Source organism: Triturus cristatus, chromosome 3_1, assembly GCF_964204655.1.
Source record: "Triturus cristatus chromosome 3_1, aTriCri1.1, whole genome shotgun sequence".
Taxonomy (NCBI): Eukaryota; Metazoa; Chordata; class Amphibia; order Caudata; family Salamandridae; genus Triturus; species Triturus cristatus.
This window is the reverse complement of record NC_140583.1, coordinates 221,922,285-222,210,642: the sequence shown is the minus strand read 5'-3', so window position 1 is coordinate 222,210,642 and position 288,358 is coordinate 221,922,285. Positions and strand designations below refer to the sequence as shown.

The following is a 288,358-nucleotide window of genomic DNA, read 5'->3' as shown; positions in this document are numbered from 1 at the left end:
TAGTTACCATAACCGTCTAAGATTATAAGGTACTTTAAGAGTATATGGTAGGCTATATCATAGAACAGCTATAAGGACATGGTTCCGAAAGCTGCAGACAGGCTCAGCTCATGCTAGAGCACCATCTCACATGTTACCAAGCACTCTGCCTCCAGGATTGTCAAGGCCTGCCATAGGAGTGACTGATAGGTACACATGTGTCTATATGTAAGTTAGGTATAGGAATACTACACCTAAACAAGGGGTGATTACACGACCTTGCCCCAGCTGAGTGATCAGCCAGTTGTGTCAAAATGGAAGGCCAGGCCAGGGGTGGCACAATACATGCTGCAGCCCCTGGTAGGCCTAGGGTACACCTATGCCCTGGGTACCTAGGGTACACTGTACAGGGGCCAATAAGGTGATCCTATCCAAATGGGTTATGCACCTAAAGCACATAGTATTAATTTAGAGAGAGAACAGCAGGGCTGTGGGTCTGGTTAGCAGGCCCACAGCCACATCTAAGTCGTAAACCAGTAAAGCAAAAGCAAAAAGTGGGGGTGAACATAGAAAGCAGACCCTACTCTCCTACACACACCAGTCGATAGATCAGGGTTGAATACATGGTTCTTTCGCTCACCATGCCTCCCCAGTTTAGACCCAGCCAAATGCAAATCAGTCTTGACCCTGTGCCTCATGGGAACAGTCCAGACTGAACTGCCAAGCCAGGTCCTGCCTGGACCAAAAACAAGCATCTTGGGACCAGTTTCAGGGCATCACCCCTCATCAGCCAGGCTAGCTTGAATCCAGTGACACAGTGAGCCCTGGACCCACGCCTGGGCATACCTGACGCACTCATGGCGAGAAAGCAAAAGACACACAGATGATGGACAGAATGCATAGCAAATCAAACACTCACCCCCAGTCAATAGATTTGGGTTAAATCAATTGGTCTTTTGTTCACCATGCCACACCAGTTTGGGCCCAGCCATAAACAAATCAGTCTTGACCCTGTGCCTCATGGGAACAGTCCAGACCGAACTGCCAAGCCAGGTCCTCCCTGGACCGGAAACAAGAATCCTGGGACTAGTTTCGGGACATCACCCCTCATCAGCCAGGCTAGCTTGAATCCAGTGACACAGTGAGCCTGAGACCCACGTCTGGGCAAACCCAGCCTATCTTTTTCTGATCTACAATAATAGGTCATTTGCATAGAGAAGACATGCAACATGTTTGCCATCAATTTTGGGACTGATACCCTTAACCCCTTCCCCCCCAGAAATTGATGGCAAGTCAGCTATAAATAAGGAGAAGAGTAGGGTAGGCAGGACACACCCCTGTCTTAATCCATTTTCAATTAATATTTTCTGTGTCAGGGTTCCTTAGGGGGCCATAATAACTTGTACCCAGTTATAGCTATGTAGCTCCTGGATTATAGCGAGGAGATCCTTTGGGATGCCCTTCCTCGTCAGTGTCTTCCATAAACTTTTTCGGTCCACCAGATCAAAGGCTGCCTGAAAGTCGATGAAGCAGCAGTACAATCCGTCCCTCATCGAAACTGACTTCCGCGTGATGGACCAGAAAGAGAAGCAATGATCAATGGTAAAGTGCCCTTCCTTAAACTCCCCCCCCCCCCCCCCCCTCCCCGCTATGGGTGCAAAATGTGATTTACTTCTGCCCATTCTTTTAGCCTTCCCAATACATTTTTTGAAAAAAAAAAATTCTTACATCCAACAAGTTTATTACTCTATAAGTCTTAGGGGCTTTTATATCTCCTCATTTGTGGATGGGTCTGATAATCGCCCTTCTCCAGCTTTCTGGTATCTGTCCTATGCCGAGTATATCCGTAAACATTTGGGAAAAGAATTCCGCCCACCAATCTGACCGGGTCTTTATAATTACAGATGGGAGATTATCCAGTCCCGCTGCACAATATTTTGTTAGCGTATCGTTTTTTTCAAAATTTAGTAGAAGTTGTTCCCTCATTGTCTCTGATATATATTAATTATAATTAGATTTTGCTGCAAATGTTGCAGCCAGACGTCCCCAGGTTTCACGTCCGCATGACATGGCAGTTTTCCACCTCGTTGTCTCAGAGCTTGTACTCACCTCTAGCTGAGCTGCTTTCTATTTTAATGACTGAGGCTTCAGCAGTCCACTTACAAAGCGGTTAGGCTCCCTGCAAGCAGCAGTCAAGTCCTCACATACAGTCTAGGAACCTGCAACTGCGCCTCTGTGTCTCACTCATCATAATGCTAATTCTGGGAAAAGTAATCACAGGTCCGATCCCAAGCAGGTACTAGCAATCGCACATAAAGTTAGCTCTGGCAGTTAAATAAACTGAAGCTAGACGAGAGCACCCATGCCCCGCCCACCTCTTGGCCCTGCTTCCACTAGACCCTTAAAATATGTGCCTGTGACACACAAATGCACACCCTTTTAAATTCTTTTGACACTTTAAATATTCAAACAACTGTGCATTCCTCCTTTACCTACTTTCCTATAGAATGCTGATTACAAATGCCACCAGTCTATGTGCTCTGCAGAGAGGCCAAGGATTGAATGAGTATGTTCTGAGCACCTTATGATCCATCGGAAGCCACAGTGAGAAACTCACTGTACTTTCAGCCAGTGTTTGGCCAACACATCAAGCCCAAAATATCGTAAGGACAAAATAGCATGTTGAGAATATCGCGGACAAGAATATTGTGAAGGTAAGTTTCTATGGGTATGCAAACTTTTACTATACTTAGCTCCACATATATATATACAGTGACAATATATATCTTCAAGGTACATAGATGCGGAGTTAAGAATAGTAAATCCATACTTACCTATTTGCCCTTACCGTCTCGATATTTTTGTCCTTCATATGTTTGCCATGATGCTTTGTCCACATGATATTTTTGTCCTTGAAATTCTGTCTGCGATCCCTCTAAGCCTCAACTTCAGATCTCTTGATTGTGCCCCTTCAGGAACACACAGCCACAAACTAAATCCATCCCGGCTCCTGGAGGCGAATCAATTATTTGTATGCACTATACAAGAGCAATTATTAGATGGAAAACAAATCATCTGGAAAAAGCTAAAGATCTTAGGAAATTTAAGATGAAGTAAATCATTTGAAATGATGCTCTTAGGCAACCCCTCTGTCAAGAATTCCTGTCATACAAGGGAAACACGCCCTTATGTAAACAGGAGAGCTGTTACATAACTCAAGGAAAACACGCCCTTATGTAAACAGGAGAGCTGTTACATAACTCAAGGGAAACACGCCCTTATGTAAACAGGAGAGCTGTTACATAACTCAAGGGAAACACGCCCTTATGTAAACAGGAGAGCTGTTACATAACTCAAGGAAACACGCCCTTATGTAAACAGGAGAGCTGTTACATAACTCAAGGAAAACACGCCCTATAAAGGGAGGAACCGGGAGGTACAACGCTGTCGGATATTGTGTTCACACCGACGTACCTGCTTCGTGAAGAGCAGTGTTCCGGAGTGGTGCTCCAGTAAGGCAAGAACGGAGGTAGGTCGAGTCGTTACTCCCTGGGCCGTGTCTTGCCCCATCGTCACCTGTGAAGGACCCGGAAGCTCTACCGGTCAACCATTGAGCTTCGCTTTTTGACTCGGCTGAGTCCAAGCGCAGTGGCGCTTTTGCTGGTTGGAGTCGTAACTCCCAGCCCGACCAGAGACACAGGGACTGCCAGCTGTAACGCACACCAGGAGGTGTTTGCCGCGTTACAGACTCGGAAGTCCACAGGATCGATCGAGCGGCTGCTCTCGGTTCAGTCTTCTTGCTTGTGATTGGGGTATCGGTGACGCATCACCAGGAGGTGACTCCGCGTCCCGGTGCAGTCTGAGGAAGAGGTTGAGCGGCTGCTCCCTTCAGGTAGAGACCCCGGCTGGGTGTTTCCCTGACTCCTCGATTCTCCCCAACACTCTTCGTGCCCCTCACAGCCTACCGATTGGCATTGTCGGCCATTTCATTTCTGCCCTCTGTTGGCATACGCCGGGACCGGCGTATATGCAGAGGACGGTTAGGACCATCCGTGCTGTGGGCTGGTAACGTACTTAGCCTGGAGGATTCCAGTGACTATAACTTGTTTATTCTTTGTATTATATTTGCCTTCATTAAAACAACTAACCCTTCACTAGTGGTTGCGTCCTCATTGTCGTGTCTGTTAAACGATCCTGAGACGTTCAGGGCGTTACAAAATATCCGACCTTAATAACACTAACTGTCTCCCGGTCGATAACAGACATGGCAACACTTGATGATGTGCTGGCTGCTTTAGCGGCCATGCAAGTTGAAGTGGCTGCCTCTAGGCAAGAAACAGCCGATGTAAAAGCCAGACTGGATGCTATCCAATTGGACCCACTCACGCCCAGCACCTCCCTCACGAATCAGACCCCTGCGGTAGTAGTGGAAATGCCGGTAGCCATCCCCTTGGCGACACCAGAGAGGTACAGTGGGGATCCTAACACAGTGCAGGTATTCCTCACACAAGTGGCGCTACATTTATCGTGCAAACCAAAGGCGTTCCCCACGAGTCAGGCTCGTGTGGCTTTCCTTATATCCTATTTGGCTGGAAACGCGGCACAATGGGCCGTACCTCTGGTGAGCAGGGACGACCCCCTCTTATGTGATTGGGGTGCTTTTCGCGAGGAATTCCTGAAGGTATTCGACAGAAGGGCTGACTCGTACACGGCGGACCGTGAAATGCTTGAGTTGAGACAGGGATCCAACGACCTGGTGCAGTATCTCAATGCGTTCCGAAGGCTGGTTGCGGAAACCAAGTGGCCTGTTGCTAAACAGACGGCGCTCTTCCATCAAGGGCTGTGCGATGAGCTCAAGGACGCCGTGGCTCATATTGACCCTCAACCCAAGACATGTGAGGGCCTTATCAACCTGGTATTACGGCTGGAACATAGGCTAAGTGAAAGAAAGGGGGATCATGGGAGAAAAGGAAAATCCCTTCCATCCTTTGTGACGGTGGGAAGTCCTGAAACTTCCACCGCATCCAAGGGAGAACCCATGGACATCGGCGCAATAAGAGCGAGCCTCACAGCCACGGAGAAAGAGTCACGCCGTAAACAAGGATTGTGCCTATATTGTGGCAAAAAAGGCCACTACGTACGTGAATGCCCTGCCAAACCGAAGACGTCACGTTATCGGGCCAACCGGTCGGTAACAGCCGTGGTGGACATACCGGCGGAAAACTAGAGGACTCCAAGACCAGAGAAGGGGCATCTCGGAGTCACTCATCCATCCCTTCACTTTCCAACTCGGTCACTAAGGGACAACGACACCTGTTTATCACGGTGCACGTGGGAGTGCATGACCAGTGGATACCCGTTGTGGCCATGGTGGATTCAGGGGCCACTGGCATGTTTATGGACCACAACGAGGCATGCAGGCTAGGGCTAGTGCTTCTTCCCAAAGCTGTACCCGAAGACGTCTATGCTGTAGACGGAAGGCGATTGGTGACGGGGCCCATCGGGCAGCACACGGGGGTCCTTCCGATGAGATATGGGTGGAACCATTTGGAACAAATCGATTTTAACATCATCCGAGCGCCCCAATATGGCGTCATATTGGGATTGCCGTGGCTACAGAAACACAACCCCTTTGTGGATTGGCCAACACATCGCATCGAAATGACGTCACCGTATTGCATCCTGCATTGTGGAATAAGAACGGAATCCCTTGACGCAGATGAGAGCGGGAGTCAGACGGTGGCTACAGCGGCAGAAAAAGATGTGGCTCTCCCCCAGGCTTATCACAGTTTTGAGGATGTATTTGATGAGGTGAAGGCGGAAGTGCTACCACCACATAGACAGTTTGACTGCCAGATCGACCTGGTGCCAGGGGCCAGCGTTCCCAGCGGCAGGCTGTATGCCCTGACGGAGCCTGAAAACGTGCATCTCCGGGGGTACCTGGATAAACTCCTCAAGCTAGGATTCATCCGCCCGTCCAAGTCTCCGGCCGCCTCGCCACTCTTCTTCATCCCGAAGGCTAATGGGGAGCTGAGAGCCTGTGTGGACTTTAGGGCATTGAATGCGATAACCATAAAAAATCGGTACCCCTTGCCTCTCATCAGTGTACTTCTGGAACAGGTCAAGAAAGCTCGTATCTACACCAAGTTGGATTTGAAAGGGGCATACCATCTGGTGCGCATGAGGGACGGAGACGAGTGGAAGACCGCCTTTAAGACCAGGTTCGGCCTTTTTGAGTACCTCATCATGCCGTTCGGTCTGTGCAACGCCCCGGCAGCCTTTCAGTACTTTTTGAATGAGGTATTCAGAGAGGAGTTGGATATCTACGTGGTCGTATATATCGACGACATCCTCATCTATTCGTCCAGTGTGGAGGAGCACGTACACCACGTCAAAGCTGTGCTCCAAAAGCTGAGAGAAAACATGCTGTTTTGTAAACTCAGCAAGTGTGACTTCCACGTCACATCCGTGGAATTCCTCGGAGTGATGCTGAGTCCAGAGGGACAGGAGATGGCAGAACGAAAGATCAAGGCGGTGAAAGAATGGCCGGTGCCCCAAAGCGTGAAGGACGTCCAAAGTTTCATTGGCTTCGCCAACTTTTACAGGCGGTTCATAGATGGATTTTCAGGAGTGGTGGCCCCAATCACACAGCTACTGAGGAAGTCCAAGGAGTTTGTCTGGTCCCCTGAAGCGAACAAAGCCTTTGAGGCCCTGAAAAGCGCCTTTGGTAAGGCGCCGGTGTTGGCTCACCCCGATCCGGATCTCCCCTACGTGGTGGAAGCGGACGCGTCGGATGTGGCGCTGGGGGCTATCTTGTCCCAACGCAACCACGACACAGGGGTGCTTCATCCCGTTGCGTACATGTCCCGCAAACTCAACGACGCCGAACGCAACTACCATATTGCGGAGAAGGAGCTTCTCGCAATCAAGGACGCCTTCACCGAATGGAGGCATTGGTTGATGGGGGCAAGACATGTGGTATCGGTGTACACGGACCATCGGAACCTACAGTTCATGACGGCCACTAGACACCTTTCTCCCAGGCAGCTGCGGTGGATGATCTTCTTTGCGGGGTTCAACTTCCGCATCACATATCGGCCGGGGACGGAAAACCGAAAGGCGGACGCCCTGTCCCGTCAATCTGCAGTTAAGGAACCATTGCCTGCGACCGAGCGTTCCATCATTTCCCCGAGGATGGTATTGGGGGTTATCCAACCGGATACTTTCCTGAGGGGAATAAAGAGAGGGATCAGGTCATTCGCATGGCGGAGGTGGCTCCTCAGTCACAGAGAATGGCAGCTGAAGGACGGGATACCCCTGAAGGGCAGGTGCCTATTGATACCCACGCCTAGGCTAAGGAAACAAGCATTCATCTGGTGCCATGACTCTCCATGCGCAGGTCATTTGGGCTTTGAAAAAACGGTGGCTAGCATGGGACGGCATTTCTGGTGGCCAACCATGAGAGTGGATGTCAGGAGGTGGGGACAGGAGTGTCCTACGTGTGCTACCATGAAGGCCGACCATGGCCGAACCCAAGGGCTCTTACATCCACTTCCAACCCCGGATAGACCATGGGATAGCATATCACTGGACTTCGTGGTGGGCCTACCGGTAGACCAGGGGATGACGGCAATACTGGTGGTGGTGGATTACTTGACAAAAATGGGGCACTTCATCCCCTGCAAGAGAGTCCCTACGGCCGGGGAATTGGCGTCACTACTCCTAAAGAATGTGGTACGACTGCATGGATTACCTGGGGTGATCGTGTCGGACTGGGGGTCGCAGTTTACTGCGCAATTCTGGAAGACTTGGTGCACTGCGCTGCATGTTAAGACCGCCCTGTCCACCAGCTACCACCCTCAAACGGACGGCCAAACCGAGCGCCTGAACCAAACGCTCAAACAGTATCTGCGATGTTTTGTGGACCAGGGCAGGGAAGAATGGGTCGACTTGCTATGGGTTGCAGAGATAGCCTATAACAACGCCACTCACAGCTCCACACAGTCATCTCCGTTCTATAGCAACTATGGCCAACATCCCAGGTTCTTGCCATTTCTACATCCGTTCAGAGAGGACAGGATTCCCGCCACAGCGGACAGGGTGGCACACATAAAAGACACATTGATGCGCTCAAGGGCTGTCCTAATAGAGGCCAAGAGAAGATACAAGGCTGCGGCAGATAGGAAGAGAAGGCCCGGGCCACTGTACCGCACTGGAGACTACGTCTGGATATCCACAAGAAACATGAGGTTTCGAAAGAACAGTGTGTTCCATCCCAAGTACATGGGCCCCTATCGAATTACCAAGTGTATGGGTCCCGTGAACGTGAAGGTGTGCTTGCCCCAGTCATTGCGGATACACCCTGTCTTTCATGTATCATTGCTCAAACCAGCACCCTCCAAGCCGTCTGGGACACCTCGGCCGGTATGCGTGGAGTCGGAGGTGGAGTATGAAGTGTCGGGCATACGGGCGTCCAAATGGCGCAGGGGGAAGCTGTGGTACCTGGTTGCGTGGAAAGGCTATGGCCCGGAGGAGCATTCATGGGAACCGGCTGAAGGGGTTCATGCTCCGCGCTTGGTCTCCTTGTTCCATCGGCGTTTTCCTGCCAGCGCTGGACCCGTGGGGAGCCGCTGAGAGGGAGGATGTACTGTCAAGAATTCCTGTCATACAAGGGAAACACGCCCTTATGTAAACAGGAGAGCTGTTACATAACTCAAGGAAAACACGCCCTTATGTAAACAGGAGAGCTGTTACATAACTCAAGGGAAACACGCCCTTATGTAAACAGGAGAGCTGTTACATAACTCAAGGGAAACACGCCCTTATGTAAACAGGAGAGCTGTTACATAACTCAAGGAAACACGCCCTTATGTAAACAGGAGAGCTGTTACATAACTCAAGGAAAACACGCCCTATAAAGGGAGGAACCGGGAGGTACAACGCTGTCGGATATTGTGTTCACACCGACGTACCTGCTTCGTGAAGAGCAGTGTTCCGGAGTGGTGCTCCAGTAAGGCAAGAACGGAGGTAGGTCGAGTCGTTACTCCCTGGGCCGTGTCTTGCCCCATCGTCACCTGTGAAGGACCCGGAAGCTCTACCGGTCAACCATTGAGCTTCGCTTTTTGACTCGGCTGAGTCCAAGCGCAGTGGCGCTTTTGCTGGTTGGAGTCGTAACTCCCAGCCCGACCAGAGACACAGGGACTGCCAGCTGTAACGCACACCAGGAGGTGTTTGCCGCGTTACAGACTCGGAAGTCCACAGGAACGATCGAGCGGCTGCTCTCGGTTCAGTCTTCTTGCTTGTGATTGGGGTATCGGTGACGCATCACCAGGAGGTGACTCCGCGTCCCGGTGCAGTCTGAGGAAGAGGTTGAGCGGCTGCTCCCTTCAGGTAGAGACCCCGGCTGGGTGTTTCCCTGACTCCTCGATTCTCCCCAACACTCTTCGTGCCCCTCACAGCCTACCGATTGGCATTGTCGGCCATTTCATTTCTGCCCTCTGTTGGCATACGCCGGGACCGGCGTATATGCAGAGGACGGTTAGGACCATCCGTGCTGTGGGCTGGTAACGTACTTAGCCTGGAGGATTCCAGTGACTATAACTTGTTTATTCTTTGTATTATATTTGCCTTCATTAAAACAACTAACCCTTCACTAGTGGTTGCGTCCTCATTGTCGTGTCTGTTAAACGATCCTGAGACGTTCAGGGCGTTACACCCTCCACGCTCCCCATCAACCCATCATGGCCAGCCTCTCTTGGTCCTGCCCCCATCCCTAAGGATACAATCAAGAGCCTGGGCATCTGGCTGGACAAGTCCCTCAATTTCAACCACCAAGCAGCTAAACTGTCAGCCACCTGGTTTGGCCTACTCAGGCTCCTGCGGAAGATTCTTCCCTTATTGCTGCCCCAAGCACGACAGATTATGGTTCAGGGTCTCATTCTGTCTCGGCTAGATTTTGGGAACTCTCTCTATCTAGGGGCCCCTCAAACCACCCTGCGCGAGCTTCAGATCTTACAAAACTGCGCCGCCCGAACTTTGCTTCTAATACCCCGTAGACTCTCTGCCAAGCCCGGCCTAAGGAACCTCCACTGGCTCCCGGTCAGGGAAAGGATCGAATTTAAGGCCCTATGCATCGCTCATCGAGCCTTCTGGAAAACCGGGGCTGTCATCAACTACCCACTGATCACCCCCTACAATCCCACCAGAGAGCTTAGATCAGCCTCCTCCTTCCTTGCCACGGTACCCAGGATTAAGAGGACCAGGTGTGGAGGCCTGTCCTTCTCTTATAACGCGGCCATACTATGGAACTCCCTTCCCCTTCCCTCTGAGCCCAACCTTTTGCGGTTCCGTAAGCAACTAAAAACCCTGCTTTTTAATAGATCTGAATAAACCCCTAACTCCACTACCTATATGCTTGGTCCGTAGCGCTAGGACGCCTCAGGGTAGCTATCGCGCTCAATAAATGGTCTTTTCATTTCATTTTAAATGCAAATGGATTGAATCACTGGAAAGGATTACCTCCTTCAAGGTTTTCACACTAATATTCATGTAATCAATTGATGTTTTCATCCGTAAAGTTGAGGGCATCAACATTGGGACTGATAAGGACACATTTCGAAGACAATTTTCAGTTACTGGGGTGGTGAACACTGACAGGACTATAGCCATTTAAAACCCTGCCCCTGCTACCCACTTGTTCACATAGGTGGCCACGCTGGCTAGCCAACGTTCACACTCACTAGATCTGCACTATTTTCAGATCAAGCCACTAGACAGCACTTGCGCTGTCCGCTTGCAAAAAACACGTTGTAGGCTTACCAAGAACCATTCCTTACTGTCACTCTCATTTGCCTGCTTCTTATACAAGTGCTTAGCCTTCTCCATCTTGTGGCTGTCCCTCCCTAGGCACATTTCCAATTTACTTGTGTCCTTCCACTGCTCGAGTTTTGGGAACAATTTTTTTCTTTTGTTTTCAGTACTCCATGAGAGTGCTTGTGTTTTCAAGCTGTTTCCCTAGTGTGCTTTTCTTCCTATCTCCGTGCTCCATGTTGCTCTCTACCATCTGTGCACATCTCCCCCACACCACTGTGAAGTGCTCATCCTCCTGTATTTTTCCCTCATGTTACTTTCTCACCAGTGTGCTTCTCACTCCAGCTCCACAATCCTCTCTCGCACATTTGCTTTCCCCTCCATACACCACATTGTTCTCTCTCACCTGTTTGCTTTTCTCCATTCCTGGCAACAAGATTGTGCCATTCCGTTGAAAATAAGGGGGGTTCCAAAGCCCACACTGGGGGTCTTGACCCAACAGAGCATCAAGGAGCAGCTCCTTCTAGGAGCACAAGTCCTCACCCATCAATCGTGGCATGCTTCATCGTCACATTGTGCTTATCGTTGGGCTGGCGCTCCAATATCCACTAAGGCTCACGTGGTGTACTTTTCTAGAAAGCTTTTTGGTTTCATCTTTTGGTCAAGAATATATGGCTAATAATCCCTTCAAAGAATGATTCGAGAAGAGTTATAGGAGCTATGTAGACTTGTATAAAAAAAAAGGGAATTTGCCAACAACTGAGCTGCAGACTATAATATTTTTTCATTGGGTATAGACCATACAGTAATTCCTACTATAAAATATATTGGAAAAAAATGGGTATGAAGGAAACTCATATATTACTGAAATGTGTACAAGATACTGAGTTTAGGATTGGTGGTTATTTGTACAACTCTGAATTTGGGGTTACCCATACAATCATGTGATTCAGAGGGGCATTTTGCAAAATGTCTTTTTTTCTTGCACACTGACTTTACATTTGGAAGCACAAAATGTAGAGAAATTAAATTGGTAGTATAAATAAAAAGTTCTACTGTTCTGTGTTCCCAAATGTCTCTCAATAAAAACAGCACTACATTTGTGTGGCTGGGCTTAGTGGTCGATACAAAATATACATCAAAACGCATTCTGAAGACATTGCATATCGCCCAGCAAAATCAAATTTGTTTTTAGGTCGAGCTAGACAGCGCAGCTGTCTCTTCGAGACCTGCTGTAATCAGTATGTGTGCATCAAGTCCATCCCCTTTCTTGACACTGCTTTTCATTTGTCTATGTCAGTGTCCTTCGAAAATTCTCACTTGCTAGTGGTCAGTCCTGTCTCTTTGTCCCCCCTTTCTCTCTTCTGTTCCTCCCACAGACTAGGGATTTAGTACTGTCTCATTCCGCCATGGCTCTTTATCTGTTCTCTGGGGGACTCTTTTTTCTAGGTTGTCTGCTGTGTTACTGTTTGCCTGTGTTCAGCTTCGGTGCCCTAGCTTTTTATATTTAAATGTAGCACTCCCCTCTCCCACCTTCTCTTAATTCCACTGTTTTGTTAGTTCTGCCTCCCACACTATCCCTCCACTCTCATGCTTGTATTTATTTTGTCTTTTTGTACTTTTCGATATGTGGCATCAGAGACGTTTTTCTGATAGGAAATTTGTTTTTCTGTTTTTTTTTCAGGGGAATTGGCTTGTTGAAGTCTTGTTTGTAGAAGGCAGGCAGCATTGCAGCCCCTCCCACTCCTCCTTGCTAGTGCAGGCAATGGAAAAGAGGCACACAGAAATGAAGCTAATTGTTCACGATCACAGGCTGCGGTCAAAAGGGTGAAGTCATCATTATAATCCAGAATTTCTCATCCGGGGGCTGACAACAACGCCCACAAGTGAAACATGCATCAAATTGAAAGCCATGCTTCTTCAAGACTTAAGGAAAGAGTGCGTGTCCACGTATTTCCGCTACAGGGATGGATTATGCCAATTATTGTTAAAGAGCGCTGTGTGCAGATCACTGACCCCCCAAGTACTTGGACACGCTTGCACATCTTGTCATTGTCTGCCACCTCTTCGGATTCTTCTGATTGTCTTGGCTTGTTAAGAAGTTAGATTTCAGAGGCTGCTTCTCTCTCATACCGCACCACACAGCATCAATGCAGCACATGATCTTTCAATAAACCAGCACCGTTTCACCAGCTGACATATTGCCACAGCTTTTCCCTCCGGTTTGTGTTCCACGCTACAAAGACACATTAATGATCACCCTCTAAGAGAAGCAGTGCTCTCGCAACAAAAATAACTATGCCGCCGGCTTTGCTAAGGGTGCCTGTGGCTCCCCACTCTACCCGTACATCATAGGATGGGGTGGGATCTGTAAGCATCACAGACCCCACCACACCCTATGAAGAGTGGCGAAAGGGTGGGATTCCCTTAACTCCCTTAACTCCCAACCTCCAAAAGCCTTACCGGGCCCCGTCACCCCTCGTTACTGGGCTGCTGAAACAATAAGTAGGCAGGCGGCAGTGGTGAAATGTTGCTTCCTCAGAGACAGAGCTATACCTGGGGGCTGGTGACAAAATGTGTTTACCTTTAGAATCCGCTGTTGTGGAATCCTTGGCAATTATTCATTACTAGCCGAAAGGGTGGAGGATGCACTTCACATCAATGCTGGTTCACACATTGTCTGAGTTGTTTTAGGGCGAGGGAGCTCGCAAGTGTTCGAGTGCCAGTGGCTGCAATCTCACCTTTCATGTTTGAATTAGATGTCAGTTTTGTCTGCTAGTCACCCTTGATTCGGCTAGGATGCCAGAGGGGTGTTGGGAGGGTTGCTTCTTTTCACACATTTTAAGGTATTTGTAGAGGAGAGCAACATTTCACACGTGTTTTTAGGCGCAGGCTCAACGTTGTGTGAGTCTAGGCAAATCATTTAATCTCCTCGTGCCTAAAAAACACTAAAAGGAATGTGTCCTTGTGTAATGTAACTGGTGCTCATTCATATAAAGCGCTCCAATACCTTCGAGGCGAGTTCGCGCTATATAAAACTAAAGAAAAACAAGCATTGGCATAGCCAATAGGTCTCGCCTTTGGGACCTTATAAGTGTTTAGTTATCCAGCACAATATCCTTGGTGCAACAACATCAACTGTTGCATGAATAAACACTTATAAGGTCCCAAAAGCGAGACCTATTAGCTATGCCAATGCTTGTTATAATATATTTGCAGGCTTCTGCAGGAACCTATACAGATTTGCAGGTGATGGAACAAGAAGGATGGGAGGAATAAAATGATGGTGATTCATTCACCTGGACATACTTGACAGGCTACATTGCAAATAGAGTACCCGGTTGGGACCGCTAGAGCAAGGTCTATTACTGAGGAGCTCTTAAACAGGTCTCTGTGAGGAAGAAAATACAAGGAATTATTTTCATATAGTCAGAAATATGCAGGTGATATTCAGGAAGGGACCTGGAATTAATGGGGGAAACATTTGAGACAGGCAGAAGAGGGTTGTCTGGAGGTTAACTTGCTAAAACTGGATAAGGACATGACCTATTGATCTAGATGGACTGAAACAGTTGGGGCACGGGGACATACCTGACGTTTGGTGTCTCCTGTCAGTGAGAGTCAGTCATTGAGAGTGAGTGAGAGAGAGTGGGAGAGTCAGTCAGTCAGTGAGAGAGAGTGAGTCTGTCAGTGAGAGTCTGTCAGTGAGAGTGAGTGAGTCAGTCAGTCAGTGAGAGAGAGTGGGGGAGTCAGTCAGTCAGTGATAGAGAGTGGAAGAGTCAGTCAGTCAGTGAGAGAGAGTGTCATTGAGAGTGAGAGTCTGTCAGTGAGAGTCTGTCAGTGAGAGTGAGTCAGTGAGAGTGAGTCAGTGAGAGTGAGTACGTGAGAGTGAGTCAGTCAGTGAGAGAGAGTGGGAGAGTCAGTCAGTGAAAGTCTGTCAGTGAGAGTGAGTCAGTGAGAGTTAGTCAGTGAGAGTGTCAGTGAGAGAATGTCAGTGAGAGTCAGTCAGTGAGAGAGTGAGAGAGTCTGTCAGTGAGAGTCTGTCAGTGAGAGTGAGTCAGTGAAGTGAGTGAGAGAGAGAGTCTGTCAGTGAGAGTCTGTCAGTGAGACTCTGTTAGTGAGAGTGAGTGAGTGAGTCAATCAATCAGTGAGAGTGAGTCAGTGAGAGTGAGTGGGAGAGTCAGTCAGTGAGAGAGTGAGAGAGTCTGTCAGTGAGAGTCTGTCAGTGAGAGAGAGTTAGTGAGAGAGTGAGTCTGTCAGTGAGAGTGTCAGTGAGAGTGAGTGAGTCAGTCAGTCAGTGAGAGAGAGTGGGAGAGTCAGTCAGTGAGAGTGAGTGAGTCAGTTAGTGAGAGAGAGTGGGAGAGTCAGTCAGTCAAGTGAGAGAGAGTGAGTCTGTCAGTGAGAGTCTGTCAGTGAGAGTCTGTCAGTGAGAGTCTGTCAGTGAGAGTGAGTGAGTCAGTCAGTGAGATAGAGTGGGAGAGTCAGTCAGTGAGAGTGGTAAATATACACCCCATATTGATATAATTAATTATATAAAATAAAAATACTGCATAATGTATCCAAATGATAGGAGAAGTTAAGTTGTCCAGTAAGCGGTGGGTGCAGCTCTGCTGCTATTTGTAAAATAGACCATTGTATTCCCATATTGATGTGTCGGCTCGTTGTAGGAGTGTATGTTGTCTTCGTTCTAGTACCACAAGTGTGTGTGTTAGCACGTCTTTGTAGGGCTGAGAGAGTTCGGTGGAGCTGTGCTAATTTGTAAAACTGGCGATGCATCTCGTGCGATTGATAAATAGTCAGCGGCAATCATGGGAGGGGCAGAGGTCATAGAGCAAAGGTCGCTGAGTGAAAACGTGACGACGGACTATATCGGCGGCGCTATAAATAAACATAGCTGAACTCTCCTGGCCTCGTTTTGCCGAGTCGCGCTCGTTACTGGGTGCGTTGTTTATAAATAGCTCGTTACACGTCACCAGGGGAGTCCCAGCCGTAGCGACTCCTAACCAAGGCCAGGGAGTGTAGTGACGTTTGTGCGTCAGAAGTGCCAGGCTTCTGATAGGAGCAAAGGCCTCCGACACGTTACTCCGTTACATTACTCAGTTACTGGTAAAAGCCCGATCTCATGGAAACATTTCACTGGTGTGCCCGGGAGCGTTGTAGGACACGGAATACCCCTGACCGTGCCAGAGCCACGAGGCCTGATGCAGAAACATGCTTATTTGGTTAGGATTTAAACCCAGAATTGCATAAGAAAAGTTAAAGAAAAACATTAATGCAACATCGCTAAGCCAAACACTCTCCTTAAACCAAGCATTGGTTGCACTGCCGCGAAAGTGAAAGTGATCTCATCCTTAATGAGGAAGAGAGGGGGGGCGGGTTTTGTGTGTAGAGTTAATGAGCCATGACGAGCAGATGACGCTGCGCGCGTGCATGTGCGCATAACCGCAAGCTTGAGGCCAGCAAAAGCGTGTGGTAGCACTTTGAAAACCCCACTTACTAAATGTCTCGCAGGGCAGCGCATACGCTGGCTCAGGCGAGACCTAAAAACAGTAAATAGCTGCTTGTCTTTTACTGGTCAGTAGGTGTTTGCCGTATTGGGGCATTTTAATCTCCCAAACACACAAAGGGATGCACGGGGTTGGGGTGAATCAGGATAACTGATGCGAGCTCCAATCCAGGTGCTACAAAAGGCCAAAGCCTACATGATGGGTCTATCGCCTTTTTTTTGTCACCTTTCAAGTGTACTTGTCCCATAGCATGCATATTTCATCAATCAATATAGCAAGAAGATGTTTGTTTTACCAACCAGCTACAGTGTAGAGGCAACTGTGTGTGTGCAGGTAAGATAATTAAAAACCTTACTTGTCACAATGCACTATTTGCAGACTACAGTAACATGTTGAACATATTTAATGCAGTAAGATATGAGGCATTTTTCCTGTGATTAAATATTACCAGCCCATATTCACAATTGCTTCATAAACCTTCTAGCTTTTTCACTAAATTCTTTATAAAAATTTGATATAATTCTCCATTGTCCGCTCTTTTTTTTCAAAATGTTCTCGTGGGAGAACTCCTTGCACTCTCCTTATGTCAGTCGGACAAGCACGCTGTAAAACTCAGCCATACTTTGTACGCCCCACCTCTTTAAAACGCACCACCCACTACTGGGTGAGCACAGTGTGCACTTTTTAATACCACAGTAAATGGAAGTTTTACTTTGTTTATACATTCGGCATGTGCTTTTTTTACTTATAGAATCAGTGCAAGTTTGAGTTGAAATAATTAAAACCCTTAGGTGAATCATGTACCCAGGAAACAGAGAATTCTAAATGAGAATCAACACCCCACACTGCTCACAGTGAACAATTTGAAATGTGAACATATATATATGTAGCTTTTCCACACTAGTGCAGGGACACTGAGACCACGATTACATATATTGCATTTGTGGTGCTATTCACTAGTGCCAAGTGCCCTTATTTGTACAAAGGATAGTTGGTGCAGAAGTCATTTTTGCACCAGTCAGTCGGTGCAAAGACATTTGCAAAATTACACTGACCCCTGGAAAATGTCCTGGCACCATTGAAAAATCACTTGGCACTCTACTAGATACATCTTTTTTTTTTTTTTACAGCTGCAACTACAGGGCAATTTGTTTTGGCATATTGCCCCTGTTTGTGTAACAGGAAATGGAGCAAATAGATTACCTCCGCACATGTTACCAAATATTTTTTACTGCGGAGCGAACAAATTGAACAAACTAAACTTGCTCTTTTTGTTTCTGTTTACCTCATAAGGAACTGACTACATTTTCTTCAGTGCGGGTACTAGAACGTCAAATTATGTAAAGTCGCCAATATTGCACCCGTGTGCCAAAATATGTATAGATATGGAAATCAATATTACAGCTCGTCTAGCCGTGGCCCCCCCCCCTCTCTTCTCTACTCCCTTTTCTTTCCTTTTCCTCTTCCTTTGCCTGTCCCTTTCTCTTCTACCATTGGACGCCCAGGTTAGGCTCATGGTACCCGTAAAGGTGCATTACCCACATCCTATATATGCACATGTAAATTTGGACACCCTTGCTTAACCGAATATATGCTTTCTGAACACCTTGTGAAAATTAATAAAGTATTTTGAAAAACAAAAAAACAAATGCAACTAAATCTGTAGTAATGTCAGTTTGTTCCAGTCCTTATTAAACAATCAACACCCATTGTAGCAAATCAGTTTAATTCCTCATTTTCACAAGTTATGCATGGATTAGAATTTGCTGTTGCTAAAACGATATTACACACATTGGTTGTTTTATAATACAAAGGATTTTGCATTCCTTGTACAAAACGCCCTTCACTAATTTCTTTATAATCTGTGACTTGTGACGCACTCAGTCACCCATTATAAAGGTAATACGTCAGAAGTGAACTGTAATAGGTTATTACAATAGAGTTCTGCCATCACAATGTCAGAGCCAGTAGCGGAGGTGAAAGGTATGTCAGATACGGAGCAGCAGTCCACTACTGGCTGAATGGGAGGGACTTGAATTGGAATCTTTAGTTGTTCCACACAAACTGTAGAAAGTGTCTGTGAGGTTGATGAATAATGCCATCTTTCAGATCAATTTTTGACACCCAATCTCCAGTCTGTAAGGATTTCCTCAAAGAATGCGCCCTCCATTTTGAAACGCTTGTATAGTCAAAATCATTCAATAGTTTTGCATTTATTATCAGACGATAACATTCACCCTCATTCCGAACCAAAAAGAGGTTGCTGTAAAAATTCTATAACACTGGATACCATTGGCTGGGGAAGCCTTAGCTGAAAAGGGTTGGAATGAAACTCTAGTTTGTTCCATTGTATTGTGTGCAAAATCCATTGGTATGATGTAAGTAGCCTCCTGCCACCTAACCGTTTAGATGAAGAAAGGTTTAAATTTATCCGTGTGTCAGAATCATCGGGATTGCCCTCTCCCATGTTAAAACTTGACTCAAAGCGGACTTGTTTGTAGAAAGAATGGTGTGCATCCCACTCTGTCGCTGACATTATCTGAAAGCCCACCTCTAAATAAAGGCAAACTGTCAGTTGCACGTCTGGAATGTTTTTCTGTCAACAAGACACTTTTGTCCATGGCATGATACTTTCAGACTGAGTGTCTGTTTTCCAACCATCTGCGTCGGTTGTTTTTTTTTAAGTTTGCATCTAAGCGTGTTCCATTTATGCAGTGCAACAGGCATTTTTTTACATGAAGAATAAGATAACAGTATACCCTGTTGAGGTTTGACATGATCGTTAGTTAGTTTCTATAAGGGATATTGCGGACTGATACATTTCTCCCTGTATGATTATTGTCCAAAGTTTTCAACCGTTTGAAACTAGATCTTTTTTTTTTAAAACCCTAAGACACAGTTCTGGAGCTTAGCTCTTACCTATTTGTTTTTTGCATTTTCCAAAAGGCAAAATTATCCACACAGTTCCACACCAAACAATTTAACTCCATACATTTCCAATCCACACCACATAGTTAGACAGACACCAAACCCCATAATTCAACTCAACAACACAATTACAGAACACACCACATACATCCAGATCACACCTGAGAATTCCACATCATGCCACAAAATTCAACTGCACGCCACGTAATTAAAGTCCACTTCATACAACTCCACATAATTACACTCTGTAACACACAATACTTCCCCATATAATCCCAGTACACTCAATACCACATAATTACTATCCACAAGATTCCACTGCACACCATGCCACATCATTACTATCCACAAATCCACACCACAGAATTCCACAACTACTACATAAATCCAATCCACACCACGAAATTCCACATCATGCCACAAAATTTAACAGCACACCAAATAATTAAGCTCCAATACCTACCACTCCACAACACAAAATACCATTCCATATAATTGCACTCCATAACACAGAATCCCACTCCACATAATCACAGTACACTCAATGCCACATAATTACTATACACATAATTCCACTGCACACCTTGGCACATAATTCCACCACACAAATCCACATCACGCCACACTATCCCACAACTAACAATTGTAATCCAACCCACATAATTCCACTACACACCATATACATACGCTCATGACACATGAGTAAAATACATTATTATTTATAACGCCAATACCTCTAACTCAAGAAAATGCTAGACCAATTTGCATTGCAAATGCTTGTTCACAATGTGGGTGGCTGTGCAGTTTGGTCTTAGATCAGCGGCCACCCAGGGAAACTTATCAAACTGAAACATTCCTGAAAACTAGACGCCCTCTGGAACCTAGGGTAATGTGACTCGTGTGGAACCCACAATGTTTTGGGTTTTTTACCACAAATTTAGCTAAAAGCCTCCATTTTCCTCACATTTCTGTGAGAGAAAGTTCTAAAACCTGCAGAGATCCACAACATTTTACCACCCAGGAATTCCAAACTTCTCCCCATAAAAATAGTACAACAGTTGTGTGGCCTGGCCTAGTGCCTGTGACACAAAACTCCCGAAGTATGACACAGATATATAAAAATATCAGAGACAAAAATAATCCGGGTTGGTGATGTGGGTAAATTGGAATTTTAGACCCTTGTCACACAGGGAAACCTATCAAAACTCAAACATTTCTGAAAACTAGATACCCCAGGGAGTCCACGATGGTGTGACTTGCGAGCATCTCACAATCAGAAGGCCTTGCGCAACATAAACTTTAGTTAAAACACACATTTTCCACACAGTTCCATGAAAGAAAGTTCTGGAAAATGTGGGTGTGAGAAGGTGGCCTGATATATGCTGTCCACTAGTTCTAGTGGGCACCTTGTATCAGTCCAAACAACCCCTTATGGTGATAGGTTAAAGAAAACCTTTATTGAAAGCTATCCTAGTGGTAGCTATGGAGAGCAGCCTTCAGGCTAAGTCTTGAAGGAATGTAAAGCAGCTTGTTTTACCAGTCTATAATCTCTTGAATGATCAAATGAAAAGACAACCACACCAGGTATATATTCAAAATATATGTATTTAAGGTAAAACACACCCCTCTAGTCTCTTTATGAGACTGGAGTTCGAAGTACTTAGTTTACAAGTGAGCAAGCATCAGTAATAGCACAAATACACGTTTTGGCCCTAGGGGCGTACCAAACCATATACCAAAAAAGTGGTATAAGAAACACGACTGGAATAGACACTAGGCCTATAGCCTGTAGAATCGCTGGGACCCCAAGGAACCACCCAAGGTAGTGACACAGGGGACCCACGGGGACTGTATGCAGTGTGTAAACACAAACGCGGGATTCAGTTATCTTCTATGGGCAATGTAGCAGTTGGAAATTTAAAGATTATGGACACTTCTAATCGAGTCTGGACCAAACCCTTTTGGACTTAAGAAGTTCTAGGGCTAGCACCCACGTGAGCACCGGAGTACTCGAGTTACCTCACCCAGGGAAGCCGAGTGCATAGGTGTCTTTTGGTGTCGGGTCGCGTCGTCGATTTCAATGGAAGCCTGCAAAGAACTGCTGCTGCCGTGAAGAGGAGAAGTGTCCGAAGAGATCCAAGCCTGGATCTAGGATGTAAGGAACCTGAAAGCAGAGGGGACAAAGTCTGGGTCACTTGCCAGTGACCGAGGGCAGGCTGGACCAATGCCCACAGATGTTGGGTGCTTCAGGTGAGTTGATGGGTGTCTTGACTCTTCAGCCACGAGGTCCAGGAGGTGTCGACGAAGTCCACGAGCCGGATTTGAGCTGTCCCACAAAGTTTGTTGAGTGCTGCGGTTTCGGTGACCAGGATGGATCCAACAAGCCTTGGCAACAGCAAGTCACTGGAATTTAGAGAAAGGACTGCGGTGCAGACCAGCAAGGTCTGAGAGACTCACCCAGCAAGGGTAAGTCAGGGCACGTCTGGAGCAACCAGGAAAGCCCAAGCAGAAAAGGAGTTGCCTTCGTGGGGACCTGCTAGCCAACGGGCTAGTGATCGCGAAGGAGCCTCGAACGGTCGCACTTGAAGCTGGCCCACGGGTCACTCGTGGAGTGGAGGCCGGCAATCTTTGGTGCAGGAGGTGCTCAAGGCTGGGGCTACTCGGAGCCCAAAGCACAACTTCGAGGAAGCCCTTGAAGATGCTGTTGCTGTAAAAGATCACAGTGTCAAGGGGTCACGGTTCCACATCACCCACAATAGCCACGGGCCTCAGCTTTGCTGTGGACTCAGGGTAGCATCAGGGAAGTATAAGGTACTCCAGAATCCAATTAGATATGTACCTAATGTACATGGAAACCATTTTAGAGAGGAAGCAGCTAGGCTGTGGTCCTGATTAGCAGGGCCACAGCCAGACTAAGGTCGAAAAACAGTGAAACACCAGCAAAAAGTGGGGGTACCCATGTGAAGCAGATCCTACTCTCCTACAGTGGGTATCCACAAAATTCCTACCACCCAGTGTTCCCACGTCTCTCAATAGAAACAGTAGCACACTTGTGTGGTTGGGCCTTGCACCTGTGACAACAAGCATCCCAAAAGAAGACATGGGCACATCTCATTTCACTAATTGAAACCAACCCTTTTTTTGCGATGTGTGTAGCAACAGAATTTGAGCCCTGTCATGGCTACCAACCAGAGAAACCTACTAAACCCAGGCATTTCTGAAAACTAGACACTCCGGTAAGTCTAGTGTGGTGTGACTGGCATTGATCTTACATCATTTTTTACACAAAATCCCTTGCAAACCTCAAACTTCATCTAAAAACATGCATTTTCCTTACATTTCTGTAAGATAAAGTTTTGAAATCTATGGGGATCTACAAAGTTCCTATTTCCCAGTGTTTCCACAGTCATCATGATAGAAACAGTACCCAAAATGTGGAGTTGGACCTGGGCCTGCAACATATAAGGCACCACAACGCAACGTGGACAGATCAAAAATGTCTTCTCACAGCCGTCTATTTTTTGCAGTGTGTGTAGCTAATGATTTTTTCCCTGGGCTCAGCTGCCACCAAGCAAACCCTAGCAACCCCACACATTTCTGAAAACTAGATGCCCAATGTAGGAAAGTACCTCTTTTGGACGTGGTTAGCCTCCACTTTTTGCCTGCAGAATTATGTAATTTCACCTGGAAGAGCACAGGGTCCCTGCCAACCAGAGCTCCTTTCCTAAACAGTACCTTTTGTTGCCCAATTGGCCCCAGTTCAGTACCCCTTGTAAGTCCCTAGTAAATTCTACCCCTGTTACCTAGGACATTGGCACTGTAGAGGGGTCCCAAGGGTAGCTGCACACATTTTGCGAACCTAGGGTCCCCTCACCAAGGCCATGCGTGCTGCCATTGCAGACTGCGTGCCTTGGTGAAGATTAAAACGAAGTGTTGACATGGCACACTTCCCTGTGTGCCATGCCCACAAGCAGGGCATGGCATATACGAAAGACACCCCTCCAGCAGGCACTAGTCCTAAGGCAGGGAGTACTGTATCTCCTGTGAGGACATATCTGCATGAGCATTTATTCCCCTGCAATATCCATATCAATTCATGGATATTGTAAGTGAACAGGGAAGCCATAGAGAGTACATGGGCTGGACACTAGTCATTACAAGTTTTCCTGCTCCATGATGGCTTCACTGTATTATAGAATGTTTGCTACCAAACATCTCGTCCTAATAAACCTGCACTGATTCCAGTGTCAGATTTTTTAATAATTGTAGACAGAGGACCATTTAGAAGGGTCCCCTGAAACCTACCAATTTCTAGTGTGACCTTACTGGTCTCCACCAGCCTGCCGCTACTAGACATGTTTCTAAACCCATAGGGGAAAAGCCTTTGCTCTCAGGGACCAGAAACAATGCCAGTCCTGGGCAGAGGTGCTTCACACCTCCTGTAGTCAGGAACAGCTTTCCAAGGCGGGAAGTTTCAAAGGCAATGCCACCTTTGAACTCCGACCCACACCTCTCCTGCTAGCAGCAGATGGCAAACCCATGTCATGACCCCACTTTCATTGAGAAGACAGGCGAAACAATTTGTAAAATGAGGAGGAGGGTCCCCAGTCAACCTGCACCACCCCTAAGGTGGGGCAGGTGAGGTGGACCCTTCAGCTCACTTTCCACCATCTTGAAGATGGGACAAATAACCTATCAGGGTCAGGGTCACACCCACCCACTACATTGGGTGAGCATTTAGAGTGTGTAGTCACCCAAAAGGTAGGTAGCACAGTGGCTACTACCTGACACTCTCTTTAATGTCCCTAAATGTAGTTTTTAGGTGGCAAAGCAAAACCAAAGGGGATGATGGACAGAGTGTTGAACATTGCAAGTACTCACACCCAGTCAACTGATCTGGGTTTAATCCATCATCATTCTTTAGCTCACTCCGCCACCCCAGTTCACACATGGCCACATGCAAATCAGTCTGACCCTGTGCCTCATGAGAACAGTCCAGCCCGAACTGCCAAGCCATGTCTTCCCTGGACCGGAAACAAACATCCTGGGACTGGTTTCTGGCTAATCAGCCGTCATCAGCCGTCATCAGCCAGGCTAGCTTGAATCCAGTGGCAGAGTGAGCAATGGGACCCACGTCTGGGCATACCCTGCCAACTTTGGGCGAACAAAGCAAAGCCAAAGGGAATGATGGACGGAGTGTTGAACATTGCAAGCACTCACCCCCAGTTAACTGATCTGGGTTTAATCCATCATCATTCTTTGGCTCACTCCACCACCCCAGTTCAGACATGGCCATGTTTGGCATGAAGTCAAAGGGAATGTATAGTGCAATGGGCGTCCACCCCTGTGTGCATTCGCATCTCACAGGCTTCTCTTGCAGACGTTAACAAATGTGCATTCCAGTCGCCTGCCTCTGGTCATGGAATACAATTAGGTGCAAAATACTATTGGTAGTGCTTATGGGCTGAGCGCAGATTGTGTGTGCTTAGATATTGCACCTTTTAGCTCTTAGGTGAATGAAAGTGCCCAGTACAGATGAATTCCAAAATTCAAAGGTGCCCCAAATACAGTTTACACATTGTTGCCCGTTTTATGCAGCTATCTGTGTAAAGCGAGTTGAATGTGTGTAGCGGACACAAGTGTTATTTGCGCCGGGTGTTCTTTCACTGCATAAGTTACACCAATATCACAGTGAGCCGGCATGTCTCACAGCACCCGCTGTTCATCTTCTGCTGACTCCTTCTGTGTGGATGGGAGTTGCGCACACATCTTGTCTCACAGCACCCGCTGCTCATCTTCTGCTGCCTCCTTCTGTGTGGATGGGAGTTGTGCACACATCTTGTCTCGCAGCACCCGCTGTTCATCTTCTGCTGCCTCCCTCTGTGTGGATGGGAGTTGTGCACACATCTTGTCTCGCAGCATCCACTGCTCATCTTCTGCTGCCTCCCTCTGTGTGGATGGGAGTTGTGCACACATCTTGTCTCGCAGCACCCGCTGTTCATCTTCTGCTGCCTCCCTCTGTGTGGATGGGAGTTGTGCACACATCTTGTCTCGCAGCACCCGCTGCTCATCTTCTGCTGCCTCCTTCTGTGTGGATGGGAGTTGTGCACACATCTTGTCTCGCAGCACCCGCGGTTCATCTTCTGCTGCCTCCCTCTGTGTGGATGGGAGTTGTGCACACATCTTGTCTCACAGCACCCGCTGTTCATCTTCTGCTGCCTCCCTCTGTGTGGATGGGAGTTGTGCACACATCTTGTCTCGCAGCACCCGCTGTTCATCTTCTGCTGCCTCCCTCTGTGTGGATGGGAGTTGCGCACACATCTTGTCTCGCAGCACCCGCTGTTAATCTTCTGCTGCCTCCCTCTGTGTGCATGGGAGCTGCGCACACATCTTGTCTCGCAGCACCCGCTGCTCATCTTCTGCTGCCTCCCTCTGTGTGGATGGGAGTTGCGGACACATCTTGTCTCGCAGCACCCGCTGCTCATCTTCTGCTGCCTCCCTCTGTGTGGATGGGAGCTGCGCACACATCTTGTCTCGCAGCACCCGCTGCTCATCTTCTGCTGCCTCCCTCTGTGTGGATGGGAGTTGCTGTAGGAAGGTGGAATCTGACTATATGGTTGCCCCCACTTTTTTTCCTGGTGTTTGAATGGTTTTTGACTAGTCTGGCTGGGATCCTGCTATCCAAGACCCCAGCCTATCTGCTTACTCCCTTAAATGATTGGTGTGCATATTAGATGCACTAGTGATTGGATACTGTGGTATCTTATCAGCCCCTAGTATATGGTACCTTACGTACCTAGGGCATTGGTACTTCACAGGCCTACCAGGGGCTGCAGCATGTATTATGCCACCCCTGGGAAGCACTCACAAACCTGCTACTGCAGCCTGTGTGAGGTAGTGTTAGCACTCCTCACTGAGGGATAGGTTTCTATATCTCACCATACACACACATATAAACCTATCAGTCACCCCTATGGTAGGCCCTATCAATCCCAAGGGCAGGGTGCTTGGTTTACTATGTGAGGGGGTGCTCCTGCCTGAGCAGGGCCCCTCTGCAGCTGGCAGAGTCTATTCTCTGCTGCTGTTTGTGGATGCGGTTAAACCATATACTCCTAAGTGCATTATAACCTCGCGGTAAATGCTAACTTTGGAATGATTGCATCAAAACATGTCGTGTTTGGTGTCAAACAACTTGGAATCCTACACCCACACCAGTAACTGGTGTGGGAGTAGGATCCCACCCTTCTAGAGGGGACGACATGTACACCCTGTACTACACGGTAGAAATCATCTAGAGCCCTGGCATCACAAAATGGATGCCACCAGCACAGACACCGGGCTGCCCTCCTGCTGCTGACCGAAACTCGCAGTGGAGGGAGCTCAACAAAGGGTTTCCTGTTACAGGGAGGTGTCACCATCTCCCAGACAGGATTTAGTGTATTGGAGCTGGGTGGGTGCACTCTTAGAGTGTTTTGCAGTCCTGCACTGGGGGAGCAGTAGGCTCCTCTGTGCATATGCCAGCTCAGACCGGTTCAGGGGCTGCCTGCCCCTGTCCTGGCGCGAAACTGGACAAAGGGAAGTGGGTGTAACCACCCACTAACCTGGCCCTCCTAGAGGAGTGGCCATAGAGCTAGTCCCTCCCATCTTATCAGTATAAGATACCACACATTGCCAATGCAATTTAGATTACACCTGGACGACGCTCAACGAAGAAGAATCCTGGCCCTTCAACTTTCTACTATCTTTAGAAGACCGAAGGATCTCCCTTGGAGTCAAGGAGTGACTCCCCTGCTTGGCAGGCACCTAAAGGACTGAACAACGGTTGCAAACTTTACCGCTCCCGCCGGAGCTCGAAGTCCCTGCGTCCCCTGAAGCTGATTTCCTGACCTCTCGTCGGCCATTTTGAGTCCCCAGTGGAGCTGTGGCATCTGGATCCCACGAATGACGAGGTACAACCATACCAGGGAACCGTGCACTAATTTCGAGTGCAAGCCCTGAACGACGAACTACAAACTTGTGCTTTGGACCACTTAATGTCCAAGTCCCTAGCAGGTCTGGAACCCAAGATCAGCGGCCTTCCTCGTCCCGAGTGACCGGGGGCTGCTCCTGAAGTTTCCCTGCAAAGGCATCTTCGCGGTTGCTTGCCCGTTGGCTAGTAGCCCTCCCAAAGACTTTCTGAACTGCTCCAAGGGTTCGCCTGGTTGCTCTGGGCTTGCCCTCACTTACCCTCGCTGGGTAAGTCCATCAGACCTTGCTGGTCTGAACCATTCAAGATCTTCATTCTACACGAGACTTGCAGTTGCAAGGTTTATTGGCTCCGATCCGAGTGCCGACACCGCCATCAGCTGCAGACGTCGTGGGACCCTTCAAATCCAGCTGCTGGTCTTCCTCGATCTCTCCTGGACCACGTGGGCAAAGATACAAACCACCATCAGCGACGTGAAGAGACTCGACAGTTGTGGTCAGCTATCCTGAAGGCCACCAGTCACTGGCAAGTGACTCTGAACTCTGTCCCCTCAATTTCTAGGTCGCCTGCAACTCCAATCCATCGTTGGATTTCCACGGACACTTCACCCGACGACACAAGCAGCAAGACTTCACCGATTCCCATTGAAAGCAGCATCGCGACCCGACACCAAAGGACACCTCTGCACCCGGCTTCCCTGGGTGAGGTAACTCTGGCATTATGGTGCCCAAGTGCGCATTGGCTATCGAAGTACTTACCCTGTAAGTTGTTTGCTTGTTGTCCATTCCGAAGTGCCCTAGAACTGTAAAATACAAACCGCAACATTTGCCATTGAAATGCATTGAAACCCACGTGCGTATTTAGACACTGCACGCGTCTCCTGTGGGCTGATTACTTACCTGTAAACACTGCAGCAGTGAAGCCCCAGCGATTCCCAAGGCCCTAGGCCTCTTACTTTTGCAAGTCGAGTTTGTTATACCACTATTTTAGTATATGGTCTGGTACGCCCCTAGGGCTACAGCCATATTTGTGCTTAATTTATTGAGAACTGTTGATCTTATTAATGTTTACCTGGCTCTAATCTCATAAAGAGATTAGTAGAGTATATTTAGAAATAAATACATATATATTTGATATATATACCTGTGTGGTGTCTTTTCATTTGGTAATTCAAGAGATTATAAGGTAAAACAAGCTGCTTTACATTCCTCAGAGACTTAGCCTGAAGGCTGCTCTCCACAGCTACCACTAGGATAGCTTTCTTTAAAAGGTTGTCTTTAAACCTATCTACCAAGAGTCGAATTGGACTGGTGCAAGGTGGCCACTATAACTAGTGACCAGCATATGCCAGGCCAACTTCTCACATTGGTGGGCAGCGTGTGGGATTCCAGCTTGCCATTGTTTTACCAGAAAATCTCTATTTGAATTACTAACTGAAAACCACTTAAGGTACTCAAGGTACATATAAAGTCAAGCTAGTATCAATAAGTTCTACTGAACTTAGAGCTGTTTGTGAAGGGACAAGCACACCCTTGCTACAGCTCAAGCTAGGTTTAGTAGGCCACAACTAGTGTAGGTAGTACAACACTGCACAACACTAGTATGCCTCACCAGGATGGAGCCAGTGGGTCCATCCCATCTCAGTACAAAGATATAGCCTACACTGAGCTGAAGGCCTTATGCTTTGCAAGAAATCTGAGGGTGGGCAGGAGTCCCTCATCACAACACCTGATAGATCTGCTAGTAGCAGATGACCTGAGACAAGCTCTAGGAGCTACTTGGTCTGCATCAGGGGGTGGGTCACACATAGTCTCTGGGTCTGATGATGACAATCAAGATGACCTGGACTCTGTGGGTGAAGGGCCAGACCCAGAAGGGTCTGAAGAGAATAGAGGAAATCTCCCTAAGAGAGCTGACAGAGTGGGAGACAGGCCTAGGTCCCTCTCAAGGGACTCTGACAGATCATACCACTCTGGAAGAGAATCTATTCCACAGTGGAACTCCAACTTTCCCAGGGAGACCTCCTCTGAAAGAAGGTTCAAGATGCTCCAGTATGAGGAAGCTAGGCTTGCCCTCAGAACCAAGCAATTGGCCTTAGATAGGGAAGCCTTCGAGCTCCAAAGAGCTTCAAAGAAGGAGGGGTTAGATGCCCCTGGTGGCAGCAACAGTGTCCCTAGAGGCAGAGATTACATGCCAGATCATAGGAACCTGTCCAAGGTTGTTCCTCCCTACCAGAGTGGGGATGATATCCACAAATGGATAACTGCTATGGAGAGGGCCTGTAAAGTTCAACAGGTCCCCCAGAAACAGTGGGCAGCAATCTTGTGGCTCTCCTTTTCAGATAAAGGTAGAGACAAGCTCCTCACTGTTAGAGAAGAGGATGCTAATGATTATGAATCCCTGAAGAGTGCATTAATAGATGGGTTTGGCTTAACCACTGAACAGTACAGGTTCAAGTTCAGAGACACCCAGAAAGCACAGACTCAGGATTGGGTGGACTTTGTAGATTGTGCTACCAAGGCTCTGGAGGGTTGGATAGTTGGCAGTAGAGTCACTGACTTTTAGGGATTGTATAATTTGATTATGAGAGAGCAGATCCTTAATAATTGTCAAAACCAACTCTTACACCAGTACCTGGTGGACTCTGATCTGACCTCTCCCCAAGAATTGGGAAAGAAGGCAGACAAATGGGTCAGAACCAGGGTTAGGCCCAAGAACCAAGGTGGTGACCAGAAGAAATATTCCACTAAGCCCAAAGAGAAAGGTGGGGATGATAAAACAGAAAAATCCTCTGAAGGGCCCCAAAAACCCAGTTCTGGGGGTGGGTCCCAAAATCCTTCCTCTTCCAATAAGAAACCATATTGCCATGTGTGTAAGCAACCTGGACACTGGAAAACTGACTCCAGCTGTCCAAAGAATGGCAATAAAGAAAATGTTCCTCCCTCTGCAGCTCCAACACCTCCTGTTACTACCAGTAGTAATCCCCCAGGTGGTGGGAGAGCATCCAAAAAATAGTTGGGCTTTCTTGGGGAACTCAGGTGGACTCTGGCCTAACCAGGTCCCCTACACAAGCAGCTCTAGTCTGTGATGGTGGCATGGGGTTTGCCAACTTTACCATGAGTCCCAATATCTTGGGCAGGTACAGGCAAGAGCCCATGATCAATGGTCAGAAGGCTGTGGCCTACAGGGACACAGGGGCTAGTGTCACCATGGTGACAAGGAGACTAGTGCCCCTAGAACAGCTTTTACCTGAGTTTAGCTACCAGGTGACCAATATTGATGGAGTTAGGACAGACCATCCCATGGCAGTAGTAAATCTCAGCTGAGGAGGGGTCACTGGCCCCAAGAGAGTGGCAGTGTCCCCAACCTTGCCTGTAGATTGTTTACTGGGGAATGATCTAGAGATCTCAGCCTGGGCTGAGGTAGACCACAATGCCCATCTAAGAATGTTAGGCATCCCTGAGAGAGTGGATGAGACCCTGAGGGCCTCACCTCCACCCCAGGAGAAAGTAAGGGGAGTGAAGCCTGAAAGTATGGATCACTCCACACAAACAGAGAGCATAGGGGGTGAGGAACAGTCCTCCCCCCACCTGACTAAAGGTAAGGGTCAGATTTCTAAGGGAACTGCCCCTGCCCCTTGTGAAGTAACTGCCCCAGAAGTGGTCAGGCCTGTCTTGGCCACAACTCTGATGGCAGGAGATCCTTCCCAGGTGGCACCCAGTCTGGAGCAGGTATCCTGCGCCTCTCTACCCTGCCTCAGTCAGCCCAGGGCTGCAGAGGTCAGGGAGGTCTGTGGACCCCTAGTGGGCCCCTGCCCAGAGGAACCCCCTCATCAGCAGATTAGGGACACCCAGCAGAGTAGTTCTAGCCAGGTGCAAATTCCTCTACAAACTGAGGGATCCCCCTTACCCCTAGGTACAGGTACCCCCCAGATGGACTTTGTTGGGCACAGGGAAACCTGGGGCATAGTTGCCCCAAACATTCCAATGCCCTCCACTATTCCAACCAGAGGGACCCAACCCCCAGCTGTAGGCAGCCAGAGGTTGACCCTTAGGGCCAGATATGACACAGTCATGGACAGAAAGGCTTCCATGGTGACCAGTGTGCTGAGGAAGTTGAGACCACCCCAAATAGAGCCTCACTTCCAGACTCAGACACCCCACCAGCCTACTTCTGTACCAGAAAACAATACAGGTATTTTCCCTAGACTTTGGAGAAACTCCAAAACCCCTTGGGGTAGGATTTCCCAAGTGGACCATGAGACAGGGAGCAACCATGCTAGTGCTGGTTCTTCCTTATATGGCCACTCAGGAAATAAAGGCTTAACTGGGCAAGGTTAGCCTTATCTCCTTTCGTTTGGGGGGGGGGGGTTATGTAGAAAGGTGGAATCTGACTATATGGTTGCCCCCACTTTTTTTCCTGGTGTTTGAATGGTTTTTGACTAGTCTGGCTGGGATCTTGCTATCCAGGACCCCAGCCTATCTGCTTACTCCCTTAAATGATTGGTGTGCATATTAGATGCACTAGTGATTGGATACTGTGGTACCTTATCAGCCCCTAGTATATGGTACCTTAGGTACCTAGGGCATTGGTACTTCACAGGCCTACCAGCGGCTGCAGCATGTATTATGCCACCCCTGGGAAGCACTCACAAACTGACACCACAGGCCTGCTACTGCAGCCTGTGTGAGGTAGTGTTAGCACTCCTCACTGAGGGATAGGTTCCTATATCTCACCATACACACACATATAAACCTATCAGTCACCCCTATGGTAGGCTCTATCAATCCCAAGGGCAGGGTGCTTGGTTTACTATGTGAGGGGGTGCTCCTGCCTGAGCAGGGCCCCTCTGCAGCTGGCAGAGTCTATTCTCTGCTGCTGTTTGTGGATGCGGTTAAACCATATACTCTTAAGTGCATTATAACCTCGCGGTAAATGCTAACTTTGGAATGACTGCATCAAAACATGTCGTGTTTGGTGTCAAACAACTTGGAATCCTACACCCACACCAGTAACTGGTGTGGGAGTAGGATCCCACCCTTCTAGAGGGGACGACATGTACACCCTATACTACACGGTAGAAATCATCTAGAGCCCTGGCATCACAAAATGGATGCCACCAGCACAGACACCGGGCTGCCCTCCTGCTGCTGACCGAAACTCGCAGTGGAGGGAGCTCAACAAAGGGTTTCCTGTCACAGGGAGGTGTCACCACCTCTCAGACAGGATTTAGTGTATTGGAGCTGGGTGGGTGCTCTCTTAGAGTGCTTTGAAGTCCTGCACTGGGGGAGCAGTAGGCTCCTCTGTGCATATGCCAGCTCAAACCGGTTCAGGGGCTGCCTGCCCCTGTCCTGGCGCGAAACTGGACAAAGGGAAGTGGGTGTAACCACCCACTACCCTGGCCCTCCTTGAGGAGTGGCCATAGAGCTAGTCCCTCCCATCTTATCAGTATAAGATACCACACATTGCCAATGCAATTTAGATTACACCTGGACGACGCTCAACGAAGAAGAATCCTGGCCCTTCAACTTTCTACTATCTTTAGAAGACCGAAGGATCTCCCTTGGAGTCAAGGAGTGACTCCCCTGCTTGGCAGGCACCTAAAGGACTGAACAACGGTTGCAAACTTTACCGCTCCCGCCGGAGCCCGAAGTCCCTGCGTCCCCTGAAGCTGATTTCCTGACCTCTCGTCGGCCATTTTGAGTCCCCAGCGGAGCTGTGGCATCTGGACCCCACGAGTGACGAGGTACAGCCATACCAGGGAACCGTGCACTAATTTCGAGTGCAAGCCTTGAACGACAAACTACAAACTTGTGCTTTGGACCACTTAATGTCCAAGTCCTAGCAGGTCTAGAACCCAAGATCAGCGGCCTACCTTGTCCCGAGTGACCGTGGGCTGCTCCTGAAGTTTCCCTGCAAAGGCGTCTTTGCGGTTGCTTGCCCGTTGGCTAGTAGCCCTCCCGAAGACTTTCTGAACTGCTTCAAGGATTCGCCTGGTTGCTCTGGGCCTGCCCTCAGTTACCCTTGCTGGGTAAGTCCATCAGACCTTGCTGGTCTGAACCATTCAAGATCTTCATTCTACACGAGACTTGCAGTTGCCAAGGTTTGTTGGCTCGGATCCGAGTGCCGACACCGCCATCAGCTGCAGACGTTGTGGGACCCTCTAAATCCAGCTGCTGGTCTTCCTCGATCTCTCCTGGACCACGTGAGCGAAGAGACAAACCACCATCAGTGACGTGAAGAGACTCGACAGTTGTGGTCAGCTATCCTGAAGGCCACCGGTCACTGGCAAGTGACTCTGAACTCTGTCCCCTCAATTTCTAGGTCGCCTGCAACTCCAATCCATCATTGGATTTCCACGGACACTTCACCCGACGACACAAGCAGCAAGACTTCACCGATTCCCATTGAAAGCAGCATCGCGACCCGACACCAAAGGACACCTCTGCACCCGGCTTCCCTGGGTGAGGTAACTCTGGCATTACGGTGCCCAAGTGCGCATTGGCTATCGAAGTACTTACCCTGTAAGTTGTTTGCTTGTTGTCCATTCCGAAGTGCACTAGAACTGTAAAATACAAACCGCGACATTTGCCATTGAAACGCATGGAAACCCGCGTGCGTGTTTAGACACTGCACGCGTCTCCTGTGGGCTGATTACTTACCTGTAAACACTGCAGCAGTGAAGCCCCAGTGATTCCCAAGGCCCTAGGCCTCTTACTTTTGCAAGTCGAGTTTGTTATACCACTATTTTAGTATATGGTCTGGTACGCCCCTAGGGCTACAGCCATATTTGTGCTTAATTTATTGAGAACTGTTGATCTTATTAATGTTTACCTGGCTCTAATCTCATAAAGAGATTAGTAGAGTATATTTAGAAATAAATACATATATATTTGATATATATACCTGTGTGGTGTCTTTTCATTTGGTAATTCAAGAGTTTATAAGGTAAAACAAGCTGCTTTACATTCCTCAGAGACTTAGCCTGAAGGCTGCTCTCCACAGCTACCACTAGGATAGCTTTCTTTAAAAGGTTGTCTTTAAACCTATCTACCAAGAGTCGAATTGGAGTAGTGAAAGGTGACCACTATAACTAGTGACCAGCATATGCCAGGCCAACTTCTCACAGTTGCGCACACATCTTGTCTCGCAGCACCCGCTGCTCATCTTCTGCTGCCTCCCTCTGTGTGGATGGGAGTTGTGCACACATCTTGTCTCGCAGCACCCGCTGCTCATCTTCTGCTGCCTCCCTCTGTGTGGATGGGAGTTGTGCACACATCTTGTCTCGCAGCACCCGCTGTTCATCTTCTGCTGCCTCCCTCTGTGTGGATGGGAGTTGTGCACACATCTTGTCTCGCAGCAACCGCTGTTCATCTTCTGCTGCCTCCCTCTGTGTGGATGGGAGTTGTGCACACATCTTGTCTCGCAGCACCCGCTGCTCATCTTCTGCTGCCTCCTTCTGTGTGGATGGGAGTTGTGCACACATCTTGTCTCGCAGCAACCGCTGTTCATCTTCTGCTGCCTCCCTCTGTGTGGATGGGAGTTGTGCACACATCTTGTCTCGCAGCACCCGCTGCTCATCTTCTGCTGCCTCCCTCTGTGTGGATGGGAGTTGCGCACACATCTTGTTTCACAGCACCCGCTGCTCATCTTATTTATTTATTTATTTAGTGTTTTCTATAGCGCGAACATGACCCTGCGTAGGGTATCAGAGCGCTTTACAGAAGCATTTCAGCTAAACAAAACCTTATACGTTACAAGTCATTAGATATTTACCAAGATTAGAACAAAAAATTAGTCTTCAAGGATAATATATACACAAATATACGTCAACAGTTGAATTACCATGAGGAGTTTAAAGCAATAGGCTACATTTTGAACATATATACAAGCCCATATAAGGTTAGTGAGCGGCTAGTTCTGCTGCCTCCTTCTGTGTGGATGGGAGTTGCGCACACATCTTGTCTCGCAGCACCCGCTGTTCATCTTCTGCTGCCTCCTTCTGTGTGGATGGGAGTTGTGCACACATCTTGTCTCGCAGCACCCGCCGCTCATCTTCTGCTGCCTCCCTCTGTGTGGATGGGAGTTGTGCACACATCTTGTCTCGCAGCACCCGCTGTTCATCTTCTGCTGCCTCCCTCTGTGTGGATGGGAGTTGTGCACACATCTTGTCTCGCAGCACCTGCTGTTCATCTTCTGCTGCCTCCTTCTGTGTGGATGGGAGTTGCGCACACATCTTGTCTCGCAGCACCTGCTGTTCATCTTCTGCTGCCTCCCTCTGTGTGGATGGGAGTTGCGCACACATCTTGTCTCGCAGCACCCGCTGTTCATCTTCTGCTGCCTCCCTCTGTGTGGATGGGAGTTGTGCACACATCTTGTCTCGCAGCACCTGCTGTTCATCTTCTGCTGCCTCCCTCTGTGTGGATGGGAGTTGCGCACACATCTTGTCTCGCAGCACCCGCTGTTCATCTTCTGCTGCCTCCCTCTGTGTGGATGGGAGTTGTGCACACATCTTGTCTCGCAGCACCCGCTGTTCATCTTCTGCTGCCTCCCTCTGTGTGGATGGGAGTTGTGCACACATCTTGTCTCGCAGCACCCGCTGTTCATCTTCTGCTGCCTCCTTCTGTGTGGATGGGAGTTGCGCACACATCTTGTCCCGCAGCACCTGCTGTTCATCTTCTGCTGCCTCCCTCTGTGTGGATGGGAGTTGCGCACACATCTTGTCTCGCAGCACCCGCTGTTCATCTTCTGCTGCCTCCTTCTGCGTGGATGGGAGTTGCGCACACATCTTGTCTCGCAGCACCCGCTGTTCATCTTCTGCTGCCTCCTTCTGTGTGGATGGGAGTTGCGCACACATCTTGTCTCGCAGCACCCGCTGTTCATCTTCTGCTGCCTCCTTCTGTGTGGATGGGAGTTGTGCACACATCTTGTCTCGCAGCACCCGCCGCTCATCTTCTGCTGCCTCCCTCTGTGTGGATGGGAGTTGTGCACACATCTTGTCTCGCAGCACCCGCTGTTCATCTTCTGCTGCCTCCTTCTGTGTGGATGGGAGTTGCGCAAACATCTTGTCTCGCAGCACCCGCTGTTCATCTTCTGCTGCCTCCCTCTGTGTGGATGGGAGTTGTGCACACATCTTGTCTCGCAGCACCCGCTGTTCATCTTCTGCTGCCTCCTTCTGTGTGGATGGGAGTTGTGCACACATCTTGTCTCGCAGCACCCGCTGTTCATCTTCTGCTGCCTCCTTCTGTGTGGATGGGAGTTGCGCACACATCTTGTCTCGCAGCACCCGCCGCTCATCTTCTGCTGCCTCCCTCTGTGTGGATGGGAGTTGGGCACATATCTTTACAAATGCTTTCCAGATATCTTCATACGCCTTCATCTGGCTCAAAATAAATATACCTAGTTTAGGCATGACGAATGTGTATTACTCATCACGCTAGTGATGTCATCATGCCTTGTTGTCACAGCCCTGGGCAATCACTGAATAATTGTGCCGTGCTCTCTAACCTGTTCGTCACCAGGCCTGCTTAAGGCAGCACGTCTGATCCTCCCATTGCAGCAGAGAGGCTGGCTCCTTGTTGAACTGAGCAAGGTAGGCTGTGAAAGCAGGGCGCAGGACATATTTTGAATGCTTCCGTCTTGTCCATATAAGCAGTGGTCATGAAAATGGTACAATTGAGTGGTGCCATTAATATAGGTTGGCGGACAACTGGAAGAAATGGCGGCAGCATTTTATGAAAAATTTGGAGCCCCAGGACCTAATCTATTACAAATTAAGCACTGAAAACAGAGAGAGATAGAGAAAGAGAAACCAATAGAGGGAGATAGAAAAGAAGAGGAATCAGTTGCATCTGACCCTGGAAGAGAACAATATAGCTTATGACAGATAATGTGGAGGAGTGGCCCGGCGCCCAGTTCCTCTATCCGCAGTGATACGCAGGGAGTTATTAATCTATCCTGGACAAACCTAAAGCCTACCCTCCAAAAGGGATGCTAGCTGAATATTTCATTGATCATTATAGGTAATTGACTGAGGGTTTGACTTTGGATGTTCCATGAACCATATATAAAGAGTAGTGGTGAGATGTGGTGTAGAAAATTCACAGAGGCCACTGATGTTATTCTGATCCCATTACTCAGCCATCACACACAGCCTAAATGGATTGACAATCTGATTGGCATATGTTTCGCAAGAATTATTCAGATCAGGTTTAACTGACGACTGCATTGAAGTCAATGAAGAGTTCAACTAGGGGCAATAAAGCTAACACATTTGAATGATTTATATAACTACAGTGGAAAATATCACGAGTATTCGTTTTGCAGAATTATATCCACGGTTGACAGTAAACTCACTGACCCCAGAGAACTTGCTGAAGCAGCTGTACTCTTGGCCAGAACTAGGAATTCCAGAAAAATTAGATGAAGCCTCAAGAAGAGTGGGTCAGGAACCCATCAATCGACCCAGGAGGAAAGAGAGAAGTAACAAATATAACACAAAATGGGTTTTCAAAAGAGTCTCACAATTTGATTAAGGGAGGAGGAGCCAAGAATGCCTTCAGGAGTATAAGAGGTTGTTCCTTGTGAGGGAAGTAAATCTCCTAATCCTCTAGGCCTTCAGGGCTCAGCTGAGACAAATATAGCCAAAAACAAACACAAAAAGGAGAAGGGTGAACTATTCCAAGTAGCTCCTCTCTGGCAGACACTTCTGGTTAACACTGAGTGTGGGATTCAGGGCCGGCTTTAGCACTGGTGGCGTCCAGTGCGACAATGTTTTTTGGCGCCTCCCCCAGTGACCACCTCCACCAGGGATTCTCTCCCCACCACCCTTTAACAGTCTCCATAACCACTCTCTCTCAGATGCATTTAATAATTTTATAGCGTCACTCATAAAAGTGAAGGGTGTCAAAGCACTTTACATAACACACACATTAGACAGAGACTATCAATCATAGGTGTGTAAATCAGTGTATATGAAATGTTACATAAGACAGAGGACAACAAGGGGTGGAGTCACATATTATCCACACAGATAGGCAGTATAGTTGAAGAGTACTTGGTCTGGAGAAGCATAAATTCTGAATTAAAAATGTAACACAATGGATTGGGGCTCTCTTTAATAACAAGAACTGATTTGTACCCAAATGAATCCTTTTTGCAACATTAGAATTATGAAAGTCTGAGGAAAAAATCTGATAGAGCGCCATGTTGTTCTAAAATTGTAGAGGTGCATCATAATCACAACTAATCCGCACCCATATATTTAGTAGGAAATTATTAACGTGTGGTTTAGAAATGTAGTACTAAAGGTAGCATATAATAGTGCAAATAGTGACGTAATCATGTTAATTATGCAGATCAATGTAGTGTTTAATCGAAAATGTATTTTAGATGATGCATAATGAATTAGTTCACATATAATGTGATGTCTTAGGTTTAAACGTGCACCTATTAAAAGTCTGCACGTATAGTTTCGCTTATTCATGTACGCAAAATAATGAAATCAATGCTTCAATGAGATGCTAGAATTGTGTGTGTTTGAATTGTGTAAAGGCCTGATTGCATATAAGTTTCAGAGGAAGGCCTATTCGTTCTTATGTTAGCTGAATATTGTAGGCCGAAAATTGTTTCCCTCGGAAAGGCTCTGGATTTTGAGAAAGTCAGCAGATCTTAGAGAGTGGAAAGTTTCTCGTTCCCATGTTTCTGTTGCAGGTGCAAGGACACCTAGCTCATTAGGAAGACTAACCCTTTGTTTTAGGAGTTAGGACGGTAGGAGAAGCAACTATGGGAGTACACTGGAATGCAGATATGATACTTTCAGCGGAGAAGGTGCCTGGGACCCAAGGTCAATCTAACCGTCTTTGGATGAAGTACGAGTTTTGGTGGAAAAATACAGAAGGAAGACCTGGCCAAAGAGGTGTGAAGAGGGCGTATTCTACTATTTTGTGATTTTGAATTAGGGACAGTGCCCCGAGGGTTGAGCAGTTGAGGATTAGATGGGAAGCTAGAAGCAGCATCTTAGAACGAGCTCTGTAGCTTTGGCTACTGATTGAGCAAAGTGAGTGCACTTCTAAGGAAGACTTCACTATTGACACCTTTTTACTCTTTTGCCTTGGGAAAAATGCTAAGTAGGGATGTCACCTTAGAGATAGTGTAGGGATAGACTAATTTGTTTTTTCTTTTCAGGTTAATGACTTTTAACATAGAGATTGGAGCAGTTATTGGTTGCCTAATGCTTCTGTAGCTAACTATTCTTCTTATTCTGAGTCGGATGAGACTCCTGCGTAGGATATTCTTTGTATTAGTGCCCATTTATTTCCTTAACCTCGTGATGAGGTGCTTGTATGTGCAATTATTTTTGGCTTTGTAATAAACCCTACATTTTGGAATTCAGAGTTAGTGATTTTTGAAGTATAAATTTTAGTCATTATATTGAGAATTTTGATGTTCTTCCCTTCACATTATTTAGCAGATAAAAAGGTCCAGTCGGCCTGAGGATTCTTAGAGATGGTAAGATATGGTAAGATAAGAATCCAGTTTTATCAGTTGGTAGCAGAGTGGGAAGATTATCTCTGATAGTAAGGGGAGATCTAGATCAAGATATGAGATTACTGAGTCCCATAGAGTTCGTGCGATGGTGATCCATTGAATTGTAAGCGGAGGACGACGGCGGTTGATGGAAACCGACGGAGAGTAGCGGTGCGGCGGAAGTAGCAGTTCGTGGTAGCGTGAGTATGAACAGGATGATGTTTGTTAGATTGCGGTGTTGATTTGAGTGTGTGATGTCTTGCGGAGTTGGAATGAGAGTCGTGTGATTGAGGATTGGACCATGAGCGCGCGCGGGCCAAGAGATTTGATTTTGATATCCCGGGATAAGAGATTGTGGTGTAGAAGACACCCAGAGTTGAGATTGTTGACCAGAGATTGTGGGAGTCATGAGACGTCATTGACAATCCACGGATGATAGGGAGCGTATGTGTGAGTGCGTGAGTACGCGGGTCGTAGGTTGCTGTATGTGGAGCATAGAGAGTTTGAATCCTATTGATTGATTTAGAGGTGATTGTCCGGTCGTTTCACGGGCAGACAGTTGCCAGATTTTAGGTCAACAGTTTCGAGAGACTGTCCGGTCGTTTGGTGGACAGACAGTCAGAGAAGTGATTGTCCGGTTGTTTCGTGGGCAGATAATTGCTTCTGAGTATGAATGGGATGCGTGAAAGGGTGAGAAGCGAATTGCAAAGGAGGGGAACTGCTGCAAGCAGAGGAAGAGTGATGTCAGACGCTGCCGTGCTGTGATAGGTCGGTTGGTGTGAGTCGCGCTGGTATTGGTGGATTGACATCAGGAAGTAAACGAAAATATTGTGTGCGAACGAAAAATCAGTTCATCATGAAATGTTTTAAAGTTTTACGAGAACTCTGTAGAGGAGACAGACATGTGGTTACTCGGGGAGGAGAAGAAGCCCCTCCCGAGGATACTCCAGCACATTACATGGCTAAGAATGTGGGGTCGCGTACCATAATTTGGCTTGAAAATTGGCATAAAATGACTCAAGGAGAGGGAGAATTGATTTTCCCACGATATGGTACTTTCAGGTTAGACGTGTTGTACCAGTTGAAATCTGTGATGTCTTCTTTGCGACCTCTGCCTAGACCGACACAATTTGAGGCGCTACACACATGGATTAGAGCAGCGTATGATAGGAAAAGGGAAAGAACTCAGGAAAGGGTGTAGAAGTCGATCAGGGCATTCCAAGATGCGAGATGGGATGCATTGGAGAAAAGGTGTAGAGTGGAAACGATTGAGGGGGATAGATTATATCCGCTAATAGAAAAGACAGGAAGTACGCAGGTGAAGAGCGTAGAGGAGGATGACAGTGATACGGATGACAGCTTGGTAGAGAGATTGTTGTCAGAAAGACCACCTCCATTTAATCCAGATTCTTATGAATGAAAGTCGACGCCAGTAGAAGGGATTGGTGGACCACAGACACAGTCGAATGAGAGAGTAGTAGGGAAAATCTTGACAGGAACAGAGGACATGAAGGTCCAGTCTCCAGTAGGTACAGAAGCAGCTGGAATTTGTGAGGTTACCAGATGCTCTAACAGCACCGGTTACCATTGGACCCATAGTATTGGTATATGACCCAGAACAAGAGAAAAATGGCAGTCTAGCACAGTCAACTGCAGGAGAGAGAATCACTATTGAAGGGAATGGCACAGTGAGGGAAAGAGCACAGGCTCAGAGACCTATTGAATGGAGTACGCCATTGCCAGCCACTGCAGATTCCTCTAGGGGACAGGTGGATGTGAGACCGGTGAGACCAAAGTCTTTGGCCGAGTCGAGATCAGATCTGAGAATGTGGGTACCACCTGCGAGGGATCAGAATGGTAGGATGACAGGGAATAGTGAGCAAGATGAGTCAGGAACCAGACCAGTTTCTGGAAACATGGCAGAAGAGAGTAGGTCTTGAGATCAGAGCTGCGAATATGATGAACGGAATGGCGCAGTTTGTCGAGAAATGTTGTGAGGTGCCATTAGGGCAAGGATGTTGGATGTAGTGAGGTTGAAAGCAGAGGTAGATGAAAGAGGTAGCTGCTTCTCGTAGCAAAGGATGTGAATCGCAAAGCAAGGACTGCGCATGAGAAACTGATAGACTTGGCAAAGAAGTATGAGGTGGATTTGTCTAAATGAAGGCGTTGCAGGGAAGCCACAGGTTGCAGTATAGTGATCAAGAACTGGAAGAAAAGAGGGTCATAGGATTGAGGACACACATCAGAGATTTGACTGTAGGGATGCGTGCATGGATCATGCTTGACAAATGGGAGGAATAGTGGTCTAAGAAGAAGAGCTCCAAAAAGACTGTAGGAGGGACACTGCCTCTGGGTGGAGGGATGTTAGGGGTAGAGAATTACCCATTGCGAGAAGTACAAAATGGAGGATATGTGCATGTGCCTTGGAGTAGGGGAGATTTGGCTGCATTTACAAACAATTTTCCTCGGCTGAGATAAAAGCCTGTAGAATGGTACAAGCAGGTTGACCGCTTTGTTAAAATCTCGAAAGTGTTGTGTATTGATTTGAACACATTGTTTGATATTGTAGTACCAGGTGATTTATGGGCAGCTTGCAGAGTTGCTGTTGAATGGCCAACTTCTGAGCCAGAAAGGGATTCGTCATGAATAATCCGTCACCTATAGTTATGAAAAAGTTCGAACAAGTGATTACATGGTTGAAATTGATGGTCTCACCTCAAGATATTGATTGGATCAAGATAGACCGAACTGTTCAGGAATCAAAAGAGGCAGTGCATGAGTATTACAAGCGTCTTTTGCAAGCCTTCAAACAGTACAGTGGGTTAGACACCTTAGACACCAAGGATATGGGACAGTTCGTTTCAAAGTTTGTTTTGGGATTGAAGCCAGAGGTTAGACTCATGATACAGCAACGTCTGATTTGCTGGCAGAACAAGCCGGTAGATGAAATTTTGCTGTATGCAAGGTATTGTAGTGACGAAGTAGACTCGAAGCACCGGTAGTTGAAGGACAAACTGATGCTAGTCCAGATGCAAAAGGCTCAGGTCCAACCTATTGGAGGGACGTTGGGAAGAAGACAGGGACATAATCAAGGGAATCAGAATGTGCAAGGGCAGGGAAAAGGAAAACCTGTAGACCCTAAGACGGGAATGATTGTGGCGACATTGAAGAAGACCACTGCGTGTCATCTTTGTCACCAGATCGGACATTGGAAACGCGAGTGTCCCTTGAACCTGGCAAACCAGGTGCAGCAGGAGGTAGAGACAGCTCAGGTAACTCTATCTGAAGTGGTCAATACAGTGACAAGGCCAAGATCGATGAAAGGGGGGGCGTTCAGTCCGCAGGTACAAGTTCCCCAGCCACCGAGTGTCCCACAGGAAACTCGGACCTACCAGCAGATGCCTCTTTTTGAAGGGTATGATGAGTACAGCCCAGACCGATTGGCATGACGGTGCATGAGGGGGGAGGAGGACTGCACACTTGGAGCAGTCCTGGAGGTAGACCAGAGGGGACCGTTTGTGGAAGCAAATGTTGACGGTCACCCTACCACCTTTTTGGTTGAGACTGGTGCTACTCGATCTACTGTAAGATCAGCAGTAGTTCCTAACCTACCCCTCTCGGGACAATCGATCCTATTTGTTGGAGTAGCGAACAAGAAAATGACTAACCCCTTGACAGAATCAGTTCCTGTGAAAATAGGAACTTTCCGAGACCGACATCAGTTTGTGGTGTGCGATTCTTAATTTTCAGAGGGGACAGCGTAGGTACGAGGGCGCGGATCGGCACCTTGACTGATTACTTAACACAGCACCAGGAGGAAATTGGGTACATTATCTTTTACCCCTATTCGAAACTACACCTCACGCCACAGGATAAGTGTGGCATGGAATTATCACCACACTACATACTTAAATTCAGTCACTTTACTCAGCCGTGAACAAGTCGCGTGTACAAAAATACTGAGGCGACGAAACACGTGTTGGCTTTGGTTTTGGCTTGGAATGATCACACTCATTAAACAACTTGGATGTGAAGGAAGAAGAAATTGATTACCTGACTTGATGTGCTTTCTTGTATATGTGTAAAACAGCAGAAATGCAAATGTTATGAAATTACGTGTGCTGGGGAAATGTATAGGGTGTGCGATTCGAGTCCAGTTTGTCTGTTAGGAAGAGATCTATTGTGCAAGTTAAATTGTACCATCTATTGCACACCAAAGGGGGTAGAAGTACAGACGAAAGACGACGATGCCACCTTTAAGGTTGGCAATCAGCACTTGTGTATAGAAATGTACCCAGCGTTGACAGTGAAAGAGCTTCCACTCGATCTGAGAGATTCTGTGTCACATGACGTGTGGGACTTTACCGGAGAAGAGATTGGGATGATCAAAGGGGTAGAACCAGTGAAGATTCAGGTTAAGCAGAATGTAGAATTCCCTAGAACGCCTCAGTACAATTTGTCACCCGAGACTATTGCAGGGATCAAACCTGTAATTGAGTCTATGATCAAGCAGGGGATTCTGAAATAGATAATGGGTAGCCCATGTAATTCACCTATTATGGGACTACAGAAACCGAGCGGGAAATTCAGGATCGTGCAAGACCTGCGAAAGGTCAACACAATAGTTGTTCCATGTTGTCCAGTGGTACCGAATCCATCAGTAATACTGTTTCAGATCCCATGTGAAGCCAAGTGGTTTACAGTGATTGACTTATGCCAAGCATTCTTCTCGATACCACTTCATGAGGAAAGCCAATTTATTTTTGCTTTCTGGCTGGAAAATCGTGTGTTAACGTGGTGCCGCATCCCTCAAGGATATACAGAGAGTCCATCGATCTTTAATCAGATCTTGAAAAAAAATCTTGAGAGTCTCGTGTTGCCGCAGAACTCAGTTCTCGTGCAATATATAGACAACCTGCTCATTGCCTCAGAAACGGAAGATGCTTGCAGGATTGCTACTATAGCCCCACTAAATCATTTGGCAGACAATGGACACAAGGAGTCTCCGAACAAGTTGCAGTACTGTCTGAGTGGAGTACAGTGCTTAGGTCACAGAATTGAGAACTGCAACAGGAAGGTGTCACCAGACCGAATTGAGGCAATTATGAATATGGTCGTGTCTATCACTCCGCGGGAGGTCAGAATGTTCTTGAGGATGGTTGGCTACTGTCATCAATGGATTCCCAACTTCTCGTTTGAGTGTAAGCCCTTACAGAGGCTGATGCACAAGGATGTGAGTAATCCGCTGCCATGGGACAACGACTGTTTGATGTCGTTCCTGAGGCTGAAGGAGGCCATGTGTTGTGCCCCGGCTTTGGGAATGCCTGATTTCCACAAGGCTTTCTTGATGTTTTGTTGTGAGAGAGAAGGTTGCGCATTGTCAGTCTTGACTCAGAGTCATGGAGGTGTCCGCAGACCAGTTGCCTATTCCTCAGCTACTTTAGATCCAGTAGCATCTGCGTTGCCCGGATGTCTCAAATCCGTTGCCGCAACATGTGTCAGTATTGAAAGATGTGAGAGCATTGTGATGGGGCATCCCTTAACTGTGTAAATACCACATTCTGTTGAATTGTTAATGACAAGGACCAAGACACAGCACCTAACGAAAAACAGATTAACACGCTACGACCAAGTTATACTTGCTGCAGAGAATGTGACTCTGAAAAGGTGTTCTGTCTTGAATCCTGCTACATTGATGACTGTGCCGAATTCGGATGATGACGATTGTGAGGACCATGATTGTCTCAATGTGACTGAACTATGCACCAAGCCAAGGCCGGACATTGTCGATGAACCACCTCCTGACCCTGATGAAATTTTCTTCATAGATGGTTCATGTCTAAGAGATGTCGTACTTTAAAATTTGGGACCGCAATGGGTCTCAAAAATTGGAGTACTTCAGAGACAATGTTGGTCAATTGAGAGCAGCATTTGCTGTATGTACAATCACAGGAGTCATTGAAGCTGCTTGTCTAGAAGGAGTACACTCCACACAGGTAGCCTTGACTCTTGCCTGTTTGGCCGCTGAGCAAATCCGAATCACGATCTACACTGACAGCCAGTATGGGTTCGGTGGGGTTCATGACTTCGGACAGTTATGGTCACAGAGGGGATTCATGACATCATCTGGTTCACCCATTAGGAATGGGGAGTATTTGAGACAGCTGTTAGATGCATTACAATGTCCCAAGGAAATTGCTGTTGTCAAGTGTGCGGCTCATTGGAAGGGAACTGATTTTGTCTCTTTGGGCAATAATTATGCTGATGAAGTTGCCCGTTTCTGTCCAGGGCAAGGATGTATATTTACTGGAAATTACACAGGAGAGAGCCTAGAAAGAACCGAGCTCAGCATGATGTTAGCCATGGCAGACACTTGGGAGGAACTAAAACGCCTGCAGGATGAGGTTACTGAACAGGAGCGTGATGGATGGATCAGATCAGGATGTGAGAAAGGAGATGTTGATGTTTGGGTTTCAAGTGATGGTCGAGCAGTGTTACCAGAAAATTTGTTGAGCCCAATGGCAAGACTGATACATGGTGCAGTACATCTTGGAAGAGATGCAATGGTGCAAGTGTTTAGACAGACATGGTACAACCCGAAATTTCGTGCGGTTGCTGAAGCAGTGTGTCAGAGGTGTGTTACTTGTCAACAGATGAATGCTGGAAAGAAGACTGTGGTTACTTTGAGTTACATTGGGAGGTCGGGAGGACCTTTCAATAAGATGCAGTTGCCTAAGTGTAATGGGTTGAGGTATATTCTGGTGGTGGTGTGTGTTTTTTCACGATGGGTGGAGGCTTACCCAACACGTAGGTGTGGCACTCTCACTGTAGCTAAGCTGTTATTGAGGGAGCTTATCCCGAGGTTCGGTTTTCTGACCTCTTTGGAATCAGATAGGGGGACACACTTCCACAATGAAATCACAAAGCTGCTTTGTGCCGCATTGAATGTGGACCAGAGTTTACATTGCAGCTATCGACCAGAGGCTTCTGGGATTGTGGAACAGGTTAATGGGACTTTGAAATCCCGGATGGCAAAAGTGTGCACATCGACGTTGCTGAAGTGGCCTGATGCATTGGCCCTTGTGCTCATGAGTATCCGCAGTGTTGCAGACAGGAGAACTGGGTGTTGTCCCCGCATGAGATACTGATGGGGAGGGCGATGCGATTACCAGCAGTACCCGCTACAGCTTTAATTAACATCACTGATGACTTAATTCTCAATTACTGCAAGGGACTAGCTGATGTGGTCCGTTCTGTGTCTCAGCAGGTGCAAGCAGCAACTGTTATGTTATGTTATGTTAATAGTATTTATAACGCGCACAGCTGCCCCAGCTAAGGGGCGTCCTGGCGCGTGACAAGATATAACACAACAGATACTAACACAAAAAACCGAGACAGAGGGAGCAAATAAAACAAAAAAGTTTTTAATGATTTCCGAAACAACAGAAGATCATCGATTGCGCGGAGCTCAAACGGAAGCGAGTTCCAAAGCGCTGCAGCTTTTATCCGGAAAGAGCGCCCACCAACTCGGCAAAGCTTGAACCTCGGGACTACTGCAAGCGCTTGACCCGAAGATCTTAACGAGCGGGTCGGTACATAACCGGACAAGAGATTCAAAAGGATCTGGGGGGCAGATCCTTTCAAAATTTTAAAAGCCAGACATAAAACTTTAAAATGAATTCTCGACTTAATCGGCAGCCAATGTAATGCTCGAAGAGTGCTTGAAGCCGAGCATGACCTAGGTAAGCCGACAATGGCTCTAGCAGCGGCATTTTGAACGCGTTGAAGGCGAACAATTTCTGCCTGATTACCCCCTATCAGAAGCGAACTGGCATAGTCCAGGCGAGATAAAACTGTTGCCTGGACCACCATCTGCCTGGTAGGGGGGTCAAAAAACTTAAGGACAGGCCTTAAGCCCCGAAGGACTCCAAAACAGCATGCTGCGGTTTTCTTGGTGTGCCCCACAAAGCTGAGAGTAGAGTCCAACCACACTCCCAGATTTCTCAACTCCATAACCGGAGTTGGAGCCACACCAAGTTCCGGCGGCCACCATCTGTCCCCCCAGAGATCCCTTCCAGACGATCATAACCTCGGTCTTCTTAGCGTTAAGCTGGAGGCAGTTGGCAGTCATCCAGCTAGCCACCTCCCTCAGCCCGTTCTGGAACTTGGGGGTGTCCACATCGGCATCTCCACTGATAGTAACCGCCAGCTGAGTGTCGTCAGCATATGAGACCATATACATGCCCCATTGTTTGACTACATCAGCCAGCGGTCTCACGTAAAGATTAAATAAGGTGGGACTCAGTGAGGATCCCTGCGGCACCCCCAGGTCCAGAGGATGGAATTTGGACTGATAAGGAGGTGTAGCAACGCAAAAAGACCGATCGTCGAGAAAGGAACGGAACCACTGTAGGGCCGACCCCATAACGCCAATCTCCTCCAAGCGGTGCAGAAGGATACGGTGCGAGACCGTATCAAAGGCGGCGCTCAGATCTAACAACACTAGCGCCGCCGTCTGTCCCTGATCCAGCACCGAACGCAGATGTTCAACCATGGCGAGAAGGGCAGTCTCCGTGCTGTGCCCAGCCCGGAACCCATTCTGGGTGTCATCCAGAATGTTAGCTCGGGTGAGATGGTCGGTGAGAGCCTGATTAACATGAGCTTCCATCAGCTTGGCCGGCCAAGGGAGCAAAGAGATGGGCCGGTAGTTTTCCGGTCTCAAATCGTCCAAGCTTGGCTTCTTCAGAATAGGAGAAACCACTGCACGCTTCCATTTGATTGGGACCGTGCCCGTAGCCAGCGAGATGTTAATCAAGGAACAAACTGTAGGATGTCCTACAAAAGACTGGTTCCTAAACAGAGCAGGACAGACCGGATCCAAAGGTGAGCCAGATTTGACCTTCTGAGCCAGTATGTCAAAAGCCTCAGGTAGAAGCTGCGGAAGAGAATCCAGCATGGGAAAGGCAGGGACAACCACCAAAGCCTTCTGGGAGGGTCCCATACCAGGAAAAGCACGATAGATGCCCTGCACTTTCTCCAAAAAGAAAGATGCTAAGCCTTCACAGTGCGAGGTAGAGGCCATAACTGGAGAGGTAGTGCGCTTAGACAGCAGATCCTTGAGAGCTTTGAAAATAGTTTTAGATGGATTTGGGCTGCTACGGAATTCCAGAGAGTAGAACGTCGCACGAGCTCTACATATGGCACGGTGATAGATCTTAATTGAGGCCAGATACAACGCTTTCTTAGCCGTGTCATAAGATCTCCGCCATTCTCTCTCGGCACGCCTGCAGTTCCCTTTCAGTGCACGTAGTGCGCTGTCATACCAGGGGTTAGACTTTCTGGGACTAATTTTACTAGTCAGAATGGGAATCAAGGAGTCAAGCGCCCTGGTAATCCAATTACAGAACTGGTCATAGCCCAATTCAACATCATCCGAATGTTCAAGCGGATCAGTAGTCAGAGCAAGATGAAAATCCTCTAACCTAAGTTTACTCCAGTGTCTTCTAGGGATTAATCGGGCTGAGGGAATTGGAATAATTCCAGGTGACAGAACCCGAATATCCACTAGAAAATGGTCCGTCCATCCAAGGGGTGAAACGGAAAGAATTGAGGCTTCCGTTAAATTTGTAAAAAAAGGGTCCAATATATGCCCTCCTATATGGGTGGGTTGAGAGACTTTTTGGAACAACTGAAGGGCCTCAAGATCCGCAAGAAAGTTACATACAGCCGGGGCACTCTGATTATCAAAATGGAGATTCAAATCTCCCAATATAGAAAAGTTGGCACAACCAATTGCCAGAGTGCTGACAGCGTCAGGGAAAGCCTCTCTAAACGCAACGTCATTGCCTGGGGGGCGATAGACCACTATCCCCGAGATCGAATACTGGGGGCTAATCCCGATCTTAAAAGAGGCACTCTCACACCCAGCAATATGTAAAGCATTCCAAATGCAGGAGAAATTGGATTTCACCGCAAGTGCGATACCCCCCCTTCTAGTAGGGCGATTAAGGGTGAAAATGGAATATTCCGGAGGAAAGGCAAGATTAATAATAGCTGCATCATCCTCCTGCAGCCAAGTTTCAGTGATGGCGAGAATATCCGGGTTTCATCATGCATAAGGTCAAGGATATCTTGATGGTGTAATACCAATGACCTAACATTCAGGCTAAATATCCGCAGGGCGTTCGTCGAACTCGGAGAAGTAACAGCAGCAGGCTTCTGGCGGATAGGAGCGGGAGGGGCCAAAGCCCAACTTTTACAAGCGCAGCAATAAGGGCCACTTAAAGGGTGGATATTAACCTGATTACATTTAGTGGTGGTCAATCCAATGGACCGTAACGTCTCATTAGAATACGTAATCATCTTTCCACCCTAGCTAAAAATACAGGCACACCCACCTGCAATGTCCCGCACGTCCCTAGCGCGGACGGGCGCAGACGGGCAGGACTCAGGCACGACTCCAGCTAAGCGACGGCGTCCCACTGCGCGGTACCGCTGCGCGGGAGGAAGCGGCTTTAAGTAGGTGTCCCGCGAGGCTAACCGAGCGCAGTAGCGCTCAAAATGGCGCCCGCCAGAAAATACACTGCCCAAACAAAATGGCGTCCACCCCGGGGTATCCCCGTGACCCGAACCCACCAAAACGGCGGTGATATAAACAATTTTACGTGCAGTAAGAGGGGGGAAAGTTACCAGCCTGATCCCAGCCTAAACACAGTTAAAATCAGGGGAAATTAATGAAACAGCAAATCAAATACAAAACAGGAGTAGTTAAAAAATTCAGTCGCTAGCAGCAGCGCGAGCGTAGTTCAGCTGTGAAGAATGCCTTGTCAGGCATCCCGCGAAGAGAAATCCGCCTTAAGTAGGCGTCCCGCGAGGCTAACCGAGCGCAGTAGCGCTCCAAATGGCGCCCGCCAGAAAATACACTGCCCAAACCAAAATGGCGTCCACCCCGGGGTATCCCCGTGACCCGGACCCACCAAAACGGCGGTGATATAAACAATTTTACGTGCGGTAAGAGGGGGGGAAAGTTACCAGCCTGATCCCAGCCTAAACACAGTTAAAATCAGGGGAAATGAATGAAACAGCAAATCAAATACAAAACAGGAGTAGTTAAAAAATGCAGTCGCTAGCAGCAGCGCGAGCGTAGTTCAGCTGTGAAGAATACCTTGTTCCAGCCTCGAGTGACCTATGCCACTACCTGTGTCCCGGGGACTGGGTGCTTGTTCGTAAGCACATGAGGAAGAGTTGCCTGGATGTTCGGTGGCGAGGCCCGTACCAGGTAATACTGGTAACGAACACAGCAGTGAAGTGCGGAGGATTGCCAAATTGGGTGCATGCCTCCCATACCCGAAGAGTTAAAGCATCCTTGGAAGAAACAGCCCCTCTCGTGAATGCAAATCTAGCTGATGTGGCAAGGCCACATGAGAGGGCAAGTCAAGCTGTAAGGGTCGCTGACGCAGCTGGTTGTGCACGGGAACAAGCTGACGGGGGTTGCAACAATCAGAACCCCGATTTTGACTCAGAAGAAGTAGGTGTTGCTGTGGGTGGAGTAGAGTCAAATTCCACAGAAGGAGGAAGTGGTGCACAGGGTATTCAAGGAGATGGTAGAAGTACGACCAGAGCAGAAGAAGTTTGACCCGCAAGACAGAGGTGATTGAATCTGCGGTTGGCACCTGAAAGAGACCTTGCTCCAGAGTCTGAGACGTCAGATTCGGAAACAAGTGACGGAGAACAGGCTCAAGGAGGTCTGAAAAGGTCGACGAGAACAAGAGTGCTGTGTCAGAGGTACGCCACCCCGGAGTGGACGTACGTTGTGACTGATGCTAGGAGTGGTGAGCTCAGGGAGACTGAGGTCCGTGACTGTGGTCAGCAAGATTCCTAACGTGAAAATCGATGTTGGTTTGTTGGTTTCAGGACTTGAAATCGAAGGAGTGCTGACTCTAACGGTTCCGAATCCCCCACTTCTGAGTAGAGTTCGCCATCTGATATTGCACAGGTTAACCTTTCCGACGTTTGGTTTTGAGCCGCCGACTCATGAAACAATAATTCTTCGTCTTGAACTTTTACAGCATGTTTTAGAGATTCTTGGAGATGATCTTATTTTGGACTGAGAGTGAACTTTGTTGTAAATAAGAGTCTACAAGAAGATAACCTAGGCCCGAGTGGAAGAAGAATACATTTAGGGACTTTCCACAGAGACAATGAAAGAGAGCTAGGGAAGTCTTTTTGTGGACTGTGTAAATAAGGAACTGAAATTGCAAAGGGGATTTCCAGCTTTTCGGAGTGTTGTTCGAACTGGTTAGCAAGCGACGTGTGGAAGAGAAAAGAGACTCTTAAGTGTTTGCTGCTGAAACCAAGAACTTTTTGAGAACTTTTCTGAAATCATGGAGGCTGGAGATACACCCCGTACATCCAAATTAGTAGTAGGTACATTTGTAGGTGGAGTGATAGTTTCCATAATCATAGTAGTTGTGGTTTCGTATATAGTCCCACATGAGCAGGCAGTGTAGGTGCAAGAGACCCCTACACCCACCACTCCTAGCCAAAAGGAGGTCACAATAGGAGCTGAAAGAGCTATACTAATCGAAGAGAGTCATAGATTTCACATATATTTGTCTAGAGGTGATTTTAAGCATAATGAGTACGCCAGGCTGCTATATGAATATGTGGATGCGATGGATGCGAAAGATTGCTATGTGTGTATGCAGTTACCTGCTTCAGTGGATGAGGATGGATGCGAAAGATTGCTATGTGTGTATGCAGTTACCTGCTTCAGTGGATGAGGGTATTAGGTATAACCACCTTCCACTGACGTACGGGATTTCATGTAGTTTGTTGCTCAGTATATTTTATGAAAGAGGTCAATTTGAGTATTTCTTTTCCAATTACAATGCAGTGCTTCCTGAGGTTCCAGCTTACAAGCATTTGAATAAGTACGATTGTTATAAACAAGAAGATAGGCTTAGGAAGTATTTCATACCGTCTTTGGAACTAGATACAGCATATGCCCATAGACACAATCTAACATGCTCATTATTAGATGTAGAGAAAAAGTTTGTGGATCAGGTAGAAGATAGATATAGAAAGCTAACACAGACACGAGATACAGGAGACAGTCCAGTATTGACCCGAAGAAGAAAGGTCTCACAGAGCAAAGGGGAGTTATGGTCCTATAGCATTGGACAAGGTGCAGAAAGGAATATTGTGTGTGAGATGGTATCAGACCTATCATGAGAAGGTCCCAGTGGGACAAAGTACGTGTGATCACATTTTCACTATGGAAGATTCTGCTAAGAACTTTCTGCAACGTTCTGTACAAGTGTTACCAACTGTCTATTATGTGTGTGGAAAGAATGCTTATGTTAGGCTGCCTGCGAATTTGTATGGTACGTGTCATTTGGGGGTTATTTTTCCAAAGATTTACCATGCAGAGGATTTGGAGCTTTTAGAGACTGGACAGCATTTGAGGGTGAAAAGAGCTGTGAGTGCAGGAGCAGTGATTGGAGATGTGTTTGGAGCGATAATACCAAGTTTGGGAGTGATTTTGAACGATGAGAAGATCAGAAGATTGGCGACTGTGGTTGATGAGTTGTCGATGAATACAGAAAAGTTGCTGTTACTTGTGGATGGAGAGATGTTGTCGATAAGGACAATGGTTTTGCAGAACCGCCTTGCTTTAGATGTTTTATTGGCAAAAGAGGGTGGGGTCTGTAAATTATTGAAAGTTCAAGAGTGCTGTACTTATATACCAGACAATAGCAAAGATCTGGAGAAATATATAAGTAACATCACTACAATCCATCAGGAGATAGAGAATTTGACTGAAGAGCGAGTTTAGGAAAAGGTTGGAAAAGTATTCAGTCAGGTAGGAAGTTGGTTTGCAAATTTGGGGAGAGGTCTCCGTGGCTATGTGTTGAGACCTCTCATCATCATTGTGGTTTGTGTGGTTTGTTTGTGGGGATTTGTCAGAGCCTATAAGTGGTATAAAGGAAACAGGGTCGAGAGAGCTCTTAGGGAGAATGAGATGAGAATGGCCAGACTGCAGGACAGTCAATATCAGAACCTCAAGAATATGGAGAGACTCCAACGGGGGAGGATGGCAACAAGTTCTGTTTAGGTCGGTTCTTTCTCCTAGGAAGTTGTGTAAAGGTGTGATGACACTAGTCATCAAAGGGGGAACTGATAAAGCGCGTAGTACAAAAGGTAGCATATAATAGTGGAAATAGAAACGTAATCACTTTAATTATGCAGATCAATGTAGTGTTTAATCGAAAATGTATTTTAGATGATGCATAATGAATTAGTTCACATATAATGTGATGTCCTAGGTTGAAACGTGTACCATATTAATAGTTTTGCTTATTCATGCATGCAAAATAATTAAATCAATGTTTCAATGAGATGCTAGAATTGTGTGTGTTTGAATTGTGTAAAGGCCTGATCGCATATACCTTTTAGAGGAAGGCCTATTCGTTCTTATGTTAGCTGAATATTGTAGGTCGAAAATTGTTTCCCTTGGAAAGGCTCTGGGTTTTGAGAAAGTCAGCAGATCTTAGACAGTGGAAAGCTTCTCGTTCCCATGTTTCTGTTGCAGGTGCAAGGACACCTAGCTCGTTAGGAAGACTAACCCTTTGTTTTATGAGTTAGGACGGTAGGAGAAGCTACTATGGGAGTACACTGGAATGCAGATATGATACTTTCAGTGGAGAAGGTGCCTGGGACCCAAGGTCATTCTAACCGTCTTTGGATGAAGAACGAGTTTCGGTGGAAAAATACAGAAGGAAGACCTGGCCGAAGAGGTGTGATGAGGGCGTGTTCTACAATTTTGTGATTTTGAATTAGGGACAGTGCCCCGAGGGTTGAGCAGTTGAGGATTAGATGGGAAGCTAGAAGCAGCATCTTAGAACGAGCTCTGTAGCTTTGGCTACTGATTGAGCAAAGTGAGTGCACTTCTAAGAAAGTCTCACTATTGACAACTTTTTACTCTCTTGCCTGGGGAAAAATGCTTAGTAGGGATGTCATCTTAGAGATAGTGTAGGGATAGACTAATTGCTTTTTCTTTTTAGGTTAATGACTTTTCACATAGAGATTGGAGCAGTTATTTGGTTGCCTAATGCTTCTGTAGCTAACTATTCTTCTTATTCTGAGTCGGATGAGACTCCTGCATAGGATATTCTTTGTATTAGTGCCCATTTATTTCCTTAACCTCGTGATGAGGTGTTTGTATGTGCAATTATTTTTGGCTTTGTAATAGACCCTAAATTTTGTTATTTGGAGTTAGTGATTTTTGAAGTATAAATTTGAGTCATTGGCTATATTGTTTACCTGTTTTGTTTCTTAACCCTGATCCTTCTGACGCTGACAGCGCCGGGACACCTCTTTGCTGAGGCAGCTGTGCGCTATAAAAACTCAGATAACATAACATAACATATTGAGAATTTTGATGTTCTTCCCTTCAGACTATTTAGCAGATAAAAAGGTCCAGTCGGCCTGAGTATTCCTAGAGATGGTAAGATATGTGAAGATAAGAATCCAGTTTTATCAAATCCAAACGCTCTAATCTATACTTTGAAGTCTGCACGCAGTTCTTTGACAGGTAATAGCTCACTCTAAACTGCAACTAACAAAAGGAAGTCGCTGACAAAAGCAGTAACCAGCTGACCTGTTTACATTACATTCACTTTGTGATCTGCATGGTACATGTTCTCTGCAGCAGGCATATTAACCCTCTGCTCTACCTTAACATGAATCAAAGCCTCCAGGAGTCAAAACTTCTACTAGACAAAACTCAGATCTTGCCTGGAAGAACATTAATCACTGGAGTTTTCTTGACATGTTAATTGTTGCCTGAAAATTGCTGGAGGCCAGGAACGGGGCAGCAGGTGCTTTTAAGGACAATATAAACTAGCAAACAGGCGCCCCCATGCAAAGTCAGAACCCGGTGTGCTGACACCGGCCGCACCGCACTAGAGCCAGCCCTGGTGGGATCTGACATAGAGAAATAGAGGAGAGCTCCAGAATGCCTCTATCAACAGGGTCCTTGTGACAGCTTTGGGATATACTGCAGAGTAGGACAGACCATAGAAGAATAAAATCTGGATTATAGAGAACTCTACATACATGGAAAGACCTGCAGAATCATTATTGTGCACTATCAGGTGTCTATCTCTTCATGATCCTGAGCAATCTGCAGAGCCGTGATTGGTCAATCCCTGATTGAGAGGTTGGCAAAACTGCATTGCGAATGGGCAGTACCCCTAGCTGGCCCTTCTGATTTATTAGAATGAGGTCTAAGCATTGTGGAGCTCACAGATGAGATGTCTGGTGACTTTAACGAGTAATTTCATTGCTATCCCCAAATGAACATTTAAGACATAGGCAATATTTCCTTGTCTATTATTTTGTTCCATGTCCAACAATCTCCCTTATTTCTTTTTTGAACGCCATTTTTGCTATAGCTTTCATACCTTGATCTTAGTGCTACCCTTTTTTAAAAACTATTTTACTTAGTAAAAATGTATCTTTTAGCTTTCATTTGGTTGACCCTTGAAGTTCTCTATTTCCCAACTTTAATTGCTGCTTGATTGTGCTTTTATACATAATTCTTCACACATTTGTCTAGGATGTGCTATGCCACTCAGGGCTAGCAGTAGCGTCGTGAGACTATGTGCGCTAGGACCCTTGTGGTTCTGGGCGGACTCAACAAGGAATTACGTAACTTGCAGGGAAGAGTTAAGGTGTGGTCATTAGCAGTTATGACATAATGAGAAGGCAGTGTGTAATTGTGTGGTGAAGAATAAAGACGTACAGTCCAGAGCTCCGTGTGTGGCGTATTCCTTTACATGCTCCTGGGGCTGGTGAGGATGTTACAACTGGCAAGAGGATGGGATCAGTGCCCCAAAGAAACAAACACGCTTGCCCTGAGAGTTTGCAACACTACAGCAAAGTGTTGTGTGTACCACATGCACACCAGTTAGTGAGAAGCAGTTCAACTTTGGCGTGTGTGGAGTCGAAACCCAGCTTCTGCCCATTTATGGCCCTGGACGAAGCCAAAGGCCCTGCAGAGGAGGGCATTCGAAAAGCCCACCAGAAAACACTTGGAAAGGCTAAAATAAGAGATATTGCGCTACATCATAATACAGAGATATCATCAATACAAAGCGAAACGCTAAAGGCAGCCACAACCAGGTACGACGCTAAAGGCAGTGATAAACAGGTATAAAATTGCAAATGTACTTACCAGCAAGAGCGCGAAAGTGTCACAGGACTTCGAATCAGGTGTGACGACTAGGCCCAGTTGAGCCGCTGATGCATGTACGTCCGCAAGTGGCATCCAGTGCACCGACAGGGCATTTACTGAAATAATTTTTAGTGGCTGCAGAAAGGAGGGTGAAGAATCGTGCAGCTCCATTTCTGAAACCACCGACGCCATTCAACACTGCGAAGAAGCAGAATAATGACTCCAGATGGACTGTATGGATCGAAACGTTCGATGATTTCATAGACATCCTGGAAGAAGCAGATGATGAGAAAATAATTAAGTACCAAAAGAACCTTGCCAGTGACGGAGTGAAAGAAGTGATAAAGAAAATATCTCAAGCTGATGCAGTATCTTACCGTCAAATCAAGGAAGAGTTAGAAGCCAAGTTCAATCAGATGCCAAATGTCGACTATGAAACAATGCAAGTTTAGTGAATTTAATGATAAAGAAACCATACGTTTCTGAGTCATCGATGGCTGCATGTCAGACTTTTTCAGAAGAAGCATGTTGAGAGAGACGGTCAGCTTAGTGAAAGTACTAATGGCTGCAAGAGTTTAGAAAAGAACAGCTCAATAAGCCACTGATATGGAAGCTGAAATAGCATATAACGAATCAGTGTTGGTCATGAAAGCCAGCACAAGTACAGGGTAGATGCGTGCAGGTCAATGCCTCCAAAGAAGAAAAAGTTTTGTTTCCGATGCAGTTTGTCATTTCCCCATGAAGACAAATGTCCTGCCATAGGAGGAATGTGCAAAGGTTGTTGCAAAGAAAACCACTTCATAATGGTTTGCAAAGCAAAAGAGAAACGAACTATGTCACAGCGAGAAGAGAAAATCAACAGCAGATGGTTCCAGAAGCATTTTTTCCACTTCCACAAGCCCAAAAAGCAACACCAGTTGCGACAAGTATAAACCAAAGTTGATCGTCGTCAAGTTCATCCTACAAAGGCTTCTCAAAGTCATTATCAAGCGCCAATGAAGAAGATAGATGTGCAATGATTGCATCGAACAAGGAACGACAGGCACATGTAGGTTTGGCTGCTTGCAAAGAAGAACGAAAGACAACGGTGAACCACCACACGAAACCACAGAATTAAGTTAGACATTGCCCCAAGATTACCATTACGGTCAACAATTGCCCCATAACTTTTATCATAGACAGTGGTGCGTCGATTAACATCATGCCAGTCGAAAGTTGAACAGTCCGAACCCATCAAACATGAATGCATACATGTGGGCTGTGTCTAAACTGGTGCAGAGTCAAGAATGATTTATAGCAACAACGAGACACAAAACAGTATCAGTGCAAGCGCCACTTCACGTTCTTCAAGGAGCCTCGTCCAATACATGCCCACTCAGTTTTGCTAGTGCTGCTGACAGTGGGACTGATATCTCTCAATTACAACCTCCACACTCAATCCGAAGTTCTGAGTCAGTTTCTGTAGTTATTTCGTGGCCCAAGCAGGCTCAAGACAATGAAAGTGCAACTTCACATCAATGAGTACGTCCGCCCTGTTGCCCAGCGGCACCTCAGAGTCGCTTTCCACTTGCAAGAAGCTGTTGAGAAAGAACTAAAAACGCAGTTGAAGCACGCTACTCCTTCACTTCATTTGTATTTGCATTTAAATAAAAAGTCTGCGTATGTTCGCTGGAGATCTATCTTAAATTACATTTTAAACCTGTCCGTCTTCAAATATCTACTCAAACGTGTAATAGAATGGGTTACGCAGTGTGATTTTTTTCTACTAACCATGTAACTTTGTTCTGTGATTTTGTTCTGTTTTAGTTTCTGTTTTTTTCTACCCACTGAGCCCAAGCTGTCTGGTTCATTTCCAACTTGCCAGCGGTGCTCTTTCATTCGTAGATTGTGTCTGTTTGTGGAATCCTCAAACTCAGATCCATATTTTTACATCTTCGGCTATTTGTAAATGTGTTTGCGACATTATAACATTAATAACAAACCTGATTGTCTGTGGCAGAAAGCACTTCAAGCTGTGATGTCAATATTACTAGCTTTCTTCGGCCAATGTAAGGGAACGGCTGCACTGAGCGCTTTATCAAACTTCTTAATTTGTGTTACATTTCTTATCGTCAGCTCTGTTCACAAAGCAATAGCAGATGAACCAACCCTGAAAGATTTATCAGATTGGCAAAACATTTGCTAGTTAAGATGTGTTTTAATCAAACAGTGTCCTCTTGTGGCCAGTTGGGATTACTGCCAGATTTGGCAGGAACAGTTTTATTGTTAAAACTGAAAAACTGCACTATTGTAGCATTTTGAATTGTAGCATTTGTGTAGCGCTTATTATCCCTATATGGGGGTGCTCAAGATCTTACCTGCTCTTACAGCAAGCTACTCAGTGTAAGGTGTGTGGTTAGGAGGGTGCAGCTTTTTATTGTAAGTCTAATTGGAAACGTTCTTTCATGACATGGGTTATGAACCACCGAGGTGCAGTTATCTTTTTATAGGGAGCAGTGCATGGCGGTGTGACGGTAGGCGAGAGCTAGATGTGGAAATTAATATTCGGATAAAGACTTAGGGGCAGATTTATGAGGCCCGTTGCGCCATCGGAACGTCACTTTTTGTGACGTTCCGTGGCGCAGAAGCCTGCGTGATATTTATCAGGCAGCACTGTGCCACTTTTTGTGGCTTAATGCTGCCTCATAAATATCAGTCCCTTTAACGCAGTGTTCTGCGTTAAAGGGGCGTGAAATGGGTGTTGCTGGGGCGTTCCCATCAACATCCATGGCCTTTTGACACTGCCCCAGATTTACGAGAAATCGTAAATCTGAGGCAGCGCCAAAAGCTTACGCCTCCCCAGGGGAGGCGTAAGGGAGGCGCAACGGGGAGAAATATCTTTATTTCTCCTCGTTTTTCCTTTTTCTATGTGTGCTGCATTCTGCAGCACCCATACAAAGAGGAAAAACCTCTTGTGATTATTTTTGTACAGAAAGGTTTCCCTTCCTGTACAAAAATATTCATCTCCGCAACGCAGGCACCCTTGCACCATGGTGCAGAGGTGCCTGCGTTGGCGCAGGCAGCCCATTGTGCGCCAGCGCAGGGGAAAAGGACAGGAATGCGCCGCATTTTATAGATACGGCGCATCCCTGCCCTTTTTCTTTTGCAGTAGGGAAGCGCACCAGGAAGGCCTGCTGCGCTTCCCTACGGCAAAACCTCATGAATCTGCCCCTTAGAGTGTGCCCGTACACCAATCAGAGAAGGCCCATTAATCCATATGCAACATGCACCAGGGAGATCTATTGAATGGGGTGAAGAATACCAAACGAGAAAGAATGCCCAGATTCCACCTACTCCTTCTAGCAGAGCTTAATTTATAAAATAATAAATGCCAGGGCCCAGGACCCTAGCCAGCAGGCCTCTGTAGTTTGAACCACCCAGTGCCCGTCATTGCTGTCAATGACGGTACCAAACCAACTCTTTCATTTCAAGTGCGTCAGTTCAGATTATTTGAGGTCCCCAAAACTAAAGGAATGGCTGGGGAGTTAGGTATTAGTAATTTTTAATGTATATTGTATTAATAAACAAGCGTTGTTCTGCTCATCTGTAAATTAGATGAGCAGGAACATTATGTAGCAGACTGTCATAGGTGTGGTGTTGACAATTAAGTGCCAGTGCCAAGCACCGGAAACCAATTAAGTCCGGGTGCCGAGCACCTGAAACCACGGGCTCAAATTAAGCACTGTCTTCTCTGCCATAGTAAGCCAAAAGTTTCAGCAGGGGTTTCCACCCCAAACCACTCTCAGGCTGCTGACGAGCACCAGTCGAGTGAGCCATATTAGTGTTGTGGTTCAGACCCCCGCCAGACTGGCACCCTGCATATGCGAGGGTGAGGCAATTAAACACTTGGAAGGTTGGTGCCCTGATAGCACAATAGCACTGTCTTCCATTCTCCACGCAAACCTAATCTTGGATCCCAGAGACCCTTGCTCTTTCTAATTTACATAAGAGGGCATCCTCCTGATCTCCTAGCATTTCCTCCCAGAAAACTTTAATTTTCAGTGTTAATAGTGAATGACATTTCAGTGTAAATAGAGACAATGTGATGAAAGACTTCCATTATTTTGATAGCAGCATGGTGCAAAATTAGTAATTTTTAATGTGTTCGATGTTCGCCAAGCTCTCCTCTGACCTGTAAGCCATATGAAAAACACGGTTTTAAATATGTCTCAACAAGTTAACTTTCCATCCAAGAACTTCTATCTGGTCTTCTCCCACTTTGCCCTGCCCCTGCTACTCACCCCCACTAACTCTGCTCTCCCAGAGGCCTTTATGTACAAATGGGTAATCCCTGATTAGCATATTTAACTTGCCTCTAAATCCCTAGCTGTGTGTACCCAGGACCTGTAAGTTAAAATTTACTATCGGACAACAGCACCTATTGTGCCACCACTTAAGTGACAAAGTAAAAGCAGGTCTTTAGGCCTGCCCCTGAAGCCTGAGTGTGCAGATTTAAAACTGCAAAGTCGACCTGGCAAAATAAACCTTTTTAATATTGGTAAGTCACCCCTAAGACAGTCCCTACATGCCTAAATGGCAGGGTGCATGGTATTTCAAAAGTAGGACTTGGATTCTTAGTTTCACATGTACCAGAAGTGAAAAATCTCCAACGTCATTTTTCACTGTAGCAAGGCTGGCTCTCCCATAGAAAAGCACTGGGTTACATTACAAAACCTTATGAATCATTACTTCAGTTTGGGAATAGCTAGAACCGTTACTCAAGGACTCAAATTATTTGAATTAGAAATCCAATCTAATTGTCAAGTTGGATTTTAAATTAATATTTTGAAAATGCCGCTTTAGAAAGTTGGCATTTTTCTGCTAAAGCCTCTTGTAAGCTTTTCAGAGTTAATCCCCAACTGTCACCTGGCAGCCTGCTACGAAAGGAAACAAAAAGGTCTTGGCTGGGAGAAAGAGTGATCTCCTCTTGACAGAATGGCCCGAGGTATGTACCCACAATTATACAAGCTTCAAAGAGGCATCTGCGGTCACAGTCAGATGTAACGCACACCTAGGCCTGCCCCTGCCATTGCTCCAGTAGCCAGAGTGGCATCAATCCCAGTGGGGGGAAAACTTGTTCCAGAACTGGTTTGCTGAGAGGGGGGCCTCATTTCCTCAGACTCACCTCAGGGGTCTTCCAGATCTTTGACCAGGGGAAGAAAGATTCTGCCATATTGGATTTTGGCAGAGTAGGGCACTGTGGGGTTATTTAAGGACAAACCCCCAGAAAGGGATGTCAAAGTGGGTAGAGTTGCCCCTGGGAAGCTTTCCCCCAACGGTCAGGGAGTTTCCCTCACTCCTCTTTAGGAACATGGGGTTCTAACAGATTTGGTGTCCCTGTAGCTTAACAGGAGACTTGCTAACTAGCCAACAGGAGGCTAACCCTTGGAGTCCACTCTTTTATTCTGGGTGTGAGCGGGGGCAGATGCAGCCCTTCAGGTTTCTCTCCACAGGTTACAGTAGGTGCAGTCCTCTTTCTGAAGTCTAAGAGTTCAGCAGGTGCAGTCCTTCTTTTTTCTTCCTCAGGTCCAGCAGTGTTCTAAAGAAGGTATCCAGGGATGGCCCGTCTATAAATGATACTAGTTAGTGAGTGGGGGAATCTTCCTGTCCAGTAGGGAAAAAGTTCCCTGGGGCAATCATACCACCTTTGACATCACTTCCTTGGGGTTTGGCCTTCAACAATCCCACATAGCCCTGCTCTCCCAAAATCCAGCATGGCAGAATCTTTCTTCCCCTGGTCAGAGCTCTCGCACGAGCTGCAAGAACCCCATTTTCCTAAAGAGCCCAGCTGACCAGTTCCAACTGGAACTTCCATGGACCCAATGCTTAATTTGTGCCGGTGCTTGCCGGTGCATACCACCGGCACTTAATTATCAGGGCCGGGTCTACACGCATTTAGTGCACGTCAGTAATTGATTTATAATTAGTGATACAGAGTGTGTTCTGTGCTGCTGCCTCTACCGTTAGTGCTGATGTCAGTGCTGTGTTACTAGTTCAGAGGTACTGGTTGTGTGTTGACTGGTGATGTTGAAGAACTTGTTTCACTTTGTGACTCCGATTCTGTATTCACGATGTTCAAGTTCTTCTCAATCAGGCACTGGCGGGCCAGCGGCCGCGGATCAGTGTTGGCGGCCCAGTGAGCGGTACACTGAGTTGGGCAGGGCTTTGCCTGGTCTTCTGCGGGGGGTTGGGGCTGGCGCGCATATTTTTTCAGATTGCATTGCAATGTGAATGTGCGCGCATTCGCTGCTTTTTGCCACGCCCCCCCAGCATACCCACACGGCCGCACCTCACTGATGCCGAGTATCGTGGTTCAACGGCCGCCGCCGCCGTTTAAAGTAGCACGACCTGAGCGAAGTTGGCCGTGTTGAGGTGGACTCGGTGGAGTAGACTGGTCTGGACAGTACCTAGAGTTAAGCACCAGGTGAGGCAGGGCCTGGTAGGCCTTATCATTGATTCATGAGTTAAATAAATAAAGCTGCAACAGCCTAAGCAGCACCAGGTGAGGCAGGGCCTGGCAGTTAATGTCATGAAGCTGCGCAGGCCGCGGCAGCCTAATAGTGACAGAGTCCCGAGTGGAGTGAGTTATGTTGAGCACAACCACGGCCGACCTCGACAGCCATTGGAAAACTATAAAAGTGCAGCCAAAAAATGCCAGAACACGGGTCAGCCTTAATCACTTTCACTAAGTTCTTCAGTTCTGGTCATGACTAAATCAATAATGCTGTGCAAACAAGCGCGCCACACACACACACAAATTCTGAGGGTTTTATGCATTCATTTGAAACGGAGGGATTGCGGAGTGTACTGGCACCCGTGTGTAGTGCTAGTGTGTTGGTGGGGACACCATTAGTGTGTTCACTGGTTAATGGAGGCAGACGTGCATTTCCTGCTGTGTGCTGTAAGGATGCCACTGTGAGGGTGTTTGTGAAAGGGGTATGCCCAACAGGGGGTTGCCTTGCATGGACCATATCATCTTGCCATTCAATGCAGAGCGGGATGCAGAAGGGGTCTTTGTGTTTTTCTTTAAATTGCCTTGTCTACAGTGCAAACATTAACTCTGAAAATCTGAGTTAATGTGTAAACTGTAGACAGCACAGTGGTGCAACAAAAACAGGCAATTACTGCTCTATGTTAAGCTGTGCATTCGGAAGCAAATTCACTTACTAAGCGACTGGCAATTTTGGGAAAAATAAAGTCACAGACCCCATCTGTGCATGGCCTACGCGCTGAACAGCATCTTGATATGTCGTTTGCTCAGGAGTGCAGAGGTGTCCAAAGTGTACACAGCTGTGTGGACTACTAGTATGTGCAGAGCTGTTCAACTGTTAGTATGTGCACAAGTGTGCACTAGCAAATGAAGTATGGAGCTGTGCTCTGCCATGCGTGCACGAGGTACAGGCAGGCAGATTTGTTCTGTGGCGGGTGTGTCCTGAGATGAAACTAAAAGGTGTGTGGAGATGTGTGCGCGGCAAGCAGCGTGCATAGATTTTTTCACATTGCAATGCGCGTGCATTTGCTGCTTTCAGTGCTTTGCCAATTGCCACACCCCAGCATACCCGCGCACTGCCAGGCTCAGGCTCACCAACACTACCGTCCGACTGTCCGAGTCATCGTGGGTTGGAAGTGGGTAGAGCCAATGGAGGATGTGGGTGCAGACAGGAAAGTGAGTGGTGGCCTCCTATGAAAACATTTGAGCACCAGCACTTCTTTTTTTACAAAGTAAGCACTGCATGGACCCTGCTGGTGGCTTCACTTGGAGTGAGTCTCAACCCATAGTGGTCTCCCTAATGTCCTGGAGCTCTTGGATAAGATTCAGAGTGTGTTCCTCCTGCCTACAATTTGGACATAGAAACCTTTTCAATGATTTTTGACAAAAGAACCAAAGGCAACCACTGGACTGTCGCATAGCCGCAAGCTCAGACGCCGACTGCTGATCAGATTCAACTTGCTGGCTTGTCTCCTTGAAAAGAATCTGACTTCCAGAAATATTTCTAAGTCTGAATGTAGAAGATTTCACCGGGACCAATGTTGAGAAGTACCCTCCGGCAACGACTCCAATCTGGGGCTGATCTTCACACTTTGTCTACTCTGAGTTTTTCCGCTGTTAACTTTGAGTGTCTCAAACTTCCTACCACTGCTGAGGCATTTTCTCCAAGAAAAAAGAAAGATAAACTTTCTACTGGACTAAACCTGATTCCTGTATTCGACCCGCACTCTATCGCTGTTGGCCTTAACATTTGGCTTTGGCCCAATCTAGTGTGACCAGATACCCATGGTTGGTGCTTTTCACTTTTTGTACTAAAAGTCTCTTAAAGTTTGAAAAATCATATCTCCAGTTCCCTACATCAGATTTGTGTTGTTTTGGTGTCTACTTGCAGATTAAAATTATTACAAACTGGAGAGGGAGTTTTGTTGTGTTGTAATTTCTATTTATTAACTGTTTTCATTCAGATAAATGATTAACTCTCCTGAGTTAAGTCTGTCGGCTCTGTTCTACAGCTAACAAAGGTTGAGCCCAGGTTTAAATTATTGAGACCTAACTGGACCTAGTAAGAAAAAGTGTCATTATTACTTATAGAGGACTAGCTTCCACTTAAACTGATAATACACTTTCTCATAGTGTGCATTTGTTCTCACATAACAAAATGTGCCTAAACATTTTGTCAGGTAAACTTTGAGGCAACCTGTATTTCCCATCTCTTATGCCACTGCGCATACTGATTGCCAATTCTCTGCCTTTTTAGCTCCATCTTTTCCTATTTGCATTCTGATGTCACTGCAGGAGCAAATGGACCGCAACCTGGCAAAATACAGCCAACAATACATCTTCCCCCCTAAACATAGCAAAATATAACATAATACAACATGAGCAAATATTAAAAGAACTATTGAGGGTTGGTGGGATTGAGAGGGAAAGCAAAAAGGTGAGGGTACATGGGACTAAAGGGGAATCAATATCATATAATAATATTTACAATAAAGAAGGAAAGGGAAAAAATGTAATCAGTAAAAACACCAGTGACACATAACCAACAAATGATGGAGAAATCAAACATTGCAGAGATCAAAACATATAATAGATAGACGGTGTAAAACTAATCTGTTGCATAATCCCTGAACCGTACTGGATGTCTCCGGGTCCTCACACTTCTCCTGAAACCTCCCACTTCACCACAAAACATTTATGGAACCCCCTCCGTGAAGAAGACTTCTCCCTCATCTAGCTAACCATGATATGCTCCAGACATCTCCACCCTCCAAAACTACAACATTTTTCTTTACCTCTTAAATCTTTTTGGGTTCTGTAAACTTAGACTCCCCTTTGGGGCTCCACATGGGCTTTTTATCACAGACCACATTACCAACGTTCCATTCTGTCTGGCGCAGATAATGTTTGATATCAAAACATTTTTTGTATTTGTCTTGATTGGCTATCACCTTGTCTCGACTAAGTATTCCCTTTGTCAGACACCACACACCTTCCACCCTACCTTGAACTTAACCATAACAGGGTCTCTTTAGATCTTGTCAACCTTCCTTGCAGTGCTCGGACAGGAGACATTCCAGTCACACTATTTGGTGCATTCATACGAGCCCATAACCCTGAACAACCTTGAGAGGTAACTTGTTAACGTAAGCAGTTTACACACTAATCCATTTTCACAAGTTGGCTTATCTTCTCAACAAAACCATTCGCCTGAGGAGCATAAAGAGCATTGCAGAAGTGATAAATAGACAACCCATTAATAAAATATCTCATCTCTTGTGAGGTAAATTGAACTCTATTGTCTGTGACTATAGTCTTAGGTATCCCTTCACATGGAAAAACATCCTTAATAAACTCCACAACACTTTTGGTGGTAATCGAGTGCACACAGCTAGCTGTGACCCACTTAGAGGTGTAGTCCATTTGAACAATGACAAATCTCTCATTAGGCGGCAGCAAATCAAAGGGTCCCACCAGATCCAACCCTAATTTTCACCAAGGCTCAGTAGAGTTCTCAACTCTTCTACAGGCAAACATTTGTACAAGAGGCCTATGAGCACTCCTCACAACAGAAGGCAAACCACACAGGTAATATTTGAAATGGTTCATTGCCCTAGCACAGGCCAGTGCCCCCTGTTCTAACACTGACGAGCACTCCTCAGCACCCTTAAGAGAACGTGAGGCGAATGCTACCACTCTCTCTTTGCCATCAACTACTTGGAAAATAATAGCTCCAAGTCCCTTCATGCTAGTGTGAGTAGTGCGCAAAGTTTTCTGTCTTACATCAAAATGGCCCATGCTTCAAATCTCATTCTTTACTACCTTGAAAGCTTCTTCACACTCCAGAGACCATTCAAAGTTGGCACCCTTCTTCAATAGCAACCTCAGGGGCTGTATACCACACTAGCAAAATGAGGGATAAACTTTGAGTAATACTCTGAAAGATCAAGGGACTACCTCACCAGTTCTTTATGATCGAGTGTAGGTACAAATGTGATGCATTGTGCCAGTTCCAAACTTCAGTCTGTTACCATCCTCTAAGATGGTGTGGCCCAAAAGGGAAACTATGCCCACCATAAATCTGCATGTTTACCTCTTTAAAGAGAGGCCGCTGTCCCTTTACCTTGTGAGAACTTCCCTTAAAACAGCATCATGTTTATCATTGTCTTCGCCATAAACTAATATGTTATCTTGGAAAAATTACACTGATCTGACAAACATAAGTACCTCCTGCATCACCCTTAGGAAACACACAGAGAAGCCAAACCAAAAGGCATTCTGATAAACCTGAATGTACCCAAAGGCGTGAGAAAGGATATAAGTGGTCTAGAATCCACATGGATCAAAACCTGATCATAAACTGCAGAGAGGTTGAAAACGCTACATACTTTAGCTCCTCACCTTCACTGAGGTTTGTTAGAGGTTGACGATCAACCCATATACATTGGTTGTGTCCTCTCAAGTCCACACACATCCAAATCTTTGAAACATTATCCCTGGGGGCAAGGACTAGGGGGGCCAACCGTTCTGAGGTTTCTATTTCCTCAATTACTCCCAAATGTAATAACCAGTCCAACTCTTCCTGTAATGGCTTCAACATAAGGTGTGGTACTTTCCTGACCTTATGTACTACTGCCTTGACATTAGATTTCAAGATGATTATGTTTTAAATTTTTCAACATGCTGAGTTTGTCATCAAAAACTTCTGGAAACTCACTTGCAATGTCATCACTAATATGTGATACTAACAAAACTTGGGGGCATATCAACAACAACCGGCGATAATTATTGCAAAGCGCACTTAGCGCTAGGATAATTATCGCCGGCTAGCGTGGATTTTTATCACTGAGATAGCGTGCTATTAGCAACGCTTATCTCAATAGCGATAAAAATCCTCACGCTAACTGGCTAACATGAGATTATCGCTGGAAACCCAGCGATAATCTCACGTTAGCTTGTTGATAGGGACTCACAAATTTAGCCATGATCTCCTCCTTCCATAGGATATCATGGCTAAGTCAGTCCTGAAGCAGGTGTTAGGAAAGTAGCGATAACAGGTGTTATCGCTACTTTTCCTGACGCTATGCTTCATAGCGTGGGGCTTGATGATAGGAGAAATGTCGCTTAGCGACATTTCTCCTATTATGTCAGGTCAGGAACTCCCACTTTACATCTCATTGGCGATGCAAAGCTGGGCGTTAGGAATCCCCATGCTAAAGCAAGGTTTCACGCGTTAGCGTGAACTTGCTAATATAGCGATAAAATTATCGCCGCTTTTCGGCCGAAAACGGCCGCTAAAGCGGTGATAATTTTTTATCGCCTCGTTGTAAATATGCCCCTTGGTCAGGTGAATTCGGGTTCAAGAAATTCCGAAATCTTTCTGATGCCGCCAACCTAGAAGATTATCCCAGCATTTATCTACATACACTTTCCCTACTCTTTCATGACCCTTGAATATTATTGTCATGACAGAGTAGGCAAACAAATCCATTTTTTGTCCCCCATATCCTAAAGGGTTAATATCTGGTGGCAACAATTTCATGTTATCCATGCCAAAGATTTTCTCTTAGTTCTTATCCCCAGTTACCGTGAATGAAGATCCTGAATCAGCAAGGGATGGAAGAATTTTCCAACAATGGTTACAGTGTCCGATAAAGTCGGGTTCCTTGCCATTAACTTTTCCTGAAACCTCGGATTATTGGTACAGCACACCAACTTATCTCTTATCAGGGACTCAGTTAGATCAGCAAATTCACATGTTTGTGCAAGGGTCATACAAGACGTAACATAGTTCCCCATTCTCTCATCTTTAGCTTGGGTTCCCATAAAGAATTTGTGTCTCTCATTAACAACATTCATTTGGGCTCCAAAATGTTTTTCAAGCATGATCACCCACATCTCATAAATGCCTCTTGGTGCTCCCTCCGCATTACCAATCGTTATTAGGTCAAGACTATCATAGGGGCATATCAACAACAACTGGTGATAATTTTCGCTGAGCGCACTTAGCGCTCGGATAATTATCGCCGGCTAGCGCCGATTTTTATCGCTGAGATAGCGTGCTATTAGCAACACTTATCTCATCAGCGATAAAAATCCTAGCGCTAACTGTCTAACGTGAGATTATCGCTGGAAACCCAGCGATAATCTCACGTTAGCTAGTTGATAGGGACTCACAAACTTAGCCATGATATCCACCTTCCATAGGATATCATGGCTAAGTCAGTCCTGAAGCAGGTGTTAGGAAAGTAGCGATAACAGGTGTTATCGCTACTTTTCCTGACGCTATGCTTCATAGCGTGGGGCTTGATGATAGGAGAAATGTCGCTTAGCGACATTTCTCCTATCATGTCAGGTCAGGAACGCCCACTTTGCATCTCATTAGAGATGCAAAGCTGGGCGTTAGGAATCCCCACGCTAAAGCAAGGTTTCACGTGTTAGCGTGACCTTGCTAATATAGCGATAAAATTATCGCTGCTTTTCGGCCGATAATTTTTTATCGCCTGCTTGTTGATATGCTCCATACATTTTTCTCCCTTTGATGCCCAAATTGTGAAGAAGAATACCCTGCTTCCTAGGAAAATGTATCCCCTCCAATGGCAACTAAATATGAGTCAAACAGATGTATCCATTTTTTCCATGGTAATATAGGTTCCACTCACTCAGATAGAAATTGGGAAGGATGCTCAGGCTAAGGGGTGAATGGTGTGACATACTGATGACACTGCAAGATTAAAGGGACAGCAAACTGACAAGATACAGGCCACAACACATTTCTTTTCAGGCTACCAAACAATGTCAATCTCTTCCTCATTGCATACTCCTTGCCCCTTTAATGTATGTGGCCTTGTTCTGCTCCACTACATTGTGTTGAAGAACATCATTATAGTGTGGGTGGGCAGAAGAGATGATGGATGGAGGAGAGATTGCAGCATGACAGGCTATGAGCTACAAAATGGGGGCTGATTGCCACACTCAAGCAGTTGAGTAGATACACAATGGTGGGTTGTTTGCTTTGTGTGAGGGACAGATGAGTTGCAAAGTAGGGATTTAAAGCAGTGTGTGAGAGGTGGATAGGCAAGAATACATTCACACCACCTACTGCCATTGCCTCACATGTGTCCAAGATTTCCCTGTGGGGGGAAACAATGGAGTGATTCAGAGTATTGTTCTCTATAAATTTCAGAGTAGAGTGAGGGTGAAAATAGTGTTCAGACGGAGTAAGGGAACATTTAGGAATGACAAAATGAACAATGCAGAGAAGAGTGTATGTAAGGTATGTGATAGAGAAATGGGTGGGCTCACACACTAAGTTGACATCATGTGAGATTAAAGATGAAGAACAAACAGAGTCAGGGAAGTGACAAAATAGAAATTAAGAGTGATATCAGACAGGTAACAGGACATTGAGAAGGAGGTTTGGAAAATCATTAAGGTGTGGTTATAAGGAAAACAGAATTTGTAATAACTAAGGAGAGAAGGACAGGATATGACAAGAACCTGCTCACTGAGTTTGAGGCTGAACTGAAAGATACTAACCGAAAACATTCAAGAAGACAGGTGAGATGCCCTTTTTAAGTACATATCATTGTGGACTGTAAGTTGCTCTTGTGAGCAGCAAATTTATGGTAATACGTTTTTTAATTAGTCAATTGTCAGAGAATTGTGTGCTCTTAGCGTGGTGTACATTAGCGTGAGCCTCGATTGCTTCATTTATTATGATGCTATGCTGCCAACTAGTGGGAAAATTCATTGGTGTTAGATCTGTCAGCCTTTGGGTGGTCTTCTCCCAACCATTTTGTATTCACCCCTCCTATTTTTGCTGGATTTGTTTTTGTTGGCCTTAGGAATGTGTACTTTACCACTACTAACCAGTGCTAAAATGCAGGTGCTCCCTCCGTAAAACATGGTAAAATTAGCTTACACCGATTGGCATATTTAATTTACTTACAGTCCCTAGCTAGGTGTTATACCATATACCCAGGGCCTGTAAATTAAATGCTACCAGTGGGCCTGCAGCACTTACTGTGCCATCCGCTTAAGTAGCCTTGCATTCTCTGCTTGGAACCAATACAGTGTGACGCAGCTTCAGTGCAATCCCCCATGGCAGCCCACACACCCCATACATAGGAAACAACGCATCATGATGCATACTTGATGCGGACCTCACATCCCTCCTTGTGATCGCTGCTGCACAGTGCAACGCTCATCATCCAGGACTTAAGGCACATTTCTCAGAGGGCCTAACTTGGTTCTCGTAGCTGGCCTGAGCTCCATCATTGTTGACCTGAATTTGTGAGTTTGTGGTGGTCTGGCGTGACCAGATAACTGCAGTTGACACTTTTAATCACTATTTTTACCTAAGCCTTTAAAATTGCATAGCTTTGGTTCTACTATTTGTTCTAAATTGGTGTGGGATTTTTTTGTGTTGTGTTTTCCCTTTATCGCTATTTGTGTGCTGCATAGATAATTTATAGATTGCATCTGAGTTAAGTCTGACTGCCATTGTGCCACGCAACCAGAGGGTTAGCACAGGTTCATTTAGTGACTTTAGTGGTTCACCTTGACAGAGATTGTGGCTGTTACTTGAGCAGAGTTACAGCCCCCTCAACCAACAACCCATTTTCTTACAGGTGGTTTTTAGGTCCAACTGAAAATTCAGCATTTTTACCCTGGGGCTTTCTATAGCCAGTAGTCAGCTGAAACCAATAACCTGACACTCTACCTATATTCAACACACTTACCACACCTTCCTCTGAGACATTAATATGCCCCATGCCTAAATAACTAAAACCATGAAGGAAGCTGTTATAGCATGTGGCAGCGCCAGGTGGCTCTCCATCAAGACCTGCTCACACGATTGGGTTCCCGCCTCTGTGCGAGTTGAGTATTCTGACTGTGAGCTTCGAGTTTCTGCTGTTGGTTCACTTCGGCAGAGACTAAGCAGAATTTATTCAGAACGGCTGCTCTTGAATGTTCACCCTGAGGTTGCAATTATTAAGTAAAGTACTTTCCTGAAACTTACTGTATTCATGGTGATCATTACTTGACAAATTTGGCATTGAGAATGGGATACAAACCCACTCCTGGAGATCGTTACGGAGGGACCACTCTCTCTGTGGTTTCAGTTATTAAATAAAGTACTTCCTGAAAGTTACCTGCATTTGTAGAGATCCTTACTTGCCAGAAGCCGTTGACTCCCGATTCCACACCCTAGATGTAAAACACCACAACACCAACCCAACTCACTCTAAATGGTAGACAATGGCCCTCATCCGCTCTTCATCTCCCAACATCTACTGCCAGTCCTCCATCCTTCTGGACAGGACAGATCATCTTGCCATCCCCTTGACCATGACACATACAGCAACCCCCTGTGAAGGGTACCAGAAAAAGAGAAACCCCTGATCCTTCGAGGACATCTATCTAGAGGCAACCTACTCAGACACTTCCAATTCTCAACAGATGTCAACACCCTTCTCAACATCTAAAACACCATTCTGAAGAATCATGTAGAACGCTACAGCCCTCTGAAAATTCATGCCTCCAAGCTTAAGTTGTCATCACCCTGGTACACCCAAGAACTTGTAAAAAATAAAATCAAGCCATACGAGGACAGGAAAAGCAATGGAGAAGATCAAAATGTCAGGTGGACCTTACCCTTCTGAAAGCACTATGCGCCCGAAGTCATTCCATCATCACTTCACCCACCTACAAAACTACCATCAACAGGACAATCAAGCAAGTCCCAGCCCTCTTTAATGCCTTAAGTGTTACAACCCCATACCAGAACCCACTCTCCCAACATCAGCCGATAGACACAATGCTATCACCCATTTTTTTATGGAGCTAAACAAAATAAGATATAACATCACCAATTCATCTTCAGGATCAACACCATCACCTATACCCAGATGTCACACCACTAACGGGTCCTCCTTCAAGGCTATCTTCCAAAGAGACCTCTCCAACATTCTGAACTCTGTCAAAGCTACCTCTTACAAAGATGATGTTCTCCCCACCTCCATTATTACGCCTCTGCATGGCGATGCCTTTGCACCCCTTCCCCACATTGTCAATTCCTCACTAACCCAGAGCACCTACCTAAACATCCTCTATACCACATAGACCTCCATTGCTGAGAAAGCTCATACTAGATTCAGCCGACCATGCCAATTTTTGTCCTATAGCCCACCACCCATTTCTTGGAACAATCATTGAGAAGGCAGTTGCCACCTGGCTACAGGAGCACATCTACACGAAAAATCTATTTCAAGACTATTGATCATGGTTCATACCTTATTGAAGTATTGAAACAGCCACATTCCAGATAGTAGGTAATATCCTCCTCCTAAAATCAACCCTTGCCTCATGGTCCTGCTAGACCTCTCTGCTGCTTTTGACTTCGTCGACCACCCAGCATTGATCCACGCTTCGAAAACTCATATGGGCTTCACTGGCACAATCTTACAATTGTTCACATCCCACTTCACCAACCAAAAGCAACTTGTTCAGATAAGAAATAACATACCTCAGACTCTCCCAGTCACCTGGGGCGTCTCCCAGATCTCCTCTTATGCCCCATCATTTTCAACCTTTATAATGGAACCTCGGGGAGGTGTCTTTGCAGGCAGCAACGCTAAGATCCACCAGTATGCTGATGATACTCAGCTTTTCAAAAATGTCTTCAAGCAACAACATACAGTGGCTCAAACACTGATATGAACACATCCAAACCGACGCATCTCCCCTTAAATAATAAGGTACCATTGATTCACAGGCCCCGCCTGGAATCTGATCATTTTTTTTTTCTCTTCACCGGTCCTGACGAAGCGCATTGGATCCCTTATGGACCATTATAGAGCGCGAAACATGTTGACCCCATCAAAAATTCTTCACACTAGTACACATATCCTGTGAGCAGCAGTTAGTCAGACATCTGCCCTCTATATTCTTTTCCACAGAGGAACTCCAGGATCCTTATTATATTTTAACTTACAGATTGGACCCGTGAATTAAAACCTCGGTTCTGGGTTCCATTCAGTAATTTTAACGCACTCACTTAGTTTCAAAGCCCACATACATCCATGCACAACTGCGGCGACTCCTTTCAAAAAGACCTCTGCTAAAGAGCCCTCTAGCGGGGCCCGTGAGGGACTGCAGCACCACCCCCACGAGGAGCATCGCCCTATGATGAAGCATGACACCTGCAAGGGTGTGTGAGGGCATCATAGACAAATGGAGCAATTCCCTTACCACTCACACTAACTTATTTTATGTGTGAGCCACTTTTACCTACCTGGTTTTGTTTTTCCATTTTAGGAACAGTTACCCCCTTTAGTTTAATACTGATCTCTTAGGAGCCTGGGTACTGGACCTCCTACTTCTAACTACGCTCCCGGTCCCCAATCCTTCCTGTGTGCCCATATTTATAAAGGCCTTGCGCCACCGGAGCGTCACTTTTGTTGACACGGCAGTGGTGTTGTGCCCTGCTCCATATTTAACAAGGCGGCACTTAGCCACTTTGCCTGGCATAACGCCGCCTGGTAAATATGGTCCTCCTCGATGCAGTTTTCTGTGGCAAAGGGGCGTGCAATGGATGTTGTTGTGTGCTTTCCCACACAACACTCCGGGCTTTTTGACACTTCTCCAGAAGGATCTGTAAATCTGAGTCACTGCCAAAAACGTACACCTCCCCAGGGGAGGCATAAGACTGACGCAACAAGGAGAAATTCTTTTACTTTCCTCATTTTTTGCTCTTTCTATGTGTGTTGCAGAATGCAGCACACATAGAAGGAGCAAAACACCATTGATGATTGTTTTTGTGCAAGACTGACGCAACAAGGAGAAATTCTTTTACTTTCCTCATTTTTTGCTCTTTCTATGTGTGTTGCAGAATGCAGCACACATAGAAGGAGCAAAACACCATTGATGATTGTTTTTGTGCAGGAAGGTGTCCCTTCCTGTACAACAACGATCATCTCTGCAACGCAGGTGATGGAGCGGGTAGTACAAAATTTTGTATACCTCCCCCATTTCTGAATGTTCATACTAATTAGAATAATCTATTAATTGTAATAATAGTAATGTGTTTTGAGTGGTACCTAACCAACCTTACTAATGTATGAATTACACGTGGGATTTGCATTTTGCATGGCTAAAATAATTTGTAAACTAATATACGAACGCATACTAATACTAGAAAAATAGAATATTGCATGATATATGTTGCTTTTGTGACGTAATTGTAAGTTGCACCAGATGACATCATTGGGTAAATATAAACGCTTTAAATGTCACTATTATGCTAGATAATTACACACACATAGGGGAATTAGTGAGGGTTAAACATTTTATTAGTTATTTCCATGTTTTAATTACTTTTTGTGTTTGTTTCACTTAAGTTGACCGATTGGGCCTATGACAAAATGACCGACCAACGTACACGACGAGACAGCTACCATTCCACGAGGTTTCAGACCAAGGGCGCATGTCACAGGCTCCTGAACAAGTGGCCTCAAGATGACCTACACAGCCTGTACCCGAACAAGGTCACGACTGGACTTTTGTCAAGAGCTTTAACAATGGACAACTTTTGACAACCGGATGGATCATGTCTGACGGAGTGACATCATAGACTTTGGGAGACCGAAACGGATGATCTTAACCAACCAATCAGAAGTGCCCAAAACTGACTTTCGTTACATTTTGTTATTACTTTTATTATAAAAAAAACTGTAGAATAGTGAGTTGCGGCGGACCTTTTCCTTTTTCCTGACATTATGCTGACGGAGAGGACGGTGACACTGCAGGACAGCTGTTTCCCTGAATCTTTGACAGACTAAATTGCTGCCCATTTTTCTGATGAACTGAGGACTCTCAACCTGATGGGCATTGATTGATGTGTACACGCTTATAGTCCAGACCCAATCTTTGGGACTGTAGCGTGCTGTATGACGACTTGATTGATTTAGAGGACGACTAATAGCCAGATTAGGTAAATATGGTGTTCTGTGGTTTGATTAATGTTTTATTAAAATTTGCATTAATTAGATAACAATATTATTGATTAACAAGCAAATGTGTTGGGTTATTTATTAAGAAGGAATAGATTAAGATTTGAATATAAATGAAAGAGGATTAAAATCACTTTTCCAAATCAACTAATTTGATCCATCTGCTAAGTGGAAGGAATATCTCGAGGTTCAGGATTAAGATGTGTTGGATTAAGGATATTTAGTGTATGTTTATGTAAATAAAATTCCTTTAGGTTATAAGATATTCTTTTCACTTCAGCGTTTGGAACACTTATCCCTCCCGTGAGAGCAGACCAATGTAGTGTGAGTATTGGTGTTATGGGCCCCACCAATGAATGTACTGAGTGAAATGTTAGTGTGATATTTGGTCTGTGACGAAGAGAGGATTTGAAATTCCACGCTGCAGCAGTTTTCTGGTAGCAGAGTTATGTTTTTTATTGTTTTGGTTTGGTGATTATTGCCTGTAAATAGCTTATTGATTATCGGAAAGTATCGGTTTATGTATTAACACTCTATGTTGAGTCTCGTTGAGTTCTATGTTGTTGGCACAGCTTCTGGGATGTAGGAAGTCGGAAGTTTGCAACAGTTCCGTAGTAGAGCAGAGGTAAGCGCTGCTCTCGGGAAAGACGGAATTGTTGTTGCCCTGTAGGCACACAGGGGAAACGTGTAACGATTGAAGTTGCACGACGCATTATCTGGGTTCGATTCGGTGACATCATCGTGTGTTGCCATTAGAAATATCTCCTGTATGAAAGAAGTGTATGGTAGCGAAGGTCACTTGTGATATTTTGGTCTTAGGTACCAGGAGTCCAGAAGGTACTCTGATAACGCTTATCACTGGAAAGGTAATAGATGTTCCCTGAGCTTGCTAGAAGGATAAAGTAGAGGGAAGTGCTACTTTGTTAACGAATGTCATAATTCTGTAGTAGGACAGACTGCTCGCTGTTCTTAGGAAAGTCAGAATTCTGTTTGTATGTACTACATTTTCCGAGTGAAAGTGTGTGAATGAAAAGGCATTCGGGTTAATTGTGAAACTCTGGTTTTATTTCTCAGGAGCATTGGGTCTCCAACTAGGGTGCCGATTCCGATCCGTTAAAAATATTCCCTGTACGAATCGTATTAGGATTTTTTTACGTACGAATCGTACAAGTCCTGTACAAACTGACAAGTACGATTCGTATGTTAAAAAATCCATACGAATCGCATTGGGAAAATTCCCCGACACGTCCTCGGGTCGGAAAAAGTGTCCGACACGTCCCCGGACATTTTTACGTACGAATCGGGAAAATGAAGTCCGAGCGCGCAAGTACGATCCGTCCCGTCCGTCCGAATGCACAACCGTATGGAAAAAACACCGTATGGAGCGAACTCCCATAGCAACCATGGAGACGTCCAAACATGTGCCCGCATACGCACTGATCACCCCCCCAGCCCACCCCCCCAAGTACGCGCCGTACCCCCGGTCCCCCCATGTACATGCCGTACCCCCACCCCACCCCTGTATGTACGGAGCGTACCCCCACCCCTTAGGTATGGAGCGTACCCCCACCCTCCCCGTATGTACGGAGCGTACCCCCACCCCCGTATGTATGGTGCGTACCCCTCGTATGTACGGTGCGTACCCCCAGCGCATAGCGCTGGGGGTACGCACCGTACATACGGGGGGTGGGGGTACGCACCGTACATACGAGGGGTATGCACCGTACATACGGGGGGTGGGGGTATGCTCCGTACATACGAGGGGTACGCACCGTACATACGGGGGTGGGGGTACGCTCCGTACCTACGGGGTAGGGTGGGGGTACGCACCGTACATACGGGGGTGGGGGTACGGCACGGACATGGGGGGGTGTTGGGGTATGGCACAGACATGGGGGGCTGGGGGTACGGTGCGGACGTGTAGGGATGGGGGTACGGTGCGTACCGGGCCCCCTTTTCGCCGTGCATCGTGGCGTACTTAGCTTTTCCGGCACTTTTTGGGTCCCGTAAAAATATTGCCGTGCGAAGTGCTGTGGGTACGAATCGTACTTGCTGGTCCGTAAAACGCTGCCTGACTCCGTGCAAATGTCGCGTACGCGGTGTCCCGGATCGGAATTGCGGGTATATTTTAGCCATTCGGTGTTTTTTACGATTCGTACGGAAATGGTGTTTCCGTACGAATCGTACTTGCATGTTTGTAAGGTATTTTTCCCGGGTACGAGTCGGACGGAGAAAACGTTCCGTCCGACGATTCGTACCGGGTTTTTCCAGGATCGGAATCAGCCCCATAGTGTCTTAATTCTGGAGAAACAGTTAGCTAATGCTTGTTAGAAGGGTAAGGTAGAGGGATGTTCTACTTTATCAACGGAAGTAACGATTCCGTAGTAGGGCAGAGGTAAGCGCTGCTCTCGGTAAAGACGGAATTCTTGTGAAAAAGGTCTTTTGCTATTCTTTGATTTGCGAAGCAGACAATGGTGGTGTCTTCATGTTGTTACTAACAGATTTGTAGATTCAAAAAACGTTAAAAACTTACCGAGAGAATTTTTGTAAAGGAGGGGTCAACAGAAGCAGGAGCTGCGGCAGCGGCTGCTGACGTCAGAAAGACCGCACTGGGATTGGCCAATCAGTTAGAAACGTAGACGCTCCTGATTGGTACGTTAGTATACGCCGTGCTAGGAGTGGAGAATTGCAAAGGTGACGTAGATGCTCCGGATTGGTGCGTTAGTGTGAGTCGCGCTAGGATAGGTCAGAATAATGGTACAGTTGTAAAGAGAGACTAGTGATATACGGAAGACAGAAAAGATGTCTTACGATCCACCAGAAAAGGAGAAAAAGTCTTGGTTTGGGAAAATTAAGAAGTGGTTCAAAAAGGACAACCCAATTGTGACTAGGGAAGGACAATTACTTCCTCCACCGAAAACCCCTGCATCCTTTATGGTTGCGAAATACGGATATCATACTTATATTTGGTTAGACAATTGGGTAAAATTCCACAGGGGTATACAGAAAGCCCCTCAATATTTAATCAGCTATTGAAGAAGTCTCTGGAAAGTCTAGAAATGGCCGAAAATTCAGTGTTAGTTCAATATATCGACGACCTTCTTGTGGCGTTGAAAACCCGTGAAGCTTGTGAGATAGACACAATAGCATTGCTGAATCATCTGGCAGATGGAGTACTTAAAGTGTCACCATCAAAATTACAATTTTGCAAGAAAGAAGTACAATATTTAGGCACAACATCGAAAAGGGACTGAGAAAGATAACAATAGACAGAATCAGGATCATAAAAGGAATGAGAGCACCCATGACCCAAAGAGAGGTGAGAATGTTTCTTGGAATGGTTGGATACTGTCATCAATGGATCAGCAATTTTTCGTTGATTGCAAAACCTTTGGTACGACTGACAAGAAGTGATGTGAGAGATCCCATTGATTTGAACAAAGAAGTATTGGCAGCTTTTAAACGATTGAGAGATGGGTTGTGTGAAGCACCTGCATTAGGTATGCCTGATTATGAGAAAGAGTTTGAGTTGTACTGCAGTGAGAGGAATGGATGTGCACTCTCTGTTCTAATACAGAAGCATGGAAAACTGAGGAGACCAATTGCATATTTCTCATCAATGCTGGACCCAGTAGCAGTAGCCCTACCCGGGTGTTTGAAAGCAGTGGCTGCTACCTGCCGGAGTTTGGAACAGAGTGAAGGAATTGTAATGGGATATCCTGTGAAAGTGTTTGTACCTCATGATGTGGCAATTCTTTTGACAAGGAGTCGCTCTCAGTATATGACACAAAGTCGGCTGACTAAGTATGAGAAAGTTATATTAGGTGCAACGAATGTAAGTCTTGTGAGATGTTTGAATGTGAATCCTTCAACATTGTTGCCTGATGCTGAGAATGTAGAAGTTAGAGATGAAGCAGATCGCGACTGTCTGGACGTACTCGATTTCTGTACAAAACCACGACCTGACATAAAAGATGAACCTTTATCAGAAAGTGATTTCGTCATGTTTGTGGATGGGTCTTGTTTGAGAACAGATGATGGAGTGTTGAGTGCAGCATATGCGATATGCACAGTTGCTTCAGTAATGGAAGCGTCCTACTTGAAAGGAGTAAAATCGGCCCAAGTAGCTGAACTTGTTGCTTTGACTAGAGCATGCAAGATTGGGAAAAGTGTAAGAGTGACTGTGATAACTGACAGCCAGTATGGCTTCGGAGTCGTACATGACTTCGGTCAAATATGGCTGCAGAGAGGGTTTTTGACATCAAGCGGACCTCCCATTAAGAATGCTGAAGTGGTTGGAAAATTGCTTGAGGCGATACAGCTGCCTAGGCAATTGGCTGTTGTGAAGTGTGCTGCCCACAGTCAAAGTGGTGATTACATCGCTACTGGCAATAAATATGCCAATGACATGGCTCAATACTGTGCACGTAATCAGAATTCCATTAACAGGGCCAAGGAGAAAGAGGTGATTTCTTGTTCTTTGATGTTTACTAACATTGTGGGTACCTGTGAAGAAGTGAGACAATTACAGGAAGAAGCAGGAGATGAGGAAATGAAGCAGTGGGTAAAAGCAGGATGTGCACCAAGAGAGAAGGATCATGTGTGGGTCTATCAGGATGGAAGACCAGTTATGCCTGATAGCATGATGTCTGCCATGGCACGGATGTATCATGGTCAGGGACACATAGGAAGAGATGCTATGATCAGGTCATTTAAGCAGACCTGGTACAATGCAAAATTCAGACTTGTAGCAGAAAGTCTTTGTCAGAGATGCCTAATATGTCAGCAATACAATCCTGGAAGAAAGACAGTAGTGAGCCTAGGAACAATAGGTCGAGAAGGAGGGCCTTTTACTAGAATGCAAGTGGATTTCATTGAGATGCCTCCCTGTAACAGGTTGAGGTATGTTCTAGTTATGGTCTGTCTGTTTTCTAGATGGGTAGAAGCATTCCCAACAAGAAGAAATGATGGAATGACTGTGGCAAAATTACTTTTGAGGGAATTTATCCCTAGATTTGGATTCCCAGTAACAATTGAATCAGACCGAGGAGGACATTTCCATAATGAGATCATAAAATTGATTTGTGAAACATTGAATGTACAGCAAAAACTACATTGTGCCTATCGCCCAGAGGCTTCTGGTGTGGAGGAACAGATGAATGGTACTATCAAAAACAGAATAGGGAAAAAGTGTTTAGCCACTGGTATGAAATGGCCTGATTTCTTGCCTCTGGTACTCATGACTATTAGATCAATTCCAGACAGAACCACAGGATTGAGCCCCCATGAAATCATCATGGGTAGAGCGATGTGGCATCTGTTCATACCAGTCAACAAGCTGTTGCCTATAACTGATGACATGGTGTTGGATTACTGTAAAAGCCTGGCTGACGCAGTTCATTCTGTGTTTCATCAGGTTGGAGCTGATGTCACCACCCTTGAAAAGAAGCAAGCCCATGATCTGAGCCCAGGAGACTGGGTGAGAATAAAAGTACACAGAAGAAGAAACTGTTTGGTTCCAAGGTGGGGAAACCACGAAAAGTCATCTTGACCACAACAACAGCTGTGAAGTGTGCTGGATTTAAAAACTGGATTCATGCAAGTCATACATTGAGAATTTCAAATCACAATCCATCAAAGACGCACCCGCACCAACCACACCAACGGAAGTGCGCAGTTTCCTAGGTATGGCAACATACTGTGGGAGATTCATCCCAGGACTAGCCACGCGAGCGGAACCCCTACGAGCCCTCACAAGATCGGATGCAAAGTGGAAATGGGGACAGAAAGAGGAAGAAGCGTTCCAAGGCATGAAGGATGCCCTTATAGGGGAAGACACGCTTGCATACTTTGACCCAACGAAACGAACGGAAGTACTCGTGGATGCCAGCCCCGTGGGACTCGGCGCCGTGCTGGCACAGGAACATGAACCGGGTCGATGGGCAGCATTTCCGTTCACCAGCAAGTCCCTCACACCTACTGAGACCAGGTACGCCCAAATCGAATGAGAAGCGTTGGCCATCAAATGGGCCTGCAACCACTTCCACCTGTACCTAAAAGGACAACCGTTCACGATGGTCACAGACCACCAACCACTCGTGCCACTCTTCAAAGGGACGGCGGCTCACCCACCGACGCGCATTGACAGATGGGCAGTTCAGCTGCAACCTTATGAAATGGAGGTAGTGTACCGGCCAGGGGCCAAGAACCCTGCAGACGTTCTGTCCTGACACCCGGTCCCGGCCGCAACACAAGAGACACGGAAGATGTCGAACATTATGTGCACTTAGCATCCACAGCGGCCTGTCCACTGAACATGACCCGGGAGGACATCAAAGAGGCGGCTATCACAGACGCAGTATACAACAAAACATTGAAAGCAGTACAGGAAGGGTCATGGACAAACTATCTGCGGCAAGCCAACTCCTGGAGCCCAGAAGAGCGAGAGCACACAGCGAAAATGTGGCAAATCCGGAACGAGCTCAGCGCCACAAGCGACGGGATCCTGCTCCGAGGACCCAGAATGGTGATACCACGGGCTTTGAGACACAAGGCGACACAACTGGCCCACGGAGGGCATCAAGGAATCACAAAATGAAGGCTAGAATGAGAGAGAAAGTCTGGTTCCCGGAGCTGGAGAGTATGGTGGAAGAATATGTCCGGCGATGCCCGCTGTGCCAATTGACCAGCAGCCTGGAAAGACCTGCGCCGGTGATCACTGAGGACGCTTGCACCGTCCCGTGGTCATGAGTAAGCATAGACTTTGGGAGTTTCCCCGGAGGGAAACACACGCTGGTGCTTGTGGATGCGTTCTCAAAGTATCCTATAGTAGAGATGGTGGCGTCCACGGCATTCGCCCAAATAGAACCCATCCTAGAGAAAGTATTTGCCATGTTCGGATTCCCACATGAAATCCGCAGCGACAACAGACCACCCTTCCAGGGAGCCGAGTTTGCCACGTTTCTAAGACAGAGAGGAATACATCACAGGCGGCCACAAGCCAACGGTGATGTGGAACGCTTCATGCGCACGCTAAACAAGGTGTTTCGCATCGTGGGTGTGGAGCAAGCAGACCCGGAAAAACGACTCCACTAATTCTTGCGGGAATACCGAAGCTCACCACACTGCACCACCCAGAGAAGCCCGTGGGCACTGATGCTTCATGGCCCACGGAGAGATCTACTCCCTACCTGCCCAGGGTGGTCGCCACCCCCATTGGAGGCCGAGGACGTGCAAGCCAGGAGGACCCGCCGAAACCAACGAGCAAGCCTCCATCGCCAGGCCACGCAGAGGACACTCCGCACAGGGGCCACCGTCCTCTTAAAAGACCGCCGCCCCGAAGGGACATTTAAAACGAACTATGAACCAGGGCCCTGGACAGTCACCGCGAATCATGGGACCATGATAACCGCACAAAAGGAAGGAGAGGAGGTGTCCCGAAATATGTCCTGGTTCAAAGAAGTACCCCCAAGGCACCCCGAGAGACTCACGGAGGGGCCAACAGAGAGCGCACCTACACATGCACCAGAGACCACAGAGACTATCACTGTACCCGCGTCCAGCTCCGCTCCAGAGGGCAGACTCCCTACCAGTCCGCGACTGCGAGGCTCTCCACAAAGGTATAGCCTGAGGCCCAATCCTCGCCCCAGCCAGCGGTTGAAGTACTTTGCCTGCTGACAACATCCAGAGGCTGCGGACGGAGTGCACGCAAGTACCACCACCTCTGTGGTTTGAACTGTCTGAACTAGTTGAGTTGTGTTTTGTTTGTTTCATTGACCGATTTGGATAGGGATGTAGCATCTCACGGTGTAGTTGTTCACAGACCGCTCCACCTCATCCGCAGGCCAGGCATGGCCTGCGGGGCATTAATAAAAGGGGCCGCCCGCTCGAGGGCGCGGTCTCCAACCCGAGCACTGGCGTGGGCTGAGTCTATAAGCCGGCTCCGGACTGCGCGACCCGTGTCCTGCTCCCAAGGCCCGAGTTTGGGCCTCGTTACAGCTACCACAGATGAAAGGGAATTAGCAATACACAAAACACTGTGCATTTACATTTCCTGGATAGAGATCGGTTTTTAATGCCCAGGCAAACTGTTAAAGAAAGCGTGATGTTCTTAGCGCTTATGATTTCCAAGAGAGACGAGTGCGAGAAGGCAGAAACATAAACGGTAAAAACTACCATTTATGTTTCTGCCTTCTCGCGTTGCGAGAAAGCGGCAGTGCCTCTGTGCCTGGTTGGGGGTGGGTCCTGCTCGAGGGCAGGGGGAGTGGCTTGCCCACTGTTGTGGGTACTGACTGTTTGGTCGGCCCTGAGCCGACCAAACAGTCAGTACCCACAACAGTGGGTAAGCCGCTCCCCCCTGTCCTCGAGCAGGAGCGCCCACTCTCCCTTTTTAGGCCTCGCATAGGCAGCGCATGCGCTGCCTCTACGAGGCATGAAGTAATCACTATGTTAGTTGAAACTCCGCCCATTGCTGTGTCATATCTCGCCGCTTGCTATTGGTTAACTTTTGGATCTTTTTTGTTAGCGGGCTTAGTATCGGCTCTTGAGCTGATACGTAACTTCTGTTAGTACCGGAAGCAGCACTGCCTAACTACAGTCTTCTTACGCTTACACAGCGTAATTGTTATTTTTAAAATAGTGCGCATACTTATTTGCATACAATAATGAGCACTGCGCGCGCTGTTAATCATACATATTCAAGCTAATCCTGCTTGTTTCATTAAGCAACCGCTTCGGGGGCTCATGCGTCTGCATGGCATAAAGCCGATAAATATGCACTTTTTTATCAGCTCCTGTTGTGTTCTACTGGTTCTTCTAAATGCGAGTATGATACTGTTGTACCTCAAGTGCACCATGCATGGGTGCTGGCAACGCTCAACAGAGCCATTCAGTGCCTTGCACGAAAGTGATGTTCTAGTTTCTCCGTTCCTCTCTATTGTTTCTTTCCTTGCGCTCTCCAGCTGCTAGCTAAACCAATCGCAATCCACCAAAAGCTAAGCTCCTGGTCCAATCACATAAGCGCTTGTAATAGACCCGAACAGCGCTGAGAGTAGAGGCAAGAAGACAAAGTAACAATATCTCAACTGGTATCACCCTAAAGGACAATTAGACATGTATGTGTAACATATTACGTGAAAAGAAAAAGAAAAAAAGAAAAAGGGAGACTCTGGAATGATTTTGAAATGTGCACATGGCATCATATAATTGTGAACGAAAATTCAAAATTAGAAAGATACAATTGTAGCAGCACTGTAAGCAAATAAATGCGTAAACTACCCGAATTGGACTTGGTGCTCGAAATGTGTACGTGACACAAAGTTGGCGACGAAAGTGACAATTGTGAAGTCAGCGAAAACGGCGCATGGTGCAGATGTGAATAATTATATACAGTAAAAATTGAGGCTCTACGCAATGATTTACAATGTTGGATATGAATGATAGAGAGCAATTTCAGTAGAGCCTCAGAAGGAAGTGCGCCATCATTTGCGCTGAGGGGTCGTCGACGTTTCGATCCTATTAATCAGGATCATCTTCAGGACCGGGTTATGAGTAATTGCGGTGCTGGAAGGGCACAAATCCGCAAGGGCGTGTGATCAGTAGAGGCTTCAACGGTCTCCAAAGGTATCCATAGATCCTGGTTGCGAAAACCTTCTGGTCAAGAGTGAAAACATATGCCGTGTAAAAGAGGACATCGGCGGGGTAAATGAATATGGCTCCTCGGTGTGTCGTGTGATGGGCACTATGGCAGGGAGACCTTATGTGGTGGACTCAATCCAGCGGTGGGGCAGTCAGTCACGGACTCACCACGAGAGTAGAGGCAAGGCGCATGCACGACGTCCAGTGGGTATGTACCGTTTATGTGACGCAGGTGTTGTCGCTAGGTTGTTTCCTGTGTTGGGAACTAACTATCACCGTCATGCTGCAGACCCTCCCTGCGCCAGGCTACTTGGACCAAGCTGCGCAGATCCCCGGAATATCTGTACCACAATGTCGGGACAATCCATCAAGGATCTCATCACAGCTGCCTCCATGCTCTTACCCCCTTATTGACCTTTCCTCTGTTGCCCCCGTAGCAGCCTTTCCTCTGTTGCCCTCATACCTGCCTCTCCTTTGTTTCCCAATGTCTCCCTTCTGTCGTGCTCCCATATCTGCTTCTCTATTGATATGCCACCATACCTTGCTTTTGTTTCCCTCCTCTGCTCTCTCTCGTTATTTGCGTCCCTCTGGTGCTCCGATATCTGCTTCTCTTCAGCTCCATATTTGCGTCATCCTAGATACACCGGCTTACTTCTGCACTGTCGCCCCTGCCTCAGCCCTCTACTCTTGGTGCCTACCCTTCTCACTACCTATGGTGCATACGTGCCCTGAAGTGTATTATCCTGGGGAACTGACCTTTCTGAAACCTTTTTAAACATCCATATCCCTCTTTCATTGTATAGAGGTATGTAATTGGCATTGGTGTTCTGCAATGTATGTCAGTAGCAATAAACTTCCAGTGCTGTTGGTTTTCTGTGATTCAGGACAATATTCTGGGGTGTCCATCGCAGACTGCATCTAATTAGGTTTCCAGATGTGTTTATATGGTTGGCTGAGGGGCAGAGTTGATATACTGCACTATTTCAATAGCACCTCTAATTTAGTTCTTACATTACATATTCTAAAAAATATAAGTTTGTATTTTTTAACCTTGTAGACTGGACGTTATGCAGAGATCCATCCATATTCTAATGGCTGTTTACTTCTCCTAGTTCGCTTATGAAGCGGTCCCCTGATCAGTGGTTCAGGTAGACCTATTGAATAAGCGCAAAACATTGCCATTTGCAATGCCAGTAGCTCCAACTCTAACAAATGCGAGACCTATTGCATTTACAATGCTTCTTCTCTATGCAGAGGAAATGCCCTGGCTGGGGCGCTCTCCCGCTGCGCCTACCAGGATTATGATTGGCTTGCGTTGCATAGGGGAAGGAAACTGCCTACTGGCACCTTCCTGCAGCAGGAACTCATGAACCCACCAGTATAGCGGGACAGGCCTGCTTGGAGCGGAGGCGGTGCGGTACCCCGGCACTCAGGTACGTTTTATTTTAATTGTTTTATTCTCCCCCCGTGACCCCCCACTCTCCCTAATTGTTTTATCCCCCCGTGACCCCCTTCCCTCACCCTCCCTCGAGCATGCTGGCTGCCGCTGCAACCTATGTAATTGGGGTTGGCTACTGTAGTCCGAATCGAGTCATAGTTCTGAATAGATTGCCTGGCTGCTTGAACCAAACCCTCCTGTTATTATCAGCACGACGCCAAAACTTCTGAATATGTCTGCCCTGTCCTCCTTCCCAGAGCAGGGTTACACAGACTACGCACTGTGATATTCTTCCCAGAACAAGCTGCAGATTTGTGTTTGACATTCCCATATTTCTACCTTCCCTCGTGACAGCGCTTTTGATGGCGGTTTCTGTACACTTTTGACAACGCGCTTTGCCAGAAGGCAGCAAATATTACTGTCGATCCAGTTTGTAGCAGAAGCTTTTTTTGTTTGTGTAGTGGAAGTAATGCATTCCTTTTTAATCCGTGAGAACAGAGAATCATTTTGAAGAATTCTGCCACGTTCTATTATTATCCATATTAACTTTTTACACAGTTGATGCCCCCTGCAAGTTTGGAGCCAGAGTGTAAAGTGTTTGTGGATACACGTGCATAAAAGAATGTTTTAAACGTGCTTTACCAATCCATATGTAAAATGGATAGAAGACCCGGCAGTGATTTAATAAAAAATCATAAATATGCTTCCTGCAGGCCTGCATTTGTGTCTGCTATTTATTGTTCCTGCCCTGCTCTGACTCATGCAGCGCTTCAGCCTGAGGCCGTCATAGTCAGACAGCAGCAGCCAGAAGAAGACTGGTGTGACGCAGCAAGTTTACTACCTACATCGGACTCTGTGAAAAGGACTGGGCGGGAAACAATGGGGCATATTATCAAGCCAGGCGATAAAATTATCGCCGCTTTAGCGGCAGAAAACTGCCGCTAAAACGGCGATAATGGGCTTGATAATATGCTCTATGGAATTCCAATTGAAGCCGATGTTAGATATCCTTCACATCTAACATGGGCTTCAATTGGAATAGAGAATATTATCAAGCCCATTATCGCCGTTTTAGCGGCAGTTTTCTGCCGCTAAAGCAGCGATAATTTTATCGCCTGTCTTGATAATATGCCCCAATGTTCTGAATTTTAATCGAGAATAAGCGGCAGAGCATTGGTCCATACAGTGGAAATCTGATGCGATTATATCGCGTGGGTGAGGGTCGATGCACCAGCAATCGGTTGACCAGATGAGTGATGCCAAAAAAGACCATTCTCATGACCGAGTAATCAAATTTGCACTTGGATGTTTAACAGTGGAATTATGTGTTAGTGTTTTAAAGTAGAGTCACCGGAGTGCTTGTAGTATTTATTTAAACAATCGAGCTTCCCTGATTATTAAGTATTTTTCTTGTTACTCTGTGTGTGTGTGTATGTATGTGTTTTTTGCAGGATTTTATATAGTGCGAACTCTTGGAGCGCTTTACACAAGCACATTGCCTGCACAAACTCCAGTTACATTACACAGGTCGGATGATGCTGCTGTTTTTATGTGTTTTTCTTCCTGGTGTGAAGATTTTGGCTTCCCCAAATTGCCATTTACATGATGATGACGTGCTACCTGGCCTGCTGGGAAGGGGCGGGGGGCAGTGACAAATGGCTTATGTTGGACGCGAAATGGCTTGCATTTTCAGGTCTCGGCTAGCGAAGGCTGCGCTTGCGCAGTCTCGCTCGCGAGATTTAATGACTTTCAGAAGTGGGGCTTGAACCGCCCCTCTTCTTCCCTCTTCTCCATTGGCTGGCCTCTTAAATGCTGGTCAGCCATTGGAGAAGAGCTTTGTTTCTCCAAACAAGCCTCGTCTTTTTCGGATTCGGGGGCGTGTTTTTTTCGCTTCTTCCTCGTTTCGTACTCCCTGCCCCTTTTACACATGGTGGGCGTGTTTTTTTTTTTTTTACATTGGAAGGTTCGGCCATTTTATGCGCGGTCTTTACGGAGCGGGACGTGGGGTCGCCTCTTCCTTGCTGCTCGGCGTTTCCTGGATCGGCGTTTTAAGTACGGCGTTTCCTGGCTCGACGTTTCAAGGCCCCTTACAGGTAAAAGCACTCACTGATTTCTGAATAGTGAGTAAAAGCGTTAAGGTAACAATGTTGTTCCTGCTTGCATTTCACATGGTTCACGGGCGGCAGAGAAGTAACAGGACTCTGTCTTTTCCTTCTTAGAGAAGAAAAATACAGTGTCCGCTTCTGCTCTGCCGCTTCAGCTGCCCCCCCCCACTCTTTCCCCTCCTCCTCCTCACTCCTCAAGCTCGGCGTTTCCTGGCGTTCGAGGACGGGCGGCAGAGAAGTAACAGGACTCTGTCTTTTCCTTCTTGCCAAGAGAAGTAAAATACAGTGTCCACTTCTGCTCTGCCGCTTCAGCTGCACCCCCCTCTTTCATTCCTTCCTCTCTTTCTGTCTAGCAGTTCTTCTCTTACTGAAAACCGTGACTTCAAGACGAGTTTCTCGCTCTCTTTCCTCTACTTTCTTTTATTTGCTCCCCTGTGAAATCCTAAAAGACGAGCGCTTTGCAGTTTCAGCATTTTATTTACCTGTTGAATCAGAGTGCTTCGGCGGACCCTTTCAACGCATCGCACATGGGTGCCTGTGCTGGAGCAGGATTTTCTGATGAAAATCTATTGGGTTTTTAAGCTCTGGTTTGTCTATTTGTCATAATTAAAACAACTAATTATTAAATTATTAATTATTTGTTTTGTGTATATGTTTAAACTTACCAACGTACTAATGAGAAGAAAACCGACACGAGGGAATGCTTTCGTATTGCTATTTAATAAATGTGCATGTTTTATTAAATAAACGTTGCTGAGTGCTGTTTATTTTAAAGCACGAAATGCTTTTTGAATTAATGCTTTTCTGTGTTGCAAAAGCTAGATAATTACATACACATAAGGGTATTAGTGGGGTTAACACTGTTTAATCATTATGCTGTGGTAACGTTGTTTTTGTCTCTTTTAATTAAGATGGTCCATTTTGGCCTAACAAAAAATGTCCGCCGTTTGCAGCCTGGCCTCGAGTGAAAGATTTGTGATGAGAGGGCCTTGCTGAATATGGTTGAATCATCTGACCACAGTCTTCGCTTGGTTAAAACTTTCCGTGAGGACAGTAGCAGTGCTGGGCAAGTCTCCAAGAACCAAGAAATGTTTGAGTAACCTTGGAGGACAAAGGAGCCATAAAGAATGAACTGAATGGACTCTGAAGTCATCGTGTTAGCACTGAGGAAATGTGGATGTTGAAGGATACAATTTTTTAGTTCCTGTTCTGTCTTTTTATTTTTGTGATTTTTTCCTGAGCGGAGATTTTCCAAATGTAGCGATGCTACATCCTTTCCTGCTCGCTCTGCTCAGCGGTTCGGCGGACGTGTAGAACATTTAATGTTTCTTTAATATTGTAAGTTTCATTATAAATATTGTTAGCCTAGAGAGGGTGGGAGGCCACTTTGCCATTTCTTCCCAAACCTGCGTTGGTGAGGATCGATGCTGTGAGGACGGTGACTCGGGAGACTTCTACTGAGAGACTTGTCCTGATGACCCATTCTGACATTTAGCTAGAATAGGTAATTATGAGAAAATGGTTTATTCTGATTAATTTCTTTTGACTAATTTTAGATAAAGAATCATAAGTTTAAATACGGTGTTGGTGATTATTTCTTGTCAATTATTGAGTACTCTATTTGATTATTGATGTATAGATTGTTTAGATTATGACAATTACAATAACTAGGTCTTATCGACCTCAGTGTAGATGTGGGGTGTTTAGGAGTTTTCTTTCCACAGGTTCAGTGCTGGTGGAGTATTTGAGTGTATGTTAGTGAAATGGGCCCTAGTGTATGGTGAGTGTATGTGCGTGTAACTGTGAAACTACTCTATCCGTGGAAGTAGGGAGATTTTGTACACCCCAATCTGCATCAAGTTCCTGGTAGCAGAGTGAGGATGGTTATTGATGATTGTCTTGATCTGATTAGATTGCTTGTACATTAGCTTATTGATTATTGATTATTGATTGATGTTGGTATATGTACTAATACTATATGTTGGAGTCGTCATGTTGAGTTATATGTAGGGCTTCTGGAACTTGGGAGCTAGTAGCAGTTCCGTAGTAGGGCAGAGGGAAGTATATGCTGCTCTCGGGAAAGACGGGATTGTTGGTCCTGTATGTATGCAGGAAAAGAAAACGTGTGACAATTGAAGTTGCGCGTCACATTGTCTGGATTCGGAATCAGTGACATTGTCGTATGTTACTATTAGAGATATTTCTGGTATATAAGGAGTGCGTATGGTAGTGAAGGTTATCTGTGAAACTCTGGTTTTAAGTCCCAGGGATCCGTAAGGTTCGCCGTTAAAGCTTATCGCGGGAGAAGTAATAGGTATTCTCTGAGCTTGTTTGAGAAACTGGGTAGAGGTAAGCTGCTTGGTTAATGTGTGTTATAATTCTGTAGTAGAGCAGATTGTTCGCTGTTCTCGGGAAAAGCAGGATTCTGTGTGTATGTACTATATATTTCTTGTATGAATGTGCGTGAATGCTCATATATTTAGTTGATTGTAAGACTCTTTGGACAAGTCCTAGAGGAAACAATTAATGAATGTATGTTAGAAGGGCAGAGTAGAGGGATGTGCTACTGTGTCAACGGGATTCTTGTGAAATAGATTTTCTTTACTATTCTGTGGTTAGCGAAGCAGACAATAGAGATGTTTATATGTTGTAACTAATAGATTTTGTAGAAATTTGACACGGAGTCTACTGAGAAATTTTGTAAAGGAGGGGTAGACGAGTGACAAGAGACAGGAGACAGAAGCGACTGCAGCGACTGCTGACGTCAAACAGACCGCGCTCTGATTGGATATTAGATCAGAATAGTGCTCGCGCTGAGATTGGTGCGTTGGTGTGAGTCGCGCAAGGATTGGTAGAGCTATTCTAGTGACGTAAACGTTCCAGGATTGGTGCGTTAGTGTGAGTCGCGCTGTTATTGGTTGAAAAAAATCATATTGTGCAGTTGTATTACGGAAGGGATTAGAAAGTTTTGGTAAGCGTTAAAATGTATTACCAAGAAGAGAAAAAGAAAAAATCTTTGTTCAGAAAGATTAAAAATTGGTTCGACAAGGATAAAGATGTTAAAACGAGAGAGGGTGAATTGTTACCTCCATCGAAAACGCCTGCATCCTTCATGGCTGCGAGATATGGGTATCATACCTGTATATGGTTGGAAAATTGGGTTAGGTATACCAAGGAAGATGGAGTTTTAGCATTTCCAGAACATGGTTCATTTAATCTGGCCGTGTTGAAAAATTTACGGGAAAAGATGTTATGTCTTGACCCAAGACAAAGGCCGACACAGTTCGAGGCTTTAGTGGAATGGGAAGAGGAAGTGCATGAGCGAGAGAAACAGAGGTCTGGAGGCAACTATAGGTATATGTTCGGGAGGAGACATGGTCGTGAAACTCATCATGATCGAATGACGAGATGGCGAGATGCTAGTATGTCAGAGGGATTATATCCTATGAGAACAGTTGAAGAAGGAACAGAAAGGGTTCCTGAGGCAGAAGTGAGAAGATATGGAGTTAATGAATATGAGGATGAGGTTTTGAATGACATGATTTACAAAAGACCACCTCCATATAGACCGGAACCAGAAGAGAGTACACCAGTTGTTTCTCCGATAAGAGATACAGTGCGTATCATTGAGACAGAAAATGTGACACCTGAGTTAAGAAGTGGTAATCCTTTCAGGGAAAGAGAGAATAGAAGCAGTGGCGAAAATACGGGAGAATTAGCCAGAACTACATCAGAGTTGACTGAAAAGATCAAAGAACTGACAAAGAATCTAGACGCTGTTACGGTACCCGTAACCATAGGTCCGGTTATGCCTGTTTTTGATAAGCAGAGGACGGGTGAGAATGGTTTGGTGATTCCATATGTTGGGAATAGATTGACAAGTTTGGCTGGTCCTTCAGGGGATTCAGGAAAAAGGGCAGGAAAATTCAGACATGACACATGTAGTGAAGGATTAGAGGTACAGTCTAATTCAGGACTGGATGCTGGTGAAGCTAGTTGTTCAGGGATGCCAATTTTAGAACCGCAGAAGAAAGTGGTTCCAGTGAGAAAATCTACTGAAATAACAGCTGAAGATTTGAATGAATGGATGAAAGTTCTTCAAAAGAGGGATAAAGATTCACAAGCAATTGATGTTGCTAGGTTACGTGTAGAATTAGAAGAGCTTGTTGCAGGGACAGTTCCAACAGAAATTCTAAAAAATCATCATGATGGTGAATTATTGTTTATGTGTAAAAATATCACCTGGAGAGCGAGAAATACACATGACAGATTAAAAGCAATAGCAAATGACTATGGAGTTGACATTGATAAAGTGAAAGTTTTGCAGAAGTCTTACAGGATGGATTTCACAGATAAAGATATTGAAAATTTGAATGGTACTGGTAGAACAGGACAGATTAAAGAGATGATCGCTTTATTGCGAAAATGGGGTGATGTTGAGAAGTGGAAGGATAGGTGGTACAAAAAGAGAGAAGAATCAGGGGATAGGACTTATTCAGCATTTCCTGTGAGAGAAAAGGAGAAACCAGTGGATACTTATCCTATGAGAGAAATACCTGGAGGAGGATATGTACATGTTCCATGGACCAGACAGGATATTTTATCATTTACGAATGATTTTCCTCGATTGAGAGAAAAGCCCGTCGAGTGGTATAGGCAGGTAGAAAGGTTTGTGAAATTGTCAAAAGTGCTGTGGATTGACCTGAATAGTCTGTTTGATATAATTGTTCCAGCAGACTTGTGGGCTGAGTGTAAAATAGTTGTGAGTTGGCCTACTGAGGAATATCCAAGAAATCAGAGAACAGGAGCACCAGATCCAGAAGTAATGAGAAAATATGAGCAGGTGATCGTATACCTGAAAAATAAAGTACCTCCAAAAGAGACAGACTGGGTTAAAATAGATCGAACACATCAGGAAGTAAAAGAATCAGTTCATGCTTTTTACGAGAGGCTGATACTGGCGTTTAAACAATTCAGTGGAGATGAACACCTGGGTGACAAGGATTTGAGTCATTTTGTATACAGATTTGTATATGGCCTGAGACCTGAGATTAGTGAAAGAATTCGTGAGCATACTGTGGATTGGCAGAGTAAGAAAATAGATGAGATTCTGAGACATGCAAAATACTTCAGTGATGAGATTGAAGCAAAACAGAGAAAGCTGAAAGAGAAAGCAATGTGGGCACAAGTGAAAGTTGCAGAAAGACAGGAAGCACAGTTGGTGGAACAGGCGAATAATGCAGGAAATAATGCAGGGAATAGACCTAGGTATGCGGGGAAAGGAAAGGGGAATCTTGAAGAAGCTAAAAAAAAGTTCCCATGTCACAACTGTGGCCAACTGGGACATTGGAGATCTGAGTGTACCAATCCACCATTAGTGAATAATGAGGGAAAATCCTTAAATCAACAGGTGCAGAACGAGGGGAATAATCAACAGCAGCAACAACAGAAAGTTGTGAGACAGCAGAGTCAAGAGCCAAAACCGCCCTTGCCGCAGAATAGAGGATCACAAAAGTATAATCCGGATTCGGGATTCTACAATGATGAGCAGGTAAACAAACCAAGGCGTTCTAACCAGGTACAACAGTACTTGTTAAAGAATGAAGGGAGTGAGTCTGAGGGTGATTATTGACGGTGCCGAAGAGAGGAGGAAGAGTGCATACTTGGTGCAACTCTAGAAATAGACCAGGCAGGACCATTTGTGGATGGAAAAATAAATGAAGAAGGTGTTACTTTTTTAGTAGACACAGGTGCGACAAGATCAACTGTCAGGTCAACAGATATTAGAAATCTTCCTCTCTCGGATGAAGCAATCCAAGTAGTTGGTGTAGCCAATACACAAATCAGGACACGTCTTACTGAACCAGTAAGAGTACAAATAGGGAAATTTTCAGACATGCACAGATTTATCGTCTGTGACACAAGTCCGGTGAACCTGTTAGGTAGGGATCTACTTTGTAAAATGAATTGTACAATTTTTTGTACACTGGATGGAATAGCTTTTGAAACACCAGATGAGGATGTTTTGTACCGAATGACTCTAGAAAATAGAGAGAGTGAGTTAATTGGTGCATATGCTGTGTTTGATCCAGAGGATTTGCCTCAAGAACTGAGAGACACAGTGAAAAGGACAGTTTGGGATTTTACTGGAGAGGATGTGGGATTGATGAATAATGTAGATCCTGTGAAAATTTCAGTGAAAGAGGGAATTACTTATCCTAACATTCCTCAGTACAAAATGACACCAGAAATAATTGAGGGAATAACTCCTATAATTGAGAAAATGATTCAGCAGGGAGTTCTGAGAGAACTACTGAGTAGTCCGTGTAATTCACCGATAATGGGGCTAAAGAAGCCTAATGGGAAGTTCAGGATTGTACAGGATTTGAGAAAAGTTAATCAAATTGTGGTGGCATGTTGTCCTATTGTGCCAAATCCATCAGTGATTTTGTATCAGATTCCACATGACGCTGAGTGGTATACAGTGATTGATTTGTGTCATGCTTTCTTTTCAATTCCATTGCATCATGATAGCCAGCCGATTTTTGCATTTATTTTTGGCCAGCGTATTTTAGCATGGTGTCGTATCCCACAGGGGTATACAGAGAGTCCTTCAATATTCAATCAGTTATTGAAAAAGTCATTGGAGAGTTTGATCATGCCTGAAAACTCAGTACTAGTGCAGTATATTGATGACCTACTTGTGGCATCAAAGACACGTGAAGCTTGTGAAGTAGATACTATAGCTTTACTGAATCATCTGGCCGATGGAGGGTTAAAAGTATCTCCAGCCAAATTGCAATTCTGCAAGAAAGAGGTGCATTATCTTGGACACAATATTGAGAAAGGTCTGAGAAAAGTGACTGATGACAGGATCAAAATTATCAGGGAAATGAAGGCCCCAAAGACCCAGAGGGAAGTGAGAATGTTCCTGGGAATGGTGGGTTATTGTCGTCAGTGGATAATTAATTTTTCGCTGATAGCAAAGCCACTGATTAAGCTGACAAAAAGTGAGATGACAGACCCATTGGAACTAGATGGAGAACAAATGGCAGCATTTGAAGAGTTAAAAAGCAGAATGTGTGAAGCCCCTGCTTTGGGTATGCCTGACTATGAAAAGGAGTTTGAATTGTACTGCAGTGAGAGAAATGGATGTGCACTTTCAGTGTTAATTCAGAAGCATGGATTACTGAGAAGGCCTATTGCGTATTTCTCATCGACACTTGACCCTGTAGCTGTGGGTTTACCAGGTTGTCTGAAATCTGTGGCTGCAACATGCAGAAGCCTAGAACAGAGTGAGGGAATCATAATGGGATATCCTGTAAGGGTATTCGTACCTCATAATGTGGCAATTCTTTTGACAAGAAGCAGAACTCAGTACATGTCACATAGTCGGTTGACTAAATATGAGAAAGTCATTCTGGGAGCATCAAATGTGACACTTGAGAGATGTGTGAATGTGAATCCAGCGACATTGTTGCCGGATATTGAAAATGTGGGTGTGAAAACAGAAGATGATCACAATTGTTTGGATGTGCTTGATTACTGTACAAAACCGAGACCAGACATAAGGGATCTTCCCTTGCATGAGAGTGATCATGTGTTGTTTGTGGATGGATCATGCCTGAGGAATGATGAGGGTGTGCTATGTGCAGCATATGCAGTGTGTAAGGTTTCAGAAGTAATGGAAGCATCATCATTGAAAGGAGTGAAATCTGCGCAAGTTGCTGAATTAGTGGCATTGACAAAAGCTTGTGAAATTGGGAAAGATTTGAGAACGACTGTGATGACTGATAGTCAGTATGGATTTGGAGTTGTGCATGACTTTGGCCAACTTTGGCTACAAAGAGGTTTCTTGAAGTCGAGTGGGACTCCAATAAAGAATGCTGAAGTGATTGGGAAATTACTTGAGGCGATACAGCTGCCTAAAGAATTAGCAGTTGTAAAATGTGCTGCTCATGGACAAGGAGATGATTTTGTGACAGTGGGCAACCGTTATGCAAATGACATTGCTCAATATTGCGCCAAGAATAACCAGTCCATTAATCGGGAACGAGAAGGTGAAATGTCTTTTTGTTCTGTGATGTTTACTAATGTCTTAGAGACGTGGGATGAAGTGAAACAGTTGCAGGATGAGGCAGAGGAGGAAGAAAAGAAAGATTGGATTAAGGCAGGTTGTGCCCCAAGAGAGATAGACCATGTTTGGGTCTATAGAGATGGCAGACCAGTAATGCCGAACTCCATGCTGTCAGCAATGGCAAGGATGTATCATGGCCAGGGACATTTGGGAAGGGATTCGATGATTAGGTCTTTTAAGCAAACCTGGTACAATGCAAAGTTCAGGACAATTGCGGAAAGTATCTGTCAAAGATGTTTGATTTGCCAGCAATTTAACACTGGGAAAAAGACAGTGGTGAGTCTGGGAACAATAGGCAGAGAAGGAGGTCCTTTTACAAGAATGCAGATTGATTTCATTGAAATGCCCCAAGTGAACAGACTGAGGTATGTACTAGTGGTAGTCTGTTTGTTTTCAAGATGGGTTGAGGCCTATCCGACTAGGAGAAATGATGGAGTAACAGTGGCAAAGTTACTGTTAAGAGAGTTGATTCCTAGGTACGGATTTCCGGTAACGATTGAGTCTGATAGAGGTGGACACTTCTATAATGAACTCATGAGTTTGATTTGTGAAGCATTAAGCATACAGCAGAAGCTACATTGTGCATACAGACCAGAGGCTTCTGGTGTTGTTGAGCAGATAAATGGCACAATCAAGAACAGGATTGGTAAGATGTGTTTAGCCACTGGTATGAAATGGCCGGATGTCTTGCCTCTAGTGCTAATGACTATTAGGTCTACTCCAGATAGAACTACTGGTTTAAGTCCGCATGAAATCATAATGGGACGTGCAATGCGACATGCAAATGTACCTGTCAATAAGTTGATGACAATAACTGATGAAATGATTTTGGATTACTGTAAAGGCCTGGCTGACGCAGTTCATTCTGTGTTTCACCAGATTGGAGAAGAAGCTACTACACTTGAGAAGAAGCAAGCTCATGATCTGAGTCCAGGAGACTGGGTGAGGATTAAAGTTCACAGAAGAAGAAATTGCTTGGTTCCAAGGTGGGGAAGACCAAGACAAGTCATTCTAACTACGACGACTGCAGTGAAGTGTGCTGGTGTGAAAAACTGGGTGCATGCGAGTCATACTCTGAGAGTTCCAAACCCAAAGGATGGGACTGGTAGAGAGTATTTTGAAGAGTCAGATTCCAGTGATGATGAAGACCCAGAACCAGTGAGAGAAAAATCAAAGTTCAGGAAAAGAAGCAGAAAAGGCTTCAAGAGAACCATTGAGAATCTCAGAAAGGAGATCAGATTCTGAAAGAGAGCCTGAAGTTCCAAAAAGCAGTGGAGGGAAAAGAAAAGAAAAGAGCAGTTCCACAGAAATTACTCCTGAATCAGAAGAGGAGGAGATTGAAGAACCACTTGAGATTATATCTGAAGAAGTAGGGTCAGAAGAAGATAGAGAGGGACAGATTGCGGAAGACCCCCGAGGAGGTGTAGGGAATATTCTTGACAAGTTAGGTGAAGGGACAAGTAGACAGCAAGAAGATTGCGTGTCGGAGACCCGAGGAGGGAAAGAAGTAGGGAAGTCTCAAATAGTGGTGAAAAAGACTGTGGAGCGAAAGAAAACTGCTGAAGAACAAGAGGCATTTGAAACAGAATCGGATGAAAGTGAGAATGGAAAATCAGAGGGTCGAGTTCTGAGAAAGAGAACTTGGATTGGAGAAAGAAATAATACAGAAACAAGACCGAAAAAGGTCGTAAGAGGAGATTTTTGGCCTAACAACAGAGTAAAGAGGCTGAGATACAGACTGATAAGAGGGAATACATCGAAAGCTGAACAAGTGAATGAAGTGTCGAGTCAAAACGAAGTAAAAAGGAAGGAGCAAAAGGAGTAAGAGAACCTGAGGAAATAAAGAGAATTAGAAGACCCAACCAAAAGTACAGATCACCGGAATGGTCTTATGTGGCACTGTCTGAAGAAGGAGAAGAAGAAACAGTGAATCGAGACAATCCGGAGGGGATCTTGAGAAAAGTGGTTGAGGAAAAGGAAGAATCTGTTGGAATCTTAAAAGTTATCCTGACTGACATTGGAGAAGAGTCAGATGCACAGGATGTTGTTGATGATCTGATACAATTTGATGTCGCTGAAGAAGAAGGAGTGAAAAGTGATGAATATCCAAATTGAGTGAACTGAAGAAATCACTTGGAGAAAGTGATAAGGAGAAAGTCTGAAATTCAGCTGTCTGAAGTAATCCAAAGTTCGAGAAATTTTAGTAGTGGAGTAGTAAAGGCTAAGTCAAAAGACAAGGTCAAAGTAGTAAAATGGCTAACATAGAGAATAATCAAAGTAGATGTGCCTTCTTAAGAAGATGGTGTAGAATGTGCTGCTGCTGTACTGGATTATTAATGCTACTATGGGGTATTTTAGCTTTATTAGTTACATTTAGAGTTTCAATAGGTACATTTGAAATACATACTGAGAATGAGACAAATGCAGAGAAGAATTCGCAAAAAGTAGTTTCAGCTAGAGTTAGTAATGCTTACATGCATAAAGATAGGTCAATTAATGATTTTTCTAGTAATGTTTTTTCAAAGTGGCTATACGAATATGTGAAAACAATGGAAGTTAGGGATTGCTACGTTTGTATGCAATTACCTGCATCCGTTTCAGAGGGTGTTACTTATCACCATTTACCAGCTACGTATGGAATTTCTTGTAGTGTATTAAGTAGTGTTTTTTATTTGTTAGGGAAAATAGATTATAAGATGTCTAACAAAGATAGTATTTTTGGGCACTTGCCAATGAACAAAGAGCTGAATCCAGCTAAAGAAGCTAACATTTTTGGTGAGATTTTTATTGAGAAAGAAGAATTAACATTAGATTACATTTTTAAGAATAATTTAACTTGTAGTTTGGAAGAAGAGGAGAAAGCTTTCCTAAACATGGTGGAGGAAAGGAGATTGAGTATGCATGAAAAGGTAGGGAAATACAAAGTGAGTGAGACAATTTGGGACATTGAGATGGGAAAATAATTGAGAAATGGAGTTAGTCCAACTTTAGCTCTAGATGCACCACAGAAGGGTAAGCTGTGCATTACAAGAGGGAAATCTCAATATGATACATATTTTGTTGGGACTAGTGAATGTCATGATACATACTTCATTGCAACAGGATGGGGTTTCAGAGGTGGAGAAGATACAATTTTTCCAGGAGTGTATTATGTTTGTGGGAACAAGGCTTATTACAAGTTGCCTGACCATTGGTATGGCACGTGTTATGTGGGCCTGGTTTTTCCAAAGATTTTTCATATAGGTAGGATAGAAGATGTAGAACATATTAATTTACTAATGCGCTTCAAGAGGGAAACTTGGTCTGAAATAGTGGGTGACATTTTTGGAGCTTTAATTCCAGCAGTGGGAATTTCTTTAAATGCTTATGGGATTCGGAAACTGTCAACAGTGGTGGATCGCTTATCGACAAATACCGCTGGAGGGTTTCTTTTGGTGAATACGGAACTAATTGCCGTACGTGCCATGTCTATGCAAAATAGACTTGCTCTTGATATTCTATTGGCTAAGGAGGGTGGAGTTTGTGGAATGCTGAAAGTTTAACATTGTTGCACTTACATTCCAGACGAAAGCAAAGACCTGAAGGTCTATATCAAAAATATTACTGATTTGCATGAAGAATTAGTACCACTTGAAGCTGAAAGTATCTGGACTAAATTAGCTAATAAGGTGATAGCTGTTAAGAGTTTTATTGCAAAAATAGGTAGTACTATTATAGGTAAGATATTGTTTCCTTTAACTTGTATAATTGTTGCTTTATTGATATTGAGATTGGTGTGTTTGTGTTGTAAAAACAGGGGAGGGAAAAAGAAATTAATTAAAAGAAATAATGAAAAGAGAAATAAAAGGTTGAAAAGAGAACCACAAGAAATTGAATTAGAAGAATTGAGGGAGAGTGTCTATTTAGAAACAAGGAGGGATGATGAAAGAGTGTCTGGTGTGTAGAGTGTCTGGTGTGTATGTTGTGTAAGGAGGAAAAAGACATTTCCAATTTCTCCTAAAATGGGACTAAATTTCACTAAACTATTTTTTTTTTTTGGGTTATTTGGTGATAAAATCACCAAAGGGGGGATTGCTGGAGCAGGATTTTCTGATGAAAATCTATTGGGTTTTTAAGCTCTGGTTTGTCTATTTGTCATAATTACAACTACTAATTATTAAATTATTAATTATTTGTTTTCTGTATATGTTTAAACTTACCAACGTACTAATGAGAAGAAAACCGACACGAGGGAATGCTTTCGTATTGCTATTTAATAAATGTGCATGTTTTATTAAATAAACGTTGCTGAGTGCTGTTTATTTTAAAGCACGAAATGCTTTTTGAATTAATGCTTTTCTGTGTTGCAAAAGCTAGATAATTACATACACATAAGGGTATTAGTGGGGTTAACACTGTTTAATCATTATGCTGTGGTAACGTTGTTTTTGTCTCTTTTAATTAAGATGGTCCATTTTGGCCTAACAAAAAATGTCCGCCGTTTGCAGCCTGGCCTCGAGTGAAAGATTTGTGATGAGAGGGCCTTGCTGAATATGGTTGAATCATCTGACCACAGTCTTCGCTTGGTTAAAACTTTCCGTGAGGACAGTAGCAGTGCTGGGCAAGTCTCCAAGAACCAAGAAATGTTTGAGTAACCTTGGAGGACAAAGGAGCCATAAAGAATGAACTGAATGGACTCTGAAGTCATCGTGTTAGCACTGAGGAAATGTGGATGTTAAAGGATACAATTTTTTAGTTCCTGTTCTGTCTTTTTATTTTTGTGATTTTTTCCTGAGCGGAGATTTTCCAAATGTAGCGATGCTACATCCTTTCCTGCTCGCTCTGCTCAGCGGTTCGGCGGACGTGTAGAACATTTAATGTTTCTTTAATATTGTAAGTTTCATTATAAATATTGTTAGCCTAGAGAGGGTGGGAGGCCACTTTGCCATTTCTTCCCAAACCTGCGTTGGTGAGGATCGATGCTGTGAGGACGGTGACTCGGGAGACTTCTACTGAGAGACTTGTCCTGATGACCCATTCTGACATTTAGCTAGAATAGGTAATTATGAGAAAATGATTTATTCTGATTAATTTCTTTTGACTAATTTTAGATAAAGAATCATAAGTTTAAATACGGTGTTGGTGATTATTTCTTGTCAATTATTGAGTACTCTATTTGATTATTGATGTATAGATTGTTTAGATTATGACAATTACAATAACTAGGTCTTATCGACCTCAGTGTAGATGTGGGGTGTTTAGGAGTTTTCTTTCCACAGGTTCAGTGCTGGTGGAGTATTTGAGTGTATGTTAGTGAAATGGGCCCTAGTGTATGGTGAGTGTATGTGCGTGTAACTGTGAAATTACTCTATCCGTGGAAGTAGGGAGATTTTGTACACCCCAATCTGCATCACCTGTGCCCCCGCTCCCACACGTTCTGTGTGCCGGCAAAGCCCTCCGATCTCTTTGTGCGCTGCTTTTTCACTATGTTCCTGGAAATATATAAACACTTTACAACCTATTTCGTCCTTACCTTTTCTCAGCAACTTAATTCTTCAGGCGCAGTTAACGACATTACACTGAGAAGCAAAATAAAAAGCTAACAGACACGGAATCCCATAATATCATGATGCCCCCCCTGCCATGCCCTCGTTAGATTTTACTCCACCCCCCTCTCCATTGGTCCCTGGGCAGCAGGAAGCACTACACAAAGAGACCACACACAGACTGTTTAGATGCACTCGGAGATTAGTTTAACTGTGGCTGAAAAAGTTGTGCCTACAGAAGGGATGCCTAAAATGTTACTGCCAGCTGCTTAAGCAAAATGCTCGTGCACACACAACGCAAACACACTTTGTGCAAACGGCTGGGGATAAAAACTTTCACAAACCACATTTGGGCTTTTTGACTAATAGTTTCTGCACACAGCGCCACAGACTGCCCCTTGTGTGCTCGAAAGTGTCCTAATGGTGTCGATAGGGGGCTAACAGAAGCGAGCAGGGTCTGCGCATCCCAAAGTTAAAAGGACAAAATTGCAATAAGGCCCAAGGGCAAGACGCCCACTGACTTCCTAAAACAAGCATTTGCAAAATATTTAACGTTTCAAAGTGAACTTGATGATTTTCAGAATGTGTAGGAATGAGTCCTTGTGTAATGTAACTGGTGCTTATGTAAAGCGCTCCAAACCCTTCGGGTCAAGTTAGCGGCAGCAAAAGCAGTTTCCTGCAGCTCCCCTCTCCTCCTGCCCCCCACCTTCCTTTCTATGCCCTCTCGTGCCTACTGTCCATTCCCTACTCTCGCCACGTTCCCCTGCTCTGCCCAGGTCCTTGCTCTCTCTTCTCGCCCTCCCCCCCCCCCCCCTCTCCAGCATTCCCATATCGGAGTGTGTCCGAAAATATTACTTTTTCCAAACTTATCGCTGCCTGCAAACCCCTCTTGCCAGGGGCTGTGGAGCAGGACTCACAAATACCCTCGGGCCTGTGTGTGTTGTGGTGGATGGTCAAGCTGATTGGGTGTCGCAACAAACAGTTTTTTTGGTCTCGGCTGCGAAGGCTGCGCTTGCGCAGTCTCGCTCCGAGATTTAACGTTTTTCAGAAGAGGGGCTTGAACCCGCCCCTCTTCTCCCCTCTTCTCCATTGGCTGGAGACGATGTGGCACTATGGCCAGAGCTGCTGAATTTGGAACTGGGGAACCAGGTTAAGCCTTAATAACCAGTCCACCTGACCACTCTCCTGAGAGAGCACAATCCCATGCTAGACCTTGCAAGGCTTCGCAAGAACTTAGAAGCGCTGGTGTCTTAGCACCAGCAGGTGGACCCTAGCACTGGCAAGTCTGGGTTAACCTTCAAGGTTTGTCCACCACAATCCATACTGAAGTTCACCTCCAGTCTTGCTAGCAGGCCTATGAAGCAGCACAGCCAAGAACAACAGTGACTCTGTCACTTAGGTCACAGGACCCTTGAGAATGGCCAGCTCTAGGGCAGTGCAACCGGTGAGACCGGGCGCTGACTTTGGGTGGAGACATTATGTTTGCAAGTAAATTAAGGTTTTACAAGCGCTTGCTGCCTCCTTTCAGGCCTCCAGCAATTTTCGCCAACAATAAAAATGTCATGATGACTCTGGTGTTTAATGTTCTTCCTAGAGAGAGATCGGAGTTTTGTCTAGTGGAAGTTTTGACTCCTGGAAAGGTAGCACATAGGGTTAATGTGCCTGCAGCAAAGAACATGTACCATGCAGATCACAAAGTGCACATAATGTAAATAGGTCAGTGGGCTACTGCGTGTGTGTGTGTGTAGGTGGCTCTGTGGGTGGCTCTATTTGTGTGTGGGTTGCTCTATGTGAGTGGCTCTGTGGGTGGCTCTGTGTGTGTGGGTGGCTTTGTGTGTGTGGGTGCAAATGCAATAGGTCTCGCATTTGAGAGTATTAAGCTATTGACATTGTAAATAACAATGCCGTTTCTTTAAATGTTTTAAAAACAAAAACATAAACAAAAATAATGTAATGAGCAATGCCAATAGCTCTAACTTTAACAATGCCGAGACCATTGCATTGTATATGCTTGTACTACTTGCGTTTGGAAGTGAAAAACTCACTGGTTTGTGCTGAAAGCAGACGCTTCCAAACTCTAGCAGTAAAATTCAAGCTAGTAATCAGGGTATAAACTAAAACTAGCAAAACATACCTGATAACAAATTCCAATCCAGGGATGGCACAGCGTGTAATTGTGTTATGTGTCATAATCATTATACAAGGCATAAACTGAATTACAGTGAGCTAAGACAAGCTTCATCTTTACATTCAATCATTGTAAGGCAAATCCATCTGGGACTCTCTTATCTCTATGCATGTACTATGCTCCTACATAGCCTCCTCCCTCATCTCCCCATAGCCCCTCTCAGGGCCGGCTTTAGCGCTGGTGGCGCCCAGTGCGACAATTGTTGTTGGAGCCCCCCAGTGACCACCTCTGCCATGCATTCCCTCACTACCACCCTTTAACAGTGCCCCTCAAGTCTCCATAACCACTCCATCGCTCAGATGCATTAAAATTATTTGTATAGCGCCACTTATACCAGTGTAGGGTGTCAGACCACTTTACATCACACGCACAAAACACAGACAATCAATCATAGGTGAGCAAATCAGTGTATAGTAAATGTTATAAAAGACAGAGGACTATAAGGTGTAGGAGTCACATGTCATCCACACTGGTAGACAGTATAGTTTAATAGCGCTTGGTCTGGAGAAGCACAAACTCAGAATAGTTGGGGGTTCTTTTCAATAATCAGAATTGATTTATATCCAACATTAGAATAATGAAAGACGGGGGAAAAATCATAACGCTCTCATCTATACCTTGCAGGTTGCATGCAACTCTTTGATGACAGTTATTAGCTCACTGTTCTATGCTAGGATGTTAACTTATTAACTGCAAGTAATAAAAGGATCTCTCAGACAAAAGCAATGACCTACTGATCTATTTAATTTATATGCACTTTGTGGTCTGCTGGTACAGGTTCTTTAGTGATCTGCTGTTACAGGTTCTTTGCAGTAGGCACATTAACCATCTGCGCTAACCTCAAAGCTTCCACTAGACAAACCTCCGATCTTTCTGTAGAAAGAAAATTAATCACGGAGTTATCTTGAAATTTTTATTGACGGCTAAAAACTGCTGGAGGTCAAAACGCTGGCAGAAGGTGCTTTTAAAAGTATTATTAACTTGCAAACACGACACCCCCACATAAAGTCGGCGCCCGGTGCGGTCGCACCGGTCGCACCGCCCTAAAGCCGGCCCTGGCCCCTCTCTCACATGCATTTCTTTTGTTTTATAGTGCTGTGTAGTGTAGGATTTCAGAGCCATTTACATCTCATACACACACACATTATACAGAGACAATGGCATATGTGTGTAAATCATTGCATAGGGAATGTTACATAAAACTAACGTGGACTACATGGTGCAGGTGTCGCATGTCATCCATAATGGTAGGCAGTATAGTTTAAGACTGACTGTTTGGTCTGGAGCAGCACAAACGTATAATTTAAAACCAGTTGTAACACCATGGTTGTGTTGACTATACAAATAAGAATTAATTTGTAGCCAAATGCACCCTTTTTTGCAACATTAGGATAATGAATGACTGGAGAAAAAAAATCATAACGCCCTAACCTATGACTTGCAATTTGTATGCAGCTCTCTGATGACAGTTACTAGCTCTATCCACTGAGTTAGGCTTGTGACTTTTAAACTGCAAGTAACAAAAGCATGACTCTAACAAAAGCAGTAATCCACTGAACTATTTACACTATATGACCTTGTTGTGATCTGCATGCTATATGTTCTTTGCAGTAGGCATATTAACTCTCTGCGCATTACTGCCATTGCCTTGGGGTCAGTTCCAGAATGGATAAGTGCAATGTACTAACTACACTTTGACAATTGCTTTATTAACCTTCTTGCTTTCTCAAATTTGCTTGAATATGCACCATTTGCCCAATCTTTTAAAAACAATTTCTCGGGGGAGATCCTCCCTGAACCCCCCTTATGTCGCTGGGGCTTGCTCTCGGCGCTCGCTGGCTGTGGTGCACTCAGGCATCACTTTTACGCCTCACCACTTTCAAATGTCACCAGCCGCCGCTCGTCAGACTTTCACAGATGTTCCTGGATTATTGGTCATTTGGGCCACTGTTGCCCCACAGCAGTCCGATGATCTTCACCCCTGGGTCTGAGCGACTCCACTTGTGAATGCCGCACATATACAGTTTGCTGGGATAGAAACACAGCATAACTGGCATCCACAAGACCATATGTAAAATTCCAAGGTCACCTGTGGATGGAGGTCGAACAAGGTTTCTTGATAACTGCAGCCCACCCAGTGTTTGACACATTGAACAAGCATTGGCATAGCCAATAGGTCTCGCCTTTGGGACCTCATAAATGTTTAGCCATGCAACAGGTGATGCTGTTGTACCAATGATATTGTGCTGCATAACTAAATAATTTTAAGGTCCCAAAGGCGAGACCTATTGGCTATGCCAATGCTTGTTGTGTATGGTCAGAGTGTTTAGCGCCTTAAGATTGCGTTCCCTTCACGCTCCCCTTGTCTGCATTGCTGCCAACAATGTTGCCCAGACCTGTAATTCATCTTGTAGCTTGTCTTCCCATCTATTAATCTTCATATGCACTTCCGCTGCAAGTGCCTACTCCGTGATGTCCTTATACCACAGCACAGTGTGTGGGACTCTCATGCTCACCCATCCGATGGCCACCCTCCTCTTGGCCCGTACCAGGGCCAGCTGAAGGAACTTCCAGTGCATCTTTTCCCCTCTTGGTTGTTTCACGATGCCTAGCAAACACACTGAGGGCGTCAGCTCAAATTCTTTCACTGTCACTGTTTGTAGCTGCGTGACCACTGCCGATCAGTAGGCATGCACCCCTGGGCAGGTCCATGCCATATGTAAGAAGGACGGGCCCTCTCCCCCACATCTCAGGCAATCTGCACACCTGTCTCTATATATCCTACTGAGATTAACTGGTGTTAGGTACGTGCAGTGAACATAATTAAAATGCACCAGCATAAACCTAGCATTGCACAAGACCCGTTTCACCGGCTCAGAGGTCATGTTTCACTCCTTATCTGTCAGGGGTGCTGCAAAATCCTCACCCCATGTCCAACTCGCCTTGGACTCAGTCCTGACCCTGTCTTTTTTGAGTGCAACATAGAGAAGCATCACCAGGTGCCTCGCCGTCCCCACTGTCAACATCATTTGTAAGGTTTCCGTCTGCTTGGTTGTATTAAGGAAATCCGTCCAATTTAGCATATTGTAGGAACTGGCCACCCCCACAGCGAAGGACTTCTGTGCCTCCACAAAGGTAAGGAACTTCTCTCCCAGGTAGAGGTCACACAAAGTCTCCTCCCCTCCAGTGTGCCACCGACATGTCCACATTAATACAGTTAAAAGGCAGCAATGTCCAATTGACGAGGTCCCTAGCAAAGGGCAGCCTCTTCAGTATCCAGGTCACCGCCTTCTCCCACACCGCTGTGACCTGTCAGATTACATATGGCAGAACCCCCAGTGTCCTAAACCCTCTCGTAAGCAGCACCAGTAGAGAGTTTGTGCCATAAGTACCCTGCAGTCGTTTCCTCTCCCAGTTGTCCTCTTCTGCTGCTTAGTGTGTCGCATGTTGTATTTTAGCCTCATAATAATAGAGTCACAAGTCTGTGAGGTCCATGCCTCCCATTAGGAGGTCCAGTTTGAGTAGCGGAAACACCACCCTGCTTCGCTTCCCAGCCCACACCAATGAAGTCATGAGTCTGTCCAGGATCTTAAAAAGCTGCAAGGTAGAGTGCAGAGTTCACTCTGAATAATATAAAGACACCTGGGGAGGAGCACCATTTTTGCCCCCTGTGATTCTTCCTGACAGTGGCAGTGAATTCCAGAAGTTAACTGACTTTGTCAGTCTGCTCAATAGCGGGTCACTACTGTACTGACGTTCTTCTATTGAGTGTACCACCATAATGCCTAGGCACCTGAATGTCTAAGTTTCCCAACGCAGTCCCATCAGAGGTAGGGTTTCCCCTGGGTTCTCACTCAATGCCCCCAGTGGGAAAAGCAGCAACTTGCACCTTTTAATCCGCAATCCTGTTACTGCTCCAAACTCTTCTAGCTGTAACAGCAGCTGTATAACCACCTCAGTGGGTCTCCATAGATGGAATAACACATCATCCGCATACAAGGTAATAAGGTGTGTGGAGTACCCCACCCGATGCCAAAGCCCCCCATATCCTCAAGGAGCTTTGATGCCAAGGGCTCCAATGCCAGCGCAAATAGGTGTGGGGACAGCGGCCTGTTATGTCTTGTACCTCTCCACACTTTCCATCTCACTGACACCATCCTCTACAGCACTTGCATCAGGTATGCCCAACCAAGCATATCAAATGCTTTGGTGATATCCGCCGATACCAGGATTAAGTCCTGTCCTCTCTGTCGTACTGAATGCAGCACATGCACGAGCCTCCATAAATGAAGGTCTGTGCTGCGCCCAAGCATAAAAACACATTAGTTTTTATGCACTGATGACCCCACCTCCTACCTCAGCCTTTCTGCCAGCACTTTGCAAAGTACCTCAGTATCGGCCTTAAGCATTGTGAGAGGTCTATAGGAAGACGGGCTCATCTTGTCTCCACTTGATTTTGGGATCATACATATCACTCTCTTTCTGAGGGTGGGATGAGGAATTCCTCAGCTCTCTACCTCCTGGAGCACTTTCAGAAGTGGTCCTGCCAACTGTGCTACAAACGCCTGGTAGAATTCCACCTATTCATCTTGCCCAATGCCTCCTTCAACTCTTCTAGAGTGATGTCGACCTCTAGCTGATCTCTCAGCAGATGAGGCAGAACAAGTAGGTCCACCTGGTCCAGGTATCTCCCCACCTTCGTGGTATCCACATCCTCACATCCCTTATATAATCTCGCAGGTGTTCCCCCAGAGTGCCATGTATAGCCTGCTGGGACGTAGCAAGAGACCTGGTCTGCTGTCGTAGTGCAACAATAAGCGCCCTGTCTGTCTCTCGTTTGACAGGCCAATAATGTACTTGGTTTATCGCCCTCCCTGTGTAACTGCTGTCTATATTCCCGACATGTGAGCCTGTCCCACAAGTCTCCCAGCTGTCGTCTAAGAGCCACTACCATCTCACCTGCATCCTGTGTGTCTGTCTCCCGTTGCTGAGCATCAACATATTTTGAGGTCTCCTGTGGCGTTGCAGCTCAAAGCGCTGCTCGCCTCGGCGAGATTTATTGTTAGCGAGGACTTTCAGAAGAGGGCTTGAAGCCCAGCCCCTCATTTCCATTGGCTGACGTCACCGTTTATGCTAAACCGGTGGCCTGCCATTGGAAATGAGGGTTTTTGGTTTACGCCTTTTCGCCTCCGAGCCGGACTGGGTCGCCTGCTTTGCTGCTGTCGCAAAGCACATTCTTATCTTTATGGGGTCATGTGTTTCTAATTAGAAACACATGGGCCCATAAAGACAAGAGATCGATGCTTGTTAAAGAGATGCGTTCTCCTCCTACCCGTTATCCCCTACACAGGGTCTTCCGTGGCTCTATTAAACAGCCATAGTCACCATAACTACCCCAGGACACAAACCTTGACCAGAGAGGAGGGGGGACATGGTGAACTGCCGACAAAGGGCACGAATGACCTTTGTGGCTGTAGGAGAGCGGGGATCCCCTCAACCCTTGCTTACCCTGTAACTTACAGTGGTCAATGTACAATGTGGCAATGATCAGCAGAGACTTGGTTTCATATGATATAGAAATGTTATAGAATTAGGCTGTTCTAGAACAGGTTTATAGCAGCTTGAACACTGAAATTGGGTTGGAGCTATGAGGGAATCCCTGCATAACCCACATTGGGCAGAGATAAAAGTGTCTCTTTAGATAAGAATTATGGGGCAGATTTATGTGGGACTTGCGCCCCTTTTACGCCGCCGTTGCGTCACTTTTGTGACGCAGCGGCGGCGTAAACTCTGCACCACGTTGCGCCTAATTTACATCGTGACGCATCTATGGAGATGCGTCACGGTGTAAAGCCCTGCGCCACATTAAACCTGCGTCAGGTTTAATGTATGCAGGGTGGGCGTTCCAGCAGAAAAAGCCTCGGAAAAGTGACGCAGTGAAATCTAAAAGATTTCACTCAGTCACTTTTCCGACGCTGCTGCGTCAAAACCTTGCGCCTGCTTGAAGCAGGCGTAAGGCATGACGCAGCATGTAAGGTATGGGCAGCCCCTAAACATTGCTGGAGTTGCGTCGTGCTTGCGACACGACTCCAGCAATGCACAGCCCATACGCCATCAGATGCGTTACGCATCTGTTTATCCTTGCGCCACGATGCGCTGCATTGTAAATGCGGCGCATCTGTGGTGGCGCAAGGGTAAACTTGCGTGACGCATCTTTCCTGGTGCATCCCTGCTGATTTGCCGGGATGCGCCAGGAAACATAAATCTGCCTCCAGATATTTTGTATTCTCTTTATGAAACGTTCATTGATTGCGCAGAAGTGTATGGATGTTATGGCCTTAATCTCAGAATAAATGTGTAAAATAAATACATTGGGAATGATAAAACTGGGTTTAGAAAATTGTATTTTTCTTGAATGCACAAATTGGTTAAATTCAAGCGTGGCGAACATTTCAAGAATGGATAAATGATATTTAATAATGGCATTTATCGCTCTAATGGAATCAGTAAACCAATGAAAATATGTTATTAATCATTTGGTTGCAACACAATTGATTAGGTGCAATCGATTCTGTATTGATTCTTCTTTTTACTCCGAATAAGATGTAAAACAAATATGTATTTTTTTGCCCATTTGTGCTCAAAGTAAGTCATTATATTCATAAGTATTTCGATTTCTCCAGTCTTTACCAGTGGCTTCTCAACTTTGGCCAATGATCTCTACTGAATTCGTAATGGATCTTCATCCCCCTATGGTTTTAAGGCATAATGGTTACAGGTAATATCTTGTCAGTGATGGCCCATTTTCCACATCTGCCTATGTTAACTCCTGCTGAAGAATTGGCTCAATTCTTTTGCTAGACATTTTTCGTCTACATGGTTTGGAGCTTACAAAGCTTTCTTAAAGGAACAACTCAATGCCTCTCATGTTTTGAAAGCTTGTTTGCAAAGTGCTAGGATTTTAATAAGCTCTTTCTAATGGATAAATAAGCCTGGGCGAAATTTAAATTACACTGGTAGAATTCATTTAATGAAAAGTTCCCATAATTTAACCATTACCCGACTTTGCGTAATTGTGTGCAATTCATTGTAAGCATTTGCCGTGAATGTACGGTAACACCTGAACACAAGCAGCTGCTGTTCACACTGCTTTTATTTAAATGTGTCCTCACAACAAAAATAGATGCAAGGATGCATTTAAATATAGTACGGATTGACGGATTTGCATTTCACAAATTATGCATAATTTTCTGTATCTATGTTGTAATTTCATGTAATTACGCACAAAGCAAATTCTGTGAAGTTCGCACATCCCTAGTTATCATCCTCAATCTAATGGATAAACAGATAAAACTAATCAAAGTTTGGAAAACTGTCTTCAATGCTACTGTAATGCCACTAAAAATGACTGTGCTTCCTGTTTAACCTTACAATTGAAACCATATGTTTCTAATGCTTATCATTGGCTTCTTTTTGAACCACCAGCAAATATGATACCAGGGCAACTAAAATATGATATAAGAGATCTGTGATCTCTTCCAGTGGAAAGATTATCCAACCAGTGAACATTTTTAGGAAGCTGCTTCTTTATGTCTTGCTCCCTTGTTGGTATAACATTCTTTCCAGTGGCATACTGTCACACCCGGAGGCTCATCAGAGGTAGCAAATTGTTTGTAGGGCTCCTATTCTCTTGCTCAGCACGTTTTGGCATCTTTTCCAGCTCCACTCTGTCAATGTTTGTGTCTCCTAGGCTACGGAACTTTTCCATGGTACATATAAAGTACCTGCCTGGAAGGATGGAGGGAAGAGTGAAGGATCAACGAAAGAAGGAACAATGTCAAACAAGAGCTCTTCTTCTTATGCCTGGAAGACAACGTTCTTGTGAAGATGGTACGTTTAGCTGTAAATCTTTGCATTTCATAGAGAGTCTCAGTCTTTGTTGGCTGATGTTTCTAATCTGAGATGATCGCATCCGCCCTTCCTGTGATGTCACGTCCCTTCTGGAAAGAGGCTTTGTCTTCAGCTAAATGGACTCACGAAACGTTCATTCAATTTTTAGGTCTCGCCTGAGCCAGCGCATGCGTTGCCCTGGCAAGACTTTTAGTAAGTGGGCTTTAAAAATCCAACCACACGCTTTTGCTTGTGGCCTAAATCTTGCGGTTATGCGCATGGTTACGCGCACAGGCGTCATCTGGCTTTCCTCCCTCGTCGTGGCTCATTAAGCGCATTGCTCGTGGGCACCCTTACAGCGCGCAATCGCGATCACTCAGTTTCAAGGCCGCGGGCCGCGTCAATTTCACGGCCACGCGGCCAATGCTTGTTTTTTAAACTTTCAGCGCGCCACTCGCGGGACACTGCATTCCTTTTTTTTAAAAACTTTCAGCGTGCCACGCGTGGGATGCTGCATTCCTTTTTTTAAACTTTCAGCGCAAGCCACGCACGCTTTTTTTCTCTCACCCCGACCCTGCGTACATCACCGGCTGATCAACATTATCCACCCCACTGGGCCCTCGTTTACTGTAAGCTCTCAGGTCTCACCCTAGGTTCGTTCCTCTGGAATGGAATGGAGAACAGTTTGTGCCTTCGCTGCCCCTTCACTGGATTGTGAAACGTGCAGGAAAGTCTGGTCCTAAGACAATAGGCCTGTCTGATTACACACAGCACTCGCGCGCAAGCGCAAGCTCTCTACCTCCAGGAATGCTGCCCTTTGCTGCCAGGTAGTGCCAGCGCTCGAGCCGGGCACGGCTTCATGGTGGTGCCTTTACCTGGAAGAAATGAAGCCCCGGGCCCAGTAGTGTTAGGGTCGCAGGCTTACTTGCAAGTCATTCCAGTGCATTACTTCCGGCTTGATCTGTGTAGGCTTACTGCTCTTCTAGGATTTCATCCACATTCTTGTCCGTCCCTTGAAGGCCATGGGCCTCTTCGTGACCCCTCAGGTGCAGGCTTTTCAGCTGTGCACTTATGCCCTGCGGATAGTCTTGTAATGCACTTAATACTTCGGATCTTTTCTGCCATCAGGAGTGCCTCCGTTCTGTTGGCTCCGGGCAGCTGTGGGTTCATCAACCAAATCTTCCCCTTGGGGCTTGAAATGTGTACGGAACCAAAGCGAAGTCTGAACTTGTTTCAGATCTCTCCATCAGCCCTGTGCCCCGAGCATGGTCTAGATGCGCCCTGGACTCCTTCTGAACATGCATGGACATGCATGTGGGCTTTGCAAGGGCTGATAGCTAAAATGAATAGTATAGATCCTGGCATTATCAGCATTACCATACCTGTACTAGTAAGTAAGGGATGCACATCCTGCTTGAGACAAAGGACATTCAATGGAGAGGCTTCTGGTGGGCTCGTGATGTGAATCCAGTGTATGTAGCAGCCTCCATACATTACGGGCTGCTTAGTCCCACAGATGCTTGTATAAAACGTAAGTTACATTGGAGTCCTTCATGGCTGCTGCTTTGAGTATCTTGGGTGGAACACTGTCAATCACTTCCTTTCCCATTTCTTTGTATTCGTAGTTCATTAGTTCTGTCCTTTTGATCAGCATTTGTGGTTGCAGATTCCGGAACACTTTCTAGGAATCCTAGCGATTCACTGTAATGACTCTCATCCTTGTGACATTTTCCATCCTGACCACTGGTTTATATATGAAATTGTGTTCTAGTTTCTCTCTCTCCTACCGCTCCCTCTCCCACCTCTCCCTCTCCCTCTCTCAGGAATTCAGAAACAACCTCCGATGGCAAATTCCCTTATTAAATGCCTGAGCGTTTAACCTTGGAATCAAGCCTGCTTCGGGTAGAAGACCAAACAGGAAATGTAAAGAACCTGTTACTTAGACCTCAATTCCCAGCTCCACACTTTAAGTATTACTAAAGAAACAAGCATTGGCAAGCCAATAGGTCTCGCTTTTGGGACCTAATAAGTATTTAGTTATTCAGCACAATATCCCTGGTGGAACAACATCAACTGTTGCATGGCTAAACATTTATAAGGTCCCAAAGGCGAGACCTATTGGCTATGCCAATGCTTGTTTTGTATTGCGTTCAGAACCCTCTATTAAAGCATCTTTAGCCTTAATTTTTGCTTTATTTTCGCTCAATTTGTAGCTCAGTTTCTCATTTCGATTCTCTACTTCTGAAGGTGTTGTGCCTGACACATGGTAGTGTTGTTATCTTGTTTAACAACCTTTGTATCTTACATTATCTAAAATAAATATACATCAATATTGCCTACAAGGTTGCCATTGTGTTTTGCTCTAAATGAGTGTCTCTCAAGGAGACACTTGTGTGTATTGTAATGTAAGGGGGATTTGTAGAGCTCTGCTTGTCACCCGTGAGGGTTTCCAGATGCAGGGTAGGTGAGAGTAGGATTATGGTGAGGCTCAGCCTGAGTACAAGCGGTCCTGATTGTCCCACAAAAAGACTAATTGAAAAGTCAGGTCTTTAGTTTCTTGCCAAATCCAAGAAGTGAAGAGGAGGTTCTGATATGTTGGGGGCGGTCTTTCCAGGATTTGGCGGTTTGGTAGGAGAATGATCGACCTCCCGTTCTGCTTTTGTGGATGCGGGTTATGTGCAAGTAACATTGATGCTGAGATAAGTTGTCTGGTGGGTTGGTGGAAGTGAAGCCAGTGACTGTGGTGTGCTGGTCCTGTGTTGTGTTGTGACTTGAAAGCGTGTGTGAGAAGTTTGAACTGGCAGCACTTTTGGATGGGGAGCTAGTGGAGCTCTCTGAGGAGTGGTGTCACATATTTCACGTGTACATTAAGTGCAGGGTACCAATGTAGCTATTGGGAGGAGTCGCCGTATCTTCAGGCAATTATGACAGAAACTCGAGAGCCCTTCTCAGTGTCCAGCCCTTGAAAAGCACATAACATGTGCCCAAATATTGTTTTAACTGCAACCCTCTGCTGCTGTGTTCTTCAACCCACTGATCTAAAGCTCCTTGAAGAGGAAGGGCATGTGCATTTGTCAAGATGCACTGCCCTTGCAATCAAGAGCCAACAATAGCAATATGTGTTTCCCCTATTCTTTGTACTCACTGGCCACCGTAAATTAACAAGATGTAGATTAGAAGAAGGACCATGGAAAGAAGAATGCAAGAAGTGAAAGAAACAAAGACACTGCATACTGGTACATTAACAGGCTTCACAGCTGTGCTTGATCTGCACTTCAGAAACGTTGATCTCTCAAGACAAGAGAAGACTTTAAGTATTGTTATGGTATTGGCTTTGGCATCCAACTCCTGATATTATGTACAATACGCATACTGACAGTTCTCTGTATTTCCATCACTCTATGGTGGAATGAAACTCAATCGTTGGTAAGAATTGAAAATGCAAATAGAGCTGACATGATAATTGCAAACTACACTACAAACTGTAGTTTGTTAAAGAGAGCTACCTTCAAGACATTTTGTGGTTCTAATTACGGACAACTTAATAGGTTGATAAATGCAATATGAAAAGCATTCATTAATATCTCTTAGTTCAGATAACAACCAATAAACATATGCTCATTCCATGATCTGCCTTAATACCGTATGTGTTCTAATAAGGATATTTGTGGCCAGATTTACGACGAGAATTCTGGGCATGTACAAACACTATTTTGCGACTCGCAAATAATTTGCAACTCACAAAATAGGGTTTTGCCACTCACTATTAGGAAGGGGCGTTCCCTTCCTAATAGCGAGTCACAAGCCATCTACCAATGTTTTGCGACCGCAATTGCACCCTTCAAGAGGGTGGTAATGCAGTCGCAAATGAGAAGGGGTGCCTAGGGGACCCCTTCCCCTTTGTGATTGGCTCAGAAATATTTTTAAGGGCAGGCAGTGGTCCAAGGGAACACTACCTGCTCTTAAAAAAATGAAACGAAAATGTTTCTTTTTTTTTTTTTTTTTTTTTAAATGCATCCCGTTTTCCATTAAGGGAAACGGGCTGCATAAAAAAAACTGCTTTATTGACAAGCAGTCCCAGACATGGAGGTCTGCTGAGCCCAGCAGGCCACTATCCTTGGGAGGGCTGGCATTCACAATTGGGTCGCAAATTGCAAGTGGCTCATTAATAGTCATGAGCCTCGCATTTTGCGACCGCATTGGGAATCGCGATCAGTGTCTCTGATACTGTTGTACATTCCAAAGTGCGCCTCGCAATTTGTGACTCACAATTGAGCGCAAATTGTGAGTCGCAATTTGGAATGGTCATACATCTTGCCCTTAGTCTGTGCAAAATCAAGTTATTATAACTTTTTTTTTATTGCAAGTGCAGTATATAGTTTGTAATCCCATTGGATGACTCCTTGTGTAAACAAACAGTTGCAAATAGAGTTCAGAACCCTAGAGAATGATTCCTAGTAGAATAAATGCAAAGAGTGAACCATCCTTAATAAAGGAATCTTGAAATAACGTTCAAGTACAAAGTCTATTTACTTTTATATGAATGCTTTGATACAATTCTTCTCTGAGTCCAGTTATGTCTTTCATAAAATTTTAAAAAATCTGATTTTGAACATGTTCCAGCTGCAGGAACTGTGTATCATGATTGCCTAACAAGTATACTATGAGCTATGAGAAACTTATACTCTAAGCATTCAAAATCCCCCCCGGATTCATGGCTCAACCGGTGAATATAGGGCAGGAGAGTTTAAGTGCTGGCCCACCCCGTGAAGGAACTGTCCTCCAGGTCTAGCACCCTCTCACTGGCTCATATGTGGCTGACAGCTCAAATACTTTAATAACTGGACAATAATTGCTTAGTGGCTTAATGAAGATGGCTTTCTTCACAATTCCAAATAACCCTTTTGGTGAATTAGTTGGCTCTTTGTAGCCTCAGGTTAATCTACCTAATGCGTTATTAAACCCGGGTCTTGCTGCAATGCTGACTCAAGCAGCACATTCATCCGCACTGCTTCTGCCCTTTACTGACATCCCAGGCTAGGCCTGCTTTCTTTCAGGTCTGGTATCTCAACTGATGCCATCTGTGCGCCCATGCTCAGTAGGCAGCAGGGGACCGTTGCAGTCTCATATGGTCCCGTAAATCAGTAGTGGGGTGAGGGGAGTGGGTTAGAGGGGGGTAAAGGGTAGAGAAAACAAATCACTTACCTGTCGGCTGTCCACCGCTTCTTTTCTGTCCTCTTCCTGGCTTCTACTGGAACAGGAGGCAGGATAGGCTCCCCTGAGCAATCACAATGCTGCAATGCAGCGTTGTGATTGGTAAGGACCCAGGCTTCCCTAAGCTAATCACAATGGTGCAATGAAATGTTGTGATTGGTCTGAGCACCGTGGTTAGGCACCCAGATGGGGAATAGAAGCCTGGACATGTTCTCCACCCAGGCTGTAATGCAGCCAGGTTGCAGAACATGCTAAGTGCGCATTAAAGTTTGGCCGACCCTGCGGGCCGGCCAAACTTTCATGCGCTCTTAGGAGAGTGTCACCACTCCTCCCCCCTACGCAGCACAGCCCCGCCCCACAGAACTGTCCCAGCACAGAAAAAGAAAAAGATAATAACATTGCACTATTATCATTTTATTTTTCCTTTTTTGCTGTTCTGAACGGCAGTTGGGCGAGGCCCCTGGACTGTTGCAAGGGAATTAAGTCCTGACTTGCCACCCTGGCAGCTAATGAGTCCATAAGGGCTTGTTTTGTATGGTGTTTTGGTCATTCCATTTCACACGAGAGTATATTTTGTCAGTGAACCTTCTTTTATGTATTTCATTACAGAAAAGAGTTTGATAAGTGTGGCTTTAGTTTTGAAATTGAGTCCTGTTTAGGTCGAGCCTAGCGTAAGACAGCGCACATGCGCAGTCTCGTTGACGAGATTTAATGATTTAGGGTCAGTGTCAGTATTGGGCTTTAAGCCCCGCCCCTTTTTCCCATTGGCTGGCGCCACCGTTTATGCTAAACGGCGGCCAGCCATTGGGAAAGAGCACTTGCTGACATACAGTTTTCTCTATTTGAGCCGTCCCAATTGGACTGGCTCACTTGACTTACTGTCGTCGCAAAGGCTTTGTTATCTTTATGGGGCCATGTGTTTTACACACATGGCCCCATAAAGATAACAAACCTTTCGCAAAGGAGGAAAGTGAAAGTGGAACGTGCTTGGATAAGCTCGTGCCGTGGCTGTGAGTGACAAGTCAATCCAATGGCTGCGCTCCGAGTCGCGCTTCTCCGTTGAAATGGATGTGTTGCCTCATAATGTGCGTTTTTGGAAAGAAAACTCTTATCTGCTGACTCCTGCTGTTGCAGTGTCTCGTGTCAGAGGTCTGCCCCCCGCCCTTGCCACTCTGTCTCCGGCGCACAACTCGAGGCCAGCCACACAGCGCCTGCTCATAGACCGTCTGCTTCCAGGTGAGGGCCTCACGCAAATGTGCCGGGAAGCTGTGCGGGGAAAAGAGAGTAGGAAATCAGGGCCTTTGTTTAACCTCGATACATTGGCAGGGCTTCTTTTAAATGGCAGTCATGAGCGGTGTGAGGTCTGGGTGTGAATAATTATGATTATTTCATATGTTTGCTTTCACGTGCGTGGGTCTTCATTTGCATGACTGAAACAGAGGTTCGGCAAAAGTAGGCTAAGGTGAACCATAGCTCTTGCACCCAGTACTGCCCCCCCCCCCACCCCCGCCGTGCTGGGTTCCAAAATAGCCCTAGCTCAAATGCTCAAACCAGCCACACTCTCATCTCCTCTTCACTCAGTCTCTCTCCATCCACTCAGAATCTGACTCTCTCTCTCTCCTTCTCTCGCCCCCATTCTCCATGTCTGATTGCTTTCTCTCATCTCTCTGTTTTGTCACCTTTGTTCCGTGCATTCTTGCTACATTTTTTCACTCTTTTTTCTGCCATTCCCTCTTTTGAGAACTTTGCTATCTGCCCTGTTTTTTGCTGTTTTGCTCCTTTCTGTCCCGATTGTGACCCTTGTTTATTATTATTGTTCTTTAATCGCACGTTAGCACAATTCAGCTTCCTGCTTAAAAATGATGCTTGGGAGATGAGCATGTGTGAGGCGCACATGGTTAACGTTTCTGCCTCCGCACAATCAAGAGGCATTTAAAGTGAGCCACGGCAGAGCGGAGACTTGCTCGTCTTATAATGTTACCTTGTGCCCAGGGCCACAAGGCTGCAAGATCCCACATAATCACTTGTGCAATAGCACCATGTATAGTGTTTTACACCCCACGTTTGGTGTGGGATGAGCACGTAGATTTAGAAGTATGCATGGCAGAAATATACCCAGGTACTGCTTTTACCGGTGTGCATTTGTTAGCGCGCTTAAGGTGTTAAATGCCATTTACACGGTTAGATTATATACTGACATGCGTTTAGTTCAAATCATGTATTTCTCTTTAGCACGTTTATGCCGCCTATATGAATGTCATCATGTATACTTGGTGCCATGCAAAACTTTCCGCCAGGGCTTTAAACACCACCGCATTAAAATTCAAGATGAACGCAGTCTATCACTTCTTCCCAGCTAGGCTTCCCTGTCAGCCTTTGAACAAACATCTAATAATCATGTTTGCCCGCATATGGGAGATATTCACAAGCTGTAAATCGTCCAGACATCACATTGGTTTCGTGTGTGTATGTTTAAAGTGTCTGATGATCCGAAAGTTCCTGAAAAGTGTTTTCTTTATCGAAGCAAACATTGCGGGATGTTTCTAGGCAAACCAGACCATTCATTTGCATTTCAGTGGCTGCATGGAATACCGCAATGCACGTGTAGGGGGAATTAGGAGAGATGGGGATAGGCGGGGGTCACTCGTATGTTGATTTGTGGTAATTCATGGCAAACGTTAGGTTAGGCTTTGCAGCTTACACAGAGAGTGATGTCCCCCTCCCATTCTGGGGGTCATATACTGGACCCGTTTTTCACTTCCTTAGAGGAGATTACTCTAGGTCACCCCGTCCAGCTGGCCTGGACAGATCATATGTTGGTGAAAGCAGTTCTCCCTGTGGCAGACCCTCTGTACGTGACTCAGAATAAAACATCTCTGTCCCGCCAGTGGTGTAAATTAAAGCTTGATGATTTTTATAGTTTTTTAGGAAATAGTCCTCTACCCCTCCTTGCTGACGTGGACAGTGGGTATGATGCATTCTGCACTTGGATTGGTTCGGCTTTGGACTCTCTAATTCCCTGTGTACGTTCCAATTGCCGGACTAAGGCCCATAGCCCGTGGTATGATGAGACACTGGCGTCTCTCAAGAGAGAATGTAGGCAAGCGGAAAGGCGATGGAGGAAAGCCTATGATCCCGCGCTTAAGATCTGCTACCTTACTGTCTCTAAGGCATACCACAGAGCGGTGTGTCGTACACGCGCAGCTTTCTATGCGCAGGAGTTTCGGAATAGCCCGAACCCTTCCAAAGTAATCTTTAAGGTCCTAAAGGACCTTATAACTAAGAGGACCCCTGCGGCTGAAATATGCACAGACTCCCATTGTGAGCGCCTGGCTTTGTTCTTTGTGCAGAAGGTGCAAGCTATCTATCAAACCTTCCCTACCGCCAAGCACGGTTTGACGCCAGTTGATTGCCCCGAGTTCAAGGATGTGATCTTGGACTGTCTAGCCCCCCTATCAGAGGAGGGCTTTGACTTCTTGAGCCAAAAAATTAAATCTGGTTCCCCGGCAGACCCCCTCAAACCGGCCTTATTTCAAAACCTGCAGGATACATGTCGTGCTCCCTTGCTTTCCCTTATTAATATGTCCCTGGGGTCAGCGATTGTTCCTATCAAGTGGAAGGAAGCGGTAGTTACTCCCATCTTGAAAAAGCCCACCCTCGACCCCACTAAACCTGAGAACTACCGCCCCATCTCCTTGTTGCCGTGGGCTGCCAAAGTCATCGAAACTCATGTGAATGGGATCCTGACGGACCATCTGGATAAAGCTAATATCTTGGACCCCACGCAAAATGGTTTCCGTAAAGCCCACAGCACGGAGACTGCCTTGCTATATATGGCTGAACATCTGCGCTCCGTGCTGGACACCGGACACACAGCGGCACTCCTTTTGTTAGACCTGAGTGCCGCCTTCGATACGGTGTCCCATGACATCTTGATGCGGCGGTTAGAGGAAGCGGGGGTTAGGGGTCTGGCGTTAGGCTGGTTCCGCTCCTTTCTCTCCAACAGATCCTTCCGGGTAGCAATACCACCCGGTAAGTCCACCTCTCACCAGCTTACGCTGGGGGTCCCTCAGGGTTCATCTCTGAGCCCCACTCTTTTTAATCTTTATGTGAGGCCGCTGGCTGCTATTGTCAAAAGCTGGGGCCTGACAATGGTTTCCTATGCGGATGACACGCAGCTGGCGGTCACACTAAGTGGGGACTCAGCTATGGATGCCCGCAACTTCTGTGAGGGGATGCGTTCGGTGGCCAATTGGATGAATCAAAACTGTCTCCAATTGAACACCAAGAAGACAGAGGTGATGGTGTTTGGTTCGCGTTCTGGCTGTTGGAATGAAAGTTGGTGGCCTTCCGAGTTAGGTTTGATCCCCTCTCCTGTAGTTGAGTTAAAGAACCTCGGGGTTTGGCTGGACCCGGCACTTAGTTACACCTGCCATACGAAGAAGGTAGCTGCCTCTTGTTTTGGCATTATCAGGAGCATTAGGCCGGTGCTCAAATTTTTCGACGCCAGTACAAGACAGCTGGTGGTCCAGGCCTCGGTTCTTTCCAGAATAGACTATGCCAGTTCGCTGCTTGCAGGCACGAACAAGGCTGAACTTGCGCGGTTACAACGAGTGCAGAATGCTGCCGCAAGAGCAATATTTGGGTTGCCCAAACGCTGCTCAGTGTCCGGAGTACTGTACACTCTTCACTGGCTACCTGTTGTGCGGCGTATTGAGTTTAAGGTGTTGTGCCTGGCCTTCAAAATTTTAAGAGGCTTGGCCCCTCCTATCCTTATGAATCTCCTTACCCCGTACATTCCCTCTCGCTCGTTGAGATCCTTGGGCCAGAACTTGGCTGTTGTTCCACGCTTTCGGCTGAATAGGACAGGTGGCCGCTCCTTCCGAGTGATAGCGGCCCAGCTCTGGAACGCCCTTCCCGTTGACATCCGTGCTGTGGAAGATTTAACCAGGTTTAGAGGGGCTGTTAAAACGTTCCTTTTTAATAAAACAAAGTAATCCCTTGGCATGCTGTGTTGTTGTGTTCACCTTTGGCGCCAGGACGCCCCTTTGCTGGGGCAGCTGTGCGCGGTACAAAAATCAGTAACATAACATAACATAACATAACTGGTCAGGGTATGCAGTGAGCGAGACTCCACTATGTTGTAAAACAGTTTCCCAAACTAAATATTTTTGTTGTTTTTGTCAATGCAGACCACCAAAGAGCAATGGCCAAGCCAGAAGGCTGGGCAACGTAATTGAAATATGCGACCTATTGGATCTGTGGCTCTCTTGTTATCCTCCAGAGTTTCTGTTTATGATGAGACGTGCATCTTCTCCCCCCACCCCCCACTCACCCTTTTGAAGCCACCAGACTGCCTTTTTCCCTTCACTTTCGTTGCGTTTGCTGGACAAGGCGGCAAAGCGTCCCCTATAACTTTCCCACATCCGGGAAGATACTAGATTTCTTGTTTTCCCAACGGGTAGCAGTGAAAATTCATTATTCGCTGCTGACTTAACACTGATCAACAAGCATTGAAAATGCAATAGGTCTCACCTTTTATTAAGTTAAAGCCATTTGCTTTGCTAATGGTATGTATAGCAAAGCAAATGGCTTTAACTTAATTAAAGGCGAGACCTATTGCATTTTCAATGCTTTTGGGGAATTGCATTGGGTTTTATTTTTTTTTTACTCTTAGTATTTTCTGTAGATATTGTCATTTTAAACCCTTGTGTTATGTTCATTTTGCCTGCTGAAAGACTGGGGTAGGCATTTGACTGAATTCTCAGTGAATCATATGCCTGAAAAATTCCTAAGATCTTTCACTTTGATCCTTCCTTCACTTCATACACATGCTTGCAGTGGCAGGACTGTTCCTGTTCTTTGGCCAAGGCTGTGCAATAGACATGTGATTGATTTTTTTTGTTAACGTGAATCAAGCAAAGAGTGTTATAAACCTTTTTGTTTTGCTAAATCTGCACTCTTCTCCCAGTAGATTTCTCTTGTGGGATTTCGTCCTTGCATCTTATGTTAGTGACATGATGTCTACAGATGACAATGGGCCAGATGTATCAAAGGGTTTTACCCATTCTGTGTTTATGGGAAAACGTGTTCATACATATGACCCAATGTGCTTTATAAGAAAATGGAAAACATCCTGTTATTTCTTAGCAAATTTTGCGCTTAACCAAAAACCAAAAATACAAAGTATTGCCAAAGCCAATCGGCCTACGTTCTCCCAAGCAACCCTTTCTGTATTCATCCCTAATGTATTCCAAACCTCATTTTCCTATTATGATTTTCCTAATTCCTTTCTATAGACTTGTCATTACTCTATCTCTCCTTTTTCTCCTCCCGAGCCTCTTCTTACTACTATGATCTCCTAAATAACACTTTCTAGATTCTTCCCTCTTCTAGTCCTCCATTATTCTATTCAGTACAACTAACAGACTTACATGTCCACAACTCAAATTCCCTACACTAACCCAGAACAAATCCTCTTTGGTTTCCCGAACAGCGTGCTGCTCGCCAAAAAGCACTTTGGTGCCTCGTCCGGTGTCTTACTACTATGATCTCTCACATAACACCTTCTAGACTCTTCCCTCTTCAATCCCTTCATTATCCTATTCAAACCAACTAACAAATTCACGTGTCCACCGCTCAAATTAACATAAATATCATCCCTATACTAACCCACCACTGATCCTTTTTGGGTTTGGAGAAGTGTGCTACTCACCAAACAACACTTTGACACCTCGTCAGGGGTAGTAATAGCTATATAAATACAATTACAAAATGTCCAACACCATTTGCAGGTCTTGTGAGAGTTCTGACACTCATGGAACAGGTAGTGCTTCTTGTATTCATTTGGGTGGCATAGCACATTCATCTGAGATACAAAGCCTCTTTCCACTCAGCATCTAATTCTATTCATCTTGGCTATCCTCTTCTGCTCCTGAAGATGAGTATATTCTGATTATTTGAATAGCAGGCCTCTGCATGGGACTGGAATGTGGAGGTAGGTGCATCTTGCACATTCTGACAACATAGTTGGATAAAAGTACTTACAACCTGTAAGAGTGAGGAGAGTTGATGTGTGCCCTCAGGATGTCCCATCCATAGCCATAAAGAAAGAGCATGCCCTATAACCAAGAAGAAAGAGAAGTGGATTTGCCAAAATTGAAAAATGTTCATGCGATGAAGAAGAAACAAAAAACACGGTCAAGGCCTCTGAATAAGGGTTGATCACACCTGAAGACATCATCAAGGACCTGCACATCTGGCTGTGAGTGCAGCCATCCGTGGAAGGCAGGTAAGCTACTGAGGTACAGCAACTTGGTGAAGGCCTAGTGCGAGAAGCAGGAATAAGCAGTATGCATGTGCCCCAGAGTTTCCACCCTTAGATTCCCACAGCAACTTTCCACACACTGTCACGGCCGCCTTGCACACCATAATATCCACACCAAGAAAATCCCCAATGCCTTGCACTGACTGGTGATGTTCATCCATCAGTAGCAGCTCACCCGGATATAAGTCTATGCTGTTACTTTCCTGGAGAACCAATAAAGAAAAAATCCTCAATGTATTATGGAAGATCCCCTACAAATCTATGGACAAGCTGTCAAGAGCCAAGAGGTTACATGGTGCAGTTACAACTGTTCCAGTAAAAGTTTATAACAGCCACATCTCACCCATGGCTAAAGTGCTGGAGGTGTCATCCAGTGAACAGTCAACTAAGATTGGATCCAGATAAATTCCATATATTGCTAGGTTGACGGAACTAGTGAGAACGTTCTGCCGATTTATCCTAAGTATACCTCAATGCTACTGCCCGAAGACTGACTCACAGTATGACTGGAGTCCAATCATTGCAGCGCCAAAGGTCAAGAAGCATCGTTGGCTCTCTGAAGCAACTACCGAACATCAAAGTTCAATCTGTTCTCCCTCCAGTCCTCAGCCTGGCCCCTGACCACAGACCACCTGTCCCAAAGTGTTCCTTGAGTGTCTTGGTAAAGGCTCATTGGAAGCCTTGCAGCTGCTCATGAGCAAATCATTCACAGCCCCAATATAACCACACACAGTCCTGTGGTCACCATCAAAGGTGCATCTTTACTTAAGAGATTTATTTGGCACTGCTTCACTAACCAGATACGGCAGGCACCTAGAAGAAGATTTAAGAAACCTGTTGACAGGGTTCCAAGTCCCTTAGATTCAGTCTTTCAAAGTCAAACATAACAGCCAATGCTACATTACTCCAGGATCGCTCCTCTGATGCATAGCTTGATCTTTTGGCCTATGGCCATAGATTGTCACAAAACTAAGCCAGGTTAACTGATTCCAAACTCCTCAGCCATTGTCCTGCCTTATAGGCTGTCAAATATCCTGGACCTGCCCGCATCCATTTTGTGCCCTGACTCACCATCAAGTTAAACTATGAACTTAAATGACAACGTCTTTTTGCAGCCGACACTATCCAGCCTACTCCTTGTTCTATTCAGTCACTCAGAGACGAATAGACCTACAGTACTGTCTTTTTTTTTTGTTTTTCCTTATTGCATTCTTTGACTTATTTTTTGGGGGAGTCATAACAGTACAATGGCTATGATTGCTGGCATCAACTGTCAAAAAACATCCAAGAGGCGGATCATAAGGCTTCAGAGCCTTAACACTCACCGACTGAGTCTTCACCCAGTGAAAAGCTTCTTGACACTTGCCATCCTATATGAAATCCCCACTTTTTTAAAAACAAATTAGATGTTGGTCTAACCTTAGACGAATAGTCTGCAATGAAATGTGCATTGAACTCACTCATAGCAAGAAATGATTTAACTAGTTTGTCAGAAGGAGGTGAGGGCACAAGAATTGCACTCACTAAACCTGGCCTAGGTTGAATAACTGCACTGGAAATGACATGACTCAAATACTCAACATTTTCCTTCAGAAACTCATACTTTTCCCAGTTTAACACCACTCCGTATTTAAGAAAAATTATTAGAACTTCATTCAGAGATGCATCATGTGTTTTACCATTATGAGCATAAATCAATCATTGTCTTGAAACATTGTGACATTTTCTGATCCTCTAAATAAAAAAAATATCACCCGTTAGAATACTGATACCACCGAAGCTAACCCGAACGGAATTCAACAATACTGATACGTTTCTAACAGGCAGATAAAAGTAGTCACATATCTAGACTCTGGATCTAATTCATCCTAGTGGTAGGCTGATGTTAAGTCACGTTTGGTAAAAAAACTTTGGACCTGCAATATTAGTCAGCATTTCTGTAATTTTGTGAAGAGGATGAGAGTCAACCCATATTTCCCTGTAAAGGCTGCGGAGATCTACACAGACCCTCAATTTAGGATTCCTTTTTCATGCAACAACCAAAGGAGAAAGCCAAATAGAGGACTCTACTGACTCAATGATCCCTTTCTTACATAATTATGCAATTTTCTTTTTCAGATCATCTCTTACACTGCGAATACCTCCCCTTAGTTTCTGTTTAATGGGAATAGTGCCATCCTTAATCAAAATATTATGTTTAAAACCTATTATCTTACCCAGTTCACCAGAAAAAATGCTAGGGAACTGGTTCAATATTTCTTCCACAATGATGGAATGACTTATGACCAAAACTTGCTCCTTGGCATCAGATCTTAAAACCATGTTGGACAAACCTTGAAACAACCCTCTCCTGGAGTATGCCTCCCTTTAAACTCCAAGATATCCTCAAAATATCCCAGTAACTCTATTTTGCAAAACTCACAGATACTGGTGATAACAAATCTTGCATGACCATGGTAATTCATGCACCTGAATCAATTAACAAACGTAGAGTCTTATCTCGCACCTGAACATTAACATAAGGATACACACATTCGGCCGGATCACTTTTAACATCACACTTTCCAACCACCAAAACGATGTCCTGCTTATCATCGATATAATCTTCTGAATCACTGTTCATATCATCAGAGATGCGCACTATTTTTCCCTCTACACATTTGGTACTTTGACATACTTTAGTGAAATGTTCCAATTTTTTGTAACATCTACAATTCACACTTTTGGCTAGGCATTGCTTCTCTCTTTCATGTGAGTTTGATTACCACATCTGAAACATACATTAGATTTCTTAAAAAATGAGTTACTTTTGCTCTAATTACTAACAACAGTTAAGTGAACTGGATTCACAGGGTAAATCAACATTTCATCTAACTCTCTAACAAATTTCTGGGATGTTTCAATACTTTTAGTAATTCTAGTGGAGTCTACAATGGAAGAATTGCCCAAAAAAAGCAGTTTTTGCTGAATACATCTATCAGTACTGTGACAAGTTGGCCTGGTATATGATGTTCACTAGTTAAAGTGACCACCTTGTACCATGCCAAGCAACCCTTATGGTGTGGTTGTAAGTCAACCTTTTCGGACTAGCTGCCCTAGTGGTAGCGTAGGCTAAGCAGTCTTTGAGGCTAAACTCGTTAAAGCGTGTTAATCAGGCTGTTTTCCCAAATGTAACCCCCTTTTATACCAATGAAAGGACACCACACAGATATATATTCAAAATATATATGTATTTATTTCTCAAAGTAACCCGTAGACTCTTTATGAGCACAGGAGCACAAATCGTTAAACAAGAATACGTTAGAATACACAGAAGTTGCACTTTATATGGATAGGCCCTGGTGGCCGCTCGAACCATATACTAAAATAGTGGTATAAGTACCACGAACAGAAAAGGGAAAAGGCCTAGGGCCACTAGAATCGCTGGGCCTACAAGGAGCTAACTTTAGTTAGTGACCAGGAGGTCCACGGGTTGCGTGTGCAGAGCAAATAGTCACACGCGAGCTCCCATAGGTTTTCAATGGGTGCGTAAAAGTTACAAAGTTACTGCAAAAAGGATCTTCCGGATGGACTATGAACTCAAGATTGGAAACACAGACACTAGAGATGATACTCTACACTTGGGCACCGGAGTGCCAGCTTTACCTCACCCACAGGAAGCGGGTGCATAGGTCTCGAAGTGCGTCGGGTTTCTTCTATATGTTCAATGGAGCCTGAAGACAAAGGTGCTGCAGGCGGTCAGCCCGGAAGAGATGCGGTGGATCCAAGGGTGGATCGGAGTTGTAGAAGACCTGTAAGCAGAGGGGACAGTGTTCACAGTCACTAGCCAGTGACCAGCGTGGCACCAGGTGGGTACCAGCCGATGTCGGGTGCAAACAGGAGGAAAGGTACAGCTTGTCTCTGCAGCCACGTGGTCCCTGAAGGTTGACGATGTCCAGGAGTCGGGTCACGAGCTGTGCCACGCAGGCTCTCGCTGTCGGCGGTGTCGGCGACTTGATCGAAGCAAACAAGCCTTGGCAAAAGCAATTGTTGTGGAAAACAAAATAGGCTGATGGCTCTGACCAGCAAGGTCAGAGGGACTGCTCCTTTGGAGGGGAGCAAGGGCCAGTCTGGAGCAACCAGACCAGCGGTGTATTTCTTGAAGTTCGTCGCCAAGATGGCCACTAGCCAACGGGCCAGCAACCGGTTAGGCGCGTCGAGTGGCAAAATGCAGAAGGGCCCCACGCAGATCGTGGAGATGCTGGAGGGCTCACCTTTGGGGCAGATGCTGCTCGGGTGTTGGGCTTCTCAGGACCCAAAGCACAACTTGGAGGGAGCCTCGGTTGTTGCGCTTGCAGCTTGTCATGGTCTTTTCAAGATGGCTGGCTCCACGTGTCTCGGTGCCTCCACGGGTTCCTTCTTTTCAGGGACTGTGGATCGGGCGGTGAGAGGTCTGGAGGTCCAGGTCTTGTCAGTCTCTGGGCTCGGGCTCCGGCGGGAGGCGGCGGCAAAACAGACATTGATTCGCTGGATGGTGCTTGCGTTAGCAAGGTGGTCACTCCCTGACCACAGGGGAGATTGGCTTCAGTCCTCTGTGCGGCAGAGCGTCGAAGTTCCCGTCTTCTTCTTGTAGTTAAGTTGATTCCAGGATGTCTGAAGTCTTAGGACACAGCTCCTACCTTTAAGCGGATTCTAGGGGCCGGACTACCTGCTAGGTCCCTCCCTAAGGGTGGGACCAGGAAGGGGGGTGGTTACACCCCCAATCCTTTGTCCAGCTCGCCCCAGGTCCGGGGCTGGTGTGCCCCAGGACCGGATTGAACTGGCATATGCACCGAGGCTCCTTGTGAGCCTCAGGCATGTCTGGTTTCTTTCAAGCCCTACCTGACCAATACACAAAATCCTGTCTGGGGTGGTGCACGCACCTCCCCTGGCAGGAAACCCTTTGTCCACACCTGCCAAGCTGGAAGGACTCCCAGCAGCAGGAGGGCAGACTTGTGTCTGTGGTGGCAGCATCCATTTTGTGGAGCTGAGGCTATGTCTGATTTTACCCGGGTTTCAGGTACTGTACATGTCCTGTCCCTCTAGAAGGGTGGAATGCTAACCCCGTCTCCAGAATTGGCGAGGGGTTAGTATTCCAATTCGTATGACACCTTACTCGACATGTTTTGATAAAGCCAAACCAAAGATAGCATTTAACCGCGAGGTTCATAATGCACTTAAGAGTATATGGTATGACGATATCTGGAAACAGTAGAAGGAAGCTGTTCCGACCACTGCAGACAGGCTAAGCTCATGCCAGAGCACCATCTCACATGGAACCAAGCACTCTGCCTTCAGGATTGTTAAGGCCTGCCATAGGAGTGACTTATAGGTTAACATGTGTCCCATTTAAGGTTAGGTATAGGTATACTACACCTAAGTAAGAGGTGGTTACACCAACTTACCCCAGCTGAGTGATCAGCCAGTTGTGTCAAATTTGTTAGGCCAAGCCTGGGGTGGCATAATACATGCTTCAGCCCCTGGCAGGCCTTGGATACACCAATGCCCTGGGTACCTAGTGTACACTGGTACAGGGGCTCACAGGGTGATCCACTTCCAATTGGTTATGCACCTAGGGTGCATAGTGTAAATTTAGTAGAGAGAACAGCAGGCTGGGGGTCTGATTAGCAGGCCCACAGCCTCAATATGTCGAAAACCAGTGAAGCAAAAAGCAAAAATTTGGGGTGACCATAGGATAGCAGACCCTACTCTCCTACACAACCCCCCCCCCCAAACGCAGGGACATTAAACTAGCCTTGACCAGTCTCGTCTTCATGTCCTAAGTGGAAGTACCTGGAGAGACCATCTGCATTCCCATGGTCAGTACCTGGCCGGTGCTCCACTGTAAAGTCCATACCCTGTAGGGAAATGGACCACCTAAGCAGTTTGGGGTTTTCACCCTTCATCTGATTTAGCCACAAGAGGGGCTTATGGTCGGTCTGAATCTTGAAGTGAGTGCCAAACAAGTATGGCCTCAGCTTCTTCAGGGCCCACACCACAGCAAAGGCCTCCCTCTCAATAGCTGACCAATTCTTCTCTCTGGGGGTCAACCTTCTGCTAATAAAAGCAATGGGTTGGTCTTGACCGTCTACATTAAGTTGTGACAGCACAGCTCCCACACCCAACTCAGAAGCATCTGTTTGGACAATAAACTCTTTGGAGTAGTCAGGACTTTTCAGGATAGGTGCAGAGCACATGGCCTCCTTCAGGTCATCAAATGCCTTTTGACAGCTTACTGTCCACTGAACCTTTTTGGGCATCTTCTTGGATGTCAGATCATTAAGAGGAGTCACAATGGACCCATAGTTCTTAACAAACTTCCTGTAGTACCCAGTCAAGCCCAAGAAAACTCGAACTTGAGTCTGGGTGGTTGGAGGGGACCAGTCCTTGATGGATTGTATCTTACTCTCCAGTGGTTGAACTTGGCCTCCACCTACAAGGTGGCCCAAATACACAACCTTACTCTGCCCTATCTGGCACTTAGTAGCCTTGATAGTGAGGCCTGCCCTTTGCAGAGCCTCAAGAGCCTTCTTCAGGTGGATCAGGTGATCCTCCCAGGTGGAGCTAAAGACAGCAATGTCATCAAGATATGCTGCACAAAAGTCATCCAACCCAGTAAGGACTTGATTCACCAACCTTTGGAAGGTGGCAGGTGCATTCTTCAGACCAAAGGGCATCACCACAAATTGATAATGCCCACCTGGGGTTGAGAATGCTGTTTTGGCCTTGGACTCCTCAGCTAATCTGATTTGCCAATAGCCAGCTGTTAAGTCAAATGTGCTCAAAAACTTAGCAGAAGCTAGTTTGTCTATGAGCTCATCTGCCCTTGGAATAGGATGTGCATCTGTCCTAGTGACAGCATTGAGTCCTCTGTAATCCACACAGAACCTCATCTCTCTCTTGCCATCTTTGGTGTGAGGTTTGGGGACCAGAACCACTGGGCTAGCCCAGGGGCTCTCTGAGGGTTCAATGACACCTAATTCCAGCATTTTGTGTACCTCAGCCTTTATACAGTCCCTGACGTGGTCAGGTTGTCTGTAAAGCTTGTTCTTTACAGGCAGACTGTCACCAGTGTCCACCACATGGGTACACCAGTCGGTTTGGCTAAGTATTAGGGAAAACATGTGTTGAAATGATTGTAGAACTTGTCTACATTCAGTCTGCTGATGGGCAGTGAGGTTGCCTCCAAGGGTCACTCCTTCAACTGAGCCATCTTCAGGGTTCTGAGACAACAGGTCTGGGAGAGGGTCACTCTCTTCCTCCTGTCCCTCATCTGTAGCCATGAGCAAGCCCATGTCTGCCCTGTCAACATATGCTTTTAACCTGTTAACATGGAGTACCCTGTGGGGACTCCTGGGAGTTCCTAGGTCTACCAAGTAGGTGACCTCTCCCTTCTTTTCCAGGATTGTATGGGGTCCAGACCATTTGTCTTGGAGTGCTGCTGGGGCCACTGGCTCCAACACCCATACCTTCTGTCCTGGCTGAAACTCAACCAAGACAGCCTTTTGGTCATGCCAAGCTTTCTGTAAGGCCTGGCTTGCCTCAAGGTTTTTGGATGCCTTCTCCATATACTCAGCCATCCTGGAGCAGAGACCAAGTACATAGTCCACTATGTCTTGTTTAGGCTTTTTGAGAGGTAACTCCCATCCTTCCTTCACTAAACACAGTGGGCCTCTCACAGGGTGCCCAAACAACAATTCAAAGGGGCTGTAGCCAACTCCTTTTTCTGGGACCTCTCTGTAAGCAAACAGAAGGCAGGGTAGAAGGATGTCCCATCTTCGCCTGAGCTTTTCAGGTAATCCTTTGATCATACCCTTTAGGGTCTTGTTGAATCTCTCAACAAGCCCATTGCATTGTGGGTGATAAGGGGTGGTGAACTTGTAGTTGACACCACATTCCTTCCACATAGCTGTCAAGTATCCTGACATGAAGTTGGTACCTCTGTCAGAAACTACCTCCTTAGGAAACCCCACTCTGGAGAATACTCCCAGCAGGGCCCTGGCCACAACAGGTGCTGTAGTGGTCCTAAGGGGAATTGCCTCTGGATACCTGGTGGCATGATCCACTACCACCAGTATAAATCTGTGCCCAGATGCAGTGGGAGGATCCATGGGACCCACTATATCTATTCCCACTCTTTCAAAGGGGACCCCCACCACAGGTAGTGGTATTAGGGGGGCCTTTGTTGTGCCACCTGATTTGCCACTGGCTTGGCAGGTCACACAGGAGCGACAAAACTCCTTTGTATCTTCATTCATGTGAGGCCAGTGAAAGTGAGGGACAAGCCTGTCCCAAGTCTTGTTCTGGCCTAAGTGTCCTGCTAGAGGAATATCATGGGCCAAGGTAAGAAGGAAGCCCCTAAATTGCAGAGGTATAACCAACCTCCTGGTTGCACCAGGCTTGGGGTCTCTAGCCTCTGAATAAAGGAGCCCATCATCCCAATACACTTTATGGGTACCTTGAGCATTCCCAGCAGCCTCAGCAGCAGCCAGCTGTCTGAGGGGTTCAAGAGAGGGACAGGATAACTGAGCCTGCCTCAAGTCAGCCCTGGAAGGTCCCCCTGTCCCCAGAAACTCAACCTGATCAGGTTCAAGCTCTTCAGGGACAGTTCCTTCAGGGTTCTCTAGATCAGCTTCCTGGGAAGGTTGATCATCACTCTGAGGCAGGGGGGAAGGCACAGCCTTGACCCTCCTGTTCTTCTTCTTGGTAGGTGCTTGGTCCATTGTTCCAGGATCCAAGACCTGTGGTTCAGTAAGGCACTTTTTGGCCTGTGACCTGGACACAGCAAGGACATGTGGTGATATACCTAACATCTCTGCATGTGTCCTGTACTCCACTTCTGACCATAGAGAACTCTCTAGGTCATTGCCCAACAAACATTCTACTGGGAGGTCTGCATTAACCACAACCCTTTTGAGGCCAGTTACCCCTCCCCATGAGAAGTTAACAACTGCCACACTATGTGAAGTAGTGGCATTGCTGGCATTGGTCATCAGGAAATTCTCACCTGGTATGTACTGTCCAGGGTCCACAAAGCCTGGTGTCACCATGGTGACACTGGCACATGTGTCCCTGTAGGCTTGAGCCACTTTTTCATTAATTAAAGGAGTCTGTCTGTACTTGCCCAGGTTACTGGGGCTCACAGTCAGGGACAAATCTATGTCCCCATCACAGATCAGGACTGCCTGTGTCAGGGTTCTGTCTAAGTCAGAATCTCCTTCAGTTCCCATAGTGATTCCCACTACACCCTTTGTTTGGGGACCAACACTGCTAACAGTAGTACTGGGAGCAGGTGCCTTAGGGGCAACAGTGTTGGGGGCTCCACCCTTTTTACAATCACTAGTCCAGTGAGTTGTATTTTTGCAAGAGTTGCACCGGGGTTTCTTTTGACCTTCTTTCTTCTTCCCTTTAGGCTGGGACCCACCTTCTTTAGTACTAGTTTGGGGCCCTGTTGAAGACTTCTGGTCTTTAGATTTCTGATCTCCACCCTTTTGGTCTATTTTCTTCTGATCACCCCCTTGGCCCTGGTTCTGGTTCTTTTGCTTAACCCTGGTTCTGACCCATTTGTCTGCCTTCTTTCCCAATTCTTGGGGAGAGGTCAGATCAGAGTCAACCAAGTGTTGATGCAGTTGCTGGTTTTGACAGTTATTTAAAATCTGTTCTCTCATCATCAAATTGTACAATCCTGTATAATCAGATACCTTACTTCCCAGCAACCAACCCTCCAAAGCCTTAGTGGCACATTCAATGTATTCAGACCAGTCCTGAGTCTGTGTCTTCTGGGTGTCTCTGAACATTAACCTGTACTGTTCAGTGGTTAAGCCTAACCCATCAACTAGGACACTCTTCAGGACTCTGTAATTTCTGACATCCTCTTCCCTAACAGTGAGGAGTCTATCTCTGCCTCTCCCCTCAAAGGAGAGCCATAAGATTGCTGCCCACTGGTCTTCAGGAACCTGCTGCACTTTGCAGGCTCTCTCAAGAGCAGTCATCCATTTGTGGATGTCATCCCCACTTTTGTAGGGGGGCACAATCTTGGACAGGTTCCTATTATCAAAGACCCTATCTTTGTCCTTAGGGACAATGCTGCCACCAGTGGGTATAGACCCACTCTCTCTAGGTTGCCTAGCCTTGTTCAGTTTCTCTTCCATCAGGGCTACCTCTAGCTCCTGCTTCCTGATCCTCAGCTGGGCTTCCTGCATTCTGGCCTCATGCTCCCTCCTCTGAGGGGTGGTCATCCTTCTCCTGGAGTGACCTTGAGAGCCTCTAGAGACATGAGAAGCATTAGACTCACCTGAGTGATTCCTTTGCCTCCCAAGCCCTGTGTTAAGTCCACTGGGGAGATCCAATGGGATGATCCCATTGTCAGTCCCCAATAGCCTTAGGTTAGCTGGGCCACGTATAACACTTGGCACTGGGCTAGTTCTCCCTTCATCCTCACTACCTTCTGTATCAGTACCCTTCTCACTTTCATCCTCTGTAGTATGAACCTCATCTAAGGGGTGACTATTGGAAAGGGGTACCTCAGTAGCATCTTCAGAAGGGGGGCCTCCTGTTCCTGTCCCTAAGGGGCCTAACTGGGAGGTTTTCTTGAGAGCTCTCTGATCTTCATCAGCTTGTAAAAGCTCCCTGAGTTCAGCAGAAGTAGGGTTCTTGGGCTGTTTAAGGCCCCTGATATTTGCCAACTGCCTGAGCTCATTTTGATTTAGGGTAGCAAAGAGAGTTGGTGCCCTCTGGGGGTCACTCTCGACAGAGATGGGTACCTTGGACCCCTCTGCCCCCTCCATTGCTCTTAAGTGTGGGTGGATGTGTTGCAATCTACCTACACTTGGGTTTACCTACTAAACCTATCTAGTAGTTGTAGTCAGGGTGTGCTACTCCCTTTGCTCTACAACAATTAAGTTCAGTAGAACTTAAGTATATCTATCTTGTTTTATATGTACCTACAGGTACCTATGTGATCTTTCAATTGGTAACCAAGAGATTACAATGGTAAAACACAGCAAGCTCAAATCCAACCGCTGCTCTCCAATGTGAGAAGTTGGCCTGGTATATGATGTTCACTAGTTAAAGTGACCACCTTGTACCATGCCAAGCAACCCTTATGGTGTGGTTGTAAGTCAACCTTTTCGGACTAGCTGCCCTAGTGGTAGCGTAGGCTAAGCAGTCTTTGAGGCTAAACTCGTGATGCGTGTTAAGCAGGCTGTTTTACCAAATGTAACCCCCCTTTATACCAATGAAAGGACACCACACAGATATATATTGAAAATATATATGTATTTATTTCTCAAAGTATCCCCTAGACTCTTTATGAGCACAGGAGCACAAATCGTTAAACAAGAATACGTTAGAATACACAGAAGTTGTACTTTATATGGATAGGCCCTGGTGGCCGCTCGAACCATATACTAAAATAGTGGTATAAGTACCACGAACAGAAAAGGGAAAAGGCCTAGGGCCTCTAGAATCGCTGGGCCTACAAGGAGCTAACTTTAGTTAGTAACCAGGAGGTCCACGGGTTGCGTGTGCAGAGCAAATAGTCACACGCGAGCTCCCATAGGTTTTCAATGGGTGCGTAAAAGTTACAAAGTTACTGCAAAAAGGATCTTCCAGATGGACTATGAACTCAAGATTGGAAACACAGACACTAGAGATGATACTCTACACTTGGGCACCGGAGTGCCAGCTTTACCTCACCCACAGGAAGCGGGTGCATAGGTCTCGAAGTGCGTCGGGTTTCTTCTATATGTTCAATGGAGCCTGAAGACAAAGGTGATGCAGGCGGTCAGCCCGGAAGAGATGCGGTGGATCCAAGGGTGGATCGGAGTTGTAGAAGACCTGTAAGCAGAGGGGACAGTGTTCACAGTCACTAGCCAGTGACCAGCGTGGCACCAGGTGGGTACCAGGCGATGTCGGGTGCAAACAGGAGGAAAGGTACAGCTTGTCTCTGCAGCCACGTGGTCCCTGAAGGTCGACGACGTCCAGGAGTCGGGTCACGAGCTGTCCCACGCAGGCTCTCGCTGTCGGCGGTGTCGGCAACTTGATCAAAGCAAATAAGCCTTGGCAAAAGCAATTGTTGTAGAAAATAAAAATAGGCTGATGGCTCTGACCAGCAAGGTCAGAGGGACTGCTCCTTTGGAGGGGAGCAAGGGCCAGTCTGGAGCAACCAGACCAGCAGTGTATTTCTTGAAGTTCGTCGCAAAGATGGCCACTAGCCAACGGGCCAGCAACCGGTTAGGCGCGTCGAGTGGCAAAATGCAGAAGGGCCCCACGCAGATCGTGGAGATGCTGGAGGGCTCATCTTTGGTGCAGATGCTGCTTGGGTGTTGGGCTTCTCAGGACCCAAAGCACAACTTGGAGGGAGCCTCGGTTGTCGCGCTTGCAGCTTGTCGTGGTCTTTTCAAGATGGCTGGCTCCACGTGTCTCGGTGCCTCCACGGGTTCCTTCTTTTCAGGGACTGTGGATCGGGCGGTGAGAGGTCTGGAGGTCCAGGTCTTGTCAGTCTCTGGGCTCGGGCTCCGGCGGGAGGCGGCGGCAAAGCAGACGTTGATTCGCTGGATGGTGCTTGCGTTAGCAAGGTGGTCACTCCCTGACCACAGGGGAGATTGGCTTCAGTCCTCTGTGCGGCAGAGCGTCGAAGTTCCTGTCTTCTTCTTGTAGTTAAGTTGATTCCAGGATGTCTGAAGTCTTAGGACACAGCTCCTACCTTTAAGCGGATTCTAGGGGCCGGACTACCTGCTAGGTCCCTCCCTAAGGGTGGGACCAGGAAGGGGGGTGGTTACACCCCCAATCCTTTGTCCAGCTCGCCCCAGGTCCGGGGCTGGTGTGCCCCAGGACCGGATTGAACTGGCATATGCACCGAGGCTCCTTGTGAGCCTCAGGCATGTCTGGTTTCTTTCAAGCGCTACCTGACCAATACACAAAATCCTGTCTGGGGTGGTGCACGCACCTCCCCTGGCAGAAAACCCTTTGTCCACACCTCCCAAGCTGGAAGGACTCCCAGCAGCAGGAGGGCAGACTTGTGTCTGTGGTGGCAGCATCCATTTTGTGGAGCTGAGGCTATGTCTGATTTTACCCGGGTTTCAGGTACTGTACATGTCGTGTCCCTCTAGAAGGGTGGAATGCTAACCCCGTCGCCAGAATTGGCGAGGGGTTAGTATTCCAATTTGTATGACACCTTACTCGACATGTTTTGATAAAGCCAAACCAAAGATAGCATTCAACCGCGAGGTTCATAATGCACTTAAGAGTATATGGTATGACGATATCTGGAAACACTAGAAGGAAGTTGTTCCGACCACTGCAGAGAGGCTCAGCTCATGCCAGAGCACCATCTCACATGGAACAAAGCACTCTGCCTTCAGGATTGTTAAGGCCTGCCATAGGAGTGACTTATAGGTTAACATGTGTCCCATTTAAGGTTAGGTATAGGTATACTACACCTAAGTAAGAGGTGGTTACACCAACTTACCCCAGCTGAGTGATCAGCCAGTTGTGTCAAATTTGTTAGGCCAAGCCTGGGGGGGCATAATACATGCTTCAGCTCCTGGCAGGCCTTGGATACACCAATGCCCTGGGTACCTAGTGTACACTGGTACAGGGGCTCACAGGGTGATCCACTTCCAATTGGTTATGCACCTAGGGTGCATAGTGTAAATTTAGTAGAGAGAACAGCAGGCTGGGGGTCTGATTAGCAGGCCCACAGCCTCAATATGTCGAAAACCAGTGAAGCAAAAAGCAAAAATTTGGGGTGACCATAGGATAGCAGACCCTACTCTTCTACAAGTACATTGACTGATAATTTGGTCATGGACAAGTTGATCATAAAAGTTCTCAAACTGTAACCCTCCAACCAGCCTTCTGAGTGCAGAGATATAAAAATGTGTGTCTTGAGACAACCAAACATGGTTGATTGTCAAATCTGTTTGTTCGTTTCTTAACAATTTCTTGAAATTCATCGAATTCTTCACCATCATTCAAAAGCAAATCTGGAAGATGTTTAAAGGTTGATCTCCCTTCAAAATAAAGGGAGTTAAGTAATAAAAACATTTTCTGTTCAGGTCGGAATCTTGATGCACCAATAACCCCTATGTATGTGTCAATTGCAACAAACCACTGCCAACACGGGATGGGTGATTTACCCGGAACTTCAAGAAAAGGGGGTGGAGGATATTCTGCTTGCATTATAGTAAATGGAAGACCAAAAAAACAAATGAAAACGTACCCTATTAAAAGTGTACATAAGTAAATAGGCAACCAAAACATTGACAGATTCTATAAAATGCACTATCCTGATCGTAAATGTATAATAACTTTCTAAGAGGATAGGCGCATCACTGCACTGTGATCAATAGTCATCAATCAAAATAAACACTAAAAGGGTGTGCGCATTACTATACTGAAATCAGAATTCCCCCAAAAAGGTGCACCTATCACTGTGTGAACAAGTATGTTGAACATTCAAATGTATCCGCACTTTACCAAGTAAGGTGTGCACATCACCGTGTACTGTGTGCCCAGAAAGGTCTTGTAAAACCAGGTCGATTTCACCATGGCAGCGTGTACAATAAGAGGCTTGTGTCATAAACACTGCGCCTCCTCAAAAAGAACAGACGGTTGCAAGTTGCACTGAAAGCACTTGAGATGTGCTGACTTAACTCTCCTGCATCAGCTATTCCTGCCATCCATGCTGTGAACTCTGAATATGGACAACCAGCACAATGCATTTTGTGCCCAGTGACATGATGCAGCTGGCCAAAACTGGAGCAGAGACACAGACGAAAAGCAATGTTGGGATTTCTGTAACCTGTGCACAGGATAGTCAACAGCCAAAAACAATTTCAGCAGGAAAGTAGGGCCGAAGCGGAAGGCTCTGCGATGACATAAATATACAAGTAAACGCACGTTCTTTTACCCTGGGGTAGTTTGACACTCGTCACCACAATTTCCAGGTAGTAATGAAGGGGTAGTAACACGTTTGTGTGGCAACAGCAGAAGGTTGATTGTAGTAATCATGCCAAAAACCACCACGTGGCGCACAAGCCCTTAAGTGCCCAAACCTTCCCAAGCATTTCCAACCCTAACATTTTATAGAACACTAACCCCACGAGTCTCCTATACAAAAAGCAGATTCACGTGGAATAGAATACTGCACATAATCCATATATTCCCCATAACCGAGCCCGCTTTCAGAGACACAGGTGAGTCAGAGACGCTGTGTTGGAATTTGTTTAACAGTTAACCCTGCATTTCTGGTACTGTCCCTGCTGGCATATGTCCCCAGTTCTGGAGACTTGTATCATTCATGCCTTGTCTCGACCCATCATTCTGACAAGGTGACTTATGTGACCTCTGTACAGGCTAGTTAGCACTTCACTTGGCAGTCTCTTTCACCTAGTGACATGAAATGATGCCACAAACGTGTATGTTTGCATGCGCTAGAATGGAAGCAGTCAGATCTGGGGAGATTATTCTTAAGGTCAAAATATTCTGAGGGGCACTATTTCTACAACCACAAATGATTGTGTTTGTAAAATTGTGATGGGATGGACCTGCACTGACGAAGTAATAGAGTAGAGTCACTTTATTTAAGAAAAGGTTGAACAGCAAAAAGAGAGCGGAGCTGGCAGGAGAAACGGTGCACCAGGCTCGTCACAGCTCAGTAAGCATCCTGAACCAGCAGACTCACGAACACATTCCAATCCATAGGGAGGGTTTTAGGAGAGAGTAAGCCATCACAAGGTAGCAGCGCCCATCCTGGTGTATTCCCCTTAATTCTTATTATCTTATAACTGTGCTCCTTAAATTTTTATCATTGAATCCTTCTCCAAAGAGTTCGCACCGTGGTCTACAAATCCAGACTTGCTAATAGACGCGATCCAGGTGGTAGACTCACGATTTTGTAGCCAAAAATGGCTTTATTTTAGCGGCTCCCACCTAAAATTACCTCTGCATCAATATAAGTCAATGAAGAAAATGTATTCACCTGATAATTTTTCTAAATCTTCCACATTTCAGTTTGAAAATGTTGGCATGTATGCAAATCTCTTTCTCGTAGTGAGACATTTAGTGCCATGCAATTTAATGTGAGATTCGTAGTTAAACACAGGCATGAAATTGCCAACTTGATTGACGCCTACCCCTTAAATTGGATTTGTATGACAGACTTGGCTGTCTCAGGACTCTAGCTCCACACTACATGAACTTGTGCCCAGTAATTTTGAAATACTTAAATCAGACACAGAAAATACAGTTGAGTGAGAAATGGTAGTGATAGTCGCCCACTCCACATTGGACCCTAAACCCATCAACCTTTTTCTGTTGTAGACTGTGAGATTTTGGACTTTTCTAGCCACTAGAACAACGGCAGGTCATACTCCTGCTTTTTTACAGCCCGCTCACTTCTCCCTTGACAACTTATTTTACCTTGCAGTGGCTATTAGTCTCATGGACACAGAGACAACTAATCTCCCTGTGCATAGGGGACTTCATTTGTGGCTAGAGGAGTCGTAGTCTACAAATTCAAATGTTGTAAAACTCCTAGATAGGTTTATTCTATGACTAAATTGTAGAAAAGTCTCCAAACAAATGAAGGGTGGAATGCATGATTAATCTCAGCCTCTGGTAAATATTTGGGCTGCATCCCAGTCCATCGTTATTTTGCACATCATGTCATCTCCGTGTGGGCGGACAGTTCAGGCTGGACTGTACCTGGTGGAGCAGCACCAGAAATGATCTGCACATGGCTAAACCTCATCTGAGGAGTCATTGGGGGCAAAAGAGCGATCAGTTGGAAAGCCACTGGTTAAACAAATTGCAAGCTTTCCGCCCACCTCATTTTATGTGTTTGATGCATAGTTATGAAGACAGGCATAAAGCAGGACACCCGCAGGACCCTGTCTGGTCCACTTTAGATAGCATTGCTCTACATATTCCACCTAACTCACTCTGATCTGATTATGTTGGCATCTCTTTCTCTTTTTCAAGCTTAAACTTTCAAATTAATTTCACGCGACTGAAAATCTTTTGTCCCAGTCTGCCTCGTCCCGCCATAAAACTTGCTATCATTTCATAGGTAGATCTGCCTCTTAAGCTCATATATGGTGGTAATACTTTTGTCTTCAATGCTGCTCTTCACTCTAGGATCATACAAGTTAATAAGGTGGTTCTCCTCTGGCCTACTAATGCTGAAACGTCGAACCTTAAAGCAACGAGGAAATAGAGAGCCCACTGTACCCCTGAACTTAAAGTGGCTTATCTCAGTAAACTGTCATTGTATCATACATTGCCAACATTATGAAGTTGGATAAAAGGAGAACTTGGCTAAAAATTGTTAAAGGCAATTTTAGGCGTCTGATTTGGTCCTGTTGACGTGTATGATGTATAACTCAAAAATCAAAAAAGTACTAAAAAAAAACTGTTTTCCGCATCACTGCCAACTTGAATCTTTCCAAAGAGTGCTTCAGATTTTTTTCTGAATTACAGTCTCCTAGCCCTTTCTTTTCTGCGATTCGTACGTCTTCTGAACTGTGTCAAAAGCTTTCAGTGAACTTTGAGGGAAAAGATCACGACGATTAAAGAGTCCATGCAAATGGAAAATATTGTACTCCCTATTGAATGTAATTTTTATATCCGACCATGTACACACCATTCAACTTTCAACCCTATCATTGAATCTCAGCACACAGACCCCTTCCTAGAAAGTTGCCCATCTGACTCTCCTGGTGACCTGTGCCCAGCACCTCAGATACAATGTCTTGATCCGATCCTGAAAGAGGAGTTGATGAAACTCTTTAATTGTTCTCAATCAAGGACTTGTCCTAGAGGAATGGAAACATGCTCTATATTTAAACCGCTTCTAAAAACAAGCATTTGCAATGCAATCGGTCTCGCCTTTGGGACCTTATATGAATTTAGCTATGCAGCACATTAGCCTGGTTCCTGAAACATCTAATGTTCTTTAACATGGAGGGAAAGTAAGCACCAGACTACATGACACACCAGGTATGGGAACACATGGAGAGAAATATTGCCTTTCACCGAGAATTGGTACAGTCCAAAGCTCTGTTTTTAATGTAAAAGTCAGTGATCGAAATTAAAATAAGGCAAGTGAGATAAGAGACCAGCAAAAGACATAGAAGGAGAAATGCCAGAGAGGCGACATTGGGAATAATAGTACAAAAGGAGGGAGCAGGATGAGAAGATGGAAGATGTGATAGATGTGATAGATAGTACAGATTGGGAGAGCAGGTGAAGAGAAAATAATAAAATGATTAAGTCGGTACAGACGGATATCAAGTATTATCTTGCTGCGTAAGTGGCAGAGAAGGAATATGGGTACGGCGTGCTTCACATTTTGCACCTACATTGAAAGCTTTCATCATGTTACTTTGCCTTTAGATGGAAACCGATGTTGCTCTCTGTCACTGCCTGGATTACTTACATAAATTAAATATCCATTTGGAAAGGGAACATCTCCTAAAATACTCCACTAGCAAAACTTCACAGGTGGCAACTGGCATAATTTGCAAGTAAAGTATCATGTAGCCTGGGTTTTCATAGCATGGATTACTTATATCATTTACATATGCATTTGGAAAGGGAACATCTCCCTGAATAATCCATTAGCAGAAATTTACTGGTGTAAATTGGCACACTTTTGCAAGTTAAGTATCATATAGCCTGGATTTACTCCTGTCAAGTATAGCAGCTCGTGAAGGATGCCTGAGAGAAGGAAAGGACTGCTTAATGTAGAAACGTGTGAGGGCTAATATTGGTGAGCTGTTTGAAGGTGAAGTGTTCATCTATTTTCCCACTGTGTGTGAATATGTGTCAATCGCTTATGTTTGGTGTACCTCCGTTGAATGCGTGCATGTGGAGACGCGGGACGAGAAGTCATAGTTATGACAGAGAACTAAGATTACATGGCACATGAGTACAATAATTCCCAACAAATAAATTGTGTTATGAGGCCTGACCCACCAAGTTATCCAAGGTGTCAGCAGGCCTCAGGGCCAGTTGGCAAATGTACGAACTGACTTCGAGGTTGCCGCTCTGCCAATGTCTGTCATGGAGATATTTCTCATTAGGGCTGCAGTAGCCACCTTCTCTCGGCTAGTATGTGCCTGTGGTAGTCTGTTATTCTTCTGGTCAGGGAATAAAGAAAGGAAAGGCAGAAACAGCAGGTGAAAATGGCTGCAGATAAATATCTACTTAAAATATTGTCCACAGGATGTATTTATTGGTGAATCCTGGTGACATAGCTCTGGGAGTTAAAATGAATGCTGCAGAGATATATATGTGTGCATCCTGCTAGTCACATGATCAAACCCTTCCAAAATTGAGTTGTGAGTTTGTGCAACAGAGATATCAGGGCTGGTGGTAAAACAGATCAGTGGGTTACTGTGTCTTCTGCAGAGACTTATGTGTTTAATCTCCAGGTTATGGGTTTTAGTAGCTCAGCGGGTTAATACAAGTGCTGCCGTGATGTATCTGTGTGTGGGCGTGTAAATTGCAGTTACGGGATTGAAGCCTGACAAGGATGCAAAGGGTTAAATCGCCTACCTCGAAGACTGGTGCAGAATTTGAACGCGGATTTTGAGAGGTTTACTTATAACCCGCAAGTCAAAGTGTCAGGCCCTGCTTAGATGGTTAAAAGTGTTAATGTGCCTTCTGCACAGATAGGGTGCAACCCTTACTTGCCGGCCACAATACTAGGAAAGCTAAGTTGGTTAATATCCGTGCACCATTAATCCGTGTTTACTCTGGAGTGTAACGTAAGCATTTTACCCTTCTGAGGTGGGAAAAATAAATATTATTGCCTTTAGTCACTGTAAGATTCTTAGTGCTGCAAACTCAGTGTCTAGTTTGTAAAACAAGTCAGGTATTTGGATGCACAGAAGCCAGCAATCACCAATATGTGTTGGAACCAAGATTTTGGCGTTGAAGTTGAAAAAGGAAACATTTGGGTGGGGGGGGGGAGAGGAGAATAAATCAGGGGAAGGGAGAACAAAGGGCACAAGAAAAGAACCTCCGTTGAATGCGTGCATGTGGGGACGCGGGACGAAAAGTCATAGTAACTGCACTGTGTTATTTTGAGTTGCCCTTAATGAAATGAACACGTTTTAAAAACAGAAGTTTATATATTGGTGCTGTCACGCTCTGTTGTTAGGCAGACTAATGTTTCTGACTCAATTGTGCAGACAGCATTTTCTTCCAAGGACCCAGTTATCGATACTGGAGTAGGACTTCTGGCAGAGGAGCTCAAAAGTGGTCAACAGGGCTCCAGCTGGCTGGTAGTCGCACTTAAAAAATCGTGCGCTCTGCCGTCCATTGTGGCCAAGCTCCGACTGGACAAATACTGTGCCCCGGGCTCCCAAAACAAACACATGTAACTGGAGGACAAGAGATCAGTAATAGAGATTGTTTATCACTCAAGAAGCATAATTTCCGATGGGGCTCAGACCGGCAATTGCAGGCCAGGCCGCTGGCTTGGGTGCTGAGGGCGCCTGAAGTCAGACCGGTCGGTTGCGGAAATCAACAATATCGTGCAGTGCCACAAGACATCCTCACCACAGTAGAGAGCACTGCGAGGGGTCATGCATTTGCTAATTCCCTCCTGAAAGCAGCTCAGAAATAAAAAACACAAAGCTGCCGCCTGCCAGCATGTCTGCAAGTCTGGGCCGATCTGCATGTGAACTGAGCTTAGCCAACTGCCGGCACCAGCCGAAGGTAAGCAATGAACTACAGGCTCAGGTTGTGAACTAAATATGCTCAACAATATTATTTGTAAATATTAAAAACACCGATTCACACAGACCTGAGTGAGCCGCGAGGACGAGTCTTAAAACACGCACCAGAGGCAGTCGAAGTATGATGATCTCTTGATGATCCTGCCTCTACGAGTGCGCTGACTGTGCGATGTTCACCGGGCAATGCTGCATGCAATCGTACCTATTAAGGCTAGGCACCATATTTCTACAGCATGGCAGGCTGCGGGACCGGCAATATCTAAAGACCCATAACGGCCGCGCTACACTCACCAGACTTCACTTGCTGGCAAATGGAGACACACTGACGGACTGGTGCAGTCACATGACACCATGTCACTTGAATGCCGCTGTAGCCGAGCCAGGCTGAGTCTCAGCAGCAGAGCTGTGATATATAAATGCTGCAGCTAACACTCAAGGGTCCGGCCCTACGACCGACACTCCTGGCCTGCTGAAAACATACTTAGAGCTGCAATACACAAAGGAGGAGGAAAGAAATGCTGCACGGGCGGTACGGATTCGCTATCAGTGCTTAGTCTCACCCCCTTGGCTGTGCACACTCTCGCTGCAAGCCGGCAACTTTCACTTTGACTAACGTGAAATGTGCAGAGTGGAGCAAACCCCCATGGGGGGATGAGAAGTCACGGACTGCGGGAGGGGAGGTGGGAGCCACGGGAAGAAAATCGTGTTAGGAGTAAAGGGGCCAGTAGCTGTGGAAGGATACAAATGATGACATTCTCATCATAAAGAAGGACTAACAAACCTAAGACCAATTGGAAAGCAGCATTTAGGACCTAAGCCAATGAAAAAGATGGGCGGAGAGTGGGCAGAGCTTCCACGAAGCTTCCATGCTTTAGTGTATACTGCATGCCTCGCAAAGCTAGCAGCTTGCGCTGCAACGCTAGGGGAGACCTAAAAAGCTCTAATTCGATTTAAGTGATTTGGCCAACTGTCAACCCATTGTCTCTTATCCATTCTCTAGAAAATAATGGAAAGATTGGTCCTTGGCTAGCTTTAAAATTTTGTGGAGGAAAATGACCTTTTGGCCTCCTAACAGGTCGGTGTTAGACCAGGCCACAGGATGGACCTGACGGGACTATCAGTCTCACATAACCTGCATAGACTGGTTGATAAAGTTTGATATCTAGGAGAGTGACCTCATTAAAATAAATAGAGAATAAACCATTTTAGGAGGGTGATGCTGGTTTGACCCAGTTATAATCTATGAAAATTATGGTCGCTGTAGCGTATTGATGCTATGCGCACTAGGACCCTTGTGATTCTGGGTGGAATCTACATAGGAACTACATGATATGCGGTAGAGGTGTTAAGGTGTGGTTCTGGGAAGTATGACAAAATCTGCAGAATATGAAGGAACGTTGGAGAATAAAGATGTGCTCAACTGCGGCAACCATGTGTGGCGTAATCTGTTTGCATGTTCCAGAGCTGGGGAAGATGCTACAGTTGCTACCATAAACTGACCAGTATTTTTATTTCATGGTCAGTAAAAACAAGCATTGGCAAAGCCAATGGGGCTCGTATACGTGAGAACTATTCGCTTTGCCAGTGGTTTTTAGCCATGTAGACAATAGCGTGGCTGCTCTGCAGCATGGACAAACGTTAGGCTGAAAGGCACTGGCAATATCAACCTGGCTCACTTTGTATATAAAGGTTAGTGAGACATATTGGCATTGCCATCTTTGTTATTAACTACTTGCCGATGGATGCTGCGGCAACATTAGTCGCATGCACAACAAAGACTAAATACACGCAGGCACCCGAAGATGTTGCACGTTCAGGGAAGGCCTCTGAGCAACAAGATTCATAGCCCACCATACTCATATTATCGTGGTCCTTTCTAGGTTTCCTTCATTAAAGAGCATTTCATGATAGCCGCATTAGTGTTCACGAAGAGTACAATGATAGAGCGAATTTGCGCACTCTGGGCCATATTATCAAGGAACGGCGATAACATTATCGCCAAACTGCCGCTAAAGCGGCGATAATGGGCTTGATAATATGCCCTTGTGAATTCCCATAGAAGCCCAGGTTCACACCAGAACCTAGGCTTCTATGGGAATTCACAAGGGCATATTATCAAGCCCATTATCGCCGCTTTAGCGGCAGTTTCCTGCAGCTAAAGCGGAGATAATGTTATCACCGTTCTCTTAACAATATGATAACTTGTGTCACATTATAAATGCATCCATTTGTCTTTTTTTTAAGAAAAACAAATGTGCTACCATCTCTGTCACTTTTTGGTAAAAAAATTGAACTGTATTGTCACTGGGTCTTATGCACGCACAGGCACCGACTCTCCCCTGGTAGCACATTTGTTTTTCTTAAAAAAAAGACAAATGGATGCATTTATAATGTAACACAAGTTATCATATTGTTTCTCTTACCTAGCCGTGAACAAGTCGCATGTACAAAATACTGAGGCGACGAAACACGTGTTGGCTAAAGAACGTTTTAATCACCGGAAACCTGAAGTTTGATTAAAGACAAAAAGAAAAATATCTTGACTGATTGATCCACCGTTGTTTTGTTTTGTGAATAACTTTGGGAAAGAACCATACTTGAATATTACGTGTGCTAGGGTCTCTACAATCACTTTAAAAAAGCGATACAGCTTTCTTTGCAATAACAGCTGTTACTATCCATTAGTTCTTTATGATGTTTCTGAGAGCATAATAGCGATTGTTATTAAAAAAAAAAAGATTTGTAGATACAGTGGAAAATGCAGCGCGCTATCTGCCAGTTCGTTGAAAAGATCCGACCCCTATTATAGTGTTTAGATATAAATCGCAATAATGCCAGGAGTGCATTGCACTGAAAAATAAAATTTCTTAACAAAAATCCTAGGCAGTGTGCTGAATGCCTAACCTTCCAAGATGGCTACTCTGTATGCCTTAACGTACCGTAGGCAGTTTAAGGCATAAACGTTTGCAGATTTGTTAATCTAATATTTTTTGAGACTGAAAAAACAATTGGTGGTGTAGAAGCACAAAAGAAAAGTGATTTTTAATTATATGCTAATCATATTAAAACAAAATAAGTACTCTTCAAAAATACAGTTTATTCATAAATGATAAAAAAAATAACAAAATATACCAACCTAGCGACAACACTATCAAAATGTAATGTGATAGCTTATGCCAAATCTAAAATGATCACATCGACTTTTCTTTCTCTGTGTACGCTTGTAGAATCGTAGTCTCTCTAAGATGGCGGCGATGTTGATGCGACAGTATGACAGGCTGGACGCACGCGCTCACTGCAGATGCAGCTCGCTTCCTCACCTCTTGCGGACAGCGCAAGTGAGTGGTTGTACGCAGGAGGATAGAGGACGCTTCGGTACTAACAGCAGCGCCGAGCATGGCCGGGAACGCGTGGAGGTCACTGGTGAGACAGTTGTTTGCGGGGCCCCAATAAAAGGCGAGGTGGGATCTCTGTGGCCTTCACGATGTTTTGTATGGGTTGTGAAATTACACTGGTCATATGGTTTCGAGAAGTGTCCTCTACTCTAGGGCAGATGATGCTCAATCGTAATCCGACAGCTCAGAAGAAACAGCCTGATGTTCCACAGCAGCGGGAACCGATCGGGTCACAATGATATCCCGAGTCCCATTACTAAAAGTGTGCCAGGAAAAGAGAACTTAAATTAATAGTGATTTAGACACTTAGAGACTGGGCTTCTGGGACCACCAGGAAGGAGATACAGTTGTGATGAAGGGACTGTAGAGACTGGTCAGTAATAGAAATTAGGGACCTGTAGTGTTTTGACTGAAACAGAGTCTGGTGATGTAAGCAGTGCGGAATGTAACAGAAAGCCTTGGCCTGTAGAATCTACTATCTGATCTGATCGCGGTCCCACTTACATTGACTGATCCGAAACGGAGCCTACTGAGCTAGAAATACAAAACTGCAAGAGGAGGTGATGCACTGTGGTCTAGACTGAACTGCAAAAGGGAATGATTCAATTTAAAAAACTGGACTGCGATGCGGACTGGTGATTTGTAAATCTGGCCTGTAACCAATGTTAAGTGACCTGCAGAACCTCGAGTATAATACAATACATAAATGAATGAATGAATATGTTTTTATTTAATAAGAGATGGACCCCTGATATCAGTAAAGTTTTACATGGGAGTGAGTCTTATGACAGCAAAGTGCTTTTCTTGTTCAAATAAGGTTTCTTCCCGCCTATGTGTGTAACACAATTAGGGGCACAACTAGACCCGAACTTCGTGGGGGGGCTTACAGGGGTGGCCTGCCTGGCTCACTGGTGAGGACGTCACGCGGGGCGGGGGACGTAATAGGGGCGGGGGACGTCACGCGTGGGGCGAAATAAAAAAACGTACCTTTCCGCCAGTCGGATCCCACATCTCTGGGCCTGCTCCTGCTCTCCTGCTTCCGATTTCTGGAACTGGAAGCAGGCTGCCAGGCTCCCTCCTCTAAGCCAATCACAACGCTGCAATGCAGAGTTGTGATTAGTCTGAGCGCCGTGACATGGCATGCAGGCAGGGGCTGTAGGGGTGGGCATGTTCTCCACGCAGGCTGTGATGCAGCCTGCATGGAGAAGGGGAGAGTGCGCATGACTGTTTGGGTGGCTCAAGAGGGCTGACCAAACAGTCATTGTGCACTTGGTAGTGGGCATACCACTCCTGCCCTGCCCTGCTCCCTGAGCATAGCAAAGCAGACCCGCCCGCCCGCAAAGGAAATATAAAATGATAATAACAAAGTTATCAGTTAATATTTCTTTTCCACTGCTCGAAAGCAGTGGTGCGGCGCTCCTCCGCCATAATGGAGGAGCTGCCACCGGGGGCTAACACTCCCAGCCAGTGTTGACCGTAGCACCGGTCGCACACGATGCAACAGTCTTTTTTTGGCGCCCCTTCCCCCATTTCCTCCTTCTCCATAAATTCCCTCACTGCCACTCACCAACAATGCACCTCATATCTCCCTATAGCACCTTTCTGACAAGCATTTCATTTTTTTATTACGCTACTCATAGTATACTCATGCTCAGTTATGTCCTCTGCATAGTATGCATTCTTTGTAGCAGGCACATTAACCCTCTGCGCTATGTGGGTGACAGTAGTGCGCATGTGAGTGCACAGTGAGCGATGCAACAGTGTGAGAGTAAGGTAAGAGGAGTGACTACAAGGTGAGTGAGGTGACCATATGAATTTGGGTGCGGATGTTAGTGCAGAGTGGGGCGAATGAATGCATGGTTAATGACGGGCTTGTTTGAGTGAGATTGCAGATTGAGCAGTGAGGGGGACAGGTGAGGGAAGTGTCACATGAGTGCAGGGTAAGTAGTGTACTTGTGTGACTACAGGGTGAACAGTGTGAGTGCATTGTGATCGCTGAGAGTGCAGGGTGAGCGTGGAAGTGAAGGGCGAGAATGAGGAGGGTGGCTTGGAATGCACCCTGCATTGAGACAACACTTGAAGTAATTCAGCATGTTCTTGATGGCGGCGTAGGGTTTAAGATACAAGTTAAACTATTGTTATTATGGCATTAATCAGGGATCGGGGGTGAAGGAAATAAACAATGTGCTGATCCTTCAACAAACTTCCAGTCTTGTGGTTAAGATTGCCAGCTCATTATTTTGATGTCCCAGAAGGTACAAAAATAAACAGTCACCTAAAGCTGTATTTTCAGCACTTATCTGTGCATACTTCGAACAGCAAATATAAATAACAAGCATTTTTAATTGTGTACTAGGGCCGCCTGAATGATCCATGACTGATCATTAAAGAGAACAAAGACAGAAAAGTCATGTTACACATGAATACATACTTTTTTCATTTAAAATCCTATTTAGTCAAGACATGATCTTTTCAGGCTCTTTAAACAACTCATGGCGGGCATTTTTCTACTGACAACCCTACTTTATATTCCTTTTCATGTAATGCATTCTCACACAACAGCAAAGGAATAGGCAGAGTGGGGTACTGGAACCAGACAAAAAACGAAGCCTTGGTAACCAGTTTACAATGGTATGAAAATGGTCTTTAAAGACCTGTGAAAAACTCGGGCGTGCCGGTGATAAGCCTCCAGACACTGCCCAGCCAAGCCCCCAGCAGCCCGGGCTGAGACACACGGCGGGGTTGGGATGGTGGGCTGTTCGGGCTTAATCACTTTCAGCCAAATAGGTGTTGAGCGCCTGAACACAATACACAACATCATTTTTATTAACAGATTGTCCCATTCCTTGTTTTCATCATTACTGCCTTCTTCAGACCTGTTTATATCTACACAGAACACTAAGCACAAGCTAACCTGGTCATCTGTAGTTGCATAGGCTATATAATGAACCGCCTACCACTAGCCTACTCTTCTCTTTTTCTTCTGCTTTTCAGGCAGTATTCCTAAAATATGTATAGGAGAGAGCAGGGCACCAGCTGCAACCTGTATCTGTGTTTTTTGTTTTCTCTCTTCATATGCTGCAGAGTTGTGTTGGAGATTGAGAATAATCGCCACGTGGTTTTTTTTTTGTCAGTTCATTGAGAGAGTGACGGGGATTGGTGGCACTGGCTGGCCCTCTTTTGAAGCATTCTGGGGTTCACTGTTTGGAAGGAATCCATGCTGCTTGAGTGCCGTTGGTCTCCAAGGGAGCTGCACGATGGGAGGAGCAAAATGCCGGGGTGTCTCCCCACTGCCTAACAGAGTGAAGAACTTAGGACTGAGTCTTTCAGCAGATATGAGCTTACTATGGGGTATAAAGACTTGCGTGTGCATTCCCATTTAAGGGTACACAGCAAGCAAAGGGAAAAATGCCCACTGCTTTTGGGGACACTGTGTGTTCATCTTTTTTCTATATTCATGTATGTTGAGTGGTCACAAGTAAAAGCAGTTTTGGCATATTTTCTGTTGTGATTTCGGAGATCAGTTGTCACGCTGTGCTTATTTATGGTGATTGCATTGGTAGCCTGGCTGGGTCTATTTTTCTCTAGCTCTTGGCTATGAGATTTATTCTCATTTCATCTGGGAAGGAGGAGTGTTTACATGCACACATTTCCTGTTCTAACTTCTGATAGGGCTTCGATTATGTCTGCTGGTGAAATTAAGAAAATGATTAAGGAAGCAGTAGCCAAAGCTTTGACTTTAGGGAAACAGTAGGAAAGTATAAGACACAAGAGTGGTCAAGGGAATCAGGAATTAAGCGATACATCCTCAGACGCTGACCAAACTAGTCATTGGACTCCCACCTGAGGCAAATGTATTAGAACGGACGAGGCAAGCCAAGTTGAGCATCCATGAGATAACAACCTGGGGTTTCCAATTTTTCTAAAGGTGGAAGTAATATCATGATTTGTTTCCTCAATTTGACAGATACTCTACTTTGCCATTGCCTTTGCATGAAAAAAATTAAAGCACTTATCCTAAGTGAATGGAAGGACTTGGATCATCTCTATATTTATCCCTTCTTGAAAAGGATGAATGTTTGAAGGCACAGTGGAAGTCCTTCCTCTTGAAATAAAGATTAAATTTGGTTCTTATTGGTAATCACTTGTGCAAAATGTTTAGAGGAGTTAGTCTCTCTCTTTTGGACCTCTATTTTCAAAGTGTTTCTGGAAAGAGTGGTCCTTAGGTTGGGGCCTTAGTTTCTTCCAAAAGTTTCTTCTCCCTTTCTATTTTGAACAGGAAGTGTTTTAACAGTATTTTTACATCTTCTACTGAAGAGGGAGAGCTCCATAATTTGGATAAAAAAAAACCCTCTAATGATTTATTTGGAAATGTACAATCTGAAACTCTTTGTGAATTTCCTTTCAGCTAAGAAAGTATGTAAGCCTTATACATAGTTCTTAAGTCATTGGATCACATCTTCGGTATCTTTGACATGTCAAGATTCTAAAGTTCCTTACTCTTTGGGGAGCCGAGAGTAATACACAAGGTGTAGGTCAGCCTCATGCCCACAATTCCAGGTCCATAGCAAAGATTTGTATGGTGGCTACTTGAGCATCTTCCTCAGCTTTTACTAAACATTGCAGAATTGTGTATGATGTTCAATTACCGAATGTTCTTGGTTCCAAGTTATTATTAATCCTCTAGCATTATTTGAGTTACAATAATTTTTTTTAGTCATTCAGTTTAGCTTGGGTATTCCTCTCATGTAATGAACGGGACAAAGGGTTAATGCTTTTATTACTCACTGGTAATTCTATTAATCTGAGTCCAGGCTGTCTCGCTTGATTCATTACTTCTCCCCCATTCTTGGGTTGGCATCAAGCTGATTTTAGGGACTGGGATGTGTATTATATCCTAAATTTAAGTGTGAACAGGACGTGTGGGGATTAGCGATCTATTATAAGCCCATGTGACTAGGGCAGACTATTTTTGCTTTTGCTTAGAGTTTGTAGGGGTATGCTTTTCTGAAGGAGGCAGATATGCTTCACATGTAGTGGATACAATGAGGAAGCTTGGACTGGTAAGTATTTTAGGCATTGTTCCTATTTACAGAAAACATACAAATCTGCACATTGTAAAAATATGCTTATGATTTGTGTGGAGTCTTGTATTTTCAGGGAGGGACTGTATCTAAATTAGTACACCTTTAACTAAGCAGACTGTAGATTTCCAGTTGTTCCTCAATGTCGACTAAGCATACATATTCGATTGTCCTCATGGCAGACAATTCACTAGGGTACAAATTATAGAAATGTACAAAACGATCTCTTCTATTACAGATGCACATTTTTTTCTCCACGTGATGAACCCCTTTCCATACACCCTTATGACATTTGGTAGTTTCCGGTTTCCCATCCCTTCCGCTCTAGAAGGAGAGATACTCTAGGTGTCCGACTATTTGGGGAACATCAGGGCAAGCAGAGGCTACTGGGCTTCAACCGTGGGGTTGAGGTCATTTGCCTCTTTTGTCCCAGGGTCTATTGTATTACGACTCTGCTGACTGGACCAAGTACAGCCCCTTCAGCACTTGGCTCATTGGTAGCGATTGCGCACAGTCTCAGGCTTCTCAAGGAAGTAGTATGGGGAGTGCTTGAGCTCAGGACTTAACAGCCATACAACAGTGCAAAGACAGATTCCCCAACCCAGTGCTTTACTTTGAAGTAAGAAAAGCAATTTGGTGCTCACTAGGACAGAATGCTACACACCCCATATAAGCAAAGTACAATTTAGTGTCCTGGATGTTGAGGTATGGCTGTACCTCTGTCTGCTGTCTCTTGATGTCACACACCCCCTTGATGAAGATTCTGCTGTTGCTGCATGTCTCCAGTGGCTGTAGGTGGCACTCTTGCAGGCTGAGATGGCTTTGTTCACAGAACACCGGGTACGGGTACCCTGGGATTGGTGCAGCCACGCACAGGTGGATCACCAACTGGCAGTGCGTGTGGCCAATCTCCTGTGGGCACCAGGGCTAAGCACCAGCCTAAATTCTTCCATGTAGTTTAGTTTAGTTCAGGGCATGCTTCTTCTGAGCACTATGAATTTGTTCAGGCTCATGGTATTCTGAGCATTGTGGCATACTACAAGCCTTGCTGGACTCGGACTGACAATCTTCAGGTAGTTATCGCAGTTCACACCAGCAACCTCTGTTGAAGAGACTATTACCTGCCTAAACTGGGGTGCACACATCTTCTCTCCACAATCATCCTGTTCTGGAATCTCATTCAGCTCTCCTTGCTCCTCCTGCACAGTCACTTCTTCTGCAGGCTTCTTCCTTCTCTCAGCAGGCAGACTGGCTTCTAGGTGCTTTTGGACAATTATACAACTCTTCTCCAAGGAGAAGACTCAGGTGAGGTCCCCTCATCACTGGGAAGATGGCTGTCGGGCAGACACCATCGCTGGTTGCACAGCAGTCCTGTGTCCTAAACACGCCCTTTCTTAGTCATAGAAAACTTGGTACTGTAACAAAGAGTGGGTTCCCACTTTTATATAATAATATCAGACGGGAGTGGTGTATCACTGTCTTCACTTTCAGAACCAGTTTGGGGTGGTTATACGTTCAAGTTTGCTTTTCAGTCTGCTCCTCAGACCCAACCTTTGTATACAGCAGGATTGTCTCCAGCCTGTAGCACCCACAATAGAGGCACAACGAGATGTGAGCTTTCTGTGCCTAGCTGTCATCAACTAAATGTAGAGAGATCAAGCAAAGACAACAAGCTAGGCCTTACGTAAGGGGTCTCCTCCGCTTTGCACAACAGCCTGCAGTCCCACCCTTCACTGCTACCATCACCAAAATGGCATTGCTTCAGGAAAACTAATCAGCTAAGCAAACGCCTAATTGCATTTTTAAAGGAGACTTGTCCTTTATTCCCTTATTTTAGTGTCTAGATCTCCTCCTTCTACCTTCAATACACTTCCACTATCTGGGAAAACAAGCTCGCATCTATTCAGTGTAAAGGTTCTGGCGAGGGGTATCCAAAATATACCCCACAGGCCTACATTACTCTTGAGTCACTCACACAATCCTTGCATCTACCACTCTGGCGACACAAACAAAGACGCTCGGCATACACAAAGGATGTCAGCTCTAAGAATCTGGTAAGCATATAGAAACAAAACTTTACACAAGTGGGCCAGTAGACCTCTACTCCAGTGGCTCATATGAAAAGGTCAGGCCATATCTGTGGATTCACGAAACACAGTATGCTGCCACCACCGCTACATATGTCGGTGAGGGTGCGCCCCTCCATAGTCACAGGACAGGTCCAGTGCACTCACTCATGTCAACAGACAGACATATGCGTCTGCTTAATCGCTAGGATAGCGTGATGCAAGGGCTTGAATCAGAAAACAAGTACACGCAGTTGGGGAGGGGAACTTACATGTACACCATGAACATTCCAGTCCCAACACCACCCCTTTACTGGAGTACATTTTTTGGATGGCAAAATTCAGAAAGAAGTTTGTGAATGCCAGCAAACTTACATGTTTGGGTGTTCACAAACTCTCAAGGTAAAGCATTCCTTAATACTCTCACTTTCTACCACTTGACTGGTGTTCACTATAGTTTAATTGTTCATAGGTGTGTCTTATATGTATGTAGTGGCAAAGCCATTTACTCTAGCCATGCATCATTTTGTAGATACCTAACGGGCATAAATGGAGCTATTTCCCGCCATAAGTGGCTTTATGAATTGGGGCCTTGTCGTCTATTTAACCAAATTCACTGTTCAGATTCTTTTCACAGCAAGACTCTGTACAGTAATTGTTTTGTGTATTTGCTGCCACAAATGACCATGTATTAGTCACTCTTCAGTTTAAGATTGTTACAGATTCCACACAGTTCTCTCTTCTCACTCACTTTCCAGTGAACTAGGCCATTGGTTTCGTCCTCCACCTGGAACTCTTCAGTAGCTCGAGTCACCCTGATGTTACAGCTCCTGACAGCTTGTGCTGTGGGTGAAATGAAATGGGGGCATATGGAGCTCATAATACAACTGTAACCAGTGACCCCTAGCTTCTGTACTATGACTTGCACCACTGACCTTTAAGACTGAACTTTAACAAGTAGCCACTAGCTGCAGACAGTATTAGCGGCAGCTTCAACTGGCTGTAATTTGAACCAGAGCTATGCAGTGGTGAGACCGGGGACAAAGGACATAGTAGTGCTTGGAACGTCACTAGCTAACTCTGATTCAAGTTTCTGATGCTGCTCTGTTTGACGTTGGTTCAGGCACGGCGTGGCTGGTGCGTTACGCGTGCTGTTTGCCTGAAGCATGTTTTACCTGGATCAGGGCTGAACAGCCAGAGCTGAGCGTGCTCATACCTGTTATGACAATATCATCATGCTGTTTACATTGTAACCGGATCGAATTAGTGATCCTCTTACAATATGTGCATAACTCTGTGAGATATTTCGCCCTTTATTTTCCAGGCCGTTACTATTCGAAACAAGCATTCGCGCTTCCGGAACAGTTGACTTTTTTGTTTAAAATGTCCAGTCCTGCTGTGTCTGGTACTCTGCATTGGGTGACCTTACTTTGTAATGCTGACACCATCCAAGTGAACAGCAAGAGCTGTCTCTCCACACACAGGGACAGTTTCTTGGTTTGCCTTTTGCATTCCAGGTTTAATTAAAACATGTGACTAATGGTCTCTTTTCATAAGAGAATTCACCTCAAACCCACATAATTGGATGCCAGGATTTAGCTGAATATTTTCTGTACCCATCTAGTGGACAAGTAGGGCAAAAGTGACAGTAGACCGCTCCAGTTTGCACTCGCCGCACAGGACTAATATATAGATTTCATTCAAATGCGACTTCCTGTTTTATTGAAAAACGTCTTTCGTGTGCCTGATGAATATCTCAGCTCTCCAGACTTTGCTAAGAGTTGTGTAAAGCCTGGAATGGTTCTATGCTCTAAGGCCTTTTTAAAAACCTGGCCCAGATTAGCAGTTATTTTGTTTGGTTTTTATACCTTTCATCGCACAGTCTTCCAAGTAAAAAGAGTTTGTGTAAAGGCGCCTTGCTCTGTGTCTCTGTTCGATAAAATAATCCCTGTTAAATTGAGCCGTAATAATGTTAATCACCAAAAGATTCAGTCTGAGTGTAGCAATATATTGATGGTAAACATCATTATTAAAATAAAATCCCAAATCATGTTTTGGAACAGGAGGGAATACTCTGGAAGGTTGGGAGGAGGGCAATCCTCGAAATAATTTTATATCTCGGTGGTTGTTCTCCTTCGAGCACTTTAACATGGCTTTTCACGGACTCCTCATACCGCTCATGTTGTGTAACGTGCCCATTCCTACCGGTCGAACACAGGCCTTCTTTGAAACCTCTTGATACCACAACCCCAATGAATAATCTGTGCCCTGTCACGTGGTGTAAGTTTTACACAAAAGTAAAGGCATTTTGGGAAAATATATAGTTTGTCTATACTATAGAATTGTTCAGTAAGAAGAAAGATTGAGCAGAGTCAGTTACCCGACAAATATGTCTTTCATGATACCTTGTTCCATTTTAGAAGCATTATCTTATAAGGACATTTCTCATTACTTTTTAGGTCGATCCTAGCAGCGCGCATGCACTGCTCAGCGAGTCTTCTTGTCTACTCTGTGTGGGACTAACTCCTCCCACACATTGGATTGGCTTTTGTGTGTGGCTTTCTATAATGAAAGCACACAAATGGCTAAAGGCGGGTGCATGTCCCACCTCTTTTGTAATGTTCACTCCCACGGTATTTTACCTCGGGAGCAAGCAGCGGCACTTAGGGTGGCAACTGCGTTCCTTGTGGGTCAGGTTACTATCTACAAAGCGCGCTGTGCTTTCGCCAGTCATAATTTATGTACGCCTGCAAATAAATTCGATTTTTTTAAATCCTAATTAAGATATTAAATAATTTGTATATGTATTTTATGTTAATGGGCATTTGTAAAGCGCTTGGACGCTTGGCGCTTTAACCATACTCGCACACGTATTTATATTCGTGTGTATTTTTTATATAGAGCTACGATGCCGACTTGTCTCTGCTTCATAGCACTAATATGGAACCTTAATGATAGTGTGAGTTATTTATTAAAACTTGACATATATATTGCAACATATTGGTAATATTTTGCAATGTTATGAGGTAATGACCGACATTATTCATCATAATACAATTATATAATTCACGAAATAAACAGTAGCAAAAATGTTAGTGATATTAACATTTATAATGTTTAAGATTATATTGTTATGTTTTCGAATAGATGAGCTTCAAAAAATATATTTTTATAAGGAATATTTTATTTGAGAAATATCAATAAAGGCACATGTTCGGGTGTGAAAACATTCACATTAGACAGGGTACTCTTCAATAACCCCATCCCTAAGAAAGCGTTTGAATTAATTCGCCTTTAAATCGCAGTCTCCGGTCACTGAAAACTTTGAGATAGTGTTACTGATTTGCGTTAAAGACGAACATATTTATTTTGTTAGGCATTGAACGATTAAGAGATTTGCCCAGAATCACAGCTGTTGAGCGTCTTTGCCAAAACTCGATACCTGGTTCCCATGCTTTGAGGTCGATTGCTCTAGCCGTTAGGTCACATCCTCTTTGGCCTTAAATATACAAAAACTCAAGGCAGCAAGCACCGCGGGCACGGGCGCGCGCTGTTGAGAGAGCGCGGGCAGATGGCGGCGGTGCGTATTTACAAAACACAAACCGTTCATACTGAGTAAGCAGCCATTTTAGAGCATGGGGGAGAGGTGCACCTACAGCAAGAAAAAGGGCAATTGTTCTGATCGTCCCCTGCACCCCACGGCCCCAGACAGCCATTCTGTGGCAGATGTGGGGCCCGGCATGGGCAGGGCAAAGTACTGCAGAGGCTGCAGCCCCAGCATTTGACCCTGCCTGTGACTCAGTCTGCCCATCCCTCGCTGCACATATGGAGGTTCCTTCCTCTGGCAGGGGGGCTTTGAGATGATAAGCGGGCGGGCCTGCCCAATACACATCTGGGGAAGGTTGAAAGGCCCGTGAGGTCGGGCGAGTGCAAGTGTCACCTTCATGGCCCTCTTGGACCAAGGGGGAGGGGGCACCACTCGAGCTCTCAAGAGGCACTCTGATTCAGCACATGTGAGAATTCTGGGGTAACCTTCATGGCTGTCTCAGGCCCAGCCAGCCTTGAATGTGGGCAGAGATGCTTTAAGGCATGGAAAAATTGGGCAATGCCCAGCCCCCTTCCATGGAGCCCCTGGTAAAGTGAGCTTTCTCTCTTTTTAGGTCAAGCCTAGGTTTCTTGTGTCTACTCTGTGTGGGTCTGACTCCTCCCACACATTGGATTGGCTTTTGCGGGTGGCTTTCTATAATGAAAGCACGCAAATGGCTAAAGGCGGGTGCATGTCCCACCTCTTTTGTAATGTTCACTCCCACGGCGTTTTGCTTCAGGAGCAAGCAGCGGCGCACAGGGTGGCAGCTGCATTCCTCGTGGGTCAGGTTACTGTCTACACAACGCGCCGTGCTATCGCTTTTGTCTGGGGGGCCGCCCTCTTTTGCGTATGTTATTTTTCTTTTTAGAGCGCTGTGCTTTTCACAAGCGCTACTGCCTACTTGTTAACAGTAGTCCACTTATAAGGTCCCAAAGGCGAGACCTATTGGCTATGCCAATGCTTGTTTATGTTTATTGGCTTGTCATTTCTGGCCTAGAGAAAGCAGCTTTTCCTGTATTGTAAGATGGACAGTTCATCTTTAGGCAGTCTTTGTTCATCAGGGCAGACTTTGCTTGAGAAGGAGTGCTATCAAAAAGAATCAGAGGGTAGGACCACCCCATGTCCCGCAGGTGGCACCCGGTTCTAGATGGGCCTCTTTTGCAGAAGCAAGCTCTAATTCACTAATAAATCAAGATTCAAGATTTCAGTATCATCCATTTAACGGCACACCAATGGACACTAAGCAGAGCCCTATAAAGCTGAAAGGATGAGCTGCAGTCGGCGTGTGGGTAACCAGTAATACGGGAGACAAAAGAAGAATGCCGGGATTGGGGCGCCCTCCCATCCTCTCACAGGACCGGGGTCACCAGTTTTCTCAGGTCAGGCAGAACTGACAAGCCCGCTTGACTCATGTGCACCGAGAAATGCCAGTGCACTAAATATACTGGGGCACCAACAGACAGTGGAAGAAGTAGGAGGGAGCGCTACTTTGGCGAAATGTACGCCACGTAGCCCTGCGTCAGTTAGGCACAAGCCGCATCGGCCGAATACCGGCTGCCTCCGCGCGCCTCCTGGCAGTGGGCAGCGGCCCTAGGCCATACCGCACTTCTGTAACCCCCGCGCTACCCCTATACTCCAAAATGGTCCATGAAAGTAAAAAAACAAAAAGGCAGCTCCTGCTGCAGTTGCACTTGAGGGGGGGACCAACCCACCAGGGTCTCTGTATCTGCTACTGCCTCTGTGGCTGCTGAAGCTGGAGCTCCCGGATCCAACAAAGCCACCAAGCTGCAGAATATCGACCAAATTAACCCCAACTAGCGGGGAGAGGTAGGCGGACAGGCAAACGGGCTTAACAGCCCTAGTTTCTTCAGCCCTGGCTCCCTTATGGACTTTGGGACTCTGAACTACAGCCGCTCCTCTCACTGACGACCTCCATCACAGGCTCACTCGCGTCCAGGATTTTTCCACTAAGCCCTGAATACTGAATCACAGTACACTGAGCTATGTTAAACATGACATTGTAAATAAAATTATCCCATAACGGAAGAGATGTTTCAGTTCAGGTAATGTGCAGATCTAGGAGACTTTGGTCTCAAGTAGTCCACGTGACCATATTTTGTGATCTTGGGATAATCATTTACCTCCCATGACTACTTCTACCCAAACAAGGGACACCTGCAAAGAAGCTAGGTGCATGCATTAAGCACTGTATACATGTCTAAACGTTTAACAAATAGATAAAACATAAAAAATGAAAAATACTTTTTGCTGAAGAATTAAATATCTTCGTTTTTCCTAGTAGCCCGTCAGTCCTCTCTAGTATCTGCTCTCACGTCTCAAACCAGAAATCAACTCTGTTTTGTTTTCAACACAAATAGCTGGTGCCTGCCTGATTGTAACTAAAGATGCATCCGTGACGTTTAAAGGTTCCGCTGATAGGTGAACACACGTAATAACACCGCTGTGGGTGATTTTACTGGCGTCAGCTCTGTGGTGCAAGTTCCTGGTCGTGTGAACGATTCTACGGAGTGGTCTATTATTCCTTGGGGCGAGTGTGCTTATTGAGAAACTGAACCCTGTATGGCTCACACTGTGCTCAGTTGCTTTTAGTCAGGCGTCTGTTTTCAAATGAACTCAAGGCCTGCATACAAATAAATCATAAAATGTCTCAAGCCATGCTTGAAAGCAGACAGTTTGATAGTTCTGCCATCCTATAGGTATTTTCAAGGAGTACTCTTTCACTGAGAGACAGTCGGGACAACACTCGCAGGCTGTGACGTGCTGATCCACTTCTGTAATTATAATTTGTAATTTATTGATGCGTATAGCACGTGGCTGACCCTACGGGCTTACCAGCGCCAAAAGACCTTATAATGGGGTATTGTCATAATTAAATCTAGAAAAGGCAAGAATCACTTGGCATTAAGGACTGGCTTAACTGTTGCTGCATCTCTGCCAACTAACTCTGCCAAGGTTGTCACGTGAATTACTAGTTCATTTGAGGACAGTCAGTTTTTTTGTGTGTTGGACACCTGCTGCTCTCAACATTCAGCACAAAGTCGCTGAGCTACAGGAGGTGCCATCCCTACCGCTACAGCTCAGACGATCATGTACAGTGCAGCTCTGAAAGTCTTGCATGACGCGAAAGGGGATTGCTCCAGAACATCATGTACAAATAAACGGGAAAACTATGTGGCACAAGGTGTGAGAAACAGATGAGCATTTTAGGAAGGGGAATTAGTGTTAACATATTAACTTGGAAATATTGCTTTTCTGGTTTATTCCCCTGCTAAATTAAACAATAGCCAGCATTTGAAAAAAGGTACCACCCTTAGTAACAAGTTACAGGTCATAGCCCCTTGCAGTCCAATGGTAGTAGAATTATGGTACAACGTGTCCAAGAAAAATAAATCCAACTGGTCTACCACTTAAATGATATTAATTGGTAACCTTGTGTATGCTGTGAATCTTACAAGTAGAGCAAGCTGCCTATTAAAGGTAAAAACGCTTGTGAGCACTGTTCTTAAGTCTTTTTTTTAATTAACTCTTATGTCTAGCAAAAGATCTAAGTTGCATATGTGTAGTTGGTCAGCATATTATATATTACCGGCATATTTTACTGCGGATGGATGGATACAGAAATGTGCAGTAACACAGCTTGGAATCAGAACCTGCATGATATTCTCGACTGTCCCCAGAGGGCACATGAATTAGTCTGCAAGGTTGCTCCACCACAACAGCAGAAAGGTAATCGCTATGCGTCTACTGTAGAGCAGAAAGGCAAGCAGGTGTTTGCTGTGTCTTCTACAAAGCAGCGCCCACACCCTCTGCTCAGGCATAGATATCAGGGTGCCCCTGAGCAGGAGCCTGCCCTGTGCAGGCAGCTCTTTTTCTTTCAGTTATTTATGCACACTTATGAATACAGATTACCATTGCACAGTCTCATTTTCCAATGAAGGGAGCTTATGAATATTGGTTCCTCCCAAAATGAAATTACATCAACTTGGGACTTAGGAGTTGCAACGAGCAGAAAGAGAATGTATACCCCTGTAACCTCCTTGGGCTGGGTCTGGCCTCTCACTGACGCCTGGATGTTATATAAACTGACATTGGGACAGAGAATGTAGCAATAGGTCTATCATACAGTACTTAGTGAAGCCAGTGAGAACACAAGCGGCCCAGAAGTCACCGGTACGGCACTCCAGAAGATCTGGTAATTATTTGGATTTACAACATATGCTGCACTGAACAGCTTGTAACATGTCCGTGTCTTGATGTCCACTTCCATGTATGCTACGCGATCAGAATGGCATTTCCAAGGCTGTCTGACAGGGAGAACACAGAGAGTTTTAAAAACCTCACGTGGCATGCAAACACGATTTGAAGCCACAAACTCTTCTAGTGTGTGAGTAACATCACCAGACCAGCCTTTACTGCCATCCCTCGATGAAACAAATTTATACCAACTTTAACCTGAAACAACATCTTTGAGAGTATCCCCATGATTTTGAAGACAATGACGATCACACCACATCTCAACAGCAAAGCCAACAGCTCAACACACATTCCCCATCTTCTCACACCTGTACGTTTGGGAAACAGGTCCCAACACCACTGTCTTTTTTGATGGCAACATACAGTACCGAATCAGCAGTGAGCTCATGGAGAGTGAGGCCCTTTGACCAACTACTAAAAAGCCTCGGACAACAGGAGCATGCAAAAAATATTATGCATAACTGGAGAAACACACTTGGACAGCTTAGTTGGAATAAGGGTCCAAACATACAAGCACTGCTTACAAATGAGGGTCACAAGACCTTGTCCCGCAAAGAAGCACCCTCTATTTGGCCTTCCCAATCACTACATTTTTAAACTTGACAAGGGTCACAGGGGACCATTGAAAATGGTGGATATTTTACAGTATAAAAATGAAGTAATGATAATAATAATCCACATTTGTAAAGCAAGAATAACCACCCTTAAGGGTCTCTAGGCGTTAGGGGCCGTCGGGAAGATTAAGCAAGCTATTGCCCAGCGTCACATGGTGCTGGACTAATCTGGCGCCGGGGATCGAACCGTGATCTCCATATTCCGGAGTCAGTCGCCATGGCTGCGGCGCCACACCTCTTCCACTAGTAATAACATAGCCAGTACACTATTTTGTTGTTGAAAGCTCGACTTTTTCAGGACACCTATTACAAAGATGGTAGCAAGTAATCTGTTCATGGTGGCCACCTGAATTAGTCTCATACATGCTGAGGAGTGAAATGGCATAGGTCAAATCCTGTGTTTTGGTGCCAAAGGACATTCTGTTAATTAATATTAACCTGGAGGTGATACATTCGCACTGACATTTTCTAGTGACATAACGGTGTATATAATCTATGTACAAATAAAACACAATGCCGTAGAACACTGATATTTATGAAGCGTGTCTGTAAGTAGACCAAAATTTAGACAGTACAAGACTCATTGAACCAAAATGACATGAAGGAAGAATCAAACTGATGTGTCCCCATGTGGATTGTAATAAAGCTAGCTTAGTTGTGGCCCAGGGTGATACACTGGGTCAAAGAAAGTAGATCTCCACAATTTTTCAGAAGGGGCATGGGAACTCTTCCACCCCCCCCCCCCCCACCTTATTCTGGGATTTGTCTGTGCTCCCTAGACCTCCCTCTCACTGCTGTGGGGGACCTGATCCACCTTTGTTGGGATCTCTACAAGGTACCTTCATAGACACTCTGGTACTAATTCAGAGGTCTGCTTCCTGAGCAAGGTCCCTGGGGTCAGTGAGCTTACTGTCAACCAGGTGTTGGCGCAGCTCTGTAAAACTGGTATTGAGCTTGTGTTCTCATAGAATCAGATTGTACAGCTCAATATAATCATTAATGTTTCTGCCTCTCACCCAGCCACTCTGTGTATTTAAATGATTACTACAGTAGGGTACCAAGACTGATTTGACTGATTGTGGCTTTCCCTAAACCTTATGCGGTATTTCTCCTCAGGGGTTTGTTTAGAATCTAACCGCTGCCACCAGTGTGAGGAATTGGGTTGTTGGTTGAGTGGTGTGTGAGCCCTTCTCAAGTAATAGCCACAATCCTTGGCAGGGTGAACCACAAAAGTCACTACATTGACCAGTGCTTAACCCTCTGATAGCTTGGCGCAAAAGTACTCAGGCTTAACTTAGAGGCAATGTGTAAAGTATGTATGCAGCACTTAAGCACTAAATAAAGTGAAAACACAACACAAGAAAAATCCCACTCCAATTTAGAAGAATACAGTAAAATGTAATACATTATTTGACATAAAAATGACAAAAATACAACCAGTAGAACGGGAAAGATGTAGTTTTAAAGATTTAGATAAGTTCTGGCAAAAGGCACCTGTCCATGCCGACCATGATGGAGCGCATGCCGGGCACAGGAACAAGTTTGTCCCACTGAATATTGTACGTTATGTTCGTTGTGCTCGGTCGGCGAAGCGTTGCTTTGTGAAGCTTCCCATCGTTGGTTCCGAGGAAGGTGTGTGGCCAGGCTTTGCAGGACTTTGCGTTGTTTGGCACCGGTTCCAATGATGCTGGCAGCAGTGCAACGAGGCTTTGCGGGGCTTCGCATTGCTCGGGTCAGTTCTGATAAAGTTTGCAGCTGTGTGGTGATACTTTGTGGAGCTTCTCTTTGGATTTGATTAAACCTTCTATTGGGTCAGGAGGTGCTCTCTGATGCTAGCCAAGGGTCTAGCAACTGGGGTGGTGGGGCACCACTTAGAGATCAGGAATTCACTCCAGCAGAGTCCAGCAAGGCATAAGCGGGTCCAGTGCAGCATTTCAGCAGGGCAGTTGCAGGGAGGCCTCTGAAGCTTTTTGTGTTACTGTAGCTCAGAACAGGAGGTTTGCCAGCTGACCCTTGGAGTCCCTGCGGTAACCTAGAATGAAGGAAGCAGGTCTAGTCTTGTATCTCAAAGAGCAGGGCAGACCTCTATCAGAAGGCCAATCCCCTGGTAGCAGAGCAGTCCTTTTACTGTAGTATTCCCAGGTCCAGAGAGGTACTGAAGAATGGGTCGAAGGGTCCCATTTTAACATCTGGTTCTAGCTTTGAAATAGAAGAAGCTTCTGGGTCTCTCCCCACCACTCCCCCATCGAAGTGTTTAGAATTTTCCGCCTCCCTGTCCTGGTCCCAGTCTGTTTGCAGTGCCATTGGGCTAGTGTGAGGTTCTTTGTGTGTGAGCTGAGGTGGTGTTTTTGAAGTGTAAGTATGGCTGTGTATAGCACCGCCCCCGATCCTGCTTCAGATGTCCCATCCTGCCAATACCAGGTCAAGTACTGTGTGGCTGCCTGAGAGGAATACGCAAAGGTCAATAGCCAACTTCACCTAGTCATGTGACCCAGGAAACAGGCTGCAGGCACCACATTGTTAGGACAAGAACATGCCAGCTTTTAGAATTGTGACTTAAAATTCGACTTTGCCATTAGAGATGGTTTTAAATTGCAATTCCTCTAACACCAAACGTGACATTCTTATCTGCTCCCAAATAAGTCATTCCATATTAAAATTAACAGGACACAGCCTATTCAAGTGTAAGTGAGGTGGTCCTAGCTCCCCATCCTGCCAGTGATGGCCCATCCAGTTACACCTAAGCTCCCCCATTGTATGTGGCTGTGTAGCAGGAATGCACAAGTACAACTGTCACTCACACCCAATCATATGACCCAGAGACAGGCTGCCGGCACCAAATGGCTAAGCCAAGAAAATAGTAGGTTTCTAAAAGTGCCATTGTTAGTATTGTTATTTAAAATCCGACTTCACCATAAGTTAGGATTTTAAATTTGGATTTCAGAGGTACAAAACATGAACTGGTCACATTGTCCTATGTGAAAATTGCACGTATAAAATGTAATAAGGTAATTCCAGTGTTACTCTATGGGAGAGGTAGGCCTCACAATAGTAAAAAAAAAAATATTTTGCAGTTTTTGACTACCAAGACATTTAAAACTTAAAAGTACACATCTGACCTTCTTAAATATACTGCACCCTGCCATATGGGCTGTCAAGGGCCTTTCCTTGGGGTGACTTATGTATTAAAAAGGTAGGTTTGGGCCTGGCAAAAGGTTTATTTTGCCAGGTCGAAATGCAGTTTAAAACTGCACTCACAAGCTGCAATGATAGGCCTGAGACATGTTTTAAAGTGCTACTTACATGGGTGATACAATTAGCGCTGCAGGCTCACTAGTAGCCTTTAATTTACAGGCCCTGGGTACATATTGTATCACTTTACTAGGGACTTACAAGTAAAGTAAATGTGCTAATTGGGTGTAAGCAGATATTACCATATTTAAAGAAGAGAGCACATAAACTCTGATTAACAGTGGTAACATGCACAGTCCTAAAACCAACAAAAACGAATTCAGCAAAACAGGAGGGGTGAAGGAAACACGTTTGAAGGTGATCCTGCAGAAAGGGCATGGTCCAATAGTCATGTACACATTAGAAATAATTTTTGGCTTCATTACAGCTTTATGGATTCTTGTAAAAGTGTGTCTGTTCTCTACTGTTTGGATTCTCTCAATTATCTTAGCTGTTTGCTCAGATTTTGTTAAATTGTTTTAAGGCACAGGAAAGTCGTGTAAGTTGGGAAAATTTCTAGGGCGATTGGGAGAACAAGCTTCACTACTTTAATTGCAGAATCATGGTGTTCTTTCCTTTCATAGATTCTAAAGTTACTGACTAACCCAACTTCTCTGGTTAAAAGATACTTTAATAGAAGAAGTTTATCACAACCTGTATTTCCAAACAAGACAATTGTCTCTCCAATCTAAGGAAGAGAGCTACTTGAAAGAGGAAACTGTGCCAACATGTGCTATTTGAAAAATCACTGTCCAAGACACCAGATATTGTGCTTGAAATGTAGTCTCAGAATATACGTTACCCTTGTGTATCTATAAATCTAAGGCTGATAAATAACGGGAAGATGTGGTGGATACACAGTGGAAATCAATGTAGCTCCTCTTACTGCTTGACGAGTCAGATAACACTCCATTGTGTGAAGATGATAGTGAGGAAAGCGGTTTATTATATGGTGTGGCTGTGAGACCTCACTCTGTAATAAACTCATTACCTGTACTGGGTCCAGTCAGATTTGTTTAAAAAACTTTAGCTCAACCCTGCGTAGTTGTGGCTCCGAGTAGTCCGGGTTTGTCTAAGAAACAAGTGTAGAGCATTAAGAAGTACCACAAAAAGTAAAATAAGAAAGAAAAGAGACACAGTGAAAATCCAACACCAATTTATAAGAATAGGTTATATTTTTATCTCTAAAATGACACCTCAATGACAAAAACCCATTGTAGGGTTCCGGGGATGTGAATTTTTAGGGCTCAATAAAACACTGCCTTTTCATTCAACACAATAAATCATTGTAATTGATAGCACTTGTGGTCAAAGTGCAATCTTTGGAAAGCTTTTATAAAGTTGTAAACTACTACTCCAGCCCGCTGTGGGAGACCAACTTTGACAGTGAGCAGGTCACAGAGACCAGTGAGGCTTGGTAGGACAGTTACCTCACAGTCCAGCAGTCTCCAGTCCCGAGCCAGGCCATTGTAGACTGTAATGAAGTGGTCGTGATGCAAGGCACACAGGATGCAGATCTGGTTGACAGGGTTTATCTAAAAGAAACACGTTAGTTAGATTCCTTACCTTAGAATATCCCCAGGCGTCAGGCTGGATCCGGAAAGATTTTCATCAGCAATACCCTTGGGCGTCGCTAGGCGTCGTCTGCGTCTCCGCGTCCGTCGTCGGCGTCGTGATCGCCGGAATGGCGTCGTTGGAGTACTTAGACACCGCAATCGCGCGCTGACGTCAGTTCTTCTTTTTTCCGCGCCAGTAAGCGTGGATCCGGGAAGAGCATACCCTTTAGTCACTTTTTGACTAAACCTTTAAAACTTTTTTGTTTCCTCATTCGAGTTGACTTCGACTCTTGGTGCCGGTAGGGATACCTGGTTTCAAGCCGTGCAACGCCTGTCATCGCCTGATGTCGGTCACGGATCACCACCATCGGTGTCTCTACTGCCTTGGGGCCGACCATGATACCGAGTCGTGCCTCGACTGCCGGGCCTTGACCTCGAAGGTTAGGCGGGAGCGGTCCCGCAAGCTGCTCGAGATCCGGCAGTCGGCTCCGCGCCGCTCAAGGTCCCGGTCGAGGAGCCGCCCCCATCACTGCTCGTCGGGATCGAAGTCCTCGCATTCCGGTAAGTCGAGGCACAGTAAGAAGAAGTCGAAGCGGCGACATTGCTCTTCTGACTTCCCTCGCCGGTCGCGCGGCTCAGCTGAGGCACCACCCGCGCGGTCCATCGGAGCCACGGGAGTCGCATCCGGCCCCATACCCTCCGGTCCCTGGGCCTAATGCGACTCCAGCGGAGATCCAAGACTTTCTCGTGGCCATGAGGAGTCTCGCTTCGCCATCAAGGCCTGCCGGCGTGCCTTCGGGCAATGCAGGTCCGACTGGGATGCCTAGCGAACCGGCGGCCCCGTCGTCGACTTTGGTCCCGACGCCGCAGGCCCCCGTGGGATCCAGGCCTGGATCCCTGTCGACGCCGGTTGACCTTACAACCCCTCCGCTGGAGCCGACCCCTTCGGTGCCGCCCCCGGCGCCGTCTTCGGACGACGTCGTCCCCAGGTTCAGTACCTGTCCGTCCCCGACAGATGAGCAATTCATCCACCGCCCGGCACCGACCTTTCATCCTGTCTACCAGGAGTTGGATGACGGGGACGACTGGGAGGGATCTGAGTACCCTCTGGCACAGCAGTGCCAGTTTGACCAGGACTGGGCCGAAGAGCTGGGGGATGCCAGTGGTCTCGACACCTCCCCTGACTCTGGCTTCATCTCTCCTCCCTCCTTGGCTACGGAGGAGGGTGCTACCTATTCTGTGGTGCTGCGCAGGGCTGCCGAAGTCCTTCATCTGGAGCTCCCTGCAGTGTCGTGAGGACTAACTTCCTCACTGAAGTGCTTCAACCGCCAGTAAGCACCTCGGAACCTCTGCTGCAGTTCAATGAAGCACTGACCGACGTTCTGAAGGGCACCTGGTCCAAGCCCTCCACAGTCACTCCTTTGGACCGGAACGTGGCCTGGCGCCACCGCCCCGGGCGACCCCAGCTTTCGGTCAGTGCACCCCACCCCTGAGAGCCTGGTTATCCAGGCCTCTACGTCCCAGACTGCCTTCCCGACCGCTCCTCTGGATCGGGAATCCAAAAGGTTGGAACAGTTTGGAGAGAAGCTGTTTTCCTCCCTCAGTTTGGGGTTGCGGTCTATCAACACCGTGTGCCTTTTGGAGCGTTACACCCACTCCTTGTGGGATACAGTGGCGGACGTGCTGGCCCAGTGTCCGGTGGAGGCCAGGACACGGCTCGCCCAGGCTCTTGCCGAGGGGCGGGATGCAGCACGGTACTCGATTCGATGTGGGCTTGACACCACGGACTCGCTAGGTAGTGCGATTGCGACGACGGTGGCGGTTCGTCGCCACGCCTGGCTGAGATCCACGAATTTCTCCGGGGATGTCCAGAGCACCCTCATGGACATGCCCTTCGATGGCCGTTGCCTTTTTGGCAAAAAAGCAGATAGTGCGCTGGAGCGCTTTAAGGACTCCAGGGCTACGGCCAAGTCCTTGGGCCTCTTGGCCCCGCGCCCGCAAACTTCCGCTTTTCGCCCCTTTCGTGGCCAAGGAAGGTATGCCCCCACACGTCCGTCTAGCCACTGGCCGCAGACCCAATCTCAGCGCGGCCGCGGATGTGGATTTCGCCGCGGCTGAGCAGGGGGAGAGAGAGCCGGTCAGCCCACATCTGCTTGAGCAGCATCTGCCTCAAAGCCTTCCTAGTCTGACCTTTCAGGCCCATTCCTCGCCAGTGGGAGGCAGGGTGCGCCATCACCTGCTCCACTGACGTACCATTACGTCCGACAGGTGGGTGCTGCAAATCGTCTGAAGGGGCTACTCCCTCCCCTTCGAGGCGACCCCTTCAGCCATGCCACCGCAGTACCACCGCATGTCGGGGGATCACTTGCAACTTCTGCAGGAGGAAGTTACTGCCCTCTTGGCCCAGAAGTAGGTCGGGGTTGTTACTCCCACTACTTTCTGGTTCCCAAGAAGGGCAAAGGGGGCCTACGCCCTATCTTGGACCCCAGGAGCATCAACGCCTTCCTCCGGAAGGAGAAGTTCAAGTTGCTCACCTTAGCTCAGGTTCTGGCTGCCCTAGACCCTGGAGACTGGATGGTAGCGTTGGACTTGCAGGACGCATATTTCCACATCCCCGTCCTGCCGGCCCACCGGCGTTACCTGCGGTTCACGGTAGGCCACGAGCACTTTCAGTTTACCGTGCACCCCTTCGGCCTCACCAGTGCCCCTCGGGTGTTCACGAAAGTGATGGCGGTGGTCGCAGCTCATCTGCGCAGATTAGGGGTTCCACTCTTCCCCTATCTCGATGACTGGTTGTTGAAGGCAGGCTCGCCCCAGGCAGTAGTCTCCCACCTCCAGACTATGGCCGATCTCCTGCATTTGCTGGGGTTCTCCATCAACGTGCCGAAGTCGCATTTGAATCCCTCCCAGAAGCTCCTTTTCATCGGAGCGGTTCTAGACTCTGTGCAGTTTCGGGTCTATCCTCCGGAACAGCGGGTTCGGGATATTCAGGCTCTGATTCCGATCTTTCAGCCTTTATCCCGAGTTTCGGTCAGGTTGGTGTTGCGGCTGCTGGGTCTGATGGCCTCCTGCATCCTACTGGTACATCACGCCAGGTGGCGAATGCGGGCTCTGCAGTGGGACCTGAAGTTCCAGTGGGCTCAACATCGGGGTAACCTGTCCGACCACGTCCTGATCTCGGAGGGCACTGCAAGACAGTTGCGGTGGTGGCTCACGGATCGCGATTGGGTCAGTGGCAGATCCCTCTCCCTACCCCAACCGGAGCATGTGGTAGTGACGGATGCGACCCTCCTGGGATGGGGGGGCCACATGGGAGAGGTGGAGATCAGAGGCCTCTGGTCTCCGACGGAGTCCCGGCTCCATTTCAACCTATTGGAGCTGCGGGTGATCCGGCTTGCACTGAAGGCATTCCTTCCCTCTGTTCGGGGAAGTGTAGTGCAGGTGTTCACGGACAACACCACCGCCATGTGGTATTGCAACAAACAGGGCGGGGTGGAGTTGTGGACCCTTTGTCAGGAGGCTCTGCGCCTCTGGACATGGTTGGAACATCGGGGCATCACTCTGGTGGTTCAACACCTGGCAGGTTCTCTGAACACCAGGGCGGACGAACTCAGCCGCTGGTGCATGATGGATCACGAATGGCGTCTGAACTCGGACGTAGCGCAAGGCCTCTTTCGGCAGTGGGGAGAGCCTTGGTTAGATCTATTCGCCAACGAAGAGAACGCGCAATGTCATCAGTTCTGCGTGTTGGAATTTACACGGCGGCACTCGCTCGGCGACGCTTTTCGGCGTGAATGGAGTTGCGGTCTGTTGTACGCCTTTCCGCCTATACCACTTCTGCCCAGAGTGCTGAAGAAGATCAGGCGCGACCAGGCCCAAGTCATCCTTGTGGCTCTGGATTGGGCACGAAGATACTGGTATCCCAAGCTACTTAGTCTGTCAATCGATCCCCCGGTTCGACTGCCTCTTCAGGAGGACCTTCTGTCGCAGCAGCAGGGGACGGTCCTCCACCCGAACCTGTCCAGCCTCCACCTCCATGCGTGGAGATTGAGCGGTGGCAGTTGATGCCATTTGACTTGCCTCCTGAAGTCTGTGATGTCATTCTGGCAGCCAGGCGTCCCTCCACTAAGACGGTATATGCTTGCAGGTGGAACAAATTTGTGGAATGGTGCACAGCAAAGGCTGTGGATACCCTTTCCGCCCCTCTTTCTGAAGTTCTCCTTTTTCTTCTTTCCCTGGCCCAGCAGGGCTCTGCTCTGGGCACCCTCAAGGGATATCTTTCAGCTGTTTCTGCTTTCTTACGGCTTCCTGATCAGCCTTCTCTTTTCAAGTCCCCTGTTGTTAACAGATTCTTTAGAGGCCTTACTCACATGTTTCCTCCTGTCCCTTTCGTAATGCCTCAGTGGGACTTGAACCTGGTGTTAACCTATCTAATGTGCGCTCCCTTTGAGCCACTTCATAATTGTACTCTTCGCCTTCTGACTTTTAAGACTGCTTTCCTGGTTGCCATCACCTCGGCCAGACGGGTGAGTGAGCTCCAGGCTCTTTCTTCTCAGCCTCCTTTCCTCTCTGTCCATCCGGACAAGGTTGTTCTCAGGACTCGTCCTTCCTTTCTCCCTAAGGTGGTAACTGCCTTTCACATCGACCAGTCTGTTACTTTGCACACTTTCTTTCTGCCTCCGCATCCCTCGAAGGAGGAAGAGAGGCTACACCGTCTGGACCCAAAACGTGCGCTCTCTTTCTATCTGGACCGCACAAAACAGTTCCGGGTGGGCGACCAACTCTTCGTTGGCTACGTGGGCGCTAAGAAAGGGCGGGCGGTGCACAAGCAGACCGTCTCTCGGTGGGTCGTTTTGTGCACTAAGGCCTATTATTCCTTGGCTAAGAAGTAGCCTCCTGTGGGGCTGAGGGCCCATTCCACTCGGGCCACAGCGGCTACTACTGCCCTGGGACGGGGAGTCCCTCTGCAGGACATTTGTCAGGCAGCAACGTGGGCCTCGCTGCACACATTTGCCAAGCATTACTGCCTGGACAGCCAAGTCCGGAGAGACGGCTTCTTTGGCCGTTCTGTTCTCCAGGATTTTCTGGTGTGATTTTGGTTCGCAGACCTACCACCGGGGTCGGTATTGCTGGGGTATCTATTCTAAGGTAAGGAATCTAACTAACGTGTTTCTTTCAGATGAACAAGTTACTTACCTTCGGTAACGATATATCTGTAAGAAACATTAGTTAGTTAGATTCCTTACCGCCCCACATCCTCCCCGTTCTGTGAACTGACATCTAGGTTTAAGGTCATCCCTTTCAGGGCCCTAGATTCATGGCACCAGTGTCGGTCTCTTGCATGGCTCTGCGGTCCTGACGCGGAAAGCTATGTACAAGAACTGACGTCAGCGCGCGAGGGTGTTGTCTAAGTACTCCAACGTTATTCCGGCGATCATGGCGCCGACGACGGACGCGGAGCCGCAGACGACGCCTTGCGACGCGCAAGGGTATTGCTGACGAAAATCTTTCCGGATCCAGCCTGACGCCTGGGGATATTCTAAGGTAAGGAATCTAACTAACTAATGTTTTTTACAGATATATCGTTACCGAAGGTAAGTAACTTGTTCTTCCTGGCGCCACCCCTCCATCCAGAACATGGTGGGGCAACTTTGGCCATGGAGGTTGATTTCACTCGAAGTCCAAGTGAAACTCAGATAAAAACCAGTTGCCACTGGTCTTGGGTTACAGCAAAACCAACAGTCCCCTCAACTGAAGATAACTTCCATTTTGGGTGACCAGGCTGCACTCCAGCGACTCCATGGTTCAGCAGAATCTGTCGCAACATTTGAGGGTCAGGTCTCACCCTCCCAGGCTGCACATTAGAGGTCAGTGGCAATTGGGCATTCTTGGCTACCAACTCACGAAAGCAGGCGTTTGCAGCTTTTGTGCTGTAGCTGCAAGAGGATGTCAGCCAACTGACTCTAGGGCCACCTCTTCTGTCTGAGGCTAGAGAATGACTTTTCCTCAAAACAGGGCACCACAAGCAAACTCCTCTCTTTGCTAGCCCAAGGGGCAGCAGGTACAGTACAGTCTTGGTGCAGCCTCTTTTTGCTAGCATCAGGGAACAGCAGGGAAGTCCTACTTCGGTCCTCTCTTCAGTACATACATGATCGAGGTCTAGGTTCCAGGAATGCTGCTTTTATTCCAAGTTAGTGCCCTCTGGGAATGTGGCAACTACTAGCCAATGGTCTACCAGGTCCCCTTACGCCTAGTGATGACTTCCTTCTGAAGTGTGACATCTAGCTATCCCAGAATGCACTACTTTGCCTAGTCTCAACATGGCAAACACCTTCTCTCTGTGTGTGGAGCGTCCTGGCACACCCCAGAGTTGTGGCTACCTCAGGGCTATATGTCCACTGAAAAAACGGTTTGGCAGCGGCTTCCCCTTCTCTGTCAAATACGCCAACCTATCTGTAAGAACACAAAAAGCAGCCCCTCTTGTGTGTGTCCGCCATTTGTCCTTCAAAGGTGAGTTCCCCGTTGCAGTTTGCTTTTTGGGTTCACTCCCTATCTGCCCGGCCTTCCAGGGAGAAGTCACACTTCTCTGTGTTAAGCCCTTCGTGTTCATTCCTGAGAGTGGTATACCCTCCCCACCCCAATCCTCCGCTCTGAAAGGCAGAAGGCTGTCTTGTGGCCAGCAACCATAAACAGTCACTGGAAAAATTTGAGCAGCAAAGTGGCTACTTACTAAAGTTGTAATTTGTACAAAAGGTACATTAGAGTTGGGTTTAATTTAACAATTCTTTTGATACCTTTGTCTTCTATTTAGTAGTCCTGTTCAGAAGTTAACTCTGCTGAGTTGCCATTGTGCAACTCTGTACTTGCCAATGGTGCTACTAACCTTTCCATAGTAAAAACGACAGTGCAGGGTTTTTAACCCCTTCAGTGCCACGCCCTTTCCCCCTCCTGTGCCGGGCGTTGCACTAGTGGGTGGGGTTCATGACGAGATAGTCTCGTCATGGGCACAGCGCAACCGTGCTCCATGACGAGACTATCTCGTCATGGGCACTGAAGAGGTTAAGACAGGACATTTAAGTTAAGAACCACAAGTGCAACTCTTTAATATAATGGACCCTGCCTTTAGGGCTCAGTAGGCCTACCTTGGGGGTGACTTATAAATATTACAAATGAATGTTTGGGCTTTGATATTACTTTAAGTGGCAAAGTCAAGTTAGCAGTCGAAAACTGCTATGCCAGCTAGCAATGGCAGTTGGGAGTCTCACTTTGCGTTATCACACTCGTAGTCGCACAGTAAGTGCTGCAGCCCATGGAAGACACTTTAACTTACAGGCCCTGGGTACTCCTAGTAGCATATATAAGGGACTTATAAGTAAGTTAAATTGTGGGTGAAGAAAATCGGACACATGCATTTTAAGGCTTCGAGCACTTTCACTGAGGTCTGCTTGGCAGACCTCCGTGCACCTTAAGAGTAAAAAAAAACTAGCAGGATCAGTCCAACACTTGGAGGAGATGATGCCATTTCCTTTCACCTACTATCTAACTTGGTGATTTTTAGTTATCCTTATGTAATTATACTTGGGCATCACGCCATGTTTTACTAAAGTCACATAGCACTTTTCTTTGTAATTCAAAAAGTGTGTTTTTTTCTACAAACCTTGGTTGATTTTTTTTTTACCAAGGTCCACCAGATTTCTAATGGCCTCAGTGAAACTGAAGTGTGCCTGCAAACATGAGACAATGGAGTTTAAACTGAGGTCTGGATTAAACTATAATGTGCGCCTTACAGAACGACTAGAGTCCTATTTGGTGCATGCAAAGAAACATGACTTTTGCTGTCAGACACAAGGTCATTGAGATTGGATGGCCACACACCCTCCTGTCATGATGGCGTGCTCCTTCGATAACATTCAGTACTAATTGCACTTCGATACGAAACGTATGGAAAGTCCAAATATATGGCACATCTACATTGCCCCACTGAAAGTTTTGTGCACTCTCCGCATTCTAGTCACGTACAAAGTTACCTTTGTTAACAACCTCTATAAAAGTAATTGAAATAAAGTGATATGTATGGCTCTCATAGAGGGCCTCTATCGTTTATTTATGTTTCTTAAAGTCATAACTCCTTGCCGTGATATCACTTCAGTTGGTAACAAAACAGGATATCAACTGTTGTGTGCCCTAGAGGCCTTCCAGGCCAGGTGACTGGGCTCTCGGAGAGCCTGTCAGCACAGCTCTGGTCGTCTGAAAGCAGAAAGCAGAGCTGCAGGAAGGGGAAGGAAGGTAGAGAAGGTAGTGGGTTTTGGTTGAGGGTAGCAGGTAAGATATTTGTTTTTCACATTTGCGTCAGGAAGGAGAGGGCATGTTATGTAAGGCTCTCCCATTATCCTCTGCCCTTGCGCAGTAGTTGAAGGCAGATGATTTGGGGGGCCATACATAACATAAAAGTATAGATGGGTCTATTTGTCATCACTCAGAACCCCTCGGTGAAAAACATCTACATAATTAATTCAGTGATACCTATCTGTAATTCTATATGTTTTTTCAATGGTAGATAAAGGTGATAAGAGCAGACTGGAACAATGATAAAAAAAAAGTGTTTAAGTGCTTAAACTATTGAAGAATATTACAAAGCTTATATGAATAAACTGAATAAAAACAATGCAGCCTTAACTCACACGTAATTATGTCACCAACCGAAAAATACATTACCCTGAAATAGCTAAATATACTTTTGTTTGTGTGCCTTTTTATACAAAATACCTTAACTGTTTTTTATACTATTTTACTTGGCAGAGATTGTAATCTTAGTTTAGCCGTAGAAAACTGTTTTTTATTAATTTATAATTAGTTTTTGAACTGACCTCCATGCATCTATCTTTCTTAAGAGAGAGTAGGTCAAAAGCTAAATACAAATTGCCTCCGTGGGGCAGACGTCATTGATAAGTAACTAAGCTGTGTAAAACCGAAAGGTTACAATGAAAGCTGAATGAATGAATTAATTAATACGTTTTATTTGTGTCTATTAATCTAAATCAATACAATTAATTGCAGAAGATCTTAAAATTACAATAAAACAACTTGGAAAACGTAAAATCACTCTAAGAATAAAACCAAGCAATACAATCATGCACATTGCAGAGCAAATAAAATGACTTTAATATTAGTGCTTTGACAGTAGCAATGGCCAATATAGTCAGGTCCTTCACTGCCGGATCGCAATAAAGATCTTGTTGACAAATTTGCTGAAGCAAGCCAGATGCATAGTGTTGTAACTTGTCTCTGTCTCTTTAACTCTGATGTAACCTGTAGAGTTCTGGGGGCATCATGTAGAACTGTGAGTGTCCTGGGCAACTACTGGATTGGTTGGACTGTGTGTGATTCAGAGGTGGCTATGTTATCTGTGAAGGATGCAATAAAGAGAGTTAACATCTCGGCATTCATGGTCACCTTTGGCCACCTCCGAAACACTGGGAGTGGAATTATTGGAGGTGTTACACATTTCCTTAACTCAGCTGGATGAATGCTTCATGCTCTCTGCAATGTTATTAGCCTCTTTTAAGGAAGTATTTTTACCTAATAACTTCAGTTGTACCTTGGGATCGTTAGTACAACACACCAGTTGATTTCAGATTAGAAAATCTGTCAGGTTGGCAAAGTCACAGATTTCGGCAAGGGTCTTCAGTGCAGCTACATCGTTTCCTACCCTCTCCAGAACTACATTGATGTGTGGTCTAAAGTGCGTTTGTAACATAAGCACTGACATCTCATGTAGATCCTAGGGTTCTCCTTCACCGTTTTCCTCTGTTATGTGATCAAGTCTTTCATAAATGTTGCTACCCTCTATGCTCAGGTTGTGAACTAGGATTCCCTGTTTCTTGTCAGGAGAGACCTCTTCCCCACCTATTGCCGCTAGATAAGAGTCAGAGGTGTTACCACTTTTTCCATCGCAACAAAGGTTCACCACGTTCCGACAAAAATTGGAGAGGTTGACTCATAATGGCTGCCATCACTGTAACTCAGGGTAAATTAACAAACTAATAAAACAACTTAAACTCTCTTAACACATAGGTACAGAAGTGGTCATGCAAAATTCCAGCACCTCCTTACAGGTGGAGACCCCATTTGACCTGAACATCGGTTTTAGTAAAATGCTCCATGCAGATAAAATCCCTGGACAGTAGCACAAGAAGTATAACATGGATTCTTTTTTGCACTCGTGGAATCTACGAAGCATGTTCCACGGTATACCAGGCCAGTCTAGACAAAATGGATTAATTCGAAGAACCATGAGTTGTGCTCTGGGAAAGTAGTTCCTGGTTTTCTTAGTTAATGCCGACTTTACATATAGTTGCAGTTTCGTGTTCTTGTAGGATTTTAAAATAGGAGCAGCATAGGTGATAGAGTGGACAGTTCCCAAATCGGTTTTCTTCGAGCTGAATGCTGTCTGCTTCATCAAGAATAAGGAGTGTTTAGGGCCATCAGTGTATCCAGATTGACATTTAGATCTTCAGCCGCCTTTATAAGGTATGAGTACCATGGATTGGACGAGGCGGTATAAATCACTTTTTTTAGAACTTTTTTGGGGAAGTCCGGTTTGGCTTGTTGCATTGCATAGTAATCCTTAAGGGGGGCATCCCTGCTTTCAGTGTCTTGGCATGCAGGCCAAACGTCAAGCTAAGTAGCGAGTGTCGAGTCTTTTTTGAAAGATAAAACAGCCTCCTGAAAAGCATGGCACTGTGCCTTGTGCACTGTTGAAATACATGTCCCTGGCTAAGCTTTTTGACCATACGAGAGGTTAAGTAGAAACTTCTCCTGAGTGACTCGCAGTATGGACTCTGCTGTTGTAGAACTTAGCTGGTGATATAATTTGCATAAGGCGTATGTAGCTGCGTGGATCTTCCTATTGATATGTTTACGGTGGAGAGGCATCTTGCCTTTGTCTATGAACTAGACATCAAGGTAATTTGATTTAGAAGTTTGGGTGATTCATTGATTGCCAAGTCCCCATCTTAGGTTCCTCATATGTTTATACCTGCCAAAAAATCATCACTGTTTGTTTTATCTGCGTTCACCACCAGTTTGTCTGCTGTTATAATAATGTAGCTTGTTGGGAGCACGCTGCAGACCAATTTTTGAATGATCTAGTATAAGCGTATTGTCTTTGTATTGAATCATTGGGAGCATAACGGAGCCGATCTTTGGTGGGATTGAGTTTGCACAGTAAAAGGTGGTAAACCTAGAATATGTCTGACATTATAAATGCTTAATTTCCTTGCTTCTCTGATGTATGTTTGGAGTCATAATTCCTTTATTTTGCAGGTGTCTCAAGTGGCAAAAGCTTTAAAATACCAAAAAGAAGTTACCAGAACCTTCTCTAATGGCGTGAGTATCTGTCTATTGTATTATATTTTGTTAGAGCATTTCTATAGTGCTGCTTTACCCTCACATGGCAGCAGAGTGCTCAGGTGTCTATGGGTTCCTGGGTGCCCTTTCAGAGTGTGTGCTTGGATGTAGCATGCTACAGATGGTGGTTGAAGCGTGTGAGGTGTAAAGGCATGTCCTAAACATGGTGCAGAGTATGTCACAGTGCATACGTACAAAGCATTGCAGCGACTTTGAGAGTAGCGCCTATGTGTTATTAAATTATCATATCTGGTTGCGCCAGTGGGAAAGCTTCTTTCAAAAGGTCATGGAAAGCAGGAAAGAAAGTAGGGTGCGTGAAGGCCAGAACAAAGGCCAGACAGATACTTAATAAGAAGAGGGACCGGGATCTGCCCCAGGGCTCGAAGTCTGAAATATTCTAACACCAAACAGTGCTCTCTGGACGGTTTGGAGTGGGGCTGTTCTGCCTTTCTTATTATTCTTGTTGGGAGTATGTTCAAATTGATAAAGATATCGTTTTGAACCATGTGCATTTTATTGTTGCATGTGTTTTGCTGACAGTATCCCTATCTTTCCCCCTTAAGCCACTCCTCATGTGGAGCGGCACTACAGCTGGTAATGCGGATTGGGCCTCATTAGCTGCGCAGGGCCGGTTGTAGTTTACTATTTGGTTATTGCATTGTTTAGTGATTGGTCACTTGTAAGCGAGCTCTCTACTCAAAGTGCCATGTGATAGTTTTACTTGGACCTGCCTGTCCCGAACTGACCTTTAGTCTCCTGGTTGAAGACATTTTTAGAAACCTGCCATCTGTTCTAAGTTGTATTGCTCGCACAGAACCCTACTTTTAAACTCGAGAACCTGACTACAGACCAGCTAACACCACTTCAGTGGTGGATGTAGCGCGCTTTAAACAAGAGTTGGTAGCTCACACGAGCTGAACTGTTGCATTGAATGTTATTCGTTTTATAACAATTATATTGCTGGTGTCTTGCCAGTTTATCGTTATAGTAATGTATAATGTAATAATGATCATGATATTAGCGTTAAAGTTACCATCACCAAATGTAATAATAATATTGTTTATCATTTTGATTGTGTACTTGCTATTTTTCACATTGCGCTCTCTGTAAAATTACTATCACTTGATGAGAGGGTCGTTCCTTTTACTATAGAGCACCCTTCATCTCTCTTTAGCGTCTACTTTAGAGGCATTCTAGTGCCACACACTATCTGTGAGTACAATATCTTGCAGCACATGGAACGCAGTATGCCTCAAAGAAAGATGTCTGTGTTTCTTTGTTCACACACAGGTGCAAACAGTTACTTTAATACCCGGCGATGGCATCGGGCCAGAAATATCTGATGCCGTCATGAAGATTTTTGATGCTGCTAAGGTAGGTCTATCAATATATTGTTTTGTGTTACATTAACGTTCCCACAGTTCCTCTCTGTGAGTGCTTTGCATTGAAACTACGAAGGCACGTGCTCAGAGCAAGGGTTCAAGTGCCCACCTGACTTTAAATGCCTTTTCATCAGTATATCAGAAAAGAGCCTGCAATCTGATTCATAACTCTTTGAAGGGACTCTGACCCTTCTATTTTCATGTCCGACTTTGTACTTAACACCTAGATCTGCCTGATACCATTGTTCTGAACTCTTTGAAGATATGACCCGTAAGGCTGTAGTCCTTAACGCTGCAAGATTTAACAGCCAAGCATCCTATTTAAAGTTGTTAAAACATGATTCCTCTGACTTTGGCAACCAGTCGGGAGGTGATACATGCCTGGATTGAAAGGCATGCTTGCATTTTGGGTTTATGGTGTTATTCGAAGCCACTCGGACCTTTCCTAAAATAGGAGGCCGCTTTTCTTGCTGTATACTCGATTGTATCTTAACTCGTGCTTTAAAAAAGTGACCCAACAAACCCTTTGAAAATATCTGCAAGCCATTATATTGCTCACACTGTCCCTCCACAAATGCATCAAGGTAGTCCCTTTAACAAATCTGTCATCCTATTGGTATTTTCAAGGAGTGTGTATTCACTGACACAGTCTGGGCAGCACAAGCTGGTTGTATCAAGCTGATCCACTTTTGTAGGTGCAAGACTAACTGAGACTGTTACAATATGTGGCAGCTAGAGCATCTGTGATTTGTGTACTTCAACGCGGCCTCAGACATTCTCTAGTGACTTATAGAAGACATCCTCTTCGTTGAAGATTTAAGAGATGTTTTTTAAATTAACAAGTAATGTCTGTTTGGTGTTATAAATGTGTTGCATCAAAAACACATTTCATAGAAATATACTGAACTATGGTTTCCTGATGTTAGTCAAACTAGGTCCAACTCTATCTTGGTTTTTAACGTGACTGTTATTTTATTCCTTCTCACATCCATGCCAAACGTGTACTAATGAAATGCTCTTGGTGAACTCCAGAGACAGCTTTCCTTCTAAACGTAACTGACGGTCCTTCCCTTCTGTGGCACTATAGGACTGTTCATACCATAAGTCTGTTATTGTTTTGTTTGTAAACCACACTAACCCCAGCAGTTAACCGGAGGAGGGAACTAGAGGCACAGGGCGCTAGGAGCAGACAAGCCTCCAACACAAAATGTTCCACACAAGTGGGGCTGCTCCCAGGAAAGTAACCAAAAGGTGCTCAAAAATAAATTGTGAGTGTGGACATCTCACAAAAAGTGAAGGACTGGCCTCACACACCACCTGGTGTTATGCTTCATCATCGGTAGTCCTCACCCTCTAAAAACTCGGTTTGATAGAGGAGCGGGCATACACCTGAAGACAGGGATGCACTTCTAAACTAAGTGGGGGCCCATGAGGAGTGAGTGAAGTTTAAAAACGATTACAGTTGCCAAATTCCTTTTAATACGGTAGGCAGATGTATGGTATTAAAAAAGTGGACGGTGACGTGGGAACATTTATTGTCCCCTCACCGTAGTGAATAGGGTCAACATGTTTCTTCCCGATGTCCCAAGGGGGTACGCGGCATTCATCAGGACATGTACGAAGCGGGCTCCGTTCTTTCTAACTTCGTGGTAAGAAGGTACCACTGGGTGGGGTGACATTTGTCACTCTCCACTTCCAAGGGCTCACAATCAGCCCAAGAGCCTCAACCTATGTGCTCCATGGGAGGAGGAATGGAGGGAAGGCCCCTTTAGTCAAACTTGCATCAAGGTGCGCCTTCTGCCGTAGCACCTAACTGTGTCCATCTCTCCTCCCCGACGATCGATGCAAGTTTGACTAATATACTAATTCTCTATGTATGATTTTCTACGCATTTTGAGTAATAATATTTTGCCTTCTGTAATGCTCTTTAATTATTTAATAAACCATCATGGTTTCTGACTTGACTTTGTCACAAGAAGGCTTATTTAAATAATTATGCATTGAGATCTTGCTGACAATCTAGTCTCCTTAGGGGCACATTTTCTCATGTGTTCTTGAGCCTGTATAGACACTTTATCTTAGACGATCAGATAAGATAGCATCATCAAAGACCACTTGTATGTTGGGCAACTGCCCATTTATATTCAGAGCATATTTCATTTTTTAAATAGTTCACATTTTCTGCCTAAAAGTCATCTAATCAAAATTATTTGGTCATAATGGATGTCTGTATTTAAGCTGGCAACCTCTCCGACCTCTTTTTTTATATTTTATTTTACCTTTTCTATAAAGCCCTTGCTGTCACAGGGTAACTGCATCTTGCAGCCACCCATTCTTTCTAGTCCATGAAAGACATTGGCTTGCTGCTCCTGCAACTGATAATCGTGGCTACTGTGGTCCATTTCCCACTTCATGCCTTCCACTGGGTCACTCTTTCAGGCTTCTAGCAATGCATCTGCATCAAAACTATTAGAAGATTATAATTTAAGATGAAATGGTCTCAAATACGTTTAACAAGGTAATAAAAAAGAAGTGCAGTCAGTTTTTTAAAATAAAATATGCACACTTGTTTCCATTTCATGGGAAGGCCACAAAGCCAGGAAAAAGTCATCCGGAATGACCTATCACCCTATGCCCCCCCTTCACCGTCCATCGTAATAAAACTGCTTTCATTGGAGCTTTGGGACATTCAGCTATTATTAGGGGTTTGGTACATTCAAAAATGTATCATACCCCTCACACCTTGCCTTAAGAGGCCTTGAACCTTATGACAGACTCCCTCTCCACTCTTCCAAGTAAAGAAAATCTCCGCCTTGCTACTTAATAAAAACAATTTACACAACTAAAAATATGGTTTGGAATTATAATTGATGAGTATTTCCATTTTTTGGTTAAGAGGATGTAGCCTTACGGCTAGAGCGGTCGACGTAGAAGCTGTGGAACCGGGTTTGAGTCTCGGCAACGACGCTCAACATCCTGTGATTCTGGGCAAATCACTTAATCTCCCTGTGCCTAACAAAAATGAATGTGTCCTCATGTAACGAAACTGGTGCTATGTAAAGCGCTCTGATACCTGATGTCTTCGGGTCTATTTTGCGCTATATAAAACTAAAAAATAATAATAATATTAAGGTCAATGAAAATATGTATACGTAGGATCCTAGTGCTCTTACACAAACCATTGATCATTTACATTGTCCAGCTTCCTTTAATTTCATATAGGGATTTGTCAATCAACAAGCCTCCTGGAATTCCCAGGGGCATAATCCAAATTATATTCCAGTATCTTGAATCAATAGGGATTATTGCGATTTAGTCACTGCATTTCTATCGGAATTGACCCATAAGTTGAATTTGCTTAATCAAAATACTTGCCTCTTGGGTATAATGACTGAATGCAAAGAAAATAAATAAAAATGTACATTTGTTGATTTGACCATGGTACTAACAACATGTTTAATTTGAGTATACTGAAATAAAACAAATGCTGCAAGACTGACTGGGCAGCTAGCCAATTTACTTTATGAAAATGATGTAATCGAATATGACAGACTGAAGGGGGTGTAGCCGAGGATCCAGCTCCCCCATTCGCCTCTCTGGCCTCCAACTCCCCCCTCAATAAGCCTCCTCCCTTTCAATGCTCTAGAAACTATGCAGTTCTGTTTCTGCTCCCTTTACTACCAACTCCTTCTCCATGTTGATGCCTATGTATCTCTGTAACAATGTTTTATTCCATGTTAAGCTCATTAATACCGATCCAGAAGATAAGACACTATATAAAGACGTGATAAAATAAAAATGTCAGAGCAGACTATAAACCACTATAGAAATGGAGGTTAACATGCAGATGAAATCGAAGGGAATTTGAACTGCTGGATATGTGCTATCCTGACACACCTATTTGAAATAAGGAGGTTAATAACACACCTACTGACTATACGTCTTTCATTAGAGAGAAGCCCAAGTAATTGATGGCAACTCTTAAGACAGTAAGAGTGTATTGTGATACACCCACCAATCACCTAGTTGGGTAACCTGCAATCACAGTGGTGTAAGTGGTGTGTCATACTTTAGATTATCATTAGTTATGAACGTTGAGGATTGACCTATGTTAAATTGCTGTATTTTATTTTGTGGAAAACAAAAATATTTACAAAACATTAATAGCTTGGTAATTTAACATAAGGTAAGCCCCACTCTCACTACTTTTGCACAAACTAATACTCCTATGATTGACACTTTGTTGACTGGAAACAAAAGGTGGCATCAGCAATAATAATTCTTCACTTTTCAAATGTGTAGAACACTCGGTAGGCATTATTAATTATTATGATACTTGTGCCTTATCTATATAGCACAACGGCCCCAACAGCGCTGGGATGCCTGGCCTCACCATGGGGGTGCCCAGGAGTGGACACCTCACATGGAAAGCCAGGAAGGGTTCCTCAGCGGTATGAGTAAAAGCGCCAGGATGCCCCCGTTGGGGGTGGCAGTGCGCTATACAAGTACAAACACATTTACATTTACATTTAATAGAGACGTGCAGATTAAAATTGCTGTGTATAACCGCTGTTTGTGGTCTCTAGCCTGAAACTAGCATTTATTTTTTATATAGGCTCCTATTGAGTGGGAGGAACAAAATGTGACGGCAATCCAGGGCCCGGGAGGCAAGTGGATGATTCCACCAGAAGCCAAAGAATCAATGGATAAAAACAAGATGGGACTGAAAGGTATGATCTTCAGATATTGCATGTTTTTTGTTATGAATAAATGAGTTGGTATCAGTGCCAATTTGAAGGGTGGGTCTTTCAGAGGGTTTCTGTTCTGATGTGTGCTGTGCCTGGTATTGCTGTGCTCCTGCTGTAGCTGGAAATTCTAGGTATGGCATAGGCTACTAGATTCTTGGGGAGCTAGGATTGTCAATCAATGCTGTGGTGCATACATGTTCAGTTGGTGGTTTGTATGCTGCACTCTCTTTTTGGATTAAAAGTTTGGATTAGTCTCTGGAGTCGTCTTCATTATCAGAACAGTTATCAGTTTCTCATTCCAGTGCATTTTTCATGTGTGGGTACGCATGCTCGTTTAGGATATTGTACCTTGAGTGTATTGGAGTACACCGATATTGTTTGCTTTATCTACTCGGATTTGAGAGGCTACACAGATCCTGTTGTCAGGGTAGAGGGAAGAAGGCTGGATTAACAAGACCTAGGAACAAGATTTCAAATTATTCACCGGTTTAGGAACAACCGATAAGTCTTCACCCATTGACAAACTTTAGACAAATTTGGAACCTTGCTAGGATTATCACATGGTTGAAATGGAATTGTGTATTGTTTGCATACATGTGATGTCCTATCATTTAGGCGTCTTATATGTAAACTAAGGGTCCAGGTAAGTGTCCAATAGTTTGGTGAAGCCATGGGCTATGCCACATTTGGTGTTGACTATACTGGAGGGAAAAGGGCCCAATTTGACATGATGAGCTGGGTTTTGTAGGAAGGAAGTGAAAGAAGACACCACTGCTAGTACAGCCTGGAGTAGACAGCCTTTTAATAAAACACTTGGTGGTCCATAGTGTAAAAGGCGCTTGAAAGATCAGTAAGGGTTAATACATAACAGTGCCACTATTTCCAGGAAAGGAAAAGTATTTAATCTAATATTTAATAAAGTCTTCTCTCTACCCCTAAGGGGTCTGAAGCCTAACTATTAGTCACTTAGGAGGCTCTTAAACTTCAGGTGGGTGGACAGTTGGCAGATGACAACACTTTTCAACAGCAATTGTGATGCAAGGAAGAATCGGAGTTGGTATGTAGTTCAGCTATAGTGTCTGGGTTCTCAGTGGGTTAATGTTGGATGGGTGTGATAATTTTATGTTTGTAGACCTACGGATGAGACCATTGAATGTGTGTTAGGATCTGGGAGTATTATATGATATGGCTAGGTAGCCTCATTGTGGAATACACTTGCAAAAACCTTTATTGAGTCCAGTCAGGCTCGTTTGACCAACCTTAAGTTCAACCCTGGAAAGCTATGGCGTTTGAGCTGCAAGGATTGAACAAAGGAACTTAGTGTAAATCATTTAACAGTACCAAATGAGGAAACAAGAAAGCCACACAACACGAAAGAAACACCACGCCAATTTATAAAATAGAGTATATTTTAATGAATTTTTAGATTCCTTAATGAGCAAAATAGACTGGAGGGTTCTGGAGTTATGATTTTTCAAAGATTTTATCACTATGAGTTTTGACTACAAACAAGCATTGGTCAACAAAAAGTTTGTAAGCTTTTCAAAAGTTAGTTCGGCTACACCGGCCTGGATGGGCGATCAAATCTGACAGGATGAAGGTCTGGGGAGCCTGTAAGGATACCTTTGACAGTTACCTGGCCACAAGAGTGTTTTCCAGTCCAGTTCCAGCTTTTACAGTATGACCGCCATAAACTTTAATAGAGTGGTCCTGATGTTGGGGATGCTGTATGAAAATATACTCAAAGATGCTCTGGTTGTGGTGAGGTCATGGGTGCCTTTGTGGTAGTTCCTCAGTCCATGGGTGATGTGGGATGACTTGGTCCACAGAGGTTGGGGGTCCCACTAAGTCCTCTTTCCGGGGGTAGAAGTACAGCAGCAGCTGGGCTTTGGATCTCCGGATACAGCAGTTGGAGACAAGTCCTTTAGTGAGGGCTAGTGTCCCTCTTGGGCAACGAATTTGGACTCTGACTGCACTCCCTAGTCCTTCTGACCAGAATGCAACTTTTGGCCATTAAGGATTGGTCTCTTGGGGTGCCCAGCTGGAGCTAGCAGCGAATCTTCTCCGGTGGCTAGCACCTTGCCAGTTTGGGCTTCTTCAGTGCTTCTGTCTTTGGAGCTGGTTCTAGGAGATCAGCAGGCTGATCCTTTTAGTCACTTCTCCGGTCTGGAGATCAATGTTTCCCAGAGCTAGGAGCCACAGACACAATCCAAACTTTCCTTGCCCAAAGTGCAGCAGGTGCAGTCCAGCAGACGGTGCAACCTCTCTTTGTGCATTTCCAAGGGCAGCAAGGTAGTCCTCCTTCTGTCCTCTTTCCAAATTCAGTGTGATCTAAGGGTCCAGGGAGCCAGGGGTGCCCTATTTATCCCTGAGGGGACCACACAGTTACTAGCCAATGGGCTACCACGTCCCCTTACTCTTGCTGATGACTTCCTAGCTATGTGTGGCTTCTGGCAATCCCAGTGTGCACCATTCTGCCCACTCTCAAGATGCCGGGACCCTTCCTCGGATGTTAGGAGCTCAGAAGCCCACCCTGGCGGTGTGGCTACCTAGGGGCTACATGCCCATGGAAAAACCAGTGTGGGGACAGGTTTTCCCTCTATGGCCCTCTCGCTAGCTAGTCTATGGGAACAATGGGCAGCTACTCAGTAGTGTTATCGTCATTTACCCGTAAAAGGCAGCTTCCCCTTTGAAGCTCGCCTTTTTGGCTAACTCCCTGAGTGGCATTCTGCGATGGAGAGGTAACGCCCCACCCTACGGCAGGCTGGGATTAATTCTAAGCCTGGGAGTCATTCCTACGACTCCCCAGGCAGGCAGAAAGATGTGGCTACTGAACCACTGGGACACAGAGTGGGCAACTTTCTAAAAGTTGCCTTACTTTAATAGTGACATTAAACTCGACCTAGGCATCATGTTGGGTTTAGTGCTATAGCAAGTCAGATTTTATCAGGGCAAGATATTTTTACGACCTACTCGCCCATTCTGTCAAGCTGACAAATAACAACTGTTCTGTTCACTTACAAAGTGAATGTGCACTAAAGATGCCTTTAGATAATGTTTTTATCTTGTCCCATTTACTATATATTTAAAGACAGAGGTCAAAAGTCAGTTTGTCTTTCACATTTGATTTTCTTTCTCCGACTGTGAAGTTAGAGGATTTTGTAAGGTGAACTGTGTGACAATCTTGCTGTGCAAAGCGTGAGAAATGAGAGGCTGTAAGATGTCCAGCTTTTTTTCAAACACAACATTAAAATAGCTAATAAGTGAACTGAACAAACATTTCAAAATAAAGTTCAGTAATTATGAAGGCACATTTGTATTTCTGTGTGATAAAATAATAAATAATAATCCAGATTTGTGAAGCCAGAACATATCACTGTGAGAAAGTGCCCTCTCTCTTGCATGGTATGCCCCCACTTTTTGCTGAATTGCTTATGTTCTTTGACTGTGTACCCTGGGCTCCTGCTAATCAGGTACACAGGGCCTATGTTCCTTCCCTAAAACTGCATTGAAGCCTAAACCCAATTGGCATCTCTGCCCACATGTCAGCCCCTGGTAAATGGTACCACAGCTACCCAGGGCACTGTGACCAGAGAAGGCCTCAAATGTGAAATGCACAACAGAGGGCATCTTAGAGATGCCCCCTGAAACTCGACCAACTCCTAGTGACCTGACTGAGTGGCTGCTTAGGCTGCCACCACCAGACATGTTTCTGGACCCCTGGGTCGAGAGCTTGCTACTCTCGGGGGCCTGAAACAATGCACATCCTGGGATGTGGTGCCAAGCCTCCTCCCCCAGGATGGGCAGGGTTCACGAAGGAGAAACTTCAAAGGCATGCCGCCTTTGTGAGCCTCTTCAGACCCTTTGCTGCTTTCAGCAACTGGTCCCCACTGGTTTTACCCCCACTTTGGGCTGGAGAACCGGCAGGTAAAACAAGTGAGGAAAAGAGGTGTGCCCACCTCTGCCAACTCCACCCCTCAGGTGGGGGAGGCGAGGTGAAGCACAACCTCGAGTCCCCGCAGGCTCCTGCCCCCCTCCCACTGGAGAGTGGCAGAATAGGGGGTGTACCCACCCCAGGAAAGGGACCTCATTGGTCCCTGTTCTTTACCTACCTGTAACACCCCTAAATTTAGTATTTAGGGGGCACCCTGAACCTTTCTTCCTCAGATCCAGCCTACCTACAAGAAGAAAAGAAGAAAAAGGATGAAGAGCCGTGCAGAGCTAACAAGAGGACGACGCCCACTGACTTGGCCCCAGCCCTACAGGCCTGTCTCCCCTCGAACCTGCTCTTGCGAAATCCCGGCGTATCCAGCAGCCAACAACCTCACAAACCCCGGAGGACCTGCCTGCCTTCACTTCCCAGACTGTTTGCCCCGTGAACTCCGGACGTGTCTAAACTGCAGCTTTTGCAGCGTGAATCTTTCTGGATTCACTATGCTGTGCATTATTCCGCGATCTTGTGGTTGGGTCCGGATTCGTAGTCTTTTCTTTGTTTTTTTTTTTTTTTTTTGTAGCCCAGGTGGGCGTCGACGTCCACCATTTGGTGCACCTCCCGTGACGTCGTCGTGCTTCCTGCGGAAGTCCCACCTTTGGGGCGCCATCTTCAGATTCTTTTTTCCGCCGTTGGGTCTGGATCGACATCGGGAAGCTCCAGAAATTCACTCGGAGGAAGAAGGAAGAAAAGCGAGTTTCATCGATAGAATCAAGAGAAGACATCAGGAATTGAACAGATTTCATCAGGAGCGCTAAGAAAGAGGACCAGCGAGCCTTTTTCTTCGACAGCCCTGGAGAATGCACGCTCAGAGACCCTGAGCGAAATGGACAAGACGCCATTCAAGTTCTGCCCAAACTGCCACCACAAGTTCGCGCAGAGAGACCAGCATCCGGTCTGCAACCTCTGCCTACCGGTCGATCACCAGAGTATCGACTGCAACGCCTGCTCAGCCTTCGCGCCGAAGACACTCAGGGTGAGAGAGCGGCAGAGAAGGGCCAACGCCAACATGGACGGCAAGGGGAAGCCCCCGACGCTCTACGCTCTGGGCCTCTCCTCAGACGACGAGGACAACGTCGCCGAGACAGCCGAAAACTTCACGGTCGTAGAGACCGACAAGAAAAAAGAAGACGAGGTAAGAGAATCGTCGAGCGCAAAACAAAAAGTACCTCGACAACACGAGGGTGACTCGAGAAAAACTGAGTCAAAGTCCACGAAGGGAGCCCCGGCGCCGAAAACTTCGACGTCCAAGGGGGGAACTTCGGACAAAAGGCCCAGCGGATCCTTACAAAAGGACTCCCTGGTGCAGAAAGACGCCGAAAGGCAAGGGTCGTCGAAATCATCCCATGAAACGGCCCGATCGACGCAGAAAGAACGTTCGACGTCGACGCAAGTTTCATCGAAAAGACCCGCGGTCGACGCCGAAAGCATCTCCGAAATGGAGAAAAAGAAGAGGCGGCTCGAGGCCGAAATGGAGAACATCCTTCAAAGGAAGAAGGAGTTCGACGCCAGGATGAAGGAATTCAAGATTCCAACAGTTTCATCGGCGGACGTCGTCGAGGTCGAAGAGGAGTTCGACGCCGAAGGGCTGACAAGGGATCTCGAAGAAGAGGAAGAGCCCTATTATGAGGAAGAAGCCGAGGAAGAAGACCAACAGTCGTTCTTCGAATCGGCGGCATCTACCAGCAACGACGTCGAATGGCACGATCTCGACACCGAAAACCCGGAGGAGCCCGTGGACACGTACCCCTCGAGGCCTTCGCCACCCGACGACATCGGGGTATACAATATGGTGGTGAAGAGCGCAGCACTGGCCTTCGGCGTCAAACTCGACGAGGAGAGGCCGAAAGCCGATTTTCTCGTCGAAACACTGCTCCCCATCCAGACTAGGAGTCAGTTCCTCCCCATGCTACAAAGCGTGATGAACCAGGGGAGAGAAGCCTTCAAGGAGCCTGCCACCTGCCGGTCGATCACACCCAGGACAGAGAAGAAATATAAGCACTCCTCCCTGGACCCACCTTACATCAAGGGTAGCGTCACCGCAGACTCCATCATAGCCTCCACGGCTAGGAGAAGGGCCAACGTTCCAGCAACTTCGGGCCCACCTCCGGATAAAGAGAGCAGGAGGATCGACCTCACAGGCAGAAAGGTCGAGAGGAACGCCGCAATGCACTGGCGCATGGCGAATTCGAATGCACTCCTCAATAGACACCAATACCAACACTGGGATGAGATGGGGGAGCTAGTAAAGCACCTCCCCGAAGAATACCGCCAGAGAGCCTCTCACCTGGTGGATGAAGGAAAGAACATCGCCAACTCCTGTATAAAGACGGCGTTGGATGGGGCAGAGACTTCAGCAAGACTCATGGCCATAGGGGTCACAGAGAGGAGGCATGCATGGCTAAGAATCTCGGGATTCAAACCGGAAGTGCAGAACAACATCCTTGGCACCCCCTTCAACGGAGAGACACTGTTCGGAGCAACGGTGGACGAAAAGCTCACCCAGCTCAAGAAGGAAAACGAGACAGCGAGGTCCATGGGGGCCCTACAGCTGAGGGGAATGAGACGAGGTAATCCCTCGAGGAGACCCTACGGTAGGGGGGCAAGCCAACAAGGGACATCGCACCAGGCGTTCCAACAAGGTCAGCAGGGCGAAGGTCACGGTCAAGGTCAGCAGAAGCAAAGCTGGCAATATCAACCTCGGGGCCAGTCCTTTCGCGGGAGAGGGAACGGACGTGGCCAAAGGAGGAGAGGGGGCGATCAGCCCTCCTCGAAGTGACTCAGCACGCAAGAAGACGCCTACCCTCGTCAAGTCCCCAAGGGTGAGGCGCAGAAAAGTGTCATCAGGGGGAAGAGAAGATTCAAGAGCCTACGAGCATACGTCACCAGTAGGCGGAAGGCTGAGGTTCTACCTTCAGGAGTGGCGGCGCATAACCACAGACAAGTGGATACGGAACATCGTGCAGTACGGATACTGCGTAGACTTGGAGAAAAGACCTCCAAACAGGAAACCGAAAGGAAGACAGAGATCTGCCCAAGAACTGGCAATACTCAGAGAGGAAACGCGGAAACTCCTACAAAAGGGAGCCATAGAGGCTGTGCCGTTCGGGGAACGCAACAAAGGGGTCTACTCAAACTACTTCGTGGTTCCGAAGGTAGACGGAGACCTCAGGCCCATACTGGACCTCCGTTACCTAAACAAGTTCATAAGAACGCAAAGGTTCAAAATGACTTCACTGCAGGAGGTACTGCCACAGATAAGAGAAGGGGACTTCATGGTCACCGTGGACCTCAAGGATGCCTACCTTCACATCCCAATAAACAGAAGGCACAAGGGCCTTCTAAGATTCAACATCGAACAGGAACACTACCAGTTCACAACCCTGGCCTTCGGATTAAAATCAGCGCCAAGGGTCTTTACAAAATGCCTGTCGGCGGTAGCGGCACACCTACGAAAGCAGGGCATACACGTATACCCATACTTGGACGACTGGCTGGTCAAGGCAAACTCACGCGAGAAGTGCGAGAGGCACGCAAAACGCGTAACGGACACCCTCACAAATCTGGGATTTTCCATCCACTGGAGAAAATCATCGCTGGAACCGGAACAGGTAAAGATTTTCCTGGGGGCACAGATCAACTCCCTCAACAGTACAGTAGTGCCCAGCGACAGGAGGACAGATGCCCTACTGAAGGAGACGCAGCTCTACCAGAAGGGGCGAGCTCTGACAGTGAGGGCGGTGAGCAAGATGATGGGGATGATGGCGTCCTGTATCCAGCTGGTGCCGAATGTACGCCTGCACATGAGACCATTCCAGGAATGGCTGCAACAGCAATGGTCACAAGCAAACGGAAGTTGGGAGGATCTAGTGGTTGTTACGCACGCAGTGCAGGAGGAGATAACTTGGTGGAACAGAGACAACATAACAACAGGGAGAAGCCTGACACCACCAAGCCCAACAGTGACCATTACCACGGACGCATCGCAGATGGGATGGGGAGCGCACATGGACAACCTCAGAGTGAGGGGTCTATGGGCTCCGGCAGACGCGGTCCGCCACATCAACTACCTCGAGTTGAAAACGATACTGCTAGCCCTGAAGGCATTCCAGAGACACCTGTGCGGGCAGAGGGTGTTGGTACAGACAGACAACACCACGGCGATGTTCTACATCAACAAACAAGGGGGGACACAGTCGTTTCCCCTCTCATCCCTAGCTCAGGAGATTTGGAGATGGGCCATACCTCTCAGGATAGATCTACTGGCAATTCACCTACCGGGGAAGGACAATGTGGAGGCAGACTGGCTAAGCAGGCAGACCTCAGCATCACACGAGTGGGAGCTCAATGGCCAGGAAACGGAGAAACTCTTCCGGAGATGGGGGACTCCCACAATAGACCTTTTTGCAACACGCCACAATGCAAAATGCCAAAGCTTCGCGTCCAGGCAACCAGATCAGCAATCCAAGGGAAATGCCCTATGGATAAGCTGGTCGAGGACATTTGCCTACGCCTTTCCACCGATACCCCTGTTGCACAGAGTGCTCGACAAGTGCAGAACCAGCAACATGACTCTGATCCTGGTGGCCCCACAGTGGGCGAGGCAGACATGGTTCTCACAGATTCAAGAAATGGCGCAAGGCAATCCGTACAAGTTCGCGAGAAGAAAAGACCTGCTCTCAATGCAAAACGGGGAGGTCCTGCACCCAGAGCCAGAGACCCTCAACCTAGCAGCATGGCTCCTGAAGACCTAGAGTTCGCACACCTAAGGTTACCTCAGAGCACTATGCGAGTGCTACGGGAGGCAAGGAAACCTACTACAAGAAAGTGCTACAGCGCAAAGTGGAAGAGATTCACGGTGTGGTGCAGGAAGAAGGGCCTGCACAACAGAATGACAAGAGACTCAACTGTGCTGAGGTACCTCACACACCTTCTAAAGAGTAACCTCTGCTCGAGCTCCCTAAGGGTGCACCTAGCAGCGATCGTTGCCTACACCAGAGGTGAGAAGGGTGGAAGTTTCTTCAGCTCGCAGGTGGTGAAGAGATTCATGGAGGGAGCCAAAAGAATGGCACCCCCGAAAAGGTTGCCGCCGCCGGCATGGAATTTAAACGTGGTTCTGACGGAGCTCATGAAGGCGCCGTTTGAACCCATTCACAAAGCCAATCTACAAATGTTGACGATGAAGACTGCCTTTCTAGTGGCCATAACCTCACTACGCAGAGTAAGCGAGCTTCAAGCACTAACGCTACAGGAGCCCTACATTCAAATTCACAAGGACAGGGTAGTCCTGAGGACGGACCCACACTTCATGCCCAAGGTAGTGTCGGCGTTCCACATGAATCAGAGTATCCAGATACCGAGTTTCTTCCAAAACCCGACTACAAACGCAGAAAAGGCCCTGCACACCCTCGATGCCAGAAGAGCGGTGATGCACTACATTGAAAGAACCAAGGAACTCAGGAAGTCGAAGCAGCTGTTTGTGTCCTTTGCTACTAGCTTCATGGGTAGACCAGTGACCAAGGGCACCATCGCTAGGTGGATTGCCCTCACTATTCAATTCTGTCACAAACAGGCTGGACAGGAGCTAACGGAGGGGCCACAAGCTCACTCCACAAGGAAGAAGGGGGCCACAGTTGCCTTCCTGGCAAACACGCCCATCCAAGACATTTGTCTCGCAGCAACTTGGGCATCTGTGCACACGTTCACAAAGCACTACTGCGTGGACATTCAAATGAATAAGGAAGCACAGGTCGGACAGAAGGTGCTACAACACATTTTCAACGACCAGCGATCATCTTCCACCCAGCCACCACAAAAATAGGAAAACCGCTACAAAGTCTATGCACAGCATAGTGAATCCAGAAAGATTCACGCTGCAAAACGAAAAGTTTCTTACCTGTCGGTGTAGTTTTGCAGCTTGAAGATCTTTCTGGATTCACTAGCGAACCCACCCACCTCCGCCAGGAAGATGAGGCTGGAGGAAGAGGGGGTGAAATGGATAGGATCAAATAGGTGGATACGTACAGAAATATGGACAAAAGGATTAATCAATCGCCTAGGGTTAAAAAAAAAAAAAAAAAAACAGGGAAAAAAGAACCCGAAGATGGCGCCCCAAAGGTGGGACTTCCTGCCGGAAGCACGACGACGTCACGGGAGGTGCACCAAATGGTGGACGTCGACGCCCACCCGGGCTACAAAAAAAAAAAAAAAAAACAAAGAAAAGACTACGAATCCGGACCCAACCACAAGATCGCGGAATAATGCACAGCATAGTGAATCCAGAAAGATCTTCAAGCTGCAAAACTACACCGACAGGTAAGAAACTTTTCGTTCTGGTGCCAGCCAAATACCGCAAAGCCAGCCCACTCTGCACCCGCCGAACCCGGCTCGAGTGGAAAAACGCCACAAGGAGGTCCCCTGGCGATCCTGACCAGAGATCAGGCAGCCCCTGACCTGCACAAGCCTCCAGATGACGCCTGCGGCCTCAATCCAGAGGACCCCCCTACCGCGAAAAGAAAATCCGACGTCACAAGGCACCCCTGCACCCGACGCCCCACGGCCTTGTGTGCCCAAACCAACGGTGCCTAAACAACCCACGACATCCCAACTTACCCCTTGAAGTGGTGGTCGCACCCAGAAGATCCTCGTCCCCGAGCCTGCAGTGTTTCTTTGTCCTGGAGGTTCTCCATTGAAAACAACAGGGCGCCCGACTTCAAAACAGCACCCTGCTGAGGGTGCACCTTTGGTGCTACTTTGGTCCCCAACCTGCCCTGAGCTTAACCCTAGGAGCTTTGCTCCCACAACCCAGTGGCCTGCTTGCCAGCAGCCACCAACCGGAGGCCCCCTATCCCCCATTGGATAACATTGGGCCTCAACTCTCTGCACCCGGCCGCCCTAGTGTCGCGGAGGGTGCAACAACAGTGCATCACTAACCCTGGGAGACCCCTGAGTCTTAAATCCAGAACCTTAACTCCCACAGTCGATTACTTACCTGTGAACCGTTAACCTGTTTTCCTTCCATAGGATAACATTGACACTTTTTCTCCAAAAAGTTTCGAAGTGTGGAGTTTTGAAACCTAAAAATATTCTTTAAAAATCGCACAAATAACCAAAACGTGTTTACTCACCTGTTTACAGGAAATGTCCCAGTGCTGAATCTAGGTATCCAGCACTGAGTTAGAAAAGTAACTTACCTGCAATTTATTGTCGAAGCCCATTCATTTCAATGTACTGCTCCAAAAAGTTTCCAAGTTTGGAGTTTTGAAAACTGAAAATATTCTTTAAAAATCATGCGAATAACCAAAATTTAATTACTTACCTGTTTCTAGGAAATGCCCCAGTGTTGAATCTAGGTATCCAGCACTGAATTAGGAAAGTAACATAACAAGTAACTTACCTGCAATTTACTGAAAAAGCCTATTCATTCCATTGTACTGTATTTGCTAAGTGTTGCATACTACTGCTCCCCTGTAAATCAAACAAAGTACAATTTCTATTGCATTTTCAAACTGTCCTATATACATTAACTTATTACTGAAACGTATTTAAAGCTTACCTGTACCAGGCCTGCTTGGTTAAAAAAAATAAACAACGGTATATTTTTATAGAACAACACTTGGCCTAGAGTTCAGTTCTTTTTTTAAAATAAATCTTTTTATTAAGTCATCGACATATAGCAAGTCATTCAAAGGAATCAGTATCATTATAGGCATGACGAGATTAAACAATCATTATTCACAGTTGTACTCAGTAAGGACAAATCATGGGGTGAGCAGGTCATTTTGGGCAATACTGCGCGAGGGAAGGCATAGGTCTCCTCGATACGAGTTCCATGGGCTCCATATTCGGGACCACTTTTTAGGACATCCTCGGGTCACATACACCGTCTTTTCCCTGTACATGCACTAATCAAGCTTTTTCTCCCATGCCTCTACTGTAGTTGGTAGCGCCACCCCCCAGGCCTGTGCAATGTTTCTTTTTTGCTAACGTGAACCCCAGAGTGGCCCATTGTGTTTGGTTTGCATTCAAATCAGTAGGTTCCCATATGTTCTGAAGACATCGACGTGCTTCTGGGCGGATAACTACTGCGAGCACAGTACCTATTACCTCATGTATTTCCCTCCAGTATGATTGGATATGTTTGCATTCCCATATGATGTGCATAAAGGTGCCTAGTTGGCCGCATCTTCTCCAACATTCACCTTCGTTTGCCCTTCCCATCTGTACCAATCGGGGTCCCGTGACATACTCGATGTAGGATTTTGAGCGGTACCAGCCTAAGTCGTGCCGGGATTGCTACCACTCTGGGGGAGGATACCGCCTCCTGCCATTCCTCATCGTCCATTTCTATACCATCTGTCACCCATTTATTCCTTAAGACTTGTAGAGGGTCACCCATATTATGGATTCGTTTTTTTATATATTAGTGATATGGCTTTCTCAGGGAGGTGGTCATCCATTACCCTATCCTCCAGCGGTGAGGACTCCGGAGGGGAGGAACCCTTCAGGAGGAGTGAGTGTAGTGCATGGCGAACTTGTGTATAGTGAAAGTGTTCAGTGTCCACTAACTCGCGTTGGTATTGGAGGGCAGTAAATATTTTCACTGCTCCCGTCTCCCATATGTCTTTAATCTGTGAGACACCAATCAGGCCCCATTTATCTATTTCCTTCGATTTTCACAGGTTACCCAGTCGTTCAGAGTCCCACAGGGGGGTAGCTAGAGTCAATCTATTCCCCCATCCGAGGGATCTGTTTGCCGCATGCCATACGCTTACTGAATGACCGGTTGGGCCCGTCAAGTCAAACCGGCCATCTATTTTAATTTCCTCCTGGAAGGCGCCACCTATCCATACGATAGCCAGGGTCGTCGGGGTTACCATAGGTACCATGGTTGATGGCCGCCAGGTGTGCAGCCCAGTAGTATTTCTTTATGTCTGGGAGGCTAATGCCACCATCGTATCAATTTAACGTGAGTTTACCAAGGGCAATACGAGGCTTTCCATCCCTCTGGAGGCTTTCAATTTCCTTAAAATGTGTCATAGGGACAGGAACGAGTGAGTTTTGTTGGACATATAAAAAACAGGGTAGAGACATCATTTTAAAAAGAGCAGCCTTGCCCAGGAGGGACAAAGGAAGCAATTGCCAACTAGATATGTCTCGTTTTAACCTCAATAGCGGGGGAAACATCATAGTGGAGCGACTGATCTAAGGAGAGAAAAGTTCTGAAGTACTTGAATCCCATAGCACCTATCGTATTTGGCAACCTCGTGGTGGGGTAGGTGGGTCTTCCTGGAGGACGTACAAGTGGGACTTGGTCCAGTTGACAGTGAACCCAGAATATCTGCCGAACATTGCCAATATGTCTAGAACTGCAACCAGAGATTTCCTAGGGGAGGCCAGATAGAGCAGTATATCATCCGCATAAAGCGAAATGCAGTTCGGGAGACCAAAACAGCCCTCGTATAACCGGATCCCTCCGGATCCATGCCGCCAAGGGTTCCAAAGCCAGGGCAAACAGGAGGGGGGAAAGCGATCACCCCTGACGGGTTCCCTGACTCAGGGAAAATGTGTCTGACTTTTTGTTATTAACCACAACTTGTGCAAAGGGCATCGTATACAAGAGGCGTACACATTGAATAAATCCCGGAACAAACCCCATTTTTCGGAGCATAGACAGGAGATAAGGCCATTCGATAGTATTAAACACCATGTTTGCGTCCAGGTACACAAGTATGGCTGGTTCCAGTATCGTGGCTGCTCTACCCAAGACACTGTGAACTCTGCGCAGGTTTAACGCTGTGTTCCTGTGTGGTATAAAGCCGGATTTGTCCTGGTGCACAAGGCTTGATATGATTTTAACTAAGCGGTTAGCCAGAACCTTATCAAGAATCTTGGACTCAGCGTTCAGGAGTGAGATCGGTCGATATGAGGCACAGTCTGTTTTGGGTTTGCCCTCCTTGTGAATAGTGACGATAGTGGCTACTCTTTGGTCCATTGGTAACTCCCCCCTCTCCTTGCTTTTATCGAACATGGCTTTTAGGTAGGTGGCTAGTTTGTCAGGCCAGAGTTTATATAATTCAATAGGAATGGCGTTGGGACCGAGGGCCTTTCCTGAGTTCAATGACCTGATCGCCTGTGCTATTTCGTCTGTCATTAAGGTGCTGTCGAATAGCTGTTGCTCTGCCAAGGAGAGGGTGGGAAGCGCAATGTCTCGTAAAAGTTCGGAGGAGTTTTCTTCCCTATAAGGTGCCACAGCGGTGTATACCTCAGTGAACTATCTGAGAAAACGATTCGTAATTTCCTGCGGTTCAGTTATGTAACTGTTATCTGCATCTCGGAGAACCGGGTCTATCCTGCTCGCCCACTCCCTTTTTTTATCGAGCCAGGCTATTAGTTTCCCCGCATCATCTCCCAGGTCGTATAATTTACCAAGTTTCTCCCTCCCCAGGGTTTTAGCTTTTTCTGTCACTAGTGCCCTATATTCATCCTGTTTAAGACACAGAAAATGGAGAGACTCCGGTGTGGTCTCTGTTTCCATTTCCCTTTCTAGGCGATAGATCTCGTCCTCTCCGTCTGATATCTCCTTTTGCTGTTCTTTCTTCTGTCCAGATATGAGGGATAGAGCCTGACTCCTGATTACTGACTTAAAGGCTTCCCATAGTGTCTGGGATGATTCCACTCTGCCCTCGTTTTCACAAAAATAGTTATCCATAGTTTTGATGAGATCCCTATAGATTTTGGGGTCCCGGAGGTGCCAGGGATTGATTGGGACTATTCTCCCCACCTTTACCTGATCAAGGAGTATATATACCCATACCGGCGAGTGATCAGAAATGCCCCTGGCTAGGTGTCTAATTTCATGAATATGTGGTATTTGCGGGGTGGGGACCAAAATATAGTCCAGTCGGGAAAGGCTGTGTTGGGCCCCGGAGTGAAAAGTATGTTGTACCTTGTCAGGGTTGTACGTCCGCCAGCCATCCGCCAGCCCCAGGGCTTCAAGGAAGTCTGGCAGCCATCGAGAAGAGAGCCCCATTTCATGTGGAGGATGGCGGTCCAGCTTACCCGAGACCACTGAATTGAAGTCGTCCCCCAGTAGTAAGAGACCATCCGGCAATGAGAGGAGAATGGTGCTCAAGTCCTTTAATGTAGTAGCTTGGAGGCCAGGTGGCACATAAATAGGCAGAAGTGTTATTGTACGCCCCTCCCAGGAACCCGTGATCCCTATGTATCGGCCCCTGACTGCCCATGTGGAACTCACACTAAGGGGGAATGTGTTTTTCAGCATAATACCCACCCCCTGTGAGCTAGTAGTGAACCCCGCATGTGCCACCAGTTTGTATCCCCATCTGCACATCTCTTTGCATGAGTTTCCTACCAAGTGCGTCTCCTGGAGAAGGACAATATCAGTGGCCTGTTAATATATTGAAGGACTATACTATGTTTAACTTTATCCCCAAACCCGTTAATAATCCAACTCCATATTCTAGCACTCTTGTCGCACTGTGTATTCATTAGAACTAATAAAAATCTTCATGGCCTCAATCACGCCGTCAACATAGCTGGTCGATGAAAAGAAACGTCAACAAATTCAAACCCCAAACCCAACAACCCCCTCCCTGCTTCCCTGCCCTCTGGGCTTCGAACCGACTATTAATAACTAGCAGAGTGCCTGTCGCCCTAAATGTCAATAAAGAAGAACTTTGGGGGGTGCTGTACTCCGCCGTCCAGTCTCCCTCGATAGCAGCAGTGTGATCCCCCAAGTAGAGACACGCTCCATGGTCAATTCAACGCAACTGAATGAGGACCCCCACCCGGCGGTATCTCCAGGGGGGCCCTGGGTACCTGTCCCAATGTGGATGTAGATCCGCTCAAATCCAGTGGAGTCCTTCGTACTGTTAGGGCTGTTCACCTCCTGTTTCGGGGGGATTGGTCCTCACCACTGTCCCGGTCGTTGAGATGTTGACCTAACCAGCTCTCCAGCCAGTCTGAGGCCAACTCCGGTTGCTCGCAGAACCAGGCCCTGCCATCAGCCTCCACACGAAGTTTCGCCAGGAACACCATTGTATATTTAAATCCACCCTCCCAGAGTTTTTGCTTGACCTCTAGGAATATCCGTCTCCGCACCATTTCTGTAAAATCTGGTGAAAAGGTGATTTAGCGAAGCGGGGGTCCTTTCCGTGCGTTTTGCAGGATCACGTCCCGGTCTCGGAAATTTAGGACTCTCGCTAACATCGGGCGTGGGGGGGCCCCTGGCTTCAGGCGTCCACCTGGGACTCGGTGAGCCCGCTCTATGACGAAGAATTTGCTGAGGCCTTTGGGTTGCAGATTATCCAGGATAAGGTCTTCCACAAAGAGATCCGGGGCCTGTCCTTCAGCTTTCTCCGGTACCCCCAGTATTCGGACGTTGTTCTGCCGAAGACGCCCTTCATAATCATCTAGCTTTTGTTCCGTTAATTTGCGGGAGGAGTGTAAGTCATGCACATCACCTTGCAGTTGAGTGACATCTCCGATCAAGCTAGTCGTTGTGATTTCAACTTTCTTGACTTTCTCGTTGATTTTGGAAAGGTCTGCTCTAATAAGATTTATTTCGATCGAGAGGGAATCCATTTTCTGTTCCAGAGTGGTCTTAATACCAGATATAGCGTCCATGACATCTTTTAGTCAGTTCCTTGCTCTCCCCACTGGGGTCAGCTGCAGATCTGCTTTTAGTATGGAGTTCCTGTAGAACGTCCTTGGAGAGGGTATAGCGATCCAATTTATTAGTTTGGATTGTTTTGGGCCCTTTCGCTCCGGCAGTTTTGGGCTTGTCCATTATATTCCTGTGGGGGCCCAAGTCACTGCGGTCCAGTTGCTACCTTCCGCAATGTCCAGTGGAGCGCTGCTCAGTGTTGCATTAAATTAAGGCCCAGGCCTGGCGGAACCGTAGGAGGTAGGCGTGGCATGGGAGGAGGGTATCGCCACCGCAACCTCAAGTACGTATCTCCTTGTTCGGTGGGCAGTTTGGGACAATAGTCACGGTGCTCCACAACCCTCTGCGATGTGAAGGCCCTGTGACGCAGTTAGCTTTAACTCGTGTGCACTCTCCAATGCTCACCATGAGATCTGCCAGATGCCTCTGTTTCCACCATCAAATCTGCCAGGGGCCTTGGTATGTACCCTGGGGCCCCGCCTTCATAGGAGTGGGGCACTCACCACCCACTCGCCGCCACCAGTTTGTTGTTCACTGAGAGGTTTGCGAGGTCACGGGAAGCACCGCAGTTCCCTGCTTCAAGTCTGATTTTTGATGTTTCCTGCTGCCCCCGCCACCGCTCCTCAAGGGTCACCTCCACTGGAAGGCCAGGATCTTTGTGCCTCGCCGCTGATCTGGCTGCCGTTCACGGCGCCGTTGGCTGCTGATCGCCACCACTTGTTGAGTGTCCAACAGGTACTATGAGGCTAAGCGATGTTGGCGGTTCACTTTTTTGACGGGACCCGGGATCTCCGCCGGGCGAAGCCGCACCTCCCGGTCGCCTCCGTGGGTTAGGCCCGCACTTTAGTCCCCGGCTTCAACGCTTGCACAGGCCGCAGGAGAACGGGACCCGTAACTTCCGTCGTATGCGGTCCGCAGCCTTGGGAGTTTCTGGGGTCGGCACCGCTTGTGTTCTGGAGCGTGGCACCCCTTCTGGGAGCCGGATCAGTGTTTCGGATAGCCGGTTGGGGGAGAGAGTCGGCGGAGCCGATGGATCAAGCGGCCATCGCGCTTCGCTGCTTGGCCACGCCCATAGAGTTCAGTTCTTGAGTGTTTGAATTCATTTGCTGATTGAGTGGGTACATCAAATGCTTAACACTGTCCTCTGATACTGTCTTACTGCTCGACCGAGCTATCACTATTCGAGAGTAAGGTTCTATCTAACTTTAACCTCTCACTACCTCTGGAGACACTTGGACTCTATACACACTATACCTCATTTTGGTGTAGTATATATAGAGCCAGTTTCTTACAATCACCCCTTAAATTTTCAAGATGCTAGGGGCAGTCGGGGAGATTACGTAAGCTATTGCCCAGAGTCACTTGGAGTCACTTGATGCTGAGCTGGGCTGCCGCCGGCGATGGGGTTCAAATCGTGAGCCCCTGCTCCGGAGTCAGCCACTCTGGCCGCTGCACCACACCTCTCCCAGTGTAATGTGTGGAAAAAAAAGATTTGTGTAGAATGAAAACAAATAAGAAAACTTTACTTGGTGATGTGCAAATGATAAATATTTTTGCTGAAACCCAATTACCAAGCATTGTTTGTATGCTGTATAATTTTACCAGCAAAACAGCATGTTAGTGGGAAGGTTTATGGCCGTTTTAATGGAAAATGTGCTGTTTGTGAAAGACAATGTACTACCACGTCATGCTTTGGTAATATATTTATTAAAAGTGAGATTTTAAACATAAACTGAGAAATATTCCTGCCCTAATGACAATGCTATTAGAGAACTAAGAGGCGAGTCATGGGTCATATGTACCCTATAGCTGGGCTCAAATCTTATTCTGCATGGAGCAAAATGTAAGTCTATTAAATTTAAAAAAGAGGTTATTTTGTACAGCAGAAATGCTGAACACACGTATTTGAAGGTGTTCCTATATGTGATTGCTCCATAAAATAAAATATTTTGCCTAGGATCACATAATTTGAGACCAGTCAAGTACATTAAAGTTAGGTCAAGTGGATTATTCAAGTCCCTAGACCTAGGTCTAGTTTTATTTTTTTATGATTTTTCGAGGCCTGACCCTGTTATGTAGTTCCATACAGAAGTTAACCAGGCTGTAGTGCCAGCCGGTAACCCTGTGTTAGCCAGTCTCACTTAATATAATATTTAGGCCTTCGTTAGGGGAGACTTAAATATATTGTTACGGCAAGTGGTGGCTTTTCCATGGGTGTGAATGGCAAAGTCGAGCTAGTAGCGTAAACACTATTCTTTCAGTCTGTAGTGGCAGGCTGGGAGCCATTTTGCACATTGTAACGCACAGAGTGGCACAATCAGTGCTGCAACCCTGGGTGGACACTCTGCCTCACAAGCCCCTGGTATCTGGGTACCATATACTAGGGACTTATAAGTAAGTCAGTACTTGCCAATTGGGGATAACCAATTCGACATACACTTTGTAAGGGGTTAGAATACTGGTGCTGAGGTCTGGTAAGAATACCTCATTGCACACTGTTTCGAAAAACTAGCAGCATCAATCCAAAAATGTGGGGAGGGGGATGAACATGCAAAAAGAGCCATTTCCTTACTATTAGGCGGGTGGTGTTTGCTGTAAGCATTAGGATGTACAGGTTGAAGACTTCGGTGTTATTAATGTGCAAAGGAGGCGAGGATTGTTGACGGAGGCCTCGATATTGCTTATGTCAGATTCGGCGATTGGCACTGACTCACAGAGAGGGCAAACACAGGAAGGAATAGCAGAAAGACGTCAAGGCACAATGGCCCACAGGGTGACCGTGGCAATGTATGCTCCTAAATTGTCAAATATATTGGTAAAGAATGACAGATCCATGATTAAAGAACTGTCATGCTTCAGATAGAAGGTGCAAGACACCATCTTCTTAAAGAGGCAGAACAGTTCTTTGGTAGAATTGAAGACTGCGCAATGCTGGCCTTTGTTATTTGTCTGCCCTGGCGCAATCTGATATATGGGCATGGGCGCTCTGCTAGCTTGATGTTTCAGTTGACATCGGTTGTTCGTGTACCATTTGTTACTCTTCTAGCTTTTTAAGGACTTCAAACTGGTGTCCTTATGAACGGCATTGGTCAATTTGTATGGTAGCTTGTGGGAAGGAACCCTGTAGACTACTATGTCCTGATAGGAGATTTGGTACATGTACTGCAGAATTCTGCTTTGCCTGTACTTCATTCCAGAAACTGGGACAGTAGAACCTAGTGTTGAAATTCACACAAACTCAGTGAAGAAGGAAAGCTCTAGCCACCACACTACTGTCTCTGACCAGCAACATGATGTAAACTGCCACTGCCTGACCACCATAGTTCTATTTTCTCATTATCACCCCCCCCCCCCCCCCTGCATCCCTACCCAAAGTTGAAGTTGCAACAAAGAAATATCCAAGGACTTCCAAAAAACACTTTCAGGACTCAGGATGGAAGCCTAGGTTTGCTAAGCTATCAAGCTAATAATAGAATATCAAGAGAACATCTACCAATTCTCCCAACTGTTTCTTGCAGAAGGAACGGTAACTCTGGGCGGTAAACTCCGCTCCGTGGATGGACTTTATGGAGTTTGTGCTACTCCGCACTCCTCTTGGAGGGGAAAGTTCAGCATAAAACTCTGCCTACTCAGCGGAGCTGAGTTTACCGGTGCAGGGAGACTTGCCTGCCACCCAAATCAGTGTCCTGTTGCTGAGCCTGGCTCCACTTCCGCTGCTCCAGTTGAATTACAGGAAGAACTGCAGTGCGCATTGCGTACTGCGTGAAGGCATGCCTGATCCTATCAAATCCCATGATAGGGTCAGGCATGCCTTCATGCAGTAAGCCATGCGCACTGCAGTTCTTCCTGTAATTCAACAGGAGCAGTGGAAGCCTAGTGGAGCCAGGCCCAGGAGTAGGACACTGATGGAGGAAGGTAAGTCTCTTACTACTACACAGGCAGGGGCCGGGGCTTTAGCGGGAGGGGTCAGGAGGGCCGGGGCTGTATCGGGAGGGGCACTCCGCCAGGCCACGGAACTCCGTGAGATTTCGCTGAGTTTTCCAGTAACTCCATGAAATTCCGCAGAGTACCACTACGTGAGCGCCGCCCACCCATGCATGCATAAGTATGAATTCCTGATACCGGTCAATGCCTGGCTAAATTCTGCATTTTTGCTCTTTAATAAATACCTCAACTGGGATTATCATTCAGACCATCGGTTTATCCCCTTGATGGTGCCCATGTTACTTGAATATGGTCGTTACTTTAGTTAATACGATTCTTATGTGCTTGAGTTACTTGCAGTTCTCCTTCCACTCAATCTTCGGGGGGAGTTTACTGGGTTTCCCAGCTCTTCTCAAAAATTGTCCTGCGCTATTGCACTTATTATTTTTTTTCTTTAAGTTGCGTAACGCTGTAAGACCTAGCGAGGGGGGAAATCCCAGGCATGAATGGCCAGCCGAATACTTCCAGATATATGATCCCCCCCCCCCTGGTTCAAAAACTGGTGGAGATGTACGCGTCAGCACTGGACAGGGGTTCCCTCCTGGAATCTTCTAGTGAGGCGTTGATCGTCTCGGTGCCCAAGGCAGCTGGGGTCCTACGAGAGGTTCACAAGGCATTCAACACCATGCACTGGGGCTACTTGAGGGCAGTCATGAGGAGAAGGGGACTTGAAGATGGCTGGGATAGGTGGGTGGAACTCCTGTACTACTCTGGAGCAAGAGCCTGGGTACAATTGGTAAGTGTGTCTCTGAAGCATTTGTGATCCATCGGGGAACCAGGCAAGGATGCCTGCTCCCCCTATTGCTGTACACATTGGTAGTGGATTAGTTTGCTTGCGTGCTCTGGAAGGAGGGAGCAGGGCGAGGTATCCCGTTGCGAGATGGCGAGCATGGGATATCACTCTGCAAATTACATGCTGCTGTATCTCAGAGACGCGGACACAGGGATTCCATGGGGCATGGAACACTTGGAGGAGCTGGGGAGGGTCTCCTGTTTGTGCAAACCAACTGGCAAAATATGTGCATTCCCAGTGAGTAGGAATCTACATGAGGCTCTTGAAGTCAGCCAATAAGGGGAGGGGGCATCAGGCGGGAACCAAGGTCCTTAAATATTTGGGGGTTTGGGTATACCACACAGCTGAGGATATCCCGGAGGGCAACCTCGGAACAGGTCTGTGTGGTAGCGTGACATTCTGGTGCACTCTATGGCTGCCATTTTGGCTCAAATAGCCTTTTCTAAAATGGTTATCCTGCCCAAGGTGTCTTTCTACTGCACACACCTCATGGTTTGGATACCGCAGGCCTGGTTGGGCACAGCTCCAGTGACTGGCTTGGTGGCTTGCGTGCCGGATTACCCAGGAATTAAACCATCTTGGGGAGCCACATAAGGATACAGCCCTGGTGGCACTGCTGATTGGGGGGGGGGGGGGGAGGGGATAAACTGCAGTCAACTACTATACCCAACATCTGTCAATTGGCCTGCATTGCGTGAGGGGGGCACTGCGCAAGAGTAAGGGAAACTGGAGGTGTCCTCCTGAGCTGCCCCTAGTAGGGCTTCCCATGCAGTGCGGGGGCAACTTCATAAGAGCCCGGATGCCGAACTGGACTAGAGACAGAAATGAACACTCTGGAAGATTTATATGATGTGGACGTTCTGCGAAGCTTTGAGGACTTGATGGCCATTAGAACACTTCTCAAGGCACATTTCATAACATATAGAGCACTCACACGTACCTTGAGAAACCTCCTTGGTGAGACAGAGATTAAACCGGTGACTAATGATACACTGCAGGCTATACTCACCATCAGGGGCAGATGACGGCTGATTACCTGGCTGTACCAAGCACTATGCCTAGACACTTGTAATGGCTTGCTGAGCCCTCGGACCAGGTGGGAGAGACTCATGAATTAGAGTGGACGCGAAAACTGAAGCACATTTACACAGTCTTGAGAAACACGAGATTTAAGTATCCTCAATTTAACTATGTGCACATGACATAACTCACCCCTCATAGGCTGAATGTGATGCTCCAGACCCAGGCCTATGGTTGCCCTAGATGCCACCTCGATGATGCAGATCTTTCACATATGGTGTGGCATTGTCGTGGGGTTGCCTGCTTCTGGCCGGAGGACAATACACCGACTCGACAAACACTGCCAAAATATGCCTGTTGGGCCTTTTAACGGAGGACAATACACCGACTCAACAAACACTGCCAAAATCTGCCTGTTGGGCCTTTACACTAGGCGACCAGAATGGAAGGCGGCAGAGACATAGTGAGGCACTGAAAATTCTCTGAGGGCCTGCCGCATAGCTGGTGGAAGATAGAGGCGGTGAGTTGGGGCAATGCTAAAGATGGAGGAGATAAGGGGAATACACAGGACGCCACTGGTCAAGCAATGAAGTCTGCCTTTCTTGAGCCTTCAGGCTGGAGTGGTGTGCTAGAGCTCTTTCCCAGCCCCTCAAACCTCGAGACCCAGCATCTTAGGGTGCTTATTGTTTTGGTGCACGGATGGTATGAACGCCAAGAGAGCAGTGACGCCCCATTGATGCAACGCTAACACACCAGTTTGAGATTTTCCGTGAATGGGTATCGAGTAAATGGACCGGTTCACTGTTCAGTGTTACCGATTTTTACCAGCTGTGTTGATGGTTAACTGTAAACATCATGATTCATTGAGCGGCGAAACCTTGTGATGTTGTAAAAACCTCATGAATATGTAGACACCATTGGCTCTGTCAGCCATTGAAACTGGTTACTCTAAAAGTGCGCCAATATGTAGCTGTGTTCTCAAGTTGCTATGTATTAAACTCAATAAATACATTTGTTTTAAAAAAAATTACGTAATGCTGCGCATTTTTATAACGCATAATCCAATCAGTAAAAATAAAAACAAGCAAAAAGAAATGTACTGTCATAATTAAAAAAACTCAAACTATTCAAAATGTTTTAAAAAATAATGTGTATTCAAAAGCGACTCCCAAATATAAAATTTAAGTTTAAATGATAACTGGAAACACAGCCTTAGCAACTCATCCAATTCTTTGCTGATTTGCATTTTTATGTACCTCACGTGAAACATCACAAAAAAGCTCACTTGTAACACTACCTTATGAACGTCATGAGTAACATTATCATTGGCATTGTTGATTGAAAGAACATTTAATTTAAAAAGAAGCATAAATCAAATGTGTGAAGTTGCACAGCCACTGGTCCTGCTCACTCCTACCTACCAGTTACATTACATTTTGATGTCAGTGGTGGGATTTTTCAAAGTGTTATAGCCACAGGGATGTCATTCAGTAATTCCCTGCATTTAGATGCCACAATTCCCATAACATGTTAAAGCACGATTTCTAATGAGTATTGAACCATCCTAAGTCTTCAGGAATGCTCAAGGAGCTTATCACAAACTGTGTTTGAAAACAAGATTTCATCCTCAGTTTAGAGTAGTATTTACTCTTTACTTTGGATCTTTAATACCTTTTAATGTCATTTAGACTGTATGTGTGGTCAGATCCAAATTGGCATATTAGTGTGTTAATTAATCTCTTGCGATAACCTCATATGCTTTGAACTTTCAGGTCCTCTAAAGACTCCAATAGCAGCAGGTCATCCATCTATGAATCTTTTGCTGCGCAAGACCTTTGACCTGTATGCAAACGTACGGCCTTGTGTCTCTATTGAGGGCTACAAAACACCGTACACCGGCGTGGATCTTGTCACAATTCGAGAAAACACAGAAGGAGAATATAGTGGGATTGAGCATGTGGTAAGATATCAGCCAGGACAACATCTAAATATGTAATGTGAGAATTGGTTTACAGTAATCATTACTGTAGGTGTACATGTTGTGTTTATAGTTTAGGGACACAGCAAAGGCACAAACAGAGATGTTAAACCAGTGTTTTATGGGGTGTTCTGCATAAATATCTGTGTCAAATATATGTTACAGTAGGTAGTGAAATGCTGCTGCTCCCCCCTCTGAGGCTTTTTCTCCGGGTCCTTTAAGTGAAAGGTGTCATACTTTAACTGACAAGGACTGCAGCACAGCACCTAGACTCTGCTCATTCATTGAGGAACTGGCACCCGATTTGCTAAGACTGTCCCTATGTTGCTGTTTTCACGATCACATGTAATAATAGGGATCTGCTCTACATTGATGTAATACTGAGCTGATATCGCATGCAACATTGTCACTGACTATAAATGCTATGGAAACTGCTGCAATTAAGAGTAACTAGGTTATGGAGCTGAGCCGGTTGCGAGGAACAGAGCAACATATCCTTCTCTTTTACTATGCCTAAATGGTGAATGTGGCTTGAGTGCCGTTTCGGGTCTCACCTACACACACGTTAGCTCTCTATTATTGAAACACCTATTATAGACCACACACCATTACAGTCGACTTTGTGCCAGCCCATTGCTTACCATTGGTTTTTCTATTACTCAGTTGCTTGTTTCCTATTGGATGGCTTTCCATTCTCGTCTTGTATTTATTGTTCCTTCCCTGTCACTTAGTTATTTTAAACATTCTTTTGTTTAGAAGACTTGTAACCTTTCAGTGCCCACATTCAGGGAACTGCTACTTTTATTCCATTAGAGAGCGTGTGTTTTCTTGGTCTCTCCTTTGTGTGCTGCTACCACCGTCACCCACCCCACCAGCTTGTTCATTGTTTACCCCACTTCAACTTTTTTGCTTTTTTTTGTTTTATTTCTTTACCCCCTGGCTGTAGCTCCTCTTCCATGTTGTCTTCTCAACTCACTTCCCCCTACTTGCTCCCCCGTTGCTCTTCCAGCCCTCCTACCCTGACAAAAACATTTTGGGTCTTTTACATTCTTTAGACCTACAGCTGCCAGGCCGCTCTGCTTTCAAAAAGTTATTTTGCATGTGTAAAGTATTTGTCTATGTTGCTCGAAATGGTGCCTTCCAACTTGGAATGGTAAAAAATCTGTAAAAACAGACCATTTGGGGCCAATCAATTTAGCCTCCCTTGCGCAAAATTCCACCAGACGTCCATCTATGCTGGGTGATGTGCCCATACCCATCAATTTTTATGGCATTGACAATTTTTTCAGATTCAGAGGGGAGTTCAGCTCCCCCCCGTCAACAGTCTCTGTGCCTGCACGCCAGCCCTTCTATTGCAAATCATGGATCAAGCCATAGTTCTGTCAAACCTATTGCCCAAAGAGAGAATGAAAATAAAATCATCCCAGAAGACTACACTAGCACCTGCCTGATCCAGTACTAGTATACATGACTGTTCACAAAGTGTACATATATACACAAATGCACCCTCTCTGTTAACTTGCCAGACTAGTAATCTGCTAGTTCTCTCATATGGCTGCCCATCACCAATTTGTAGTTTTTTGTTCAAAACATATACTTCGTCTAGTAGAGTTTCACATACCCTTTGTGACACCAAGCAAAATGTCCTGACAAACACCTAAAGGTCAACAATACCACACCCCTACATGAGAAAGTGTTGGTATTCACAGTAAAATCTATTCCTTAATTTCAGTCCAAACACACTAGGTCTCTCAGCCTAGGTAACTCTTCACCTCCATAACAGGACAAGGTCTTGTGTACACCTATAATCAATCTGGCCATTGACCCAAAGGGATCAGTCCTTATATCTATCATTTAAGGAGCTGTACACCTCCTCAGATCACATCAACAAGAAGACTATCATGGACTAAGAAGAATGATTGCAGAGTAAAATCAAGACCCTTGCTTTTCTCTGTACTTTGACTGGATGAAAATCACTCATTTTACTAATTGGGATCTGGATGTTGTACTTAATAGTCTTGTGGTAAATCTAGGCATATCAAGGGACGAATTCAGCTTGTAGTTGTAATTATCCATATTAGTGACAACACAGCATGACTACAAATGATTTTAACCATAAATATGCTTACATTCCTCTGAGTCAATGCAGTTGATTCAACTAAATATCTCGACAACAAAATCAAACACAAACAAACTAAATCCATAAGACCTACAGCCCCACCCAGTGCATCCTGAACCGCAGCTGGGGATGTACCAGTTCAGCCCTTCATACAGGTCACTGCAATATAACCAATATATAGAACAGACGGTGAGGGAGTCCTGCAAAGCTTTCTCAACAAAGGATGAGCTAGCTTTAGGAGAGTAGGATCTGCTTCTTATGGTTACCCCCCCCTTTTTGCTGATGTTTCACTGTTTTTCGACTTAAGTCTGGCTGGAACCCTGCTATCCAAGGCCCCAGCCTAGCTGCTTCCTCTCTAAATTGATTGCATATACTTTTGGTACACTCCAGATTGGATTCTGGGGTACCCTTATAAGTCCCTAGTATATGGTATACTATGTACCCAGGGCATAGGTACCCCAGAGCCCTACCAGGGGCTGCAGGATGTATTGTGCTACCCCTGGGAAGCCATTTAAAATGACACAACAGGTCTGCTACAGCAGCCTGTGTAAGATGGTCTATGCACCCCTTACTGAGATATAGGTTTCCTATATCTCTCCATATCACTGCACATATAAACCTATCAGTCACCCCTATGGCAGCCCTTATCAATCCTGAAGGCAGGGTGCTGGGTTTTATGTAAGAGGGTGCTCATGCATGAGCAGAGCCCCTCTGCAGCCTTCGAAACCTTAGTCCCGGGGTTGTTTGTGATGCAGCCAAACCATATACTCTTAAGTGCATTATAATCTCGCGGTAAATGCTAACTTTGGAATGGCTGCATGGAAACATGTTGTGTTTGGTGTCAAACACATTGGAATCATACCTCCACCACAGTATCTGGACTGGGAGGTATGATTCCCCCCTACTAGAGGGAGCACCATGACTTCACTGGTACACCCGGTACCAGCTTCACAGACCCTGGCATCACAAAATGGATGCTGCCAGCCACAGACACGAATCTACCCTCCTGCTGCTGGACGAAACTCCGGCAGGGGAGGCCTGGACAATAGGTTTCCTGTCACAGGGAGGTGTAACCGCCTCCCAGACAGGCTTTAGTGTATTGGGGCTGGGTGGGTGCACTCCAAGAGTGCTTTGATGTCTGCACTGGGGGCACATTTGGTGTCCCTGTGCATAGTCAAGCTCAAACCGGTTGCAGGGGCACTCAGCACCTGCTCTGGTGCGAAACTGGACAAAGAACATGGGTGTAGCCACCCCTCTGTCCAAACCCTCCCATAGGTGGGTCCCCAGAATTTGTACCACCCCTTCCTTTGATATAAAGTAGGAACCCCTGTCTACAGGACTTTAGATTTACCTGGACGAAACTCTGCTACAGAATCCCAGAACTTCAACTATCTACACTTCGTTGGATGACCGAAGAATCTCCCTTGGAGTAAAGGAGTTACTCCCCTGCAAGGCAGGCACCAAAGACGCATCTGTCTGGTTTGCATCTACGCAGCTCCCGAACAAACTCCGCAGATTTTGCAACACAGGAGGTGGGTTTCCAAGCTTCCCCGAGGCCGATCCCAGGTCTCAGCAAGCCTGAGATCCAAAGCCCTCGTGGGGATCGTGCAATCCGGACCCCTGGACACCGTGCACATTTGCAGCTGCATATGCTTTTTGGCGATCCCTGAGGCTGTGCTTTGGGCTACTTGTAGTCCAGACCCCGAGCAGTGAGTGCACCGAAGATTACTGGCTTACATTCCACGAGTGTTCCGTTGGCTGGTTTTTAGTGGTTCCACTCAAGGTCCCTTCGCGATCCCTCGTCCGTTGTCTTGTGGGTCCCTGAGAAGGGTACTTTCAACGGGCTTACCTGGTTGCTCCAGACATGCCCTGACTCTCCATCGCTTGGGGAGTCACCAGCACCTTGCTGGTCCACACCGAAGCCATTTTACTCTCGCCACGTGGGTTGCTGTTGCCAAGGCTTGTTGGTCTCCAATCCGGACACCGACCCCCCTAACCCCTCCCCCCAAGCACTCGACATCCTTCGTGGGACAGCTCGCCTGCGGACTCTGGTCGTCGTTGACGTCTCCTGGTCCCCGTGGCAGCGGAGTCAAGCTTCACCTCTTCGCACCTGAAACACCCGAAATTGGTGGGCATTGGTCTACCGTGCCCCTGGTCACCCTGAGGTGACCCAGACTCTTTCCCCTCTGCTTTCAGGTTCTTCACATCTTCGTTCCAGGCTTGGATCACACCGGACACTTTTCCTTTCCAATGCAGCAGCACTTTGCGGCAAGTCACCATTGAAACCAGCGAAGATTCCAGACACCATTTGACACCTATGCACCCGGCTTCCCTGGAGTACTCTGGTGCTCACATGGCTGCTGTCCTTAGTACCTTCTAAGTCTCAAAGGGTTTGCTCCAAGTCCTCTCCTAAGTGTCCTTAATCTTTAAATTTCCAACCGTGACTTTCCCATATGATTGTACGGAGATCGCGGCTGTGTTCACACACTGCACGCGTCCCCCGTGGGTCCCCTGTGTCACTACTTTGGGTGGTTCCTTGGGGTCCTAGCGATTCTACGTGCTCTAGGCACTGTGTCAAGTCAAGTCGTGGCTCTTATACCACTTTCCTAGTATATGGTTTGGTCTCCCCCTGGGGCCCACTGTGTATTGTGCTATTTACTGCTGTTTTAGTACTGTATTATTGTGTATCTTGAGCTCTAATCTCATAAAGAGATTATTAGATAGTGTTTAGAAATAAATACATACATTTGTTATATACCTTGTGTGGCTCTCTTTTCATTTTGTCCTTCAAGAGGTTATAATCTGGTAAATCAAGCTGCTGTACAGTCCTTCAAGACTTAGCCTGAAGGCTGCTCTCCATAGCTACCACTAGGATAGCTTTCAATAAAGGTGGTCTTAAACCTAATCATCAATAGGGGTTGTTTGGACTGGTACAAGGTGCCCACTATAACAAGTGGACAGCATATACCAGGCCAACTTCTCACACTAGCGTTACCCACATAAAAGTTCAATAACTTAACACTTGCCAGAGGAAATCGACTGTAATTAATTGGTGATGGAAGAGGACATGTAAAAGATTCAAAAAGGGTGTTGTTGTAATTCCTCTTCCCCCCCACCTTATACATCATTCATACTTAGACTATATTGTAACAACCACCGGAAGTTTAGCCACACAGTATAAGCAATTGCTCTTAATGTCAAGTATACATCTTCCACAGTGTCCATCAGAATACTATTCTGAAGGATGGGCTTGCCAGTCCACATGTGCAATTGGCCTCTTCCATATCGGAGTGTGTTTGTTTCCTCATTGGCCTGTGATATCTACCAGTTCCATGCCCACCCGCACTTCTGTGACCCCCTTCTCCCCAGTCGCTTGTCAGTGCATTTTCTGTTAGCAGCTCCCTAGCTCTCCACTTAGTCCTATGCCTACGATGCTTGTTTGAAGAAATGTGCCTTGGCACTCACCACCTCCTTCAACTTAGCTGGGAACAACAGCATATAGGTTAATAGGTGACCCCAAAGCCACTTTTTTACTGCTGTGAATGAACACCTCTGAGGTTTGACTGCTGCTGGATAAAGTTGTGTATTTTCAACCTCACCCTTTACTGGAGAAATGTTATTTGCTTCTGCATTTCTGTGGTGCAATATTCCAGATGTGCTCCAAAGATCTTTTTGGTTACGCCCATCCTGTCTGACACCTTCACCTTACATAGGTCTGCTTGGAGAAGCAGAGTATCCAAAACAAATGTATCCATCTTGTATTTCAATGGTGAACTTGTGTTGTGTATTGCTTGCAGGATCTGATCTACATGGTCAGTGGTCTCCATAGTGGCTCTATGGCTGATAAGAGGGTCAGCAGGTGCAATTGTGTATCCCTCGTTATCCATATTGGGGGTTTTGATGCTTGGACCAGGTGGATGTGGTTTGAGGCTTTTTCTTTCAAATTATAGTACAAGTCACTTGAAAGGATGGGTCAGTATCCAAAGCTGTGTTTAGTTGTGTATAACACCTAGAATCGCCCTGTATACATCATATGGATCAAGACGCTTTCCAAGAGGCAGGTATCCTTTGCTTTCCAAGAGGCAGGTATCCTTTATTAAGAGGCTGTAGCTGGGTGCAGGAATAGAAATACAGTGGAAGGCAAACATTTGGAGAATGAACGTCCATCAAACGTTTTGAACCTTGAACAGAACTGCTGTGACAACGGTTCCTTAAAGGTGCAGAGGTAACTCTTGAGCCGGTGCTCCTTTCTAAATATAAAGGACTAAGTACTGTTGCTACCCCAATGACACCACCCTCTCCCTCAGTCTGTATCAGGCCATAAATTACTATTCATGATCAACTGTTAAAAAAAAAAAAGTAAGAAAAGAAGATAACACATTTTGAGGAGGAAGAAGTGAATATGCAGAGCCCCAAGCATGAATTAATTAATGTGTTGCATTATTAAAACAGGACATCTCTTTGGAATGTGTTGGATGATGGAACATTAACTCTCAGCGGCATTTGTGTTGAGTGCTTCCTTTGCAGAGTTGTAGATCCATTTATCTGATAGAAACACGTTCGTTAGATTCCCTACCTTAGAATATCCCCAGGCGTCAGGCTGGATCCGGAAAGATATTTCGTCAGCAATACCCTTGCGCGTCGCTAAGCGTCGTCTGCGGCTCCGTGTCCGTCGTCGGCGTCGTGATCACCGGGATGACGTCGTCGGAGTACTTAGACGCCGCCCTCGCGTGCTGACGTCAGTTCTTCTTTTTTCCACGCCAGTAAGCGCAGATCCGGGAAGAGAATACCCTTTAGTCACTTTTTGACTAAACTCTTTGTACTTTTTTGGTCTCTTCTTTCGAGTCGACCTCGACTCCTGGTGCCGGTAGGGATGCCTGGTTTGAAGCCGTGCGACGCCTGTAACCGACTGATGTCGGTTACGGACAACCACCGTCTGTGTCTCTACTGCCTTGGGGCCGACCATGATGACCAGTCGTGCCCCGACTGCCGGGCCTTGACGGCTAGGTGGGAGCGTTCCCGCAAGCTCCTCGAGCTCCGGCAGTCGGCTCCGCGCCGCTCGAGGTCCCGGTCGAGGAGGAGGTCGAGGGACCGGTCGCAGAGCCGAAGTCATCACCGCTCATCGGGTTCGAAGTCCTCGCATTCAGGTAAGTCGAGGCACAGTAAGAAGAAGTCGAAGAAGCGACATCGCTCTTCTGACTCTCCTCGCCGGTCGCGCGACTCGGCTGAGGGTTCGGGTGGCACTACCCGCGCGGCTCCGTTGGAGCCGCAGGAGTCGCATCCGGCCCCATACCCTCCGGTCCCTGGGCCTAATGCGACTTCGGGCGAGATTTGAGACTTCCTCATGGGCATGAGGAGTCTCTTTCCGCCGCCGAGGCCTGCCGGCGCGCCTTCGGACCCTGCAGGCCCGACTGGGAGGCCTAGCGAGCCGGCGGCTTCGGCCCCGGCGCAGTCGTCGACTTTGGTCCCGACGCCGCAGGCCCCCGTGGGATACAGGCCTGGATCCCGGTCGACACCGGTTGAACTTACGACCCCTCCGCCAGCGCCGACCCCTATGGGCCGCCCCCGGCGCCGTCTTCGGACGACGTCGTCCCCAGTTTTTGCTCCGGTCCATTTCATCTACCGCCCAGCTCCGTCCTGTCTACCTGTCTACTAGGAGACGGATGACTGGGACGACTGGGAGGGGTCCGAGGACCCTCTAGCACAGCAGTGCCACTTTAGTCAGGACTGGGCAGACGAGCTGGGGGATGCCAGTGGTCTCGACACTTTGCCTGACACTGGCTTCATCTCTCCTCCCTTCCTGGCTACCTATTCGGTGGTGCTGCGCAGGGCTGCCGAAGCCCTTCACCTGGAGCTCCCTGCAGCGGCCGTAAGGACTAACCTCCTCACTGAGGTGCTTCAGCCGCCAGTAAGCTCTTCGGAGCCTCTACTGCAGTTCAATGAGGCACTCACTGATGTTCTGATGGGCACCTTGTCCAAGGCCTCCACAGTCACTCCTGTGGACCGGAACGTGGCCCGGCGCCACCGCCCTGCTCCAGGCGACCCCAGCTTTCTGTGAATGCACCCCACCCCTGAGAGTCTGGTTATCTAGGCCTCTACGTCCCAGACCGCCTTCCCGTCCGGTCCTCCGGATCGGGAATCCAAAAGGTTGGAACAATTTGGGAAGAAACTGTTTTCCTCCCTCAGTTTGGGGTTTGCCGTCCATTAATACCGCGGGCCTTTTGGACCGTTACACCCACTCCTTGTGGGATACGGTGGCGGACGTGATGCCCCAGTGTCCGGAGGAGGCCCGGACTCGGCTCGCACAGGCTCTTGCTGAGGGGCGGGATGCAGCACAGTACTCCATTCGATGTGGGCTTGATTCCACGGACTCGCTAGGTAGGGCGATTGCGACGACAGTGGCGATTCGTCACCACGCCTGGCTGAGATCCACGAATTTCTCCAGGGATGTCCAGAGCACACTCATTGGCATGCCCTTCGATGGCCGTCGCCTTTTTGGCGACAAAGCGGATAGTGTGCTGGAGCGCTTTAAGGACTCCAGGGCTACGGCCAAGTCCTTGGGCCTCTCGGCCCGCGCCCGCAAACTTCCGCTTTTCGCCCCTTTGGTGGCCAAGGAAGGGGCGCCCCCGCACGTCCGTCTAGCCACAGGCCGCAGAACCAGCCTCAACGTGGTCGCGGAAGTGGATTCCACTGAGGCGGAGCAGGGGGACAGAGAGCTGGTCAGCCCACATCTGCTCCCACAGCATCTGCCTCAAAGCCTTCCTAGTCTGACCTTTCAGGCCCATTCCACGCTAGTGGGAGGCAGAGTTCACCATCACCTGCTCCACTGGCGTACCATCACGTCGAACAGGTGGGTGCTGCAAATCGTCTGAAGGGGCTACTCCCTCCCCTTCGATGTGACCCCTCCAGCCATGCCACCGCAGTACCACCGCATGTCGGAGGATCACTTGCAACTTCTGCAGGAGGAAGTTACGGCCCTCTTGGCCAAGGGGCCCTGGAGCGCGTTCTTGGCCCAGAAGTAGGTCAGGGTTGTTATTCCCACTACTTTCTGTTTCCCAAGAAGGGCAAAGGGGGCTACGCCCTATCTTGGACCTCAGGAGCATCAACGCCTTCCTCCGAAAGGAGAAGTTCAAGATGCTCACTTTAGCTCAGGTTCTGGCTGCCCTAGACCCTGGAGACTGGATGGTAGTGTTGGACTTGCAGGACGCGTATTTCCACATCCCCGTCCTGCCGGCCTACCGGCGTTACCTGCGGTTCACGGTAGGCCACAAGCACTGTCAGTTTACCCTGCTCCTCTTCGGCCTCACCAGTGCCCCTCGGGTGTACACGAAAGTGATGGTGGTGGTCGCAGCTCATCTGCGCAGATTAGGGGTTCCAGTCTTCCTCTATCTCGTTGACTGGTTGTTGAAGGCGGGCTCGCCCCAGGCAGTTGTCTCCCACCTCCAGACTATGGCCGACCTCTGCGCTTGCTGGGGTTCTCCATCAACGTGCCGAAGTCGCATCTGAGTCCCTCCCAGAAGCTCCTTTTCATTGGAGCTTTTCTGGACTCGGCGCTGTTTCGGGTCTATCCTCCAGAACAGCGGGTTCGGGATATTCAGGCTCTGATTCCGATCTTTCAGCCTTTATCCCGAGTTTCGGTCAGGATGGTCCTGTGGCTGCTGGGTCTAATGGCATCCTGCTGGTACATCACGCAAGGTGGCGGATACGGGCTCTGCAGTGGGACCTGAAGTTCCAGTGGGCTCAACATCGGGGCAACCTGTCCGACCACCTCCTGATCTCCGAGGGCACTGCAACACAGTTGCATTGGTGGCTCACGGACCGCGATTGGGTCAGTGGCAGATCCCTCTCCCTACCCCAACCGGAGCACGTAGTGGTGACAGATGCGTCCCTCCTGGGATTGGGGGGCCACATGGGAGAGGCGGAGATCAGAGGCCTCTGGTCTCCGGCGGAGTCCCGGTTCCATATCAACCTATTGGAGCTGCGGGCGATCCGGCTTGCACTGAAGGCATTCCTTCCCTCTGTACAGGCAAGTGTAGTGCAGGTGTTCACAGACAACACCACCGCCATGTGGTATTGCAACAAACAGGCCGGGGTGGGGTCGTGGATACTTTGTCAAGGAGACTCTGCGCCTCTGGACATGGCTGGAACATCAGGGCATCACCCTGGTGGTTCAACACCTGGCGGGCTCTCTGAACGCCAGGGCGGACGAACTCAGCGGCCGGTGCATGATGGATCACGAATGGCGTCTAAACTCGAACGTGGCGCAAGGCCTCTTTCAGCGATGGTGAGAGCCCTGGTTAGATCTATTCGCCACCGACGAGAACGCGCAATGTCATCAGTTCTGCGCGTTGGAATTTCCAAGGCAGCACTCGCTCGGAGCCGCTTTTCGTCGCGAGTGGAGTTGCGGTCTGTTGTATGCCTTTCCGCCTATACCACTTCTGCCCAGAATGCTGAAGAAGATCAGGCGCGACCGGGCCCAAGTCATCCTTGTGGCTCCGGATTAGGCACGAAGATACTGGTATCCCGAGCTACTCAGTCTGTCAGTCGATCCCCCGATTTGACTGCCTCTTCAGGAGGACCTTCTGTTGCAGCGGCAGGGGACGGTCCTCCACCCGAGCCTGTCCAGCCTCCACCTCCATGCGTGGAGATTGAGCGGCGACAGTGGATGCCATTTGACTTGCCTCCCGAAGTCTGTGATGTCATTCTGGCAGCCAGGCGTCCCTCCACTAAAACGGTACACGCCTGCAGGTGGAACAAATTTGTGGCATGGTGCACAGCAAAGGCTGTGGATCCCCTTTCCGCCCCTCTTTCAGAAGTTCTCCTTTTTCCTCTTTCCCTGGCCCAACAGGGCTCTGCTCTAGGCACCCTCAAGGGATATCTTTCAGCTGTTTCTGCTTTCTTACTGCTTCCTGATCAGCCTTCTCTTTTCAAGTCCCCTGTTGTTGCTAGATTCTTCAAAGGCATTACTCACATGTTTCTTCCTGTCCCTTTCGTAATGCCTCAGTGGGACTTGAACCTGGTGTTAACCTATGTGATATGCGCTCCTTTTGCGCCACTTCATACTTGTCCTCTCCGTCTTTTGACTCTTAAGACTGCTTTCCTGGTTGCCATCACCTCTGCCAGAAGAGTGAGTGAGCTCCAGGCTCTTTCTTCTAAACCTCCTTTCCTCTCTGTCCATCCGGACAAGGTTGTTCTCAGGACTCGTCCTTCCTTTCTCCCTAAGGTGGTTACTGCCTTTCACATCGGCCAGTCTGTTACATTGCCCACCTTCTTTCCGCCTCCCTCGAAAGAGGAAGAGAGGCTCTACCGTCAGGACCCAAAACGTGTGCCCTCCTTCTATCTGGACCGCACGAAACAGTTCCGGTTGGACGAAAAACTCTTCGTTGGCTACGTGGGCGCTAAGAAGGGGCGGGCGGTGCACAAGCGAACCATCTCTCGGTGGGTGGTTTTGTGCATTAAGGCCTGTTATTCCTTGGCTAAGAAGGAACCTCCTGTGGGGCTGAGGGCCCATTCCACTCAGGCCACAGCGGCTACTACTGCCCTGGGACGGGGAGTCCCTCTGCAGGGCATTTGTCAGGCAGCAACGTGGGCCTCGCTGCACACGTTTGCCAAGCATTACTGCCTGAACAGCCAATTCCAGAGAGACAGCTTCTTTGGCCGTTCCGTTCTCCAGGACTTCCTGGTGTGATCTTGGTTCGCAGACCCACCACCGGGGTTGGTATTGCCGGGGTATCTATTCTAAGGTAAGAAATCTAACTATGAACAAGTTACTTACCTTCGGTAACGATATATCTGTAAAACATGAGTTAGTTAGATTCCTTACCGCCCCATCCATCCTCCCCGTTCTGCAAACTGATATCTAGGGTTAAGGTCATCCCTTTCAGGGCCCTAGATTCATGGCACCAGTGTCGGTTTCTTGCATGGCTAGCTATGTACAAGAACTGACGTCAGCGCGCAAGGGCGGCGTCTAAGTACTCAGATGACGTCATCCCGGCAATACCGACGACGGACGCGGAGCCGCAGACGACACCTAGCGATGCGCAAGGGTATTGCTCACGAAAAATCTTTCCGGATCCAGCCTGACGCCTGAGGATATTCTAAGGTAAGGAATCTAACTAACTGATGTTTCTTACAGATATATCGCTACCGAAGGTAAGTCACTTGTTCTTACTCATGATCCTGTTATGTTACACTGTAGAAAATTCATTTCATATAATAGATACATTGTTAAAGATTGCCACTTAATTAAGTAGGCTGAAATGCAGTCTCTGAATCACACACAGTCATCTCAAAATAATACTGAAGAATAAGTCAGTGGCCATTAGGTTTGGGAACACATTCTATGTTTTGAGCAGTGTTGAAGGTGTATATTAGAGGCATATAGACACTGCACTTTACTTCAGAGGTCATTTTTGTTGCCACTTCAAACACTTGTGTTCTTAGTTTCTGTTATACTGGAAATCCAATCCAAATTATGTGTGCATCATTAAATGAAGTGGTATCAGTGTATCAAAACTTTGATTAACCATGGCGCCTGAAAGAAATCGGGGAAAGGAAATACTGATGGCTTTTCTAGATTATATGGTCGTAGCCCTGATAGCAAGTCCAGAGAACATAGGCATCTTTGTGACCCTTAGGACAAAGTTGACTTACCCGTTCATTTCTTCAATAACGGTATTTTCAGAATTGCAGATTAACTTGGAATATTTGGCACTAGACGAGCAATAAGGAGAAAATAAGCATTGTATATTTGTCTTGTACACCTAATTCGTTTGAGTTCCTGAGCATATGTACTTGAAGTAAGAACTTCCAAATGCTCCCAAATGAGAAGAAAATAAGGATTCCTACAATGTTAGATAGTTGTATTTTTATTAAATCCTCACCCTTTAGCTTTTTCAGAGTGTATTTACTCCTTTCAGATTGTGCGCATCACTAATAACACTTAAACAGCTTCCCTGCAGCAGTGAGGGGAAGCTAACTGCTGTTTGAGTTGTTTTAATGACTAATTCAAACCATGCTGTTCTTTTCCATATTATGAACAATTACACAGAAAATATTGTTACTAAATCAGGCCTGTAGTTTTCTAGAGGTTTAAATTTCTGCTGAAATAGTGTGTAAATGTATAAATGTTCTGCAAAAACTCCATCAAATGAACTCCAACAATTGATAAATAAGGTTACCTACATCCATACTTCTAGCTACAAGCATACTGAAGAAATCAGTTATTTTTTTACTGTGTAATATATATTCCAAAGAAGGGTCTCCATTTATGAGTCTCATGAGGTGATTGGCTGATTGATGGGCGTCATTACATATTTTTCCATTTGGAGAGCGATTTTTCAAGTTTACAAGAGGTACTTGGGTGGTAGGATGAATCGTGTGAAATTAAATGAATAAATTCATAAAATAAAAGGTTGTAAGGCAGCAAAGTCCTATGAGGTTCATAACCAAGGCAAATTAAAAATAGGCTGCTATACCTTACTAAACCATGGATTATATTTGATAATAAATTAGATTGTTCTCCTAAGTCCTCAGATGAAACTAAGGAGACCTGAAGATGTTCTAGAATCGTAGCTTGTATTTATTGTTCATCTTGCATTTATCTGTAAAGGCGCTGACTGTGATGGTGGGGGGAGGAGGTGAGAGTTAATACATTGTTTATGTAAGTATTCACCAAGTTATTAAAACAATGGCAGTGTTGTCCAGTGAGATGGTGTGTGGTGCTGCTGAATATCTTCGAGTCGAGAGAGTGCTTCTTTTGAACTGTGGAAGAGCTGTTGAATATGATTGAGTTGTCATCTGATAGGTGGAGTGGATTGTTAAAATAAGGGGTTGTGACAGAGAGGTGAACTTAGAGGAACATCTTAATAAACACTGGAATTGGTTGGCTTGATGGCAGGAGAATCAGAACAATATTGTGGCAAAGATTGCAGCTGTAGACCTGCTAGAAAAGAGGATGCTGTGGTCGAGAAGTAGAATATTGAAAAGAGATGGCTGTGTTGCAGAGGTTCATAAGATGGCTGAGGGCTGGTATTTCAGAGTACAGTTTGAAAAGAGCCTGAATACAAGCGCTTGTAAGAAATATTTGAGGAAAGATGTTTGATACGTTTTTGGCGGAAGGCCTCAGTTATTTTGGAGTGCAAGAGGAGCAGAGAGGCATTGTGGAGGTGGAGCAAATTACAAGCCTAGCCAAAAGTTGTAAAGAAAGGCAACATTAGACTAAAAAGTAGCTGGTAGACTCCAATAAGTACACTCTTGGGTCTAACCAAGAGGAGCAAGAAAAGGGGTTTGATTTATAGTCTCTGTCGTTTTCATAGCACCTTATGTTTTAGAGGCTCATTGCAAAAGGGCCCACAGGATTAAATATGAAATGCTTAAAATTGTGCTGATCTCTGGAATTTGTCCCAAACGTTATTAACAAAACATCCAAGACCGCAGTTATTTTGCTTTTAACGCCTGCTAATCAGTGACTTAGCAAAATCTGATATTATTAGTTAGAAACTACTATGTCATTGCATGAGATTGTCTTACCTACACACACACATAGGTTGGTAATGCTGGAAGTGTAATCCTTCTGACTAACCATGTCTTTTTGCTCTTGTTAAAGCAGCTGCTCCGTCTTGACACTGTTGCGGCGCGTAGTTATGTTATGTTATGTTATGTTATTTATATTTTTATAGCGCACAGCTGCCCCAGCAAAGGGGCGTCCTGGCGCTATGACAGACACTACAACATAACACACAATAAAAGAAAAAGAAATTAAACAGACACGGGAAACAGGAAAGTTTTGATCGCCTGCCTGAAGGCGAGTAGGTCTTCAAGAGCTCGGATGTGTACCGGGAGCGAGTTCCATAAACCTGCCGCGAGCACCCTAAAGGAGCGGCCACCCATTCTGCTCAATTTAAAGCGTGGACAGACAGCCAGGTGAAGCCCCTCCGATCTCAAGGATCTCAAAGGAGTATAGGGCGTGAGTAGGTTGGCAAGTGCCGGCGGCGAAGAAGATTTCAAAATTTTAAAGGTCAGGCACAGCGCTTTGAACTGGATTCGCTGTCTGACCGGGAGCCAATGTAAGGCCGTGATGGTACCAGACACTGAGCAATGTCTAGGGAGGCCCACAATGGCCCGTGCCGCGGCATTTTGTACCATTTGGAGCCTAGAGGCCTCTGCTTGATTCACCCCTAACAGCAGTGAACTGCCGTAGTCCAGCCGAGATAGTATAGAGGCCTGGACCACAAGCTGTCTGGTAGGGGGATCAAAATACTTTAAAACCGGCCTTATTCCCCGCAGAATGCCATAGCACGTGGCAGCCACCTTCTTAGTGTGGTCCCTGAAGGTGAGCGCAGAGTCCAACCAGATGCCTAAATTTCTCACTCCAGAAGCTGGAATGGGAGTGACACCCAACTCTGATGGCCACCACTGGTTACCCCATAGCTCAGCGTGCTTCCCTAGTACCAACACCTCTGTTTTGGTGGCATTTAACTGAAGGCAGTTGGTGCGAAGCCAGCTTGCTACTGCCATCAGACCCGCTCGGAATCTGGGGGCCTCCACCTCAGGGTCTCCACTGAGTGTCACCGCTAGCTGTGTGTCGTCCGCATATGAGGCCATCGTAAGACCCCACTGTTTGACGACACCAGCCAACGGTTTCACATAGAGGTTGAACATTGTAGGGCTCAACGAGGATCCCTGTGGTACCCCCAGCTCCAGGGGATAAGTGGCGGATTGGCCAGGTGGTATAGCCACTTTAAAGGATCGATCCGATAAAAAAGACCAAAACCACTGGAGGGCGAGATCAGTCACTCCCGCCTCCTGTAAGCGTTGGATCAGTATATGGTGGGACACAGTATCGAAGGCAGCGCTTAGATCTAATAGTAAAAGCGCTGCAGTACGGCCTGAGTCCAGTACCTGGCGAAGATGTTCCGTGATGTAGAGTAATGCCGCCTCGGTACTGTGTCCCGACCGGAAGCCGTTCTGACTGGGATCCAATATCTGGTTGCGAGCCAGATGCTCCGACAGAACAGAGTTGACGTGGGCTTCTGTTACTTTGGCAATCCAAGGCAACAGGGATATGGGTCGATAATTTTCTGGCAACCGGGGGTCAGAGTTGGCTTTTTTTAGTATAGGAGTGACCACTGCCTGTTTCCATGCTGTGGGTACCGTTCCGTTGGACAATGACATATTGATCAGATTCAATAAGGGGTCATGGCACAGTGGGGAAAGTGTGTTGATAAAGGCTGGCTTTAACGGGTCCGAGGGAGAACCTGACTTGACCCTGAGGCTAAGCCTGTCAAAGGTCTCAATAGTCAGTTCAGGTAGCATAGCAAGGGTCTCATATCCCATCGTATCGGGGACAGTAACCTCTCGGTTCTGGTGGAGTGTGTCAAAACCTTGGTAGATTTTTTCCACTTTCTCCACAAAAAAGGAGGCCAGCTTATCACAGTGGGAATCTGTGCAAATCACCTCTGAGGTGGATCTGTTTTTCATAAGATCCTTCAGTACCTTGAAGATCAGTTTTGATGGGTTAGGGCTGGTAGCAAATTCTTGAGCGTAAAATGCGGCTCGTGTTCTGCAAATAGCTCTATGGTAGAACTTCAGCTCAGTAAAGTACCGAGTTTTCAGAGCAGGGTCATAGGATCTTCTCCATTCCCTCTCTGTTTTTCGGCAAGCTTTTTTCAGTTCTGCGAGTGACTCATTATACCAAGGACTAGGTGTTTTTGTCCGGCCTTTCGACCACCGTAGAGGTATAAGAGAGTCCAAGGCATCGGTGATCCAAGCGCAGAACTGTTGGTAACCTTGTTCCACATTAATAAAGGTGCTCAGCGGTTTCTGTTCCAGTATGCTATAAAACTCTTCAAGCCTAAGCTTGTGCCAAAGCCTTTTTAGAATAGGTCTGTCCACAGCTATAAAAGGCTTATCGTGGACCGGACAAAAGGCTTCTACCAGCAGATGATCAGTCCACCCCATCAGCCTCGGATCTGACAACCTCACCCCATCAAGTGTGGAAAAGAAGGGGTCCAAAATATGGCCCTCTGAGTGGGTTGGAAGGGTGACGAGCTGAGTGAGTTGAAGAGCTTCAAGGTTCGCCAGCAGAGTGCTCACAGTAGTGGATGACCCATTATCAAAATGGATGTTAAGGTCCCCCACGATGTTGAAATTGGCACAACCAAGTGCTATAGGACTGACCATATCGGCCAGTGCGGACCTGAAGACAGAATCATTGCCGGGAGGACGGTAAATGAGCATACCACTGAAAGTGAATTGATGGGAAAAAGCGACTTTGAAAATAGCACTTTCACATGCAGGTAGTCCCGACGGTTTCCATTCAGCTGGAAAACAGGATTTGACTGCCATAGCAATACCACCTCCTCTTGTGGTCCTATTGGTAGTGAAGACGGTATAATTCTGAGGGAATGCAAGATTCAATATGGCAGAATCCGAATCCCGAAGCCAGGTTTCTGTCATTAGAAAGACATCGGGGTCCTCTTTCTCAAGCAAGTCATAAATGGACAGGTGATGTTTTACCAGCGATCTAATGTTTAGACACCAAATACGAAGATCTCGAGATGCAACACACGTTCGCGTGACAGGAATAGCATCTTCCAAGGAACGGATTTTAGTAGGGCTCTTAAGTGACCAGCCTTTGCAGGCACAGCTGTAAGGGCCAACTAAAGGGTCCACAGGCTTACAGACACATCCTCTGGACCTTTGCCCTATGTACAGCAGCTCGGACCGTGTGTAAGACAACATACCTGCCAAAAGCGGCGAAGCAACACCGCGACGAGAACCAGAGCCTGCCCCGCCTCGCGCTGCCTCGACGCGGACGAGCGCAGACGGGCAGGACTCTGGCACGACTCCGGCTAAGCGACGGCGTCCTCACCTGCGCGTCCCGCTGCGCGGGAGAGGGGAGCTTTAAGTAGGCTCACCAATCCTAGCGCGAGCGCGAGGACGCTCCAAGATGGCGCCCGAAGCTACATTTACATCCCTACCCAAAATGGCGCCCACAGTGAACCACCCCCGAGATCCAGGCCCGCCAAAACGGCAGTGAGGGAGCCAATTATATGCGGAATGAGGAAGGGGGCAAGACCCTGCTAAAAACAGGGGAGAAGTGCAGCAAAGTAAAATAAAACAAAATCACAAAATCAGGAGTTTTAAAAAGCGAAGCGCCAGCAGCAGCGCCAGCAACAGCGAGTGCGCAATAGAATAAGCGTCTGTCAAGGCCGCCTCGAAACTGAGTCCGCCTTAAGTAGGCTCACCAATCCTAGCGCGAGCGCGAGGACGCTCCAAGATGGCGCCCGAAGCTACATTTACATCCCTACCCAAAATGGCGCCCACAGTGAACCACCCCCGAGATCCAGGCCCGCCAAAACGGCAGTGAGGGAGCCAATTATATGCGGAATGAGGAAGGGGGCAAGACCCTGCTAAAAACAGGGGAGAAGTGCAGCAAAGTAAAATAAAACAAAATCAGGAGTTTTAAAAAGCGAAGCGCCAGCAGCAGCGCCAGCAACAGCGAGTGCGCAATAGAATAAGCGTCTGTCAAGGCCGCCTCGAAACTGAGTCCGCCTTAAGTAGGCTCACCAATCCTAGCGCGAGCGCGAGGACGCTCCAAGATGGCGCCCGAAGCTACATTTACATCCCTACCCAAAATGGCGCCCACAGTGAACCACCCCCGAGATCCAGGCCCGCCAAAACGGCAGTGAGGGAGCCAATTATATGCGGAATGAGGAAGGGGGCAAGACCCTGCTAAAAACAGGGGAGAAGTGCAGCAAAGTAAAATAAAACAAAATCACAAAATCAGGAGTTTTAAAAAGCGAAGCGCCAGCAGCAGCAACAGCGAGTGCGCAATAGGATAAGCGTCTGTCAAGGCCGCCTCGAAACTGAGTCCGCCTTAAGTAGGCTCACCAATCCTAGCGCGAGCGCGAGGACGCTCCAAGATGGCGCCCGAAGCTACATTTACATCCCTACCCAAAATGGCGCCCACAGTGAACCACCCCCGAGATCCAGGCCCGCCAAAACGGCAGTGAGGGAGCCAATTATATGCGGAATGAGGAAGGGGGCAAAACCCTGCTAAAAACAGGGGAGAAGTGCAGCAAAGTAAAATAAAACAAAATCACAAAATCAGGAGTTTTAAAAAGCGAAGCGCCAGCAGCAGCGCCAGCAACAGCGAGTGCGCAATAGAATAAGCGTCTGTCTACCCTAGAAATAAATGGAACTTTTCTCCTCATTATGTGTGTACAGCAGTCTACCAGTAACATACCAACGTTATAATATTTCGTTTGTATGTTTAAAGAAAGGTGTGGTTTTATGGGGATGGTCAGTTTGCTAAATATTTGTTTTTGGCATTATGATTGACTTCTTTTCTACATTTTCAGATAACACTTGTTTTTGCTTTCCAGATTGTTGACGGTGTTGTCCAAAGTATCAAACTCATCACAGAGCAAGCAAGCAAGCGCATTGCGCAATTTGCTTTTGAGTACGCTACGAACAACAAAAGAACCACTGTCACAGCTGTACACAAAGCAAACATCATGTAGGTTGCTTGGCTTTTTGTTGTTTCAGTGCTGCCGAAGTGCATAGAAAATTTTATTTTTACAGTTGTATCAAGTGAAATTAAATGCAAAAACGGTTTAGCACAAGATGGCAGACACCATATTGAGCTTCTGTGGAAGTTGCTGATCACCTAACTGGAATTGGCCAACTACGAAGCGTTATTTCAAGTCTGTAGTGTCTGCGTTTGCATGCTTGTTGGAGTTCTATAATAGCAAACTTCACTATATAGCAAACTTCACTAATCCATCCGTATAACTCACATGTTTGTAGCTGCTCTCAGTTACAGATCCTTCACTATGTAAAAACGTTTTTATTTTAGAACATTGCAAATTTGATTTTGACCTTGTTAATAAACTCAGTACCCCTTTGATAGCTTGCAAAATTGTATTAATTATTAACCATTACTTTTCCATCTTTGTTTTTTTCTATCCATCATACGATTACCTTCAGTCCAGCTGCAATTTAAAAGTACTTATTCTGTGTTTCATTTTTGTGATTTTTAAGCTTTTTTTAAAACTTCCATCTGAAAATCCACTCTTCTGCATGGGCTTGTTATTTACATTCACATACTTGCGCTAAGACACATGTAAAGGAGGGGAACACAGAACACGTTTTATTTAGGTTTAGGTGTAGGGATTTATAAAGTGCATAGCTGCCGAAGGGGTCCCAGTGCTGGGAGAAAATGGCAGAGGGTATATGGGGGTTTAAGGGAAGAGCCAAGTTTTGAGTTTTATATGAATGCTAATTCATTGGTTAGCATACGCATTTCTCTAGGCAGGGAGTTCCAAAGGCCAGGAGTCAGATGTGAGAAGGATCTGCCTCCCCATCTGGCTCTTTATCCTGGTCTGTTTCATAAGATGATCTGCCTAGGATCTTAGGTGTCTACCTGGGATGTAGTGTGTGACAAGCTTTTTAATTAAGTCCCGGCTTTTGTCATTTATAGATCTGTGGGGGGTGCATTGTGACTTGAACTCTATCCTGGCCTTTATAGGGAGCCAGTGCAATGTCTCCAAGGCTTCTCTAGCTGACTGTTGTCTGGGAATGCGCAGCAGTATCCTAGCTGCGGCATTTTGAACCACCTGTAATCTGTTTATCACGTATTTAGGGGTGCCAAGATACAAGGAGTTGCCATAGTCCAGCTGCGACAGCACTAGGGCCTGTACCATGGTTCTGTGAGTGTTTTCAGGAATGATTGGTAGGATGTTTCGTAGCATTCGCAGTGCTCCAAAATATTTTCCTGATATTTTTCTAGCTTGAGTCTCCATAGACAGACTATCGTCCAGCCACATTCCCAAATTCTTTACCGCTGTCTTTGGGATCAGGGGTTTAGGTATTTTTTAAATCCTTTCAGATCCTTCATGACGCAATAGATACTTTGTTTAGAGTGTTGAGATATTGCCATTTTTAAAACTGAAAGCTGCCCTTGATCGTGATAGTTTAATTTGTTTTCAGTCATTGCAGGATCTCTGGGTGCCTGGTGGTATTTTGAGGTTTAATTTCGTTATGTGCTCTTTTGGACTTGTTCAAGTTTCTGGCATCTATTTTCTGTTTGCTGGAAGCCATGGTGTTTTCCTAGCAGTAGGCTGCCTTTGATTTACTGTGGAATTTGCCCTCTGTTCACTTTATTGAATGTACTTTATACAATTTGTTCTTAATTCATCACTGTTTTACCCTGGTGTTTGAATGGACATGCAATTTGATCATTGTAATCTGATCTGTAATGTGTACGAGTCACACAACAGAGCAGTAATTCTATCCAACATCTATTATGCTGTCAAAGACCCAAAATATATTGTGGCCTAGCCTCAGTCTTGTACCTTGGTCCGTATTAATACACTTTACGTTGCTGCAAAGATGTTATTTTCCAAAAATGATTTCAATGTTATTATTATCAGCTTATATAGCGCGTGAATCACCCCCAGAGGGGTATCTTGGCGCTTGCGGAAGTGCAGAAGAAGTTGTGATGGTATGCTACACTAAAAAAAGGTGGTTTTCAGGGCCTTTCTGAATTTCAGGTAATCAGGGCATTGTCTTAAGGCCAAAGGGAGCTGATTCCATATTAAAGGTGCCTGGTTTGAATAGGCTTTTCCTCCTGTTCGTGTTTTAATCCTAGGGACTTTGAGCAGGGATATCGACCGAGATTGCAGGTCCCTTGGGGGGATATATTGGTGAAGCCTCTCTGCCAAGTAGGAGGGACCGTTTCCCCATATTGCCTTGTGTGTCAGGCAGCAGATCTTAAACTTCACCCGTTTCCATACAGGTAATCAAGTGTAGTTGTCGTAGAAGAGGCTGACCTGTAGGATGCGTTTGCAACTAAGCGTGCTGCGGTGTTTTGCCCACTTGAAGGCGATTTAAGGCAGACTCGTTGGCTGCGATCAGGAGAGCGTTGCAATAATATAGTTTACTCAGTACCAGGGCTTGTATAAGAGTCTTTCGTAAGGAGTCCGGGAGGTAGGGGAAAGCTCTTCTCAGAAGGCCCAACACATGAAAGCATGCACCAATCGTGTGGTAACATGTTCTTTCATTGTTAGTCTGGTCGAGACGCACCCCTCGATTATTTGCTGTAGTTTTTGGGGCTGGAACAGTTCCCAACTCTTTAGGGCACCAGCTTGATGCCAATAAAAGCGGAGCTTCTCCGAAAAGCATGATTTCTGTCTTACTAGCATTCAGTTGTAAAAAGTTGTTACTCATCCATTGTGAGATGGCCAGCATGCCAGAAGAAAAAGAGGCTTGGGCTGTCTGGGATGATTTATTAAAGGACAAGGTGAGTTGGGTGTCCTCTGCATAGGACAAACCCGTGGCTCCTTAACAGTGTGGTACAAAAGGGGATGGTGATGGACGGAGCATCAAAACCAATCAAACACTCACACCCAGTCGACAGATCTGGGTTTGATCCATCACCGTTCTTTAGCCCACTCTGCCACCCCAGTTCAGACATAGCCATATGCAAATCAGTCTGACCCTGTGCCTCATGGGAACAGTCCAGCCCGAACTGCCAAGCCATGCCTTCCCTGGACCGGAAACAAGCTTCCTAGGACCGGTTTCTGGCATTTCAGCCGTATTCAGCCAGGCTTGCTTGAATCCAGTAGCAAAGTGAGCAAGGGACTCACGTCTGAGCATACCCTGCCAACTTATGGCGAACAAAGCGGTACAAAAGGGGGTGGTGATGGACGGAGCATCAGAACCAATCAAACACTCACACCCAGTCAACAGATCTGGGTTTGATCCATCACCGTTCTTTAGCCCACTCTGCCACCCCAGTTCAGACATAGCCATATGCAAATCAGTCTGACCCTGTGCCTCATGGGAACAGTCAAGCCCGAACTGCCAAGCCATGCCTTCCCTGGACCGGAAACAAGCTTCCTAGGACCGGTTTCTGGCATTTCAGCCGTCTTCAACCAGGCTTGCTTGACTCCAGTGGCAAAGTGAGCAAGGGACTCACGTCTGAGCATACCCTGCCAACTTATGGCGAACAAAGCGGTACAAAAGGGGGTGGTGATGGACGGAGCATCAGAACCAATCAAACACTCACACCCAGTCAACAGATCTGGGTTTGATCCATCACTGTTCTTTAGCCCACTCTGCCACCCCAGTTCAAACATAGCCATATGCAAATCAGTCTGACCCTGTGCCTCATGGGAACAGTCCAGCCCGAACTGCCAAGCCATGCCTTCCCTGGACCGGAAACAAGCTTCCTAGGACCGGTTTCTGGCATTTCAGCCGTCTTCAGCCAGGCTTGCTTGACTCCAGTGGCAAAGTGAGCAAGGGACTCACGTCTGAGCATACCCTGCCAACTTATGGCGAACAAAGCGGTACAAAAGGGGGTGGTGATGGACGGAGCATCAGAACCAATCAAACACTCACACCCAGTCAACAGATCTGGGTTTGATCCATCACCGTTCTTTAGCCCACTCTGCCACCCCAGTTCAGACATAGCCATATGCAAATCAGTCTGACCCTGTGCCTCATGGTAACAGTCCAGCCCGAACTGCCAAGCCATGCCTTCCCTGGACCGGAAACAAGCTTCCTAGGACCGGTTTCTGGCATTTCAGCCGTCTTCAGCCAGGCTTGCTTGAATCCAGTGGCAAAGTGAGCAAGGGACTCAACGTCTGAGCATACCTATTATGTATGGGGCACACTTTTCCTGCTCGTAGCCAGCGCACCTTAAAAGAGGTACGCCAGGCATCACCACCCCCTTTTGTATCGCTTTGTTCGCCTTAAGTTGGCAGGGTATGCTCAGACGTGAGTCCCTTGCTCACTTTGCCACTGGATTCAAGCAAGCCTGGCTGAAGACGGCTGAAATGCCAGAAACCGGTCCTAGGAAGCTTGTTTCCGGTCCAGGGAAGGCATGGCTTGGCAGTTCCGGCTGGACTGTTCCCATGAGGCACAGGGTCAGACTGATTTGCATATGGCTATGTCTGAACTGGGGTGGCAGAGTGGGCTAAAGAACGGTGATGGATCAAACCCAGATCTGTTGACTGGGTGTGAGTGTTTGATTGGTTCTGATGCTCCGTCCATCACCACCCCCTTTTATACCGCTTTGTTCGCCATAAGTTGGCAGGGTATGCTCAGACGTGAGTCCCTTGCTCACTTTGCCACTGGATTCAAGCAAGCCTGGCTGAAGACGGCTGAAATGCCAGAAACCGGTCCTAGGAAGCTTGTTTCCGGTCCAGGGAAGGCATGGCTTGGCAGTTCGGGCTGGACTGTTCCCATGAGGCACAGGGTCAGACTGATTTGCATATGGCCATGTCTGAACTGGGGTGGCAAAGTGGGCTAAAGAACGGTGATGGATCAAACCCAGATCTGTTGACTGGGTGTGAGTGTTTGATTGGTTCTGATGCTCCGTCCATCACCACCCCCTTTTTTACCGCTTTGTTCGCCTTAAGTTGGCAGGTGTAGGAGAGTAGGGTCTGCTATCCTATGGTCACCCCAAATTTTTGCTTTTTGCTTCACTGGTTTTTGACATATTGAGGCTGTGGGCCTGCCAATCAGACCCCCAGCCTGCTGTTCTCTCTACTAAATTAAAACTAGGCACCCTAGGTGCATAACCAATTGGAAGTGGATCACCCTGTCAGCCCCTGTACCAGTGTACACTAGGTACCCAGGGCATTGGTGTACCCAAGGGCTGCCAGGGGCTGAAGCATGTATTATGCCACCCCAGGCTTGGCCTAACAATTTGACACAACTGGCTGATCACTCAGCTGGGGTAAGTTGGTGTAATCACCTCTTACTTAGGTGTAGTATACCTATACCTAACCTAAAATGGGACACCTGGTAACCTATAAGTCACTCCTATGGCAGGCCTTAACAATCCTGAAGGCAGAGTGCTTGGTTCCATGTGAGATGGTGCTCTGGCATGAGCTGAGCCTGTCTGCAGTGGTCGGAACAACTTCCTTCTACTGTTTCCAGATATCGTCATACCATATACTCTTAAGTGCATTATGAACCTCGCGGTTAAATGCTATCTTTGGTTTGGCTTTATCAAAACATGTCGAGTAAGGTGTCATACGAATTGGAATACTAACCCCTCGCCAATTCTGGCGACGGGGTTAGCATTCCACCCTTCTAGAGGGACACGACATGTACAGTACCTGAAACCCGGGTAAAATCAGACATAGCCTCAGCTCCACAAAATGGATGCTGCCACCACAGACACAAGTCTGCCCTCCTGCTGCTGGGAGTCCTTCCAGCTTGGGAGGTGTGGACAAAGGGTTTCCCGCCAGGGGAGGTGCATGCACCACCCCAGACAGGATTTTGTGTATTGGTCAGGTAGGGCTTGAAAGAAACCAGACATGCCTGTGGCTCACAAGGAGCCTCGGTGCATATGCCAGTTCAAACCGGTCCTGGGGCACACCAGTCCCGGGCCTGGGGCGAGCTGGACAAAGGATTGGGGGTGTAACCACCCCCCTTCCTGGTCCCACCCATAGGGAGGGACCTAGCAGGTAGTCCGGCCCCTAGAATCCGCTTAAAGGTAGGAGCTGTGTCCTAAGACTTCAGACATCCTGGAACCAACTTGAAACTAAGAAGAAGACGGGAACTTCGACATTCTGCTGCACAGAAGACTGAAGGAAATCTCCCCTGTGGTCAGGGAGTGACCACCTTGCTAACGCAAGCACCATCCAGCGAATCAACGTCTGGTTTGCCGCCGCCTCCCGCCGGAGCCCGGGCCCAGAGACTGACAAGACCTGGACCTCCAGACCTCTCACCGCCCGATCCACAGTCCCTGAAAAGAGGAGACCCGTGGAGGCACCGAGACACGTGGAGCCAGCCATCTTGGAACGACGACGACAAGCTGCAAGTGCAACAACCGAGGCTCCCTCCAAGTTGTGCTTTGGGATCTGAGAAGCCCAACCCTCGAGCAGCATCTGCACCAAAGGTGAGCCCTCCAGCATCTCCACGATCTGCGTGGGGCCCTTCTGCATTTTGCCACTCGACGCGCCTAACCGGTTGCTGGCCCGTTGGCTAGTAGCCATCTTGGCGACGAACTTCACGAAATACACTGCTGGTCTGGTTGCTCCAGACTGGCCCTTGCTCCCCTCCAAAGGAGCAGTCCTTCTGACCTTGCTGGTCAGAACCATCAGCTTATTTCATCTCCTACAACAATTGCATTTGCCAAGGCTTGTTTGCTTCGATCAAGTCGCCGACACCGCCGACAGCGAGAGCCTGCGTGGGACAGCTCGTGAACCGACTCCTGGACGTCGTCGACCTCCAGGGACCACGTGGCTGCAGAGACAAGCTACACCTTTCGTCCTGTTTGCACCCGACATTGCCTGGTACCCACCTGGTGCCACGCTGGTCACTGGCTAGTGACTGTGAACACTGTCCCCTCTGCTTACAGGTCTTCAACATCTCCGATCCACTCTTGGATCCACCGCATCTCTCCCGGACCGACTGCCTGCAGCATCTTTGTCTTCAGGCTCCACGGAACAGATAGAAGAAACCCGACGCACTTCGAGGCCTATGCACCCGCTTCCTGTGGGTGAGGTAAAGCTGGCACTCCTGTGCCCAAGTGTAGTATTACATCTCTAGTGCCTGTGTTCCAAATCTTGAGTTCCTAGTCCATCCGGAAGATCCTCTTTGCAGTAACTTTGTACTTTTTACTCACCCATTGAAACCTATGGGAGCACGCGTGTGACTATTTGCTCTGCACACGCCACCCGTGGACCTCCTGGCCACTAACTGAAGTTAGCTCCTTGTAGGCCCAGCGATTCTAGAGGCCCTAGGCCTTTTCCCTTTTCTGTTCGTGGTACTTATACCACTATTTTAGTATATGGTTCGAGCGGCCACCATGGCCTATCCATATAAAGTGCAACTTCTGTGTATTCTACTGTAATCTTGTTTGACGATTTGTGCTCCTGTGCTCATAAAGAGACTAGGGGTTACTTTGAGAAATAAATACATATATATTTTGAATATATATCTGTGTGGTGTCCTTTCATTGGTATAAAAGGGGGTTGCATTTGGTAAAACAGCTGGCTTAACACGCTTCACGAGTTTAGCCTCAAATACTGCTTAGCCTACGCTACCACTAGGGCAGCTAGTCCGAAAAGGTTGACTTACAACCACACCATAAGGGTTGCTTGGCATGGTACAAGGTGATCACTTTAACTAGTGAGCATCATATACCAGGCCAACTTCTCACAGCAGGGTATGCTCAGACGTGAGTCCCTTGCTCACTTTGCCACTGGATTCAAGCAAGCCTGGCTGAAGACGGCTGAAATGCCAGAAACCGGTCCTAGGAAGCTTATTTCCGGTCCAGGGAAGGCCTGGCTTGGCAGTTCGGGCTGGACTGTTCCCATTAGGCACAGGGTCAGACTGATTTGCATATGGCCATGTCTGAACTGGGGTGGCAGAGTGGGCTAAAGAACGGTGATGGATCAAACCCAGATCTGTTGACTGGGCGTGAGTGTTTGATTGGTTCTGATGCTCCGTCCATCACCACCCCCTTTTGTACCGCCTCCTTAACAGTGTGGCCAAGGGGGTAACGTAGATGTTGAACTTACTTGGGCTCAAACACGAGCCCTGAGGCACTCCCTTGGTCAGTTTTTCTGTATTGGACCGATATGGGCCCAGATTGATAGTCTGAGTGTGATTAGAGAGGAAGCTGGTTATCCATTGCAGTGCTACTCCCCAAATACCTGCTTCCCTCACTCTTCCGAGCAGAGTCTGGTGGTTGACCGTATTGAATGCGCTAGAGAGGTCTAGAAGCACCAGGAGGGTTGATTGGCCCTGATCTAGCGCAAGCCTGATGTCTGTTATGGCCATCAATGTAGTTTCCGTACTGTAATTGGGGTGGAAGCCTGATTGAGATGGGTCCAGTTAGCCAGCCGATTCGATATGGTCAGATATATGTTTATTGACATGTTTTTCCAGGACTTTACAAAAGTAGGGTAGGAGGTAAATAGGGCGGAGATTTGAAAGATCTTCCATGGGAGCTTTGGTGGTTTTCCACAACGGGATGATCTGAGCCACTTTCCATGTTGAAGGTAAGTGACCTTCTTTCAGAGACGAGTTTAATAAAGAACAAATGGAATCGAATAGCAGGTTGGCGAGGGAGGCTGACATTTTTGCAGGTAAGACATCCAGGGGTGAGCCTGATTTAACCTTGCACATTAACTCTGCAGTCTCTTCTCGCATCTCATACTATAACACTAGTACAGTACACAATGAAACACAACAGTTAAATCTTGAAAGTTCACTTACATCTCCCTCTCTTAAAATAAAGTTGGTTGAGATAGAGTTTGATTACTTTGCGTTCCCATTATTCCTGGAGCCTGTTTGTGGCTCTGCATTGCTATCTGATCAAAAGACCTGAACATGTGCCACTTATGCATGTTCAACTACCCCACAATTTATGAACACACAAGGTTCTCGATTTCTTTGTTGTAGAGTGGCTGGTCTCTCCAGGCTCTGTTCGAACACGACTGCCTTCGCTAATTGACGTTTCAAAGAGTAGGAAACCCTGCTTCTTGCTAAAACATTGGCTTTCGAAGATCATCTCTTACGCAACCATACTTCAATTTGCTTGGGTAATATTTTGTTGAGAAAGCAAGTTTGGGCACAGATCTCCTGATGAGCTCTATTTATTGTATTTTCCATCACAGAGAGTGAATCCACATTCTCAGCCAGATATGCTCTTGTAAGATTACCCAGTAGTTTTCATATAACTTACCTCTTGTTAAATAGGATCCAGTGATAAGATGGGTGTTGTCTAATCCGGCCTCCACGATTAAGCTGTAGATCTCAAGCACATCGTCCATCCTGTAAACTGAGTCACATTTTCCCATTAAGGCCAAAAGAGGCATCTTTTTTTCTGACCTCATGTGATTGTGAAGTGCACAGGTGCAACAAAGCAAGTCATCAAAACGAAATGAATATGCAATGTGGACTTAGTTTAGGAGGACCACATTTGGCATGCATCCAGTGTACAATGGAACCTCGGAACCGCCATGTCTACTTCTGTACCTTCGTGCAGCTCTTCAGATTGGAAATCATTTGCAACATATTCCTTGAGATATTTGGATCCTAAAGAAATAGAACGTTTTAAGACTAGCTCATCCTTTTCATATGTGCAAATTGTGCCTCACAGATAGACTGGTCGGCATCACCAATTACATTACAGTCCAAATCATGTATGATCATTAAAAACTAATTATCTCACTGTTTCTGAACACTCTAGTTCTTTACCACAGATTTCATCTATTTCCTTTTAGGACGAGTGACTACTGTCTAATCTCTATTTTGAATTAGAAAGATGAAATGTGCACCCTTTTGTCTATTTACTAAAATCTGCCCAGACGCTGCATGGTGAACCAGAGACAGACAAATACTATATATGGAAACCTTTTTTGTTAACACTTGGTACTCACTTGATGTGTAGTGACGTGTTTAGCATTTCAGGGCATCAATTGAAGTGCTGTGTCCTCAAGGTAGCCTATTCCTCACCATCCTTCCCACATTGTGACTGGTTAAACTTTCTTCCGTTGTTCTTTAGTTGAACTCACATGTTCTCCTAAGTGTTGTTTGAATGAGCCCTTTGTCTGAGTGTGTTTAGTTAGTAGCTGCTGAAAAAAATACATTTTTGTTGTTTACACTCTTTCCTTTAGATAGCATGGTAATGATAATGTGTGGGTAGGATCGGCACTCAGCTATGATATAAACTCAATTGAACACATGTCCCAGTGCATCTTTTAGTTGGTTCAGTAATAGTGAAATCTGCAAATCCTATTTCCCTTCCCTAATAGCTTGAACTGATAGTAAGCAATGTGCTAGTGAGCTAACACTCCATGTCTGCACGCCCTCTGGAGTCACTACTCTGCAGAGCCAGTGTTTGTACAGGATTGACTGTAGGTATTATCTGAATACCTGTTTTGCAAGTTTCATTCTACTCCACCCTTTTGTGGTCGGGTACTGCTAGTTCGTGATCTCTTGGTATGTCATAGTAAGCACGCTGTCTGGCCTGTGTTGCAGGTCTCACAAGCCATTAAAGATTATTTCTGGCTTGGAGCCAAACTACATGGGCGTACAAGGAATTGCCAAGGTTTCTTTACCTGAATATAGCTTGAAAGAATATAATTACACATATATTGTATAGCTGTCCAGTTGATATAATCCAGAAGTAAACAAGACACAGTTGTGATGTTGAGAAATGCAGTTGTATGTGCCATTTGCTTTAAAACATATACATGTTTTCAATTCCAGGAGAATGTCTGATGGACTTTTTCTGAAGAAATGCAGAGAGGTTGCTGAAACCTTTAAAGATGTAAAGTTTAATGAAATGTACCTTGATACCGTATGTTTAAATGTAAGTATCTGAGAAATGCAATTTTGTGTTTGGAAATGCTTTAGAGCTTAAATCTTGGTAATAATGTTCATAAACATTATTTTCTTTTAGATGGTACAAGACCCAACAGAATTTGATGTGCTTGTAATGCCTAACCTATACGGAGATATCCTTAGGTAGGTTTGTATTCATACAGTATCATTTTTAAGAACATGCCATGAACTTGCTACTCTATTCCTGTAGAATGACTTATCTCTTGGTCAACATTCTAAGTAGTAAAACTACTACCCTGGCGTAGTACCTTGTGTGAATCATGCATCCACTTAGATCCTTACCTAATAATCATACTCTTTGTGTGAAAAATTTTAATTGAAAACACATGTAATAAATACAATATAATTGCAAATAACATTTTAAGCATATAGAATATCATTATCACATAAAACGTAAAAAAATAGAAATTTACATAAGGCATCTTATATGATATAAAGAGTAAGTTAATAAGTACACTTATTTTAATATGCAAGTATCATTGAGATATTTATAAAGATATAGAAAAAAGGGTAAAGTGGGTTGAGAATTGAAAGATATAAGGGAAATTGATAGGGAGTGAAATGTAAATAGAAGGAAAAAAAAGATAAGCTAAAAGGAAAAATAAACAGAAATTAGTAGGAAAAAATAATAAGTAAGCATAAGTAAGTAGAGGAATACATAAGTGAATATTAACGCAAGTACAAGTAAACAAGTAAGTAAAATTTAAATAGATGCAAGTTAATAAAGAAATAAGTTTATACAAGCGTAATTGTAGAAATAGTAATAGATTAAGATATAGAGATGGATATAGACAGACTCCTTGTCTCAGCATAAAGAGGTAGAAAGTAAAGAGACTATATGAAAGGAGAAAAAGGGCGTTTAGGGGTCTTTAAGAAAGGGATTCCATACTTGTTGAAAGATTTCCTCTTGATCTTGGAGTCGGTATATAATACGTTCATGAGCCGCTGTTTGAACCATCGTTACAAGCCATTCTTCATTTGAGGGAGGGTTGGATGATTGCCAATGTCTAAAGATACATATTTTGGCAGTGGAGAGTGCAGTGTGTAAAAGGCGACGTTGCGGACGTGTAATGGAAGGATGAGTTTGAAAATCATGTAATAAAGTGATTGAAGGGGTAAGTGGAAGACGAAGGGATAGAATAGTTTTCTGTAGTGTGGTCCCTATAAAAGTCCAATAATTCAATATGAACGGGCAATCATGAAGTAAATGGGGAAGATCACAAATAAGTTCCGAGCATCTCCAGCATTTAGAGTGTGACAATAGTCCAGCTTTTTGTAATTTCTAAGGGGTCCAATACCAGTCATGCAAGATTTTAAAAAGACAGAATTTCAAGCAAGCTTCTCTGGTGCCTTTATCAAGATCTTCCAAGATATCTAACCATACGTTATCTTCAGTTGTAATGTGCAGGCGTTCCTGCCATTTCATTTGAAGAGTTTTAGCAAGTGGTTGTGAAAATAAATGGCAAGTTAAAGTATTATATAAGCCTGACATCACTCCTTTGTGTCGTCTCCAAACAGAAAGATAATCCAATATTGGTGAGGGGTATAATATCCAGGGGGGAGAACCTAAACATCTTCTTAGACAGTGTTGTAATTGTGAGTATTGTGATATTTGATTTAATGGAAGATCAAAATCTTTATGAAGCAGATCAAATGATTTTAACTTCCCATTTGATAAGACTTGATCAAGTGTATTGATGCCACATGACATCCAAATAGACCATTTGAAGTGCTTTACTATTTATTCGAATACTTTCATTGTTCCAAAGTGGTGCTTTATATTGCAGTCGGTAAGAAGTTTGTGTTAATCGATGTGCTCGATGCCATGCTTGATGAGTAGCTTGCATCATGTTGATGTGGTGAAGAACGTGGATATCTAATACCATAAAGAAAGTTAAGGCCATCGTTTCGATTAAGAAGAGAGTGTTCAATTTGAACCCACTGTGGAGGGTCAGCATAGTTTAGGAGTAAATAAACTAGTTGTGAAAGGTGTAGGGCTAAGGAACAATGTTCCAAAGATGGTGACCCCAAACCACCATAAGGACGTCGAGCCATTAGTTTGGTGGCAGCTAAGCGAGGACGGATAGAACCCCAAACAAAAGACCTAATACAATTGTCTATTAGACGCAAATAATCGTACTCTTTAAACAAGCCTTTACTCTTTAAACAAGCCTTTACTATGTCTATCTGCATCTTTATCTACAGAACCCTTGCTATGAAGATTATGCGAAAGAGACAGTCAACATCACAGTACACATTTGTGCTGATATCCTTAGTAAATTGTCAACTAAATCCCACCATATGATGCTCTGAGAGACCGCTAACAAAGAGTTTCGAGTTCAACAGCAACATCGTTTTCAAACCTGGGCACTCCCATGGCTGACCACTCCGTGTTGGTTTAGCAAAAGTGTACTATGGTTGCAATTCAAAGACAGTCAAGATATAGACATGGCTTTGATTGCATGTGATCACCACCACACTGTGTAATAGATATTCAAATAGTTAAGATGCCTTTAACTGGTTGGTCATTATTTCACATTCAGATCTAAAACAAAAGGTAATCTGTTTTCTGTTGCTGCTCTTCGAATTAATTTCGAATTTTAAGTGAGAATAAGTTACGCTTTGAAATGCTCAGTCCTCTTTATTTTAACAATGTCCAAAGTACATATCAGTCCATAATTCTAACTTCAGTCTATCATTCAATTACTTGTATTTCATTATACATTTTTGCATTGATGCATTTGTATTGCACATTCTTTTTAACTTTTTATTTGAACATTGCTTATTGTACAGCCTATGTAGGAGAAGAATACAGATTAGCACGTCATTTATTACAATTAAATTTGTACATTGTCTAGGCAGTGGTCGAGTGTACGTCAAGATTGGTGCTTTTACGGTTTATTACCATTTATAAATGTTTAGCTTAACCAGCTCTCCAGGACTGTCTTACCTGTCTTTCTCCCCCCAGTAACCTAATCTCACATCAAAAACCCCTAAAGTCAAGCCAGGCCCCCCACATCTTTTTTCATTCCATTCTTAGGGCAGCCCATGCTTTGATAGACTACCTGTTCTTCCCGTAGGCACACATCAAGGTGCGATTCCAAATCGTTGATGCAATGGGGAGTGTTCATACCCCACGCCCGCACAATTTTTAGTATGGCCAGCCCTGCCGCCATTGTTAACCAGATCTGGTGGTACTTGAATCAGTTCTCCTCTCCTGATATCATCAGAAGAAGCCATTTTACATCTAGGAGGACATGTAAAGACAGAACCTGGGCCATTAATGGCGTGGCCTTTTCCCAAAATTTCTGTATCAGCGGGCATTCCCAAAGGATGTGAAAAATGTTGCCCTCTTGGTTGTATCCCGAGGCAGAATGATGTGTCTGCTCTAGCTATCATGTCAGAGTGTCCTTGAGTAGTAGGGCCTGTGTAGTATCCTTAGTTGAGCTTATCTGAACTAGGCTCAAATAGCTATTTCATGTATTTCACACTAATGGGAACCTGAAATACTTAATGGGTGGTCAAGTAAGGAGTTACTCAGTTTGTTGTTCACTGTTAGTAGAGTGTGCGTTCCGGCGTGTGGTCAGTGTTGCAAGCATTTTCGTATTGTGTGCGGCTTTAAGATATGAAGGAAACATTTTGTGGCAAATGTTTTCGATGTGATTGTCAGTGGCATGAGACTGAAAGGAATGGGAAAGATAGCTTAATCTGCATGTTGTCTTTCTCTAACGCTAGACCTGATACTGTATTTGGTGGGTAGATGTTGTATTGAAGCCTATCTTAAGGAACGGTGGTGCTCGATACATTTAATAGACTGCACTAATTTCTACATAATGTCCTCCTCATTCAAAGAAAATCTGCCTTAAGAAAATGTGGTTCTGCAAATTTTAAATGTGAACTTGCTAGTAACCATTCTTTCCCTCCCGGCTTCCTACCATTTCTGCTCCACATAGTGTCCGGGCTGTAACAGTTTCATCCCTTGTGTGCCTATCACACTTTTGTAGCTGGCTGAGGTCCTGCTGCTCCTATCGCCTACAGGCTACATGGACTCGATCGCAAGAGATAACTGGCGTGGGCTGGTTGGCCAAGGGGAAATGCATCGCTCACTCCAATGACTAGGCTTTGTTTTGGAGGTCATAGCAGTAGAATGAGGCTTGGGATGAGTATATGGGGTGTGGAGGGGGGAGTAGTGAGACGGAAGAGTTTAGAAAGGCTTGTTTTGGGGGATCGGAATAGTAACAGAGGTATGAGATAATGCAAGGAGGAGTAGAGTATGGAAGAGTTTAGAGAGGGTTATTTTGGGAATCATAGCAGTGGTATGGAGTTTTGGGATAAATGAGAGAGCGGAGGTAGAGGATATATTGATTGAGGTATAGGGTGAGAAATAGGGTAGTGCATTGTAAAGAGCAGTAGAAAGATTTGAGATGAGTCAGAGAGTTGAGGTAGAAGATATATTGAGAGACGTATAGGGTGAGAAATAGGGTAGTGCATTGGATATGCTGAATTCAAAGAAAAGTAATAAATATATAGATCCATAAGTACATGGAAGGTATATAGATGCATAAAGGAAGGTATTATATGCAAATTAAAGATCGAATAAATAAACTCCGACTTTCAAGTGTTGTTGTACTTAAAATTAATTTTATTCATTTGTTTATATACAATTTGTTTTTGTAATTCAATAGTGAAGCAATTGTAGATAGTTATAAAATATTTACTTATTTATGCAGTCACATATACCTGTTGACAACATAGAATAATGTAACTATCAGTAATCAATCAATCAATCAATCAAGGCATTTGTATAGCGCGCTACTCACCCGGGAGGGTCTCAAGGCGCTGGGGGGGAGGGGTCCGTCACTGCTCGAACAGCCAGGTCTTGAGCTGCTTCCTGAAGGAGAGGTGGTCCTGGGTCAGCCGAAGGTGGATGGGGAGGGAGTTCCAAGTCTTGGCTGCCAGGTAGGAGAAGGATCTTCCTCCGGCGGTGGCTCGGCGGATGCGTGGTACGGAGGAGAGGGCGTGGCTGGTCGATCGTAGTTGGCGGGTGGGCGTGTAGAAGGTCAGGCGGTCGTTGAGGTACTTTGGGCCCAGGCCGTGGAGAGCCTTGTGTGCGTGGGTGAGGAGCCTGAACGTGATTCTCTTGCTGACGGGGAGTCAGTGCAGTTCTTTCAGGTGGCCGGAGATGTGGTTGTGTCGTGGGATGTCAAGGATGAGTCGTGCGGAGGCGTTCTGGATGCGTTGGAGTCTTTTTTGAAGTTTGGCTGTGGTTCCGGCGTAGAGGGTGTTCCTGTAGTCCAGTCGGCTGGTGACGAGTGCCTGGGTGACGGTCTTCCTGGTTTCGGTGGGGATCCATCGGAAGATCTTGCGGAGTATGCGCAGGGTGTTGAAGCATGAAGAGGAGACGGCGTTGACTTGTCTGGTCATCGAAAGGGAGGAGTCCAGGATGAAGCCGAGGTTGCGTGCGTGGTCCGTTGGTTTGGGAGTGGTGCCCAGGGCAGGGGGCCACCAGGAATCGTCCCAGGCGGAGGGCGATGATCCCAGGATGCGGACTTCCGTCTTGTCTGAGTTCAGTTTCAGGCGGCGACGTCTTTCATCCCCTCGTGAAGACTGGCTCTGGCGGTGTCGGGGTCGTTGGTGAGGGAGAGGATCAGCTGGGTATCGTCGGCGTAGGAGATGATGTTGAGGTTGTGTTGGCGTGCTATGGTAGCGAGGGGGCTCATGTACATTTGTTTGGCAGAGCTAATGAATATATATATATATATATATATATATATTTCTTTAAAAATTAAACTACACGTTTATATAAAGCAATACACAGATAGGTGCAGATCTGTACTACAAATAAATGCCTATATACAAGAGTGATATGCTGTCTATTTCTGTTTGCGTATGGTGCTTATGTGGAGAAGAGCCAATTCTTGAGTAGTTTTCTGAAGATAAGGTTGTTATCCGTGGAGCTTATGTTTGGGGGTAAAGAACCTGCTTGAACAGAGAAGGGTGTGCCACCCATGTTTTTTTTCATGTACCTTGGGATTTTGAGGCGAGGTGCCACTCTAGAGCGGAGGTTCCTTTGTTGAATGTGTTTGGTGATTTTATTCCTGTTGACGAGCGGTCCCGTTCCATGTATCGCTTTGTAGGTGATGCAAAGCAGCTTGAGCGTGGATCTTCTGGCAACCAGTAACCAATGTAGGGCTTTCAAGGCAGGGGTGATGTGGTCCTGCGGCTTTATAAGTAAGAGTAGTCTGGCAGCCGAGTTCAGAATCCGTTTTGGTCTTTTCATGGTCGTTAAAGGTGATCCTTAGTAGAGGCTATTGGTGTAATCGAGTTTGGACAGAACAAGGGAGATAGTAGTTTGGACCTTGTGTGCAAATCCCAAATGGTGGAAGATTAGTCGCAGAGTTTTTATAGTAATAAAGCTTGATCTTGCTAGTTTGTCCACTTGGGCATTCATCAATAGCTTGGAGTCCATGGCCATTCCGAGGTTTCTTACTTCCTTTGATTTTTTTGGTGGTGTTCCCAGATCATGTCAGGCGGCTAGCGGGTCATAATGTTTCCAATCAGCATACATGAGTAGATCTGTTTTGGAAGCATTCAGTTTGAGATGGCTCCACGTCAGCCATTGACTCATAGCTCTGAGACAACTGCAAATTGGTGAGAATTTTCCAATGTCTTTGGAGCACTCCAGTTGAAGTAGTATTTGCATGTCATCTGCATAGTTATATCACATGAGGTGAAATCGATTGATCAGTGCCGGAAATGACTTCCTGTAGATGTTGAAAAGCATGGGCGAGATGATAGAGCCTTTAGGAACCCCTGCTTTTGTGGATTACGGCTTGGTTGAGAAAGGTGGGGTTTGGATGAAATTTCTTTTTATTACGGAGGTTTATATAGCGCGAACTTGACCCGAAGGTATCTGGTATCAGAGCGCTTTACATAGCAGCGGTGCATTACATGAGGACACCTTCATTTTTGTTAGGCACAGGGAGAATAAGTGATTTGCCCAGAATCACATTCGTTCTGTTGCAAAGATAGGATACGATCCAGTCTAGAGCAGTCCCCTTATGCCGGCTTCGTAGAGTCTTTGTATCAGCGTATCATGGTGAACCATGTCAAAGGCAGCCTTGAGGTCCAAGAGAAGTAGTGCAGCAACCCCGTTGCGGTCAACTGTCCCCTCCTTGCCATCTGGGATGATTTAAAGAACAGATTTTGTGCCTCTTCCTGGACAGAATCCCGGGTGGAAGTCTGAAATTATGGCATTCTCTTCAATCAATTGTGACATCTGGGCGAACGCTGCTCTTTCTGTCAGTTTGCTGAGGAAAGGTCCATTTGTAATCGGTCTGTAGGTGTCAGGGTTTAGCAGGTCCAAGTTTGTTTTCTTCAGTAATGGGCGTGTGTATGACTTTTTGAGTTCTTCTGGAAATATTCAGTTAGTTAAGGAGTTGTTGATTCTTTTTACTGGAGTGGCAGCTGAGGTTGTTAGAAGAATTGTCTTGAAGGTTTGCGGTGGTAACGGGTCAGAACAGCTGTCGGCAGGCCTGCTCGCTTTGACCAAGTCCATACATTCATCGTGGGAAATTTGTTGGATGGAAAGGAGAGGCTGGGTTAGAGTATTCTTGGATTGTTTTTTTGTATAAGGGTCAGCGCTGGTGCTTTGTCTCTGTTTTAAGTATGAGTCCTACATGTCTGCTTTGGCTGTGTAATTATTTGGCAGTTTGTCTGTGAAATCTTGAGTAACGGGATGAGCTCCTGCTAGGCAATTTGGTTTACGAAATTTATTGAGTATGTTATAGATATGCTGTTGCAAGTAAAGTCACGATCGAAGACTGCAGCGTTATGCCACTGTTATTTACTAAGAATTCTCTTTTTTCCTGAACGTTATAACTCACTCATAACAATTAATAGAAATCACATGGTTTAAAATAACATTTGAATTACCGATCATTTACCAGGACACGTGTGTCCATTACATGGGTATTTTTTTATAATTTTTTTTTTTAAGTTCCCCTTTCTCTAAGCTGTCCTTATACATGTTTAAGAGGTGCGGTGTTAGGACCGTAGCCAGGTGTCGGAAGAGTTCCACTGGGATACCATTAGGCCCCAGAGCTTTACCTGTGTGGAGTGCGAATATAGCCTGAGTCGTTTCTTCCTGTGTAATGTCAGCCTCAAGCGCCTGCACTGCTGTTTGAGCCAAATTTGGCATTTGGATGTCGTGCAGGAAGGCTCTGTTGTCTTCTATGGTGGCCGTAGCGGTCGGCGTATAGATGCGTTCATAATGTGCCGCCAGTTCCTCTACTATGGCCTGTGGGTCTGTGATTGGCTCGCCATGTTGTGTGGCAAGCTCTGCTATCCACCTATTAGCTTTGTCTTTTTTATCTAACCAGGCCAGTAGCTTACCTGCTTTGTCCCTTTGTTCGTACACTGTGTGCCTTGTGGTCTGTAATCTAGTTTTTGCCTCCTCCCATACAAATGTCCTGTATTCTTGCTGTGCTAGCTGTAGCCCATGTGCGGTCGCCGCCGTGGCGTCGGCGGCGTAGTCCGCCTCTGCCCTTTGCAAGTTCTCTTCTAGCGAGTGGAGTTGTTGGCGCTGGCGCTTCTTGTGGTGCGATACGGAGGATATGGCCTGGCCCTTCAGGACCGTTTTATAGGCTTCCCAGAGCTCCGCTGGTGACTGCACCGTGTGTTCATTCTCATTAAAATATAGTTTCGTGGCGGTGACCAATGTTTTCTTGAGCTCTTTTTAATTGTGAAATAATATGGGTAAATCGGGAAGAGCCTACGCCTGTCTGGGATGCCTGAAGAGCAGGTTAGCAGCATCGGGGAGTGGTCCGATATTCCCCTAGGCAAGTGTGTCACTTCCGCTATCTGTTCCAAACCCAGCATCTGGGTAAACATGTGATATATCCGTGACTCACTGTTGTGCACCCCTGAGTGGAAGGTATATTGTCTGTCATGTGGGAATTTCGCTCTCCAGGTGTCCGTTAGGCCGATCGTTTCTATGAAATCCCTAAGTTTCGAACTGGAGCTATTGGATCCTCTGGGGGGTCGCCTATCCATGGTCTCATCAACTACCGCGTTGAAATCCCCCCCTATAATCGTTGCTCCTTGCGGGAGTGCAAGCAGAAATGCGCCTAAATCTGGGAGCGCGGATCCATGTAATGCTGGCGGGATATATACTGAAACAAAGTTGTACCTTCTCCCTTCCCATTGGCCCGCCAATGCCGCGAATCTGCCCTGCGCGTCGGTCCATGTCTGTTGTATTATCAGCGGACAGCGCTTGTGGATTAATATTCCTACACCCCTGGATCCAGAGGTGAACTCCGAATGTACTCCCATTTTATATCCCCATCTATCTAAGGCTTGACATGCGGAACCTACCAAGTGCGTTTCTTGTAACGGCGCCACCGCCGGTCCCTTCCGTTTAATGTACTGTAATACCAGCCCCCGTTTTATCTTGTCCCCCAACCCGTTGACATTCCAGGACAGGACCTCTAGGTTCTTGCCAGGACTGGTGTGGTTAGTGGCATGCGGGCTGTCGGTCTTCCCTAAGGTTTGTTCCGTGTCCGGGCCCATTTGATATCGTATGTTTTATGCGCGCTATATAATGACCGTTGTGAGATGAGTATATGCAGACGTAGACTAGGCTTGTGGTATTCAGATAAACCCTTGTGAATCATAACCCCGAGTAAACACCCCGTCCCCCCCACCCTCCTCCCTGCTTCCCTGCCCGGCGGATTCCAAACTACCCACCACCCCAACTGAGCAGAGTGCTTTCTCCCCATAACTGTGTACTTGCGTGCCAGGGGGGAGATGCCAGTTGCACCCAGTCTGAGTCTCCCCCTCAGAGCTTCAATATGTCCACGGCTGTGAAGATGTCTCAGGCTCCGGCCGCGCGAGTCTCCCGCTCAGCCTTTCTCCGGATGGCACCGTCCTCAGCCTTCGCAGACCCTTTGTTCCAGTGTCAGTGAGAGGCTCCGGAGAGGCGGCCCAAGCCCAACCCTCACGGCCACCCCTCTGGAGCGACAGAGGTCGTCGTGACATTGCCGCTGTCCGTCGAGCCCCATGTGCAGATCCTGCCTGGTGTGGTGTCGTATTCATCCGGTTGCCCCCTTGTGCGATAAGTCCGATTCCACCGCCCTGTCCGCGGACTGTCCGGTTCTCTGCGACGCTCCATTGCGTCCCGCGGCCTTCCGCCAGCCCTCTAGCCATTCTGTTGCCTCCTCCGGGGACATGAAGAACCAGGTTTTGCCCTCCGCCTCCACCCTGAGCTTTGCGGGGAAGAGCATTGCATATTTCAGTTCTCTCCTTCGTAGTTCTTTCTTTACCTCCAGGAAGTCTCTGCGCTGCTTTGTTACCAGCACTGTGTAGTCCGGGTAGATCTCCACTTTGCTATTCTCCACTTGGAGTGGGGGAGCAACTCGTGCTGTCTGCAAAATGGCATCCCGGTCACGGAAGTTAAATATTCTTGCTAGTATAGGCCGTGGTGGGGCACCCGGTTTGGGCGACCCTCCTGGCACCCTGTGCGCCCGTTCTACTGAGAAAAACCCCGACAATCCTCTGGGTTGGAGTTTATTCTTGACTAGGTCTTCCACAAATAAGTCCAGTGCCGGACCGGGTACGGTCTCCGGCACTCCTACTAAGCGGATGTTATTCCCTTCTTGGTCGTCCAGTTTTGCCTCCAGTTGTTTCTGCGCCTTTTCCAAAGACCTCACTTTATTTTGCAGCAGGGTTGTCTCCGTGGACAGGGTGGCCGTCGTGTCCTCCACCTCCTTCAGCCTGTCATTTATTTTTGACACGTCTGCCCGTAACAGTGTAATGTCCGTGGCGATCGTACCTATCGCTGTTTGCATTTGCGTTAGCGTGCGCATTACATCGTGTAGGGTAATCTCCCCAGGCTGGCCGGCTTGCGCTGTGTCCTCACTCTTCTTGGGAGTCTCTGGGGTCTGCGATCTCTCTCCGCGATAGGCATATTTGTCTAACTTGCCTGCGGCCCACGCTGGCCTTTCCCCCCCCATGGTGCGTACTCCGTCTCGCGGCGTATCGGCGTACGGGGGAGGTCAGTAGTCGCCGCTGCCAGACTGCGCCGGAAAGGTCAGCGCTCGGCCTTTCGGGTTTCCCTCCCTTCCTCGCCTCCGCTTGTGCAGGGAGCCGTAGTCCGGAATACGCCCGTACTTCACAGGTCGTGTTGGAGAAGCGCAATGGGGAGCACCATGCGCAGCCCACTGTATCTGCGGTGTGTCTTGTCCGCTATGCGGCCTTTTCGCAACCCTGTAGGGCCGCGCGCGCGCGCGCGGGGGGGGGGGTTTGACTAGGCGCTTGATTGAATCACCAGGTACTCTCACCTCGCCGGTCGCAGGCCGGGCCGGACCCCAGTCCCCTGTTGCAAGTCACCGGCGGCCGGAACGTCAGGAATGCAGGCCCGGGCTCACCGTTGCTTTCTTCTTGTGGGCTAGACCAACCTGCACCCCGGGGCACGCCCGGACTCCAGGCCGTAGGTCCAGAGAGCAAGGCCAACGTCCGTGCTGGAGCACCCCTTAGTCGCCGATGCAGGGGGGTGGGGGAGAGCCGGGACACCCCCTTTCCCCCGATGTATCTGAGCCGGGGCACCTCGTCTTCACTCCCACTCACGTGCCCCGTCTCGCAGCCCGGCGTCACACCGCGGGGATCCCACCGCCACGAGGCCCGGGTCTACGTCGGCACTGCCCCCAGGGAGGCACCGAGGGCCAGCGTGGCCCCGTTCTGTGCTCCGCTTCCTCTCCGCCTTGTGCGATGCGCCGCCTCAGTCCCCCGAGCGGGTCTGCGCCGAGCTCCGCCTCCTCGGCCGCGCTCGCTCACTCCAGTCCCTGGTCGCGGCCCCGGGAAACAGGGCGCACCCTCGGTCCTGCCAATGCGGACCCCGCGGCGGCACTGGCAGTCTCCAGACAGCACCCGGGCGGCACCGGAGCCTCCCGACAGTCGGCGCAGCCGATCCTTGTCGCCGTGGATGCGGATTAGTGGCAGGATATTTTGGGGCGAGAGACTAGTGAGCGCGGAGCTCTCCTAGGCTGCGGCCATTGCTGTCGGCTGCAAGCCACGCCCCTACATGGGTATTTTGAGTTGCCACATTATAATCTATACATCTTTATTAAGAGAATAAATGGAAATAAATGCTGGATTAATCAAATAGACACTGTGCAAAAAATCTTCTTCGCAGGAAACCTTGCTAAAGATGTCTTATGTGTTCGGCCCTTGCAGGCAGGAGAGCTTTGCAGCATTTACCGTGCATGACACATTTTGTTAAGTGCTTACCTTCCCTTAACCAATCATCAAACACTTGGGGCCTAATTACAATCTCGGGCGGAAAGCCTCCTACCAGCTGTTGGATGCTTTCCGCCCTACATCTTAGGTTTCAGTCTGACTGCCATATTAGGATGACGGCGAACCTGCGGGTGGATCCTGATACGCTTCTGAGCCTGTTGGAAGTTTCCGTAATCTCCTAATGACGGTGGAGCGATGTTAGGCTCTGCCGTCTGTATTATGATGCCACTTTTTGTTAGCCATTTCATGTCGGCTTTTCCAACATTGAAAGGCCGTCAAAGTGTCTTTGGGAGCCCCTAGCAAGTTACCCTTTCCCCCTGGCCCTCACCTATGGGGCTTTGGGTCACCTATGGTGCCCCCCTAAACATCCTCATGGTGCCTGCCACATTGTGCAGGGATGTTTAAATACATCCATTTCCCAATGGCAGCTTGTGCTGCAGGCCTTTTCTGCTCGCCTCCCAAGCTGGCATTGGGAATTGGATGTTTCCAACACCCCCCTCCATAGGGCGGTTGCATCCAAATGACATTTCCCTAGAGCATCCTAAATTATTTACAGAATGCACTCTTGTTCTTTGGCGCACAGCCTACGTCTATGCATTCCTGATACGCAAAAAAAAGGTGGTCAAGGCAGCAAATCCAGCACCATTCACAATGACGTACTATGTCTACAAATTGTAGTGTGGCCTAGGTGCAGAAAACCTAAGATGTGACCTTCCTACGTCCTGTGAAAGATGGGTCTAACCCATCAAACATGAAACTCCAACAGGTCGGTTTTGCACTCTAGATATAAGGAATGTATGATAAATAGCAAATATGAGTGTCCAACAGTCCACAAACAAGAACAAGATCCAATCTTCCAAAGAGGCAAATTAGCAGTCTGTGCAATTTGATTGTGGATTTTCATGAAAAACACTTCACGCTATGGACAAGACTGCCAACGCGTTTCATCCCCTTGGGACTTCTTCAGGGCTTAGCGGATAGTGCATATTTGACAAGTGTTCTTGTGCAATGTTAACAGTCCAAGTTTGTGAGAATAATGTCACCCAGAGATCCACGAGTGCCGTCCGGTTCAAGTAGCGAAGCTAGTAAAGACATTCCGTACAACTTTCAGACTGCTCTGAAACTTTTACAAGTGTAGATATACTTTCAAGCATGAGAGTTGTGATAATGTATTTATGTTGTTTTTCATAGACACACTTGTTATTTATTAAACATGCTCTGTGAAAGGTTTGTGTCAAGTGAAACGCAATTGAAATTCAGTAATATCCAAAATATACATGCAAATGAAGGGCTAAATAACGTAAGCTGTTTGGATGAACAGATGTTAAGGTTAGTTGAAGTGGGATTTTAACCTCTGAATGAGATGAAAATATCAATCTCTGTTAGTCTTTGTTGTGGTTACAGCATTGTATGAACATTTTCTAAGTGTTTTCTCCAAGTATCCTTACAGCTTCCCAACTTTCTTAACAAACTTTTGTCATACCTTAGACACATGCTGGCGGGATTAGCAACTGTTTCCTAGCAACTGAAATGGTAGTCTTGGGAGAAAAGGATGTCATTCAGTCAGTGGGTAGGTGAGGATGGTGACACAACCTCTCTTAGATTACTGTGTTGATCCAGAGATGCCTAGGGCTGAAATCTAACATCCAGAGCCCATGAGGTATGTGCCTTCTCTTTTAATACCATCACTGGGCAGTCATGACCAGTACCAGCCAGGATCTTTTTGGCCCCTCTTACTCTCCAAAAGCTTGTGATTTAGCTGTGGGACATATAACGTCAGAGATCAGCTATGGATATGCAGGCTCTGTAACCAAATGTTTCCACGAACCTTTACCCTCTTTTCAGGGGGTTAAGGCACACATAATAATGTCAGAGAAAGGATTACATTCAAGGGTACAATTATGATGTGATGCTTAGACGAAAGACTTGAAACAAGCAATTGCAAAGCCAACAGGTCTTAAATTTTGTGAGTCCTGACTAAGACATTAGAAATGTTTGCTACAGTAAAAAAACAAAAACAGTAGTCTATTGGCTTTATAGCATCTGTGCAATAAAGAATTTGATGTGTGATTCACTGTACTTTTGAAAGGTAAAATACTCCCTCCATATAATGCAATGCAAGCACTCCAAAGGCTTGCATTCCACTGCACAGCCAAAATCATACATCGGACATCCAACAGCATGAGGTGAGAGAGAAATACTTTTCTGGACAGAGCCGAAGCCCACTCAGTATATTTAAAAGCATTGGTAAAGAGGTCTTGTGGACAGCTGCACTGGCCAACCAGATTTTAAAATCAGAATTATTTAACCCCTTTGCTACCGGGCCCCCTGCCCCCATTACTTTTTGTCCACGTAAGGTTCTCACACCAAAATTGCGTCCTTATTTTCCAACATCGTGGGAATTCTAAAGATACCCACGGTTTCTGCCCCCGACAGAAAACTGCATTGTCCCCACAACAGGAAACGGCCCATAAGGCAACAAGGACACATCAAATGTTTCCACTGAAAACTGACCCTTTTTTTTGCAATGTGCCTAGCAGTGGATTTTGGGCCCCAGCTCAGCTGGCATCAAGGGAGACCTAGCAAACCTGAACATTTTTGAAAGCTAGACACCTAGAGGAATCCAGGATTTGGTGACTTGTGTGGCTCTCACCAGGTTCTGATACCCAAAATCTCTTGCAACCCTCATTTCTGTGATGGAAAGTTTTGGAATCTGAGGGGAGCCACAAACTTCCTTCCACACAGCATTCCCCAAAGTCTCTCGATAAAAATGCTGCCTCATGTGGGAGACCTAGTGCCCACAACAGTAAACGGCCCAAAAGACAACATGCACAAATCACATTTTTCAACTGAAATCGGACCCTTTTTTTTTTTTTTTTGCAATGTGCCTAGCTGTGGACACAAGTTAGGTAGCGTTTTTATCCGGCTTCCTGGGGAACGCTGGGTGGTAGGAAGTTTGTGATGGTCCAGTGATTCCACAACCTTCCCACACAAAAATGTGAGTAAACAACTTGTTTTTGTCAATGAATCAAATTTACTGAGGCTTCTGGGTAAGTAAACCTTGAGGGATCCACACAAAACATACCACATATTTTTCCCTTGGTAACCAGTTTACAAAAAGATGTGAGGGCAGAAGGTGTTAACTACAGTATTCACTGATGGTAAAAAAAAACCTAAAAAAAAAACCAAAACATTACTGCACACCCATCCACTAGTCAATCGCAGGCCCTCTGGTTGGATTTGGCACGAGGGTGAGTAAATGGTTCATTAAAAAAAAATACATTCTGAAAAAGTCTTTTTTAATAATTTCAACATTAGATCAAAGAACCACCGACTTAAAAGCACATGAGCTGTAAAGCCACATCCAGGGACCAACCGCTTAATGATCCATTCACACGCCTTTAATGTGTCGGACACAGAAAACCATTCACATTGCCAGCTGCGAGCCCAATTCAATACACATTTACAAACCGTGCCATTCAAGGGCCCATCACTCTCATACGCCAACAGTACTAACACACCGAACCCCGCACCAAGCACCCAAACATCAGACAACTGACAAACACACCTCAAGCAAGTCAATACACTTACTGGCTACCAGCCACCAACCCACCGCCAGTCCACACACCGCCAGCCAAGCACCACTCTACACACTGCCAAGCAAATGACAGCCTACACACACCACCAGCCAGACGCTAGTCCACATGCACCGCCAGCCAAGCGCTAGTCCACAAGCGCCGTCAGCCAAGTGCCAGTCCACACCCACTGCCAGGCAAGCGCCAGTCCACACGCACCGCCAGCCAAGTGCCAGTCTACACACACACCTCCAGCCAAACACCAGTAAATACAGGCAATCAACTGAACTTCTTTCGCTCTCTCTCTCTCATCTGCCACAACGTGCATAAAACAGCCACAATATTGCCTCCATAATAGGGAGCAACCCTTGCCCAAGGGGCCGATCACCATTATATAAATAAGGAAAATCCCTGGTGTCTAGTGGCTTTCTGCCTCCCTTGCTGGGTAGATGGGCCTAAAAATAAGGTCTATTTGCCCCCAGAGGGGCAGAAAAGGGCCAACATATTGGCATTATATTGGGGAGCTCCCCTACATGTAAATATGTATAATCCCTGTTGTCTCGTGGCATTCTTCTGGCCTAAAAATAAGGCCGATAAACCCCTGGGGGGGGGGGGGCAAACCGCCAAAATATGGGCAAATATTGGGGAGCAACACTTGCCCAAGGGGCCGTTCCCCAACATATCAATAACTTGAATCCCAGGTGTTTATTGGCAATCTGCCACCCTTGGATGCAGATGGGCCTACAAATATGGCCAATCTTCCACCGGGGGGGTGGGGAAGGGAAGTAGCAGAAAACATCCATAACAATGCCCAAATTAATGGTGAGTGTCCCATGCCCAAGGGGCTTCTCCCCTACAAAAAATATGCGGAAAAAATCCCTGGTGATCTAAGAGGTGCATCCCTGCTGTGCAGTTGCAGCCCCACCCTAGATCGCAGTAATGCCCTGCAAAGAGACACCGGAGTAAAGGAAAAACTCCTTCCCTGCCTATTTGTCATCCCCGTTTCCCACCGAAGAGTAAAAACATACTTTTTTCTCCTACGCGCTTGAAACAATGGCTTCCAGCGTGTCCCTAGCCTGCTGTGGTGAGGTCGGCGCACCCACACCATCAGCTTGCCGAGAGTGGGGTGAGTCGGGGCAGGGACAGTGTGGCCATAGTGGGCACCAGGCGGATCCCCTTTGGGCCGTGCCTGGGGGCCTGTTTTTGTTACCGTGGCCTGCAATATCGGCCCCCTGTAACAAAATCGAACAAAACCAGCCATATCAATCTGCTCAGCTTGTCCCCCCCAATCCCCAACTGATCCCTGGAGCTGGCCGAGCAGTTTGCCAGGGCCGGTTTTGGTTCCCAGTCTGGCCCTGGGTCAGGGGTGGCAGCAGAAGCACTTAAGCTGCCATACCTGGTGGGGGCCCGTAGATTGGCTACCCACGAGGGGAGCGCCAGCACTTCTCCTGTGGGTGGTTGCCAAGAAGGAATGGTTCCATCCTCTACACACGAGCGCCACAGCCAAGGAAAGCACCACTCTGTCTTTGCCACCCAAATGGTTAACCGGTTTCATGCCATGGACGTAACCGTACGTCCATAGCTGCATCTCTGTTGTGCCATGGACGTAATTGTTCCTTCCATGGGACACCAATGCAGAATCCCTCTGCAGAGGGATTTCCTTTTTTTTCCTTTTTGTCTTGGGAGGAAGGAAAGAGCTTCCCCAAGCTCCTGAGGCATTTTTTCCCATATGTAATGACAATTGTGCACATGGCGCGCTGGCCAATCAGCTCATTTCTGTTTCAGTGCTTCGGTGCTCGTGGGGCTATCTCTGAGCACCGAATCACATGAGAGATGTACCATTCGAAAGGGGAGAATCTCCCCTTTCCAATGGTACCCCTCCCTAGAGGATCTCTGCTTGGGGATCGCCCCGGGAGAGCGATCCCCAAGCAGGGATCTACCCACTAGGCACCAGGGAGGGCACTGGGTGTCTAGTTTTAAAAAATGTCTGGGTTTTGTAGGTTTCCCTAGATGGCCGTCTAGCCCGGTACCAAAAAAGGCAGGTGCCCCCCTTTCAAAACCAGGTCGTTTTGTGTTGCATCATTTTGATGTCTCCACAATACATTTTGGGCCGTTTCCTATCACAGGCACTAGGCCTACCCACACAAGTTAGGTACCATTTTGATCGGCAGACTTGGGGGAATGCTGGGTGGGTGGAAGATTGTGGATCCCCGCAAATTCCAGATCTTTCCATCACAGAAATGTGAGGAAAATGTTTCTTTTTTTTACAAAGTTTGAGGTTTGCAAGAGATTCTAGGTAACAGAACCTGTTGAGAGCCACACAAGTCACCCCATTCTGGATTTCCCTGGGTGTCTAGTTTTCAAACAGATACAGGTTTGCTTGGTTTCTCTAGGTGCCAACTGAGCTAGGGTCCAAATTCCACAGCCATGGAAAAAAGGTCAGTTTGCAATGGAAAAATGTGATGTGTACCTGTTGATTTTTAAGCTGTTTCCTGTTGCAGGCACTAAGCCTACCCCACAAGTGAGGTACCATTTCTATCGGGAGTCTTGGGGAAAAACACAGTAGTAGAACAATTGTTATTACTATTTGTCTTTCTATGCATTTCTGCCTTCCAAATGGAAGACAGCGTGTAAAAAGGAAGTCAATTTAAACGATACCGTCAAATTCACATGCTAGTTTGGGGACCCACAAATTCAGAGATGCAAAAAAAAAACGCTGCTTCTAAACTCCATATCTTGTACCAATTTCCGAAATACATAGGTTTACTTGATACACTCTTTATATTTTACCAAATAAATTACTGTATTCACAATGAAAAAATACTGCAAGGTGCAACTCAATTATTAGCTCTGGGTACCTCGGGTTCTTCGTGAACCTACAAGCCTCATAGATCTCCTCAACCAGAAGGGTCCCGTGGATGTAACAGTATAAAGCTTTCAAAAATCTACCATAGTTAGAAGTTGTTACAGGCACAAATAAAATTTTTTTTTCAACTAAATTTCAATATTCTTTTATTTCAACTGTTACTTTATATAGGAAAACCCTGAAGGATTAATACAAATGACCCCTTGCTGAATTCAGAATTCGGTCTATTTTTCAGAAATGTATAGCTTTCCAGGATCCATTATTGGTTTAACGCCCAATTCTAACACTAACTGGATGGAGGTTGAAAGCACAAAAAATAGGAAAAATAGGCTATGTCTCAGTAAAATGCTAAAACTGTGTAGAAAACTTTAGTTGTCTGACAAAAGTCTGCCTGTTCCTGAAAGCTGGAAAGATGGTGATTTTAGCACCACAAACCCTTCATTGATACCATTTGCAGGGAAGAAACCAGGCGCTTCCTTCTGCAGCACCTTTATCTCATTTTTCCCAAAAAGCGCACATTTAACTGTATTGTGCCTAATTTCTCTGTCCCTTCCAAGGGAATCCTTTAGAATCCTCTGGATGTTGGAAGAAAAGGATGCAAATTTGGCGTGGAAACCTTATGTGGACAAAATGTTATGAGGGCCTAAGTGCAAACTAACCCAAATAGTCAAAAAAGGGCGTGGCACAGGGGGGAGGCCTGGCAGTAAAGGGGTTAATTTATGCATTTATACCAGAAAACAATGCTGAGATTCCACAAGTGACGGGTCAAACATGAAAATGAATGAACGCTATTCCATAATAAAAAAAACAACTCAACACTGCTTAATATTGGAGGCGTAAAGTGGATCAATCAATAAAAATTTGTAAAGCGCACTACATACCCGCGAGGGTTTCAAGGCACTGAGGGTGGGGAGCGGGGGGGTGCTGAAGCTACTGGTCGAACAGCCAGGTCTTGAGTTGTCTCCTGTTGGCTAGAAGGTCTTCGGTCTGTCGTAGGATGAGGGGGAGGGTGTTCCAGGTCTTGGCGGCGCGGTGGGAGAAGGATTTGCCTCCGGCTGTGGTTCTACGGATGTGTGGGACGGTAGCCAGGGAGAGGTCTGCGGAGCGGAGTTTCCTGTTGGGCATGTAGAAGGAGAGGCGACTGTTGAGATAAGCTGGGCCGGACTTGTGGAGTACCTTGTGTGCGTGGATCAGGAGATTGAAGGAGATTATTTTGTCGACAGGGAGCCAGTGCAGGTTCCTCAGGTGGGGGGTGATGTGGTCGCGGCGCGGGACGTCGAGGATCAGGTGTGCGGAGGCATTCTAGATTCTTTGCCGTCTGTTGATAAGCTTGGTCGAGGCTCCGGCGTAGAGGGCGTTTCCGTAGTTGAGTCTGCTGCTGACTAGGGCCTGGGTGACTGTTTTCCTTGTGTCTGTAGGGATCCATCTGTAGATTTTGCGGAGCCTATGGAGGGTGTTGAAGCAGGTGGAGGAGACAGTGTTGACTTGTTTGGTCATGGCGAGTTTCGAGTCGAGGATGACTCCCAGGTTTCGTGCGTGGTTGGTGGGTGTGGCGGGGCGTCCCCAGGGACGCGGGCCACCAGGAGTCGTCCCATGCTGAGGGGTTGCGCCCAAGGATGAGGATCTCATCTGATCTGTGTTCAGCTTAAGGCGGCTATCCTCCATCCAGTCGGCGACGACCTTTATTCCCTGGTGGAGGTTGGATTTGGCGGACGATGCGTGCGAGAGGTGCCATGTAGACGTTGAACAGTGTCGGGCTAAGAGAGGATCCCTGCGGGACGCCGCAGATGATCTCGGAGGCTTCGGATCGGAATGGGGGGAGGTGGACTCTCTGGGTTCTGCCAGAGAGGAAGGAGGAGGTCCAGTCCAGGGCCTTGTCTCAGATCCCTGCATCGTGGAGTCGTGTGCATTGTGTGCGGTGGCAGACGGTGCCGAAGGCGGCGGAGAGGTCCAGAAGGATGAGGGCCGCCGTCTCGCCGTTGTCCAGTAGGATCCTGATGTCGTCTGTGGCGGCGATGAGGGCGGACTCGGTACTGTGGTTGCTGCGGAATCCTCACTGGGAGGGGTCTAGGATGCTGTTGTCTTCAAGGTAGCGGCTGAGCTGGATGTTGACTATCTTCTCGATTACCTTAGCTGGGAACGGAAGCAGGGAGATGGGCCGGACGTTTTTCAGTTCGCTCGGGTCTGCCTTGGGTTTCTTCAGTAGGGCGTTGATCTCGGCGTGTTTCCAGCTTTCAGTGAAGGTCGCGGTATCGAAGGAGAGGTTGATGATGTTGCGCAGGTAGGGTGCGATGGAGCTGCCGACTTTGTTGAAGATGTGGTGTGGAAAAGGGTCAGACGGCAAGCCGGAGTGGATTGTGCCCATGGTCTTGATTGTGTCTTAGGTGCTCACGTTGGCCCAGGTTGTCAGGGGGTTCGGGTCGGGGGGTGGTGGTCGTTCCGGCACGTTGGGGCTTGTTAGGGTCGTCCGGGGGTTGAAGCTATCGTGGATGTCGGCGATCTTGCGGTGGAAGAAGGTTGCGAGGGATTTGCACAGGGCTTGCGACGACGGGATGTCGTTGGCTTTGGAGCTGGGGTTGGAGAGTTCCTTCATGATGTTGAAGAGCTCCTTGCTGTTGTGTGCGTTGTTGTCGAGGCAGTCTTTGAAGGAGGTCCTCTTGGCGGTCCTGATGAGGTGGTGGTGGTTGCGGATGGCGTCTTTGTGGGCTGCGCGGCTGCCCGGCGACTTCTCGCTGTGCCATATGTTCTCTAACTTCCGGCAGGTGCGCTTTGACGCTAGGAGTTCCGGGGTGAACCAGGTGGCTCGCTTGCTGGTGTCTTTGAGGGTTTGTTTTTTCAGCGGGGCTAAGGTGTTGGCGCAGTCGTCCATCTATCGTCTGAGGGTGTTGCACCATTGTCGGGGTTGGTCGGTGGGTTGAGTGCGAGGTTTGTCTGTAGTTGTACTTCGGAGATTTTGCCTCAGCAGCGACGGGGGATCTGTAGGGTGCGGTGATGTGTGACGGGTTTCCGAAAGGTGAAGTGGATGCAGTGGTGGTCGGTCCAGTTGGGTTCGGAGACGTGGCTGAAGGAGACGTGGGGGCTTGAGGAGAAGATGGCGTTGAGCGTGTGTCCGGCGATGTGGGTCGGCGTCGTGACCAGCTGTTGTCTATCAGGGTGGAGGAGTTGCTGTCGTCGTTGTTCTCTAGATGGAAGTTCAGGTCTCCGAGGAGGATGTAGTCGGTGGAGGTCAGTGCGTGCGAGCTGATGAAGTCGGCGATGGCGTTGCAGAATTGTGGTCGGGGTCCGGGTGGTCTGTAGACGAGGGTGCCTCTTAGCGTGGTCTTGAGGTCTGTGTGGATCTGGAAGTGCATGTGTTCGGCGGTGCTGAGAGTGTCGTCGGTGTTTGTTGAGACCCTGATGGTTTTCTTTTGGACGATGGCGATTCTTCCACTGACTCCGTTGGTACGGTCTCTGCGGGCGATCCTGTATCAGTTAGGGATGGCTATGGCGATGTCTGGAGAGGAGGCTTTGTTCATCCAGGTCTCGGTCAGGGAGGCAACGTCTGGTGCTGCGGTGTCGAGTAGGTCCCAGAGCTCGACGGCGTGTTTGCTTGCGGAGCGGGTGTTGATCAGGATGCATCGGAGCTGGTTGTGTTTTGTCGTGGCGGGTGTCTCTGCATCTTTGATGCAGGAGAAGCTGCAGTTCCGGCAGGCGAACGGACCGTGGGTGCGCTTCGGGTTGGTGCTGCAGCAGGTGGGGGTCCGTCCTGGGTTGAGAGCGATGAGGGTGCTGGCGTCGTATCGGAGGCGGTCTTTATGGCTGGTGCGGGGGCAAGGGGTTCTGGCTTGATTTTCAAGTATTTCAGAGTGATATGGAGGTACCGTACCGATCCTCACTATTTCTATCACCGCCTAGTCCTTGCGGCGTGTTGCGCGTTGCATAAACGCGGAAGTGTTTCTCCGGTATCTGTTGTACTGATCACTACCGTCTCCTGCTATTAGACCCCACTAAGCGTGTCAAGTGTATGCAACACGCAACACGCCGCAAGGACTAGGCGGTGATAGAAATAGTGAGGATCGGTACGGTGTGTCAGATATACCACAAGCTATATTACTAAGATTGTTGGTCTGATTAGATGTGCAATCTATGACAAAGTGTATTGTCTTTTATGTTGTTTTCTCTGTTATGCGGGACTATAACGATGTGTCATTGATTGTGTCATTTATTGTGTAACAATTTATCCCCCCTTTTTTATTTGTATTGTGTAGATTATATGTTTTTAACAGTCCTAGCAAGGGACTTTATCATGATATGTTTTTAATATGATAGAATATATGTTCTGTATACAATAAATGTAGCAAGATTTCTATGTAAATGAGTTTTACTGATTTTTGAGAGCTTGTGATTTAGGATTATTCAAGTGTTGGTTGAATCAAGGGATTGCTATCTGATACTTGTGAAGAGTATCCTATTCCCTTGAGCATTTCAAGGGGTCTCTCTCTGTTTTACATATGACTTCACTGTAGCACAGTGCCTTGGTGGCTCCTTGCCAGTGGGGGGAGGGGAGAGTGGCCCCTTGCCAGTGGTGGGAGGGGCGAGCTCCTGGGGCCTCCTTGGGCACTGGCATGAACTTGGCCTGAGCGCTCCGGACTAGGTCCAGAGTTTGGTTGGGGGGGGTAGTGGGGTGGGGGGGGGGGGGTCTGCATGTACTTTGCGATGGTGACCTCCTGAAGTTTTGCTACACTACGGTCCCTTGCTACAGTGAGCCCCTAAGAACAGAATGTCTGACTTCACTGTGACATCTTACCTTGGGGAACCCTTGTCGCTGTGAGCCCTTAAGACCAGCCTACCTGACTTCAATATGGCACCCAGCCTCTATGAACTCCTAAGAACAGTGTGTCTGACTTCACTGTGGCACCTTGCCTTGGTGGCTCCTTGTCACTGTGAGCCCTTAAGACCAGCTTACCTGACTTCACTGTGGCACCTTGGTGGCTCCTTGTCACTGTGAGCCCTTAAGACCAGCTTACCTGACTACACTCTGGCTACTTGCCTTGGTGGCCCCTTCTCACTGTGAGCCCTTCAGACCAGCATACCGACTTAACTGTGGCACCTAGCCTTGGTGAGCTTCTACGAACAGCATGTCTGACTTCACTGTGGCACCTAGCCTTGGTGAGCTCCTAAGAACAGCAAGTCTCACTTCACTGTGACACCTAGCCGTGGTGACCCCTTCTGACTGTGAACCCTTCAGACCAGCATACCTGACTTCACTGTGGCATCCAGCTTTGGTGAGCTCCTAAGAACAGCGTGTCTGACTTCACTGTGACACCTTGCCTTGGTGGCCCCTTCTGACTGTGAGCCCTTCAGACCAGCATACCTGACTTCACTGTGGCACACAGCTTTGGTGAGCTCCTAAGAACAGCGTGTCTGACTTCACTGTGGCACCTAGACTTGGTGGCCCCTGACCAGCGTGCGCTCCTCAGAACAGCATGTATGACTTCACTGTGGCACTCTGTTTTGGTAAGCCCTCTCTGCTGTGAGTCCTTAAGAACACTTCACTGTGGCACCTAGCCTTGGTGGCCCCTTGTCACTATGAGCCCCTGCACCCTGTAGGTAAAGCTCACCCTACTGAACCTGTGCAGTAGTCTTTCCATCCACATGGGATTCTTAATGCCGGGTGTTTCCTTTCTCTCCAGGTCTCGAGCAAAAAGAGAATGATGAAAGGCGGACATTTTATTGCAGGAGTTAACATGTGTATGCATATAAATAGACACAATTGATTCTATAGAGCTCACGTTCTAATAGTGGCTAGAGTGTTAAGGTCATACATGTTTTACATTTTGCTTTATTGGAGTACAAATACTGAAACACTTAAACGTGCTCGAAAACTATCCGTAGAAGAGAAGTTCAATTGAAATGAATATTTTATAATTTTATTTTTCGAATGCCATATTTCATAAATGTTAAGCAGCTGCCATGGATCATGCATTGTCAAGCATGGTGAATGCGCAAATCTTTATAACAGCCACATGCTTTTTTTTTACATGCAATGAGAAAAGTAGGTAGTAGTGTCCCTGAGAACAGGGAAAGACGGCACACCAAAAATGCAAAGTAATATAATCAATGAGTTTCAGGCGTCAACAATATGTAAATACAAGTAAAAAGCTGTAGGGTGCTGAAAGCTTCAATTGATGTCCACTACCTACGGACACCATCAATATGTACAAGACATATCAACAAGAGTTACTGCAATTTTTTTAGAAGACTAATATTGCACACCTACCCAATGTATGGGTAAAATACCCAACTGATACAAGTTTGTCAGTTTCTTAATTAGATCATATAAACCTATTACAACGTCAAGAGAGATGAAAACAGTTGCTTCCAATCATTAAACAGTCACAAGTTCAATCCAGGACCCTCGGATTAGTGGTTGTTTTTTTCATCCTTTCTTTATTGACACATGTTTAGTCAATTCCAAAATACACGGACCAGCCGACACGTGTTTCGTCTTGCAAAAGACTTTTTCAAGGCAACAAGTTCAACGAAGCAGTTGGTAGAATATCCAGTCATGTGGTTCGTAAACACAAATTCCCATATAAAATCATCCAATGTCACACCATTTAATCTTGGTGTATGCGCTTCTTGCGTCTCCAAAATTCAAACAGATGTAAATGCGTGCATCAAAATAGTATCCTCTAAGTGACGTGCTGGCTCCGTGATACGAGCGCACTCACTTCTAATTGCTGCCGGTCGAGTGGTATCACCGTCTCCCGTCCCCTGCACCCTGTAGGTAAAGCTCACCCTACTGAACCTGTGCAGTAGTCTTTCCATCCACATGGGATTCTTAATGCCGGGTGTTTCCTTTCTCTCCAGGTCTCGAGCAAAAAGAGAATGATGAAAGGCGGACATTTTATTGCAGGAGTTAACATGTGTATGCATATAAATAGACACAATTGATTCTATAGAGCTCACGTTCTAATAGTGGCTAGAGTGTTAAGGTCATACATGTTTTACATTTTGCTTTATTGGAGTACAAATACTGAAACACTTAAACGTGCTCGAAAACTATCCGTAGAAGAGAAGTTCAATTGAAATGAATATTTTATAATTTTATTTTTCGAATGCCATATTTCATAAATGTTAAGCAGCTGCCATGGATCATGCATTGTCAAGCATGGTGAATGCGCAAATCTTTATAACAGCCACATGCTTTTTTTTTTACAATGAGCTCATTTAAAATTTCTAATTGTTTTTTATGCAGTGATTTATGTGCAGGTTTGATTGGAGGACTTGGAGTGACACCGAGCGGAAACATTGGCGCCGATGGAGTTGCTATTTTTGAATCGGTAAAGTGTTTTGTTTGTCACAATATCGTACGCTCTACTTCCATTGTAAACATGAGGAATATTTGCATTGCGGTAAATGTACATACAGAACAATCATTTCAAACCGAATCGATCAAGCATTTCCGAACTCAGAATTCCGCTGTCAAGGGCGTAGATCATTAGGCGCATTTTTACAGGTTCTGAAAGCAAAGGTCATACTGCAAGGACCCAGGCAAATCTAGAGTTTTATTGTATACCACCAGTATCGACCACATCTTACGTTGCGCTTTGTCTAGTTTAATTTGCGAAATTGGTCTATTACAAAATATGTTCTTAAGGAGGAACTAATATGTCACAAGTTGCAGAATCTATTCTGATCAGTTTTTAGGTGTTGTGTTCTATTATCCTCCGCTTTGACACTGTATCACATACTCGCTTTCTCTCGGTGATCATAAAAGACCGGTAGCTGTAGCTCCTTGAGATATTCCTCTTCCCACCAGAAAAGAATGATCAGGCTGTTCATGGTGCTGGCAAAGAGGGCTACTCGTCAAGTTCTTCTTGCTACCCAAATACAAGGAGACTGTTCCACAGTGGTGTTTGACATGTAAGGCAGTGATCATGCTAATGAAGCAAATGGAAGTGGCATTGCTATGAACCGTTAGACCAGATCAACCCGCAGAACCTGGGCCAAAGCATTATGGGCCTCTCGCCGTTTACCATTTTCAAATTTGGACTCATTCCTCTGTGCATTATTGCATACTTCATGTTAGTTAAGTACAGTGCCCTACCTAAGTTGAATTTGAACGTAATAATTACATTGAGTGGTGATGCCCTCCACTACCAATGCTCTATATGTCTAGCACCTGTGTGAATTTGCCAATAAATATCTACTCTCAAAGGCAGTTTTTATTACTTCGACTTTGCATTGATCGTGTATTTATTGGCCTTTTGTGTTGTAGAAATTGGGTGGTGTTGCTGAATCTTGATCCAGGATAAATGTTTTTTGTCCATTTTGTAGGTTCATGGGACAGCTCCAGACATTGCTGGCATGGATATGGCGAATCCCACTGCCCTTCTTTTGAGTGCTGTGATGATGCTGCGGCACATGGGACTCCATGACCATGGCCTGAAAATTCAAAAAGCATGTTTTGATGCAATCAAAGATGGAAAGGTATGTTAATACGGTTTGTGAGACATTTGTACTGCAATTGAGAGGTAGGCAGTATTAATACATGCCATTGGACACTATTTGATCTATAAATATATTGCTCAAGTTAAACCAATTAGTACTTGTGCCCTTAAAAACAGCGTGTTTGTAATATGAAAACTATAAAAATAGTTTAAATGTTCAGCAGGGCCAGAAATACAATTTATGTGTACACCTCTAGTTCACAAACGTCCCCACCCCATTCACATATGTCTAAAGAGATTCTGTCTATGGGCACTGGGTTTAGTTGCATATGCACTCCTCAAATACCAAACAATACACCGCAGCTCTCTCCTGTGTATCTGCATCACACAAAGTGAATAAATTACTGGTGCTGAGTGGTCTAGACTTGCGTAAGATTGACACCAGGAGCAGACACCCTAATATTAGTACAGAAAAGCCTGGAATGCTGGGCAACACACTGAGAGATGGAATTGCTGCGAAACCACCAGCACATAAAAATATTTATTGGTGCGACCTGCGAGCTCAAACTATGAAAGAAAAGCAGGAAGCATCTTTGATTATTCCACAAGTCTGTATTTCATTTTTAAATTTTATTGTGAAAACTAAAAAACTTTTTGTTTTTCTAACCTTTTGTCCTTAGACACTGACAAAGGATTTGGGAGGCAAGTCCAAGTGTTCCGAGTTCACAGATGACATTTGTCGCCGGGTACGGGACAGTGACTAAAGAGTTGCCGATGTACTTTGCAGCACAAGCCGAAGAATCACACTCCAGTTATCATTTGATTTACATGTTTTTAGCTTTGGCACCTTAAAAAAAAACGCACAGCCTAAGCTAAAAGCGTATTATTATTTTGTGCCTTGCTTGTGATTTTATCATTTTGTTGCTTTTGATATTCTATTTATTTTCATAAGTGTCCGGTGAAGAAATGTATTCTTTTATATAACGTAATTCTATTTGGGAATTAATTTGCAGTTGCTCACTCAAAGCTTCAATAAACAAGTATGATTTGTGAAATGCTTACTTTTTGTAATCCATAACAGTGTTTTCCTGTTACTGATTCATTGTTTCAATGCTAAATGTCTTTGGCCTTCATTAGGAGTTTACTTTAAGTGGTTGCCTTAAGTGCCTGAGGGATCCAAAACCACAATACGTTGGATCTGAGTGTTAGTCATAGGCCCCAGTTTATTTCCAAAAGGCGTGACTTAAACCATAGACTAACTATGATTTCTATGCATTGCAGCTGTAAATATACAGGAAACTAGAATACTAAGCGTATGTTACCAAATATTGGTGTGATAAGATGTTAAGAAGTAAGACTGCAGGGGATATTTGTTTACGGGAAAAGTGGAGAAAGAACCAGGTAGGTTCTGAAAGATCACAAAAGGCATAGTCTATAACTCTAGAGGATGGATTTGCTTTCCTCTCCAATCTATGCCTTTGGCGGCAAAAGCAGAAACCAGTTGTATCTGAATGTGAAGCCTCACATTCATTATATGGCATGCTTACTCTACGGCGACCTCACGCCACTCTTGTAAGATGGTACTAACAGGGTGGACTTGACCTCATATTTGAGGGTGTTCTTAATATAAGATTAAGCATGTATAGGATCGGGAGCCATATGGGGTTAAAAATACTTTAGGGTAACCCAAAGGAATTTCCTTTATTAGGTGGTACCCTAGGTATAAATTCATACAGTAGAACTTTGGGTATAATGCCCCTGTCATCCTTTTAAGGTTGCTAACATGTGTCTGACCATTTGTGTGCCATGGGTTTGGTCAAGGGCTTTTGTCAGGGCTATCCAAGGGTCCCCATTTACTAGCGCTCAATATAAACACATCAGGTGAGACAGAAAGTTCCTACCTTCACCATTTATATTAGCAAACCTGCGGTATAAAAACTATACATCATGATCAAAATTAATTGGTTACAGAGATCATGCTTTGTTATAAGAGAGTGAGAAAATACTTCAATCAGCACACGTGACACTGCATATGACAAGTGCTTTGTCATTACTGCAATTGTCCGTGTAATCATTCAAGCACTCAGCTTACCTATGGCCTGGCACAAGGGTGACAAATCCTGTAGTCACACACTTAGTGTAAATAAGTAACAATTATTCAATTTTGCTCGTGATGCCAATTATCTATATTGTTTGAAGGACATGGCTTACCACAATAACAAATTACACTGTTCCCTATGTGGAATATTGGTCCTCAAAATCCAAAATCATACCACGTAGTTCTCTATAAAATATCCACACCAATAATAACGGGTAGGCAGCGTGCTAAAAGAAAGAGGACAAAAGCCACCTCAGTCCCTCAGGGTGGGGTCTCATATGCTGTTCCCAGAATGGATCCTACAGTTAATGCCCAAGAACACTTTACTTTGACAAGGAGGTGCGCCAGTACATACATCTGCAGCTCTTCCATCGGGCAGCTGAACTTGTACTGCCGATGCTAGTGCCCCTCTGATTATAAAATGACAGCCGCCATGCTGGAGCATGGTTGACGTTGCGTGCGTCTTAACAACAACACAGTATTCCCAAATCTGCATAAGTGCAGAAAATGGTCATCTGTTCTTCTGACTGAGGGGGGTACCTGGGTGTGGTAGTTTCCTGCTCACCAATGCATGTGAGTGTATAATTATCCTGCTGTATTGAATAGAATGCTAAGCCAGCTAAAAGGCCCAATATACAGAGCCTTCTTTGTCTATGGGTACCTAGGGGGTCACTTATAAATGCACTATGTAATAGCGGACCCCTTAAACTGGAAGAAGTCATTTAAATATCAACATATTAAATATATGTAGCAACAGAAGTGCAGCAACTGCCAAAATGCATGCCTGTCTAAAGAGGGCAGACAACTATGGGAATGGAAAGCTCAAGCGTGCTTGCTTCTAGAACTTAGTTAATGATACTAAAATGCCAGAATTGGTAGTAGAGGTATCTGGCAAAGTTCTTAAAGTAATTCTGTTCAACTGATGACTACCTCATTATTATACACACATTTATTGAGCTGGGCCCTGGGGATCTCATCATTCAGGCCCTTAGTGCCAGTTTTGGGCATTTAAATCCAACATTGTGCATGTATTCAAAAGGTGGTTGTCATGTCTTGATGCAGTGTTTTCAGTTTCTCGGGGATGAACCTCCATGTGTCATCCTCGAAATGTCCCTTATCCAGGTAATTTTATGTTACCCTTTTTGCATCTAGAAGTCCTCCTATGCTCACTTATCCAGACCAGTGTTTTCTGCATGGTCATACCTATGTACATTAATGAGCAAGGGCATTTAATCACATAGATAATATAATTTAGGTTGCAGTTAGTTTATTCCTTAAGTCGCCATGGTGTCCGGAGACCTGCATCTAGAACCCTGGTTCTCTTTGAACCCACACACCCCACAGCTTCTGCAGGGGTCATGTCCCATGGCTGGTGGTAGGTTCCGTGGAGTAGAAGTATTCTTATCTACTGACTTGTTTCTTAAGACGTGTGCACCATGTTGCAAAGATTCTGGCCCTTTCTAAACGAGAACATGGTTATCTCGATTGTGAGACCACCTTAGGTGATGATATGCTAATGTTTATTTACTACATTATTTATTTTGTTCGAGCTGGGGCAGTATGTGGTCACACATATAGGTCTTGTAATTTCTGTTCTTTGTTGGCTAGTCAGCAGTTGGTCTCTATTTTTATTTGTAGTTCTTTTCAAGCACCTTTGATGATCCTCTCAGGAGCAAGCTTCTCTTTAAGTTTCTCAGCGAGTTTTGTGGCATGTTTATTGTATGTACAGATCTCTGTGCAGTTATGTCTCAACCGTAAAAACTAGCCCACTGGTAGGCTCCCTTAAATGTGCAGGAATGGAAAATCTCAAATGGAGTATTCTGTTACTGCTTGTACGTTTGTAGTATAGCTCAATTTTAAGGGTCCCTACCTCCAGATAGAATCTAAGGTCAAGAAATGATAGCTCCTGTTTATTCATAATCATGGAGAATTTAAGTAATGGGTTCCAGGAAGAGAAGGTATCTGGAGAAGGTATCTGCTTCTTCAAAATTACCCCTCTAAGTGAGTAATATATCCTCTGTATGCCTCTTCCAAAGCCTGATCTGTTCTTTGTAGGGTTTAGAGTCGCTATATCTTAATTTAGTTTTGAAGGCATATACATATAGATAAGCTAAACTTTGCGCCAACTTGCTCCCCATCGATAGCCCGTGAGTCTGTAGGAAACATTATCCTTTATGCTTCAAGAAATGTCTGGTCAAGGACATGTGTGCACAGTTGAATGGGAAATCAGGAGGTATAATATACTCCCATTTTTTTGTCATGAGCTTTTCGATGACCTTCAAGTTATATTCCTGAAGTATGCTGGTATATAATGACTCAACGTTTAGACTGTGTCTGAGGAGGTTCAATACTTGGACCCACACTAACAGACCTCGCCTACAACTTTGGCATTATCTTGGACAGCAAACTCACCATGAAGTGCCAGATCAACGCAGTCTCTCCTGACTGCTTCCACACACTCCACATGCTCCCACTGCCACCAAGAAAACAGTTCATCAAGCCCTACTCACCAGCCGGCTGGACTAAGCAATGCACTTTACTCAGGGATCACCACCTGCATCCTGAAAAGACTCCAGACGATACAGAACTAGGCTGGCAGACTCATCCTCGACCTCCCCAGACAAACCTATAAAACACCCCCACCTCCTGTACCCCGATTGGCTCCCCATCCAGAAAATATTCCAAGTCAAGATGCTAACACATGCCTACAAGGGCTCCACGACCAAGAACCAGCTTACATCAACCACCGACTAAACTTTCACAAAACATCCAGACAACTGCGCTCTGCCTCCCTTGCCTTCACACGAAGACCCTGCTTCCGCTGAAGCCACAGTGGCCTCCTACCTAGCCGCCAAGTCATGGAACGACTGTCCCTTCCACCTCTGAACAGCACCCTCACTTGAGAAAGTGACTCAAGACTTGGCTCCTCGACTGATCCCAGCAAGAACATAGCGCCTGGATACCCTTCAGCAAAGCCTATTCCAGACATGATAGGTCATCCCAGAGGTAAATAGTTTTTCCTGTATACCTTTCAAAGTGTATAAAAGCAATGGGGCCAAGAATGCTTTGTTGATCCAGCCGTCCTCAATCCCCATGATATCAAGAAAAGAAATGTAATCCATGACTTTGGGTGTAGGATCCTTGGTTAGTCATTTAGTTTACAGTTCATCATTAGAAAGTCTGTGGCACTCCTTGTGATACATTGTTCTAGGTAATATGACCACGGACGATCCCCTGCTAGTTCCTTTAGGGCTTCTCTTTGATCCCTGGTAAAGTTTTGGAATTATTGTTGTCCTGTTCCCTTGATAGTATCAATCTTGAGGTTAGCCACTTTTCTAATGCTAGCACTTCAGGGTGCACTTGGTGTATACAGGTGTTAGACATGTTAGCCTTTGGGTGGTCTTCCTCTTAAATGTTTGCTCCTTACATATTTTGTTCTTGTTTTTGTTGGCCTTAGGACTTTGTGCACTTTACCACTGCTAACTAGTTCTAAAGTGCACGTGCACACCTTAATTCTTTCCAATCTGCATATTTGATGTACCTGTAAGCCCCTATTAAAGTGGTACTACATATACCCAGGGCCTGTAAATAAAATTCCAATAGTGGACCTGCAGCACTCATTGTGCAACCCACTTATGTACTGGTGTAACCCTGTCTCAGGCCTACTATTGCTGCCTATGTATGCCCATTAAACTGCCATTTCAAACTGGCAAAATAAACCTTTTGCCAAATAAACCTTTTGCCAGACCCAAATCTTGCTTTTTAATAGATATAAGTAATGCCTAGAGTATGCTCTAAACGCCTACAGGGCAGCGTGCAATGTAATTAAAAAGTTCAATATGTACTTTTAGGTTTTACATGTCCTGATAGTGAAAAACTCTTAAGTTTATTTTTCATTATTGCATAGCTTACTCCTCCCATAGGATAACATTAGGGTTACCTGATTACATTTAATAAGGCTAACTCCCAAATAAGGACAAGTCAGCGGTTTATGGTTGGTGTCTTTGGAATTGTAATAAAAAATACTCTTTTATGGTTAAGTAGGATTTCAAGTTACAATTCTGAAAATGCTACTTTTAGAAAACAGACATTTTCCTGTCCATAGCCATTTAGTGCCTGATGCCTGGTTCATATGACTAGGTGTAGCTAGCAGCTGGTCTTTGTGTATTCCTCCCAGGCAGCCTTACACAATAGATGACTTAGGTGTGCCTGGATGGGCGAACACTGGCAGGATGAGGGTGGAGCTGGGCACAGCCCTACTTACACCTGAATAAGCGTTGTCCTGCATTCACACAAAGGAGCCTTGTAAAGAAATTAGGGGTTTGCCCTAATCCTCCTCCCGTATCTGGGCAGTGACATCAGACAAAGAACAGAATGATGCGGAGGAATAAATAAAACAAGCAAAAAGCTCCTGTAGAGAAAAACAAATTAATCCCTACAAATGGGTACTTAGTCCCTTAACTACCTTTTCTCTTATTTATGACTCCAATACCAACCTCAACCTGACTTTCAAAGAATTGCTTTATCGTTTTTGAAATACATAAAGGAAACACAAACATGTGCACAAATATATATACACATATACATTCACAATCCTTCCTACCCATTCTTGCTAAATACGGTTGCTAAACATTTTTTCAGAAAGAGCAGTCCCGAAGGGAGGTAGTCTAATACACACTGGAGGGGAAGATCAACCCTCCACACAGTAAAAAAAAAAAAAAGTGTGCATTCATTTTTAGGTCTCGCCTGACCCAGCGCATGCGCTGGTCTGGCGAGACTTTTAGTGAGGGCTCAAAAAATGCTACCATGGCCAGCGTAGAGCTACAGTGCGTGTGCGCGGGCACGTGCTTAGGAGCAGAGGCACCATATGGCAAACCTCGTCATGCTCATTATGCGCCCGCGATCACTTTCACTTTCGCACGCAATCACTTTCGAGGCGCCCCTTTGATGTTCTCGTTCAAAGAACATCAAACCTCAAAGAACATGTTGTGTTAATGCTTGGCTGCACCCGTTTGATTTACAATGTGCTTTCTCTTTCTACAAACTCGATGTTTGTGTTCCTTTATTTTGATTCCGTAGATTTGTCTGGGCAAGATATGTTTCATCTGTTTTTTTTTGTGGGGAAGAAATTCCAATTCTGTACGGGTTTATCCAAGGTATGTAGTCATTTATTTGCACTCTATCCGTGAGAGTGGTTGAGAGAAAAAGGAAGAAAATGACACAGCCAACACGTGTTTCGCCCCTTACATGGCCATCCGGCCTGGGGCTTCCTCAGGGTTGTACATACAAGGTTAAGTAGAATGAATATAGTAACATTCGGTTAGTGTCGTGAACAAATAAAGGGAGGTGGGGAGGTCAGGTGGGGCGGGGTATTTGAGGGAAGAGAAGAGGAAAGAGAAAGATAGAAAGGCAAAAAGGCAAAAAGGTTTAGGAGAGGAAGACGCACAATTTGCATAAGTGTGTTAGTTAAAACGCGAGGAATGACATTAAGGGTGGAAGAAGTGTGAGTAGGTGGGCGCATAACGGTTTGGTAAAAAAAGGAGAAAAGAAAACGAAAGGTGGAAGTACCACATTTTAGAAAAGGGGATGTGGAGGTCGGGAAAAGGTGAGGTTTTGGATATTAGAGAAAGTGAAATTATAGTTAGGCATAAACATATATTCAGATCATGTTGAATGGCAAACATTTGCATTATATTTGGTAAAATACATAACGATTTCATGGATGTTTGAAAAATACAATATTGTAGTTTTTAGAAATATCATACCAACATTAAGCACAGAGTCACGCGGTCAAGGTAGGTCATAGTGGAAGTGAGTAATAAACGGTGAGTAATGGAAGGTGAACGAGAGAAAGAGAGGGACATTTCACGCATGGTAGTCAGACATATTTGCGAAACAAAGTTGAAATAAGTAAAATCATATGGTCAGAGTACGTGGGAAGACGAGAATTAGTGTATAGAGCACGATTTGCATGAGAGTATACGTTTTTGCGCGTGTTGGCAGTTCGAAGTAACAAATTATTTGTAGAGAAAATGCCATAGCAGTCCACGTATTAAAGATAGGAGTATTGAGTGGGTTTTGGACAATACGGTAAAGTAGGTGTATTTTGCATGTGGGAACAATTACGAGGGAGTAAGGACATGGTAAACATATCCAATTTGCGCAAATTTACAATTAGATATAAGTGTGGAGAGATAAAGGAAAATGATATTTACAGTGGTATCATTTTCGGCATCAGGTGCAGCAAGGTCCCAAACAGATTAAAGGAGAAAAAAGTGACAATATATATAACTAGTTGGTTGATCGGCAAAAGGATGAACTACGCCGTGTTGGTGAAAGTCGAGAAAAAACGTTTTGGGTGGTAAATGAGCAAGTCAATGAGGTTAACAAGTGAGTATCGTTGATGTGATAATCATAACGTTATGAGGCGACGGTGGTTCAAGAGTATGCTCATGCATGATAAGACTAGTTGTGGAAGTGGTTAGAATCTGTAACCGGCATAGTTACAGAAACGGTCTCATTTGTTAAATGCCACATTGCTTACAGGTGGGTAATGTTGTGTATTGATGCGAAGGTGAGAGGCAGAGAGAAGTGCTCATACATAATCAAACAAGGGCGCGGGTGACTATATTGTGAGCGGGTGAAATGAATGCCTAACGCTCGTCATCAGGTTTAAAAGCGAAAAAGGCAAAGTGCTAGATTGTGCTAATGTACTTCTATTGACTAGGTTGGACGGTGTCGTGAAGGTATCATGCTTTTGGCAGACAGGCGCTTGCCGGGTAATTCCGTGTAAATAAATATCAGCGATGCGGTTGGTTATGAAATCAAGGGATTCTGTTGGGGAGAAAGATTAGCAAAAAGTATAACTAGCTTAAAAGGGAAACTATCGGATCAGGGTGGTGGCGTCAAGGTCTAAGTGGCGCTTACCTCAATTCTCCGGCTTAAATGCCTGTTCGGGTCGCTGTGTTCGGCTTCACAAAGGTGCAAGTCACGAACACAAGGTGGCCATTATAGGGGCCGTATGGGATGGCTTCCGGGTTGTGGCCCGGAAGGAAAAGGTTCCGTGTGATAGGGCACAATTTTGGAACGGGGAGTCTATCCCGATATGTGAAAAGTAATGGTTGAATCAAAAAGAGATAATGGGTTTAAAGGTTTGTAATAAACCTGTTACAGGTTAAATTAAAATAAAAAATGAAAATAAAAATAAAAATTCGCGGGTTGTTTCGATAGGGCAGCGTTAAGAGAATTGTGTGGTTTAAGTTAATCCATTATGTAGTTCGATTGACTGGCGGAAAGGGAATCTTTAAACAATTTGCGAAAAGAAGGTGGTATGGACCCCTGCGGGTAATGTATTCACCGCATGGATGTGGTGGGGGTGGGGGGGGGGGGCGAGTAGCGCATTTTCGCCGGGGGTACGATCTATGGTTGTAGTGCATGAAGTCTGATGCTTATCATTTCAGATTTCCAATTTAGACTATTTCCCAGAGTAAATGGAAAAGGTTGTGGGGATACAGTAAAGGATAAGATGTGTGGGAGGAGATTGACATAGTAAATTGAATCTAGGGTATTTACAAAAAATTAGTCATCTAGCCACACATGCATTTCTGCATCTTTGTTGAGTCCCAGGTCGATTGTTTTGTATTTTAGAATTAGTTCACTTTTGCGTCTTCGTAGTTTTAGCTCACGGTTTCCCCCTCTCTTTGTTTGATGTACAATCTCTAAACCGAAAAAGATGAAATCCTTTTTGTGTTGATGTTTGTCGTCGAAATGTTCTGTTAGTGGGTGACCAGAGGTGTGTTTGTGGATATTGCGATAGTGTTCCTGGATCCGGGTACGCAGGGGTCAGATCGTGCTACCAATGTATGGGAGGTTGCAAGGGCAGATGATTACATAGATACAGAATTTGCTATTGCAATCAATCCATTCTTTGATAATGAATTCTTTCCCTTGTGTCATTGGTATTTTTGTTGCGGCTCAATTTGCAAATTCTGCAATTTTTACATGTGTGGTAACCTGGTGGTCTGTCCAAGAATGTAGTAACTGTGTTCCGTTTGTCTTCGAATTCCGATTTACACAGGATGTCTTTCAGATTAGGAGCACTGTTGCCGATGCCACTAACCTGTAGTCCAGCTAGGCCCAATCCACAGGAGCGACGATAAGTTCCCCACTCTCCTCAAGGCAAGGTATGAATGTCAGTTACAAAACTCACCAACACCCATAAACTGACATAAGGAGATGTGGGGATTTAGAAACCTGGATGTGTCACATCTAAATCCCCCAGCCGGTTCACTTAGTATGGCTCACAGAACGGAAGAGTGGTTACCTATAGAAAGATAAAGAAGGAAATTAGAAAATCTGTTCTCTTCCAAATTCTACATAGACAACCCCTTTATTTTAGGATACAAGGAGCGCTTGCTCTATAGAAATAAAACATTCCTTACCGGCTGGACATCTCTTGAAACCAAATAAAGGATCCACACGTGGTTTGATATATTTCCAGGGAAGAGCGTCTTCACTAGCCGCAGTAGCCGACTTCAGCCAAATAAAAAATAAGGGAGGGAGATATGATAAGGCGGCTGGTAGGTAACTATGTGAATCCAAACAATAGAACTGCCTTTCAACAGCTGCGCAATATCAGGGCTTCCCTGTGCAGCTCAAAGTAAAAATTAAATACGTCTTCAATGGGCAGACGCGCGAAGTCGCGCTTCAAAGATAAAAGGCAATTACGCGTTCATGACGCGTTTCCAATGTGGATACATTGTATCTCTTTACGTGGAGCAAGAAGCGACCGCGTCGTTCAGTTGCACGAACACGGCCGCAGTATTTCTAAGTGAGCAAGGTCAAGTCCTGGCTCAAGGAGCAAACGAGACCGCGTCTTTAGTTGGTTGTAATGCGGTCCCAGGAGTGATTTATCTAGGAGTATCCAGGCTTCGGAAATAACGTGAAGGGCAGCCTTCGTCTGTTGCTGAGGAGATCGCAACCGAAGCAAGCTTATCGGGGAAAGGATAAAGGAATACTAGGACGGAGATGGCTATATTGTAGGAGCGAAAGTCGTATCACAGGCCAGGGGCAGGAAGCAAAGAGGAACTTGGGAATGCAAAACGCAGTTGCGCAAGATAATAAATAAACGAAACTGCAAGGCGTTTCTATGATGCAGAAATACGCTTGTAGACATTAAAGGGTCAAAAATAGGAATCACTCCACAGGGAATAAGGGCACGAGGAAGTCTCAGGCTAAGGGTAATGAAAGGATTAAGGGGAGAGCGAGGATACGAGTCAGGCTTCGAAAGCCAAGCAACGGCTTCTACAGCTGGTGTGCATTTAAAGGAGGGGAGTATCCAAAACTCCACCTCGTGTGGAGAGGTTAGGGATCGTCTGTAAAGTGTCTAATTTCTACAGAGCAAGCACCTACGCTTTCTCTATGCTACAAGAAATCATGCATGAAGCTCGATGTCTAACAGTTCGCCCACCCAAAGGCCTATTTACAGGACGGGGTTTTGAGGGATATAGGGCATGGAATCTACGAACTAAAACAGGGGCATGTACGTTTTTTGCCGGTTCCCAAGACCTGTCTTCTGGGCCGTAACCCACCCAATCTATTAAATACTGGGGTTTTCCCCTGCATCTACGCGAATAAATGATCCTGCGTATTTCATATTCTAAGTCTCCATTCACCTGGATAGGTGGAGGCGGGTTTTCCGAGTCAGATGGGGACACATACACTTTAAGTAAGGAAGTATGAAACACGGGATGGACCTGCATTTTTGCCGGTAATTCCAGTTTCATAGTAACAGGAGTAATGACCTTGATGATAGTATATGGCCCTATGTAACGGGGTTGTAACTTGAGGGGCCCTTCTAGTCTTAGGTTCTTGGTGGCTAACCAAACTTTGTCACCTACTTTGCACGCTGGGGCAGGAAGGCGATGCTTGTCAGCTTGTTGCTGCATGGCTTCCTTTGCTTTGTGTAATTCAAATCTTGCAGTTTCCCAAATATTTGAAAGGGTTGCATGATGAGATTCAACTGCCGGAATGTTCACTAAGTTGAGGGGCAAGGGAAAGGGCAAAATTCTAGGGTGATGGGCATTGGCGAAGAAAAAGGGAGAAACCCCAGTGGATGAATGTGTGGTGTTATTGTAAGCGAATTCCGCTAATGGCAAAGCCTGAAGCCAATCAGAAGTGATGGTGGATAACAAACAGGGTAAGTATTGTTCTAGTGTTTGATTGGTTCTTTCTGTTTGTCCATCTGTTTGCGGATGGTATGCAGTGGATAGACTGTGATCTATACCCAAGGAGGTACATTGCCCTTGCCAAAAACGGGAAACAAACTGGGCTCCTCTGTCCGTGATTACCACCGAGGGCAGGCCATGTAACCGTATCACGTTCTCGATGAAGACCTGTGCTAATTCTTTGGATGAGGGCAGTTTTTTTAGTGGTGCAAAGTGGGCCATCTTGGTGAACATATCTACGATTACCAATATGACAGAGTAACCTTGCGTTCTAGGGAGGTCCGTAATGAAATCCATACTGACTGAATGCCATGGAACTGAAGGAATTGGTGTAGGTTGTAGTAACCCAGCTGGAGCTAAATGTGAAGATTTCTGTCTAGCACAGACCGAACAGGACAAGACATAGGCCAAGATATCCTTATTTATGCCTTTCCACCAAAACCATCGTTTACAAGTCTGTACTGTCTTTTCTCAACCTGGGTGAGCTGTTAATGAGGTGTTGTGACACCATTTAATGATTTGTTGTTGTAACTCCACTAACGGCACGTATAATCTCTCTTTATGGCAATACAACCCATCCTTTATGGTATGTTGGGGTTCTGTCAACCATTCAAGGGGAGAAATAGATAAACAGCAGTGGTTAACCGGCCTAAAAAGGAAAGCGGATCTAACCCCAATTCTCCGGCTCCTATGATCTTATGTCAAGGGATGACTGGGGAGCCCTCGTTTGCTTGTATTCTTTGGTCAGACCCCAATCTGGATAAAGCATCTGCTTTTCCCTGTTGTGCCCCTGGTCTATATGTAATAACAAAATCATATTCACTGAAGAACAAGACCCATCTCATTTGCCTAGGCGTCAGTGCTCTTGCAGATCTGAAGAATTGTAGGTTCCGATGGTCCGTGTAAATGGTAATAGTGTGAGGGGAACCCAAGAGGTAGTGTCGCCACTCCTGGAAGGCAAGTTTGATGGCTAAAAGCTCTCTTTCACCAATGGTGTAGTTTTGTTCAGCAGGCAGCAAGGTCTTAGAAAAGTAAGCTACAGGTTGTAAACAGCCAGTAGCAGGATTTCGTTGTGATAACACTCCTCCCACTGCATATTGAGAGGCATCTGCCTCCACAAAATAAGGTTGTGTGTTATGAGGGTGGCGGATAACGGGAGCCGAGGTGAACCTTTCTTTGAGTTGTGAAAAGGCCTGTTCTGCTTCAGAAGACCAAACAAAAACAACTTCCTTGCGAAGTAGTCGTGTAATCGGTGCAATCAAATCCGAAAAATGGTCAATAAAACGCCTAAAGAAATTGGCAAATCCAAGAAAGGATTGAACTTCCTTTACATTACTAGGGCTGGGCCATTTGACCAGGGCGTCGATCTTTTTGGGGTCCATGTGAATACCTTCAGGTGAAATGACAAACCCTAGAAAGTCCACTTTAGTAGTGTGGAAGGTACTTTTGTCCAATTTAGCGAACAAGTGATTGCCCTTTAGCCTTTGCAAAATCTTTTTGACATGTTCAACATGCTCTTGTTCTGATTGTGAGAAAATTAAAATGTCATCAATGTAGACTATCACAAACACATCAAGATATTCATGCAAGACTTCATTAATAAAGAATTGGAAAGCCGCAGGGGCATTGCAGAGACCGAATGGCATGACACAATATTCGAATAATCCGAATTTAGTACGGAAAGCCGTCTTCCATTCGTCTCCTTCCTTTATTCTTATCAAATGATAGGCCCCTCGGAGATCTAACTTCGTGAATATCTTGGCTCCCCGCACTTGGTCTAGGAGAACTGATATGAGTGGGAGAGGATACTTGTTTTTAATAGTGGCCTTATTCAGGGCACGGTAATCAAGACACGCTCTTAATCCGCCTTCACGTTTAGGAATAAAAAAGATGGGAGATGACACAGGAGAGGTGGAGTGTCTGATGAATCCCTTTTCTAACATGTCAGTGATATACTTCTGTAAATAGTCTGTTTTGGGTTCAGACAGGGCGTATACTCGGCTTACAGGTAGTTCTGCCCCTGGGATTAAATCTATCCTGCAATCATAACTCCTATGAGGAGGTAGGACAGTTGCCTTCACCTCGTCAAACACTTCTTTATAATCTGTGTACAGGTTAGGAAGGGTCTCCTTTGCGAGGCCGTGGCACAACATAACGAAGTTCCCCATTCTCTGGCTTCACCATAACAGTGCGACAAGCAGTAAGAGGATTTTAACGTGACCTGGCGGGTATTCCAATCTATGTGGGGGTTGTGGACCTGCAACCAGGGAACCCCAAGGATGGCTCCAAAATTAGGCGTGTCAATCAAATCAAAAACCAGAGTCTCGGAATGTCCGTTGCTACATACCATGGTCAAAGCTGGAGTATGATGGGTTATTAACCCTGAGGATAATTCTGTACCGTCTACGGCCCTTATCGGTTCTGGTTTTGTCTTGGGCACAAAGGGAATACCTAAGGAATGAGCAAGGTGAATATCTAGAAAATTCCCGGTAGCCCCCGAATCAAGAAGTATAGATAATGCCTTTCTACGCTGAGTAGAAACGATTATAGAGACCGCTAACGTGAAGTGTCGAGCCACAGGAGCCGATATACTGGCAAAATTTTGTAAGGCCAAGTGATTCCAACAACTTGAAGAAGTGGCCTCAATTTTCTTCAAGTTCTCTAGTTTTCCGACAAGGAAGTGTAATCTTGACTCCCAGCCGCTGTCTTAGGGGCGGCAGTTGACTTAACAGGACAACCTCTAGCAAAATGTCCTCCTTTACCGCAATAGAGACAAAGGTTTTTCTTTCTACGTCTTTCCTTTTCTTCGAAAGACAAAGGTGCTCTCATACCTCCTATTTGCATAGGTTCGCTAGGGTCTTTGGCTTCTTTCTTCTCACCTCTAACTACTAGGAAACGGGTCACATTACCGCGAGACCTTTCTCCTTTTCGCTCACTCAATCTATGATTCAATTTGACAACAAGGTCAATGAAAGCGTGGCAATCTTCGGGAGGATCGACTATTTGAGAAAGGAGATCTTTGAGATCGTCATTTAATCCTCGGTAAAACAAAGAGGTCCTCTTTTCCTCAGGCCACTGTGTCTCTACTACCAGTCTATTGAATTTGGTTAGGTAGGTGAGAAGATCTTTGGAGCCTTGTCTCAGATTCAATAACTCATTATCACTGGCCTGCACATAGGTATTTCTGGCAAACAAACTTCGCAACTTTTCTTTGAATGTGATGAAATCATACAAAAGAGGGTCATTATTTTCGACTAAAGGAACCGCCCATCTGGCCGCATTACCCCCCAGATATGAAATAACAAAAGCCACCTTGGCTGCGTCAGGAAAAGAAGAAGCTTTACATAAAAAATGTAAATGACACTGGTTTATAAAAATGCTATGCTTCGCACTATCCCCATGGAATCTTTCAGGCACCGCCAAAGGAACAGGGATATGCGCGTGTACTGATACGTGAACTGCTTGAGTGTTTTCAGAGCTTGGAGGTGTATGACCTACGGTAGAGGATGGGGTGGAAGAGGGAACAGTGAAGTGTGCTGGTTGTATATAAGTACGTTTATTCTGTTGTATGGTATCGCTTCCAGTAATACTAGGGACCGGCTGGTGTCTAACTTGCACTAATTCTGTATGAAGTCGCTGGTTTTCTGTTCTAAGTCTTCCTACCTCCCCTTGGATCTCTAATATGGCTGTAGCCAGTTCCTCAACCGTGGGACTATGGGGAGGGTTCTCCATTAAAGCACAAGCCCCTTCTATATTCATCGTCGCCCGGGTGGACTGAAGTCGTGGGCTTGGCTTTCTGTTGCCGATGCCACTAACCTGTAGTCCAGCTAGGCCCAATCCACAGGAGCGACGATAAGTTCCCCACTCTCCTCAAGGCAAGGTATGAATGTCAGTTACAAAACTCACCAACACCCATAAACTGACATAAGGAGATGTGGGGATTTAGAAACCTGGATGTGTCACATCTAAATCCCCCAGCCGGTTCACTTAGTATGGCTCACAGAACGGAAGAGTGGTTACCTATAGAAAGATAAAGAAGGAAATTAGAAAATCTGTTCTCTTCCCAATTCTACTTAGACAACCCCTTTATTTTAGGATACAAGGAGCGCTTGCTCTATAGAAATAAAACATTCCTTACCGGCTGGACATCTCTTGAAACCAAATAAAGGATCCACACGTGGTTTGATATATTTCCAGGGAAGAGCGTCTTCACTAGCAGCAGTAGCCGACTTCAGCCAAATAAAAAATAAGGGAGGGAGATATGATAAGGCGGCTGGTAGGTAACTATGTGAATCCAAACAATAGAACTGCCTTTCAACAGCTGCGCAATATCAGGTCTTCCCTGTGCAGCTCAAAGTAAAAATTAAATACGTCTTCAATGGGCAGACGCGCGAAGTCGCGCTTCAAAGATAAAAGGCAATTACGCGTTCATGACGCGTTTCCAATGTGGATACATTGTATATCTTTACGTGGAGCAAGAAGCGACCGCATCGTTCAGTTGCACGAACACGGCCGCAGTATTTCTAAGTGAGCAAGGTCAAGTCCTGGGGCAAGGAGCAAACGAGACCGCGTCTTTAGTTGGTTGTAATGCGGTCCCAGGAGTGATTTATCTAGGAGTATCCAGGCTTCGGAAATAGAGCGCAAGTCGTATCACAGGCCAGGGGCAAGAGGCAAAGAGGAACTTGGTAATGCGAAACGCAGTTGCGCAAGATAAAAAATGAACGCGACTGCAAGGCGTTGCTATGATGCAGAAATGCGCTTGTAGACATTAAAGGGTCAAAAATAGGAATCACTCCACAGGGAATAAGGGTACGAGGAAGTCTCAGGCTAAGGGTAATGAAAGGATTAAGGGGAGAGCGAGGATACGAGTCAGGATTCGAAAGCCAAGCAACGGCTTCTACAGCTGGTGTGCATTTAAAGGAGGGGAGTATCCACAAACTCCACCTCGTGTGGAGAGGTTAGGGATCGTCTGTAAAGTGTCTAATTTCTACAGAACAAGCACCTACGCTTTCTCTATGCTACAAGAAATCATGCATGAAGCTCGATGTCTAACAAGCACGTCTGAATGTTATTTCTGGATATGTTTTTAGATCTCCAGTTAGGCTAGGTGTTTGTTGTAACAGGTGCCAGTGTCTTTTCAGGCTTTGTCTTATTTGGTGATGGCCATAAAACGCATCGAAGTGTTGCTCTTTTTATCTCTTTTTTGTAGGAACATCTGTTTGCGTTCAATTTTGGCCACTGCAGTCATAGTGTTTTTGAGTGTGGATTTTTCATATCCTCTCTGAGTCAGTCTTGACACGATCTCTTCTCCTTTTGCTTCAAATATCTCGTCTTCGCTACAGTTTCTGCGTGTCCTTAGGAATTCCCCTTTTGGGATGTTCCTAATATTGTGACGTAGGTGACAGCCATCAGCTCGCAGGATGGAATTAGCTGCTGTTTCTTTCCTGTATAGCCTGCTTTGTAAGGTGTTTTCCTTAACATAGAGTGTCACGTCAAGGAAGTTGATCTCCTTCTTAGAGAATGTATGTGTCGTTTTTATCCCCCATGGGTTTTTGTCAAGTTGTTCCAGGAACATTGTTAGCAATGTTTCGTCTCCTTGCCAAATGCACAGGATGTCATCTATATATCGTCGCCATAGTACTATGTGGGAGGTAAAGTCGGCGAAATCTTGGTCCCACAGCCAGAATTTTTCTACATGGCTCATGAAGATGCATGCGTACGGCGGCGCGAATTTGGCTCCCATGGCGGTTCCGCGTCACTGTCTGTATATTTTGCCATTGAAACTGAAAACTTTGTTTTCTAGGCAGAAATTCAACATTTCAAGAGTCATTTTGTT

General features: G+C 46.1%; 1 protein-coding gene across 1 annotated transcript; it reads left to right on the top strand.

Moving 5' to 3' along the window:
- Positions 1 to 150,017: 150,017 nt before the first annotated feature.
- Positions 150,018 to 271,253, top strand: IDH3A (isocitrate dehydrogenase (NAD(+)) 3 catalytic subunit alpha). Its single transcript, XM_085643723.1, has 11 exons — positions 150,018 to 150,152; positions 181,862 to 181,924; positions 183,236 to 183,319; positions 187,943 to 188,057; positions 212,324 to 212,511; positions 232,039 to 232,172; positions 242,894 to 242,996; positions 243,087 to 243,151; positions 269,004 to 269,088; positions 270,086 to 270,238; positions 270,879 to 271,253. Exons 1-11 carry the CDS (start codon positions 150,126 to 150,128, stop codon positions 270,960 to 270,962), a joined length of 1,101 nt encoding a protein of 366 aa, XP_085499849.1. The 5' UTR covers positions 150,018 to 150,125; the 3' UTR covers positions 270,963 to 271,253.
- Positions 271,254 to 288,358: the final 17,105 nt, after the last annotated feature.

Excerpts from the sequence above, each read along its gene's own strand:
- IDH3A (XM_085643723.1), top strand. The coding sequence starts at position 150,126 with ATGGCCGGGAACGCGTGGAGGTCACTG. Across the intron at positions 188,058-212,323 it reads AAACAAGATGGGACTGAAAG|GTCCTCTAAAGACTCCAATA; the intron begins GTATGATCTTCA and ends TTGAACTTTCAG. Across the intron at positions 242,997-243,086 it reads TTGATACCGTATGTTTAAAT|ATGGTACAAGACCCAACAGA; the intron begins GTAAGTATCTGA and ends ATTTTCTTTTAG.